This window comes from Trachinotus anak, unplaced genomic scaffold, assembly GCF_046630095.1.
Source record: "Trachinotus anak isolate AG129_WGS33_773 ecotype Australia unplaced genomic scaffold, CSIRO_AGI_Tana_v1 ptg000003l, whole genome shotgun sequence".
NCBI lineage: Eukaryota > Metazoa > Chordata > Actinopteri > Carangiformes > Carangidae > Trachinotus > Trachinotus anak.
The window spans coordinates 23,628,200-23,916,557 of NW_027273854.1; the positions used below are offsets into that span (position 1 = coordinate 23,628,200).

General features: G+C 40.5%; 5 protein-coding genes across 20 annotated transcripts; 1 reads left to right on the plus strand and 4 right to left on the minus strand.

Moving 5' to 3' along the window:
• Nucleotides 1–10,669: 10,669 nt before the first annotated feature.
• LOC139618633 (thyroid hormone receptor alpha) lies at nt 10,670–119,663 on the minus strand. 10 transcript variants are annotated; one of them, XM_071474737.1, is made up of 12 exons: nt 119,361–119,663; nt 108,839–108,939; nt 100,456–100,518; nt 77,582–78,767; nt 47,861–48,089; nt 34,396–34,457; nt 32,708–32,829; nt 29,909–30,056; nt 27,268–27,473; nt 23,060–23,206; nt 20,009–20,267; nt 10,670–17,772 (listed from the first exon to the last, which is right to left on the minus strand). In XM_071474737.1, the coding sequence occupies exons 5-12, from the start codon at nt 47,914–47,916 to the stop codon at nt 17,522–17,524; spliced, it is 1,251 nt and encodes a 416-aa protein (XP_071330838.1). In that variant the 5' UTR covers nt 47,917–48,089; nt 77,582–78,767; nt 100,456–100,518; nt 108,839–108,939; nt 119,361–119,663; the 3' UTR covers nt 10,670–17,521. The 10 variants fall into 10 exon arrangements, with proteins under 10 accessions (XP_071330838.1, XP_071330833.1, XP_071330834.1 ...); XM_071474732.1 differs by lacking the exon at nt 100,456–100,518 and adding an exon at nt 119,169–119,276; XM_071474733.1 differs by having other exon boundaries at nt 119,169–119,663.
• Nucleotides 119,664–123,322: 3,659 nt separating this feature from the next.
• On the minus strand, nt 123,323–172,649 carry LOC139618639 (vesicle-fusing ATPase). Of its 7 annotated transcripts, XM_071474749.1 has the most exons (22): nt 172,405–172,491; nt 154,473–154,490; nt 145,253–145,338; nt 142,200–142,299; nt 142,059–142,098; nt 140,457–140,623; nt 140,227–140,337; nt 138,520–138,595; nt 137,890–138,045; nt 136,627–136,826; nt 136,375–136,540; nt 135,786–135,860; nt 133,841–134,028; nt 132,773–132,868; nt 132,534–132,690; nt 132,185–132,318; nt 131,864–132,010; nt 129,779–129,913; nt 129,326–129,439; nt 127,310–127,365; nt 126,904–126,961; nt 124,507–124,646 (listed from the first exon to the last, which is right to left on the minus strand). In XM_071474749.1, exons 1-21 carry the CDS (start codon nt 172,414–172,416, stop codon nt 126,931–126,933), a joined length of 2,265 nt encoding a protein of 754 aa, XP_071330850.1. In that variant the 5' UTR covers nt 172,417–172,491; the 3' UTR covers nt 124,507–124,646; nt 126,904–126,930. The 7 variants fall into 7 exon arrangements, with proteins under 7 accessions (XP_071330851.1, XP_071330852.1, XP_071330847.1 ...); XM_071474750.1 differs by lacking the exon at nt 154,473–154,490 and having other exon boundaries at nt 123,323–124,646; nt 172,405–172,542; XM_071474744.1 differs by lacking the exons at nt 154,473–154,490; nt 172,405–172,491 and adding an exon at nt 145,848–146,011.
• Nucleotides 172,650–178,770: 6,121 nt separating this feature from the next.
• Nucleotides 178,771–183,961, minus strand: LOC139618640 (cyclin-dependent kinase 5 activator 1-like). Its single transcript, XM_071474752.1, has 3 exons — nt 183,324–183,961; nt 180,796–181,435; nt 178,771–180,601 (listed from the first exon to the last, which is right to left on the minus strand). Exons 2-3 carry the CDS (start codon nt 181,309–181,311, stop codon nt 180,110–180,112), a joined length of 1,008 nt encoding a protein of 335 aa, XP_071330853.1. The 5' UTR covers nt 181,312–181,435; nt 183,324–183,961; the 3' UTR covers nt 178,771–180,109.
• A 9,188-nt stretch (nt 183,962–193,149) lies between these two features.
• nags (N-acetylglutamate synthase) lies at nt 193,150–203,243 on the minus strand. Its single transcript, XM_071474753.1, has 8 exons — nt 202,678–203,243; nt 201,257–201,537; nt 199,741–199,954; nt 199,378–199,558; nt 199,165–199,204; nt 198,834–198,965; nt 197,968–198,150; nt 193,150–196,115 (listed from the first exon to the last, which is right to left on the minus strand). Exons 1-8 carry the CDS (start codon nt 203,158–203,160, stop codon nt 195,962–195,964), a joined length of 1,668 nt encoding a protein of 555 aa, XP_071330854.1. The 5' UTR covers nt 203,161–203,243; the 3' UTR covers nt 193,150–195,961.
• A 70,256-nt stretch (nt 203,244–273,499) lies between these two features.
• On the plus strand, nt 273,500–285,397 carry LOC139618642 (homeobox protein Dlx4a-like). Its single transcript, XM_071474754.1, has 3 exons — nt 273,500–274,341; nt 277,993–278,189; nt 284,809–285,397. Exons 1-3 carry the CDS (start codon nt 274,005–274,007, stop codon nt 285,049–285,051), a joined length of 777 nt encoding a protein of 258 aa, XP_071330855.1. The 5' UTR covers nt 273,500–274,004; the 3' UTR covers nt 285,052–285,397.
• Nucleotides 285,398–288,358: the final 2,961 nt, after the last annotated feature.

The following is a 288,358-nucleotide window of genomic DNA, read 5'->3' on the forward strand; positions in this document are numbered from 1 at the left end:
CCCTATTACCCTGCCAGTGGCCTTTTAATAGGCACCTCCTCCCCTCTTATTAAACATGCTTGTGTGTGTGTGTGTGTGTGTGTGTGTGTCCACATTCCACAGGTTTTGGAGGTTGAGCTCCACAGCAGGGCCTCTCTCTCTCTCTTTCTCTCTCCCTGATGTTTCTTCTGCTCCTTTTTCTGCCACTTTTGCCCTTGTCATGCTCTCTCTCTCTCTCTCTCTCTCTGTCTGGCTCTTCATCTCTGTCCTGGTGTGACGCACGGAGTTGATACAAGGACATATCTGCTCGGAGAGGAGGGTAACTCCCTTACATAACACCAGTCTGCATGAATGAATCTGTGGGGGAGGGGCAGCCATGTGTTTTGGGGGAATCTGATGCATGTGTGTGGTGAAGTGTGAATGAGCCTCAGTACTTGAAACAATTTATTTCTAACAGGTAGATTCATTTTTAGACTCTTAAACGTAACTGACTGCACCAGGGCATCAGTCATTGCAAACTCACAGTGTGCACACAAACCTTGTTCAGCACTGCACACACAACACATGCAGCTGAGGCTGCTCATTAGTTTTGAAGGTACTGGTTAATTCATCTTGTGGAGAAAATTCACTACAGTTCATGAAACAGTGGTGAACCAACCAGCCAACCTACAGCATGGCACAAATACGAGTGAATTACACGTCTCATATCTGGCTCCTTGTTCGTCCACGCTGAAAGTTTAGAAAAACAAATGAAAGCATTGAAAATGCAGTGTTTTACATCTACGTCCACATCACTTACCCCATTCAGACTGGATTTATTTCTCTAAGGAAGCTGGGTGACTTTAACAACACCTGCCTTGGTCGGTGATTTTCATCCCCACTGTGGATGTGTAATTTTCCACCCTGACCTCAGTAATAATCACAGAGAGAATTACCTACTGTTCTCTCTGGGAACTTGCTTGTTCTCCTGCAACGTAAATCCCATCCAAAGCAGTGTGCTCATATTCTGAGGTGCTAAACTGACAGCCCCTTTCTAGTCTTAAAGACCACTCAAAGTGTTTTACAATAGAAGACACATTCATACAGAGCTGTTTCCTCCACACATTTACACACTGATGACACATCAGGGGGAATTTGGGGTTCAGCATTTTGCCCGAGGACAGTTTGAAAAGCAGAACCACTGATTGTCCGCTCCTACTTCCTGCTCCTGATCCGCAGCTGCAGTGGACCTCAAGGCTTTTTCCACTGGAAGAGAAGCTCGTTCTACAACTTTTATTTATCAGCTTGGAGCGAAATCTAACGTCCGTGTGAAAGTAGACTAAGTCAGAAACAATTATGCTAATGTGTTAATTGGAAACAAAATGATGGCAAAAAATAAAACCACCAGGAGAACAAGAAAAAAATGTACCAAATGTGCTGCTGCTACGTCAGCTTCGGGCGGGTAAAGGTATTCTCTTTGAGCCCTGTTTTTTTGGCCTTTACTTCTATCTATGTTTTGGTGAATTGGTGACATTACACGTGTGCCAAATTAGCTTCAGCTGTCCCTGTTTCCAGTGTAACCATGGGATCCTTTGAGCCTCAGAAGTCCTGATAGTTGGATTTTGTTATCATTGGAGAGAGCAATGCTACCTGTTCCCCCTAGTTTCTGGTTTTCATGCTAAGCTAAGCTAACTGTCTGTTGACATTAGCTTCATAAGTACAGATTTTTTTTTTTATCAGCATGTCAGAAAACAAGTGTATGTCACAGAATTTCAACCAAACCTTCAGCTAAAGAGAAAGAACTGGATCCTGACAGGTTAAAAGGAAAAACATCAGTTTAACATTATGACAGACAGAGTTTTTGTGCCGACATGGATTGTACTTGACCGAATATTGATCTCAGAACTCCGAACATGATGATAAAACATGTTATGTAATCAAGTCATATGCACTGAAAACAGCAACACGTGTTCAGAAATCAGAAGCAGGCATGTGTGGGTAAGTGAGCAAGTGTTTTTCTAAGAATTTACAAACTGAGCAAAAAAATTTTTAGGGGCAACATCTGAGAATATGAGCATCATACATGAAAATACACTGTTCTATTTTAGAGGCTCGCTGGGAGCACTTTTCCTTTAGTTGAGGGGAAAAATCTGTAATGGATGTCCCAGTCTGTCAATCTGTGTCTGTGTAAGAGGATGTGTGTGTCTGTTTGTCTGTCTCTCTCTCTCTCTCTCTCTCTCTCTCACACACACACACACACACACACACACTATCCATGTCAGTCTGCGGCATGTCTGCTCTGTACCAGCTGTGCCCTTCTGTGTTTTTTGGGAGGGAAGGAGGGGGTGGATGGGTGTGTGTGTGTGTGTGTGTGTTTTTGTGGTGGTGAGGGGTGTTGGGTGGTGGTGGTGGTGGTGGTGGTGGTGGGGGGGGGGGGGGGGGGTGAAGGACTTTGGATTGGTGGAGAGCAAAGCTGCTCATTGTTACATCATCTCCTCCACAACAACCCTAAAACAAATTTGACAGCGACTGGCTCTCATGAGTCTCAGAGTTCGTAATAATTTAGCAGTTTGTTTCCAGATTTAGCTTTTAGCCAGCGCATCATAGACAAACCCATTCAGCCTGTGCATGTGCAGTGTGATTCTGTGTAGCTTTATATTCAATAATGGCTTTTAATTCAACGTAGCTGACGAACATACCAGAGGATCTGGATTCAGAAAAAGAAATGGAGAGATCCGACTTGTCTTCAGTGTAAAATCTAATTAAATATGGATTAATTTCCTCTGTCAGATCAGCAATGATATGTTGTAATGTACCAGGTTTAGATTGTCTCTTCCTGTACAACGCTGACAGCAGGCTGCAGGACTGCTTGTGTCAGCTGACAGTAACCTGAAGAGGTGAGAAGGACCTGTTTCACTAACACAGGTTTAATAACATCAGTGGAGAGAATGAATTTATGACCCTGCTTCAGCGCCAGTATAATGAGGAGGAGACCACTTGTAATGAGTGAGCCTCTTTATTCATTCTGCTGTGACTGATGCGCAATAGAAACTACATTTGAATGGAGAAGACAGTTATTTTCTCTGTAATTGCACATTTAACCAAACTTGACAGATGTTTGACGGCACCAGTCGGCTCAGGTGTAGGATTTAATGATGGCAGACCAGACTGTGTGACTGCTGCTGTTCTTACTGTACTCTGTAGAAACTCGTAATGCAGTGACTGAATAATGTAACACATGTAACAGACACAGCTGAAGGTAAACACCCGCTTGCAGGAGTTACAGGCAATGTTCAAAGTAATAGAGCAGATATGTGGAAAGTGTATACAGCATATGATGTACAATTAAACTGGAAACTAAAGATGCATATATGTATTATTCGAGTTTATTTTGTGGTTGGCATGGCTGGACTAACTAATCCTGCTGGGCCCCTGTTGATTGTCCACTCCTCTGTGAATTGTGTTTTGTTTCCTGTTGCCTTCAAGCTGATGGGTCACAGGTGACTCTAAGAATAATAGCCGAGGTATCGGCTACTCCACTGGGCAGAAGTTGTGGATGTCAGGAATAGTAATCAGGACCAAAGTGCAGACAAAAACAAGAACTGGTGTGGTAGAGTTCAATGATTTACTCACAAAGAAAAAGCCCAGTCTCAGTCAGGCGTGGCAGGGAATTGAAAGTCCAAAAAAAAAAACAAAAAAAAAACCAAAGCCAACGCACAAGGAGCAACCAGGAAAACTGAACAGAAGCATGAGGAGACACTGGGAAACTCAAAATCCAAACACTGGGAGCAGAGAAGGAACGAGACACAGCTGAAACTCCACAAAGACAAAACAGACGAGCTGCCAAACAGAGACTTAAACACACACAAGGGAAGCAGGTAACAAGACACAGGTGTAACACATCAGGGCGGGGCAGGCAATCACACAGGAGGGAAAAACTGGACAAAGACAGGAAGTAAAACAAAACAAGGTAACAACAACAAGGTAAGTAATTTCAAAATAAAACAGCATAAATAAACAAAAGTTAAAACATGAAAACCAAAGAAAATGTCCAAACACAGTAAGATCGTGACAGTGGATTGTTCCTGGTAGCAGGTACTTTTTTTGGTATAACCTTCGGTTCCTTAGGTTCCAAGTGAACTGAGGCGATACCAGAAGGTGACATGAAAACACAACGGACTACTGAGTGGTCAGAGAATCAATCGTCCGTGCTGCATCATTATTGCGTGAGACAGGACGTTCTGAACAAACCCGCCAAGCAAATCTACACCGCTCACTGTAACCTGTCTGTTATTGTCCTGTACGTTTAGTACGACTATCAGCAAAACCATCCTGTGGTCAATCGAGGAGGTGCAGATGCTCCTCTGTTTGGTATTGCTTCAATATCCTCCAGTGTTCATGCGTGTGTCACACTGAAGATGACGTGACGATAGTTTTGTGCGTCATCGCTACACTAATGGCGCCACATTGAGGAGTCGTTACCATGCGGTGGAAAAACACTAACAGATTGCAGCTGTTGAAGGATAAATATTAGGGACTTTAAGCAGCACCGGTTGAAGGGATGGCTTACAGCGTGTCATGATAACATACAGATGACGTAGATCCTATCATGACACTTCCTACCTTTGCAGCCCAACTGTCTACTGCGGTAAACCAGTTGTTCTCCTGTAGTAGACAGTTGGGCTGCAACAGCAGGAAGTTGAGATAGACTCTACGTCATCACGCCGTAGCTTTACTTTCAACCGTCGTTTTTTAAAAGTCCTCGTATTGCTAGTAGACAAGCAATTGCATTCAAAGGCTGAGGTGTGCTGATGGTCTCACAGGTCCCCATCACTGCCAGGCACTCCCCTGTTTTTCCCTCCATTGCTCTGCTCTTTGGTAACAGAGCAGAACAGCTGTCATCTGCCTTCATCTGACAGTACCGAGCCTCAGTACTCCCTGCTACACGTTTTCCAGGATGGCTCTCACCGTTTCACTGGATGACTCTTCTTCTTCAGAGCTGGCAACTGATGATTGTTCCTGCTGCTGTGTGACTGTGCCTCCACCCATCCTTTCTATTTGACTTCATTTGCAGAACTGAATGAAGGTGGGACATGTCTCCAGCTGACAGGAGAAACAGGTGTTTGTTTAAGTACATACAGTGTTTCAGAGTTTGGTTTGGAGATTTTTGTTAAATGGTTTAATGGTAGGAAAATACTTTTACTGTAACTGCTAAACATTTTCAGTGATGATTGTCAAATCAGATTTGCCTTGCACAGGAGTCACGTTGGAGAGAGCCACTGTCTGAGTTTCCACCAGGTTAGCTGGTGTTCTGGTAGCTTTCATTCTTCAATGTATTTTCTCATAGAGGATTTCTATCCTCATAAAAAGATGGGGTTAACACTGGAGCTTTGTGTCCCAATGGTACAGTAAAGACTATACTGTCCTAGTTAAGACTTTTAAAGGACTCGAGTCTGACACTGTCTCCTATCTAAAGATAATGTGTCATATGTCAGAGAGGTTTTATTGTCACAATATAAGATTCTGGAAAGACTGGAGATCTTGCAGTGCCACTGTAAGTTTTATTATTATATAAAGTTTGTAACTGAACACTATAATTGTCATGACCTGCCCCTAAAGTGACCATGTTAGGACTTTGTGTTTATGATTTCCTGTTTTATTTGCACCTCCATGCTCTGAGCAACCTGTTTGGTGCTGGAGAAAACGTCATTGAACGTCACTATTTGCATGAGCGAAGACTAAAGACCTACGATAATACTGAACATGATTTTTTTTTTTTTCCGCAGACCATCTGCTCCGCACTAGTGCCCACATTATATCTGCCCTAACCACTGGGGTATCAAGTTGCCCCAATATTAAACATGTCTGATTTTACCAGTACAATAAGTTGAAGAAAAGACGGACTTAAAACAGCTCAGACATTCACCTTACACCAAACAATCGAGAGGACGGGAGCAATTCTAGCAAAACTCTCATGATTTAATTCACACATTAGAAATTTGTCTGTGACAGTGAAGTCTATTCAAAAGTCATTTGGTGTACGGCTGAAACGACATATGCTGAATTGTACGACTTAACTCTCAAAGAGGATTTGATTGTATGCATTTGCTTTCTTCTCTGCACAATATTTTTTTTTATATTTGAGAAACATAGTTTTAGTTCTTTAAACCATTAATCAACTCCTCCCAGGGTATCCACATATTGTTTTTTGTACATTGGTCTGGGGTTGTTTCATGGTTCAGGTTGGACCAACTGGAGGGAAATCTGCTGATTCCCAACCCGAGCCAAACACTGTTGGGATGATCTGAAACTGTAAACCAGGTCTTATCGCTGATCATCAGCGTCTGACCTCACTATAATGCTCTCGTGGCTGAATAGGAGCAAATCCCTGCAGCCAGGTTCAGAAATCTTATGGAGAGCCCTCCCAGAGAAGTGGAGGCGGTTATTGCAGTGGATTAATAAGTTAGTAAACCGCTTTTGGTGCTCCCAATCATTTGGATAGAACAGGCCAGACAAGACTTTCTGGGTGTAGCACTCAACAAAATGCACTACAACAGGAATACGAAGATAAGCTCACACAAAATGTAAAATTTCATCATCATCTTACTTCTGCATCATGAACTTTGGGAAAATTTAAATATCGTGTTACAATGACAATGCCTATGACTGAATTAAGTCTTTGAGCAGCATCTTCCACATGAGAAAGTGTTAAATTGTGCAGTGTCATTGTTTGTTAATACAGTAACAGCTGTAGTGTGTTTAAACCTCTGTCTCTAAAGGCTTTTAAATGTAGAATAATCTTCCAGATGTACTGAAGCGAATCAAAACTAATATTCATATTTGATATTAGTCCAGGTGGGCGGGGCCTAGGGCATGGCATTTCTCTATTGACTGCACACTTTGGTACTTTCACAGTACTAATACAGAACCCCGACCTGTTCTATAATCAAAAAACACATGGAGATCTCACTTTTTACAATATGGGACCTTTAATATTAGATAAACCGGTTGCAGTGTGATGCTGCTGAAACTGTGATATCATCCACTGTCCAATGTCGAGCCACCTTAATGGAATCAGTAATGACACTAAACTCACAACTGTCCACATGCATTTAAGTGTACACATGTCAGATTTTGGTTCATCATAGTCAACGTTTTTTTTTTAGCATGTGCGTGTGTCCGTCAGTCATGTGCACTGTCATACTCTGGACAGAAACAAAGAAGGCATATTGATATCAAATAATTTTATAATGCTGAAAATGAATGTCACATAACCACAAACACAAACAGCTTTGAGCCATTGAGATGCCATTCTGTGATTGTGCCATGAATGATTTGTCACAGAAAACAAGACAAACAACAACTGTGCCCAACACAAACCCATGACCAGTATTATCAAATACACCATCAAACTCTCCTCTGGGGCCCTTCAACCCAAATCTCACTCAGCTTTACATTCAACACTGTGCTGTGCCAAAAAATTATGGCTGCTCTGCAAACAGGAACTCGCCCTATGCTTGACCAGGGCCTCACATGATGTCTCTCAGATTCGCTAATTAGGGCCGGGTTGTGTGCTTACTGCATTAAGCAGTTGTGAAGAGGAGCTTCAGGGAGCACCAAACAAAAACAAGAGAGGACATTGTCATCATGGGAACAGTAGTCCAGGACTTGAGGTCCTAAACCTTCTTGTTCAAAGGCACAATTTACTGGCCTGTATAAAAGTACACGGGTCACAAATACAAGTGTGTCACTGCTTATTTTCATTTGACGAGATTTGAAGTCTTGAAGAAAAATTTCTCTTCAAAGCTTTTGGGAGGCAAGAGCACCATCTTTAATTTCCTTGCCATTGCTGATTATTTTGAGACTGTAATTCAAGGTCGCATTTACATGTTCCATTTGGCCAAAAGTCAATGCACCCCAACTCGAGTCTTGATGAAGCTTCAGTCCTCTCTTGGTTTGTCAAGGCAGAACACACACACCGATGGAATAAATATCTGCCAGCTGATAGCATGGCTTTATATTTCATTTTATAAGTGCAGTAATTAGCAAACATTTCTTCTAGAGCCACGTCAACCTGAAATTCACCCACTCTTGACAATTTTACATTTTAAGTGCTTTTTTTTCAGGATTATATTCCAGGGATGCAGGAGGCTCCAGGAGCTCCAAATTAAACTCTCTTGACAAAAACTCTTCGAGCCAACGGGTTTAATTTAAGAAAAAATTTGGGGCCACAGTATAATACTCTCACTCCCCCTCCTTTAACTTGGGCACAAAGCAGTGTGATGAGGTATGAAAAGTTGTATAAATCTCTTTTTTTGGTTTCTATTTTATGTTATTAAATGTGTTTCTTAATGTCTTTCCTTTTTGTACGTTGAGGTTTGGATTCCACCAAAAGCAAAATTCTTTTCACAACATTGAGATTAATATATGGCAGATTTATACATCGCAAAATGAGCCCTGATCTAAAGTCTGATTATTTTGAGCAATCTAAAGGCTAGGATCATGAGGTGGGTATTTATTTTTTTATTGACCCAGATCAGGGGTAAGAGCAAATGCCCAGCTTAAAAAGTGATACAGCCCAAGCAACTGTGGAGAGCAGGATTCAGGTTCGTTCACTTTCAGTTCAAGTAACTGGAGGATGGAGGAGGAGAGACTCGTTTAATTTTTTTATCATCTCAGAATTTGTTTTGTTTAAAATTTCCCTTGCATATGAATTGTCAAAAAAAAAGAAAGTTACTATCCCATTAACACAATATGGTTACATTTGAAAGTTAAGGTACACAATCTGAAAGTCTTTTTGTCTTTGCCTCATTTAGTTATTAATGATCAATCAAGTTGCAGTGTTGCTGTTATATTATTGGGAGATAGTGGGGGGTGGGGGTGGTATTGCAGTTTTTGCAGTCAATGGGAAGGTGCAAATACCATGTAAATGTCCTGCTTTAAAAAAAAAAAAAAATTTACACATAAGGTCCAACCCCCCTACCCACATCAATAATGTTCATACAGTCTGAAAAACAAACAAAAAAACAAAACAAAACAAAAAATAAATCATCAATATTTAGAGATACTGTGTGTAAAATGTCTGCGAGGTAAGCAGGAAACAAAAACAGAAATTTCAACCCCTTCCCCAGACCAGTAATTTTTGTACAGTCCCTAAGAAAACTGTTTTAATTTACTGCACTTCAAATGTTACTGTGAGGTTAGCTAGAGGTATATGCTACACCTCTTTTTGTGGGACTTCAGCCCATTGGTCCATACAGACATCAGGCAGGTGTTAGATCTAAGCAATGTGCATGCTAAGGGTTACAATATGTGAACTTGGCAAATAGATGACTAGTATCATGTAACTCTTTGCATCTGGTTTTCTATTGAGAGGGTACGACATATTGTCTTTTACAGCTAGTCTTATACCAAAAACACATTAACGACATTAAACTCCACATGGAAGTGAGTGTCATTTGTTTGTTTGATAATTGCAAGTTGTCAAGTTAGCACAAAAGCTAGTTAGTTAGCTAGTTAGCTGTTATCTGTGGATTCATGAATGTGCAGGTAAAGTCTGTGTGAAGAGGAAGTTGTCTTTCACATCTGAAACACCTTAAACAAGTATGAGTCAATTAGCTCCTTATTAGTTCCTAATTCAGTTACAACTACTCTAATGCAAAAAGTGGTGCATTTTATGTCTATCCTATGTACACATGATAGTGACTGACTTGTTTTGTTTACATATTACAAGTTGTCAAGATAGTGGCTAGTTAGCTAGTTAGCTAGTATTTGGCTAATGGCTACTAGAAGCTAGATTTATATTTTTTTTTTAAACAAAACAAAAAAACCCCACTGGGTTTTGGAGGAAATTATAGCCACTGCTTAATTAATAGGAATTTAAGGATCAATAGGAAGTATGTACTAACGTATTTTTTCAGTGTCATAGCCTATCACAGGCAGTAGTGGTGGTAACTGACAATAAAGGCGGGAAAACCCAAACGCAGGCTTCAAGTAATTTCTGAAAAATCTGAAGTTTGAATCCAACCAAGTTTCTGTCACTAAAATGTTATAGTGTTAGCATACACACTGCAAAGCTAGCACTAGTGCCAAAAGTCTCATCAAATGTATGTAATGTCACCAATGGGCATATTCCTAAATATTACTTTCATATGGATTATTTCTTATAGATAGATAGATAGATAGATAGATAGATAGATAGATAGATAGTTATATTTTTAACACCAGAATAAGGCAACTTGAAAATGTAAATGTTTCAGGGATATTATTTTTCAATTAGCTGAACTGATGGTGAACTGAACCCTGACCCTTGGGTGACATTTGAGCACTAGACACCACTGCACCAATGATGGTCTGAAAGTGCATATACAGCCATTTTCTCACAGTAAAGCATCAACACAGATAGACAGACATTCACTTACCAAGAAAATCAGATGCAAATTAATAATGACATCAAAGATTAATCATAGAAAAACAGCCTTTTCTCTATCCAAAACAAAATCACTTCATGTCTTGCTTTGCTTCGTTCAGGGCTTCCAGTCCTCACACCACAACGCTTTCATAACCATACCATATTTTATAAAAAGAGACTTTTCAGTAGCAGTCTGACACATGATTTGGGTTTTAACCCCACCTGCGAACTCATCCACCCTAGAATAAGCAGAACAACAAACACTTGGTGCACAACAAAAGCAACATCAACAACATCAAAAACAATATGAGTGTGGGACTTCACACCGTGTCTTTAATCGTACAATTTCTGTATTTTACATTCCACATGTGGACATATTCCTGCAGGGATTGTCGTCTTTCTCCGCCAAAGAGCTAGGATGAGTTGGGGTAGGTTTCTGTGAGCGTGGGACGGGAAGAAGGAGGTGCACGCTAAGAGGACAGAGTGAAATAAATAGAGAGGGGACTGGGACTGGGGACGCAAGATCGAAAAAACAGGAGAGCAGAACGGGAATATTTGGGGACGGAGAGGAGGTGGCAGGACTGGAAAAGAGACGTGAGGAGGAGGGAAATGATGTTTCCCTGGGTAAGTAATAAAAGTAGTAGAAGTAGTTTATTTGCGGAAAACAAGTTGCAAGAGAGTTGAACTGCTTCAGAGTGGTTGAGTTTTGTGCCATGTTGCAGCGGCAGAGCTTAGCATCAAGTTCACATTTTAGTTCATTGTAAACGTAACATAACCCTAACTTGAATCTAAGAGACAGAGAGAGAGAGAAAAAACACAATTCTGTGCCGATAAGATGGAGTCTGTTCAGTTCGTTTTGCAGTTTGGCGAGGAAGTGTGGAACATGACAGGGTAGTGATACAGAGCACAACTTTTTAAAGTGCCTCAGCTGTTGCTGCTCTTGTAAAACAGCGCTTTATAGGCACGAGAAAAAAAAGGGACTCTGGCGCTTTCATTGGGAGGCATATTGATTTGGTTTTGGCTGCAAAATTGCCTTGTGCATCAGCACCCAGTCCATGTCAAACATGCAGCGCAAATCCATTAATTATTATGAATTTAGATACACTATCAAAAGTTTTACAACACCTCAGTTTTTCCAGTTGTTCCTGACATTTACAGCGTGATGTCTTGTGTTTCTGAAATTCAAGCACAGAAAAAAAATAAAACTAAATAAGACTAAATTCGGTCTAATTTTTTCCTGCAGCTGATCACACTCGAGATGTTCTTTCTACAATGGAAATGAAACATTGTTTAGAAAGTTCGCCTCAACACTGTTGCAAAAGTTCCCACAAATGTGTTGCACATACTTTCAGCTTCTATCCAGTTCAACCAAAACCAGCCCCGTGAGATTTAAGTCTGGAGACTGTGCTGCTCTTCATCATGTGATGCTATTGTCTGGCTCTTTTCCTCTGATGTTTTGGCTCATTATCTTGCTGTAGGCTGAACCTCAGACCAACCAGCCTGTCTTCTTTTGTTACTTGTCTTTTTCCCACCATTCTGACAGCAACATGCCGTCCTACTTCCTGCAGTTCAGTATTATCCGAATAATGCACCAGAGGGTGTAGCAACACAGATTGTTCCAGCTCTGCCTTTGTACAGACAGAAGGTTTGTAGCTCATCAACCTGCAGGAATTGTTTGCATTAACCTCCAAGGCTTCATTTACTTCCATTGCTGCAGGAAAACTGGAGGTTAACCAATTTCTTAATCCCTGAAAACACCAGTCTACACGATATTTTACCTTGGGTAGGTGGTTGGTGGGAGGTTTTACTGCTTACCTTTGTACCTTTTAAGGTCATTCACTGAAATTGAACTGGAAGAACGGGGGTGTTTTAAAGCTTATGACTAGTAGTGTCTGTAGCACAGTATCTTGTAGGAGAAGAAGAAAGTTTCATAACGTCTTCTCTCATGAATGCACTGTACAGAGGTAATGAAGCCATACAGGTCCATGCATTTAGTTTGGTCCAGCATCTCAAGCTGGCCATGTGTACCTGGTTGTGTTGCCACTATGACAACCAAGGTCATATACTGTAGACAGCAAATTAATATTCTGTCCACACCCAGTTTTCAATCTAGTTCATTAAAATCTACACTACTGATAGACCAGGTTTGATCTGATTATGATAACTAACATCCATGTCCAGGTAAAATTGCTTTTTGGTGAAGAGGATGGTCACTGACGATTGGTCTGTCTCTCTGCTATGCTGGTGCAACTGATCATGACTGAAGGCAGTGTGCTCTGTGGTGCTGGTGTGCATTGTTTTTAAAGGACAGGGGGAGGATTTCTCCAGTGATCATTTGGCTGAGAGAGAGAGAGAGAAAGAGAGAGAGAGAGAGAGAGAGAGGGGCTGTGCTGCCAGCTCAAATCTAAATCTCAGTTCATGTTAACTATGAAGACAAGACCTGATCTCATCCTTGCAGTCCCGAGACAGGACCAACATATCTCTATTTAAGGTACTTCTTGTGCTCTATGAAGTGATGTAGAGGTATGCAAAAGGTGGGTAAACTATCAAGGTTAGTTGGTGATCACCACAAGGCAAACAAGCATCATAATACATTATGATGTCCGTTGAAAACACTTCATAAATATTATTTCACAGATATTAGTACAGGTGGCTAAACTCTGCTATATGACTGGTCAGACAGACTCATCTGATTTGAGCTGGGAGCATAAATTCAGCCACTGGTAGCACTAATGCCACATATAATAATAGCTTTTCTATTATATATATATATATATATATATATATATATATATGTTTATGTATATATAAATAATTCAATATAACTGTATAGAGTGTATTTGCATTACCGGCCTCTGTGAGGCACATGAACATGACAGAATTACTAAGACAGCAGATCCTTGTCTGAACCATTACCCATTGCAACATGGCTTTCATTCACAGTGATAGTGAGCAGAGTACGGTACAAAACACAGCAGACCTGGAGACGGTGGGTGTGACACTGTACTGCTTGATCGTCCTATTGCTGTGTGTGCTGCTGCTGCTGCTGCTGCGTGTTTATATCCCTGTATAATCAGCGCTTATGGTTCTATTTAAATACCCTGCAACGTAGATTAGGAACACTGAGAGTGGCGGCACCTAAAGGCCATGTCACAGTCCTTATTGGTTTCAACAGGTAATCAAGAGATGAGATAATGGGCTGTGTGCGTTTCTATGTGTGTGTGTGTGTGTGACATATTTTATAGAATATCATTAAGACTGCTAAAGACAGGCAGGAGCAGGGAAGATGTTGGGGAAGGGGATAAAGAAGGTCTACTTAGGGATACAGACATTGTGGTTTTAGTGCAACAGAAAAAAACCTGATAGTTATTTGTAGTGGATGGCAAGTTGGGATGTGGTTGGTGGAGTTTATTTCAGCAGTGATTAATTCATATTGAAAGTCTCTGGGATAGGACAGTTGCTCAGAAAGTCTTTTAAATGGCCCCGTGTCCATTTCTGCTGTGACAGCGAGGGAAGAATCTGAAGATGATCTGTAGCTGCGAGAAAAAAAGTCCATTTTGTGTGGCGGTTCGCTATCAGCTTGTCCTGAGTCACATCGCTACCCGCCACAGTTGCTCGCTCGCTGTTTTTCCTCCCCTCGGCCAGGATGAAACCATATCCACAGGCAAATACTGCTGACTCAGTTGTTTCTTTACCTCCCAGTCACCACCCACATGGTCCGTTGGCCTGAGCCAGTCGGGCCCAAATGGCTTCATCTGCAGTTCAATCGGCACGCTGCAGTGTCACAAATTCACCCCTGCCCTCTTTTGTCTTTTCAGATTCCTTAATAAAAACAGACTCCAAAGCGACTGTTGGTCCCATGCGGTGTGTGATAAAAAAGAAAAAAAAGGGGAGAAAATTACAAAGTCTGCCATGTCAGCTGTCAAATGTTGATCCATGGTCCGTTTAAAAGACCTGCTGTACACTGTTGGTGGAGCGGCACACTCACTGGGTCCATGTTGGCAACCCGGTTGTGCATCAGATGTATGTATACAGACGGGCAACAAATGAAAGGAAAAACAAACATGAAGTGTCTTGGTAAGGTGTTGGGCCACCATGTGCTACCACACCAGCTTCAATGCTAACTGGCATTGATTCGACACGTCTCTGTGACTTTTCCAAAGATAGTCCCTCTTTTGGTGTTTTGATGACGGTGGTAGAGAGCGCTGTCTAACACGTCAATCCAAAATCTCCCATCGGTGTTCAACTGGGTTGAACTCAGATGACTTTTTCAAACTCATCTTTTGTCACTTTTCCTATTTGAAAAACACCCAGTTGAGCATCTTTGTGACTGAAGCTGAATCCATGCCCAAACACTGAACCCTCTTTCAAAGTCTCTCAGATCTTTTCCTCTTCTTCATCTTGATACTAAATTAGCATCAGCTGGATGTGCTTAGCGTTTTTATTCCTGCCACAGAACACGACTGGATGATCACTGCTTGGTACACTGCATCTGTGTGCATTCGTTATGTTTCTGCACTCATTTCTACAGGTTTTCCCTTGAATTCATCACCCGTCTGTATATATTTATATACGTGTGCATGCATGTTTAGTGTTGCAGACAGAGGGGCAGCTGCACTGAGATGAGAGGTGAGGTAGAATCTGTCAGTTTCAGGCGGGACTTGAAACAGGTACAGGCTGACAGGGGGAGGCCTGCAGAGGTAAGTGACAGCATCCCCTCCCACCACTACCATCTGCTAGCACTGAACCTATCACAAGACAGCAGGGAGGTGAGGAGGAGGGGCTATGGTACGATTAATGGGGCAGGACTCCAGTGAAAAGACACAGGCACACACACACACACACACACACGGAGGCAGGAAGTGCTGTGCAGCCCAGTGGTTATTTGGGAGGAAGAAGAGATGAGCAACAAAGCAACTGAGGTAATACATTAAAAAAAACAAAAAAACTGAATGGGTGTGAGTGTACTGTGTATGTATGTGTGTGAGGTACTAAAAACAAGAGGTATGTGTCAGAGAGGTATTCTAGCTATATATATATATATATATATATATATATATATATATATATATATATATATATATGTATTATTTAATTCATTTCAATGAAGTTTTGTGAATATAAATAATTTACATAACTATTTTAAGTACAGTGGGTGACACTGTAAAATAAAAGTGGAAACACTTTCTATGTAGCCTGCAGCTCTAATACAGTTCACTCTGAAAATGCTCATAATCAGAAAAATACAACAGCAATTATTTTTACAGGTTCAAGTCTCAATTTTACAAGAACAGGTTTAAGATGTGAATAGTGAGTGAATCAGTGCTTTCTGTAAACATACTGAATGAGGCATGTGCTGGGAAAACAAGCTATGATAACAACACTGAAAGAACCTGTTAGCTAACAGTTACCTACTAACAAACCTAGCTACTTAGCAACATTTGTATTTATTTGGAGTCTTTTTCTTTCTTTTTTTATGCTCTGTTTTGTTCTCCTCCACCATCTGTTATTATCACTACAAGTGAACATGCTTTACCTGCTAGTTTGCTATGTCCAACATATTTAGTTTAATGTGTTTGTCTTAGCATGCTAACATTCGCTAATCAGTTCGAGACACTAAGCACAGCTGAGGCTGATGGGAATTTGTTATGAAGGTATTCAGCCATAAACCAAAGTACTGGAAAAGACATGACAGTTCATCCTCAGGGGGGATTTAATAGCAACTAATCTAATAGTTGAAATATTTTATTCTGGACCCATGTTTGACATTTTACGAAAATATGCTTATATGCTTTCTTGCTGTGAGTTGATCAGAAGACTGAGACAACTCTCCTATCTTTCTGTGTCCTATCTGTCCGTTTCAAATTCAGCTAAAGCCAGAAGCCAGAAGGTGTTAGCTTAGCTTAGCTTATCTTAGCACAAAGTCTGAGAAACAGCTAGCCTCCACATTTCCAGTCTTTGTGCTAAGCTAACTGGCTACTGGCTACTCTTGACAAGAAAGTGAATAACTCTATTTTCAAATATGTTGAACTATTGCTGAAGCAAACAACTTATTCTATGACACAAAACTCCCACATATCAAAACACTGTTGCTTCTTCTTCTTCTTTGTAGCCCAACTCTCTAATCAGTCTGTTCACAGAAAGCATCATGATGTTCATACCATCTTACACCCTTCAATTTATTATTAACACACCTGTTATTTTATATCTGAGACATAATAATTCACACAGCGACTGTTGTGTCACACAGGTATGTGTGTATAAATAATACATTATGGCTAAAGGCTTCATAAAAAGTGTTCCCACTGTGACCTCGAACACTAACAGGTGAGTGAGCTTGGTTAGACTACCACCACCCACACAATAAATGAGGAAATACATTTCACATGGTATGAGGTAAAATTGTAGGGGTGTATTTTGTGCATGTACTTTGTGTGTGTGTGTGGTACAGACAGAGAGAGATAGAGAGGTCAGTACGTGAGGGAGGTAGGTTGACAAACACTCACAGGGCCTCGGCAGACTGAGGGGGTGTGACGGAGGTCGGTCGCCATTGCAGTTAAAGAGATGTAAGGGGGGGGTGGGTTGGTGGAAGGGGTGGGGGCTGTCTGAGGAGCTAATGGTCAGGTCCCAGAGATAAAAAAAAACCAAAAACAATACACTTCTCTGAGGTGAGAGGTGGGTGTGGATGGAGAAGAGCCGTAACCAAGCTCCTCAGGTTGCATTAGTCACAGGACCAGAGTACAGCTGTTTGTCCTCACAGGTGCAAAAGGAGTTAATGTGATGAGACTGTGTTTGCATATAGAGATACTCTAAGTTCATGGCAGTATGTTTGCAATTTAAATCTGTGATCATCTATGAATGTGTGATCCTCTCTGAATGACAAAAGCAGAGCCAGATTGTCAATGTGTTTCTCCCTGGTGATGCTGATGTGTGTGTTTGCTGGTGGCAGGTGGTGGGTCTTGTGGGTGTTTAATAATAAAAAAAAAAAAAAAGGACAAAAAAAAACAAAGTAAAAGGGTCTGTTCCCACTGCAAAAAAAAAAAAAAATCCAGTTTTTTATTTTCCACTTGTTCTTCCCACACACCTCCTCTGCTGCCACCCCAAATTTCTTGCCTTATGTGTCGAGGGTTCTTTTAGGGGGCGCCATAAAAATCACACTTCCTGGTCCTCGAAGACCTCCAGGAAGAGTGGGGGGAAGAGTTCGTTGGGACATTCCACCTTCATGTGGAGGAAGCGGCTGGCGTGGCACGCCCCAATCATGCGCAGGTCCGTCACCTTCATCAGCAGCTTGGGCCAGAAGTGGGGAATGTTGTGCTTGCGGTAGTTGATGTAGTGCTCGAACGCCAGCAGGTAGGCCTCCTGGCACTGCTCGATTTTCTCCACGCTGGTCAGCCCTGAACGGTCTGGAGCGATAAACAGGAGACAGGTTCATTTATGCAACATTTCCATCTTGGAACTTTCTACATCATGACATCCTAGAATTACAGTATATAATGTGAAATAGCAAGTTTTTTTAATGAAATAAATGGAACAACGATAGAAAAAAAAAGAACCTTTTTTTTCCTTTTTCAGACCAACTTCATGCCTTTATTACAGACAGAAGCAAAACAGGAAATGAGGGTGAGAGAGATACATCAAAGACCATCGGGGACAAAAAGAAAGAAACTTGAAATACGATAAATAAGATTTTATGCTTGAATGAGGTGGAAAAGCTTGTGCATTGATAAGAGCAAAATTCGACAAAATGCAACTGACACAGAGACCATAAATAAATCATCATCTACATGACACATGTGACTTAAACATCCACAGATGCTCCCACTGGAGAGAAAATACATGGGATCGGTGTGGAGCGATGAGTGGAGGCTGTAACCTTCCTGAAATTAACACCATGCACAATTTATCTACAACAGCAATGCATGGAAACATAATAGTAATAAATTAGCATAATAATAATAATAACAACAACAACAAACTTTATTTGTGTAGGAAATAAAGCAATTATACAGCAATTTAGATACATGTATTACTTCATTTTTTATTTGACCAATTTTTGGTAAATTTGGTTAAATTTGGATGGAAACTTGGCGACAGACAGCATCTTAACCCCTAAGCAACAGGTAGAAATGTCTTTTTGTAATTTGTGTGAAGAGTTGGCTAATGTGAACATGAAAGGAATATAAATAAAACTGACTTTATTCAGTTGATACAAATCCATTAAAAAGATAGCCGGATTGGGTTAAACTCTGATCCAGATGCTGTGGTGCAGCTTTGGACATGTCTACTAAAGGTCTTCACAGGTTCACAAAAGGAGGAACCTGATCCAGAAAGGATGAGAAGGGCCAATCCAAACACCTGATCCAGGGAGAAGACTGGCAGCAGTGAGCAGCCGCAGTCAAAAAGCTGATAGCGACTTCACTTGGATCCAGTGATGCTGATGCTGAGCAGCAGTAATTCTAGAGACAGGTGTGAACTACAAGATATGTGTTTTTCAGATTTTCTGATTTACTTGCCAATCAATCAGTCTTGTGTAGATCCTTCCCTTGTCTGCTGATGAAATGAGATTTTTTTTCAGGGTGTATCCTGTCATTATCTGTCATCTACTGTTTCTATCACTGACTGTTCAGGAGTTTGTGCATTGAAAGGATCAAAGGCAGATTAGACAAGATTATTCTCATTCAGATAGTTCAGGATAGGAAGACTGTGAATGATATTTTACACCTTACTGTATTCATGCTAATACAACTGTGTGGATTGTTTATGTCCCACTCTGATATTTGCCTCTTTCTATCACAGTCTGTCAAACTTGGTCAAACACAGACATGTGATAGTAACTGGTCACATTTAGATAAAGTAAATCAGTTTTAATCCTATAGATATAATTAACCAGTTCCAAAGAGAATATACAGTAGAATATCCCATGACTTCAAACAAAATGTATTAATCAATAAAATAAAATATTTATAATATTTAGAATTTTAACAACTTTTGTGAAAAATGGTTATAATTGTAGTAATTATCAACAGATAATTTGAAATTATTTGTAATTGTTAAAAATAGCTAATTGGCTAATTTCCACTCAAAGTAGAATTAAATGTGATGTGATGATCTTATTTTCTCAGACTTGTTAGACAGCTTAAAGCTCTTCCAGAGTCACTGAAGAAATTATACAACTGCTGTCACAGGCTGTGTAGTGAAATGATCTGGATGTGTAAAACTTGGGGAGTTCCCCTTTGATGTGGCGAGACATGTGACTCCTTGTTCTTACAGAACTTAAGACACTGGAGCATAGAAAAATTCCTCATGTTTATTTGGGAAGTCTAAAGAGTGAATTGTCTGAGCCAGTCAGGAGATGTGAAGCAGCACAGCCTTCAGCTGTTGTGTTATTTATGTGTCACTTATTGAATTTTTTACTCTGTTTTTGCCAGTATCTTTTATTCAAGATACTGGAAAAACAGAATAAGCCTTCTGTTGTAAAGCAGTGAGGTGAGAATGGGACAAACTACATACTAAGATTAGAACTTCTACTATTACACATGTCATAACACCAGAAGTAATAGCAACACGATTAGGAAAATGAAATCAGTTTAAATATTAAGATCATATATATTTATATCAAAGTCTTTACTTATTCCTCACCTGAGCTCATGAGCAGCACGGCCTGCATCAGCGCCACCTCCGAGTCATCCAGGTTAAACTGAGCCAGGCTCTTGCCCAAATCGAAGATGGCGTCCGACACCACGCCCAACCCGCCGTTCTTCAGCTGCTCACGTTTCACTGCCATCTCACCGTTTAGCGTCAGCGTCTCGCTTTCGGGATCGTAGCGTACAGCAGCGCGCAGCGACATGATCTCCATGCAGCAGCCCTTCAGCAAGATGATCTGGTCTTCACAAGGCAGCTGGGGAAACACCACAACAACATGTGAGGAAATAATATGACAGGAAATGACATGATCATAGAAAGAATTTCTATCTAAAACGATTTGAAAAGCAGGTGATGGCTTATAATAGTACAGTAACAGTAAGTGAAAAATTGAATCAATTCAGCTCATATTATGGGTAGCAACATATTTCTGTGTTAAAATAAGCTGCATTAATCAATATTAGGAATGGATTGAATAACTATGTTTAATTTGAAAGGGGTTGCTCATTGTTATAAATTATCACCCGACTCTGTAGTTCCCCTCAGCTCTACAGAGTGTTTTAGCATCTTTCTGTATTATCAACTCAAAAAGTTAGCGACTAGCTAACATAGTGGGGCATTTCCAGCTAAAGAGCCATATATTCTTCTCAGGAGTTAGCACAGACCAAAGCAAATCTAAAAGGGGTCTGACTGCATAGATATATTAGGTTCACTCTTACTGAATGCTAATGTTGCTCTGCTAATGTTACTGGATGTGTGAATAATTACCTTTAACAACTTTATTAAAGTGAATATGTTACTGTTAATGTCGCATTTATAGCTTGTTGTGCAGCTCCCCAAGGGAACAAATAATAATATAAATAATAATAATAGTAATAATAATAATAATAACAATAATAATAATGAAAACTCTGGAAGTTGCCTTAAGTTATACTAATGATTTCTCCAATACTTGTGAATACTAGTGGAAAATGCAGTTGAATGTAACAATCACTAACTGGCACAGGAGGTATTTTGGTGAGGTATTTGGTTATTTGGTTACTTTATTTATCTAACTGATGAAATATGCAAACATTATATTAATCAACCACCAGCAAAAGGCAAAACTGCTAAAGAGGTAAAACTAAAGAACGGACCTAAAGAAATATCTGCCTTTGAAATGTATAGTAAGATGTGGCATCATAACTTTTCTTCAACCACCAACATCATTATGTTGAATTGCATCTGTGCAGACAGGATTGTGTGTGTGAAGGGTTGCCTGCAACATTTTATGTAACCAAAAAGCTCCTACAATAAAAGAAGACTGTGCTCCATTAGGTGGAACACACACGCGAGGACACACACACTCACTCATGCAGAGCCAACATGCCAGTGAGTGGAGAGTCATCACATCATCCAGAGAGACACAGAGAGAGAGAGAGACAGTGATAACTGATGATTGATTATTTAATAACAGCTGACAAGCAGAAGCTCACATTATGGTAAAAAGTCAAACAGAAGCTGTGTCCAAAATCTTTTTTTTTCTACCTAGTGCACTATATTTAATTTCTGCCTTTTATTTCTATGTATATTTTTAGTATTTAGTATGCCTTTAAAAACTTTATTTTAAAAAAAAAAAAAAATTATTTTACAACGAATGTTTCATAATGTAGTATCTATTGCATGCAGACCTATTTACCACCACTAATTCTAATTCATTTTTAAAACAATGGGACTTGGATTTCTGACAGCCGCAGAAGAAGCAGACTTCTACCTGATAATCACAGATTTTTCTAGCTAAAATAACAATAGCTAACAGTGTTAGCTTGAATGCTAATTAAGCTAACATTAGTGCCACAAGTTGGATGAAAACAAAGTGAAAGGCTGACTTTTCATGTTTCTGCTTGATTTAAAAACAAGAATATTGTAAAAGAGGTGTTGAACTTAGCGGCTGCATCCACGATATTGTGCTAAAGGTCGAGGCGAAACTTAACAGTTCACGTAGCTGATGATCAACATAGAGGACTTATAAATAAAAAAAAGAATTGTTCTTTGATTGCAGTCCTCGTATTGTAAGTATGGAGGGGAAATGTAAGATCAGAGTTTTGGCTGAGTTTGCTGGAGTATTAATAACTTCCCCAAACCAGAGAGCAGGGCTGAGATGCTACGCTACGTAGCATACAGGCCTGTTACCACACAGTGAGGGAATACTACATAATGGCAACGAATGATGAAAGGGAAAAATAACTTTACCCCAAAAACTGTAGTTTGCTAATGACTCCTTAGCTGTGGAAGTAACTGTGAGTTAGTTTACTGTAGCAAGCTAGTTAGCTGTACATGCTAACAATCAAAGCTTATGTTAAAACTGATTTTAAAGGCTAAGAAAAGACACCACCCTCTAAAACTCTTCAGATACTATATCTCCATTATTACAACCACACACACACACACACACACTGCGTAATATGAAGTGTAATGTCCTAATGTCATGACTACAGTTGCTGGGATGCTAGGATGGGTTTAGCGAATGGCTAAATGATAATCTTCTGATATTTGGTATGTTTTCTGAACAAAATGGTATGGTGCAGAGGAAATCATGTGGTTTACATTATTTTAGGACTGAGTGCGTACCCAGATAGTAAAATAAAACTTCTGGCCCAACATATGCCTGGGTCCTCAGTCCGAGTCTGGCCCACATACTGATCTGAGCAGATTCCTGCTGTTATCCTGTCTGACAGCCACAAGGCTTTCTAAGTGTGTGTGCCTGAATTGGTCAATATGTGAAAGCAGAATCTGACTATCATGCTGTATCAGGGCCACATCTGGGCGTGTTCTGGGCCAGAAGAAAACAATTATGTGGCTCAAGTGTCGGCTGGATTTATTTTGCTACCTGGGCACAAGGCAACCCATGCCAAAAATATAAGCAGTAATACTATGAGACACTCTGAATGAAAGACTTCATCTAGTTTTTAAACTACCATGTACTGTGCCTGATGAGAGACTGGAACCCACAAATGTGTTTGAGTGTAAAACAGATTTAAATACATGCACTCCACCCACTGAACCCACCTCTGAGAACATGGGCAACTTCTTGGCAAAGTCGACAACGCGCGTTATGGCGGGGGTCATGATCTTGGTGAACTCGCTGAAGGCTTCGAGGTCCACTTTATCACCGTCGGAAGTGGGAACCATGGGACCCTGGCCGATATCGTCCGGCTGGAAACAAAAAATCACACTGGTAACGAAACAATTCGTTGTTTAAGAAGGAAATGCATGTGAGCGAGTTTGCTGATAAAACCTGTGGTTTTACAGTCTCTACGTTTTACAGGTTTTCCCATAACTGTGGACTAAGAAACTTGCCATAATTGATGTTGCTGCGTTGACTGAGAGAAGAGAAACCTGAAATTTTAAAGCACTGCTCTTTAAAAGGTTTACAGACTTGTAAAGAGCTCAAAATATTGACTCATGCCATGTGGAGACTCATGTGGCAACAGTCTGGAACCAATTTAAATACCACTACTCTATAAAAGACAGTAGGCAGTAGACAGAAGACCAGGGTACTGTACTGGCCTGTACTTGAAAACGACATGTGAATGTCAAATTGAATGCAGGTCTATAACACCGTTGCTGGTCAGAATAAATAAGTTTGCAAGGCATTTTAGCAGTGCTTCTAAAAGCTTAATCTACTTAGTCAAAAAGACCTAAATACAGCGGACAATAGTCTTTGGAGGTCAAAGTGTGATTAGACACAAACACATGGTGGATCACAAATTGAAAGGCATTTAGCAGTCTTTTCTAATTAGTGCAACAAGGCTGAGGTAAGAGGTTATCTAATTATCTCTGAGAACGCTGCCAACAGTGCACAGGTTTCCATTCATAGCCACACAGCTGATCTCTGTGCTGCTCTGATAAAACAGGAACCTGAGAGCTATAACAAACAGGAAACAGCTTTAGGCCACACATGGATAGAGAGACTTTATTGATCACTAGAGGGAAACTTCATCGGCAGGATATCTGGATGAAACCAACTGTCAGAATTTACAAGATTATGGAGAAGAATTTACAAAGCTATACTGGCTGCAGTCATATTAAAGTGCTACAAATGAACTGCTAAGAGTTTGTTTTTTTTTCCCCAGCAGAACCTCCTCCTCAATTCATCCATTCATCCCCAGCTCCCCAATCATTGCCACATTACTATATAATACTATAGCATCACAGACAGAGATTACTTTAAAAAGTCAAGAAAAACCAACGTGCGTATATGTTTTATGTGCATATGCTGTGGAGAAACTTTGCAGCTGCTGGCTCATGGTTTCCTTTCCTAATGATTTCTTGTGAACATGATTCACTCACAGATAATTAGCCAGACTGGTTAAGTGCTTCACCTCAATGTGTCCTTTCAAATTTGTTGCTGATGTGGCTGATGTTTGGACTTGTTTTTCTATAAAAATGCATAAAAGTATGAGATTTTTTCTGTTTGAATCTGCACTGATTTTCTTATAAAAGTCCTTCAAATGCCAGTAGCTGCAGTGTTTGAATTTCCAGCACTAGACACCAGACTGAAAATAATGCATGCTGGGTGGGAAGCCATCATAAAACAACAGTTGTTCTTCTGATGTTTTTTGGGTCACCAAAATCTAAATTTATCATCTTCATGCACAATACTGCACGTCACATTGTTTAAAAAAAATGTCAGTGATGTCTTCAGTGTCAACTTGCAGGAGTGCAGGTTTGAGATACTGACTGTTCAGCACCAAACAGCAACCTCCGGGGCTGAAAGATGAAGCCAACATGCCAAGTACCAAAGACTGCAGTTCTTCACATGGACACTTGAAGCTGGCTGCAAAAATGAGTTCATGTTACTATGCTGAAAATCTACAGCAGAAATAAACATGTTTACAGCTTGGTACAAAAACAGTACTGGTCTCTGTTGCTAATTTCCTCCTTCATGACAACTGCACAGGAGTGAATCTTTATAGAACTCACCTGTTTAAATTTTAGTAAAGCTTAAAGTTATGCACAATTGAGGGCGTGGTGGCTCTGAGTGACAGCTGGGTGAGCGTATGCTTCCCCCAAACCACCATTCACCGAAGTCTCAGCTCCACACATGCCCCACCTCTTTACCCATTTCTGGATTATCTGGGAGTTAGGTGGAGTCAGGCACTGTCGAGATGGCAAAGGTGGAGCAGCTCACTCTGAGCTTCAAAACTGTTCCTCAGAAATCTTTATATACAGTCTATGCCCAGCACTTATAAATCACATTGAAGTTACTGTGATTTTTACTGAATGTACATGTAGCAGGATTATTACTATGGCTATAAAATGATACATTTTTCTTATTTGTGATTAATCACTGAATTTCAATAGTTAATCATGATTAATCGCATGTTTGATCACATGATCACAATTCTATTATTTTGCATTTCAGAACTGTTTTCTCTTGCTCAACAACACATAACCGTCAGTCTGTCTGAACTAGAAGCTAACGTTAGCATGTCCAACGTGTAATTATGAAGATGTCTGATAATTGAGTTATCAATTTCTAGAACGTAGTGCTGTAGAATCTGTGGTAACAGCAGCAGTGACGGTGTAAAATAAAGAATCTTTGGTGGCAGCGATTAAAACGATTAAAAAAAAAAAAACATGTTATGCTCGGTCCTTAATCTCATCACGATAAACGCGTTAACGCTGACAGCCCTAATTATTACGTGTTTTTCCAGAGCCAGTCCAAAGTAACAGTGGACAGTATCTGTATCTATCCCTGCTCTTATTGCTTTGCCTGCTGTCACTTGCACCCAAACATGGAATCATCTCTTTTCTTCTGGGCCTTCCTCTTCCTCTTTGTTCACCTTGAACTGCCCCCCCTCGAGCAATTTTTTCAGCAGACCTTCAAAAACCATATTCAACTGTAAACCCATCTTTGCCTTCATTGGATAGTTGCCTGGTAACTGTCATCTGACCTTTGTCTCAAGGTAACCATCGGCAGCGTAGACACGTGTGTCTGCACGTGGCATTGGTCACCTGGGACGTCACAGAGTGAGTTGCTGATGAAAAGGATCGCTGTCGAGACTGTTCCTTTTGAAAATGAAAAGAAGTTGCCTTCTTTCATGTGTTAGCTTGACTTTTGAAGTGGAAACAACTTTCAACATACCAAAGGTTTTGGAATAACGAGCTACATAAAAGAGCTGCAAGCAATTAATAAAAATCTGACTGATGGATTCAACAAGTGTAATTAAGATTTAGATGCCTGTTAATGAAAATGTGACATAATTAATTACTTTTCTTGGATTAGTTAGAGGCCATACAGAGATCAAAAGACAGTGGGGAGATGAGCCTGATAGTTTTTCATCCCAGTGCTTTCGTTTCCATGATGTATACATTAAAATGCAGCCCTACAACCAAAACTGGAGAAATTGGCCTCAACTTTTTACAGCAACGGTTTTAAAGTTTAACACTGAACTATTTTTGCCTATATTTGTTTACATTTTGACAAATTGGCACCAATAAAATCTATCAGATTAGCTATTAGCAGTAACTGTTTGTACCCATGTGTCTACAGACACGGATTACCTTGACAGTGAACTTAAAACTTAAAAACATGACCATTATCTGGCAAGTTTGGCTGTTCCAAGAAGCTTCTTTTTTCTATGATTTCTAAGAAGATTTACGGAGGTTTATTTACAATGTGTGGAGATAATTCTATCCTTGAGTCCAAAAACATGTGCATCGTGTTTGTGTGTTCAGATTTGTTGTGACTATTGAAAAAGAATACAAAGGGTCTAAGGCTGATAAGGGTTTTAAACTGCCTTGTACCATCAGCTGTATGTCACAGCTGCTGCTGCAATTGCGACTGTGTTGGAGAGGGGAACAAACCAGCTGCTCAAGCTCAATAACTCACATCACCTTGTTTTAAGGACATCAGCACCTAGTAGTTTTATCTGATGCAGGAACTTTGCCTCTCCTCCTGCTCTTCTGCTTATTTGAAAACCTCTGATGAAAGTGTCTGAGAATCTAAAGCCCATTCAAGTGTCTGAACCACTTTCTGCTGCAAATTAAACTTGATGCTGTCAAGGAGTATTTTATGAAATGTGATGGTAGGAGAGATTAAAAACAGAATTTCCTGTTAGAGGAACAACAGGGATAGAGGCCAGCATGATCCAAAACTCTGCAAACTGTAAACCCTGCATTGAAAACACCACTGCTAGAAACTTGTGAAACATTTCTGGTCATTATTCCACATAAAAGAGTGCTCTATGCCCTCAAAACTGGAAACTCACCAGGAACTTGCGCTTCTGTTTCCAGCTGGAGCCCTGGGCGTTGGTGTGCCGGTGAGCCTCGGTTGCCATCCTGATCAGCTCCCACTCTGCCGTGTCTGGCTCTGGCCTCATCTGCAGCGTCCGCACCATCTCCTCTCTCTTCCGTTTCTCTCGATTCTCCTCGATCAGACGCCGCTTGGCCACACGCTTCGTCTCATCTAACACCACTGAATGGTGGGATAGGAGGAGAGAATAATTAACTGAATTAATACAAGGAAGTTCAATAATCACTTTCTCTTTTTTTTTCTATTTGCTTTTTATTCATCTGTTTATCTCTCTGAATCAATGTTAAGTTTAATTGCACCTTTTTTTTTGCTTTGTTGGTGCTGAACAAAGATTATGTTGTGTTGACGTTGTTCTCCTGTGCTGCCGTGTCTTTTGTTGCTTGAAAAAAAAAGTCTACAGCCATGTTAGCAGCTCTGTAAGGCTGTATTTGCTAACGTCAGCATGCTGACATGCTTACACTGAAAAAGCTAACACGCTGAGCAGCATAAGAAATAAAGGTTTTCTCTCCACCTAAACATGACAGGGCTTTTAATTCCTGTAAATGGTTACAGGAAGTGTTGAGTTTGTTTTAAAGCGTAATGCAGTAACTTTAAAAAGGAGGGAATGGGAACAGACAAAACCAAGGTTTCATACTAAAAACCGGTATGAACAACAATAGATATCAGAGAGAATTAGAAATAAAGACCTGTTATGTTCTGCAGTTGAAGTAAATGAGGAAATACAGTAGTTGAAAAAGTTTGTGGATCCACCTCCTGATGATGTAATAGAAACTGTTTGTGCTAAATCATTTTGAAAAAACAACAGCCAGTGGGAAAAAGCCCAACACTTGGTCGACAAAAGGTGTAACTCTATCACTCACTCAGTCAGTCAGGCTGTGGCTGGTCCAGCCAAAAACGAATCATCTCAACCTCACATTTCTGGCAGAAACGTGGACTCAACGTGTGACTTTGAGTAATTTAGTTTCAATTTGACAATGGAATAACAGAAGAGTCTAAAAGAAAGGTTACTAGATTTTTAATATTCTCAGCACTGAAGCTGGATGACCTTCAAAACTGTAAATGGAATATTGAAAGGGAGTAGAAGTAAGTGTCAGATGAACACTGAATACCAGAAAGATAGAAAGGATTTTACTTGGCTGTTTTATAATATTTGTGTTGGCAGAAGAACTATTGTATAAACTGTGCACGAGGCTGTGTACATGATGCTCAGAAATATCACTGCAGTTCTTACAACAGTACTGAACAGACCTCCACAAACAATCCTGTCTAGTTTTTGTTGCATCATATATGTTGTTACTCTTTCTGTTTATTGTATTCTTCATTGTCCCTCCATGATGTCTGCAGTCGTGGTTGTGATAAGATCTGCATAAGATCTGTCACTCAAAAGCTGTTATATATGTGATTGTTGTATTTATTATGTCTGAAGTTGCTTGGTTATCTGTTTATTAGTTAGCAGGCCTCCGCAGCAACAAATTACAGCACAGAAGTTTCAAGGACCACTGCTGCTACAGCACATTAAATTCAAGCAACATAATGTAAGTGCAGCGTGCTGCAAGTGAAGTCCAGATGTTCTGTACATTTTCATCAAAATATCCTGAGGATAGGAAACCATTTCCTTTATCCACAGGAGCAGATGTACCAATAAATTAATATCAGTGCCAACATGAAACGAGATGACGTTGGTGAGTATGTGTGTGTATGTGAGTGTGTGTCTGCACTCTGTTATTCATCTTTGTAACTAGTAAGACCGCAAGGCAGTGCAGTAATCTGTGTGTGTTCATCTGTGAATACACAAAATACAGACAAATGTGGCCCAATGTGCTCATTGCTCTGACTTGATGTAACTTGTGCTACCAAGGCTGCACAGTAATATTTTTTTTTATCTAAAAATAGCCACAAGTGCTGAGAATCTTTATACAGAGTAGAACTCCTACAGTCATATTAGCAATTCAGTGACGCTGTACTTAGGGCACAGCAGTGCTTTGAGCTAAATGCTAATGCTAACATACTCATATGCTCACATGCTCACAATCAGTTAAAACTGTATGGACCCCAGAAAGAGTAGCTGCTGCTATGCAAAAGCTAATGGGGATCTACCAAACAATGACAATGCAAAGCAGGTATAAATTTGACAACGTTAAGCATGTTAGCATGATGACATTTGCTAACTGGCCATATCATTTGAAGATGTGCTTGAGGCATCAGCATGCTTACGTGCTCACAGGGAGGCTGCTAACGTGCTAATGGAGGAACCGTTTACACCATGTTCATGAACGTGTCATCATGCTAACATTTGCTAATTAGCATGAAACACAAAGTATAATCTCAATTCTTTAAGCAAATGTGATCGTGTGCACCAAAGTTCACAGCAATTCATCAAACAGTTGTCAAGATATTTCACTTAAAAGTAAAAATGTCAATCTCATGGTAATACTAGAGGAAATGTTGGGAGATCATCAAAGTCAGTAGGGTTAGGGTTAGGGTTCTGCTCTGTGCATAAAATAAGTTTTCTACAGTTGCATAGTGAGAGTAGTAGCCTTAATCCCATGGATTTCTTTTTAAATCCTAGTAGTGGTAAGAATACATGAATAACTCACAGTCCATGGCCATGCCCACAGAGATGCACTTCTTGAAGCGGCACAGCTGGCACTGGTTGCGGGTGATCTTGTCAATGATGCAGCAGCCTTCATATTTACAGGAGTAAGACGGATGGAGGTTTTTCTGGATGGTCCTGCGGAAGAAACCCTGGAAAGAGGAAAGGAAATCAAGAAAGAGAAGGAAAGACAGAGAAAGGAGAGAAGGGAATAAAGCACAAAAAAAAAAAAAAAATCAGTGATTGAGGGACATTTATAACTCCATAGCCATTGATAACAGCAGTTTTGATAGCATAAAAGAAGAGCATTGAATGGGTCACATCACATGGCAGGCTGGTGATCAAAGGGCCTTGCTTATCAAGAATGGTTCAGTAATGAAGTGATGGCATGACTACACATCTCTCAGTAACCACTTTTATACAACAGTGGTTCTCAAACTTTTTCACATCAATGACCCCAAAACTGACACAAAATAGACCTCACACCCCTATTTGATAGGATTGTGTCCAGGGTCTCCCATCTGAAGTGATTTTTGCTTTGAAATGTTTTATTATAGAAAGTGTTTGAAACCTATGACTGTGCTACTTATGGGTGGAAAATAATCCCCATTTTTACTGGGGACCCCTGAGGGTCCCTGAACTCCATCCTTGTTCAAATCCATAAAGCATGCTCAACGATGATAATACAATACCCATACAATAAAACTTCTGCGTATCTCCTGAAGGAAAACAAGGTTTGTTTCTGCTATTTAGCTATACAGTGGGATTTCAGTATACCTTATTCCCCACATGAGTACAGCCAACTGAACTCATTAACAGTAACATTTAGCTTTAGTTAGATAACCTAATAACTACAAACCAACATCTTATCGAACGCAAACACTGTTCTTGGAGCCTTTAACTGGATAAATTAACCAGGAAAATTCAGTTAGCCACAACAATACACGAAGCTTAGCAAACATGCAAACACTCCTGCACTATGTCTAAGGTCAGTCAGATGACGGCAGGCATTTACAATCTAATTTTGCCATGGCCTCTGTTGCCGCCGTCAGAGTTGAAAATGCCTCCTTCCTGGGCTGCTGTCAGCTATCATTTTAGAGCCAGATTTACCACGTCCAGTCAGAGCCAGAGCCAAACCAGATCCAATCCCGTAAGCGCCTCAGGAAAACTTTAAGGTCACATCCAAACAGCTTTTCAACCAGCTTACTTATCTGGAATATTCATATGCAGATTCATATGGCTGAAATATAAAGTTTACTACTGACTTAACAGCTTCTCACATCTTCAGCTTGACTATTTTGTACAAAAACAACAGACAATAGGAGCGCGACTAGCTCATGGTGGTACCAACTGACTATGTTTGTTAAAACTTGAGAACACAAGCCAGAGAAGGACTCAAAGAAAGGCTCAAACTGTAGTAATGTGACAGTAGTTTTCAAATAATGGACATGAGAAGAGTCAATGAGAAAAACTACATATTAAAATCATGTTTGTGATCTTATCACAGCTCTGTAGCTAGCTAGCTAATTAAGCTAACGTTAGCTCCACGAGCTGCTTGAAAACACTGTCTATGACTCACTTTTAATATTTCAAGCTCCTGCTTTTAAACTGAGAACAGTGTGAAGTAGTCTTAAATATGTGCTTGAATGCTACCTACATGATATTGTGCTAAAATGATGCTAATGATACTGAGACTAAAGATGTGTTTCCCTGGCAAAAGTTAGCATCCTCCCCAGATGTTGATCTGTGTCACAGACATGGAAACAAACAAGCATCTTTCTAGATGTGTAGAGCTCGTTAGCCCTATCAATAATATAACAAAAAAATTAATTCTTATTCTTGTGTAACTCTGTTTAGCTGCTTAGCTTTTTTTTGATTTACTGTGTGTTTTATTTTTGATATTTTCTTGTTTCAGTTTTAAAGAGAAAATACTTTAAGGAATGTAATGTGAACATAACCTAAGTTTGTCTGGGGTTTGCCTCAAATCTAATAGGGAAGGACAAAGCTGAGCTCTTTACTGTATCTAGACAGGTAGGTAAACCAGGCATGAGAACGAATGCAGATAAACACAAACTTCAATTTTTTATACTGCTCTTGTGTTTTTGGTTTTGGAAACAGTAAAATCCATCCAAACTCTTGATGTTTGATGCATTTCTATTACGACAGCTTCACGCACACCACTTTAACACTTGGAAAAAAACTAAGCCAAATGCCAAAACCAAATTTATTTGATAGGGACAATGCAATTTAACATAGTTCCAAAACAGGGCATGAAAGTAATGTGCTGGACAAAGAGTTTATAGCTATTGTTAATTGCCGACTCCTGTCCCTAGTCGGGCTTTAACATGTACAATTCAACCAAAACAGTCAATTTTCACCATCATAAAACTACAATACACTACAGATATATAAGTAGAGTAAAATAATATATTGGAATTCATTGATTGTGATGAATAGAGACAACACAATTGATAAAATCATAGAATTATCTAAAATATAGAGATGCACAGTCTAAAAAGAGACAAACAATGGCACCATAAGCAGATAAATAGTCAAACAAAATGAACTAACAACAGATGCAATTACCTAGAAATGGGTACAGTTCTGGTTTGCTCTTAGCCAGAATTTAACCATTGTTGTAAAGGATTTTGATTCCAGTTGGTCAGTTCCACGATGTGGTTACAGTTACTAAACTATAATTGGACAATTACTATTCATGGGAGCGGTTTAGCAAACCACTTTCACCTGCTCTGCTCTCTTGTTTTAAAGATCATTTAAGTAAATGGGAGATGCTCTACTGTACCTTGCAACCCTCGCAGGTGATGCAACGGTAGTGGTAGCCGGTCGCTTTGTCCCCACACACCACACATGGCTCATCCTTCTCCAGGTAACTGGGGATATACCCTGGAACAGAGACGCTAAGAGCTATAGGAGAGGAGGAGGAGGTTGAGGCGGAAGACAGGATGGAATGAGAGAGGGGTGAACAACGAGTGCAATCAAGGAAGACGGTGAGGAAGGGTGATGAAGTGAGGGTGATGAAGGAAGGTTGAGATGAGTGGGACCAGAGAGGAAGAGAAGAGAGAGCGGTAGTGATGAAGAAGGAGAAGATGACGGAGAAGGAGGAGTGAAGGAGGAGAGGGAGGAAGGGGCTGAGTGTTATCACAGGGGCCTCAACGAAGCTTGGGGCCCCAAGAGACTGTGATACAGGATGGAACACACAGTATATAAGACTGGCAGCCTTTACTGCACGCACAGCTTATGAGGTTTTACAGTCACATTCCCAGAATTCATAAAAGATGCTTTTCATTGTGACTTTTCATTTGTTCATTTATTTCTCTTGAGAGGAGAAATGTCTCTTTTAGCCTCTTGATCCTTTTAGCTCACGCTCACAGTATGTGTGTGCCCTTACTCTCTTTAAACTCTAACCTCTAAGCTGTCATGCCGTTGCACAAGGACTGACAGTCATCTGAGCATGCTCGGACAGGCCCCTGGTAGTTTCTGAAGAACACGGACATGAATTTGTCCATAGCACTCTCTCCACCTGCACACACACCTTGACACACACATGTCCCTGTCACAGTTGCTTGTATTCTCAAAAACACACACGCATGCTTAAGAGGTATTTGTGAAGCTAAAGAGAACTCCATGGGAGAGGGATTTACTGAGTAGATCTTCTCATACAACTGAAAAAGTAGATCTACAGGGCTGAGCAAGAGATTTGAAAGCTCCTGTCTGCACAATACAGATATTATATATATATATATATATCTGTATTGATATATATAATATTTATTAAGCTGTTAAAAGGACCTCAGTGAAAAATAAAAGTAAAAACTGTAATAATATAGCAAATATATAAAATGTCTTTTCTATTAAAATAGTCCCTGTAGTTTTGTAGGATCTTAGATATCTGCACCCTGGTAAGATTGAAAATGCCTAAATTAAAACAAATCAAACAACTAATTTTATGTATTTCCTTTTTATGTATCATCATAACACAGCCAAGAAAAAACATGGGGCAGATGTAGGTTAAATCCTTCTAAGAACTTTTTTTTCACTCCAAAATTGTCTCTTTAGGGCATTTTTTAGTATAATTCCCAGAACTTTAAGAGGACAAAATACTGTTTTTTTTGCCAATTGTCCACAGTAACTGGTGTTACACATGCTTTTCCCTTGAGCGCTTATTCTCCATTATGCGCTGTGAAGATTTTCACTAAAGTTTAAGACGACATTTAGCTTCAAGAAGCATTGAAAAATACAAATGAAACAGAGCTGTGTGTCCAGGTGATTCATGCTGGGATATAATATGAATTAATAGTGCGTCACTTCAGACAGAGAGCTCGCTGCAGAGAGATGCTGGGCTACACTGAACACTGACCAAATCCTGAAGCACATCCAACAACTGAACAGCTTCACAGAAACCTGTGTGTACTTGTTTGTTTGGAGGTGACAAAACACGAAGAGGCGAAGGCAGAGATGATGAAGCCTTACCTGACATACTCTTCACTGAACATTGGCTGTTCTTCCTCTTTCTCTTCGGCACATCTGGCCACCTGGGAGAGGAGAGAGGGGGAAGATGAGAGAGGGAGAGTGTCAGTGTCATGTTTTTTTTTTTTGTTATTAAGAGAGCGAACATTTAATAATACAAGAAGTGAGAAATGCCAATTACATTTACCCCGAGCCCAAGGAGACACCTTCACGTTTTAACCCATTTCCTACACAGCTCTAAGGATGGCGTTGTTACCATTCATGGTTTAGAGACAATATATCCCTCTGACTTTGGAGACTCTCTGACTTTTCCTCTCAGTTGAGTAACTGCCCACTTTAATAATGTTGGAACCATTGATGGCCAATATGTGACTGCTTACAGACAGTCACACTTCTGATAACAAACTAAAAAAGAGGAAATATCTAGTCCTGAAAACGAAGGGACTTGTGTCAGGTGGCTTGTGCACAATTTAAGTTTGCTTGGCTGAGGAGGAGTCACCTCCACACAGCTTGTCTGGAACAATGTCTGAGCAGTTCTCTCCTCTTTGTGGATTCATTTCCCCTTATGCCTAAATACTGTTTTGTACATTAAAAAAGCCCATTTAAAAAATATGTTATAAAAAGACTAATCAATCTTGTAACGTTAGTGTCTGTATGAAACACTCAGAAATGAATGAATGAATCATATCTACATCTAAGAGCTGCTGCATGTGTGTATCAACACGTATGCACACACTCTGCACATATGTGGACTACACACATACTCCACATTAAACATAATTCCTTCACTCATCTCCTCCCCACCTCCTATCTCTTTCTGTAATTCTCTATCTTCCTCTTTTCTCACTCTCACAGGATGGAGTCTGCATTTGCTCGTGGCAGCAGATTTGGATTACCATCCTCTACCCCAATGTCTAGCTGTTTGCTCCACACCCCTCCCATTCCTGTTTCCCCTCTCTCCTCCATAAAATCTCTCTCTCTCCCCCTGTCCCTCCTACTTTGGTTACTCCCTCCATCTTTCTGTCTGCTCCCTCTTTCTTTCCTTCGAGTCCCCCCCCCAACTCTCTCCTCTCCTCCCTAAACTTCCATCAGCAGTATTAGGTAACACTGCCCCCCCCCCCCCCCCCCACTCCCCCCCCCCCACTGGCTGTCAAATCCACTTTGCTCTTCCAACCAAAAAAAAAAGAAAAAAAAAAAAATCCTCTGACGTCTCTTTCTCGGTTCTTTCAGCTCTTCACGGTCAAGCAGACTTATTAATTTTATTGCTGTGCACATGGTCAGGCAGTGACACTGTGGGAAACCATCACTGTGTGGTGAGCTGCTGACAGAAAAGACACAATCATGTCTGCATCTGTTAAAAACATAGAAAATCTTCAATAAACGTCATTTTATGGCACAGATCTATGTCCACCATATGCTATACCACAAGAGGGAAATACTCAAATCTATAGGACTCATCAATGCTGGTGTCCATTTCTGCAAACACGTTTTTGGCTCTGAGCCCTAGGTCAATGGAAGCTGCAATCCAGCTGAATACATTCATGTTTCAAGGCACCAGAACAACCTGCAAATGTCGCATCTGACATATTATCAACATTTTTTTGAAACTGTGAATATGTCAGCAAACAGTTGTCCAGTATCCAGCTGGAACTTTGTTTATGCATGTTCAGCCAATAATTCAATTTTTTAATCCATGCATTTCACAGTGATTACAGTGGTGACTCAAAATCATGACAATTTTCAAAATCAGTGGTTATCATTTGTAGCCAATGACCATAAAGTCTGTCGGTTGAAACGCCAATTATCAGATAAATATCAGCTAGCTAATCAAGCTAATGTGAACTTCCTGGTTTGGCTGTACATGTCATGTGAGGATGATTTTTAATATTTCCAGGGTTACCTCTCTAGGAAGTGAACTACTTTGCCAAACATGCTAGAGCTTATAGCTTCCGTTGGAGAAAACAAATGCATTGTTTAATCAATTAATTACATGTTTATTTATTTTTTTTGCTTTTGAAGAAGGTAAAAGTAGAAAAGACCTGACACCTTTCCCATTTCACATAGTTATCTGATCAATTGTTATTATTGAAAATATTGACTCGTGCAGCTTTAAAGCAGCAGAGTGTTGCACTTGTCAGCGTCAAAATGTAGTTCATTTGAATGGCGCTATAAATACATAAAGACTCTAATAATGGCTATAAATAACCACGCTGTGTTACAGTTGCAACAAGGAGCCAGTCTATAGCTCTGTCCTGAGGGCATCAGCTGAAAGATCATCAGATGGAGGATGCTGGGGGTTGAAGGAGAGAAGAAGCGGCGGGGGGGGGGGGGGGCATTAACATGTATTTCAACCTCCACAGCAAAAAAAAAAAAAAAAAAAAAAAAAAAAACAAATAAAAGGGGAACATTAATATCAGCTGACTGTCACACTACAGACCCCCTACTGCACTGATAAGGCACCATGTTAAATCTCAGAAAATGAACATGATGTACTGCTCTGAGGGAGTTTCCCTACTAATCACTTAAGCAAAAAGAATGATAGCAACAATTAAATTTGTAAAATGTTATAAGCATCATGTGAATAATTAGATTATTTGTTTTATTTGATAAGTCCAAACTTCTGAAATAACTTATTATTAGATTAAAGCACTTTAATGTGATAATCACTGGAAATGCAATTTGTGGATTACTGTGTTGAAGTCAAGATTAATAAAAGTGTGTAAAAACAGCGAGGCCACACAACACCTGATCTGTTGCAAACATGTGGCTCAAGATATAGATGCCAGCGGTGGCGCACACCCACTGTCAACACACAGAAATAGACGCAGACATATACCCACGCAGGCACACCAACCTGTTGATGCAGTATGGCTGTAAGATATGCATGGTGCTCCCTTTGCAGGAATGCCAGAAGAGGAGAATGGTAACCTTGCGGAGTCAGTACATGTGTCCCATTCAGCCAAGTTTACATGAAAACCCAATTGTTGTTGCTCCACTCCAGCAGCGCAACAATAGTTCCACTGCTCCAACAGCAGACGAGTGAGGCGAGCAGCAGCTTTCGTTGGTCTATAAACCTCTAAGAGGAGGTGCTTAAACCGTTGGCCATGCTGAACCAACCTCCCGGTGAACTGGCTGCTGGAGCTGATCCCCGCAGAGCGCAGCGGAGTCGAGCGGAGCCTCGGCTGAGATATTAACAGTCAACAGTAGCTCTCTGCCTCAGACTGACTGCTGGGAGGAATGGCTACTCTGTTTATTCCCTCCTCTCCCCCTCCCTCCCTCCCTCTTCCTCTCCCTCCCCCGTCACCTTCTGGAAACATGCTCTCTGTGTTTCTCTGTCATGATCATACACCTCGTCATGCTCTGCTCTCCCTCGTCTAAGCTCTCTATCGCTTCCTGTCCTTGCTTTTTAGTTTGTCTTTCTTCTCCCAAACGCCTGAATCCCTCACTTCCCGTCTTCCTCTATCCTTCCACCGCCCTCTCTCCGTCTCCGTCACCTGTCGTCCCTGCTGTTATTTTTTTTTTTTTACATTTGACTCCTGTCACTTTCTCCCTTCGTGCCCTTTTCATTTCTGCCTTTCTTCTGTTTTGCTCTTTTCATTTTGTCCCACATGAGAAAACTAAAAAAAAAAACAAAACAAAACATAAAAAATGTTGCCACTCTACATCCAAACTCACTTAAGCTTTAATGCTAACTTGATTACATAAGAGCAGGCTGATGCAGTCTCTCCAGTACAGCTGAGTGAAGTCTTATGAGGACACAGGGATGCTGGTTCTCTCATCAATTGAATTAGACTGCTCTGTGATCTCTTTTTTGCTCTAAGTATAATCACAACAAGTTATCGTCAAGGCCGTAGTTGCAGCTGCAAACACAACTACCTTGAGGAGCGCACCACCTGATTGATTACTAACAGGGTTTATCTGACACATAACAGCTCCAGAGCGACTGAAGCACCCTTCAGTGCTGTAAACTCCCAAGTGAAAGCACTCCAATGCTGACTGACCCGCTGCTAAAAAAGGCTGAGTGTTGGAATTACCTGCACTTTAACGGCGATGAGGGTAAATATAGCATCATGTGCACTTACTCCATCACTGCATCAACACAGTTGTCTCAGACTCACCTCTTAGTTGCTCTAGCTTTCTATTTATTAACAGAAATACTGCTCTTATTCATGATTTCCATTCACTTCTACTTTGCTGTATTTTCAGTAGCTGTCAATGAAACCTCCAGCAGCAGTTTCACTTTAAAAACCTTCCACAGCAGGGGGGGAGGGGATTATGGCCTTTTAGCTGCTGGCAGGATTGTGATGTGAAAATACCTGTGCAGGAAATGTTAGGTTTCATTGACAGTTACTAAACATAGATCTGAAGAAGGGAACAGCAGTGCTGTTAAAAATATAAACTCTGAGAAAGACACTGATGAGCAGGACACGACTCCTGTTGTTCTGATGGGATTAATACTGTGTAAATTTACATTCAAGACAATAGATAAATAAAATGGACATTTTTAACAAGATTAAAGCAAAGGTCACACCACAGAGTGACATTCACTAATCTACATGATATAGCTGAGGCCTGTTTATCTCTGCAATTGAGACTTTTCTCTATACAACCTTGTTAACCTGCAGACAGACCAAACAGAATCCTACAATAGCACACATCATACTCCTGCTACTGGGATAAACTGACTATGGGTGGCTCACCTGGTCGAGTCCTGATCACAGCGGCCCAGGTTTAAGTCCATCCCATCCTGTGGCCCTTTGCTGCATATCATCATCTCTCTCTCTCTACTTGACTTTCCTGTCTCTCTCTCTCATTGTGGCTAACAAAATAAAAGTTAAAAAATGCCCCAAAAAATAAAAATAAAATAAAGAAAATGACTAGAAATTGGAGCTCAGGCAACTAGCTGTGAATGAAATGAAAAGCAGTCTCTGTTTAAAAAATTTCAAAACCATTAATGCCTCATGGTTGCGCGCCTCCATCAACGAACCAACGAACATTTGTGGTAAATTATCTCATAATTAGTGTAAAAATTTGTGAGTTACGACCAAAAACATTGTGACCTGTGATCTCTACCTTTGACCACCAAAATCTAATTAGTCCATCCTTGGGTGCGAGTGAACATTGCTGCCAAATTTGCAGAAAGGCCCTCAATGCTTTTCTGAGAATTTGCATTAACAAGGCCAAAACAGTGTTTTGAGTGGTCTCCATAACGCCGACCTTTGACCACCAAAATCTAATTAGTTCATCCTTGAGTCCAAATGAATGTCTGTGCTAAATCTGAAGAAGTTCCCTGACTGTCGCTGTAGTGGGGGCATAATAATTTGCTTTAAATGTGATGGCAAAATATTCATTTGTATTTATATTTAACTTTGCTGCGACTGCAAAGGCCATGGAGGGAATGTGAGGACATCAGTGCAGACAGAGTGGTACAGAGACACAGGAGACAAAATCCTGAAAATGTAACAAGAGCAAACCTCCTTCTTTTGTCTGCAGGATGAGATAAAAGTTCAGCAATACGTCAGAAAAGCCGTAAACAGACTTTAGTAATTGTTAATCCTGTTAGCGTTAGATTTCACCCTCTCTTCTGCTCATCCCGTCTTTACACATTGACTTCCACATGCCTGCCATTCAGAGCGCAATTACAAAAAAAAAAAAAAACAATCCTGAAAAACTGTTTTGTTTTCTTCTGTATGGATTTCACAAAAGTGTCACTTTTAATTAAACATTTAGTTTTATTCTCATCTTTGTCGACTCCTTTTTTCCCCTCTGCCCCCATCACTTCCTCTAACATCTCCTCCATTTTACTGACAATGTCACCTTTTTGTCAGACCTCAACCGAGCACTGACGGTTTTAGCAACACCTCAAGGTAAAATCCACAGCGTCAGCGATCTGTCAGACGCCCGGCTCACTGCGGAGAAGGGAGCAGCACTGAAAATGTTGCTTTAAAGGACAGAAATCGCTGCTTTTACATTTCGATTTCCAGTATTTAGCTGATTGAGAGTGACTGAACAATGGCTCAGTGTCCCGTCAAAAATCACATGACTGTCGTTAGACACACAGTTGGTTGCAGGAGAACGTGTCACGCACTAATCCACCCTGTCATATGTGGTCATGAAAGCCTCCATGGCTGTGACGCGCCTGTGAGTGTCAGCATCGTTAGCATAGAAAAAGGTTATGTGGGGTCTGACCTCAGTGATTTTGAAAGGGTTCATACAGTCGCTTTCCTCCGGTGGTTACACAAACACACATACACAGACAGTGTTATGTCACTATCAGTGCTGGCGTCCAGACAATTATTTCCTAAAGGTAAAAAAGAACAGCCAGACTCAGTGGATTAGAAATGCTTTCTACAGCAACAACAGTCTAAATACTGAGTGAAGACATTCAAATATTCAAATACTGAAGGTTAATTCTCTCATTTTTGTTAGGAAACCTCAGGAAACATGGCTCCTGTTCACACTTTGGTTTTTCCCTCATCTCATCCTTGTGTTTATTTGACTGTTGTAAAATAAATTTTGAGCAAACGCACAAACTTAAACAAATACTTTTGCATTTCGCAGGAAACATGCTTATTTGCCTTGTTGTAGAGAATTAGATGAGGAGCTCATGTCTGTTCTGTGAATATGAAGTTAGAGGCAGCTAGCTTAGCTTAGCATCAGGACTCTGGCCAGAGGTTATGTATTATTACTCTTTCAACATTTTATAGATTAAACAAATGAGAAGTAACATGTTAGTTCATGTTAACTTCAGTTTTATTTATACAGCAGAGTAAGGTGAAGACTGAACAATATTATAGGGATAACTGGTGGTGGCAGCGATGCAGCGATGCAGTGGTGTAGCGATGCAGCGATGCAGTGGTGTAGCGATGCAGTGATTAGCGCTGTCGCCTTACAGCAGGTAGGCTGTAGGTTTGAACCTGCCGGGTGGGGCCTTTCTGTGTGGAGTTTGCAAGCTTCTCCTTGTGCCTCATGGATTCCCTCCGGGTTCTCCGGCTTCCTCCCACAACCCAAATACATGCAGGTTAATTTGTGACTCTAAATTGCCCATAGTTGTGACTGTGAGTGTGAATGCTTGTTTGTCTCTGTATGTCTGCCCTGTGATAGACTGGTGACCTGTCCATTGTGTACCCTGCCATCACCCAGTGTCAGCTGGGATTGGCTCTATAAGAATAAGCGGTATGGCTATTGTATGATGATGAGTAATGTTGAGACCTCACAGTGATGCAGTTCCCCTGATGAGCAGCACTTGGTGACAGTGGAGAAAAAAAAAACTCCCTTTCACAGAAAGAAACTCGAACAGAACCAGACTGATGGTGGGTGGAACAGCTGTCGATACTGCTGTATTCAAACACTGTCAGGCAGCCTGATAGCAGCATTAATAATAATAATAGCAATAATGAGTGTTGTGTGGTTGTGACAGATCCAGATCCTGAAACTCTGCAGTCAGAGAAACCTCTGTTAATGAGCTTCAGGTCCTGTTGGCTGGTTGTGTTACATTTTGGACAGAGCCACATTCACAGACTGTTTGTGCCTGTTTCCAGACTTTGTGCTAAGCTAGGCTAACTAGCTGCTGACAGCAGCTTTGTAATTACAGTGCAACCATGACCATGGCTTAGGCTTCCTCTAAGTTGGTCAAATGTAGGTTCTGTAGTAGGTTTTTGCAAAGTATCACTACGATGAGGATCTTTTGAAAAGAAAATAGAAGTTAAATCCCTTTTGGTTTTACTCCTCAGCTGGTTCTGTACAGCGATCGTAAACAGGCACAGCACCAATTTCACATGTGGAGTTGTGTTTACTCTTCATGAGGTGTACTACTGTGGAAAAAGTTGTATAACAACCCTTAAGGAGTTTTTCAGCCGATGAAAAAAACAGTTTATCCGAGCTTCGTTAAAATTGGCTTGAAATTTTCCACAGAAAGCCTGCATTGCAAACTAGAGCTGTGGGGTTTTGAGCTGTGATACTGTCCCAGAAACTGTAGCCCCTCAGGATGTTCTCCATGGTACATCTGTAGAAAACCCTGAAATTCTGTTGGCCTGAGCCAAACTTCCTGAGCTGCTTCAGATTCACAGCTGTGCCTTCTTAACCACAGTTCCTGAGCGTAGATCCCATAACAGGTTCTCTGCGCTGTGCTCACTGAAGAACGTAAAAGTGCTAATGCTCTCTTTCTGCCTCTATTAACGGAGGAATGCTCGCCTGTAATCCACCACCACCTGCTCGGCCTTACTGATGTTGAGGGAGAGGTTATCTGGCTGCCGGAGAGCTTCATGATAACAATTCTGGCGTGCTGCCATGCTCACAGTCACAGGTCCAAACATAGAGGCAACAAAAAAGATGTAGTTTGTTTTCAGAGTTGTGTTGGTTCGAAGAGGACACAAGCTCTCATGTGATGGATAACTGTCACACTGAAACTAAATGACATCATGGCATTAGATTTCGTTGCATATAGCCATGCCTGTGCTATGTCACACCGCTGTCACATGAAGCCTGGGGCTAGCCAGGTGGAAGGTCCTGAGTCGAACTGGTGACTGCATACTAAGAGCGCTCACAGGTTACACTCCCTAACCACTTGACTACCAGGCTGCCCCCTATCCATCAGTTTTTATAAACATTTTCAATATGCAAAAAAATAAAAACCTGAATGAATAGGTGGAAATTTGAAAAAGAAACGTTGAAATATCGCAAGATGAGTTTTTACGCTTGACTGAGGCGACAAAGAAATGACATCAACCCACAGCTGTTTTAAATCGCTTCTTGCAATTGAAAAAAATATTTTTGCCGCCTTCTGAAGCTGTTGCACATTTCCACAGCAAATCTGCTTTGAAAACTTGGCAACATAAACAGCTCTCTGTCCTGAATCGTGGCGTGGTAAACAACCGCAAACACATTACATAGATTCATTCACACCTTCACTCACTACTTACTTCATTAATTTGTCCCTTTCACATACACACTTCAGCAGGTCAAATGGCCAAGAGGCTTGTGGATTAACACACAGCTGCTGTTGTGTTTGCTGCTGCAGCTAATAAACTCAATGTACAACTACAGAGCGGTCACCTGAGGACACGGTCTCGCTGAGAAAAGAATGGCCTTTTAGAAGTGGAAGAGTGATAAAGCCTGTTTGTCCAATTTGCAAACATGAAAAATAAAAGAATTTATAAAAGAAAGAAGACTGCACCTATTACTTCAGTGTGTCAGCTGCATTTAGTCAACATTAAATACCTTTAGCTGCTCATCTCATTTTCATTTTGTTACTTACCAATGCTGGAATTTGAATCTGTGTGGGATCAATGAGGAAGAATTTAAAAGGATTTGCTTAGGTTTTGATTTTCCCTCAGCTCTCTGACGACAAAGTGGTGCAGTCAAGTCAGTGACTCATATTTCACTTTACAAATATACAGGCACACAATAACACAATCCTCTCATTTGTAATATGAAATACAGCCCCTAAAAACACTTAACACGAACAAGCAAATACATACTTATGCATATACACATACACATCCACTCCCACACCCACACCCACACAGTCCTTCTATTTAGATGTTAATTAAATTGCAATTGTGAAAGTCAACTGTGTCCTGAAATACTCAGAGGCTTCACACTGCAGTTAATTTTGACAACCACACACACATGCACACGCACACACACACACACACACACACAATTCTATTTCAGTATCTCCGTCTTCAGGCTATATGAAGCTTTGCAACGTCTCGGTGTGCGTGAATGTGTGTGTGTGTGTGTACCCAGCATGCTCTGTGACTCAGACAACACAGAGGGGAGGGGTCAGGGCATGAGGCAGCGCTCACAAGAACACGTGCATGCTCAGTGGCTGCCTGTGCTGTGTGTGCACACACGCACATGCGCACAAACACAAAGCAACAATCCCCTGTTGATGTCACATATTGAGGCGTCCTGAGCTGTCCTCTGCTTTCTGTGCCTCCATCTGCCCTCGCTGCTCCTAATCCAGCTCTCTCCACTCCACTAATCCACACACACACACACACACACACACACACACACACACACTCCTATAGCTGCATAAACATGCACATAAATACACAAACATTTCTGCTGGCAGAAAAACAGACTGATACACCTGCAAACACACACACACACACACACACACACATATATACTTGTTCAATAATACAAACTGATCTGCTCACACACACACACACACACACAGAGTCCTCTGCCAACGTCCAATTATCTCCCCAGGAAGATGCTACTTTGACATTGCTCTGGCCACATTGTACGCTACTTACATGAGGGTAACCATGGCGATGGTCATAACAAAGGTCAAGTCATCAAAGTCAATACCTCTTGTTGTGCTAAAAGCATTTATGTGCATGCAGCATGTTTGGGTATGAGTAAGGAGTCAGGAGAAAACCAAAAGCTTTGGCCTGATGATGGTGCGAGGTGACAGGTTATAATTTCACACAGTGCACGGTGAATTCCACGCCACTGTGGCCTAGGGAAAATAAAGCTCAGCACACCAACGTAAAAATATGGTGGTATGCACAATATCTTAACAACTGTTCTCATGCGGAACTGAGGCCAAGACACCAGCTTTACACCCTTCAATTTCCAACTGTACTCTTTGACATCATCACTGGGACATGAATATACAATATAGCATCAATATTATCGGCAAGAAAAATACTGTAGTTTCAGATTATTCCTCCAATGAGAATCAAGTTTTTAACCTTGTTAACATGTCCATATGGTGCTTTTTATATAATATAAGACATATTATGAGCAAAAATAATCAGTAAACGCCATGACTGCAAATTTCCAACTTGGAACTGCAGAGAAACAATGACAGTCTCATAAAAACAGATTAGTCATATAACCTAAGGAATCAATCCTGTCAACTTCCAGGGATGGAGTTTGACAAAGAGCCAGATTTGCCGTTTTTGGTTCACAACAGACTCCTCATCTGAGTCTGAGGCCCAAACATGTGGTTGAGTTTCTCTGGTGTTTCATCGAATGCTAAGCACCTTGACACACACTTCTCTTTCACCTGTCACCAAAACCTTGTCAGTACAGAGAGCAAGAGTAAGCATTAGCACAGGCACTAACACTGTGTCAGCCACTGCCAGTTACAAGCTAACAAACAACATGAACAAAAAATAAAAATAAAAGATCCAGTTCCATTCAAAAATGTGGCTGAGTTTCTCTGATGTTTCCTCCTCTAACCATCTTGATACTCTCTGCTCTTTCATCTTTCAACCTAGCACAAGCAGCAATGGTGGACGGGGCAGAAGAATCTCAATCCTGATCCAGAATCTCAATGAGGAAGTAAGAGCTGATGTGCTTACAGCCCCAGGTTTCCATTGTTTTCACTTTTTACGTGTGTAAAACACAATATCAAACATAGCTCAGGATTTTTACATAGAGGAAGTTGAAGTGTTATTAATCAGTGGGGGACTGTCAGGGCCAAAGATAAATCCACATCCAATTTAAAGTACTAAAAAGTATTACTTCTCATTTATATTGACCCATGTCTATATCATAAATTAATATTAAAAATTATATATTTTTATATATGATCAGTGGGTCTTCAACTTTTTCACATCAACATCCCCTAAACTGACACAAATTAGATCATGGGCCCACATCTGAGAAGCTTTTAGAGGTTTTACTACAAAAAGTGTTTGAAACCCACGACCAGAATAGTCACACATCCTGTCATTATGTTACTTATGGATGGAATTATCGTGACCTCACTTTGAGGTCCACTGCTCTACATGACTGATTCAGAATTACTTTGGCCCTGCTCAGACCTGGCACTGATGTGTATCTCTGGTGATGTGATCATAGGTGGACAGCGCTATGTACAGGTTTGAACACATCCGGGTAGAATTGAGAACACATGAGATCTGATCACTCAGACCATATTTGGAGGTGGTCTGGGCCTCATGTGTGGACATAAAAGCGCCCTGGGCCACGTTGAAAGACTGCCTACTCATCTGCCACAGTCTGATTAATCCTGCCACAGTTTCATAATGAACTGAAAATATTGTTATCTCTCATAGTGTTTCTCATACATTGACTTATTTGTATGACCAGCTGCAATATTAATGATCACAACAATCCATTACGATATATGGATTTTTATTTTTTTTAAATTTCAAATGGGTAAAACCTAATTTCACTGTAGCTGAGCATATTGATTATCTAGCCTCCCCCCTAAACAAACATATTGACAACAGACCCATCTGTCACAGTTGAACTGGCTAAAAACACATTAGGTGTATGAGCTTATTTGCAATATAAAGCAGAGAAGTGCGATCTGATCACACGTGGTCACTGGAGACACGTGTGAAGATACATTTTAATGCCAGGTATGAAAAGGACATTGTTGTTGCTCTAGCTAACTGATTGATTAAAGGTGATAGCAGTTGTTCAGTTAAGGGGCATGATTGGCTGAAAAATATGAAATAAAAAGTGACATTATGAAATAAAATGTGTCATGAAATACAGGTGTGACTGGGGAAAATGGATTTATGAAATAAAACTCTGGGTTATTATGAAGATAGGAATCATTAAATACAATTTCATAATAAGTTCAGTTTGAATCATTTTTGAAATAATTAATATAACAAAGTAAATATAATAATTTACATCATATATCATACATATATTAAATCAAATGAAATACAAAATTTTATTTAAATCATTATATATTAAATTAGCTCACTCATTTCATAATACTTTCTAACAAACACTTTGGGGCTCCATACACTAACATGGTGGATAGATAAAATATGGGATTTCACTTGCTCTGTTTGCATTTGCTCCTTCATTGGCTCCGAACTCAGACTGAATTTAATGACGCGACGAGGGCAGAGAGAGTGTGAGTGTGTGTGTGAGTGTGTGTGTGTGTGTGTGTGTGTGTGTGCGTGTGTGTGTGTGTGTGTGTGTGTGTGTGTGGGTGTGTCTGCACGTGCTGGAGAAACAGAGAGGGCACAGATGGCAGCGTGACGGAGCGTTCAGCCATCCCTTACTTCTCTGCAAAATACACTAAATACACTGTAACAATACATTCCTCTTTATTTATTTATGTAGCTTATGCTGCACAACCACACTTATTAAGTATTATTAGGAATTTTCTCATATTCTCTTCTTCCTTTTGTTAAAGCATAATGCCTAATTAATTCATACTTCAGATATGGTTATGTCAGAAATGTGAGAGCAAATTATTCAAACGTGTACTTTGAAAAAAAAAAAAGTTGTTGATGCACGTCTCTATCTTTCATCCATCCATCCATCCATCCATCCATCCATCCATCCATCCCTGCAGCTATTCTTTCATCTGCCACTTCTGTCAAATCACTGTTAATCTGTGCTTTCCTTTCATGTTTACATCAAAGATGAACACACACACACACACACACACACACACACACACACACACGGTACAATCCATCACATTCCATTCAACACACACAAGCCCCCTCACCCTTTCTCCTCCCCCTCCGAGGAGTTGCTATCCTGCTTGTTCGACATTTGCTCCATTCAGCCTCCGCACCATCCAGCGGCCAATCACAGGACAACAAAGCGGACCCCGACCTCGCCAGCCTGCTCAGCATTCGCCGGCGGCCCCTTCAACAGACAGCCATCTGAGAATCTGGGCAGTGATTCGCTGGGAGGAGCACGATGGGCAAGGCGTCAGCTGAAGCAATAGAAAGCTGGAGGGGAAGAGACAGAAGACACAGACACATGGAGACATTAACATTACATTTTGAATGCTCAGTATTACATAACATTTCAGATGTAGTTTCTCTTTTCATCATGTATAAATACCTAGTCAGTCCCGTATATTTACATGCAACCAAGTCAATACTCCACAAATTTCTCCAGATTTTATTCTAGGACATTTGTCTGTGTTCATCTCATTGTACAGTCACAAGGTTGGATTTGATGGTTGGAGGGAGCAGTACTTTAATCATATTAGCTTTTAGCTAAGTAAACAATTTTCTGTTCCCCTGAAAAAGCATTGTTTGGTGGAGATGAAGACCATCAGAGTAAAGCTTTCCATGGTGGCACTGTCATTGTGACTGTTTCTTCCTGAGGTCAATGAAAATTAATCACTTGATCAATTTCATGTGGTTATGTCACATGAAATTATGTAAAATACATATAAGTGAAAGTATTATTACATACAAATGCACTTACATAATGCACACATATATATAAAGCATGTAATAAATAAAATTATTAAATTAAAAGTGCAATGCAAACATTAGTTTGATAGTTTCCTGTTAGGATTAAATATGTTCATTCTCTATTGTTTTTATAATATGAAATAATTTGAAATATTATCAATTTTTCTTTGGAACATACCAATTAATTCAATAAAATACAAAGTATGGTTCTCAGATATACTCATTATATTATCATGTTATGTTTTCCATAACTTCTTTCCCATTATTTTGTACTTCTTTTATTTTGTTTTGATCGAACTTTAATCCCTTTTTTCAATTAATTCATGGATCTAAATGTCTTGATGAACAATATTCTCACCATTCCTTAGTATCACTGGGCAATGTTGTTGATTTATTTTCATTTTGACCTGACATACAACCTCTAATCTTCTCATTTAGTCATTGACTTTTAACTGATCTGAAAAGAGTCAGCAGTAAAGTCTGTGAGGCTGCTAACATGCTTGCAGTGGCAGTGCTAACGTGTTGATATTTTGCAGGTGTATTTTTTTTTATCATGCTCAGTTTAGCATATTAGCATGCTAACTTTGCCAATTAGCACTGAAAACAAAGTACAGTTGAGACAGATGGGAATATCTTTGGTACACATGTATTTATGCTCCAGTTACTTACCTATGTTAATTTATTCATTTATGTATTTTAGTAGAGTATTTTGTAGTATGTATTTTATTTTTTATCTATTATTTATTTCTTTATTTCTATTACATTCATATGGATTTTTTCCCCTCAATTATATAAAAAAATATGCTCTTTTTTTTTTTTTTTTTTTTTAAATTGATGATTTATCATTTTTTATCCTCCATACATTTGACCAGGACGCTGGGATTCACAGAGCTGCCCTGAGGGAACACAAACACTCAACAGGCTTAACTCAGTATGTGCAGAGGATCAAGAAGCTCAGTATGTTTGATGGTTTTGCTTACTTTGTGAACAGGCTTACAAATACAATAGACAACACCGAGTAGCCCTGTGATAGACTGGCCACCTGTCCATGGTGTCCCCTGCCTCTTGTCCAATGTCAGCTGAGTTCAGCTCCAGCTCCCTGCCACCCTCAAAGTGGTAAAGCTAATGGACAGATTGTGTTTGTTGGACACAAATGTCTTGATTATATTTCTAGATACTGTTTAACTTTGATCAGCTGTGAAGGGATTTCTTCAGTTTACACTGAGAAGTTATTTTCACATGTTAAAATCTGCTCTGAAAGTGGCTGAAACTTGAACTTAGCTTAAGGGTACAACACTCCAGAGTTCAGACCCTTTAACCTGATTCACCCTTTCATTTCCTCCTTAAATGGTTGAAGCAGACCTTATAGTGGCTCGCCTTCTTTCACAATGCAGCCTGTGAGTTCACTGTGCTCTAGCACCACTACAATCCTGGATCTATTGGGGGAAACTTCCTCGGGCCAAATCTAATTTACTATAAGCTACTTACAGGTCCTCTGAAAGGAATTTAGGAGAACTTGTACTCAACAGTTTTCATGTTGTTTTGTGAGCTTGTTATTCCCTCTTTGTGGCTAAAGTTCATAGTCACACTTCGACCCTGCAGATACACAGCAAAGGCAAATTTAGGCTCGTCTGCCAAGTTGTAGTGGTTTCAACACATGGTCAGTTTTAACTGTGAAATCAAAAGCCATTTATGCCCTAATTTTGCAGCCTTGCTAAAAAAAAGCATATTTATGAGTAACTGAATGAATAAATAGCCTAAAAGGCAGAAGGTTGGGAGGGGGTGAGGGGAAAAAGGATGAAGAAAAATATCAAAAGGTAAAAAGGGGGGCAGGCTGCAGAGTGTGCCGGTTCATTGGTAGGTAAGTTGAATGATGGGAACACTTTGGTCTTTGCCTGAAGCATCTTTACAACTATTTAATGGACTGCACATCCACTTTTTCACGGTCCCCAGAGGATGTTTTCCTCTGGCACCACTGTAAAATGTCTCAACAACCATCAGATCAATTGCTTAGAGTTTGTTACAGACATTCACGTCTCCCTCCACACTTTGGGTGATCCTCTGCACCATCGGGTCAATATCTTCATTTGTCCAGTACTTTGGCTAATGACTAAATACCTGCCAAGCGTTTGCTAATGGTGGGAAATATTGGGTCACTGTCATCAATATTATACTAGACCTGTTCTATCTCTGAAAAATTCCTTGAGATCACTTTTGTGATTTGACACTGTATTAATAAAAACTCGACTCGACTTTCCATCAGCCTCAGACGTACACTAAGATTCTGAACAAGAATGTCACTGTGACCATGTGAGCAGCCTCAGACCTGCTGGTATCACTGCTGATTCTTGCTCTTATAGTCTTATAGTTTTTAGTTTTAGGTCTCAAGAGTTCAAAAACTGCAACCAAATGTTGAGGAAGTAAATACACTGAACATGTTTGTGAGACTCCAAGCACAGACACAGTATGTTTTGGAAAGAGAAAACGTAAACATAAGTGTTTTTTTTTTTTTTAATTTAGCCTACAAGAAAACGTCCTGTGAGCGTCTTTAAGAGAAAAGTATATTCATTCAGATCGTACAGCATGTGCATATCTCTAAAAGTGTAGGTACAGTAACAGCCGTGCAACCTAAAGTAAAGTTTCAAGTTTGTACTAGAATGAAGAGTGGAGTCCAAAAGTCTCAGATCACTTTCCCATTAACTGGAGTCAAGTTTTTGCAGCTTAAAAGTTTTCTATCACTTCATTGTATTGACAAGATTTATTGTAGGTATTTTTTCAGAAACAGCCATTCAGTGTATTTCTATTTTTTCTATTGCCTCCTTATTAGGAGTTTTGTCACCGGTGTATTTGTGGTGCATCAGATCACAAGTAATGCAAACATGAGAAATGTTCTTCACTGCTCAGATTCAGGTTTCTCAGCAGTGTAGTTCACCAGCAGCTATAAACAGCAGCATGGCTGTTACTGCTAACTGAGAGCATGAATCACATTACATTTACTAATTAACCTACATCATGGGGGAAGGTTACTACTGCCAATGCACATGTAGGTCCAGCCTATACCTCATTTTCATTTCAATATTGAGCCAGTAAACACATCAGCTTACATTGCCGATACAGTGAAAGGAGGTGGAGTTATCTCTTTTAATTTTATAAGACAGTGCTATAATATCAATTTCGTAAAAAAAAAAAAATAAAATCACGACATAAACTTCAGGTCATATTGCCCACCCTTTCTCGTCACATAATAATCTTTATCACTGCTAGCGGAGTCAACCTTCCCTGCCTAGATTCAAACAAACAATAAATAAATGGATGTGAGTCCAGTATTGTTGGCTACTGCTACACACCCACTATAATCCTGCCACCACCTCTGCTAACACTGTTAATGTGACCACAGCAGTCCACAATGTCACTGTGAAACACTGCACTGCACAAAGAGTCAGTGTCACAGTGTTAAGATACCATGACTTTATAAAGAGCTACACTAACACCTTTAAACTGTTTAAATCAACTCTGATTGTGTTCATTTGTGTTTGTAGATTTTTTCTATTTTGTCGTATCTGTGCAGCTACATCTGTAACTTTAGTTCTGCAAACTGTTCCAGCAATTAAAACTGAACAGTAAAATAGAAAAAACTAAATCTCTCTCTCACACACACAGACACATACACACACACACATAGACACACACAATCATATGGGCCAATGGGTCAGTGACAACATACAGATCAATGTGCTGCGCATTATCTAAAGACAGATCAGTACATACACTCAGCTGTGTACATACTGTACCAGTCTGTCTGGAAACTTGGCTAATGCTCAAACACACACACACACACACAGTTTGATGTGACTGCAGTACTACAACTACAGACCACTTCATTTTGTGGGCTGATGCCAGCATCTATATAAGTAGCGTGTAGTTCTCAGAATAACTTCACACCCTCTAAATGTCTGCATGCAGCATGAACTTTGATGTCGTGTTTCATGACAGTGCAATGCAAAGTCCAGCAGGCCACACCTGACCAGTCCATCTGTGAAGGCTCATCAAAGACTCAATGGCTCAGTAATTAATGTTCAATATTCATACAATGACTACAGTGAAGGCTGGAGGGTGTGAGCGACTCTCTGACGTCCTCATTACTGAAATCTAATCTAATCAAATCAAAGAAAGCAGCGTCTTGTGGCGGCCTGAGGTTTGGCTCCCATCAGACAGGCTGTTAACACTTGTTAGACTTGTTATGTTTTCCCAAAGTTTGACAAAAATCATGTCCTCCTGGTTGTGAATCATTATTAACTGTGTCATGTTTCAGCGACTTCAGGGTTCACAGTGGATTATGCAGCTAACAGCATGGACACTTGCCAGAGATTAAAATATTACTGTCTATTCATAGTTTGGGACGACACTGATGATCCTATGTTGCTGCTGCACATGTAACCAAAAAAATAATCAGTTCACTTTGTCAATTCATTACCACTGTCACTCTAAACTATAATATTATGTCAAGTTTAACTGTAATATAACTAATAATAAATAGGACTTTCAGTCTGTGTGTATGAATGAAACCACTAATCCATTGCTGTGTGCATGTACACAGTGTGTCCAGATGAGGGCACCACAATCACCACAACACTGGTGGTCTGGATATCAGTGTGACCCGAGCTGACCTGGCTCCTGTGCAGGGCCTGGCTGTCACAGGACAAACATATATATCATATCATTTCACATCACCCTAAATACACACACAGGACTTGATGTGTATATTTGTAGCTATGCAGCTATGTGCTCTATGTGCAGTAGTTTCAGTGCCATGGTTCAGATTCAGAGTTCAGAGAGTGTGAAGTGTGATGTAAATGCAGCGAGCACCACAGGGGTCATCAGGGTCATTATGTCAGGTGACTGTATTCATGCAATATTGCACTTCCTGATTTCACCTTCTGCCTCATTTGTATTGCATTATTCTTGATGGAAATTAAAAGTTTAAAGACATTTTTGGCAACAATTCTTTCTTGGATTAAATACAAATCTAAAATTACAGACAAATTATCTCTTTGAAATGTGAAAGGGTATTTTCTCTATTAACTTTTAATAGTTTAGTCTATAAAATATCAGGAAATTGCAGAAAATGCTCATCACGGTTTGATCAAGTCCAGCTGGTTTCTACAAGTGTCTGGTTTTGTCCAACCACCAGACAGAACCACAAAGAGATTCAATTTCCAGTCATCTAACACGCAATTAATTGTCAATCAACAGAAAATAGTGTGAAAATTAAACAATATTAATAGTAATTTCAACCATTTTTCAAAAAAATATAGTACAAAAAAATGTACCAAACATTCTCTGGTTCCAGCTTCTCAAATGAGAGAATTTGCTGTGGTGTGGTATTTCACTATTTTTTGACACTTCCTTAACTATAAGATGAACTGATTTATGAGAAAAATAATCAGACAAATAATTGGCAGATTGATCAACTGTGAAAATAATAATTACAGATAATAATATGAAAACATAATGCCTGAGCTTCCACTACTTTTTAAGACACTCACACTGAACCGAGCGAAAAAGCAGCTGAGCTCCACATCTCCAGATGTGACAGTAGATGGCATCAGAGTGTGAGAGATCAGATGGACCTCACGCCCTCGTGATCCACCAACAGTCGATTTATTACAGTATATTCTAGTTGCTTTGTAAACACACATCAATCACCAATTCAGTTCATTATGGGTTGTTGAGAGTAGACTGATGGGCCTCTATTTAAATGTAAAATTAAATCTACATCACAGTAAAGTGTGTGAAAACTGAGGGTGTCTGAATACTTCATGATATTATTTAGAACTACAATTCCCATGATCTGCAGTCAGAAAACTTTCCAAAGCCTCTGACAGACTTTTATGTCAGTGTGAAACAGTATGAATATGTAAACTTATGAACATTGTACTTCAACGTGCCCATACATGACAAATAATTACAAGTGTTTTCAACATATGAATGTGCCACATATTTTCATAACAGGTATCGCAAAGAACAATTCTCTGTGTTCTATGAGATATCTGTCTCTAACCATATGTACAACTCACAGTATTAACATAGAGGTAACACATGTAACACACATGAAACACTGCACTGCACAAAGAGTCAGTGTCACAGTGTTAGATACCATGACTTTATAAAGAGCTACACTAACACCTTTAAACTGTTGAAATCAACTCTGATTGTGTTCATTTGTGTTTGTAGATTTTGTTTGTTTATTTTGTTTTTGGTAACTGTTTCTATTTTGTCGTATCTGTGCAGCTACATCTGTAACTTTAGTTCTGCAAACTGTTCCAGCAATTAAAACTAAATTACAACAATGAAATAAAAAAAACTCTCTCTCACACACACAGGCACACACAATCATATGGGCCAGAGATCAGTACACTCAGCTGTGTACATACTGTACCAGTCTGTCTGGAAACCTGGCAAACACACACACACACACAGCAGTGTGTACTGAAGCAAATACACACCCTCCTGTGAACAGACACACTCCAGCCTGTCTCAGAGTGGGGACCTTCTGGACGGTGTCCGAGCTGATCAGACGGAGAGAAGAAGCAGCAAAGCATGATCAAAGATAACTGCGCCCCCACCCCCCACCTCTCCCTCTTCAGCTCTTTCCTCTAAATCACCTCTCTCTACTTTCTTCCACTTTACCACTCACACTTTCTCTATAATCACTGTTAAGGTGGAGCACAACCAGCGGGCATTAAGGTCAACATTTTTACTGTTATTGTCCACCAACAAAAGTCAAAGGGAAAAAAACCTCTTCAATCTGCACACTTTATCCATTAAAAATGTCCAAGAAAAAGTCCATTCACTAGCCCTTCAATCATATCACATGATCTTCATCAGCAGACCAAGTTTCCTGAATTGTCAGGACATCGTATAGTAGATTTGGAGCCTTTTGGAGAGTTCTTGTACACACAAGAATAAAAGTTGAGATGCTCCAAGCTGAAAGCTCCAGAAAACCCACTAAATGGCTCTTGGTGTGAAACTATGTTGTCAGCTGTCAAGGATGAACTCTGGCGTCTAATGTATTTTCCTGTATCACTACATCTTTTAGGGTGCTAAACACTAAAGATCTTGCATTTTATAAAATGAATAGCTAATGAATAGCTTTTGTTTTGAAAAGGAAAATATTCTCAAAATTCATCATCAAAAGTGGAGACACCTCCACCGTTTTAATAACAACTGACTGAAACAGGTGATGTTTGCTCCTGCAGCGGCCTCTCCTGAAGAAAAACACCACCCAGCATTCTAAGAGCTGATATCTGGACACCGTCAGTTCACTGGGTGCATGTATGGGTGGCCTCGGAACGATCTGTGATACGACTGTTTTTGTGAGTATTGTATACAGCCCACGTCAGCAAATGTATATCCTGGCTGAGCACGCCATGTGGGACCACATCAGCTGCTTAATGATACCTTGAGCAGAGATCTGATAGATCAGCGGGTTGCGTGGGGCTAGAAGCAGGACTTAGTGAGACGAGCCAGGGTAAAACGATTAGGGTATTCTGGGCTAAGGTGATTATATCAGTGCAAGAAGTAAATGACTGTTGTGAAGTTAGGGTGTGATGTTGGGCAGACTGTCTATAGCCAAGCTGGCGGCTCTGTGAGGCCACGTCCATGATGCTAACAGGCTCGGAATGGCAATGCTAATACGCCATATTAGTACAATCTTAGCAGAGTTTTATTTGACTGTGATGCTAGAAAAAGTAAAAGTTTAAGGATTGTCAAGGTTATTCATGTGAAACTTCAGGGCCAACAATCCCACAGTTGTTGAGACATTTCACTCAAAACTACAAAATTCTACCTCATGGTCATCAAAGTCAAAGTAATTAAAGGTCCCATACAGTCTAAACCGTCAGGACTTCTGGAACTTTGTGATGTCACAGCAAAGCAGTCATTGCTCTCAGTCATGCCCAAGTCAACCAACCAAAAGAGAGGCTCAGATCCTCTCTCCTGATTGGCTGACTGACCTGTTGTTATGGAGATCAACACTTTAAATAAATCACAGGAAAAGTGTAAAATATGGGACCTTTAATATACATAATCTGAGAAACATGAATGTCTGTGTTGTGCCAAGTAGTTGGAAAGATATTCATCCTTTACACTTATGCCCCAGTCTCTGCTCAGCGTCAGTGTGACGTCATGTAACCTCTATCTATGTTAAATCACTCCTTTGATGTTTGTCTTGCTTCACCATTCTGTCACGGTTACGGTGATGCAAACACTGCAATAAAGAAGCAGTTCTTACACAAGACAATCTCAACTCAAGGTCCAATAACTAGTCCCTTTTTTGACCTTTCAACAGTGTTACACAGTCAGCAGGTGGAGATGTCTGACTGACCTGAGCTCAGCAGCTGTTTCAATTTCATCTGCTGTACTGTTAGGACTTCACATCCATGTTTGCTTAAACCTTAAGATGCACTAATCAGTTTTTACAGTTTTTACACTGGCAACAGATCAAATGACTTACAATGATCAAGTTTTAGACTCTGTGAGTAGCTTCAGCTCTATGAATGTTTTGGCATCTTTCAGCTCATTGTTTTGACGTTACAGCTCCAAATTTGAATGTTTGGGTCACTCTCATCAGAGTCCTATTTTCACAAGAGAGCTATCATAAACCCACTGTATGCTAGCTGACCATCACCAAACAAAAGGGTAAATATAAGTGTTCTTGGTACCATGATGGGTTAGTAAGAAACTCTTAGGCTTTGGAACAGGTTAGCCATATCAACTTAAGCCATTTAGCTGTTGTGCAGCATCAAAGTTATTGCTACTTTAAAAGTACGTTGAATAATAACATCAAGCTATCTAAAACTAAAGCCTATTCCAGGGTTTCTGTTTTCCGAGTCTTCCTGGCTCTGAGCAGCTAAAGAGACAGACGTTTTTCTCAGAAGTAGGTGGAGATCACCACCGAGCTAAAAGAAGACGGAGTATGGCATTCATCAATCAGGTAACCAAAAACACAACTTCAACAGAACGCCAAGGTTGCTCTGAATTTGCTGAATGTGTGAATAGGCGACTGTTTGCGAACAGGTTCACCAGTCCAAGTTTATATGGTGATACGAGTCCATGTAAGTTAATGTTGTGTTTACAGCTTTTACATCAAGTTCATTCTTGACCTTAGAAACTGCAGTCAAACCAAGTAACCTGAAGCTAGTCTGAGTGGTGGAGGCACTGCGAGGTGGTAATTCTAGTTTTACCCTGTCTTTATTTTCATTTCAATGAAGATGATTTATGGATGTTTATTCTCAATGGACATCATTGTTACAGTTATCACTTGGAAAGAGTAAGTGGATTCCAGCCTTTATGAGTATGAAGTCTGTGCAATTTCTAGACATTAAGAAACAGGGTGTCTGTGCTAAAGCACAGACAGTCCAGGCAGAGGAGATCACAGTAAAGTGTTTAAAGGTCACTTTGGAAATTTTTGCTGTTGTCAATCTAATTCTGTCCCATCATCTCCTCCTTATGGAATTAGCACAGTCCCTCTGACACTTTGATTAAATAAAAAGTTCCTTCAGCCAAACTGCTCCGAACATGTGGTGAAACAGTTTACTCGTGAATATTTCAAACTGACACAGATGTGGAAAAAAAGACTGAAACTTAATTCCAAGTTCACTTTCTCCCCCCTCTTTTCAGCATCTGTTCTCCCCTTCCTTGATATCACTCCTCTTTATTTTTGCCCTCGTTCTTTTCCATCCCTGTTTCACTCTGTGCCAGCGGCATCATGTCCTCCTCCGTTCCTCCCTCGCTCCACTTCCAATTCTTTTATTTACAGCAATCATCTGCTCAGTGTGTTCATTGTTTTCCCCGCTCTCATTGACTATGTATGGCTGCTGCTTCTCTGCCAGTGACTGTAATTACCGACCTATGGGAATGTATGTGTGTGTGTGTGTGTGTGTGTGTGGGGGGGGGTTCTTGCATGTGCATATGTGTGCATATATTTCTGCGACTTCATGTGTCTGTGGGTGTCTGCTCACAGCTGTGTGTGCACTAATGAGTTAGCATGCATATATGCCCATCTAGTTTGCATCTGTGTGTGGACTTTAGAGAGCATCTCAGTGTGTGTGTGTGTGTGTGTGTGTGTGTGTGTGTGGGAGCAATGTCTATCTATTTATCTCTTTGCTACAATAAAAACATGTCTCTCCTCTTTACAGATTCACATCCAGCTCACCTCTTCCCCTTTCCACCCTCGTCTCTGTTCTTTGACGAGTTCACCCGCCACCTGTGTGGCTGACAGGTGATGTGTGAACAGTAAAGGCGCTGCTGTATAGTAAGTGACATTTTGTGAGCAATAAAATGTGATTTCAAAGTATTTCTGTGTGAAGAGAGAGGAATAAATCAGCTTCATGAATAAGAAAAACGAGAATCCATGAGAAGTGATAACTACTCAACATGCGAAGGTCGCATTTTTAGCTTTTGTTTAAGTAGCAGAGATATTACTTGGAAATGCTGATGATACACAATATTTATCCAGCTGAGTGTGAACTGTGTGTGTGAGCAGGTCATTAAGTAATGGTCAAATATCGCCTTAATGGCCTGTTTTACCTTGAACGCACCACTTTCGAATTCAAACTCGGACAACATCCCCATCCCTAAGTTACCACAGCTCTGTCACACTGCTGCTCCCGTCTTCCTGTGTCTAAGGCTACATCCACACTGATATATTTTCATTTGAAAACAGCGTTTTAAACATCGTTGTAGCTTTCTGTCAGAAATAAGCTCCATCCATGCCAAAACACCTGAAAATGCATATCACATGACCATTCACGCACACAGGGCATGTGCATGCTGGTGTAAACAGGAAGCAGATCGTCTACTCTGCAGGCGCTTAGTTGCAGAAAGTACCATGAAGGAGGAACAGCAAAGACAGCTATAGAGTTAAAGTGGGTGGATTCATGTTTTCTATTGCTGATTTTCAGGAAATTTGGTTCAAATCTGCTCAACAACTGGCTGGAAACCTGTGTTTTGTATGTCGGGCAGTGACCACTCACGTTTCACTCATACGACCCAGAGCACCTTTCCTCCCCAACGATACTGAAAGCAGCAACAGTGAAATTATTGTGTTCACATTACAGATGGTCGATGGCAGAATTATTGAAATACTGAATTGAAAAAACTTTTGAACACTATGAAAAAGGACAAGGGTCAATAGAAAATGTAGATTAGGGCTTAAATGATTCCTCAAGAATCTCGATTCATAAAAGTTAAATAAGTTTAATCCATCTGACAGCTCAGTAGTCACCGTTAAAGGTGAAACAGTTACTGGTTTCACTGTAATTCACAGTAAAAATGACTGTTAATATTACAGTTCTAATTTTAATTATCTATATAACCATGGTCGATTACTGTCATTAATTTAACTCATGCCTACTGTAGCATCAACCAGCAACAGTCTCAGGCTACGTTCACACTGATACGTTTTCATTTTAAAATGCATCTGTTTTGCTACATTTTCACCTCCCGTCCACACTACTCTGGAGCTTTTGAGCCCTGAAAACAGAAACGCTGCCGGCCCCGTTTCAGTTTGAAAACCCTTGGGCTGCGTTGTAGTCTGGACGGGCAAAAACGGAGACCTTTGGGAATGATGACATAGACACATTTTAATTTTAAAATGCCATTCTCAAACTAATGTAGTAGTGTCGATGTAGCCTCATAGACAAAAAACAATGTGGGTTTCTTTTGTGTCAGTCAAAGATCAAAACATGGTGGAGGGCAGTGCCTTCAGTGGGTTTATTTAAACGTGAGTTTACTTTTCTGTCCAGAGAGATGTCATCACATGACCACAGACACAGGAGGGACGAGTGAGCTGGTTTTAGTTTTGACAGATAATATTGTAGCAATTTAAGCAATACATTTTTAAATTCACCAGTTACAGACCTTTATGCTCTATATATTTTATATATTCTATTGTTTTCTTATGTCTTATTCTTTAATTAGACAAAAGTAGTTCTTATCCAATTAATCAATGGACAATCAATAATGGGTAGAATAGATGATCAATAATGGAAAGAATACTTGATTACTAAAATAACTGATAGCTGCAGTCCTACTGTACAGGTTATTAACTAACTCAACAAGTGGATTTAGTGTTAAGTTACTTTCTAAGGTGACTCTCAGGACATGTACAGTGACTGTTGATGTGAACACACAGGCTGTCGAGGTTGCTGACCCGGTCCTGATTCTAATCTGAGGCGAGTGGATGCAGTAAGCCCCGTCCACCTGCTCGTCCACACAGATGAAAGGAACGTACAGACTTATCTCAGATGACGCTGCAGTGGGTCGAAACCCAGGGGAGGAACGACCTCACACGACTTATCATCTGACCAAGCTTGTTCTGGAGCTGTAGGTAACGGTGACATTCATTATGCACGAACATATTAATGAATTTCTCAATTAATCATTTAGACTGTAAAGTGTCACAAACTAGTCTGTAACTCACTTATTTAACATGTTATTTCATTTCCACTGGCATGATGAGAAAAAAGTGGAATGTTTCACACTTTAGTTTAATTAATGACTTTTATGATTTTTATGATTTTTTTTCAACAGCTTGAAACTTGAACATCTGCATTTTCTTGACAGCTCAGGAAGATCATGGGATCTGGGACTGAAAGCTCCTGAAGAGCCACTGAGCAGAACCATTGTGAGTTAATTTTCTGAATGAACCATATCAGCACTAGCTTGTACTGCATTTATATATAATACATATATGCCCCTACACTGACTAAATAAAGGGGCATTTCATGCACTTTGGATTAGTGCTGGGTGATTTCCACATCATATCAGTCAATGTTGATAATTACTGATAATTAATAATGACCAATTTTTAAGAAAGACCAGTAGAAAAGTAATACACCGCTGCATGTTTTCGGTCCTTCTCCTGTTTGGATGTTTTGTCATGAGGTGTTGCTGCTGACCACGTCTCTATCATGGACTGTCTGAGACCAGTGCTGGTCCTGACTGACCACATGTTGTGTAATCCAGAGGCTGGAAGTGGATAAAGTGATAAAAATAAGTTTGTTGTATTCCCTCATGTCTCTTCCTCTGCATCCAACCTGAAACTTTTCCTGTTCTGCACTTCACTGGGAAGGAACAGAAAAACCTCTGTCATAGATGTACAGAAAAAATAGTTTAAACAGAAACGAGACGAGGTCAAAAGCCAGGATATGTCGTGGAACCGCTGTAAACAAGTGATGTCACTGAGTCGTATTTATATTCAGCCTAGCCTCAGCCAGTTTCAGTCAGTATCCGTTTGCTTCTCTCCTCCTCTCTGTGCTCATATATACAGTATTTTAATGCAGCCAAATTCCCAATAAAGATGTTATCACTGTTGTTACTGTTGTATTACTGTTGTTACTATCATTCACATGTTTTTCTGTTTGTTTTGTCAGTTTGTATGAAGTTAGAAACAGTGACTGAAATGTGGCCCATTAAAACCACATGTTCACTTCCAAGCTGCTGCTCTGCCGCTGCTAAAATCCTGACTAACGTTTAAAATGAAAACGATCTCCGCCCAGACAACTGTTTCAGCTCTGTATCAGAGATGATCTGTGTGCATACTAACACACCTGAAAACACACACAAACATGACCAATCATGTACAGTGGGCATGTAAACAGGAACAAGACTGTCTACTCTGCAGCTGGTTAGTTGCACAAAATACTCTGAAGGAACAGCAAAGACAACAAGGTCAGCAATGCTTGTATTTCCTTATCCACGTTGCTTTCACCACCTAGTCGAGGCTGACAGACCCAATCAGGGAGCGATCGGGGGTGTCCAGATTACAACTCAACCCTGGAGTTTTCAAACTAAAATGAGGCCAACAGCGTTTCTGAAAGTCTCAGTATTTTAGGCGCAAATACTCTGGACTGGAATTGTGGATGTAGCTTCAGTCAGTCATAGACATTTATATGGGCCGACCCTGCTGTTGCAGTTCAGCCTTTGAAAAAAAGCTAGGACATAGAAGAAAAGTCCAGATGTACTGTGGACAGAAATAACAGAGAGGTTGGAACTGGAGGTGAAAACAGCAGACGAAGCCTCCGTGTTTCTGTCAAAGCCAACAAAGTTTGAGCAGAGTGAAACAAACACATACTGGACTGTGGACACAGTTTGGACAATTTACATCACATCTTCACAGTTAAATGAATATTTCTGTTCCATTAGTCTTTAATTTAAAGGTATAAACAAGCTCACACACACTGAGGTCACATACAAGCAGAGACTGACCTTCTGAAATCAAAGCTCCACCTCTCCTTCTTTGCCTGCATCCTGCTCGTTCTCTCCCTCTTTAATGATCGGCCCGTGTGAAGGCAGCCAAGAATGTCTGCCACGGCTGACCTTCCTCTCGCCTCCCCTCTCCTGTTGTTATGTGGATGTGCTAGAAAGACTGCGCTCCCCCTCATCTCTGCATCCACTGTTGATGTTATTCATTCAGCAGAAGCTGCTGCAGCTGCATAATTGACCCTGCTGCTGGAAACATGTAGGAGCAATCATAATCTGATGCCAAAGCGCAAACAGAAACAGGACTGAATTCATTCAACAGCTTCGCTTTACTGTTCTTTCTTCATTTTCACCTCTTTTTTTTTTTTGCTGCACTTCTGCACTTTCAGTTTCTTTTATTCGCTGAAATGTCGTCACACACAAATCTTCATGTTCATTCATGTTTTGCTCAGTATTACACCTCTTGATCAGAGGCCGCTGATTGAGGGTCTGTTTGTGGCCCCTGGGTTTTGACTCTCAGGTCACGCAGAGGCTGTTTTAAGCCTGTGATTGGTGGAGCTCGCTGTGGCTGCGCGCAGATTTAAGATAGTCAGGACTCAGAAACAATTTCCCTGTGTGTGTGACAGTATATCACAAACCACACACACACATACACACAACCAATGTACCTGTCATATTAACAACTCTCCACACATGGAATGAATGTCACATCTGGAGAAGTGAAGCTGCTGCATTTTCTGACTGGAAAGTTAGGCCAGTTGAACACCGCCAGACTAAAGTCACCCCAACTGCTGTTAACAAGAAATGATGCTACAACTGAACATCAGTCGAAGTTAAGGCAGCAAAGCACAGAGGTCATTTCTGATGAATCACTGTTTTACTGTTGTGTATTCTAGAGATGCACTGATGCTGGCGGTCAGCTTGATTGGCCATGATTGGTTTACACAGCCACACACAAACACACACACACCCACACACAATATGTTGTCGGTGTAGAAGTCCTTCACTGTGAGTGAAGGAGACACAAAATCTGTAGTTTGTTAAAACCTTTAAGGTCAAAGGAAGATGTGGAGGAACAATCCGGCATGTTATTCCCCTCTCTCTACCCCCTTTCCTGTCAGTCTCCACTGTCCTATAATAAAGGCACAAAAAGCCCAAAGAATAATAAAAAAAAAAAACACCACCCCCTAATAATCATCTGTCCTTTATGAATGGTCAAAAAAGAGTTTTACAAGTTTTTACCAGAGAGCGAGAGCGAGAGCGAGAGAGAGAGAGAGAGAGAGAGAGAGAGAGAGAGAGAGAGAGAGAGAGAGAGAGAGACCTTCACCTGGTTATTTAATAGTTAATAGTCAGTGTTTTATTGTGAACATAGTTGTCAATGAATTGTCCATTAAAGAAAAGTAAGATGTTGCATCGCATGGATCTTACAGCTCATGTCTCTCCACAACAGTTCTGAGTGAGTCCAGACTCCTGCCAAGCACAGTCCCAGTCTTTTTAATGTGTTCTTGTCTGACAGCAGACCATAGCTTAAAAAACTGGCAGGCCAGTTTTTACTTTGAAAAAAACAAAACTGTAAAACTGATAATGGAAACAGTCATGAAAATTGTGATCGATGCATATCTACCATTTTATTCTATTTTGTGACGTGAGATTAGATGTAAATACATCTCTGTTTTACACTGTATGTCTTAAAACGTGTCTCGATCTTTAATATAACACATACTCCAACATAAGTCGTAAGTCAGATGCAAGTCAGTGAATAATCTGGAGGAGCCCTGGACATCACTGTGTCCCAAACACTTCTGAAACCAAACACATCCATGAGTGTTTCTCCTCCTTTTATGTAGCATAAATGAGTATCTTCATGTAGCATGAAGCAGAGAAACAGATGGAAATATACAAGACATAATGTCAAACAGAGGGTGGCAGTCTTCCCCCTGATTTTCCTGTTTTCTTGTGGCTAATTACACACATTGCTCACAACACTCACCATCAAATGAAAATAAGTAATTTTTGTGCATTTAATAAAACCTTAAATAAAGAACTTCAGCCACAAAATGTGGTTCATGTACAGTGAAAGGTGGGAGGTTTTCAATCGAATGAATCACAAAGAAAAAAAAAACAAAACAAAACACACAAACTAACAAATAAACTGGAACAGCTACAGGATCTGAGGAGAGAATCACGTAACAGTCGCCACTTCCGGAACACCTGCTGGTGTTAGAAAAAAAGTCTTCATGCTGTTGCTTTCCTGCTACCTCACACTTTCTGTGTCGTATCGCTGCCACAATCTTCTTTGGGAGTTTTGCTGCTGAGGATAAACAGTTCTGTGACCCCAGGGATGCGGTGTTGGTGGTGCGGATAAACGCTGCAACTATTCAGTCATTGGACGGACTTAATAACCTCTGGTCCAGCCGTCCTCCCTCTGACCTCCCCTTCCTCCTCTAATCCTTTCCTTATATATGACCTGTAATTCCTCTCTCAGCTCCTCGCCAATCCAATCTAACATCTGATATTATCACTTTAAGCCCTTCTGAAAACGCAGTGGCTTATTGGAATTGAGAAATAAACCTGGAGCAAACTTGAATCCCACTGAGTCCGGCGGCCCGACACAGTCGAGATGTATGTGGGCTTCTGTTTTGTAACCTTTGCTTCTCTCTCATCCTCACTCCATCTATCTTCTCCCAGCAATTTAAGCTTTTTCTCACTGGGTCTGCACTAAACTCACATCGGGCTGCGGATAGAATATCATTCAGCTGAGAATATATAATGTCAGCTCCACCTACAGATTGACCTGTAATATCAAAAGCTAAGACAAAATGGTGCAATCACTGTCAATGAATTACAGCTAGAGTCGTTGTGATACTGATACTAGTATTAGAAGCTGCCTAAAATACTCGATCATGTATCAGCAAGTACACAAGTCAATGCACTGATTCAACACCATGTAATTCCTTAATCAACTTCATAGTTTCACACCCTGATAAAACAGCAGTTTTCCTGGAAATCAATTCTTCTTCGCTGCTTTAAAACCGTGGCCCACACAGGACGTTGTGCTGTGCAGCCACAGTCACCTACTGTTTTAGAGCAGCAAAGGAGAATTGATTTAAATAGTGTAACATTAGCTGTTTGCAATATGTCAGCAATTTGGTGACATGTTACACTGGAAAGTCCCACCAGTGAAGAGGCAACATGTACAGTATGCAGGGCTTTAAATCTGTTTATTATTAGATTGATTTTTTTATTTATTTTTTATTTTTTTATGACCAACAGTTAAATTAGATAATAAAAGAAAGATTGTATGGCATTCTTGTTTAACTCAAGCCATGCCATACAACAATGATACAAAGCATATCACATCCATAGTAGTAGTATACAGCTGTTCAATTATTTTGGTATCGGATCAGCACTCGATATCAGCTGATACACAGAGTTCAGAGTTCAGGTATTGGAATCGATATTGGGAAGAAAAAAATGGCATCAGAACATCTGTAATAATAACTGAACAGTAATGAAACAGACGAAAGGACAAATGCACTATAACACAGTCTTACTCAGCGACCAGCACACATCCAGAAAATCACACACTCGATTTCCTAATTATGTCAAAAGTGTCCTCCACCACCCAAAAATATGTCATGCAGTTGGCCGACGGTACTGGTTCCTTAAGTCTCTGCCAGTCAAGCCAGTTAATGTGACTGGTTCTCAAATGGAAAAAAATGGACTACACTTATCTACAATCCCACTGGAGAATTACACAGGAGGCAACAAAAGAGAAGGCATGGACTAGAAAAACATGCAGACGTTTTTAGCTAGAATTACCACCTTGGGTTTATATGTCTCTGCCAACCGCCAACCAATCAAGTTGCGGGAAATACTGTCACAGACTTAATGCCTCCAGCCTGAGGTCTAGTCGTTTTTAGACATTTTAATGTGGGACTTCTACTTTTACATTGTGGTGTTGGTACTTTTATGCAAATTAAAACTGCAGCCACCTGTTTTTGGTTTTTTAGTACTTAAGTTAAACTACAGGGGAAAATACTGCAATGGTGCAATCTAATTTCAATATAATATATATACAGTACACACAGTATATACGTGTATGAAAACATATGGTGTTTTCTTACTGAAAGAGAATGCTTTCTCTTTTGGCCTTAATAATTTTCTCATGCTCTACATTTACCTACACTTCTACACAGTTGCAAAATATTGTAACTCAGTCCTACTGATTTTCATGTCTCATTTGCACATCCAGCATATATGGCCTTACACTGCCCTGCAGATTTAGATCGTAAACTGCAAACATCTGTTGGCTCATAAATATGTAAGATGTCAACTGAACCAGAGTCATTTTCAAGCTCATGGACATTTTTTATGTTTTCGATTTATATTCATTGGTTTGTTTCGTTTTCAGCACTGTGCTGTATCTTCCAAACTAATTTTAATGTCTTTCTGTTAGTGCTGCTACAATGACCTCCAGTTTCCCACAGGGATCAATTAAAGTACAGTGCAGATCATTTTACCCTAATGCGGACCACGCGCTGGTCTTTGAGGAGACTTTTAAAAGCCGGAAGTCTGACACCCTCTCACATCTATAGACAATGTGTCATAAGTCACAGAGTTTTTAGTCTCACTCTATAAGATTTTAGACGGGAGGTTTTGCGGGGTCACAATTTGAAAGACTAGATTCCTTTTTTTCCAGATTTTTTTGCTCTTTATACAATATGAATAATAATAAGAAGAACATTAGAAGCATATAAAGTCAGGAACTGAACTCTATAATTGTAAGGATTTCCCCTAAAATGACTGTTTGGACTTTGCAGTTATTATTTCCTGTTTTATTTTTAAATTATTTTCCTCGTGTCCAATTACCTTCGCCTCCTTTATGTAATCAGTCCTGGCATTAAACGACTCACGGTATTGCTCCTCCCTGGAGTCACCTCCATGCTCACTATCAACTCGATTCACTGCTTCCTGTTTGGTGCTGGAGAAGTCGACAGAGTTCACGTCATTTCACTTCACTATCTCTGAGCCCAGGTGTAAGGTGTCACAAAAATCTCACATTAAAAACTACATGTTTAACATCTCCAGGCCTCATTTATCCAATCATATTGCAATGTGTAATCAATGTAATGACTTTTCTTCATGCTTTATTCTGGAGTTGCCTTTCAAAAGCTGTTTTTAAAACCTAAACTTCATAGTGTCACACTTAATTGGAAATTAGCTGACATTCAGGTGAACAAAGATGTTGTACAAGTTGCAAGATGCAAGTCCTATTTTCTGGAAATTATTTCCCAGGACATTTAAATCTGTGATATGAAAGACTTTATTCTGCACAATTAAATTAAAAACTAGAGAGAAACTGCAATAAAATCATGTTAACCGGATGGATAGAAACAGCTTTTTGTGAAGGGAGAGAAACAAAATCTGATATCTGCAACTATGCTATGATGTACAAAGTGGCCTAGAGGATTTGTGATTTGATGACTGATGAGGACGTTTTAAATTAACTCTGATTATTTAGACCAACACTGAAACAGGATGAGTCACAGGATCCTTTTGGAAGGTGGTATTTTTTTTCTAGCATTTCTAAAACCAACAAAAACTCAAGAGCAACAATGTAAGGAATTGATTGAACAGAGTGTTTCTACTCTAGCACTAGAATTACTGCCTCACGGGTGTATGCCTCCACCACTCAGACTAGTTTCAGGTTACCTCTCTATTAATCTAAAACACACACCATTTGTGTGAAAATGTGTCATAATTGCGATGTGAAGTCTTGAGTTATAGCTTAAAAGTGTTTTGTGTGGTCACAGCAACCTTTGACCACCCAAATCTTATCAGTTCATCCTCAAGTCCAATTGAACATTTGTGCCAAATTTGAAGGGATTCCATGAGGAGTTCTTGAGATATTGTGTTCGCAAGGCAAAAACCCTATTTTGTGAGGTCACCACAACCTTGGCTTCTAACCTTTGACCACTAAAATCTCATCAGTTCATCCTTGAGTCCAAGTTGATGTTTGCGCCACATTTGGAGAAATTCCCTCGAGATGTTCCTGAGATATCGCTTTCACAAGAATGGGACGTACGGACGGACAACCTGAAAACACTGGGCCCTGGCTGTTGCTGGGGTGGAGGCATAATATGCTTCAAATGCTAGCATGTCCGGCTAACTGGCTTACTACTTACAGCAGCCACCTAACGTTTGCTCCAGGGCCAAGGAGCACCTACCTTTCCTATACTAATTCATGGGGTTAAAAATTTAATTGGGAAGAAACCCAATACAAATGAACCAACATATTAGGTATGCTTGGAGATGCCCACATTGTTCGAACACATACCTAAAGACCTACAACTGTCGGCTTGTCGTTGCATTTGTGCTGTTAATGTAGGGCCTCTGACAGAGACGTTACGAGAACCAATATTTTGGTACAAAGTTTAAGCCAAAATCCTCAAAATTCTGACTCCATTCATTTACTTTTGGTCCCAAAGCTACCGCAGATGTCGTGGGTACTGGAGATGTGATTCTTTGGGACTGACGAGGGCAGTGTAATAACCCTGAAGAGAAGAAGGTGGACACAGGAAACAGTAACAGCCACACATGGAATGGCAGAGGTAAGTGTGGTCTGTCACAACTTGTGGATGAAAAACCCAATGACCGGTGCCTGGAGATGTATTGTATTTGATGCAGATCATCAGGAACAAGTTGTAGACGACCAAAAGCCAGAATGCAAACGGTGCCACATGAGGAAACACCTCAGACTTATCTAAGCAGCTCAAAGACAGACATCCACACCTGAACACAGAGTTCAGGGTGAGTAAGTTCCAGTTGTTAACTCGTCCAGAAGTGTTACCATTATTGTTTCTGAATTGTGTTAGCCTGTATGGGCAGCATAGCAATAGCTCATAACGTGATGTAGCTCTAACACACACCTGCAGTCTTGTTTCATTGATTTGATTCCAGGTTTAATAACTCCAGTTATCTTTTATTAATGTCACTAGCTGAGGGTTTCACATGCTTTTCCCAACCCACACTATGACTGTGGACGAGAACAATACTAACATGAAACTATGATGAAGCTCTGACAATATTTAAAGACATATTTATACATAAATGCAGGTAATTCCAAAGGCTTCATTTACTTTATCTTGCCCCTGTAGGTATATCTGTGTTTCTACATGGTGTGTATGTTTAGCACAGTTTGTAGCGCGTTATTTCAGCTGCAGGTTTCAACTAACAGCTTCCATTCAGCTCTTTGCCCAAATATCATTTACAATCCAGGAATTCCAGCTCTCATTGCCTCAAAGGTTTCTGGTAAAGAGGAAGCCATACTGTGATGAAAATCACTGCTGTACAGGTTATTTGGGACACCTCTGTTCAAATGATCAAGGCTTTTCCTGTTTTCAAGATTTCCAGAATAATGGTCATTTCCTGAGGGTGAAAAAGCACTGAATCTTGGATTCATTCCAGGATGAGGATGACTGCCTCGGTTGAAGCTGATGTCAGTCAGTCAGTCGTGGTGTATTTACTGTATAGCAGACCCTCTGTAGGAGGAGAGCTGACAGCACGGCCTCAGATCATGCTGACATACTGTAATGAAGCCTGCCAAGGACTTGATGTTCATCTACGTTCCAATCAATGCGCCTGTATGCACGGCCAGAGAACTGCAGACAGGAGGAGTTGGTAGAGAGACTTAAAGAAACCAAGACAGACTGGTTGGAAAAATGCAATGATGACGGAAGCAGGTGAGAAACGGAGACCAAAATAGAGTGACAGCGACTGAAGGAGGAGGAGAGAGAACAGGAGAGTCAAAAAGAAAAAAGAAATGACAACTGCAGAAAAGAATGCAGAAAAGAGCTGAATGTGAGCTGTGTGCTAGCTTCATTTCGTGTGTGCATGTGTGTGAGTAGACATGCGTGATAGGTTTGTACTGTCAGTTCTTTGAACTCAGTAATTTCACTGACAGACGGGACACTGTGGGTTACAAAACACATTCCTTGGCCTCAGGTCACCCCGTCCGTAAAGAAGACTCCTCACATGTCCCATCACATGAATTATGAACCTGGATGTATGCAGAGAACATAACACTGCCTGGCCCTGTGCGGAGGCTCAGGGTGACATGAGGACTGGCCCAGACTACTCTCATTATGCTTTACCCATTTAACGGAGGGTCTCTTCTACTGTTTAAACCTGAACAAAACCTGCCTTTAATGGATATACATTTACAGCCACACTTTGTCCCCAGCTCAAATAAAATGTTCAAATGCAGTTTTTTTGTCATGCTACACACATTTTAGTATCCACTGCAGTTTTGCGTCTGAATGCTGTTTTGGTCCTGTTGCTTTTGTTTGGCTTGAAGTGAGATATTTTTAACACAATTCTAGACCATCTGTTGTTTTTTAAATCTCATAGCTATGAATTAATGAGTTTCCTCTCTGTGCAGAACACTGGGTTTAATGTTCAGTTGTCATATATGAGAGATATACAGTGCCATCACTTCCTCCCCTAGATTAATGTGTTATTGTTGTACACACAATGACCAAAATTGAACAGAAGTATTCACTGCCTTCAACAGGAAACACTGAAGTCAACACTGATGCAACCAGGTGGTTTTAAGGCCTGCATGCTACAAGGTTTTGGCAAAATCCATAAATTTGAATGAAATCAACACGAACAGAGGAGGTGAAAAGTAATCCATACGAATTTTCCACATAGAATTTAACTATGACCCCTGAATTTGTACTGTCGACCAATAGCATCCATCTTGACAGTGCTGACCTTGGAGGTGATGCAGAGGTGGACAGTCCTTTTGTATCTTGGCAAGAGTTCATGATTCGTGTTTAAAAAAAAGCCACATTAAATCGACTTTGATTCAGCTGTAAGGCAATAAAACATGAAGACTGCCATGGGAGCGAGCTACTTTTATAGGCAGTGTACCAACAATAATACATCTCATATTACATCATTGAGTCAGTCTGGGATTACATGAAGAGACAGAAGCAGCTAAATCGGCCTAAATCCACAGGACAACTGTGGCAGGTTTTTCCAAGATGCTCGGACCAACCTACTTAAAAAGAACCTTTTAAAACTGTGTCAATGTAACTCAGTCAGTGTAACTGTTTTCAAGGCTGACTAAAGGTTTTTTCTGTGTACTGCACTTCAGGGTTGTCCTGTTAGACGATGCTCTCAGTGATCAGCGGTCATCAGAATGATCGCCGACAGCTTCTGCCTTTGCAGAATGTCAAGTCGATATTTGGCTTGTTTTGCCAATAATGTATTAACTTACTATCATTGATATTGGGCATCCTCCACATGTAACCCATGCTTGCAACACCAACACACGCGTGCACTGGGTACTGTAGGTGCTGCACCGTGATTAAACAGAGCAGAGGAGAGTGACTGACAGAACACTTTGATCAGTTTCTTTACCTGGCTGCTTTTCAAGGGAAAAAGAAAGATCAACGCATCACCAGCTGCTCTACTGTGAACGCTCCGATTATCAAATGTAAATAATCAATGCTTTAGTGGAGTTTTACAGAGCACATAAGGTAGCCAATCCCCTTTTAGCCAACACTGGCAATTACACAAGATGACGTAAGTTAGCTGATAAATAAAGACTATTTCCGGCATTGTTTTTGGACTTTACCTTTAGTGTTTTAGGCTTTTGCACAGTGCTCTATATCTGACTAATGACTGTCATGACTGGATAATATTCTCACTTCATTCAAGTTAAAGTTTAGTGGGAGGAAAACCTGAACAAAAAACATGAAAAGATAAACAGTCCATTGGCCGACTGCACAAACATCCATTTAACATACAGTATATTAAACAATTTCTTCAATACTTACAATAACTGCCTGCTATTGTAATATTGGTGTCATGATATGGAGCTGAAAACAATGTACTCTAAGTTCTTTGTTGCATTGTGCACAGTAAAAATACACTGGAACACACAAACACAGCTGCTGCAATGGTCCAGTGGTCAAGTGATACAGTGCATGAACCTGCCTACGCTTTCATTTTGCAGAGAGGCATACGGAGAAAACGGCCTTTTTTTCATGAGGCTGACATATTTTAAAATAAAGTGACATCATACATGTTTTAACAGAGATGTTGTGGTCAACCAATGCGAGTGAGGACGGAGAAACAGGCAAGAGAGTGCGAATAAAAAGATTCCAAATTGCCCTGTGTGCAGCTACCAATTAAGCAGGTAATGAAGCTAGACTCATTATAAAACTACAACCCAAGGCAATGAAAATGACAGTGCACTGGCAGTGCTGCAAAATAACAAGGGGCCACAAGTCCAACCTAGAGGGAGATAAAGGCTCTACTTTAACGATCCAAAGCGCTCAGTCTGAAGTGTGTGGCGCCCGTGTCATTTCCGTTTTAACGGCGCTGCACCAGGCGCAGGGTTCAAGAGGGTTGTACACAGTCTTTTAATTAATCATGGGAGTGTTTTGGGTGTAACATGCAATAAACTGAGCTCCATCTCCCATTCCCTTTAAAGGCTAGCACACTTGCACCTTGGTGGGTTCCTGTTATAATGGTGTTTCTCACAGAGTTAGATTCTATTTGTGGTCAGTTGATCAAATATTGTGACTGACCTGTGACCCCAGTTCCAGCACACGCACACAGCAGCTTCTTGTGCACCGTGGGGAAAGGCAGGGCTGATTGAGTCACACAGCTCAACGGCACAAATCACAGAGTTAGACATATTTTATGTTGTATGATTACAAGTGTGAATAAATCTTCTGTTTGTTATAAAACTGGGGACAAATTTAGGTGATGAATGGGAGACACTGTGGAGGATTTACGAGGCAGTGAGAAAGAACGCTTCTCTGCAGAGCTCACACACAATCTGTTGCACTTAGTGCGAGGCATAAGATAAGGCCCAAAGAGTGTAACCTGGGTCACAGTGTGTTCCACACTAGTGAAAACAACTAGCTCACTCTGTCCATTGAAGATACTTTAAAGATTATGGAATCAGAGATGAGAAAAATAACTGAGTTGGTGTACTGCCCTTCAAGGTGCCATGAAGATGACTCTCAAACAACTGCACTCACTCACTCCACTTGCCCCACTTTGATGAACGCTCGACAGGAATCCTGTGATTAAAGAACTGTTCAAACCTTCATGGGAAAGATATTCTGAACCACTGCCCAAGAGGGGGACATGCTGCATCAGAATTATCCATGCAATTGCTGGGCAGATTTCATACGATGACGTAATCGATGACTCGATGCATGAAGGAAAGTCAGAAAGCTCAGGCTATAGATGGCAGTCGTGCAGTTTAAAATGTGTGTGTCTCGTTTGAAGTGTGCTGCTCTAACAAAACACAAAATATTATCGGTATTGGCCGTGGATCAGCCAATCAAACTCATAGATGATCTTATCGGTTGCAAAAAAAAACCTGATTAGGGCAGGACTGGGCCACTCAGCAGTATACATGACCATACAGTCTTCAACAAGCCGTCTGATTGGTCCAAGTACGTCCATACTTCTAATCACAATTTGGCCAGAGAGGGACACACACACACACACACACACAGACTGTGCTGGCACATAAACAAGTGATCTGATGAGCTGATGCAGGCTCTGCATTCCATACCTTACTGCATATCTAAGCCTCAGGTGGCAGAGGAAGGCCATGTGTTGCCGTGGCAACAAAAAGCAGAGGGCGGGAGCAAGTTATGATGTGGGGAGACTATCAATGATGGAGGGTAGATAGAGGGTGTCTGAGGTGAGGCTTGGACTGTGTTGTTGGTGGAGTCGCATCCATCTTCGTCTGTTCTCGGTGCTGAGCACTATCTCCATTATCTCTGCTGGCTGAAATAATCCTCATCTCCTTTTCAAAATGTCGTATTGGTGCATGATTGAGGTTTATCTGGTGAGATTTGCAGGGGATTCCTTTAAAGATTGGAAGTAGAATATTCAATGTAATTTCTCCTTTAAGATCCTCCCATTACTGTTGCAACATGATCCACATGATGCACAATGTCCATGATCAGGGCAGTTTAAAGAGTTTCACATGACAAAAGCAGCTGAGAAGAGACGGACACAAACCAGATCACAAACCATGGCACATAACCAACCTATTTATATTTATATCTATTTATATATTGCTGAATCACACATTCATTACACAATTATTTTCAACCAGTGAAGAATTTAAATTTATCGAGGCTTCAGCACAGCAGCTCTTTGAGCCACATGCTAACATCAGTGTTTGCACACATTTAACCAATTTTCAGGACTGAACCTTCTGTGGTTTTTGTGTTCAATAATAAATGAGTTCTGAATTCATCCAGAGGGGGACATGAATGTGTGTACCTCACTGACTTAACATCTTTTCATGGTAATCCATCCAGTCGTTGTTTAGATCTGTTACTTCACACTACGAACATCAACACTGGAGGAAAAGTCAGGGGATCTCTAAAGTCATTAGGGTTCATCCTCTGGAGACTGTGAATGTCTGTGCATCCATCTCATAGCTGCCCAGATATGTATCCAGCCTGGAGTGGTGGTGGACTCACCACAGCTACAAGCATCAATCTTTCACACTCATTCACTCCCTCAGTATTACAGTCAGTGTTGTAGTTGTTTATCAGGTCTTCATCGGGCAGCAAGTTGAACCTGGCTCCAAAAAAAAACTTCAACCAAAAGACTTCACTAAAGTGACGGAGTAAAACCCCAACAATCTGAAAAACAATGTCACTTATCATTTTTGATTAATTATAAATCAGTGTCTCAATACTTAACGTGTTCTGATGGCCGTCACAAACCAGCTGCTCACCTGGTTGGCTGATGTTGGCTTTGTGTTCTATACATCACTATGTGGAGGGGGTGGGGCTGTGTATCTCGGTGGTACTGTTTACTACTTCATGATATCAATACTGAGGGAACTGTTGCTCATCAGAGAGAGAGACAATTAGGGGGTTTGCAGTCTACACTGTTGTCTGACTCTCTAACTAACACAGGAAAAACAACCAACCCTCTCCAGACAGCAGCTCACACAGTATTTTTCTTAAAGCTGCAGTGGTACGTTCTGAAGTTAGTAACTCTGACACTGTTTATATCATAATGATAGTTACTTTGGCCTAAGACATTATGTATCTAAAACACACATCAAATACATGCTGCTAGCGTTACTGTGTTACACACACAGACGTAACGTTCGTTAAAATTTCAAAGCGTTTTAACTCCCCACTCTCACTACAGTCCACTGAATAAACGTAACCACAGCAGGAAGCTGCACAGCACTAAGAAACCTGTCATCATTTAAACATGATTTAATTTTACAGTAGACCAGCTGCTGCAGTATTATCTCAGTTCTACACTTATCAATTTAAGATGAGTCCTCTGTATCCATCCCTGTTCGGTGCTGCTATCAGACTCAGGTACAGGAGGCAGGCTGCTTACGAGCTGATGTGCATCATGAGCTTGACTCAACACACAAGCCACTTAGTGTCTGAGCTAAAATGCTCCACTTTACTCTCATCAGACCACACAACCTTTCTGCTGCAGTTTTTTCCTCTCTTTACCACTTGTCCCTTCTCTCCTGAGCCTTTGTGAAGATTGTGGAGACATGAACAACTCAATCAGTTTTCTGCAGCCAGATCAGTCTCTTACTGAGTCACCTTGAATTTTACTTCATTCTTCATTTTAGTTTGGTTTGTGGACGTGACCCACTGGCAGACTCCAGATAGCCTGAGTATTCCTGTGGATTCATTGTTATGATATATTACAGCTTCCAGTTTGAGTTTTTAAAGTTTTTGTTGACAGGACTTTTTTTGGTTGACTTGATCCCTATTTTATTATATCAGATAGTAAAAAAAACACATTTGTAATATATCAGAAATTAAATCCCTATTTTAATATCAGATAGTAAAAAAAACATATTGTAATATATCAGAAATTAAAGATCTTGGTGGCCCTGAGAGCTCAACGCACTGCAACATAGGAAAACACATGAAATAGACAAAACACAAACATAATCAGGAAACAATAATGGGTTGCAGGGCTTCTGTGTATTTGGTTGTGTTGTGAGTACATGCAATGCACGTGTTGTCAAATTATTGAAGATATTTTCTGAATGTGTTTTGTCTATTTGCATGTGTTATCTAAGTTGCAGTGTGTTGAGCTCTCAGGGCCACTGTACATTATTGTGAAATACTTTAGGGGAATAAGATTCTCAAGACAGGTAACCATAAATGAGGGATATGACTTTTTTATTTAATATATTAACTAATATTCACCAACTGAAGCATTAAATGTTTATTGCTACATTTACTCACTCAATCAGGGCTGTTTGGGGCTTGTTTTTGTGCCGACTCCTGTCCGTATTTCTGTTTGAGGTTTTCTTTGCTAATATGTACATTGTGGGAGAGTTTACATTCAGTTGATGACCTTTACTGCACAGTGCTCCTTAATACCCAGTCTGTCTCCACTCTATAATCTAATAAGGCAGAAATGCCACTTAAATGTCAGTTAGTGACACAAAGAAATGAAAAAATAAGAAGACGAGAGTATTTTTCTTTTGTCGTTAGCATGAAATGGCAAATGATGAACAGACAAGCAACAAAGCATGGATCTCACTCATCCCCACCACAGTGCTGATAAATAGTTTACACCTTAGCCTGTAGAGGAGAGGAGGAGAGGAGGAGAGGAGGAGAGAAGAGGAGAGAGTAGAGAAGGAGGGAGCAGAGAGTCAGCTGATAAACAAGCAGAGGAAATAAGCAAACAGAACTCACCTCTGCATTCTTCTCTTTATTCGTAATGCTTCCTCCCTCCTTCGCTCTCCGCTGTCACACAGTGTAGCTCTTCTTCGTGTTGTCCTTAGTTTACACTTCAATCTGCCAGAAAGTTAATTTTTATTCTTTGCCTCTGCTGAAGCTGATAAGGATCCCACGAACTTCTCCTGCTCCGTGGGTCGCTTTATTTCTCCTGAGGCTTCACCGGGTGGGAGGGGAAGGTGGGAGGGGGGAAGGGCATCTAAGTCTCTTCTGTGATCTCCAAAGGCTTCTCGGGCAATTGCTAATTCATGCTGTTGCTCAGATCACAAGGCTCGTGCATGATGTGACTTTGCTGAGGAGCAAATGAAGTGAAGCTTCCTGCCAAGCGGAGCTCCTGAGTCTGTCGCTCTTCTTCTCTGGAGGCCTCCTTGGCTACTGTTGCTATACTCCTGCCTCTAAGGCAATCAGAAGATGCTGCTGTGAGTTGGGTAGAATGAAGCACCAGGCTAGTAAGCAGGTTACCTGCTGGGTAGACTGAGCACCAGGGTTACTGAAGAGTTCCTTTCTGTTTCCTTGAATAGTGTCTACCTAGAAGCTGTGTCTGCTGAGGTATATAGTTGCCATGTGAGTGAGGCTATTGTGAGTGTGTAGCTGCTTTTCCAGCAATATGACCCTTTTCCTTCCAGTAAAAACTAGCCCAAGGTCCAGGCTACAAGTGTGGATCAGCACAATTCAGGCAGTGAGCATGTGGGTTATGAGGTCCAAGGTCGTTGCTGGTCATCACTGGTACAGTGGGGAGAGTTTGAGAGGCAATACAGGTTGTGAGAGGTCACAGGTGTGTTTCTGCTCTGCGTTCCAGTCACTGGGTTGGCTGTTTCGGTGGAGGAGGTAGGCAGTGGGACAGAATCCCTGAGGTAAATGGAGAAATGTTGCATGAAGAGAAGAAAAAAAAAAAAAGAGGAACTGATAACAAATCATAAATTGCTTTTTTTTTTTTTTCCTTTTCTGTTTCTCTGGGAGGTAGACCGCTGAGGAGGTTTTCTCTGACTGGATCAGAGGATGAGGAGAGGACAGTGGGAGGTAAAACTGTGTGGTGTCAGTCTTGGGTGTATTTTTCTGTCTTGCGTCTTTTGAAGAAGGAGAATGCTCCAGGTTTGACAGTGTCCATCTGAATAAGTCGAGTAGGTTTCTTCAGGGGCTCCACCTATGGAAAAACAAAAAGAACAACACGTTAGAATATGACAGAGCACAACATTATTACTTGTGTTGTCGTTTGACTCCAAGGGAAGGGAGTCACCAAACTCCCCTGAGTGGTGGGGAGCATTCAGTTTAGAGACCTCATGATTCAAAGAGCTCTCCTACAAAATAAATAAATAAAAGTAATAAAAGATTTTCTGATCTAGATCCCATTAGCTGGGTCACACTGTTTTTTAGTGCTTTCCAAAATGTACAGCATATAACCATAATCAACACTACAACAGTCCTCTGAGCTGCTAACATGCTCACAGTGACAATGTTAATATGCTGATGTTTAGCAGGTTCTTTGTTTATCATGTTCACAATCTTGCTTTACATTTGCTAATTTACACTAAACACACAATACAACTGAGGATGGGCGATCTGGCAAAAAGATCATATGACAATGTTTTTGGGTAGAATCACAATCCTCGATCAGAAAAAGCCTTCTGTTGACATATTGTGTCACAACTAATCACACTTCTTCCTTAGCTCATATTGAGTATTCATTTGGACAGCACTGTTATTTCTTCATGAGGTGCTAATGTAGAAAATTCAGTCTCTGGGCAGCTAGCCCTGGCTGGCCCTGCCTCTGGTTGTCCTGCCTGCAGGCAGGTCTTGTGTCCTGCAGGCAGGACTGTACCTCCATCATCTTGGACTGCAGCTGCTTTGGGTCATTCTTGTTCTGCTCAGGTGGAGAACTGGTGTACATGGCGCTACGTCAAGCCTGCCGAGGAACAAGGGCTGCTACAACCAGCTACAGTTAGCGAGCTAGCTGTTTAATGGCAGACAATGGGCTGGTTACCAGTGATTGAACTTTAAAAATAAATAGCTAAATACAGAGATTTTTAATGATGCCATCTGTACTATTCATCATAAAAAAATGGGATTATACGCCAAAGTAAAATCATCCACAATATAACATCATATATTGTGGCATCATCAGGTACACGAATATCTACACAAAATTCCTTTGCAATTCACCCAGCAGTTGTTTGGACCAACATGGCACTGCCATTTCTCCAGTCACATCCCAACCACTGCGACCACTTCTCAAAGATGACGGACTCCAGTCTGAACGTAGCCTTGGGGACAGGTTGAGGTGCTCAGACACAGAGAGTACGATTACAGAAGGTCATTTGGATGCCTCCTGGATGGGACGTATTCTTGCTGGGAGGAGATCCTGAGTCAGACCCTGACCACAGAGGAATAATATCCCAGCTAACCAGGAATGTCTCGGGTTCCCCCAGGAGAAACAAGATGGTGAAGGGAAATATGCATCTGTGCGGGAAACTTTGTTTTCATTGTGAACAGGATAAGCAAGAGAAAATGAATAGATAGAAGCTTTAAAATAAGAACGTGGGACAATTGTTTGATATCAAAGCTGCAGCAGTGCTGGACCAGCACTTAAAAAGAGTGACAAACAGCATATACTCGTTATCCTGGAGTGAAAATAACTCTCTCAAAAGCCAGTCCAGAAGATTTTTTTAAAAAAAAAAGGAAAATCAGGTGATTTGAAAAGTCCAACAAGCATGAAAAGAGATCAGATGGAAGAAAAGCACAGAGCTTTACTCTCTTCCTTCTCATATTCTAAATCATGACGGAGTTGAATTTCATTGTAATTTGGTCGAACACGTCAAGGTACAATAAGAGTGGCAAAGTATTTCACAAAAATACCCATAATAACACTTAAGCACACATCAAACCATCTCTGTGAGAGTGTTTACAATTACGATTACGATTTCTTCTATAATGTGAACATGTTGTCAAAGACACGTTGCACAAGAAAAGTGATTCATGCACAGGAGCAAATAATAAAGCAACAGTGTGCGATCCTGCTAATGTCATAATGGCTCCATAGTGATGACAGAAGCAAATAAACAGATACCAGCAATAACAAAAGCTGCAGCACTTATTCAGTATGCACAGCAGTTACTGAGTGAAAAATCTATTGTTGGTAGCCCACATTTGAATGCACACAATGTACAGACATGCATACACACACACATACACACACATATACACACATACACATTCCCTGTTAATCTTCCTCCATCTGTGCAAGCTGCTCTTGGGTTGGGTTTCTGAGTTTCTGACAGACGCACATAAGTCTCTTTGTGTGACTGTCTTTCATAAAGGCAAACAAGTAACGAGTTGAAGACACACACACACACACACACATACACACACACACACACACACACACACACACACACACACACAGGTGGAGGTTGCATTATCCTATAAGTGGTGACAATCAAAACAACCGTGTGAGTCAAGGCTTGTCCTGACTGAATCTCAAGCGCTCTTCACACTGCTGGTGCCACTTGTAAAGACATTAATAAAAAGAACAGGCAGATACAGAAACTCCTACACTCACACACCTGCCCTCACACACTCAAACAGAGTGGGTTGGTTTTGACACTTCTAAAGGAGAGAGGGGGCAGATATATTATTTAGAAGGGTCTATCTAATACATTTAAAATTTTATATAAATGTATAAAACACACACAGGTCATTCAGAAAATATTCATTCTGCAGTGCATATTATATCAATCAATAAACATAATATAGACATCGATAAAAACACGTATTTGTTCATCCAGATACCCTCCAGCCATGGAGGATTATGACACAATAAACCTTTGTGGTCCTTTTGTGTCTGTTTGTAGTTCTTTAACATCACTTTGTGGGTCTTTTGTGTTTCTTTTTGGTCATTTAGCATCTCACTGTGCTCATGTGATTGACTTTCCAACATGACATGTAAACAGTCTATTCCACACAGAGGCTTTGGTCCGGGCGCTTTTGGGCCTGTGCAGTAATTCATCCATGACACCGACGGGACAATTAACCTGCACCTTCTGACTCTAGTGGCCAATCAAATTCCACAGAGGGGGTTGTGCCCCCCTGGCCCTGGCAGTGCCACCCACACGTATGCAATCAGACACACAGACACTAATGAAAGCCTGTTAAAAACCTCAATTCAGGGTGTGAAGACACCCTGAGTAACAGAACATTACCTTGGTAACTATAATGTGATAAATCGAGATTAGCACATATACTCATACATATACACCCGTCCTCCCTTCATTTCTTTTTTTTTTTGGCAAACAACAAAAAACACATTTCTGGTCTCTTCCTCCTACAACACAGACGTCTCCAAGGCAAACAAGGGCGACCTCAGCAGAGGATCTAAACAACCAACAAGAGGAAACAATAAATGAAAGAGACATAAGATTAATTTCATGAACGGAGACAGAACGAGAGAGAGAGAGATGGGAGGAAAGCGCTATTTCATACAATATGCATCATTCTGTAACCGGGGGGGGAAATGACTTCCCTCCCCCATCAGTTACTGTGACAGATTTAAAGTACAGGCTGTTATCACTAGTGTACCAGAAATATGGTTTGAGTGTCAGGATGTAAAGGAAACCATGAGCTGATGGTTGGTTGGCTGACAAATTGGCTGCAAAGTAAAAGACAAAATTAACAACCATTTAGCCGTCGGAGAGGGAGAGAAAGAAAGACAGGAGATAAAAAAACAAATGAAGAAAAGAAAGCAGGGTAACCTGGTGGCTGAGTCGTCTTAGAAACGTGGAACAAATCCAGATCCAGGACCTGAACTCAGGGTCTTTGAGGCACGTCATTCCCATTTCTCCTCAAATAATCTCTCATCTGAGACACGAGGCTGATGAGTGAATACGAGGGGACACAAGCTTTACCTCATGCATCACCATCACATCAAACTTTCCATTTGTCCAAACCTTTGGATTCTGAGCAAACATTTGCTCAACTAATGACATTCCCATCTGCCGCAGCTCAACGTTGTATCTAGTGCTAATTAGCAACATGCTTAACTAAGATAATTAACACAGTTAATATCATAGCTGCTTAATGACCATGTTAGCATTTCACTACAAGCATATTAGCATGTGTGCATTAGCGCTTAGCTCCAAGCTCCACTGTGTCAAAATAGCCTCATAAAGCTGCTAGCATGGCTGTCGACTTCATGAGCTAGCTAGAAGACATGGTTACCATATATGACAAATAGATTAAAGACTATGTCAATATCTCTGATGAAGACTAATTTACCTGATGTTATGTATTACCCAACAGGCACTGCATTTTAGGTCCCACATGTGCCATCCTTTTGTTTGAATAGTGTTGTTTTAGGAAATGACAATTTGTCAATAAATTGATTAGCATGTCAACAAAAATAAAAAACAAAAAACAAAAAAAATGGACAATTGATAATGACGTAATTCATTAATCAAGACAAAATGCCACATTTTTCACTAACAACAAAAACAATTGTTCGTTACAGCCCTAATTTGGACTGTTTTTCAATGAATTAAAAAATGTTGAACGAGAGCAAATAGGCTTGACAGGGCAGGTAACTCATCTTTGGTTTTGTTTTTTTGGGGGTTTTGACAATAAGACAAATACAGGTTAAAAAATATGCTAAGACAATTACGAGACAAAGATTTGAATGTAAATGAAAAATACTTTCATCATTCTTTTGATGTTCCCAAAAAATCTGCTTTTATACTGATGATTTTTGGACTGAAGATTGTGGCATTTCAGGGCTGTGAGTCGGCTGACTGCCTGTCATTATTCTGTATCTAACCGTGACCTTTGACCTGAGGCGAGAAGGGAAAACAAATAGGGAAGTTATCCTCCAGTCATCCAGAAACCATCACAGTGTTGTTTTTTTTATCGTCTCTGAACCCGCTGAGTCTTCTACTACCAAGAGACTGGCACACTGACCTGGAACAGTGTGTGTGTGTGTGTGTGTGTGTGTGTGTGTGTGTGTTTCTGTAGTAAGCAAAGTCACTTGGCCAAGGCTCTGCTCTGTTTCAGTATTTGGCAGGAGGTACCAATGAGGTCATACTGTACTTCTATCTAGGGCTATTGGTCATGACGCTTCCATGTTTTTGGATGTGGATGGAGCTTAGAAAACACCCACCACCCCACCTACACACACTCTGCATGGACAACTGTTGGTTACAACTGTTGGTATACGTGTGTGTGTGTGTGTGTGTGTGTGTGTGTGTGTGTGTGTGTGTGTGTACTTGTATTTGCTACATAGCAAGGACCAAAAAAGGTATTTTACTAACAGAGTGAGGACATTTTGGGAAAGTGAGGACATTTTGGCCGGTCCTCACTTTTTGAGACACCTTCAAATCACGTTTTGGGGGTTAAGACTTGGTTTTAGAGTTATGGTTAGAATTAGGGTTAGGTTAAGGTCAGGGTCAGGGTTAGGGTTAGGCACTCAGTTGTGATGGTTAAGGTTAAGGTAAGGGGCTAGGGAATGCATTATGTCAGTGAGTGTCCCCACAAAGATGGAAGTACAAGTATGTGTGTGTGTGTGTGTGAGTGTGAGAGAGAAAGAGAGAGAGAGAGAGAGAGAGAGAGACCCTCTCTCTTCCCTTACAGTGAACTCTGCACCAAGCAGAGCAGGCAAAATCAGATGTTTTTTGGCAGAATTTACTACGACAGGAGAAACGTTCACTTCAAAAGGCTGAAAGAGATAAGTGCATAATCATGTGTATAATTGAAAATGTCCTTCCTTGCTCTTCAGCTCCACTTGCATGTGTGCTTTTTTTTTTTTTTAATTAGGTAAGTAGCTGGGCTGTAAAACTGGGATCCTATGCTTGCTTGCAGCGTAAGTGGTTATACAGTACAGTACATATGAAACTATAGGGCAACACAATGGCACAGGGCGCGTGGTCCTATGGAACCTGTGAAGCCTGTTTAGACCGTTGCAAAAGGCTGATAACATCCCAGCTCTGCTTTCATGTTGGGCTGGGTGTGGTGTTCATGATGAGGGTGTGTAATGAATATTTCTCTGACAGTATTGACATGTGAATAGAGCGCTCCCACCTCTGAAAGCTTGTCCCACTTTATCTGAAGGGTATTAAATCAGAGAGCACAGACAGTGAAATGAAGGAGAGTCCCTGTAATTATTTTTAATCATATACAACTATACTGAAAAATAATGTAATCTCACTGTTGAGCTACAACAGAACATAGGCTCAGTAACGATATGGTATGATACGTTTAAAATGATAAGAAGTCACTATGAAGAAATACAACTAGTGAAAAATGTACTAGTTAAGCGAGTCAGTGTTTCTCAACCTGGAAAGCTTACCCCAGAGGCACTGCACCGTTTTGCGAGCTTGGCAGAACAGAGTGAGAATAGAAGCGAAGGAATTCGTCTTTTAGTTTAGTAAATGTCATTCAGACAGTCAAATGAGGTGTAAAGTGAAACGCAACACAGCTTTAAGACAGGTCTTACAAGTCTGCCCACTTTCCTGAAAAGAATTTGGCACCCACTGTACAGTAGATAAAAGACATATCTTGTTCAGTCGGTTCAGTGTAAAATGACCAATTCCAATTAACGAGGTTACCCTGGGTTCTTTTAGACAGCGCGCAGCAGGTTGTATAGACATGCGCTAAACATGTTTAATTTGCAATGGACAAACAAACAATTTATGATATACTATATAAATAATAAAGGTTACCACATTAACTGAATCATGAATAAATATTTTCATGGGTTTGGCTGCCACATGCACTCTGTCACATCCTTACAGTCAAATAAAGATGTTCAAGTCTTCACAATGCTGGAAATGATAAATCACAAATGCATCACAATCCAGCTCCAATATGAAGATATGTTTGATATGTTTCAATATTCCAGTCAAGTGTGGAGTTTGTCTTCCACTGTGTGGTTCATTAAGACACTCAGTGCAATTCAGAAACCATGTGAAGATATACGCACTATGAATAAAAAGGGTGAAATGGGAATGTTGGTTATGACACATGAGCAGTCGAGGCTAACTGAGACTACAGGGTCTGAGTGCGCTGATGTGAAGAGGCTGAGTAAGGCCTAATGATGAGAACAGAGAGATGATCTATAGGACAGTATGCACGACAACAGAGCAGCGTGTCTGATCATCAGTCCAGTCACGATGACGAGTAATGAGTTCAGCTGGAGAAACGATCATAATTTGAATTTTACAGTAATGTCATGCAAATTAAGGATCTCTCTGGTAAAAATACAGAAGCTTTAATAAACATGTAACAATTTGATTAACACACAGGACCTGATTTAACAATCAAAAACTTCACAGCACAATGAAAAAGCTCACAAATGTAAAATATCTCATTTTTTAATGAAAATAAATTGAAAAATCACTGAAAATATTATCCAGTATGCATGTGTGTGTGTGCGTGTGTGTGTGTGTGTGTGTGTGTGTGCTTTCCATTGGTGTTTATGGACAGCAGTCTAGTTTACTTGAAGCAGACACATCCACCTGATCGACACAATCAAATAACAGCAGTTATGTGGAAAAGTCTTATAACACAACAACAAATACAGCTAACTCTGATAACTGACATTGTTTTCAATTCATTCAAAGCTACAACCTGCAAATAATTTAATTAAGCCTTCAAAGCTGTATTAATTTAATTATTGGAGTCTTTTTGGCCACTTTGAGGCAGCAGTAGAAATTGAAAACACAACACTGATAAACTTTGATACAGCGAGCTATGGTGTGATGGGAGCTGCCTATTTACACATCCAGCCACACACGGAGCAACATTAGCCTTGCTTTGATGTTGTGTTTCTGGCCACCGGACAGATGCTGGATTTAAGAGTAGCTTAACGCCTGGTGAAACCTTAAGCGCTACAGTTTTGGTGTAGTTACACACACTGTTAGCCAAACTTTAAACTATCCAACTGAAAAGAAAAAAAAAAAGCCCACCCCCTCCCTTCAGGTATCCGTCCAACTTCCCTCGAAACACACGAAGGCACGCTGCTGATCTACTGCAGGGGTCAACCAGAGAGAGATAGAGAGAGAGAGAGTGTAGCCCTGTGTTGCTTTAACAACGCCCCCTTCCCAATGGTTCCTATACAGGATAACTACTTAACAGAAATACAGCCGCCATTGTGTCGCTTTTTAGGCTGCCACCAGTCAGTCGCTGCCATCATTGAAAAACCCTCTTCTTTATAGTCTCCTGCTTCAACCTCAACTTCTGCTTGTCTGATTCAACTGCCGCTTCAGTGGCTGTCTAGACTCCGACACACTCCGGTCATGAGCACGGCCAGCATTCGCGTAGGCAGGCCGGTGGTAGATGTTTATGGCGTGCAGCATATGCCGCACTGACAGTCTGAAAATTTACAGTATCAGATGACAAGATCAGTCAACACCATCTCTGATGACAAATCAAACAGAGAGGAAAGACAGTACCATGCGATCAGGACGTTCATTGATCAGCATCAAAGACAGCAGGTGTGTGTAGTAAAATTATGAGGACAGGTTTGACACTATTTACTGTCAGTCAACAGGGACAAGACTGCCTTTAGGGCTTTAAGAGCTAATAACCTTAATACCTAATAACCTGTATGGGAAACCTGTGTATACAGATTCTATAGGGATGGTTTTATTATTCTGACAGGGAAAAAAACAGAGTTAGTCCTTTGAAGAGACAGTCAGGTTAAATGGACAGCAAATGTCAACAAAGGCCCAGCCTGCCCTTCAGGTCAGAGAGGGCGTCATTTGAATCTGAATCATCTGGTCACGAATGGGGAGAAAAAAAAGACCAATGAATTGTGGGAAGTTTGATGTCAGCGAATAACAGCAATGTTAGTCCGTCTGTCTCGCTAACCGAGCTGCGTCTCGCTCACCAGCCACTTCCACGGCTGTTCAGTGACTTCGTGACAAAAGTGAGTGAAATCCAGCTGTTTATTACGTTTAATTTATAAACTGCAGCTCGGAAAAAAAACGCGTTGACATTTGACTATTGATAAAATATTGAATTTAAAATGTTGATTAGCAGACTGAGTAATATGGATATGCATTCAGCCAAGTCATAGTATAATGAGTATTTTATAATTGAGAACATATAAGGAAATCTGGGGGAGCCAGTGAAAATGTGCCTGATGTAGCTGTTAAAATTAATCATAAAGCTGATGTCCATATGTACACACGCATATGGACGCGATTGTCACCCCAATAAAAATAATTGATGCTGTAGCTTAGTGCAGCTTTAAACTCGTATCAATTACAATCTGCCATAATAACACATCTGTCCACACCGATGTTACACACCAGGGCCGATGTGCTGGGTGAGGTGACTGCAGGCAGACAGACAGACAGACGTCTTATATCAGCGCCTATAAAGTATGACCTCAGGGGATGGTTACGCAAGCAGGCCACACAAGGACACACAGACACACCCAGTATGAGGACAACCATATGCCCTCACACACACACATGCACACACACGCACGCACGCACGCACGCACGCACGCACACACACACAGTCAGAGATGTACAGTAAAGTCCATAAAGGAAATAGGGAAATTTACTCATTGGAAAACCCACAGGTAGACACCAATAGGCAGACACACATGCACATAGTACATTCCCCCAACTATCTCACACACACACACACACACCAGCACACTTGGGTGACCTTGGATGCCGTGCGCTTTGCCAGCAGCTGAGCCAAGACCAGGAAAGTGGTGGGGGGGGGCAGCAGCATGATAGACAGATGAGAACAGACAGAAGTATGGACAGATGATTATTAGAAAAAAAAGAGGATGGAGAAAAGATGACCAGGAGAGGAGGAGAAGCAGGCAGAGGCTGAGGAGGAATGAAAAACGAGAAGGAAAGGGAAGCGGGAGAGGACAGGAGGGAAGAGCCGAGGGTGGAAGTGTGAAACGCTGTGTGATTTAGCTGGAGACTGTCTTCCTCTGGTTGCATAGCAACCATATGAAAGTCATGAAAACGGAGCCTCGTGCAATCTGCCAAAAAAACAGAGGAAAAAAAAAAAAGGACCACTATCTGCTTTTCAGGCACTCAGAGGCAGAACAACTCCACCATTTGTGCAACATATACACACTTCCATACGTCAGCCTACACACACACAGATCCTACACAGTCCCTGAGCCAGAGAGGATCTGGATAAAGAGTGATGAAGGAGGAACACAGGACTGCTTAAGGGATGAGGAGATGAAACAGAGGAGAAGGATGACAGCAGAGCGAGAGATGAGGGTAGGAAGTTAGCAAAAGAAAAATTATTCATGAACACTGTTGATGTCGACAGTGACTCTTTGTTACAGGCAAAAATGTCTTTGAATCATCGAAAACCTCACTCAACGTGTGCGTGTTATTTTGGACTAAATTTGACTGAACCTCTTTAGATGAAGCCATTTAGGTTTGTCACATCAAATGAAGAAAAATGCTCTGAAGTAATGCGCCTGATGTCGCGTGGCAGCGATCCTCCTGAGTGCTCGCTATCGCTCTGATCGAGGCTGGATGAGCCATAACGCACGGGCCAGAGTTCCACAGTTTTCATGAGACAGCGGAGCTACTTATTCACTGCTGAGGTGAACGCTTCAAATGACTTTAAAGTGTAGTGGCCGAGGCTTCAGTGTGGAAACACACTGGCTACATAAAGGGAGCACGTACGTAGAAAACGCTCTTTTATTTTATTTTAAAAAGAGACAATTCATGCTACACTTAGTAGAGCGATGACACTTAATCTCTGCCTGTTTCACAGCAGTTCTCACATTTTCCCTGACTGGATGCAGTTTTTTTTATGTTCCCCCCCAAATCTCCCAACACACACCTGAATAAAAACCCACACAGGGCTTTTTCTGTGACCTTCTGCTGTGACAGGGCGATATATCCATTTACACTGAGTAATTCAGTTTTTGTTTTTGCAAGTGTGTCAAGACAGATTAATACAATGCACAAAAAAAACTGAATCGAGAAGTATCATAGAGGAGAGCTGGATGAAGCCGCTGCTTTGAGTCCTAACAGTCATGTTAACTGTGATGGGAATGGAAACACCCACGGCAGCTGGCTCTGACCAGCTTGTTCAACTGTGCATTTTGCCAAAAGAAACAAATTGATTAAAACTATAAAATTGACCCTAAGATCTAAAGGTTTGCCCCCCCCCCCTTTCTGCATAGTCTGATTTTGCAATTAGGGCTGGGCGATCTTGCTGTTGTTCAGTGCTTTTGACCTCAAAAGTCCCAAAGCACTGAACAAGAACAACGGGTTCGTCACTTTTTTGTGTCCCCTGTGAACTTCTGTTGTCGTTTGTGCTACTTGCAGCGCTTCTCTGTACTTGGTTCTGTTCTGAGTATCTGCAGCACATGTGTTGTCAAATTAATGACAATGTTTTTTCTGAATTTCTTTGTGTTTTGTCTTAAGAGTGTTTCAGCTCAGGATCACCGTTCTTCCCACTCAAGTAACTTCAGTGTTATGCAAATTACCCCCGGAACCATCTGCCACATGGTTCACATGGTTCAACAACTGGAAATCTGTTTCCATAACAACATCTAGCATTAAAATCTGATGATTATTATATGGCATTATAAGATTATGTGGTATTCCCGCGCTCAAACATTCCATTTGTAGTTCCAATTATCAGTTTGAAAAAATGTGCCAAAGGCAAACAGGAAAAGTCACAGTCATTAGTCTCATTACCTATTCATTAAAATGTACTCTAACACTGCACTGATAGCACTGCCGCCATTAATTCAATGCGAGGCACTGATCGGCTGCCAGTCGCTGAATAATCCCCCAGCACAATCTTCAGCAGAGGCCCAATCAGCAGCGAGGCACCTCTGATTCAAATGCCATCACTCAACCATTAGGTTCAGAAACAACATTTAACAGCTAAATGTGCTGCTTCCTCTTCAGCAGCTGTTGGACACTGAGCAGCTGCACATTTTGAATATGTGAGCTTAATGAATCGTCAACTTGTATCATGAATATCTTTGACAATATCTGCTCAACAATAGCCAGGGAAAACGAAAGCCAGCGCTTCTCCCCACCCAAACAGTCCCAGCCACTCTTGGGAAATCAGACTGCTCTGGTCACATCCACTTCCTTACTTCCTGTTATGTCAACACGCTTTCACCCCCCCAATCTCTGAGAAATCCTATTCAGTCGCAGATTACATGCGGTGAAGTGTTTGTCTGTCTTTTCATGAGGCCACTGACCCACTTAGAAAGTCTATATATACCCAGTCTTCTGGGCAGACACTTATTAGATCTGCTATTCTGCAACTATACACAGTTTTGTCCCACATTCCAGCCGAGGTTACAGCAGTGACGCCGCAGCATGTCAGGTTTCAGTCCCAGCCCGTAACACAGGCCGACCCAAACCTTCTCATTTAAGAGCGTTCAGGACTTTTGCAGGTGCTGGGAACACATCATTTTTAGGGGAAGTCCTGCAACAACAGAATTAGCAGCGCTGACGTTAGCCACTAGGCTAACTGTCCTCATCCTGAAAGCCTTTTTTCTTGTGACGTAGAAACTGAAACTAGAGATGATCTCACGAGGGGATCACACCAGAGTCAACACCCGTCAACACGTTCACGGTCCAACGAATGAGTGCTCAGCGGCTACTACTGCATTACTATTGCACCACTACTACATATGACTACACAGCACTTATGTGCTGGACTACACCCATCTTGGAACTTGACCTTCATTTGATCTCTGCTACACACCTATGACGTTTTGTGGCTGAGTCTGACACGGTTGTGACGTCATCTGTCCACAGACAGATGTGTGAACGCCTGCCAAAGTAATCAAAGCCACCTCAGTGGCTGTTCCAGCTACAGCAGGCGGCTCCAAAACCACATTTTTGCCATGATGACACACATACACAGACTCACAAGGTGAGAAAGACACCAGCCACGGTCTCACAGCTGTTCAATACGTTTATGAACACTTCTGTAAGCGATGTAGCCAAACATGGGTCTGTTAGGGTCACAAGGTGTTTTCAACAATCTGACGGAGCCAACGTTAGCTTGACAGTAATAATTAGATCAGATAGCTATAGCTGATAAAACCTGCCAGTTGTCATTTCATTTCAGGCTGAATGATGTAAAAAATATTGTGACTGTGATGAGTCCTGATTTCAGTTGGAATGATCGTTCTTTATTTTCACCGAAAAAAAAAAAAAAATTAATAATGCTGATGTGATTTTTGTTGGGTCTTTAAGCCTGAGAATATGATTTGTAGGCTGAGGCGTCCCTGTAGCATCACAACGCTTATATTTTTATAAGTGTTATATGATATTGAACTTGGCCATATTGAGATTTTGATTATATTTCGATTCACTGTGCAGCCCTAGTTGACCAGTGTAGCAACAGTAACAAAGTGGGGAGGAGGTTAGTGAACAGTCGAGGGCCAGAGGTGACACATAAAACCACTCTGATGACACTGTACTGCGCACAACAGTAAAAGGTTTCATGACTCCCAAAACCAGTCTTGTGGTTTTAGTGGCATCACAGCTTCTGATCATGACGTGGGTCTAAACTTAGTCAACATCTCACAGGGAAAAACACAAAGTACTGAACTCCCACAAAAGATGTGTACAGTGTGCACTCACACTCAGGGACATGTAGGTTGTGTGTTTGTATTAGAACTTGAAAATCAGGATACTTGAAGGTCGTCTCTCCTACAAAAAACATTTCAGTTATATGTGCATGAGTTACTGAAGCCTGCTGTACATGAAGGAGGCATGTTAATCAAATACGTCACAGGCATTTTGTACCAACAAAAACCTGCACACACAAACACACACAAGGCTTTTCACAGAACATAAGGAGGGAGGAAGTTAGCGCCGCCCTGGTCACAAACAGCCAGCGGGATTTTTACACTGGCTTCTGGATTATTGCAGAAAAGGTTTATGATACGGACACGTTCAGTTCAGCAGGATAAATTTCACAAATCAACACCACTTACAATCACCAGAAGTAAAAAGCTAATGTTAGGCTGTAAATGAACTACTCCACCGTCAACTTCGACATCACCACAGCAAAATGTCCAGCTTGTAGTTTGGTTTATTGATGTAACTAAAAGAACAGAGATAAAATCTCAAACAGTGGAAAACAAAGTAGAAAATATACCCGGACAGATATGATATTTTTGTCAGTGATGAGTGATGTTGGAGCCATAGGCTTCATGTACATCAGTTTAATCTCCAAGTCTGTTTCCATTTTACTTTGTCGCATTTTGTTTTTACAGCAACTCTTCCAAACGTAAAAACCTTACTTTTAAATTTCCAGTGTTTCCAAGTTCTCTTTGCTCCAATTGAAAACAGGCATAAAAACTACATGAAAACACACTTAAATTGTCACTTATGACTCATCAGCCGTTTGTCCTCGTGTTTTCAAACTGTTATCTATTTAAATGTTACTGATTAACACAACTGCAAACTGTCAGGACTATTGCAGAATCCTCATAATACAATACCTTGTTAAATATAAACTAAACTGGTTATTTATTCTACTGATAATTTACAGTAAGTTCACTAGGGAGACATCCTTGCTGTGGTGTGAAAATCCTGAGAGCAGAGTTGGTAATTTACTGTACAAGGGAACCAGCATTCATGATTATTTTCCTGCAGACACCAAGAAAGGAATTTAATGCTACTTAAAAGGTTTAATACCACATAGCTCACAAATACAACCACTCAGTTTCATTCTTGGTGATCATTTAAATTGAATTCAATGTCCCATTTGCTCCCCAACCCTGAGCACACAGGGCTACAATAAACAACAAAAATGCAAACTGATTGGGCTTCATACAGCTGATATTGAGCCATTAAAAAAAAGCCTTAATTGGCCCCGCTCCTTGGAGCCAGCTCAGGATATCACAACCAAACACTAAGTTACTACGAAACACTACGGCTTGTGTCACTGCCACGTCATCTGGCTGGAAACAACCCTCGGAGGACTCAAAGTGGGTCATCACACAGATGTCGCTGCGCCAAGATAATGCCACCTTTGACCCCAACCTGATGAAGAGTTCGTCCAGCGGTCAGCTGTCAGCTGGAGTTTCTAAGTTCAAATCAGTCAAGCAGCATCAACAAAACAGGGAGATACCAGTAGATGGAAGATTTAGGGCAAAAAGGTCGGTGGTGGTTTTTCTGGGGGGGGCGCTCAGATGGGAACAAGGGTTTACTTGTCTTGCAAGCCTCCCATATTTATCTGGGCCTCACACCAGATTATCCAAACCTGCCCCACAGCACTTTATGGTTTAGTAAATGAGGCCTGGAAGCACAACAACAGATGACCAAAAACGTACTGGGAGCTGTGAGCCGCTTCATTAATGCTTCATGCTTCTGAATGTTGTTTCAGAGATGAGCTGGAGTGTGTGTTGTGCTGTCAGAGAGGACTGAATTATGACATGATGAATCTGATGAGCACAAACAACAAATGGAATTCACACACAAACACACACACACAAACACAAACTTACAACAAACACTGGCACACATATAGATGCCAAACATGCCCCCCCCCATCCACAGACACACACACAATCACGTGTGTGTGTGTGTGCGTGTGCGTGTGTCCGTGTGTCTTGCAGTGACAACTGGTGTCATCACCATTATTATAAAATGTTTTGAAATAGTGAATTCTGCTGGTTGTTTTATGTCCGATCACAAACACAAACACACTGCAATGTGATTTTAGACACATTGACCATGTGTTTTCAAAGTCTGACTCAAACCAAACTGAGACTGCAAATGGAAAGAGGAGAGTGTCAGAGTCCCAAGAATATAAGAACTATGTCGATGGGCCACAGTAATGTCAAAAACTGTTGATAGAGCAACATATAAAATGGTTAATGTTAATGTAGTATTATTATTATTTGTCTCACTTCTAATTGCAGTATAATCACGCCCTAAGTTTTAGAACTACAGTTCCCATAATCCGGGGCACTGGAGGGTGTAAACAGGCTGTATGATGTTGCTACAGTTTGAGAAACATTATTTTAGCCTATATTTGTTTACATTTATGCAAACTGACAGCAGCAATGTACCCATGGGCATACAGACAACAATTACTGGATTACTGTGACACTGAAGAAAACTTTTATGGAGGTTTCTTGGCTGAGTGAATCTAAAAATATGTCTCTGTGTCTTCAAGTTTGACTCAGATCCGCTGTGTGCTAAACTACAGCTAACCTCCTGTTGTTGTCGTCAGAACACCACACATCTGTTCCTGTCACCTCATACAGAGTCTTTGACCCACGTCTCTACCTCCATGATGCACAGCTGTGCCTATGCAGTCTCACAGAGCTGCTAGTGTGGCTATAAAATCTTGTCTGATTGTGTATGCCGTCTGATGGCTTGTCTCTACCTTCTTCTTCTAACCCTAATTACTGCAAATTTTCATATGCTACTCATTTTATTTTAGAATGAAATATAATAATATAAAAAAATACTTATTGAATTAAAATCCATATGTTTTTTGATTATAAAGCAGTTCTAGGTTCTATATTAATACTGTGAAAGTAACAAAGCTTCAGTCCACAGAGAAATGCACACAGCCTGTATTCAGAAACTGAGCCTTAAAACCAGCCGTCAGGACTTCTGCAATTTTGTGATGTCACAACAAAATAGTCACTGCCCCAAAGCCCCGCCCACCTGGACCCACCATCCAACCTTTCAGGATTTGGTTTCTCTGAGTGTTTGCCCGAAATCTGCTGTATATTTATTAGATCACTCAGAAAACAGTCAGCCAATCAGAAGAGAGACTCAGATCCTCTCTTCTGATTGGCTCACTGACCTGTTGTTACTAGAGCTCCAGAGAGAGGCCTGAGAGAGGAGATGTAAAACTACACTGAGATGGTTTTTGCGTCTTTAAACCACAAATATATCTTCTGATGGAGACCAACACTTCAAATAAAACACTGGAAAAGTGTAAAATATGGGACCTATAATTAATCCTCGTATAAAATAGTCCCAAATGTTATATCATCAGTAAATTGTTACTCCATTCAGATGAACTTGTTGCTTTCCTTTAGTTAACCCTGCTAACCCTTTTAAACAGTTTCTGAACAGCTGTGTATTATTGTGAAGCTATAAAGTAGAGCTATGCAGGTTTTAAATTTGGCACACGTGATGTTTGTTCCTGACCCTGTTCAGCAGAAAACGCTGTGACTTGCTGTCTACAGTTTCTCAGTACACTTGAGATTGGCATTGCTGCAACATAGAAGCAAATGATAACTGAGACGAAGCCCAATCCATCATCCTGTAATGTTGATGACATTTAAACTGATTATGTAACTGACTCCCAACACATCTAACACAGTCAGATGAAGAGATAGAGGGAAGAAGACGCCAGCTTGAGATATTAAACTGAATGCTCACTTTCTTCAGATTTGCTAATATTTTCAGTTTGCTTATCTGCTAGATTAGAAAAAGAAAAGAAAGAAAAACCACTGACTCTGCAGAGAAATTCACACTGAACTCCAGACCAGAGGGTTTGATGTATTAGCTTTTTATGGGGCAGAAAGCAAAAAGCCGCTGAGATGGACATATCAAAAGGAAGTTTGGTCAATTTCGGAAACAGCTAACCCCACTGACAGTCTCCCACCACAACAATGAGCAACAGCCTTTCTTTTACATCAGTTTTCAATTCTCTTGTGACTGTAAATCATTTATATGGGGGCCAGATGTGTTGCTCTGTTACAGCATTTGGCTGTAACCAGCTGTCTCCAATTTCACAAGCTACAAAGAGGATGGGTCAAGATCACAGGAATCGGAGAAATGCCTAAAAACCACAACAGTTGCTGCCGAGGATTTACAGTGTGAAGGACTGGACAGAAATTACAGTGTTTAAAATGTCGCCTTTGTCAATCATATCTATTTACTGACTGTGTTTTTTACCACACAGACATGTAATTTAGCCATTCATCTACCAGCTGAGGAAAACAAACCTTGTTGAAAACATTTTCAGATTTTTACCAACCAACATGAAGAGTAAGTGTCTTTACAGAGGTAATTATGGTGAGTTGGCACAGAGAGACGATACAGAGTTTACCTGGAGGTTTGACATTTCCTGCTACGATTACCTAGAGTAGGGGTGTCCAAACTACGCCCAGTTGGCCTTACTTTATATGACCAGCAAGGTGTAAAAAATTAAAATAATATGTGGCCTGCTAACTCTATTGAAATGCACTTCCTACTGTGAACACTAGATATCATCAAGATTATGAGGGAACATTACTTGTGCTCTTTGTCTTTACTAAAGACGTTTTGACAGTAGACAGGGTGGTAACGTAGACTGTATATAATAATGGACGTAGACTCCAGGTCTGAAAAGCGAAGCCAATGCTGAAGAGCCTTAAAGCTGCATTCTATCTAATGACCATCAGGGGGCGACTCCACTGGTTGTAAAAAGAAGTCAGATTGTATTGAAGTCTGTGGGAAAATGTCTCTACTTCTCACTTGATTTATTACCTCAGTAAACATTTTCCTAATGTGTTTATGGTCTCAGTCTCTAGTTTCAAGTCTTCTTCAACACAACATGATGTTCATTTTTTAAATTATGCTCCATTTAGAGGAAAACGGACCATAAAGCAGTGTATGCATTAGGGCGTAGCTACCATGTGATTGACAGACTATACCACACCTGGCGACCTGCCTGACAATCAGGATAGAGGACAGAGCAGGTCAGATCCTCCCTCACTCCTCCTCAGCTCCACCTTCTTGTCCAAATATGGTTTCTTTTGGTTTCAAAAAACCAAGATGGCAACAGCCACATTATGTCACTTGGGTGACAGGAGGACATGCAGGCAATTCCAAACACGGAGGCACTATGACTATTTTTTCACTGACTTCAAAGGGAAGAGTGTCTGTTTAATTTGCACAGAGTCAGTCACAGTCAAACACAACTCCTAGTCTAGAGGCAAAAAAAAAAGTCAAAAAACAAACAAAAACTGGCAGCTAGCCTGTTTGCTTGGCCAACTTTTTCAGAGCAACTACACTCAGGAAAAGGACTCTCACGGCAGCAGTCTCTGTAACAACAGCCAAGTTTCCATTCAAAGTTAGTGCAAATTTTAACCAAATTTACAGAAAATCAGCAAAAAGTAAACACCCTCTGCTGTGATGCAAATATCAGGAAGTGTGTGCATCACGATAAACAGCTGCTGGCGCTAATTCCCCACTCGGGTGCTATAAACCACTGCAAAAGAAAAGGATGCAACGAAATGACGTAATTTAAAGAGCAGCAGCCAAACCTAAAATGAATGCAAACAATGTGGAAATATCTGATGTTTTCATCTGATGCCCTTTTTCATCTCCTGCGGAGAAGAAGCTTCATGCACAACATGATTTATTCACGTCTACATTACACTTGGTAGCATTTTGTTTTCATTGTTTCACCAGTTTTTCCACATATGCCAAACGTAATGCACACTGCACATTTTGGGCACATTGAAAATGCAAACGCATATTACACATGTATATAGCAATGATATTTACTGGTGAGTGATTCAAGGGTAAGGGCCCAGGAAAATATACTTTTCTCACTGTATGGCCCACAGCACGCTTAGACAGGCCAGATCTAAAGCATGCTGGGAAAGCAGCTATGTCGGGTTAACAGTGGACATTCTGAAGCACAGCTGGGGCTGCACATAAATCACACTGCTTGTCGTAAACAGAGCGTTGTAAATGAAGACGTCACCCTTGGGCCCAGAAGCTTTTATCTGTGGCTCTGATCTCGTCGGTGAACAAGACTGAAAATAAATCGAACACTTTGTACACATTATTCTCTGTTTGGATCTCTTTTTTACAACCGCTTTGAAAATAGCAGGGATATCTTTGAAGGATATTGGAGCTCATGCGACTGACTCAACCAAAATCCCCCTGGCAAACAGAAAATGAATACTGCGTTTCACACAGAATGCTGATGGGCTCTTCGCAGTTCCCTGTGAATATCATTGTGAGGTAAATTCCATGATCTCTTACATTGGCTGATCCTAAAGCAGTCGTACTTTAGTGAATAAATTGTTGTGTTTTCTTTTGTGTTGCGCCTTCCAGTCAGATGTTTGAGCCTCCTGTGCTGTACATTCTCGTCGTACTCTGAGGCACTTTAGATCAAAGTGCTGATCAAATGGCATTTTTGGGGTCAGTCAGTTCTTACTTCTGCGTGGGTTTCAATATCTATCAATATAATACATATCAATATTAAGACTTCTGTTAACACTGTAAGCATGTGGGTTTTAGAGCTGGTTAATGACTGACTGGTTAATGAGTAATAAAGTCTTTACATGGAGTTATATAGAAGACATAAGACAATGTATGTAAATGTAAGTATTTTAAATCCTCTGATAAATTTGGAAGGACTGTATTTCTAAAAAATCATTATTTAACAGATCCATAATTTTAATTTGATGATGTCATATATTCTATATTAGCCTTGTCAATGAAAATCCACATTGAGGCAAGTTTGGGATTTTACATGATCACCACTTGAGGGAGTTCTCCCATAACTGTCTTGTTGGATGTGAGTAAAACAGATACTTTATTGTTTCCACGACAGAGACCCCATTTATATTTGTGCATTTTGTGTGCATCTCTGCAGATTGGACAGTTATACAATCGCTCAAAGGCTCAGTGTAAACGCATCCAAGAAGCATTCGACACGGACTGAAATCAAACTGCTGAATCTGACTCGGGAGGTGGTTTGATTCTACCAGATGTTGATCCGTCTCTTCAAGATGCTTTAATAATCTTTACTCCTTCCCATGTGCAGTGTTGGGCAGTCTCGCATTACTTAGTAACAAATTACTGTAATATTATTACTTTCCCCAGTAACTAGTAGTGTAAGAGATTACAATTTCTAAAACAGTGATAATATTACTGTTACTAATCCTATCAGCATTGCATTAGCACAATGCGATTAGTTTTTTGTGCTGGGTAGGCTGTCTTATGATGATGTCCTGGATAGCAAAGATGCTCTTATTGCAGCTGCTAGTTGTCTGAGGTTCAAACTCTGATGGCTGAGAGATGAGAGATGATGCAGGAGAGAGTTTCTGACAGAGGAGCAGCCTCTGTGTCCACTACGTCAGTCAGCCATGATGAAATGGATTTCTATGCATTAGAGACAGAGTCCGAGGACAGCTACTCAAAAGAAAAGGAAGTAATGGACTATTTGAGTTCGGGAAAGCATGAAGTTGAGATGGTGAACCAGTTCTCAAACGTCAAAAACATTTACATGAAGTGAAACACTCTGACCCCATCTAGTGCATCTGAGGAGGCTTTTTAGTTTAGGTTTGGTGCTGACAGACTGTCTGATCAGAGCTGCTGTGAGATATAATCTTTATTTCACTCCTGAACATCAGGACCTTGTTTCATATGTCCAGGCTGAAATAAAACAGGAAGCTTCAGTTTCACCCTGAATGTGCAATGTTTAGTATTTTTGTAAAGTGAAAGTAACGTAGTGATATAATGACTTTTGAAATGAAGTAATAAGTAAAATAATATGATTACTTTTAAAGGAGTAATAGGTAAAATAGTAACTTATTTCTCTTCCTGAGTAACTTGCTGACGTGAAAGTGACAGAGACAAAAGCAGTTCCAGCGATTTCAACACAAACGATCACACAGAGGGAGCATCAATGTGTTGTAGTGTTTATCTGATCCCTGATCAGTGCACACACTGAATAATCTGTGTGAGTGAGAGAGCTTTATTCTGTATGGGTGAGAAATCTTCACAGTCATAGTTCAGAAATGTGATTCGTCCACATGTTAACTAGCTAAGGTTTGTTATTGTTGTTACTCAGCTACAGCGGTTCAGAAGTTCTTCTCCCTCTGGAGTTTTTACCTTCCGATGCTTTATCACTACCATCAGGACTGGAGCAGGGGAAATCCCTGGTTTACATGTAACCTGGGAAAACCAAGACAGAACTGTAATTAATATCAATGCAATCTTATATCACATTAACTCACAGGTCTCTGGTCACTTAGAAAAAGATTTGTCACTACTTTCAAATTCATTGTTGCTGTTTAAAAATCCGCAGAACTCTTGTATTTCATACAACTGTTATCAAGGTTTCTGGTGCAGTTTATTAGTAGAAGTTTGTCCAAACTTGGTATTAAGCTAAATTCAACTTGCACCTACAATAAATGCCTTGTGGTTCTATGCCTCTGCCAAGCACTCAAGTTATGGTTTTAATCCATGTCTGTTCAGACTCATGCTGTGTATCATATGTAGTGAGGACTTGGAAGGGATTTAATAAAAGATATTAAGTGTATTTTGTTATAATTAGTAGATGAATGCTTGAGTTATGGCCAAAAACGTGTTTTGTGAGGTCACAGTGACCTTGACCTTGGACCTTTGAATACCAAATTTTTATCAGTTCCTCTCTGAGCTCAAGTGAACGTTTGTGCCAAATATGAAGATATTCCCTCAAGGCGTTCCCGAGATATTGTGAGAAAATGACGGACGGACAGACCCAGCTGTTGCTGGTGCAGAGGTGTAATTAACTTCCACTGCTTTGTTGATCATTGTCCGTCATAAAGATCTTACAGATGCATCGCTGCCACTAACCGGCCAAGCAGACCGTGACGAACTCTGAATGCTGCTTCAAAGCAGCAGCAGCAGCAATTCAATTACAATCCAATCGGTGTCTCCGTGTGAGAATTCAGGATTTATCTTAATTGATTCTCCACTCAAGAAGCAGAAAAGAGGCACACATTTTCCACGCTCTTACTCTGCTACTCTGTGCCAAAACATTCACTCATGTCTTTACTCCACTGAACTGCAATATGAGAAAAAAACTTGCGGTGAAGCCAACTGGTTCTTAATTATGGTCACTGTCTTTAGAAACGAATCAGCCCGATCAGAGTTAGGTAGGTGTTGGTTGGCTTGCGCTGGAGTTTGGTGCTCCTCTTTGATAAAAGTTTGTCTCTTGGTGATGGTGCACTAAGTATTTACAAAATGCTTCACTTTTGTCTCGCAATGGTTATTTTTTGGTTAAAGTTGAGCTAAATCCAAAATCAAATCAGAATGGATTCATATAAAAACTGTGTACTTCAATCAGTGGTTTCCTCCACGCTGGTATTACAGTAAGAGTGCATCAAGTGTGGCTTAAGTGTCATGTGTTGGTATTTTGCACATCAGAGCTCAAAACTCTGAGTGTGGGCTGTGAGACAGATCTGTATTACCTCTCAAGTGTGTAAAGACAGAACAGAGGAAAGCCAGAGGGGAGGAGGCAGGTTTGGGTCAACAGGAAGTGGCTCCATTAGTGAGCCATTAGAGGTGGTTGTCGGTAATTGCGTGTGGTTCTGGAGAAGCAGGGATGAGGACAAAGCAAAGGTCTTCAAGTCCATCATCGCACTCACCCTGCTCACACTTTGCCCGACCTGCTGGATGAGTGGTAGATTAGCTGAAAAAATGATCTGACTGGCAGGGCTGCTACTGTGCTGACTGGCTCATCTGAGCGTGAAAAAAGGCTGAGAGGGTGAACAATTTGTCTGGAGGAGGATGAACTGTTTGACGTCCAGGTGGGAAGCAGAGCCATTAGGGAGCAGGTATTTTTAACAGCCGTAGAACATATTCCATAACCTTTAAGAGTTTTCCGATGTGCCTTGGAGCAATGTGCAGACTGTCTTTAAAAGAAGAGATGAAATTAAAACTAGATTCAAACTAAATGGCTTACGACGACACGTCTTATCAGCAGACTTCAGACAAAGGGAGTAAATACCAGCTGCTCATCTAACATAGTTCTTAAGACAGGAGCTCAGAGTCCTTTACTCCCCCATCTGTTCATACATAACTGTGCTGCCAAATATAACAGCATTGTGAAGTTCACAGAGACGCCACATTGATTGGTCTGATAACTGATGGACGCCTATAGCAGGTGAGGGATCCACGATTTCTCCTTAAATGTTGAGAACACAAAGGTGATTGTTGATTTCGGGAAGTTCAAAGCTGTGAAGCCACCACTTTATATCAACGTCGTCCCTGCTGAATCAGGTTTTTAGACAATCAGATCTGAGACTCTAAACCCCAGTGTCGTCATTAAGACACAACACAAACATAAAAAACCCTGGTCGGTTTCCACTGAGACCGTCCTTACTGGAGGTGAACTAGTGCGTTTGTCGACCTGACTTAACAGGACTATGAACAACTGAGGACGGCAGTAACAGTGGCTTCAAAAATCATAGGAACATCACAGCCACAGATTCCAGACACAGAAGAAAGGCTCTAAGTATCATGGAGGACACCAGCCACCCAGCTCGTGGTCTGTTGACTCTCTCCCTCAGGGAAACGCCTACAGAGGTTGGACCAGTTTCTACCCACAGACGGTTTGACTACTGAACAAAATAAGCTTCACATAACTCTGTGATTATTTTAATATTGTTGCATTAGCTACGGTTTTAACTACTGATGTTTTTTAATTTATTCTCATTTACTTAAATATAGTTTTAAGATGCAGATGCATTTCATAGCGTTTGAATGTGCAACTGCACTTTTTAAATGTAGGTTAATGCATTTTTTGCCTTCGGGTCTGTCGTGTACATGTGCATTCATGGAGAGCTGGAGACCAATTATTTATGCAACATTTAAAGGACTCTATAATTCAGGCTGAGGGGGGGGGGGTTTGTATCTTAGAGTACATGTTCAGTGGCTCTGCAAGATTTGAACACCCACTGGCCTATAAAGGCATTTAGGAGTGTGACCTGAACTGAACATGAACTGATGGATACGTCGTCTTTTTCTTTTTCTACACAGGAATAACAAGTTGTTTATTCATATAGAGCAAGCTGAGATATGTGCTGACATAAACTCCCAGTTGCTGTGCTACAGCCAAACACATGGTGGACTATTCCCATCCCGCACTTTTACATCTGAATATTTACATATCATTTTTTTTACATAAATATCAAGTTCTGTGTGAAATATTTTTCTTTGTCATCACCTGACATTAAACTCAATGGGCTGTTGACAAGAGATAAACAAGACATCACTTTGGTCTGTGGGACGTTATTCTGGGCATTTTTGACAATATTAAGGATTTTATAGACAAACAATTTATCTACTAATCCAGAAAATAATTGGCAAATTAATCAATGATGGAAAAGAAAATCATTATTGCAGCCCTTCCCCTAACAATTGTAATTCTTATCTTCTCTGATTGTGAATGAAAAAAAGGCAGAACTCAACTGTGACGGCACAGTGCAACATCCAGACGGGTCTGATGATTCCTCTTGGAAAAAGACATGTGTTTGGGTCCATTTTGAATTTGATAACATTGCAACACTTTACAAAACTTCTCTGAACACTCTGAAGATGAGATGGCTGAAGATTACCACCTATCTCACAGTAATGATGAGCAAGTACCAGTGTGATCACATTACATTACATCTCCATTATCTGCTCAGTCTCCCCTCCAGTCTAATTGAAGTCTGTACAACTGACAGATGCTTTTAGTGTTTTGTGAAACCTGTAATTTTGCGTGGTCGTTAAACTCTGATGCACTGTTGACTACATTCGATGCTATGTCTCATATTCAACCTTTTATCTAGTTTCACAGATAAAAAGTGAACAGTTTTTAAACAGTTCACTGTTTATAAACAGTTTTTTCACATTGCTATCCGATGCTAACAACCACTTATAAACATCGCCAGCAACAGACGATATCAGCTGTAGATAATTAACATTTCATTCAATAACGGTTGCCGATGTGCTTTTTGCAAAGTCTCTGTAGGAAATGTTTTGCAGTTCAATGTGACCAATAACCTGGTGAGAAATGATCCAGCTGATCACCTCATGTTCATTTAAGAGGAATCTCGCAGTTAAACTTTCATACATATCATATCAATAAGTTCCAGTTCAGATTCAGGCAGGGGGCTTGTGTAAAGTGGGTAGGTCACAGCTGCTGTTTCAATGTGACAGGGTTAGGGTTAACATTTCACATCAGGTTGGTGCTGCAGGTTGTGAATATTGACTGAAACTAAAACCTGCACTTTCTGTCCTCGCAGCTGAGACGAGATCTTTGAGTTTTACTTATTCATAACTAATGTTATCTGCAAATGTTGGAAGTTGCAGCTATTTAGATTTGATGAGGGACTCGAAAGGATTAAAATTCAGATATCCTACCAGACGACCATATTATCATTTATCTTAACTGGCAAAGCATCTCTCTCATACACCGTTTACAATCTGTCATTTTATTAAAATACTTATTAACATCATCAGAGCTATGACATCACATCCTTCTTCAGTACTGAGTAAAGCACCGTAACCCAGTATCAGCCAGCCCTTCCAGTTCCTCAGTCCTGAGGTCAACCCTCAGCACAACGCATCAATTACTGCATAAAGCAGATCCACCACTGACACTGGCACAGCTGAGCTCCCGCAGGCCTTGGGATTACTGAAGTACGATTTAGTCGTATCCATGACAACTCGGATGAATTCTGATTTTAAGAGCACAGGCTACACTGTGTAATGTCTCTGAAATTACTGAAGGGAACAAATCAATTAGAAATATTAAAAAAGGAATCATTGAATCTTATTGTGTGTCTAGTTTCTCCTGAAATAGCGCCCAATGATGGCAGGCATACTGGACCTTGGTTGTCATGGTTACAATAATAAACATGCAACTGTACTGTACCAAGAGCAGCTACCAAACTTCATTGCCATGGTTACTATAGTAATGGTCATGGCTTGGTTAGGTTTAGGAAAAGATGTTGATTTGGGTTAAAATAAGTATTTCCTCAACATTAGACGATCTTTGTTGTCATGGTTACAATAACAACAACGTGGTTAACTTTGTCGAACAGTCATGGATAATAGAAATAACATAAACTGCTACTTTCACACAGGAATCGAACACTGTTCTTCGTGTCATATTCCTGTGTTTTGTTCACCCATCCATCCACCCCAACCTCCTCCTGACGTGGCCTTTGTCGCTCTATAAACTACGTCACCGCACTTTTCCCTTCACTCCTGTCATAATTACTACGGCCACTAGATGTTGCCTAGCAACAAAACCTAACTATGGGTCATAATACGCTGCTGCACAGGCGACCTATGGGCTCATTTTTTATAAAACAGTCACAACTAAACACACTCATGCAATTATTTCTACGATGGTTCACAAAGTTCGTCTCAACACTGTTGCAGAAGAAAAAACAAATGAGTTGCACTTGTAATTTCCTTTGCTTTCACCTAGAGTCCAGTGCATCCAAGGCCACTTCCATGGGCACTGCGCCAACACCCCAAGAATCCAGAGATATCCTTTTTAGGTCCAGTCTAGATTTCATCATGTAGTGGTCATAGATTGAAATATCTGGGCAACTACATCTCTGGATTCTGGGGTATTTTGTGCAGTGCGGGTTTAAGTCTGGAGACTGTGCTGCTCTTCATCATGTGATGCTATTGTCTGGCTCTTTTCCTCTGATGTTTTGGCTCATTATCTTGCTGTAGGCTGAACCTCAGACCAACCATCCTGTCTCCCTTTGTTACTTTTTTTCTCACCATGCTGACAGCAACCTGCCGTCCTACTTCCTGCAGTTCAGTATTATCTGAATGATACATCAGAGGGTGTAGTAACACAGATTGTTCCAGCTCTGCCTTTGTACAGACAGCGGGTTGGTAAGTCATCAGCAAAAGTTAGGACACCTGTAGCAATTGTTTGCATTAACCTTTAAGGCTTCATTTACTTCCATTGCTGCAGGAAATTTGGAAGTTAACTTATTTCTTAATCTGGGAAAAAGCTTGTTTTCTATGATGTTTCAGATTTTAGTGACCTAAACTTTTCTTTTTTTTGATTTTACCTCAGGCTGTTAACTTCTTACCACTGAACCTTTTAAAGTCATTCACTGAACTTAAACTGCTGCAATTTCAATGTGAACTGGAAACATGTTCTGATTGTGTTTTCCAAATACAACTGGCAACGCGCCATGTGGTGCAGCTTCATTCAGCTTTTTAGCTGCTCGCACCGATTCAGATGTTGCTCTGAAGAAAATCAGGACAACATGAACGCAGCCGTGAAGCAAGTCGGGAACACGTGCTCCAAATTTGCATCAAGGGGACTCATAAGTGTGAAAATAACTTCGGCTGCATGAGACATAAAGTGAAATCAAATCACATTAAATCCTCCATCATGTCACAATACATCCTGTCATGTTGCATCACATCAGAGCACCAAGGGCACAAGTCTGTGACTCCTGCCGCTGCACTGATCTCCCCGCTTTCTCCATGTTCACCCAGCAGGGGTAATAAGGCCATACAACCATTACCCACTGTCTGTACATTTCTCTAACTGCAGGGGTGGTACCACTTTACAGGCAACACACATTTCGTCTGCTGCACTGCTGATTTAGAAACTGCGGGGAACAGTCTTTTTTTTTTTTGGATCAAATTTTTATTATTGTTTTGCCCCCAGTACTGCAGGTTGAGATACAACAGTAAAACATCTGCTCTTGCAAACATGGTAATATTGGACATAGATTCTTTGAACATTACATACAAACATGCTGCTCTTATTTAACCATGTACATCATGGCATTCATCAGCTTCTCCATCTGCTGTTCGCCAATCAAAGAATGATGAGGTGTTTCAAATGATCATCAGTCATTTTCTTTTTTAAATATTTTTGGGCATTTTTGCCTTTATTAGACAGGAGAGTAGAGAGTGACAGGAAAGGGGCAGAGACACGCAGGAAAGAGTCTGGTCAGTCAGGATTCGAACCGGCAACTCGCCTGCTAAGAGCATCTGCGCTCGGTGGTACGTGCCCTAACCACTCGGCTATCAGGTCACCCCCCTCAGTCATTTTCTAAGTGGTCATTAATTAATCCAAAAAGAACAATAAATAGTGATGAGAACCTGTGAGGATTACAAAATAATATCAAAATAACAGACATATTATATTAGCCATATTACATTAGACTCGCTTATTTTCAGGACACTTAAACTGACCTTTTCATTAGTATGGGAGTATAGTTTGCAGTGATGCGGTTTTCAAACTGCAGTAATAGTACAGTATAGGCGGCACAAGCTGCTGCTCAGTGTCAGCTCTTCAACGCCCACAGTCCATTAATAATGTATTTTAAGTGTGCTTATAGTGTGACTGAGTTTGTACTGATGTGGCATTTTATGTTTCAAGGAAGGGGGGGGGGGGGGGGTCACTGTTGCCATGGACACTGTGGCTCAAACCCTGTTTAGATGTCAGTAAAAGATTTCAGATGGACAACACAGACAAACTTCAATACATAAGAACTCATGTATAGTACTGACGCTAATTTAGACACAATCACCACTCTCACCAAGGTGAATGGTCTTTGGTTTTGTTGTTTTTGCCGGCTACATGATATGCAACTGAATTTTGTATATTTGTATTTTTACACGAATACGCTGATGAGTCAGTATAAGAAGGGAGACATTATAAAAACACCAAACTAGTTCAGACTTTTAATTGCTGGTTTTAAAATCACCACTTTATGTTCTGACTCATTAACAGTGATTACATGCAAACACCAGCCTCTTATTTTGGAAATATGTATTCACCTTGGCAAATTAATTATGATGCAATACATCCTGTACGAATTGTTACTGGAAATAATAATAGAAATAATAGAAAAGTCTCAGAAGCTCATGCAAATACATGTCTTAGTATCTCATGACAAAGATCTATCTAAAAAGCCCTACAGGTTCTCCTGTGTGCTGGCTCTGAAGAATACCTCGCTTGTTCTTTTTGCCACCTTGTTGCTACATGCTCTGCCCTGCAGCTGTGACACTTGCTGTCTCACTTGCTAATAAAATGCTTTTTTTGCCCCACATACAGTTTCTGCCTAATGAATAAACAATCTAACAGTAGACTGTGTCACAGATGTGCAGCAGGAACAGAAAAATCAGCTGCATCATTTGATACTGGTGTGCAGGTGTGTGTATGTGTGAATGTATTTTAATTTTTCTCTTTATTTAACCTTTGCTTTTTCTTTCTTTGTTATTCATGTTGACCACCGTAGACACTGAATTGAAAGTAGAATCTTCATTTACACAACATAGCATGCTTTTAGTGCTTCCTCATAATATAAAGCAATTTAATCCAGTTCTACACTCTTACATTTACACAGCTGACACTTCACAGGAGCGTTGGCTGCTTTTGGTGAGTTCACTAGAGGCAGAGGATGGTGGGACAACAGACAACACTGCCACTGCTGGACTCAGATATGAATATGAGCAGAGGAGAACCAACCTGGTGCTATGAAGAGAGGCCAGTCTTCTTCACTGTCACAACCAGACGGCAGACCATCTTCACCGAAATAAGATGTACACTCCCATACCAGTGTGGAAACTCTGCAATGACATGAAAAAATAACCTTACATTTTTTCTAGAAAAGTTTGTAATATAAAAAAGAGGAGTGTAAAAAAAATAAAAAATAAAAAAAATTATTTAATCAAATAAAGTGAAATAAAATGTTGCTAGGGTCAAACAATTAACCATTTTTATGGTTAATTGTTAATAGCACCGGGCTGCACTGGGCCACTCTGACCATGTCATGGTCCACCTGATTCCCACATACAGGCAGAAACTAAAACTGTGTAAACCTGTTGTTTACAAGAACCTCCAAGAACCTCCAAGAACCTCCAATTGCACCAATCACCAGAACAAATTCCTTGTATGTGAAACATACTTGGCAATAAAACTGATTCTGATTCTGATTATATCAAAACACAAAGAAAACCGTAAGGCCTGCAATTTTAATTAGACTGTGCATACAATAATGAAGAGTATATCATTAAGCTGTAGTTTGTGTCAGCTATTATCAATTTCTTTCAACTGTCACTGGCTAATCGACGAAGCTGAAACTAATTCATGTTAATTTTGAGTCAAACAACAGAAACGAATCTGGCTGCTGTTTGGTCAATATGTTCAACTTTGTCATGAAGGAACATCATAATGTATGATTTGATGTTTTAAACAAAACCAGTTATATGACTGGACCGCGCGTGGTCAATGTGCGAAACTGTGGACGTAGTTGGAAACTGATGTGGAACCACTGTAAACAATCAATCAATGGACAGTAGCTAAAGCTGCTGGAAAAGTGGCTTAATGTGACTAGATGACGAAATACAGAGATTAGCATATTCATGATGTTACCGTGTTGTATTTGCAGTCTGCCCAGTGTCAGCTGGTCACCGGTTCCCATTTACATGTTTTTCTGTTTGTGTTGTCAGACAACAGGACAAGTATAAAATAGTGACTGACACATGGCCCATTAAGACTACACGTTAACCAGCAGTCACTTCTAAGCTGCTGCTAAAATCCCGATTTTATAACCACAGCATTGTCTGACAAAATCACCAAACACACGAGTTAAAGACAAAGACTGTGCTGCGATTCTGGCCGTATTTAATTATAAAATGATCACTCAGAGACAAAGTTAGAATTGATAGAATATCTGTTGTCGCTAAGGTTTGTCCAGAAAGTCCCTACATTTGTCGCTAGAAAAAAACAAAACAGTCTGAAAATGAAAACCGTTGGGAATCCACTGCAAACTCCCCTGATGATGTAACAGAAACTGTTCCCGCCAAATCATTTTGAAAGAGCAATAGTCAGTGGAAGAGTCCAACATTTGGACAACCAGTGGTGTAGCTTTATCATGAAAGCATCTCTCTCACCCACTTCTTATTCGAAATTCAAATATTTGTGGAAACGTGGGGGAAAAGTTAATATTCAAACTGTAATGACCTGTTTGAATTCAAAATTTCCAGCCAACAGACGCAGAAGACCGTTTGCAGCTGAGGCCGCTCTAAAAACTTCAATATCAGCTTTGACCTGTGGCGTGCCCTATTAACCTATCACTAAACTAAGCTAGTAATGTTGTTTGCTGCAAAAATGGAGGACACTAGCAAAACCATCCTGTAGGCTTGCGCTCATATTCAGTAATACTGAATACATTATACCTGAAGTTTATCATTTATAACATTATATGATAAGATTTTTTAAAGAAATGCAAAAACATCATATATCGCAGGATTTGATATTTGGGCAGGACTGGATCGTGATGTTAAAATTTGGATATCGCCCTGCCTCCAAACCATCAAACATCATCTGTGTCTTCTCGCTGTTCAAGAAAGAGACGAGTCTTTCTCAGTTTAGATGGTCACCTAACGTTAATTTCAAACAGCTGGCTAACAGGCAGCTGGTTAGTCGACAAGCAGAAATTAGACGGGGCCGTTAAAATATCCCAGTTTAACTCTTAAGACCCTCAAAGCTCTGAATCAATGAGGGCGACGAAGCAGCTCGTCCCGTCAGCCTGTGAAGCAAACGCTAGCTTTAGCAGCAGCATCACTAAGGCTGTTTGTACAAATTTACAGTGTTTAATACTATGTAGACCACAAACACACACCTTCGCAATTCAAATCATAATCACAGTATTTGTGTGAAAAAAATCAATGTCAATCAATCAAAGTTTTTTCCTCAAATGAGCTTTAAATTAAAGAAAGAAAAAGTCAAAACAGGCTCCCTTAGCACTCCAGAGGCAGGAGTTCGTTAACACCATCAAGTTTAGAGGTCAAACCTATTTAGGTCTGGACTACACTAAGCCTGGACGGCTCCTTATTGATCACTTTAGACTCACGAGGCCACACCAGCTCTTCCAGCTTCCTTTTGTATTAAATTATGTGAAGCTGCAGAATATATAGGACAGCACTGTGTGTGTGTGTGTGTGTCTGTGTTTGATATATTTGTTAAACTGATTTAGTTTAAATGAAAAGGGAAAAAAAATCTGCCCACGATCTGAATGTTCATTCTCTTTAGAAGTAGGTCAACTCATGCCTCCAGTCAAATCTCATGGCTCTGATATCAGGTAGTATTTCCCAACCCCATGTCTTCCACTTGAATATCCACGGCTCTGACCCGGTCAGCTCAGTGAAAGCGGAGAACACACTCAATCTAGTACCTAGTGAGACAGTGGGTGTTAATGATGCAGCCTGTGTGACAAGCTGCGCGAAGCCACTGGCCTGTGGCAGAACTTCACCAGGACTAAAAATACACTGAAATTACTAAACAAACATCACATTGACCCAAATCTGACCTTCACTATCAGGCGATGTTGTTTTCACTCCATCTACTTCAAAGTCTACAGCCTGACTACAGTGCCTCCTGCCTGAGGCTGCCATTTCCTCAGCTCACATTTTATCATCAGGCAGGACACACACTCCTCTGGATTCAGACTGTCAACAAAGCATTCAAAGACAAGATGGGCCACCAGTCAATAATGTAATTAGGTGATGAAAAGATTAGTTACAAAGTTAATAAGAAAATGAATTGTCATTTGAATCATACATTAGAGAGCAGCCTCTCAGATGTGGTCATCTGCTACTTAGTTATCTCTATTTTATATCACTGTTACTTTAATATTCTGGGGGTTTGTACTGTTTATTGGGACTTTTATTGACATTTTTAAGTCTTAACATTCTGTGGAATAAATCATAAGAACATAAGTCCTGGGGCTGAACAATATGCCGATAACAATAAGCCAAAAAATTATATCGCAATTATTTCGGCAGATATTGCGGTTGCGTCAAACTATTTTTGCATTTTATTTTCAATCAAAAAAAGAAAAAGATTATGTGAATTTTTGTTTGTACCAAACAAGCCCACATCTTTACGTCTGGAGAATACAATCTGTAGGCCAGGGCGTCTCTGTAGCACCACAGTGCCTCATTTATGGTACGTTGTGACACACTTTGGCCTTATTGTGATTAAGATAATACTATGATTAATTGTCCAGCCCCAATAAGTCCAAACTATAATCAACAGAAAATATATTTATTTTTGCAGTTTTTACTATAATTTCTATTGGTTATAAAAACTCATCAAAGTAACAGCTGAGGCCTCAGAGTCAAAGTCTGAGAAACTATCATTCAAACAATCAGACAGGGTGCAAGCAGGACAAAAGTTCAGCCATGAGCTAAACCTAATGTCGGTGATAATACCACATTGAAATTAAAAACTGTCTGCAGCCACAAAGTCAAACAAGGCAGTCAGTATATAAACTGTAACAGATGCTCACAGCAGGCAGTTTGGGTAATAATTTCACCATTCATCCTCGAGGTTTGTTTACGACCCAGCTGGCAGGCAAGAGCAGTCATGAGTGGATTTTTAAAGACAGAGGCTTTATTTTCTTATTTATTTATTTACCCAGAATTGGAAAAAAATGATCAGTTTACAAAACATGCAAAAAAGCTGGGGGCCCAAAAAGAGGTCAGCTCAACAGAACCAAACTCAGGCCAAAACTTCATACAAGTGAACAGACTGTATATAACGGCTGATCACACCACTGTAAAACCAAGGTGTAATTTAAAGACAAATATAACCAACTTAACTATGAATACAGACATATAAAATTGGCCTTTCAGTTCAAATCTGAACAAACTGAAGTATGACTCAAGCTGCTGAAAAATGAAGCCAACGCCTTCGTACCAAAAATTCCTCAAATGGCCACAAAAGCAATATATACACAGTCTATGGTGTGACTGCACACTTAGTGCAAAAAGACACGAACGTACTGCCAACAGCGCAAAATAAACTGAGTATGATCTATGAAACAACAGTTACTGGCGAGTCACCGGTTTGACTCCTGAGCGGCCCGGCACTTTCCTCACTCAAGTGTATCAATGTTTTCTCACACCCTTAATTGTTAATGTGTCCTGTTTTAGTACATACTCCTCTGAAATCACACAAGTAACATTAAAACTCAAACCCAATTCCAGCACTATCTCATGGTCCTAAGCGACATGTCAGGAGACTTCTGGGGATTCTCAGCCCTGATTTAAGACCTTTATGTGTTATTTCCTGTCAGCTGGAGGGAGACTTGTCCCTGACTGACTTGTAGATGTTTAATTTTCAGTTTGGGAGACGCATATCCAGGTCTGGTTTTTGACACCAAGAGAACAGAGGCTGCACAGAAAAGAACAGAACATTCCTAAGAAACTAGTACCAGGAAGGGCCCCAAGGCTCTTCTATAATACCATGTGTCTGTGTGTGCATATGCCTGTGTGAGAGCTGTACAGCCGGTTTTATATTGTAGTCAGTCAGCCATTATGTACACTATGTTCATCCACCAGGTGATAACTTCTCCCTCTCTCTGACATTACAAAGGGAAGCCACTTGCCTGGTCACTTAAATTAATTATTATCATTGATGGGTAATCTGTCAAATATTTTCCTAATTACTGTAAAATGACAAACAACAGGGGCCACGCTGATGTCTTTAGATGTCTTCTTTTGTCCCACAACATAACATAACCCAAAGATATGCACCCATATAAAAGAAAGAAAACATACAGCTTATGTTTCTTGATCCATGACTGAAAGTGATAGTTTGGGTTATTTCTCATGGGGTTGTGAGAGGTACTTATATGTAGTGTTTAAGCTGCAGGAGATTCAGATCGGTGTGTTCTCAGTTTTTTCGAGAGCAAAAACAAAAAGCCCACTGACGATAAGCTAATATTAGTTTAAGTGTACGCTTTGCCATCTAACAGCCCTTTCCTTTGGAACTACATTTTCTCTATTACTGCGCACAAGTGCAATTCAATCAATCATACTTTATTTGTATAGCACTTTTCATACAATGAAATGTTGCACAAAGTGCTTTATATACATGATGAACAATAAAACATTAAAGAAAATAGAGAAAATAAATAAGATAAATACTAAGAGATAATCCATCAGAATAAAATAATATAACCCTTAAAGATAATTCAGTGAAAAGAAGATTAAATACATTGCAGTAAGACAATTGCAAATTACAAATTACAATTCCGACTGTATTACACCACAGATCAGTTGTTTGACTTCGACAGAGCTAAATGTAAGTGCACCTGCTTTTGTTGGAAAAGACAAGACAATGAGGAATCAGTGAAATAGTTACACAGCAGCAAAACATTCAGAACTAACGCCAGGGACAAACTGCCTGCGTCACGTGTGCGTGTCTGCTGCAGCGCTGGTGCTGCCAGCTCCGTCTTTCCTCACAGCGTTAGCAGGATACTTGAATGTTGAATTAATTTTCATTAGAAATTAATTTCTGATTTATTTTTGATGTCACTAAAATGCCAACATCTCAACATACAGCTGCTAAAATGGTCACCTTGAACTGCAGTGAACCAGTGACAGTCTCACAAAAACAGATTCAGACAGTCCGGGATTCCTATGTCATATAACCTAAAGAACCAATCATGTCAACTTGTGGGGACGGGAGGCGGGGCTAAATAAACCTGAAACCTTGTCAGTACAGAGAGCGAGAGTTTGCATTAGCACAACCACTAACACTGTGTCAGCCACTGCCAGTTACAAGCTAACAAACATAAACAAATAAAAGATGCTAACTATCTGACGATCTGTCTGCTCGTCTCTGATTCTGGTCTCAACAGACTCCTCATCTGGTCTGGGTCTGAGGCTCAAACATGTGGCTGAGTCTCTCTGGTGTTTCCTCCTCTAACCATCTTCATACTCTCTGCTCTTTCACCTGGACACCTGGAGCAAGCAGGTGGTGGGCGGGGCCAAGGCCTGATGCACATTTCTCTGTGAGGAGGTCAGAGTAGATGAGCTACCAGACTTTATTTTTGATTTTTTGTTTCATTTTTATGTAGTGAAACCATGTTAAACAAAACATTAATCATAGCAAAGTATTTTTACATAGTTTAAAACTTAAAGTCATCAGAGAATCAACATCCCAAATTTCTACTTGGCCTTCAAAATAAAAGGCTATATTTGGCAAAACTATTTTAAATCCCGTTTCCATCCATCATCTACATCTACTTGCTTATTCTGTGACGTGCAGGAGCCACTTCCAGCTGAGTCCAGCCAGGACAGGAATAAATCAGAGTAGAGTCACCAGTCATCCTAACCTGCGTGTCACGGACTGAGGGAGATCCCCACACAGCCACAGGGAGAACATGAACACTCCACACTGAACGGCTGTGAGCTGTTTCCTGGCTCAGCTGGGAGTGGGCAGGAGTTCCCTGATAATTGGTCCCGTGCTGACAACAGAGAAACACTACACCAGGTTTACTGGGTCCACTGCAAGTTGCCATCGAGGCAGCATCAGTTTTCATCTCCAGCTTTTCAGTTCAGCAGGATATTTACCAACACTGATGATGAAGATTGGCGCAGCCACTAATCAAGACCTCTTCTTTGAGTTTCAGAGGCAGGTCACGTTTAGCAGGACAACCAACAGAGAGCAAAAGAAAGTTCACTGCTAATGAATTCAGAAATGAATGAGAACAATTTCATGCAATCATACACTCTTCTTCCCGGACAAAGGGAGGGCAAAGAGGAGGGAACGGTATTAAATAGCACTATCAGCCGAAATATCTTTTTTCACAGAAGATGTTTTGACCTGTCACAGCAGCAGAGACACGTGTAGCTAATTACATTTAATATGCCTCTGTTCTATTTAAAGACTCCAGTGCGTCATGTCATTGAGCCGCTGTTCAGAACATAAAGGCTCTGAAGCCGGCAGAGCTCGATGGTATGCAGCCATCATTAATGTTAATACTCACACCTGCACTGCTCCTGCTGCAACACGTCAAAGGTGGTGAGGTGAAAAAGATCCATTCGAAAGCCCGACGCACTCCTGATTTCACTTATTTGGGTTGATTTGACAGTGTGGGCAAGTACAGACAGCGTTTGACTGACCCCTCTGTGACTCTCCTGCTTGTCTTTTATGCACCTGATAGGGTGGGACTAATTACACTTTTCATAGTGAGTCCCCAGCATCTGACCCCCTTTAACCTGAGCAGAGGTCTGATCAGCCAAAACAACTGGAAACACGCCACTCTACTGTCTATCAGTGAGATCAAACCCTGATCTGGGACTGAAACAGTTGACGGACAACTGACAGAGCCTGCACTACGAACAAAAGAACTGTGGTTTGAACTAGGCATTAAGGAAGCAGGGGATCTCATTAAGTTGCATTATGGGTACTGTAGGATCCACTGGTTTTCAGATGTTGACCCTAGAGGCGGCCGATCCGGTCAAAAAATCATATCACGATCTTTTAGGGTAAAATCACAATCAATGATCTGAAGCGTGAGTATCCCCACAGTTAGTTGAATTAATGTGATCACATGATTAGTTGTGTATATGGTACCTGGACACAAACCTGTCACTTCAACTCAAGGCTAAAGGCCCACCTCACAAAATCACTGCATCCCGCTGTGGTTTTATTCTGAAAGTCCTGACTGGAAGTTGGTGATTCTGCCACTCGTCGCCCACAGCGCTGTCTTCTGTTTACAAACTGTGTCACAACTGCTGACCAGCTGTTTCAATCTGAGATTAGTTCATTGACAAATAATCATTGGACGACAATTGAAGCAAAAAAAGCCAAACGTGTCAGTTATTGGGGGTTCTGGACCTCGGCAATGAACGAGTCACTCTGGTCTGTGGTATCTGGTGACGGTCTGTGACTCAGGGTTTTTCACTACGGTCTAACTGCATACATGACTGTAAGCCGCTCCTCCCCTCCGTCTACATCTGTGTGATGTAAGCAGGCAGTGGGACCTCAGGGACCGGAGCAGTGGCTGCCTCCACGGCCCCTGTTATGTAACTGATTGCTCTCAGAATGAGGCAGGCGGGGAGAGAGAGAGAGCGAGGGAGAGAGAGAGAGAGAGAGAGAGCGAGAGAGAGACTGGGTTTTCTTTACGTTCTTCCCCTCCCCCTTCCTCCTCACCTCACCTCCCCTTTGCTGCTCCTCTACCGCCTCCCCACCCCCCCTCCTCCCTCCCTTCCCCGCTTGCTATACATTAAGCCTCAGCCTAGCTGGGTAAAAACCAGGGCACTGCCTTGCAGCAGTGTGCTGTGGGAACAGAGGGGAGGGGAGGGGAGGGGAGGAGGTGGGGTGTTAGGGAAAGATGTCAAAAGAGGTCACGTCTGGCTGCTGGATTACAGCTTTGCATCTATTTGTTTATACACACACTGTTTCTACACGGACTTTCTTCAGTGTGTATTTCAGTCCTGTAGCATTTTCAGTGTGATTTCTTGATAAGGATTAATAAAAGCAGTATATATATAAATATATATATTGTTTTATTTACAAAGTGCTGACAGTTTGCATCTACCTGCTAAACATATATTAACTGCATCCTTAGCATCATTTGGTTTAATAGGATTTGTTAAATATTGTGTCATTGCTTGTAAAGCTGTGTAAAAACACAACAACAACAACAACAACAACAACAACAACAACAACAACAACAACAACAACAACAACAACGAGCCAGCGCTCGTTCAGACTGAGAAACGTTTGGAAGGTGGCTGAAAATGACTGAGAACACCAGCTGACAACTGAAAGGAAAACTGGGTTGTCTTGTAAACAATGTGAGGAGAGAGAGTGTCTCCTGTGGGACTTCATGTGGGCCCCCAGTTCCTCCACTGGCTGTAAGAGTTTCCCTCTTTTCCTCTCGGGACATCTTTCCATGAAAACTCTTTAAATTAGATTTGGAGATTTTGGACAAAAAGACAAATTACAAACAGGTGACACCACATCAAAGCGCACACTTTCAGATGAGGAATATCACATCCTCACTAACACTGTGAGGACCCACCCTGGGTCATATGTCATTTTGCATGATGCACGCCTACAGGCATTGAACATTGAACCTTCCAAGACCACAAGATTACGATTCATGACTTATATCTCAGCCTGACCCCAGGGCCCTGCTCTGATGTTTCCCCTGGTCACCACCTGTGAACCAGGACGTGTTAAACTGCAGCTCCAAGACCAAAAACAATCACAGAACCATGTCTGATTGGTCAAAAAAAAAAACATGAAGCAGATGATGCTGCTTTCATTGTGGAATTACACAATAATAATATTGCAGCTCTTCTCCAAACCCTAACCTGTCTTACCCACACACCCACACACACCACTGGCACTGTAACTTGATGCATACCCATCCACCACGCCTCTGTCTATAGGGCCACATTTCATTCTGTCCTGTACGTACATGATTCTCATCAAGTCTCCAGGAACATTTCAAGCACATTTTGGCTCACTCAGACCTACTTGGGTGTCACAGCAAAGGAATGTGCACAGTGCCTGTGCAGTCAATCACACACTGGTGGGGCAACATATATACACACCCACATATATATATATATATATATATATATATATATACATACATTTGCACATATAAGCCATCTCCTGCCTACATCTTGGCACACAAGCCCGATCTGTACCTTCACGTTTCCCTCTGGAGGCTCACCTCTCCAGGCTGTGCGGCCGTTCACGGCTGAACACCAGTTCGTGTACGTTCAGCCCTTCTTGTTGCAATGATTACATAGTCCCAACTTTAACCGTGCACTCTGAAGCCCTGCAGCCCCCTCAGCAACACCAGAGCAAAGGCAGCACATGGCTGACATGTAGGTCAAACTGCAGGAACACTTTGTCAGAAGACACGCAGAGGACGCGTCGGAGAGCCACAGTTCACCGGGCTTCCGCGCCTCAGCCTGCAGGTACAGTAGAGTACATGAGGCCGGCGCAGCGCCCGGGTTGACGTGAGGACAGCACTCACCTTGCAGCGCCGTCCCCGCGAAGCCGCTTTCGCTCGCGTTGTGCTCCGGACTGACTGCGATAAATTCACACTCTCACCAGCGCTCGACCCGCGGTCCGAAGCCGCCGCCTGCGCTCAGACAGCCGGATAAAAACACGTGAAGAGAAAGCGGGGCAAATGCGCAGGGGATCGGAGCGAGTGGAGTTGGTTTACCGTCTCAAACGGCGTCGCCAATGCCTCTCCCGGTGGTGGACCCCCCCCCCCCCCCTCTCTCTCAATCCGCTATCAGGTGTGTGGAGACGGGAGCGCCGCGTCTGCCCAGGACTGCCAAGGCCATGGCCACGGTCTGCAGGGGAACTCTTCGGGGTATATTAGCTCTCTGTGCTCGGTCCTCCCCCTGTACAGTACGGGTGAGTGCGGGTCAGGAGGAGCGGAGCTGCCGCCGGGGCTGATTCATCTGCAGGCTCCGCAGCGCCCTCCACCGGCAGGAGAGGAGCGCCGGCCCGGGGTGGGGGGGTGGGTGGGGGGGGTGGAGTTAAAGGGGAATGTCACCTGTTTTTACCGCCGGGAAAAGGTGTTCGTGCTCATGTTATGTACTGAAAAGCTGGTGGAAAACACGCATGTGCTGTACAGTTTTGTTTTCGTGCCAGCCTCCCTACTGCTACTCCACACCTCAGAGAGAAAAGTACATTTACTGCTCCTCCTTTATCTGACAGCTGTATCCGGTGAGTTCAGGTACAAATGACAAAACTGTAATTAAGGAAGTAAAATATGATGCAGTGTCATTAGAGTAAATATGGGTCAGTTTTATGTTGAAATCATCATTGTGAGGACCTGTTGGCTGTTTGAGGGTTGGTTTTATGGTTCAGGTTAGAATCAGGCATAGCTCAAGGGCTAGGTTAAGGGTTGGGTTTAGGTATTTAGTTGTGATAGTTAAGGTTAGGGTAAGGGTTTGTACTATGTCAACAATCATCCTCACAACTATAGTGAGACCCATGTGTACCTTTGAACTAACCAAGCCTACTTTTAATTTTATCTAAGAACATTTTTACATGAATAATTTTACTTTTACTTGAGTAAAATTTCTTAAAAGTAACTGTACGTTTACTCAAGAAAAATATTCTAGCGCTCTTTCCATCCCTGCTAAGACGACAGAAAGTAGGCTTCTAAAATTAGCTCCGCATTACTATGCTACAACATTAAAGTGCTGCTTACTGTACATGGTAATGGATCAGTGAGGATAATCCAGTACTATAGTACATGTACTACAATAATACTGTGAAAGAGGTAATTCTGCATAAGAAGTTCAAACCTTGTAAAACACTTTGGTGACGGAGGTGAACACACTTCCTGTTTCGCCTCAGTTTATGTGCACAGGAAGCTTTACGTTTCCTTGTCTACTATATGTCCACATGTGAAACTCAGATTGAGGGTGACTCTGAGGAACTCGACCCTTTTAATAGAAACATACATTTTTCTGCACGGTAACAATAAGCAAAAAATATTTTGACTAGAGGGTGTTGGACATGATGCAGAGATGATTTTTATTAAATAACATTATGTTATTTATTGAGACAGAAACTTATCACTCGGGCTGCCATGGTAGTTCACCTGGCAGAGCACATACTACACATGGAGTCTGAGTTCTTACCGCAGAGGGCGGCATTCGACTCCAGGCCGGGCCCTGCCGTCTTTTCTCACCCCTGCCTTCCCTGTCACTCTTTACTGCAACAACTGCATCTAATGAAGCAGCAATGCTCCAAAGAATCTTTAAAAACACAAACGTACCACTTCTACAACAGCAGTACACAATGGTAGGAACAAAATATGTGTGTCATGAATATACTACGCAGGGGTAGAAGGTTGTGGGATTAGGAGCACCATAAACCAGAGCTCACTCTGCATCATAATGGCACAAAGAGAGGTGTGGACAATATACTGTAGCTTTCTCTCTCATGCCTTTGTGATGTGGATAACACCAAAGCTGGAACCATGGAAAAGCCCAGAAGATAAGGCTCCAGAGAAATGCATTACCCGGTTAAATGTGAACAAGTTGCACGATGTGAGTGCTGTGCAGACAGTAACCCTGGGTACTGTCTTCAAATATGCATTGTTAACAAAGAGATGGTTGTAAGTCTTGGACAAATCTAGCCCCAAGCCTCTTGTGGCAGAGTTAAAATGCTGTTTTAATCTAATAAACTTTTTTATTTTTTCCCCTGTTGTTTGTCTGAAATATTATGGTTCAAAGAGCTGAGCTAAATGGTGAAGAGTAGAAGTACAGGGCTCCAACAGATACAGCAGATCTACTGTAGATCTCTAGTTACGAACCTCCTTCATTTCAGTTTTGTGAAGTCGTCCAGTCATTTGCCTTTGTTGGACCTGCTCGACTTTATTCAGACTCAGACCCTCTTGATGGGGGTCTGGGAGCCACTATTTCTTACTGTACTGAAAATCTGTAATATTACAATGGCTATGAGATTGTAAAAAATACAGAACTCAAATATATAAATGTTTCATGTTTTGTCTCAAGTGCTCCACTTTTATTTTCATCAGGGTTTATATAAAGAGCTTCTTCAAGATTTATTGCTTAGCAGAGTGTAGCTAACTGTGGGAATATTAGGTCTATTTAAAGGAATATACCATAATGTGGTGGTCAGAGGTAGCTCTATCACCAAGTAGGAAGAACACTCTCACATTAATCGTAGCCTATGAGAATACCAAAAAAATAAAAATAATAAAAATAATAATAATAATATGGCATGCCGTTCAGGAAATTATTATATATAATATGAAGTTAAGTCTGAATATATGGAATGAAACTTGAATATATACCATGCGCTTGTATATCAGCTTCTACCTGAAGTATTATTTCAGCCAACATCTCCGTAAGAGACTCGTCCTTCAAGAATGATGCATAAAGTTCTTTCAGCAGTTTTGTTGAACATGATTACTCAGCACTAAGAATGTTGCAATAATGGAGATATGATCCTCAAGGCGACGGGATATAGACTCCAAACTGTTTGTGTTGTTTGAAGTATGACCAGCTGTTGCAAAAAAATTTTCCAGTTCAACAAAGTATGAACTATATATATATATATATAATATATATTAATATATAATATATATATTAAAGTTAAAAAATTTAAAGAATCTTGTAATATTGCCTCTACATCATTTTACTGCCACCTGGAACAGCTCAGTGTAGCCTCGATGAATTTGTGTGAACATCCATTTGAGTTGACCCTGATGCGGCTGCATTAAATGATCTCGGAGTAATAATGATCAGCTGATCGACTTTGGACTTTTTCCAGCCAGGAGAGCTGTCACACTGTGTTCGAAGAGTGTGGACGCTCTATCTACAAGATGGAAATGTAGATTTTACCTGAAAGAAAGTTGTGAACAATGTCAGTGAACCGTAAAAACTGTAAATGATAACTTGATCACCAAAAAGGCTCAGTGAGACTTTTTATTCTCTTGCCATCACCTTCATTTTCTAACTTTCTTTTACTTTCAAGCACATAAACCTCTATAACCTGGTATACTCAAGTAAAATTCACTTTCCCTTCTATCAGCGGAGGTGTTGTTACACTATTGCTTTGCCCATTTAGACAGGTAATATATGACATATATGTATCCTTATATCAATGTGATGTTGCCAATTATGTCATCTGTAAGAATATATATATATATATATAAATATATATATTTGTAAATTTGTACATGAACATACATTAAAAAATATATATTTCTATATGGTATAATTTGTTGTGATGATATCTGTTAAGAATATATATTTAATGTATATATGCAATTTAATTAAAACATCATACATATTAGAATTTTATATTTTGTATATAGTTTTCTTTTTAATTGCTCATTATTTTAAACATGTCAATCTTCCCATTGTGGGACAGTGGTTTTGAGATGGATATATATTTATGCAACATATGTCTACAATATAAACACATTTTTGTATGGGCTAGACGTATATGTCAATATATATATTTCTAATAGGTTTCAATTGTCATTTTTACATGTACACATTTCATTTATTCATGTTTATTCAATATATGTACATATATTAATTTAGCATATAAAGAGCCAGATATTTCCAGAGCGTGATAACACTTACACACTGATCCATCAATAAGTGTGACCAGACAAGATGCTGGAAGTGTGTTTTTCTTGTGCATCCGTGTTTTTTTTTATTGCAATAATACATCTGCATGTTGATATATATTTACACACGCACATACACACACACACATACACACATCAACAATGGTCAGAACAAAACAAGAACTTTGGACAATAAGCACTGAACACGTGACATGAGAAAAACAAACCTCACATATTAACCACCGACTGTCCAAACCTGGATTCAGATGCACACACACACACATACACACACACACACTTAAAACACACACATGCTCACTTTCAAAAGCACACTTGCAACTCACACACGCTCACATACGCATGGGACACATGCAGCATTTATGCACAAACTCGAGTTCCCACAAAGAACCGCCAGGATCAGTACTAAAGGTTTTTTGAGTCGATGTTAAAAGTGCAGATTTTTTATTATTATTATTATTATTTTTATGCTTAACACTGACGATGCCATAGCTACACTAGCTAGACTGAACTGTACTGTACGCAACACAGACAGACAGGCCAACAATCCAAACAATCCAACATTTACTTTCACTGTTACAGTCACCTGGTAAAGTCCACATCTCCAGAGCAATAGGGAAGAAGAATCATACTGTTAAAGTACCAAATAAACTTGAGACTGATCATTTAAATTATCTTCATGGTATACTTCATTTTGTCTATATATACTATTTACAGAACATGAACATACTGTATATTTAAAGGGATTACATTTACACAGGAAACAGCTTCTTTTTTTTTTAGCCACTACATATTCACTAAAAGCCTCTCATAGATGTTAATATTCAACTGGATTCAGGATCTGTGTCACTTTGAGATCAGGTCTCTTGATACTGCTTGTGTCTGTGAGGATACATATCGTACTACCAATAACTACCTTTAGCTAGACAAGAGATATGCAACAAATACATCAAATACTATAGCTAAAAACATACATGGCTTTTTTTTTTCTATGCATGATGCACAAAACAGCACTTTTTACAATCATCTATTGCAGTTTCGTTACAGATAACAGATTTGTAACAGTAGGACTTCCAGTAGTTTGTGGTGAAATGTCAGTAGTTGAGGAAGATGAGTGGGAGGAAGGTGATGGAGAGATACTGCTGATGGAAACATGCTGAGATAAGGAGGACTTGTGTGCCGCCTCTTTTAGACCAGGTTTGTATTCATATAGATGGATGGATGGGATCAGTGGGTCAGCAGACAGGAGGAAGATCTCTTCTTCTTTTTCTCCTCTTCCTCATTTTGTCCCGTGGGTGGCCTGTTGATGGCAAGACGCCTGCTTCATTCTCCCAGCCCCTCTACTCATAGAAGCTGCGGTCACTAGAAAGAGGAAGAAGCAGAAGAAGAAAAGCAAGAATTGTCTTGGTATCCTGTGGATAGACTTCCTGTGTAAGAGGGGCCCTACTTAGCAACCCCCCCAACAAACTCCAGTGTACTCACACAACACCAGCACAACGCTGGGCCGTGTCTGGAGAAAAACAAAGTGCGATGAGCAGGATTTAACAGCCTATGACACAAGAAGAGAGCCAACATAATCAACCATCACTCTTTGTCCTCTTGGCCGCACTGAAATCAGGCAGATTTGTTTTGTTGCAAAGGGACAGGTTTAAAAACTTTTGAATCAGGGGCCATACTTGGGCACAAAATTCAGAGGACACAACTGTAAAATGAGTAAAGATAATCATTAAATCATTAAATCATTAAAATAATTCATTGTCGCTGCGCAGGCTTTCACTCATCCCATCTACTCTGGGATCTCCACCAGGGATGACTAGGACTGGGTTGCACCAGCTGTTTATAAAGTTTGTGATGGCAGAGTCTATGGCTGAACAATTTTTCAAAATATTATAACAACTACAATTTGGCAGAATGCAATATCCACATCACCGGAGGTGCTGGCCTACAAATCATACTCTAAAGAAGTAGGGAAAGAGACCCCAGCAAAAATCACATCATGATCATTTTTGGATTTTTTTTTCGGACAAAATTAAATGTAAGAATTATCGTTACCACTAAAATCTGAACTCATATTGCAATTGCAATATGTGTTTATCATTCAGCCCTAAAGTAAAATCCTTTCTAAGTTCAACAACTGGCAATTTTGAGTGATTTACTAAATTGGGTCGGAACCGTATAAATCAATGTGTTGTATCACATTCACTGCACACGGGATCGATGGTAGGGACAGGAATTCCCAACTTGTAAACACTCAGGATGGTTGTATGATTGCACTGTTGGTTGTGTAATGGTTAAACATACCACACATTGATAATATAACTATAAATACTATAAATGTGAATTTAATTACAATGAACAGCAGACTGCAGACTTATCAACAGTTAATAAAGACTTAAGTCATGTGTAATTTGGTTGCTTGGAAACATCTGTAGTGACAAGCAAGTTACTGTATCACATCAGCTGTAAAATAGCTGCCAAAATTACAGTGCTGAGCGACACAGTAAACATTACTGCCAATGCTGTGTAAATATTACATGGTTTTATTCATACACCGAGAAGTGTGTGTTTCAGAGTTAGTGGTACTCACGGAGTTTGGAAAATATCTGATTACTACATCATTAGTTAGATACTAACCTAACTAATGATGTTTAGCCACTTAGTCTGATGTTACTAGCGTAGCATTTTGGAATTTGATGTATACTGTGTTACTTTTGTGATATGTCATTTAAAATCTTCCCACTTTACATTTTTAGTAAACAGCATTTTCATTTTAAGTGTCAGGTCTGATACTCTTTCATATTAATTCTTTCAATCCTTGAGTGAAACAGGGTATAAATTAGCTAGCAAGCCAATGTTGATATTGTCATTTAGCTAAGCAACAGCTACGTATACAGTAATCTCAAGTAATCTCTACTAAACAAGTAATCTCTGCTAAAGAACTGGTTTGTATGGAGCAACCTATTTTAATTTAGTGAGGCATAAATCTCATAACAAGGAGATTTACGCATCACTAAATAAAGTGTTTATTATAAGATAATAAACAGTTTATTATCTTATAACTAAAGGAAATCTTAGAAAGACATTAAAGACATTTTAAGTGTGACTATTTAACTTAACTTTTTCTGTTACAAATTAAACGTTTTATTCATGAGAGAAAGAAAATGCACTGGTGCTCACTTACCCTCAATGACGTACTATGGCCTTTCTTGGTTTGACATATAACAAGTAGCTCATGCTAGCTGATGTTAGCTAATGCTAAACTTTAGATAGTTATTGGATAGCTGTGTAGCTCAGCTGACTTGATCACTCTCTTTTAACATTATTATATTGTTGTCACTTGTGGCCACAATGGTGTCTGATATACAAAAGTTAGCTAGTTGTGCTTTTAGCTTTAAAACAAATGAAGCATGAATTGTGCACAGTGAAAATCTGGACCCTCAGTGTAAATGTTTTACATTTAAAATGTACTATCACACTACAGCACTACAGCAAAGGTTGGTTTTATGAAGCTGCTACTGCAATCAAAATCTGATAGGCTAGTCGGGAAGATGCTAATCTAATAGCTAACCGGAAAACTACAGATTTGGCACTAGGCTCATTGCTTTGATGCTGACCTTACCAGTGCAGAGTGAGAGCGACGGACACCTTAAATTCTGATTTGATCTCCTTCATTCAACCTGGTGATTGCAAAATAAAACTGTTAAGGTCAATAGTTGATGAGAAGAGGTCCCTGATTGTTAGAGGGGATGTTCCCATTTTCCTGACAGTACAGAAAAAGACTGAGTGTGCAGTGAGGAAATACAAGATTAGAGCCTTCAAAATCAATCCTGTTTTCTTTTTTGTTGTCAACACAGAGGCTTGTTAACCTCATGATGGTGTAAAGAAAACAAGTTGACAGGGTGAAAGAGCAGCGTAAAAAGGGAAGAAGATGAGAGAATAAAAGAAAAGGGTTTAAGCTGACAGAGGCCGCCTACAAGCCATGAAAATGAAATGACAGTTAATTGGTGCAGAGTGGTTGTACTCACGCCCCCTCATCTCTGAGCAGAGACAGGAACTTGGTCACTCTGTAATCCTCGTCCATCTAGAAACAGAGAAAGAAAGCAGAGGGAGAGAGAGACTGAACTGTTTGTTGACAGTAGAGACACACGTAGTAATATAAATAGGCAAAGTCAATATGGGGCCCACAGTCACACAAGAAATCTCCCAGTGACTAGAGCTGGTGCTGATGTGAAGCTCCTCTGTTTAAATTACAGTAGTGGCTCAATACCTTCGCTGGCCAGTGACATGACACTTTCTTTAACCCCCTTTCCACTGGTCCAAAAACCCACTAAGACTCGCTAACATCTAGCTTTCGTTGGCAATGGAAAAGGGTACAATCGGCAAACACACAAATGATTCTGAAGTAGAGGCAGGTAATGATTAGTTCTGGCTCTGATTGGCATCGATGTAAGCACACTCCGTAATTTTCACCCTGTTCCTGCTGTAACAGACCTGTCATCTGCCCAGCATGGGGACGAAAGAGTGAGCTGCAGCCCTGAAATAAGTTTTAAAAATACACAATCACCAACCGAAGTGTCTCACACAGAGGCTTCGACACTTTTGCAGGAGCACCAACTCGGAGATGAGACGTGACAGATCTGTTTCATCAGTTTTGACAGTGGCTAACAGTTCACTCTCTCTCCACTGTGTCTGTGTGTGTGTGTGTGCTCTGTGAGAGCATTTGATGACATCACTCTTTGCAGCTGTGTGTCCTCAGTCCAAACAGAGAGGCAAACTCGACTGGCAGTGGAAAAGGGGTCAATTAGCTTTTATTCGAAGGTTTACCCACATTTAAAAAACCCACTAATTTTGATGTAAAACTGGTATTTGAGAAGGAGGCAGGCAGTTCTGAAATCTTCAAAATCACTGACACAGACTTGAGAGTTGTGTGAAAGAGACTTCTTGTGTGCTACAGCAATGTACTGAGTGTATCACTGTGGAAAAGCTATGTCTTTTTACTGCCTGTGCACAGAGCAGGATACAAACACAACAGACCACAGTTTTAACTGCTTTTTATGCTGATTGATCAAGGTAAATTTCCTGCATTCCCATGCTGACACACACTTGTGCCATCATGGTTACTGAATGATTTACATGAATACATATGTTGCTTATATATATTGATCTGAAGATCACTTCCCGAACAGTTCACAACATGGATTTATTTGTAGCTGGACTTTTATTTTTAATAATGCACCAGGTTAGAGGTACATTTTACAGCGTTAGTTCTCTGAGCACCTCATTCACATCCACACAAAACTGGTGTTGTAACTGAAATATGTCCAACTAAACTGATACTGAATCTAATGGAGTCAGGACCTTGTGAATCAGAACTGAACTGACTAGGGATATTGGTGGCAACACCCAGCCCTAGTAAAAACAGCTTTATGGGAGGTTATGTGTTGGAGTATTTTTTGACTGGGCACTCTAACTTCCTAGTTTATGCTATGCTAACCGGTAGCTGGTGGTACATTCATATTTACCGCACAGACACGACAGTGCTATCAACCCACTGATTCCCTGTAGGAAAGTGAACTAATATACTTCATGAAACTTTAAAGATCCGTTAAGGATCACACACCACAAAATTATGAAGTGGTTTGAAATGCTGGAAACCACAAATTGACTAAACAGCAGCACATATTCCTGCCGTTGCCTTTTTTATGATGCACTGTGTATATAAAATTTCTCTATTTGTAAAATACATTGAAAACACATGGAAGGCTTATGGGTTATGGGTTGCCAGGTTAGAGGTTGTGCTGTAGATAGGAGCTACTCATGGCTTTAATGAGTCAATCAGCCAGTGATGAAATTTAGTTTCGGTATTTTTTTTTTTTTTTCAGCAGTCCAAAAATGACTGTATTCCCAAATACCACAATTTAATTTCCCAGTTTCTTCTTCTTGTCTTTAATTGTCTGTGTATATCTACTGCCAAACACATCACACCTCATCTGTTCAGTGACACTGTTGCTTTTATCACGGCTTTGATGAGTCATCTGTACCTGCAGCGACATCTCAATGAGCACGAGGAGCTTCTTGATGCCGATCCAGACTCGCTTCCCTTTGAGCTGCTGTGCGATGCTGGCCCGCTCCTTATCTGTGAAGCTCCCCAGCAACTGTAAAAACATCAGAAACAGAAATAAAGAAAGAGAACCAGTGAAAACATCCTCTTCTTTATGTTTAAGCCATTTCTCATTTTGTCAGCAGCTTTTGAGAATAGTTTCCCCCACCCACACCAAGGTTTTTCCAAGGCTGTGTGTGTTTGCATGAATGTCTGCTCTTGAGGATGGAAATGTATAATTCATCGCATCCATTTGTGTGTCCTTGTATAAGCACACAATTGTGAGCATCTTTACCTTCAAGCACCCAGATGTGTGCATGTTCGCCTAGATATAAATGAACACCTGTGATCAGTGTGCATATGTGTGTGTGTGTGTGTGTGTGTGTGTTTCAACCTCTAAGGCGTCGACGAGCTGCTCCCCAGTAGAGATGTTGGGAATGTGGATGGTGGTGCTGAAGGCGTCCAACATCTCCATCTCCTGCAGCACGTCCTTCCTGCTGGTGGTCCCGATGATGAGGAGCTTCCGACCCTAAACACACAACACATCCTCCAGTCACTTCCTGTGATGAGGGAAGGTCAATTATCAGTTCGAAAATGTAACATGAGTTAGAAGGGGTGTTGTAGATTTTCACTCCTTCAGAGGTGAAAACTTGTCACTTTTTGTTACGATGCATAAATAAAGTCTTCTAGCTGTAGTTAATTAAAATTCTGAAGCACAGATACAGAATTTTGCTCTCAACCTGAACTAAATGATTTCTTAACAATGTGAAACAATAAAGTAAAATGAGCACAGAAACAGAAAGAAAACAGAAAACATTGAATACTATGGATTAATATTTAGTTATTGCATCATTAAAGATGGTATCGAGCTAAGTCTCTGCCAGAAAGCAAATAAAATATTTCAATACAAATGCATTTATTTGCTTTCTTGGTAAGAGTTAAATATGATGTAAAATATGAAGCGACCACCAGCAGCTGGTTAACTAACAAACCTGCTCTGCATGTCTTGTCGTCTTATACACTTCCTGTTTTCATTCGACTTCACTGACCCCCCCTCTCGTTTCAGATTCACTTCCTGCTCTTGAGTGTTTCCACTGTGATTGTCTGCCCCGCCCTCATGTGCTGCACCTGTGTCTCATTAGGTGTGTTTGCATGAACCCGCTTAATGAAACTGCAAACTTAAAAACGAGTAATGGAAACACGTGAATTTAAATGTCTACACTTGCATGAGACTATTCAACAAAGCAATATTTCACAAAAGTAAAATGGAAACACTTTTCTGCATTTAAGTCACATGACATGGCATTAGTAGTCACATGACATCCAAAAACAATGCAGACTATCATCTCCAAAAAATCCCTGATACATGGCTGCTGCTAGATATAAGGGGTTTGGCTTTCTGTCATTACATGCAACAGATTGTTAAAACTCTGCTTTACTCCCATAATGTCCCTCCATGGATCACAGACCATTTGCAAACGCCTTCATTTTGCACATAACCTCAGTGGAAACCTGGTATTGTCTCCCCTCTCCTTGTGTATTTAGTCTGTGTTCTCCCGCTCCCTTTGTGCCGGTTCATCTTCATGAGAAGAGTTCCAGCCTTATTTCCCAGTGTTTTTGCCTTTAGTCTATGACTTTTGCTCAACCTTTTCTTTTTGGACCCGTCTGCCTTGTGTGTTTTCTCTCCTGTGTACTGACCTCTGCTATAAACCTTCACCCTTGTCTCCCAGCCCCTCTGATCCTCATTACATGACCCACCACCCCAAACACCATAAAGTGTTATTTTTACACTTTACACGTTTCTGTACAGACTGAACAAACAGAATATAACATGTTAATTAGCTTTGGAGGTGCTGGCAGATAGATTTTCTCACCTTTGAGCATATAAGCTTATTTCCCAAAATCTCACACTGTTGCTTTAAGATTGTGCTTCTATATCTTTCTAAATAAACAACGTATGAACCGAAACTAAATACCTCCCAACCTCCCTCCCCTACCTGCCACTCAGCCCATTAGTTCCTAAAATATCTGAGTGCTGTAGCTTTCAGCAAACATTACTCAAACAGAGGTAACTAGCAGTTTATAAGTTTAATTTCAGCCATGGATTTATGCACATTTGCTGTGTTACTCAGTGGTTCCCAACTTTTTTACCCCTCAAATAAAGCTATGTCTTCTTGCAACCCCCTCACCACAAGTTGGAAAATGTTGCTTGTTCAACCACAGAGCGAATTTCCTGTTTCAGATAGTTTTACGTTTAAATGTTAAATGGAGCGATATGACACAGAGAGGTAAAGTATATCAGGCTTTTCATACAAACGCAGACTTGTTATATTTACTTCCTTAATTTGGATCAACATTAGCTGCCACACAGTTGTTACTAGTACTTGTCACTTGTTAGTAGAATCAATTGTTGGATTCTTTTATTTTTTTTCATGGGATTTTGTAACAACATGTATATTGTTTTCTGATGAACTCTGACCTTGGGTGGAGCTTTCTTCAGCAGCACCAGCAGAGCCTGAAGGACCAGGTTAGAGAAGCGAGGACCAATAGGGACGTAGTCCAGCAGACGCTCGATATCATCCACCACCACACAGCTGAGCTGCGACTTGTAGGCATCATCGAAGACCTGGAACAGAGCGAGGGAGGGAAGGAGGGAGGGAGGAGGGCAGTAATGGACAGAAAAAACAAAGTCAGTGGTGAAAGGGAACAGAGACATCAGATAAAAATGAAATCTTCTGAATGTAAATGTTTCATTGTTGGCTGGAACACTGTGAGGGTTAAAACCTGTTGCAGCACTGACCTTTTTGATTGCCTGGCACTTGGAGATCTCTGAGTTTCCAATCATCTTGTCTGGAGAGCAGATCTTAATGAAGGGGAACTGTGAGTCCTCTGCAATCTTAGCTGCCAAGGCTGTTTTTCCACTGTGGGGTGGACCTGTGTGTGTGTGTGTGTGTGTGTGTGTGTGTGTTGAGAGGAAAGGAGGGGTACAAGTTATTGACTGTATTAACAAGCGTGTAGCTGTTCAGTGCAATGAAAGCTGGGATGTCGTTTAAGTAATTACGTGGAAATAAGCTCATTTCAGTCAAACAGTACAAAGGTTTTTGATCTGAATAGTAAAACTGTGTCTGTGTGTGTGTCTGGTTTCTCACCCTCCAACAACACAGCCACCAGTGGTGTGCGATCACTGTTCTTGGTCTGCTGCACCAGCAGCTCTCCATCATCCAGGACATGGGTGACGGGGTCGCCCCATTTGATGATGCCGTTCATGATGTAGCTGGCGTAATCCTCCTGGTTCGTGCCAAACGCCTGAAAAAAAACATGAGGAAGTGTTAGTATAACAGGATTATACTGTATTCTGTAGTCAGGGACAAAAGGAGCTGGTACATACAGGTTTAATGTCATTGTTGAGGGAGCCCATGAAGTCAGCTCTGGTGACCTGCAGCTTCTCTGCCCTCTCCATGTCCACCTCAACTGTAGATGTAGCCTGGAAAAATAAAGACACATAGATTATATAAATATATATAAATATATAACTGCACCACACACAGTGTCAGATTCACAATAGCTGTCTCTGCCCTCTGTGTATGTAATATGTCTCTTATCTCCTGCTATTTTTGTAACTTCTCTAAATATCTGATTGTACATATAATATCATTATCTATTATCTATCCTTTTTTTAAATATTTGATACTGACATTTTGCAGTTTTTCCTCTTTGCACTGTCCACTCTGCTGCTGTTATACTGCAAACTTCCCCACTGTGGGACTAATAAAGGAATATCTTATCTTATCTTAAACTCTGTGGCCTGAACATTTCTACTGAATAAGAGGATTCTTGAAATAATCTCAGTTCAGAGTCAAATTTGTTATAATGACAGTGGTACTACAGTATTTACTGTTTTATTAACTGATGTTTGTTTTGTTTTTGTCTTGTGTCAGAGTTTCAGCAATATAAGAACTGCATTACTATCAAAAAAAATTAGTGATAAAAAATAGTATCCAAAACAATTTGAACTCAAGGTCCACTTACCTGTTTTTTTTTTTTTACAGAGCTTTTTAACTACATCTCACATCCTTCATCAGGGACCAGAGCTACTTATTTGTCAAAGAGTTGGTTTAGGTAGGTCACATGATAACAACTCAATGGCTGCTCAGTGAATTCCACATACTGATGAAGGCTGTGACATGTGGTTGAAAGCTGAAGTTAAAAGTTATAATTTTGTCAAAAGACTATTAACTTGTGAAGGATGTCTTTTTTCACTTCTATTATTTAGCTTTTGCTAATGGTTGGTTAGTTTGCTGGGGGATACACCAGCACACTGCTGTGCAGGCTTTGTTTTCATGAGTTTTTATTTTACTCATCTCAGTAACAACTCGTGTTTGCTGGTTTCTTACGACAGTGGCATCCCAACACCACCATGATGAAAAGCTCTGTGTATTTGAAAATGCCAAATGACCTTGATATGTCGGTTCATGGCGGTGGACTGAGCGGCCCTGACCAGCCCCTCCAGCTCTGCACCGCTGTAATTCTTGGTATCAGCTGCCAGTTCCTTGATGTTGACGTCAGGGGCCAGAAGATTGAAGCTTCGCATCTTGTTCGTGTGGATGGTCAGGATCTGGACTCGGCCCTTCTCGTCAGGCAGACCTGGAGGTTAGAGGACGAGGACGTGAGGGGTGGAAGGAAAAGAAATGAGTGCTGAGAGGTCGAAGGAGGAGAGATTGGGTATTATTGAGGATATTGTATTATACAATAAATATTGTATAATATATATTTTATTGTATTATATTATTATTATCATCATATATTATCATTATTTCAGCGCTGTCTGTATATATGCATGCACACTTACATATGTTACTATATAACATTCTGCTGCTATTACCATGTTATTATAATCAATATCATTGTTATCATTATTATTATTGTTATTATTATTATTAAGGTATACAAATCTCACTGTATATACACTTTGTCTCTTATGTTTTATGGTCACAATGTCGTCTATGTCACTTTCTGTTTATCACGTCATTCATCAATAAAGAAAAATAATGTAAAAAGAAGGTGAAATGAGTTAGTATCAGTATATAAAGACAAAAAAAAAAGCAAGCAGTTCTACTGTAAATTGATAAGAGAGATTTGATAATTATGCAGCCTGAAGCTGACGAACAAGTCAATATTATTATTTTTTTAATAATAACAACAACAACAATAACAACAACAATAATAATAATAATAATAACTTTTATTATTCATAATACATTATTAGCTGTTGCCCTCAGTGAAGACAAGAGACATACACCTGAAGATGATGGCATGAAGACAGCTGGTGACTGCAAACTGCTGTGTATCACTAGCTAGTTAGCCTTGTTTGCGTTAGCTTGTTGGCTAAAATCCCACAGTCACTACAGGTTGTAGCTATTATTACACTATATTTCAAATGTAAGCAAATCTGGGGCATTTCACAGTGGATGCCCAGAAAAAGGTTCTGTTAACTGATGAATCATAAATGATGATTTATGGCAGTAGTAACAGGATGTGTGTAAGGAGATACACAGGAGAGAGAAGGATACCACAGTCTATCAAACCCACAGTGGAACATGGTGGTGAGAATATTCAAGTGTGGGGTGTTTTTACTCTGGAGATGGACACCTGCACTGAACAGACTACACCCTGACCAAGGGGAAGGACCACTCCACTCTTCAGAGACGTGCTACACCCTCTGACACACCTCAAAGTTTTAGAAGAACGACTTGAAGACCATGGACTTTCCTCCACAGCCACCTGACCTAAACCCCACTGAACATTACAGTGGCACTTGAAAAGCTCTTTGTCAAACCATGCTGGGAGAACATGGGTCATGGTTTTTGAGTCCATGCAGCTTGAGTGCACGCTGTCATTGAAGCAAACCAAATACTAAGAAATTCATATACGTTTTTCAAAGATATGTGTGTGTGTAGCTTGGAGAAAACAGGGGCTAGATAAACGATAACAGAACCAATAGAATTAAGGTTTAATCTACTTTGTTAGTGGCGTTGAAAGAAATGCAATTTTGCTTTTTTTTAACAAATTGAAGGAGGAGGAAGGAAAAGTATCAAGCTTATCTTATCATTTTGTCAGTGTCAGGAACTCATAAAAAGCTCTTCTTGTGAAAGGAAAAGTGAAACTAGACTTTTTGGGTATATTTCAGGAAATATACTTTTCTTTTTTTGTAGAAGAAAGAAATGGACCTGTATTAATTTTCTCTGTCTACTGTTTTGTGGCAAGTCATTTAATCCTGTTATATTCCAAAGCTACAAGTAAACAATATGTCAAAGATCATGAGAAATGCGTTACCTAAAGAAACAAAGAGGGAGCTGAACAAAGAAAGAACAAGAATAAAAGGCTTTTTTTTAAACACTCACTAATTTCCATCTTGACCTCAAACCTGCCAGGCCTCATCAGAGCATCATCTATCAGGTCAGGTCTGTTGGTCATTCCTGGAGAGAAGAGAGAGGAGGACGGGGGGGGGGGGGGGGGGGTATGGGACAGACAGATATTTACAATATGAAACACAAACAACAGAAACTGAGCTTAAATTGAGTGAAAATGTAAAACTAAAGACAGTATAGGTATCGTAAATATCACATGTATACAAATCAATCACGTTGAAGTTAATATTTCACGTGTATGTAATTTGAAATTTGGATTATCTGTAAACAGAAGTTGAAAATAAAAAATCAAAACAGGTTCGATAAAATCAACAAAAGCCTCATTCATGAACCACTCATTCAAATATATTTGCTCTTGTGGCTCATAAAAGTGATTTTGGGCGATTTATTTATTTTCTCACACAGAATTTTCTCTTTGGTCAGACTTTTCTCACCAGTCATGTACAGAGATAATCCACCTTTTCTCTCTGTGACTGTCAGGCTCTTCTGACCACCTCCCATCTGCATCATGGACGCTTCACTTTATCAAACAAGATTCCTCAGTTTCTCTGATGCTACTCACCGATGACCAGGATGTTGTTGAGCTGCTCCACGCCGTCAATCTTAGACAGCAGCTGGTTGACCACGGTGTCATGCACGCCTGTGCTGCTAGCGCCCGTGCCTCTCTGCTTGCAGATGGCATCCAGCTCATCAAAGATGATGATGTGGAGGCCGCTGTTGGCTCCCAGCTGGAGACAGGTCGAGTTTTAAAATGACAAATTCAGGTCTGGTTTTTTAAATGAAACTAATATAAAGTACCCTGAGCCTCTCTCACCCTCTTCTGCTCCTCCTCTGCCTCGGCAAACAGTTTGCGGATGTTGGCCTCAGACTCTCCCACATACTTGTTGAGGATCTCTGGGCCGTTGACGACCTTTGGCTCACGGGCATTGAGCATCTTGCCAATCTGCCTGGCCATCAGTGTTTTACCACAGCCTGGAGGGCCGAACAGCAGGATGCCCTTCACGTGCTTACACCCTGCAACAAAGAAAGCCAAGAGGGAAGAGGAAGAGGGAAGAAGTAAGACAAAGCAGGGATGGGGCAGAGGGAGGAGAAAAGATGAATGAATGTTATACAATAGTTCTATGTGCTCAGAGCCAGAGGGAAAGGGAGCTATACTAATAATATGAACAAACCAATGAAAAAACTGTATGTTATTGTGTGTGTGTGTGTGTGTGTGTGTGTGTGTGTGTATTTGTGTGTGTGTTTCCTCCATGGTTTTACTGCATATTACATTTTGCTTCTGTAGGGAATATACAGCACATAAAATTACTTGCAAGGCTAAGAAATCCAAATAATGTCTGATCTATAAAATAAAATACATTTTTTACTATAATTAAGTTTAAACATTTTAAAGGTCCCATGATAGAAGTGCTGATATCCATCAGAAGATATATTTGAGGTTTGAAGAACCAAAAACCATCTCAGTGTAGTTTTTCATGTCCTCTCTCAAGCTTCTCTCTGGAGCTCTAGTAACAACAGGGCTGTGAGACCCTGAGCCTCTCTTCTGATTGACTGACTGTTTTCTGAGTGATCAAATAAAAATATAACTGATTTCTGGTAAACACTCCTGCAAGGTTGGATGGTGGATCCAGATGGGCGGGGCTTGGGTCGTGGCTGAGAGCATTTACTGTTTTGTTGTGACATCACAAAGTTCCAGAAGTCCTGACGGCTGGTTTAAGGCTCAGTTTCTGAATACAGGCTGTGTGCATTTCTCTGTGGACTGAGGCTTTGATACTTTCACAGTATTAATATAGAACCTAGACCTGCTTTATAATCAGAAGCACATGGACATCTACCTTTATACAATATGGGACCTTTAAATGAAAGGTACATGCATTGAATGTATGTCTTAAGGAGAAATAAAAATATTAATCTTATCAATACATTTGAAAATAGAGACAAACTGTCTCATAATCATCCCCTGAAAGGATGGTGGGCATAGAGGAGGACTTATAATAAAAAAACCTATGTAATCTGTCATGGTAAAAAAAAAAATGAAACGTGACAAAGAAGAGTGAGGATAGACGGGGTTTCTCACCCATCTGCTCCACAATGTCTGGAGGGAAGACTCGAGAAGCAAAGGCTCTGCGGAAAATGTCAGAGAATTCCTTGTCCAGACCTCCGATTCCCATCTTCTCAAAGTTCCAGTCTGGGTTGATGATTGTCTGTCGTGCCTCCTTGGTCTTTGCCTTACCTGTTAAAATAACAACAGCTCAGCCTGCATGTCTCAGAAATGTCTTTTAAAGCCAGTGAATACATGAGGACAGAGTAAGATCTTTACAACATTCTACAGGTAAAAGTTTTTAGGATGTTTGTGTCCTCGGGGTTTGATTTAGACACAAACATCCTTTATGTATCTAAACATAAGGAAAGGTGGGGAGAAAAGTAATAAATTAAAAATCAAGTTTGGTCTGCAGACCTTCCTTGGCTGCTCAGACAGTGGTGTGAACTCTCTTGAAGAGATTTCAGAAACATGTATTTGTGAGAGAAATCTGTACTGTACTCTTACTGCCATCTTGTGGAGCAAATGGATAAAGGATTGTTACGTGATGGCTCCACAGCTCTCATACTGTTCATTCAGTCCACTGAGTAAGCACATTTACAAAATTGTGCTTACAGTGGTTCTGCTGATATATCAGCTTCCTGTGGGGAGACAGAAGGAACATACCGACAAGTGTGAGGGAAGAGTTCTCTGCCTTCTCAAAAATCACCTGGCTGTTTCCCACCATCAGCCCACTGTCAATCTGTCAGAGAAAACAGTTCCAGTTCTAGTCAGTCCATTCAGAAAAGTGACATATTTACTCTTTAATCATTAGCTTCCTTTATTTAGATCAAGACAGCAGTAATATCAAACAAAACAAGATATTCATAGTAAAATGTTGCTCGATAAAATACACACACAATGATGAATAAATATCTCAGTGTATCTCCTGACTCAAACCTTAGCTAGCTGAGGACTCTCAGTTAGAGCATTAATGTACAGTGGCCCCTAAGGCCAAAACATACACAAAAGCAAAAGCAAAGACTGGGACAGAAAAACAGCAACAACAACATATAGAATAGAGTTATACAACAAACCGGTATTGACTGTGATATTTAAATGAAGGAAAAATCAAATACTGATACTGTGTTAATAACACACATATGATATTATGGTGATAGCAGGTATTTGGCCTTGTGGATCTTTTGTTCATTCGTTCATCTCATTTCTTGCTTTTCAGTATCCATTAAGTGGAATTCTTTTGTTTGATTTTGTACAGTTATGGTTACAGCCATGATAATCATGAAATGAAATCTGAATGAAATCTGATACTGTGACAGCTGTAATGTAGAAGAGTGAAAACCCAGACAATGAGAGAAACGTGGCTCGATCCTGAAGTGCAGCAAGTAAAACATGTACGTGATTAACTGGCAGCATTTCTAACTGTGAAAGATATTTCTCCTGATGCCTTCTCCATATCTGGATTTGAAGCATATTTCTCTTCATGCTTTCTTATTCACTCATGTATACATATTCAATGCATTCCTTAATGTTTATGATTTTACTTTTGCAGGTGTTTTCAATATTTAATATTTTATGTTTTATTTTAATACTGTGTTTTCACTCTTGTATGTTGTTGTATTTGCTGCATTTGGAGAATGTTTCTCCTCACACGTCTTCTTTCACTCATCTGTGTGTTTGTTTTTTTCAGCATTTCTGAATTGAGAGCAAATATCTTTTGATGTTTCTATTTTTATTTTCATGTGTGTTTAACTATGTGTTCCACTGTTAGATTTGAAGCATATTGTGGGTGTGTTGTAGCCCTTGCTACATTTCCTTCATGTTTGCACTTGCATGTATATGGACTTTGTTCTTAAAGACCACAATATGAATGAGCATGAACAAATAATGAACAAGTTAAAACCATTTGTCGGGGCAGGAAGCTCTGCTTGGTAGATGGGTGTATGTACTATGTAATGGTCGAGATGATGCTTCTATCATTTAACAATGTGCAACTCTAATATCTCCAATAGCTTTCTCCTGATTTATTGAGCAACACCTGACTGCACCAGCCTGCACCATTTCTCAAAAGCAATTAAATATCAAGCTGACTCTCTATTATGTATTAATCAGAGTTTAATTATGTGTGTGAATGTGTGTCTGGAACAATCAATAAAATGCCACAGGTGCCAGGATTGAATCAAAGTGAGAATCCCATCAAAGGTGAAAGGCATCTCTGACAGCCGGCACATTCAGTAATAAAGTCACTACCTGAACAGACTGATATGACCCTGAGCTTCTGCAACAAAACCCACAACTGACAAAGGCTTGAGAGAAGTGACACTCCTGGCTTTGCTGGTTTTGGTGATAAATATCAGAACCCAGGTCATGTACCTTCTGTTGTTTCTTTCCAGAGGCTGGCTCTCCTTTGAGGATGCTGGCATCCATGGCCTCGATATCTTTCACCACCAAACCAAACAGCTTGTCGCAGAAACTAAACACGAGCTGAGAGACAGAGAGGCAGGAGGAAGATCAGAACTCCTACAGAGCAAGAACAAAGCAACATGTACCTGTGTATCTGTGTGTTTGTGTGCTATGATATTTTGAGGTATGTGAATACAAACCTGCTGGGTGACAGAGAAGGCCTGGTTGTTGAACTGCTGGATGAATTCAGCAGCCATCTTGTCTGAGTCATAGGGAGAAGAGTCGGTGCTCTTCTTTTGCAGGAAGTCAATTTCGATTGTCATGGCACCAATGCACTGCTTAGACTTGTCAAAGTTGTAGTTGGACACTGAGGGGACAGACAGAGGCAAGTTTATCTCTTCATCTCATTACTGTGTATTTTCACAACAGCCACTGAGACATCACAACAGGGGAGGAACAAACAAATGAACAAAACATAAAAGCACAATTACAACATTTTAGACTAGACTAGCACAGGTTAGATTGTAATAGAGTGGGACAGAGTAGAGAACAGAATTCAGGCCTTCAATGCTAATAGACGATTTTAAGTAAACAGGAAGTGATAACGCTTTGATTGCAATGTGGAAAAAGTAACTTTGCTCCAGCAGGAGGCAGCATTCAAACACAAACACTTATTGATTTGTCCAGTCATAGCTTCCTGTAACATTCATGACTACCCATGTAAAGCTTTTTACATGCCAAAGTAACAATACAGTACACACTATTATATAACATACAGGGTAGCATTAGCAAGATGCAAAAAAATATTAAGAAACTGATAAAAATGTTTTTATCTGCTTAAGCTGTGTTCATTAGCATGTCTGACTAACAAGCTTTCAGAAATAAGACATATGGGGTAGACATATATGTTAGTATATGAAAGTATGTCAATTTCTACTAGGTTACATAAATAATTTACATATAGGCTTTTATTATAAAAAGAGCATATATGTCATATATGAAAATTCAATATGTGTACATATATAACATTTGTGTATGGGATGACTAGCACACCCAGCTGTGTGAAAGCTGCTGCTGGATGCTACGATTTATCATTAGCAGCTACCCCAGCCAACATTACCTGAGACAGATAATCACTTCATCTCTTTATGATACTGTACATGCTATTTATCTTTTTAGGTAAAAGTGACAATATACTGTTTAAAAATACTAAGAATTAGAATGAATTTGAAGTCTGATCCTACATTTTTCCTCATCATACTCATTAGGGTTTTATTAGCTCTACACTCTAATACCAGGACATGCTGCTGCCCCTTTATTTCCATGTCTTCTTCATGGATCATCAGCTAAGTTATTGCCTGAGACATTCAGCTTTATTAGTCTTTCAGCACAATATCATGTACGCATCCATCAAGTGCACATCTATGACTAATCTACAGTGTTCTCAATACAAGTCAGCTGGAAACACTAAAAAGAGAGAACAGTGCAGCTAATATTAGCTTCATTAGCTAGCTAGCTAAAGCTGATCTGCCGGTGACATGGTAACGGTTGCCACACAGAAATGAAAAGCTGCTTTTGTCTCTATCTGACCCATTGTTTTAAATGTAACTAAGTATTTCTATTGGTTAATCTTTTGCTGTTATCATGTAAACTGGAAACTGTATATGTGTTGGAAAGCTTGACATGTGTATCTACAGTAACCAAGGGGGTGGGGCTTAATGAAAGGTCAACCACAGCAACAGAGTTATGATTTTCTGTTTAGTTAACCATCTGATGCAGCCGTCAAATAGAGGATATCATACCCTCCACCTCCTGGCCGATGGAGAGACCGGCCCATTTCCTCTACAAGACAGATAAAGGAGAGAAATATTAATACAGACAGCATCCAGCCAACAAGCAGTACTTAATTAACTATGTGTGTGTGTGTGTGAGTGTTTGTGTACCTGCGGCAGGCTGAAGGCGATGGTTCCAGGTGCCACAGTGTGGTGGGTCTTGACTGTAAACACAAACTTGTGGTTGGGTGTTGTCTTCACAGTCACATGTCTGCAGAGACAGGAGCCAGTTGGAGCCTGATCATTACATGTTTAATAATGCATTTTTGTGACTGTTTTTGACTACATGCGACACAAACGCTGCAAACTCATCTTAACAGAAATTTCACCATTTACTGTCTGATATGTTTTTTTCTGATCTATTTAGCGCTTTAATCTCACTTTTACTTTCATCTGAATTTTTTCTGCTCCCCTGTAACTGCCCTGTTTGTTTCGTGGCACCATTCTGTGACATGTTATTGGTTTACCTACAGTGTACATGGGGTTTTCTCTGCTGCTGAACACCGTTCCCTGCCGGGAGCAGGTGGTGGTGATTGTCACTTGACAAGAGCTTCAGCCATTATTGCGTTTACAAGACAAGAGGTTGTAATAGGTCATCTGAGCAGTGCTATGTCTTCAGGGCTGCTTGGAGGCTACAGTGAATCTCTGTTGGAAAATTACTAAATGGGCTATAGCTAGCTGGTTGGCATGCTAACTTCAGAAGCAAAAAAACTTTCAACTCCTAGAGACAAATAAAAGAATGAAGTTTGATGCTGAACTTAAATATCTTCTAGACTGGTAAGTAAACAGCTCTTAATGCTAACGTTGGCTATGTAGCAATAGCAAAATTTACAAATAGTTTCTTTAATGTGTAGAGATTACATCTTTTTTTTTTTTTGGTCTTTTAGTTACGAAAAAAAAAACAAGCTAAGCCACAACACTGACATTATACTACCTTAAAAAAGTTATATTTTATCCAGGAGACATGGAGCAACATTAGCATTCATGTCATGGAGTCACGTTTCTGGTCAGATGATGAATGTAAGTCCAAATCTGTTTTTCTTGCAACTAGCTTCAGCAGCTACTTGCTAACTGTGTCTGTCGGCTGTTTGGTGCGGGGTGCAGGCAGCTGCTGAAAAACCAAGACTGAAAAATACACAGCTCTCCAGAGCTAAAGGCATCACAGCTGGGTGACAGCTCTCTGTGGGTTGTCTTTGTCGTACTTTGTCATTACACATTATCATTTTTTCCCATTACTGATTAAAAACAATATTGATGGAAAGTGTTCGGAGACTTTGCAGCACATGTTAACTGGCCATTTTTGTAGAGACATTACTGATGAATTGTGATTGGTTAATATGTGATGGTTACTAGGATACCAGCACCTTCCTCTCATGTGAGCCACTCCAGTCCTACAACACCCATCAAAAGAGACTGTCATGAGCTTGGTGGAAAGAGATTTTAATAATTTTTTTTTTTAAACTCCTCTGATGTTGATGCTCAGGAGTACAGTGTACTACATGATTTTACACCATTGCAGTAGTTGAATATTTGCTAATATCTTCTTTATAAAGACACGTTTCCCTGTAGGTAGTCTAATATAGAAGCTTCTTTGAGTCAGTGGACTGCCATCAAACTACAAAGAGCTGCGCTTATTTAATACAACAGATTTTCAGCACTGGTGTTCAACCTGACAAAACCATCCAAGCTGACCAATGTCTAACTGTGAAAACTAATGGCAGCACTGCAAGACCAACACCAGTGTGTTAGAGTTACTGAATGATAAAGAGAAGGCTGCGGTTGCCATGGCAGTAAACTGAGACAACACACTTATTTTGAGACCTGTCAGGTTGCTTCTATTGTAAAGAAGGCATAATGTGCTTGTATTTGTGTTGGATAATCTATAGTTTACCCAATACTTAGAACAACAACAGGTCATGTTGGTGCTAAACTAATATATAAAATGAATATCTGGCTTCAATAAACACCACAATTGATCTTATTATTTTAGATGTGTTTCTATTTCTTTTTTTATTGATTCATACTTATGTAAAACATGTTTTTAATAGTCCTATTACATGTGCTGCTCCTGCTGTGTCACTCCCCAGCTCAGTGGCATTGTTTTTAACTTGCAACATTTCTTGCTTCACAGCACAAAGAAGCAAATGCAGCAGGAACACAATGAGATCTGAAGTGTCTGAACGTTAGTCGTGCTGCTGAGTGCAAAGCGCACTGCGGAAGCTTTTATTTCACAGAGACTAAGTGCCTCCAGACACTAAGCAGCTTCCAACTCAATCACTGAGATCAACAATTATTATCAAAGCTGCACAGAAGTAATTTTACATATTAGTCAGATGCCAGCGATTACTGTTTGAATCTTCAGTGCAAGGTGATTCTTATAAGCTTGTGCTACATCTGTTATTGGCTGAATGTGCAAAGTCAAAAGTGGGAAGTGCATAATCATCGACTTCCATGCAATTGATGTAACAAGGTGGGAGAACATGGACATCCACAGTAAGCTTTTTTGATTTTTAACTCATATGGACAGGCTAAAGAGCTCCCTGATTTCAGTTATTATCCCTAAAATGATAATATCCATACTGTGTTATTTTCTGCAAAAAACATTTATAAATTCATGTTTTCATATTCTGACATGTCCTTTTGAGTAAATTTCATTGGTACTGGTGGAGTCTGCCATTCCTGTACTATGTTTAAAGTACCTTGATATGCACAAGGTACAGGCACAGTACATGATTCACACATGTACTTCAACATCAGGTGTTGCACTTTTAACTCACTGGCAGTTTACAGCTCAGGAATCAGGTATTTTGCTGCTTAGTATTGAGGACTTGCTTGACTTTAAGTGTCAGTTTTATTTGTTTATTGTTTTTCTCATGCTCTACTTACACCAAAAACCTTAATATGACACTTGGTGATTCAGGCTGTTTTACATCATATTCCTGCAGCTACAATTAACATTATTACGGATGCAAAGTAAAATGATCATGATAATCACATTCTGAATGTTGGTGCAGCCTCATATCAGATTATTGACTGTGACCTTCTGGATGAATGATGGCTGATAAGGTGGGTGGATATACGGGTGTGTGAATAGATGAGAAAATGTCTGGAGAGATGCCTGTATTGACAAACCCAATGACGGATGGGCGATAATGACTACTCACTGTCCTGACTGCAGATCCTTCTCGCTCACCACGGCACAGTTAGTCAGCGACAGCTCATCTGTTGGGCATCGCGCCGCTTGCATGGTCTGTGGAGAGAGAGATGGAGGGAGAGAAGATATTGATATTGAAAATTGCTGATAAATATTAGCAGAAGTGATTAATTGATAACAAAAACGTTCACCAATTATCAATTCTAAGCTTGTGAAACATCTAAATAAAAGAAAAAATTGATACTAAATTATAACAAATACTCACTTCACATACCCCCCATACCATTGTCTGTCACGGTGTCCATAAATTAACATTTAGAATAATGTCTAATGATATTATAATGATCTTTTAATGGTGTTAAAAGTGTATAAGGGCTGTCAGTTTTAGCATTGCACTCCACTAAAACTGTCGGACTCATAATGGACAAAAGGATCAAAACCAATGCAGCAGCTATGCCACACATTCCTCTTTCTTGTCGAAACCTGGCGCCTGTCACCCACAATGCAACTCTACCACCAACCGTTCAGTCTGAGATTCAGACGTGTTATGCTAGTAGCGGCTAATGTAGCTGCAAGTAGAGGTTAGCAAAATCTGAGAAACTCACTTCTGCCAAACTCCACGTGATGTTTTCTATTGAGAGTGTAGCCAATCCAGCTAATGTTAGCCTCCGGCTGCACGTCAACGCTAACAATCCATGAACTTGAAGCATGCTGAGTGAAAACTACTTCAGCTGTAACTCCTCCCTCCTCTCCTGACGTCGTTTGTTTGAAAGTTTTGCAGTTAAATGAATCGTCCATTGACTGAATGACTCACTTCTTGCTAAAAGCTTGAGAGAAAAACTGACATCCACTCACACCAGTGACCAGAAACGAGAGTGAGCAAGCCCATTGGTCAGATCAGGTTAGCAGCAGGCCTTACTGAGTAAATTTAAAGAAGAAATTAAATAAGGGGTGAGTAAAAATAATATATATTTTGCATAAAACATGTAATTTTGGATAATTTCAAGAAGGACAATAAAAATATAAAAGACTATGACTCTACCTTCACCCTTGACAATTAGGCCATTGCCACGCCCCCAGGTTTTCTAGATATCCAAAAATTATTTTCTTCAGACCCAACTCAAACTGACTTAAGAAACATCACTTGAGTACATTTACTGTATAGGACTTGACACAGCTCACACAGAAGCTGAACATTTTCTAAACAACTTCACATACAGTAGCACTCCACCTGTGACACCTGTGATGTGAAAAATCTTCCGGGGTCCCCTTAAAGCAGAGCAACAATGTGGTAAAACCTGAAACCTTAGATAACCAGTGGTGGAAAATCACTACGTACATTAACTCAGATACTGTCCTTCAGGAAACATTAAGTTATTAATTTACCCAAAGCTTCAAAATCATTTTGATGGTTCACAAATAAACAATAATAGGAATAGTAATAGGAGGAATGGCGCCTCTCTCATTTCCACTCCATGCCATGAATGCCTTGGTTTGAGTGGTTGCAATCTCCAGTGAGGAGTGGCCTTTGGAAGGACCTGGTCCAAAGGTTGAGAACCACTGGATTAAACTACCTAATCTTTATGTGAAATTATGTGTTACTTAACGCTTCCTACACCCCAAATAATCTCTTCACAATATTCTTGTTAATTGAAAAGATAGATTAGCAATTGTTTGCCAGACAGGAAGTAAATAACTTCAAGGGAACAGAACCATCAATGCCAGAAGAGAAGACTAATCACTGTATCAGATATTTTATCCCAGTTGAGAATAGATACAGGCAGCTTTCAGTGTTACCAAAGGAAGTGAGAAAGCAAAGATGTGATCTGCACTGTGATCACCAGATGGTAAGAGATAGACAGATTGGCAATAATGTTTGGAATACTCTGAAATCCATGAAAAAAGCCAAACTGTTTATCTTTATCTCACTCAGGTGGCGTATAAAGGACATGAAGCAGGAGAAGCTACTTGTGTATCAAGGTCCACGCCTCTCTATAATCTATACACTGGCTTTACTCTGATTTTCTATTTTAATTCCATTTCATGAATTTCATTTGAGCACGTAATTCCTGATCTTCCAGGATCTCCTACAGCTTACAGCTAAAATAGGGTCAGATCAAAATGGAGATGAGTCCCACTGAGAGAGAGGTATGAATTTTTCAAATCAGATAGAAGAGAGACAGATCAGGACAGAGGCCGAAGACACGCTGACATGTTCTCATTTCAACACAAATTGAAAAGCCTCTGCAGAACAACCGTCTCTGCCGCAGAGACGAGAGGTTACAAAAACCGACCGCGGGGTTCGGCAGGCAGAGAAATTCCCATGCACATCACTGCAGCACGAGCGCGCTGAGTGGTAACCATGGTAACTGCATTAAGCAATCAGAAGAGCCACTGACAATAAATCAGGCTTTACCGCTGGGTGATTCAACACAGGCTGGAATGGCTCTGTCCCTCGGAGGCAGCAAATATTACTCTACCACAAATTGTTTTAAGTCATTCGTTCCTGTGAGGCTTTACAGCAAATACACGCACCGATCATCCGTCCTGCAAATATGATGTATAACAGCAAATATATCAACGACATCGGACACTGATAGGCTCCTCTGTGTTTCCTATTTGATTTGTGTATTCCTTCAACACTAACTGAGGCAATACACAAAGCAAGCGCTTCATTCAAAGCTCAAACAATACAACAATTCACTCCCATATGCTGTCGAAACTTCCTCCCTTGAAGAGAGCTCGAGAGTGAGTCTCTGTGTCTGTTAATTTGGCAGACGCTCTTCTCCAAGCAGACGTAGAAATGAGGCACTTTTTTTTTTTCATTAGAGAAAGAGCCAGAGAATCAAGAGACAGCGACTGAGAGAAAGAGCATATTAGGTGAGCAAGTGCTCTCAGAGGAGTCTGAGAAAATGTGAGTCTTCAAGTGATTTTTGATGACAGGCAGGGATTCGGCCAACTGAATCAAATTTGAGAACTAGTTCCACAACCATGGCACCGTACAAGAGAAGAGTTGAGACTGAGACGTCCTGCTTTGCCTAGTTCATTTTCATATGTAGTTGGGGTGGGGTGCTGTACTCTGTAGGTGAGCATTAGTGATTTGAACAACAACAGGGGAAAGTGGAGCGACATGAGCTGTCGTTGGCTGGTTGAAGACCAGATGTGCTGCAGAGGTTGCTGTGCATTCTGGCAGGTGTGCCAGAGAAACACTATAGCAATCAAGTCAAGAAATGTCCAGTCCTGCACAAGGAGTTGGCAGCAAATTCAGTCAGATGAAACCTGACCTTTCTGATGTTATAACGCTCAAAGCAACACGACCAACTGACAGATGCTAAATGCTCTGTAAAAGTGAATTCATCATCATTCCCCACGGTCAGATTTCTTTTCCAATTTGGTGGACAGAAAGAGTCACTAAGAGTTGAATCTGAATTAAAGGTTCCCTCATTCATTTGAAGACATCAGTCAATCGGGCTGTGATCTGCAAGAAGGTTGTCTGCCTTTAAGGACAGATAGAGCTGGGGATCATCAGCATAGCAGTGGTAAGAAAACCACAAGTGCATAATAGGACAAAGGGAGGTGGTAGCAAGCACAGATCCCTGTACCACCGCAGTGGAGAGAAAGTGGCGCTTGGTTTGTTCAACCTGTGAGGGCAACAAACCAGAGTAGTGCTGGAGCAGAGATGCCGATTTCAGATAGTGTGGACAACGTGTCAAAGGCTGCCGACAGGTCCAGCAACTGATGACCCTTCTTGCTGGCCTCAGGGTTTCTCTGATTGATAGCTATGTGGTGTTGTAGAGGGGCAAAAAATAACAGGGACACATGAATTTCATCAGTTGCAAACGTAGAAAAACTACAATATCTTCACCACAAAGAAAGTGGCATCTGCCTTTAGAATAACCCATCAGTTTGTCCTAGTTTCATAAACGATGGGTCGATGGTAAGATAAAATATCTATGTTTCATCAGTGAACATCTACACCAAACACAGTGCATTTGTGCAGGCCAGGCTTTTTGAAGGTGGAGAGATAATGCAGAACAGACTGTTTAGAGCACATACTGGTGACCTGCCAGCTGGCTGTAATTATAATGCAATGCTTAACATTGTCACTAATTCCTTAAATAATTTATACCATTGCTTGCAACAGCAGATGTATGTGGGCAACTGAGAGTCAGGTAAGAATCATGTTACTTTGCTATGAGGTATTAACTTTCCTTGTACTCGGTGTGTTTTTGAATGTGTTAATCCATAACCCGCTGCCATATAAACAAAACGTCCACCCCGATTGAAGCTGCAGCCTTTGCAGCAATTTGAAAATCAGCACTTATGAGTTTGATCTTCTGCCAAAATAACACAAAAATGCAACGCTTTTTAACTTTTCTCATTAGGAGAAAAGCTATGGATAGGAAACAGTATCCAGATCCCAGTGGGGTCCAAAGGTCTGAGACCACTTTCCCAAACTTTAATTACTTTAATCACATCTGCTTATAACCCCCTGTTGTTGACATCAAACTCATAAATCATAAATCACAATGATCACTGCATCCTAAGGTATTTAGTTCAGTTAGAAAGACAGATACAGGGGGATAGGGACACTACCTCTACCAAGAGCTAAATATATAAAGACTATTATTTTGTACACAACTGTGTATCAATATATAAGAAAATGAAAGAGAGTGGATAGAAAGAGCAAGTGGGAGAGTGGGCACAGAGAGACAAACTGATAGAAACACTGCAGTATTGGCATCATGCCCACATCATCCCCACCCCTGTAGTCTGGCCAGACACAGGTGAGACAGAGCAAGACCAGTGTGTCAAAAAGCCTTAAAGGGGCCTTTCACTTACAATAAACATCAACTCTTTCCTTCCATGTCTTTAGTCGTATTTATTATCTCAAAGAGGATTTTGTCATGGTCACTAAATTCCTAAATAGCATCATTCATTATACTTATATTGAACATCTTGTACAGCAGGGCTGAAATCCAACAAGCACCATTAAAACCAAGACAACAACACAAAGAATTACAGCCTCAAATACAGTTTGTTTATACTGAACTCTATAATGTGAATTCCAGGTCCACTTAAATAATATCTGGTCCTAAATCAAATTTAACCTATGTTTATTTTAGCTCTGACTACTGTAATAATAACTACTCATACATAATCATTGTATTTATTTATTTCAATATCTTGAACAGCAGTTCCAACTATGTAATTAAAGCTGCATTCATTGATTTTTGTTTGTTTGTCTGTTTTGGGCCGTGGAACAAGTTGTAAACACAACATCAACAAAGACTCATCCTATGAAGGTTTAGTGGTGAACGTGTCAGTATTGACTATTTAATATTCAGCAGGCACGAAGCAACATTACAGTAGCTTAATTCAGAGCTGTGGTTCTAAAGATCTGACAATAATAACTCCAGTGTTCATTCTGATCTAAGGTCCATTTTGCTCTCCATCATCCCCTGAGGGAAATATCTGGCTCTTTAGCGGCTAAATTCTCCCACATGTTCACCAGCTAGTTGCTAACTGTGTCTGTCTGGTGTCTGATTGGTGCTGGACAAGTAGCTCATCGTGGATTTATCAGAGCTTTTTTTTTTTTTTTTGATAAAAATGATGTAAGAGTACTAACAGTGAACCAATCAGTAAACACGCACAGAAACACACCACAATGCTCTGCAAAGCTAAGGAGTACTGTATAATAAGATGTGTTTACAGGTGTTTAAATGTCTGTTTGTCTGTGGACAGACTGTCACCATGATATTGTTGCAACCGTGCAAGATTTACATTTACATTTACATTTACATTTACATATTTGTTAGACACTTTTATCCAAAGCCACTTACAAATGAGGGACGCCACTAAAAGCTTCAGCACAGTAGGAAACCTTGAAGTAAGAGCTAAGAGCTACATCTAAGATTAAAATGAAGGCGGAGTTTAAAGATGGGTGTGTTCAGACCCATTACCATACTGAGTAGCCCTATAGTAATGTAATAGCTACTGAGTAGTCATGGGCTGGAGCGTCAACATGTTGATGGGTGTTGCGGTTGGTGTGATCCCATTGCAAGGTGTAGATTTGTCACTGAGAGCAACCTCTTTCAGATTACACAAAGTAAACTAATTCACTGTTAACATAGCAATATTGATCACTACAGCTTTAAAATTTCACATTTGAATGCATTGCCAAGCAAATAGTGAAAAGCCGTCAGGACCACTCTGAAGAGATTCATATGGTCACTTAGAAACATGTAATTTACACATTTGTTGAGCAACTGTCAGTCACAAAAGGTCTTACTAAAACTATTACTCTTATTAGTTCGACATGTCCTTTGAGTTGCCCAGAATATACCAAGTCTTTGCAGTGTATTTATGACTTGTGGAAATTGATTTGTAAATATCTCATATATAATTATGGACAATCAAACAAAACCATTTTCTGTCAAAAGGGTGTGTCACTAACTGGGGAATGAAAAACTATTCCCCTTGTGGAACAGAATGCAAATGGGATACATGATGGAAAAACATTTCATTGTAATGGAGATGGGAAAGATTGTTTTCAGCAGGGACAGCAGAGTGGCACAGAAATCAATATGGACGATACAGAGGGGAGTAAAGAGCAAAAGCGTTGTGAAGTAGTTGGAATACAAACCAATGGGATGCCCTAGAAAGCAATCTGGGTAACAGAGAAAACAGAAAATGGTTTATTAAAAATCCTACACTGTTTGTTCAGAAATGCAGTTTCTGAAGGTCAGTTGTTCAAATGTTTTTCTCCCCAAGAAGTTAAAGCTAGAGATGATGGCCCTGTCAACCCCACTGCACCAACACTGCAACCTAATGTATATTTAAACAAGTTGTAAATAAAAAACAACTCTTGTGGAAGGAAACCAGGCTATTTTTTGTGATGTGGTCTCAAATGTTCTGTTACAGGAATTGCACTGTAACAAAAATAATCCTTTGTCAAAAGTCTTCTCTAGCTTTTCTGGAGCTTTTTACTGCACCTCAGGATCTTCATCAGTTATCTAACTGTAGAGTCAGTGGACAGCCCAAGAAGAAAAGAGAAAAATCTAAATGTCCATAGAAACTTCAACAAATCACAACAGATCTTACACCTGGAGCAAAGGGGCCACAGTGCAATGAGTGTCTTCACTAGTTTCAGACTGACGCAGTGCCCATCTGAGGGCGTGTTGGGCTTAAAATGTCAGGCACATTGTTGGCAAATTGCTATTTTGAGACAGTGGAAAGTGATTGACCAACAAAAACCTGGTCTTAAATCAGTGCAGCAGTATTTCACTGTCATTTTGCACATTATCAAGAGAGTAATATGCGCCTGCATAGGCGGCCACACAGAGCGTATACACTGTCTGTTTCGCACGAGCAAAGTTTTTCCCATGCATCACCTAGACTAAAGTTGTCCTACTACAGCTTCATAATGAACCAAAAGTTAATTTACACGTCTCATAATGTAACATGAAAGATGTCTGATGTTGTGATTTTTGTCACTACTTTTTTGTAGAGCTGTGTGCAGTGCATTGATTCACTCAGCCTTTCCTTGCAGCCTCTGGACGCACAGAGCTGCTGCGTGCATGTGACGGGACTGGGCTCATTGGTCAGTAACAACATGTAATCAACTGAGCACCATTATAATAGCAACCCGCCAAAGTGCAAGTGTGTCTGGCTTTTAAAGGGAATGGAAGATGGCACTCTGGTCTAATGCAGTTATACTCCCATGATTAATAAAGAGTACTTAGTACAACCCTTTTGCCTGGTGCATTGACCGTTTATCCCCTGTTGAAAAAGCAAAAGTGATATGGACACATCTAAATGCTTTAGACCATTCAAATATGCCCAAACATTGCACATTTGCACATGTTACAATGCCTCCTATCTGAATGGTTCTCAGTATTTGGCTAGCCCGATGAACGAACTGCTGGATCATTCTTTGATCCTTGCGTAGTTTTCTGATTGGCTCCCATGCTCTCTTAGTAACCTACAGCCATGCTTATGGCCCTGTGGGGCTGCACTCTGACATGCTCACAGTGATAATGCGATCATGCTAGCCAGCATGTTAGCACGTTAATATCTGCTAATCAGCACTAAATACAAAATACAGCTGAGGCTGATGGGAATGTCAGTAGTTTTGCAGGTGTTTTACTTAAACTCAAGTGCTGGACAAATTATAATTTTGGCTGGATGATGGTGCTGGACCAAACATAAGCTGATGACAATGATGACAGTTCATCCTGAGGGGAACATGGATGTTTGAACTAAATTTCATTTTGTCATTTCACCCAAAAAGACATATATCGGCCAGTGATCACCTCTCATCTCATGTCTTAGCAAACTGACTCACTATCATGTTGTTTAGTTGGTCCATCAGTGTCCTATCAGCAGAGGCTTTTTTACTGCATGTTAATAGCTAGTGTTTTCTCTCTATTGTAGTGTGTTCATTGGGTCCAATCATCCTTGTGTGTTTGGGTGCTGATGTTGGGTCTATTTAAAAAAAAAGCATTGTATAAGAGGTTTGGGTAGGTTTTCCATGGGCTAGTTTCAGATCAGAAACAAACATGTGGATCCATCCAGCCCTTTAGCTAACGAGCTTTTGATTCATTTTTCACCATGAAAACTCATCATCACTGGAATCCATTGTAACTGTGGTGACTCCACACTGGCCACAGCCTCTGTTGTAACTGAGTAATGGTGTAATTACCAAATCTCTCAAAGATCTCAATCCTCATTTCACAAGATCTTAGGCTAATGTGGCTAATGTACTGTAATACCAATCTACCTCACTAAGTTAACTCTGCTTCAGACTACCTGCTACCTGAACCAAAATGGCGAGCTCCTACTGGAACAATCCATTTTGTTCTGGGCTTCAGAGACTAGGCGTTCTCTGCAAGTTGTAGTGCAACAAGGGCAGTTGATTGATGGATGCTAATGATTAGCGTTTCCATTCAGTCAGCATATGACACCAGCTTGACATTGCAGCTCAGTCACTGGGTTGCAATGGTGCCAAATACTCTAGGGGTTGCCTGAATCCTGAGGTACTAGCCAGCTATCCTGCCTGCAGCAGGGGGGCTGAAAGCAGTGACGCACATCCTCTATACCACCAACTCTCCGGTCAGAGAGCCACAGACAGACAGCATGCTACCGGGCAGTAATAGCAAATATACTCCACATGATGAGGAAGATGGCAGCTCGTTTTGAGAGTTTAACAAGTGTGTATCCATACATACCTTGAAAAATATTACGACCTTGTGGGCGCCAGCGTAGGCAAGCAGAGAGGAAGGACAGAAGACAGTATTTGAGACAGAGGGGGACTTAGAGCAGCAAGCTGCTGAGGCTGAGGTGCGAAGCTGTGGTGGCTGAAGACAGGTGCATTCAAGTTGCAAGCTGGGATGGTGACACATGCATGCAAGCCAGAGCTGGGGGTTGCTTTGAGTGGATTCTAAACAGCTTTTCAAAACTTTTCTTGTATTTTTTTTTCTTTTTTGTATACTTTATTCTTCTTTTCCAGCTGCCATATTTACACATTATCCATTTCCAAGTCACACCCCAGAATCTGGTAGCGGTATGATGATGTGAGCCATATGCAGAGTGCCATGCCAAACATACAGTTTATCACAGGGTTCATCTTCCCCACAGTAGAGACAAAGTGCCAGCTGTCTTATTGTGGTAAGAGACGTGGATACAGAGGAAAGAACCTGCTGGTTTTTGTGCTCTGATGATCTGGCGAATGTTCATTGTTAATGGATGAAAGGGGGAAATGACATCAAGGTGACCATACTGGGAATACTGGTAACTTTTCCTGTGAACTTGCCTTAGGTGATTTAGTTACATATTCAGATCAATAAATCAGTCAATCAAGGATAAATACATTTGAAAATCCCATAATTTATTATTAGAATTTATTTCTCTTATGCAGTAATTCACACCAGTACGAGTCCTGTTATTGCTCTGTGTCTTGTCCACTCTTAGTTGTTTTAGGACTGGGTCAGGCTGCATTAGCTGGCATGCTCAAACAGACAAAACATTACAGGTAGTGGAACAATGTCAGAAGAAATACAAGTTGACAGTGAAGTTTCCCTGTTTGCCTTCCTGCTCTAGTTTCTGGGCAGAGCTGCGTCTACCATCACCTCGAGGAAGCTCTGAGCTGCCCCGCGAGGAACAGCAGAGCGATAAACCCGGCTCCAACACCAGCTGTGCAACTTCAAAGAAAATATCTTTGTAAGAGGAGAAAGGATGGAAACAACATTTTACATTTTACGATAACTCTTTCCATCCCTGTGTTGTGAATACCTGAATATTTAAACCACAGTGTTTGATTCGTGTTAAAGAAATAGTTTCACATTTTGGGAAACATGCTACAGCTCTGTTGCTGAGTTATATAAGAAGGTTGATTCCACTTGCACAGCCAATATGTAGATGGAACCAGCAGCCTGTTAGCTTAGCTTAGCATAGCTTAGCACAAAACTATGGGAAACAGCTAGCCTGGCTCAGCCCAAAGAGACAGAAACTAACCAGGACTCTGTGCTGTGTTAAACTATTCCTGAAAACCTGCAATTCTTCATAAATAACAACGATTTTACATCATGAGTCAGAAAATAAAAACGTACCAGTAATTTGTTTGCCAGATGTGTGTTTTTTTTGTATTCTTTGTTTCCTATCATATTAATCATCATGAACACCCCTTAGATTTATCCAGCGACCCCTTTGGGCTTTTTGACCTCAAGGTTTGGAACAACTTTTCGAGAACATTTTGCATGGAGAGACACAAACACAGTTAGATTGTGAATACGTTGTTGAAATACTTTGTGACATTAACCCTCCTGTTATGTTCCGGGTCAATTTGACCGGTTTTAAAGTTTGAAGATCTAGGAAAAATAGTTAAAAGTATTTTTTCAGTATAAAACTTCTTCTGCTTGCCTTAATTAGTGTAATCAACATATAATATGAAAATGGTTAATCTCACATATTTGCAACCACCCCCTGCACGTTTATATCACATAGATACTGTTCGGGTCAATTTGACCCAGCAGTCAAACTGGAGGTAAAAGGGTGTCAGAAATGTCACAACTGTGAGACATATTTCATCCCAATCACTCACACACACACACACACACACACACACACACACACACAGGTGCAGGTGTTATGATATTTGACGAGAACCATTTATGTTCCCGCGGGAAAACTCCACCCACATTCAGCAGACACTCAACAGGGGAGGGGCAAAACATATAAAAGATTCTCTGCATGGGAGTCCTACCAACATTACACTCTGTCAGGCAAACCTTTACAAAATGAGCAGCAGAAGCAAAAGGATGACAGTCCAGGAGGCTCTGGAAGTCATCATTGATCATGACAGTGAAATGGAGGAGGATGTATCTGAAGATGAAGACCATCTTGAGCTCAATTCTGATTCTAATTATTCTGATTTTGAACCAGATGAGGGAATTGCTATTCATATTCCTCCAAGCAAGACATTCATGTTAAAAAATGGTGAAATACAGTGGTCTTCATCCCCAAATATGCATCAGGCAAAACTGTCTGCAGAAAACATAATCAAGACAGTGCCGGGGCCCACTAGGATGGCAGTGACTCATGTGACTGACATCAAGTGAACTTTTGAGCTGGTCATGCCAGATTAAATACAGAAAATCATTCTGGAAATGACTAATCTGGAAGGGAGGCGTGTTTTTGGGGAGAATTGGAAGGAGCTACACAAAACACATTTAGATGCATATTTGGGGCTCCTCATCCTTGCTGGGGTCTATAAGTCGAAGGATGAATCGACAGCCAGTCTGTGGGATGCAGAGACAGGGAGGGCTATATTTCGGGCCACAATGTCTCTGGAGACTTTTCACATTTTCTCCAGAGACAAGGGCTGGTAGACGGGAGAGAGACAAGCTGGCAGCTATTAGGACTGTGTGGGACAAGTGGGTAGAGCAACTTCCACTACTCTATAACCCAGGCCCTAATATCACAGTGGGTGAAAGGCTGGTGGCATTCAGAGGTCGCTGCCCATTTAGGCAATACATGCCTTCCAAACCAGCTAAATATGGAATAAAAATCTGGGCAGCATGTGATGCTAACACCAGCTATGCATTGAACATGCAGGTTTACACTGGAAAGCCGGTTGGAGGAGCCCCAGAGAAGAATCAGGGCACAAGGGTGGTGCTCGACATGGCACAGGGTTATTACAATGTTATGTAAAACTATTGTGTTTCATATGTTGGTCTTTCAAAAGCAATAAAGTGGTGAAACATTTAAAAAAAAGTTTGAACATGCATTTTTTAAATGAAAAACGAGTGAATTATCCTAATTGAACCATCACCTGTTAGAGGTAAGGAACACCATTGCACTAAATATTGATAGAATAGTTAGTAATGAAATATTCACAGTGCTTGTTAGGATTCTTTTGGTTTCGGACATCTTTTGGATAATTAAACATGCACTGGGTCAAACTGACCCGGGAACACCACTGCTGTTCCTAACAAATGAACATAACAGGAGGGTTAAGATCCTTCCACCCATCCATCCATCTTTTTTATTGCTTCCTCACCTCTTCCCTCCTTCCTTCCTTCCTTCCCTACAACACACTTTCTCTTGCCCTTTGAGAAGATGTGCTTCGACCTGCAGCTTAGCAGCAGAGATGATCAAAGTCTGTTTAATTTACTTGGAGAAAACACAGCTTCAGCCACTGTCTCTGGTTTGTCTGGATGGCTGATATGAGAACATCCCGTTGTCCGAGGAGTTCCTTTGAGCTGCTGTTGGCTCAGATGTTCCTTTTCTTTTTTTCAAAGCTGCTCTTGTGCAGAAAGTTGAAGGAGCTGAATGTGGTTTCTTGCCGAGAGCGGGTGGTGGTGATTGACGCTTGACAAGAACTTCGGTCATTGTTGACTTTATAATCCAAGAGGTTATAACACGCCCCCTGAGCAGCGCTATGTCTCCGAGTGACAAGATTGGCCGGGGCTAGCTGGTTAGCATGCTGACTTCAGTAGAGGAAAAGATGTGATAGACAAAATATTAACAATGACGTTGCTTTCAGCCTCTGGAGACAGATGTTGAAGTTTGATGCCAAACTCTCAATGGTTTTTTCTTCTTTCTTAACAGCTGTTCATGCTAATGCTAGCTATGTAGCAATAGCAAAACTTACAAATAGCTCCTTTAATGTAACATGCACTGTACTGAGTTGTTCTCCTGAGTTACCACACACAAAAAAAGAGCATCACTTCTTCATCCAACCTCATCTGTTAAGCTTAAGCAGATCTCTCGTCTGTGGACAGATTTTCTGTGAAATGAATTCAGCTCACTACGTCGCCCTCATTTAATCTGTTCACTTCAGCAAACGTCATTATCTCCAGCAAAATTTCTCTGGTGGCTCATCATCATTTTATAACGCTGATAAAATTTCTCTCCCACATTTTTAATAAGGATTGTTTTTTTTTTTAATTATTGTTTTTCAATAACTCTTCATTATTTCTCCCTCCCCCTGGCGCTTAACAAATCTCAGATCTCCTCAATATATTATTCAAACAGTGCTTCCTCTCTTCTGGCAGTGTGCTGTGTGTGAAACTGCAGCAGCAGGGAGTGGCAGTGGAACGCTCCCGTCACTCGCTGCCTCTCGCTCTAAATATTCCTCTTACTCCAAGTATCCTGTTGAATTATTCATCCCGCTGTGCCTCGGGCACTGGCAATCGATGGGTCTGCTGCATTGGAGCCAAAGGTTTGAAATATATGGTTATGTTGAGGAATGGGTCACATTATCACCCAATTCAGTAGTTCTCCACAATCCCACAGAGCTTTTTAGCGTCTTTCAGCTCAGTGTTTTTGGTTGAAAGCACAAGAGGCTGAAAGACGGAGGTTTTGATTGTTGTATAGGGCATTAGTCCTCAGCTGCGTACTCCAGCCTGCGTATTTTAGGGTTTATATTTGATCAGATTCATGTCGTTAGACACTCATGTTAAGTTGTTGACCAATTCTTGTTTTTTTCCACCTATGAAACATCAGTATGCTCATTAATGCTTTTATTTCTTCACATGTTAACTGTTGCAATGCATTTTTCTCCCCCCTTAGTAAATCTGCACTGGATCATCTGCAAGCAATCCAGAATGCCACCACTAGACTTCTTAACAGGTCAAACCGATGGTCCCATGTTGCACCTACACTCTGGCTCCCTGTTACAAACATAATTCAGTTCAAAATTCTCATTGTTACGTACAGAGCCCTGCACCATCAAGCCCCTGCATATTTAACTGAATTACTCATCAGATCTGTCCTCTCTTCAGCTCTGTCAGGTCATGTAAAATAAATTTACCATCAGTCCCACAAACCTGCTTAAAGACATGTGGTGGGACTTTTAAGGCATCTTAAAGTTGGACCTCTAGGTTTTGCTTATTCTGTGGAGTCGTCAAAAAAAAACCAGCTAAGTTACAGATAACCTGTGCACACCAGGTCTGTTGCTCATGTATTTTATTTGGCACTATACTGTATTCCTGTGTTTTCTGTGGTTCTGCATTTTGTATGACCATATGCAACAGTGACTTTAACCTTTTATGGTTTTGTGACTCATATCTGTGAAAAGTGCTCTGTATATGAATAAACTTTCTTTCTTTCTTACGGACTTTACTGTCTGTAGTTGAGGAACAAAGTTAGCAGATAGCTGGTAAAGATACTGAATCATGTAGTGAGCTAAAGCGCCAAATATTGTCCTCAGGAGCCGAGTTGGTGGAAGCCAAACCAAGTGCTAAAAGGAGGGTGAGTATTGGACTTACAGCACATTCATCAGGGGGCCAGAAACACAACTTTACATTTGGTTGTTTTGCTAAACAACTGGTTGATTGGTACACAGGATGGAAATCACTGTCAGAATCACAATCCATTAAAAGTATATATATATATATATATATTCACCTCCACACATACATAAGCACAGACAAACACTCAACCTATTTTGTGTAAAGAAACAACTAAAACGAAAACAAACGTTCAGTCCCTTAAACTAAAACCTCTCAGCCTCTGATCTCGGGATCTTGCCACAGAACATCAGAAAAATCAATGTCAAACTAATTTGTCGCATTTACTTCACTGCAATTACGTTTTAAACAATTTCCATGAAAGTGAATGAAATACAAGCCGAGCTCTGCAGTGAAATGTATCAGCTCTATGTGCATTGTCAAACCTTGAGCTGTGTTTTGGAATCTATGCAACATGTTTAAACACTGCATGTCAAAATCAACTCTGAAGCCTTTGACCAGGTCCTGCTTGGCAGCTGACACACGTTCAATATCTGTCACCAGCACCTCTCTGAGCGCATTATGAAATTAATAAGCTGCATATAAGAGCCAACTCACTCCCCCATTTAAATAAATCACGCTAAGTAATTTCTCAGCCGTCTGCTGTTGAAGATGGTGATAAATGAAGAAGGTTTCAGGGCACACGCTGCTGTAATTCTTCGTGGGCTGTGATGGGGCCTCTCCGTCAGATTTAATTACTTATAACTGAGTCTGTTATTCAGGGGCACTTCATCAAGATTGTAAAAAATAAAAGTGTCGAAATTGGAAAAGACATGAGAAATAAGTATTTAAAAATTGACTGGGTTGTAAAGTAACATTGTTATGAGGCAAAAGAGTGGACAGGACTGGGTTTAAAAATAAAAAAATGATATGGACCATTAATTGTACGTGCAAACGTATAATCTGCTGCAGCCATGTTTAGCTTTGGAGCTATTTTGGGTGAGTAATCAACTGTTCATCCACTGTAGAGCCCTTTTTAATCTACCTAAAACTGGGAGTCAGTGAAGTGAACCTTAGCTCGAGCAGTGAGTGAGTGTCATTTATTCAGAGGTCATCAGGTGAACCTGAACTGCACCTGACCTTTCCACGCAATTTAAAAAGCAACGCACGAAGCAGCACCTGTACGTACTGTTTGTATCCAGCAAAATCAAAGGAAACAAAATGCTGCATGTACCAACAGGGAGGTCAACAGCAGAGAGCGCAAAACATGTATCTGTCCTATGGTAGAAACCAAATAGAATCCCTTGTGCGTTAAGATAAACTGGTTAAACAGTTGTAGACACCATAACTAGTTGGGTGTCTTTTTGGTTTCAGGGCAGTGAACCATTAACACTGTGTTTAGCATTAACCACTCACCATGACCACATTGCTGAATGTTCTTTGGAAGCCAAACGAACTTCACGCCCTCGCTCCTGTTGTGACGAGTCAATGCACAGGTGGAACTGATAAGCCCTAATGTTGCCATTTCAGTAATTAGAGCTATTAGTTTGTGTTGTCATTAGTTACACCTGTGTTTAACAGTCAAAATATCTAAACACAGCATTATATATTGAATCAATACCACTCTCATGTCTGTTCGATACATATAAGGCTACAGCTAGTTAGCATAGCTTAGCATGACTGGAAATAGGAGTAAGCAGGTAACTCTGCTTTGTCTGAGGGTAATATTATCTGCCTACCAGCACCACTAAAGCTCAATAATTAGCATACTGTATGTCATTTGCTCAATCTGTACAAATTTCTTGGGTGAGGGAAGAGTTTAAAAAAACCCAAACATTTCACACATATTTTTAGTATCTATCAGTACATACTATATTCTCACATGCTTTTATTAATCTACTATTTATCTTTTGCAAAATCTTAGTATGTGATATTTTCATTTTGCATTTTTTTGTACTGTCCACTTTGCTCCTGTAACACTGCAAATGTCCCCACTGTGGGACTAATAAAGGCCTATCTTATCTTATGACCTGAATTCTCTGCCAAAACCCATGAAACTGCAAATTGTTGTTTTTACTGTACAGTGTTTTTGCAGATTACACAAACCAGAATAATCAGTGAGGTTAGGAGCTACTGAGAGGCTGTGTCCCCTTGTTTCCAGTCTTTATGCTAAACTAAGCTAACTGGTTGTTGGCTGCATCTTTATCATATCCCTACGTTAGAGTCCTCACATGTAACCTGTGGCAAGAAAGCAAAAAGATCAAAGATCAAAATATTAAACTGTTCCTTTAATTGTCCTTAAAATCTTACAAAAGTAATGGAATTAAATTCATAGTAGAGCAACAGTGTTCATTACACTATACACTCAATTCAATGTGGTTTTGTGATTTTAAATATATTGTCCAATTATTATTATTATTATTATTATTATTATTATTATTATTATTATTATTATTATTATTCTTTGGGTCTATGTAGGGGCTCCTCCTCAGTCTAATTGTAGAAAGTGTGATGACAGAACAGACAAAACACACCAACACACACTCTGAACATTACTGTTGTCTTCATTTCACACACACACAGACACAGACTCACACAAAGACACAGTCGACAGTGTGTAGAGTAGGTGTGTATCTGTGTATTTGCTGGTGTGTTTTGCTCTGTTGTGCAGTGTGTGTCTATTTATCAGCTGTGTGCCGTGTGAGTGCAGTGTGTGTGTGTGTGTGTGTGTGTGTGTGTGTTGGCTGCCCCACAGCACAGAGAGACTCTCTAAATATAGCTGCAGCTCAGAGCTCACAGAGGAAGGCCCCGCACTGAGACAGCCACAGATTAACCATTACAATCTCTACACAAACACACACACTGGCAGACACACAGCCACTCACAGGAGCTGTACACACACATATCATGTTTTCATACAGACGGATCGTGTCCACACATATCCACAAATGTTCAAACATGAAACATAAAAGAGGCTGCTGCTGTTGTTACACACTTTCTGTCTGCCAGCAGGTGCTTATTGTATTTATGGGACAACTTTATTGATAAAAACATGTCAGTTAAAGATGCAGAAACCATCCACCTATAACAACCCATGATGAAGAGACAGTCACAGGCATCTGAAGGTGTGAGAAAACACTTTTAACATTAACTTGTCAGCAGTATGGAGAACCACAGGTGACATGCCAAAGCTTATATAGCGCATATTTATCGATATCTAACTGGACTTTAAAAACTACAGATTGCAGAACTTTTATTATATTTTTTAATTATTAGTTGGTATTGAAATGGACAATCAAAAAATTACAAGATTTGTTTGAATTCAAATTTAAAAATAAAAACATACAGTCAAATCAAAAATGGGATTATTCAAAGACAATTAAGGCTTCTGTGGGGCTTCAAAGCGTCACTGACAATTACCAGCAAATATTCCAATAGAGGGGTCGGGGGTTAGACACAGGACAACAATTATTCTTCATGTTATTGTTTGTTCACATGAAGGTTGCACGTCAGCTGTAAATTACAGTTTCCAGTTTATTTGATCAACTCAGGGGATCATCTTCAGAAATTTGTAAATTATTCCGGAGGTTAGTTCATTTTTTTCATCAATTTTTGTGATTGTAAGATACCAAAATTATGAAGGGACTGATTCTTGATCTGATTTTTTTTCATGTTTATGATACAGGATGCTTAAGATTGTGTCAAAGGAAAAAAGGAAAGGAAAAGAGCAAACAAAGGAAGGGAAGAAAGACTGGAGAGAAAGGCTTGAATAGAGATGTAGAGGCAGAGGAAGTGCATATGTTGCAGGTCCAGGCTGACACGGTAAACTGCAGCTGATTGATCACAGCTGGAAAAAAAACAGCTGAAAGCTTTTTCTGCTGTTTGGAGGGAGGGATGTGTTTGTCGACTGCAGGATGCAGAGAGGTGGTCTAACAGCCTCTGAAACTGGGTGAAACTGGCTACAACACAGACTGGAGCAGAGAAACAAATAGCAGGCTGCAGAGCAATAGATGGGTGAACTATGGGGAAATTATGAGGGAAATAAACCGCTCACCTTATTAAGCAGAAAGAGACTACGGAGAGGGAGAAACTATCAGGAGAGCTGCCATCTTTTGTCGCCCACTCACTTGTTCCATCACGCAAGTAGGCGTCTTTTTTTTTGACTGTGGGATCACAAGCACCCCAGCTCTGTCTATTGATTTTGACACAATTAAATCGACCAGGTTGTTCTTGAAAGCACGGACGCACTTCTGTTGGAAGACTGAATAAATCTTGGCAGCAATGAAACTAAGTGTCAGAGGTTCAATTGAGTTTTGTGCTTCAGCTGTTGGCTGGAAACGCTCTGAAATTAAGTACTGCAATCTACATTTTCACTGCGGAATCATTCTACTGTTTCACAGCCACAGCAAGGAGCATACAGAGTTACAGCAGTTAAAACAATGGAGAGCTGCAGGAATGAGTCTTAAAACTCACACATTAGGCAGCATTTTTGCAGCATTTTGTTCCCTCATCCCAAAGTCTGTGGGTTTGTTCAATGAGTTTTTGGTAAGATGGCTGAAATAAGGTCTGTGGTTAACACAACTTTTGCGCGTTTTATTCTATGACATAAAATATGTCAGTAAATACCCCAGTCATGATTTGTTTAAGCTTTTAAGTGCCAGTTGCTAACAAATGGCTAAATGAGACGACAGAGGTTGTTGGGGACGTTAGACGTCATCACAACGAACACAAAAACTAATCTACTCACTAGTCCACCTTTACAGGCTTGCTATGTTTACAGTCGCACTCTTGCAGACTATAACTAATGTTGTATGAGGAAAAGCTTTTGTAGAACTAAGGTGTGGTAAATCAAATAATAGGTTGGAAGCTTAATGGTGGTGAGACCAAAGAGACCAAAACACAGTAACCTTCAATAACAGCATAAAACAGGCAGTGTGGTTAGGTTTTGGGCTTAACCATGTTATTCTTGAACATTTGTGAAGTTCACAAGCCTCAGTCTTGACTTGAGTCTCTCTAATCCCGCGGCTTTATGGAGGCCAGATGGCTGGTGAGACTGCCTACTTGACAAAAGGTTGTTACTTCAATCCTCACCACATTCAGAGTCTGCCCAACCGTCTTACTGACCCCTTTGCTCCTCCCTGACCTTCAACTGCTCTCTGTGTTTACTTCAGGGCACAAGGCAAAGGCAATATCCCTGTGTGAATCCAAAGGTCAATTTAGCATTTAACATTGCAGATCAATAATCCATCCATGTCTCACCAGGCTGCAGAGGACCTTGGACAGACTGACTGCCCACATGCATCTTAATCTTAAAGGTGCTGCGTGTCATAAATTAAGGATGTTGGCCGTGGTAACTGTCCCAGATACCAACTGTAGACCTGAAAGCTTTACTGGCAACAAGTTCTTATTATTTCCATGAGTCACTTTTTCATTCCCGCAAACTGTTTCACTGCAGGATTTAATCAGTATCATTGATCAGCTACACAGGATCATAAAAAGAGACTCTGTTTGCCCATTTCATTTTCTCCAGAAATTAAGCATGGCAACGTTCCCTCCACACTGAAGCTCGAAATGTATGTCCAACACAGCCTTCACAGTTTTAAAGGAGCTATATGTAAGTTTCTGCTATTGCTACATAGCTAACATTAGCATTAGCAGCTGTTTACTTACCGGTCTAGAAGAAACATTGCCAGTTTTTTTTTTTTAAGATATTTTTTGGGCATTTTTTGCCTTTATTGACAGGACAGTAGAGAGTGACAGGAAAGAGTCGGGCCGGTCGGGAGTCCAACCAGCGCTCGCCTGCGCCCTAACCACTCCGCCATCGGACCGCCCCAAATGTTGCCAGTTTAACATCAAACTTCATTCCTTGACTCGCAGAGAGCTGTCTCCAGAATGCTAACTATTGTTTTGCTTCTATATCTATCACTTCCTCTTCTTCTACTGAAGTTAGCATGCTAACCGGCTAGTTTCGGTCCAACTGGACCGTCTTGTCATTCCCAGATACCGAATTGCTGTAGTGTCCAAGGCTGCCCTGAAGGAATAGCTCTGTTCGGAGCGCAACAATGGCTAAAGCTGGTGTCGAGACTGGTAAGTAAACAGCTGTTGACACTAACATTAGCTATGTAGCAATAGCAAAACTTACAAATAGCTCCTTTAAACACATGATAGCAGTGTGTGTATATTGGTGACATCCACTAAGTTAAATTTTTTCTGAAATGTCAGTGTCAATATCTTGAAACCAGTAACAGCAAACAAAAAGATAAAATCAAGGTAAGTTATTTTTTTCAAGATGTGACCAAAACTACTGGTCATCAAAAGCTAAATCAGTTAAGAACTAAAGTTGAGTCCGATGCACAATGACAAGCCAGCAGCTGTGTAGACACTGTGTCCCTGCGTCTTCCCACACGGGTGGACAGTCAGTGACAGCTACACGCTCAGGGCAGGACACAGCCCAGCCTCCGGTCGACAGCAGCACAACAGGCAAACCACAGTGTCTCTAAGTTTGGCATCAGTGGCGACCTCTGTTTTTGGGAATATCATCAAATATAGGGTCAGAAACAGGAAAGTCAGTACCAGAGACCTGTCAACACACAGACTAACTCACAAACATATACACACACACACACACACACACACACACACCTTCTCTCCCCACAGAAAGCTTTCCTGACCATGTCATCATAAAAGCCATGAAGAATTCATGAGTCCAGTCAACAACCCACAGGCATCACCTGCTCTGGAAGCGAGAATTGGGAGAGAAGATTTACGAAACAGTTTTTTCCCCAACACCACTGAGCAAATTGGTTTGAGATGAGACATTTTGTATAATGGAGACCAGGGGTTCAAATATCTTATAAGATTCATTAGTAATTCATGGGCATGATTGACACAGCACATTGTATGAAGAGTAGAGGCAGAAGAAAATGTGATTTGTGTAATTTTTTTGAGCATCTTATGTGTTATTTAACTATTTATAGGAAGCAGTATTTATGTAAATATCATTTATGTATCTATTTGTATATAGTGTTGGTGTTATGTAAGTACGCTTCTGTGGTTACTGTAGTGCTACATGCGCATCAGTGTTAGTGGTCCATAGACATTACATTAGGATGAAGTTACACATGTAAAAATCCCTTTTTCTAGGCTCTGGAAGCTTTTTGTTGATATTAAACCTTCATGGACTAAACATTATACCACAGTAATAACTGACCTTGTTTGCAGTTGGTGGTGTCCTGTCAAATGTTTTACAGATATTTCTTTTATAATGGTGGTCTATGAGGAAAATGCTTTCTGGGCAGCAGGGGATTTTTTTCTGTTGCATTACCATGAGTGGCCACTGCAGCAAACTGGCGGCAAGCCTGAGAGACTTTATTAACCAACAGATGGTCTAGAATGACTGAAAAACAGGTGAAGAGGTTGTGGGTGTGGGTGTGGGTGTGTGTTGCAACGAGACTTGATTGTGGCAAGCACACGCTCACCCACATGTCACTCAAAGCAGCCACACCCTAATTTATGCATAACTTTAAGCCTTAAACTTAAATGGATGAATAATATAAGAATTCACCCCCGTACAGTTGTCATGAAGGAGGAAATTAGCTCTGGTGACCAAAACCGATTTTTTTTTTTTTTTTTGTACCAGACTCTAAACACATTTATTTTAAAGCTGGGCATTTTAACATGGGAGTCTATGGGGATTGTCTCCCTTTTGCAGCCAGCCTCCAGTGGCCATTTGAGGAACTGCACTTTTTGGCACTTCCATGTTGGCTCCATTTTTGAGCCGCAGAAGTTGTTGTTTGATTAACTGTAACCCAAAATATGAATAAAAAAAACAAATCTTGTATCTTCAGGTCAACAGTCAGGCCAACTAGCTTGCCTGCGTAGGCTACAATGGCTGACTCAAAACTCCAACAACACTTCCCTGCCACCTTGTCATCATCATCATATTTACCAACCAACCACTATCAATAAACTGTTATCATCACTGTCTGGTTGCACTTCTCAGGACAGGATTTTCTCTTTTGCGACTGATGTTGATGTTGGTGTCAGTCTGAGGAAATGTTTGCTTCGTCCTGACTCTCTCTGACAAGCTGCAGTATGCCCAGCAACAGCACACGGTCTGCTGAGGGTGAAGGGTATATGAGTGTGTGTGTGTGTGTGTGTGTGTGGACTGCAGGGGCCCGTGGGGGGAGTGAAACAACACGCCGACGGACACTTTTGACTCATGCCAGATGACCAAGCTGAACAATGTACCACTGCATCGCCTCTTTCCATCTACGCTCACAAAGGGAAATGTGATGTATTACTAAAATCTTCTCTGTTTCATGATGCAGGATCCAGTCCCAGCTTATGTCAACGTGGCAGACACTTTAAGATCCATATTCATTTCTAAATGTAAAACAGGTGCATCACTTCTGTCACACTAATACTGATAATAACATAATATTGATTACATCTGGATGGTGAAGGGGGATACAGAAAGTGTTGCATACATACAACATGTAATACACACATAGCATTTAGTGCTCACTACCTGACGAAAATAATTAGAGAAGTAGAGAATAATTAAGAAACATATGACGATTTATGTATGTTTGTAATATTAGGGGTGATCAGTAATTGTATATTATAATATATTGATTTTCATTGGAATTTTATTTTGACAATATGATCATGTTGTGTTATTGCTTTACAAAATTCTGTTCCTTAAGTGAATGATTAGTTAATGAAGTGAAGAGTGTAAGAAGATTTTTTTGTGATGCCTTACATGACAGTTGACCAAATTTAATTAATCAATTAATTTGATTATCTTCTATGTGTATTTGCATGCTTGTTATATTGTGATATATTCTGATACAGGAAAAATATTCGTATTCAGACTGTGATGTTGATTTCATTTTGTAACATTCATATAACATACTGCAGACCTACATAAAGTGGGCAATCTTTTTTTCTTGTCCTGAAGGTTGCAGGTTGCTCAACTTTTGATTTCAAATCATGCAGTTGTTAGCATGTCAGGCTAACTAGCTCACTACCTAGAGCAGTAACCTCACATTACTTCCCAAGCAAAGGAGCGCATCATTAACTAACACTGGTGTCTGGGGTTAAAGGTTACATTTAAAAAAAAAAAAAGAAAAAAAAGCAGATTTTTCCCACAGCTTCAAAAGTCACTTAGAGTTGTGATGGTAAGTCAACCACATGTTAACCACACGTGTGTGAGAGCGGAAACTTCACAGGCATAGCAACAGTAACTCTGGGTTACCTGGTTATATTACTGTCATTTATAGCTTTAAAGGTACATGTCATTCACATGTGACAGCCAAAGGGAGAATAATCATATTCAGTGTCTCAGCCTCAGTGAAGCATTTACTTGTACTCCTCCGTCCACACTGTACAGCCTGTGCGACCTTGCAGCTGCTCTGAAGGTTTCCTGTTAATATGAGAGCACTGAGGGTTTCCTTTTAATTACTTAAAGAAGTAAATCCAGTTCCTTATGTAAAACCTGACAATTGAGAACATGCAGTCATTCAATGCAGTATTGACTGTGGCCCCGTGGGCGTTGTGTTGTACGACATCAACAAATCAGCCGGTGGTCAGTTTGTTAAGACACAGCAGTGGTTAGACTGTCGACAACACGCTGCTGTTGTAGCATCAGCGTCTGGGTCCTGCAGTAAAAATGGACTCAGTGCACTGTAATATGTATTCTGCTTGTTTTTTCAACTGAACTGTAACAGTGAAAAAAAACCTGCAGCTGACAGGGTAATTACACTGCTACATTACACCCACAGAGGTGTAGCAGTTACACTTCCACTGAGACAAGTCTGGTAAAACTCTATACACAAGCAGCTCTCTTTGGATAAAAGCACTGACCTGATGGCTTGTATTAACCTGTGGGTGTCATTTCTGCGTGTGCTGCTCTCCATAGCTCACTCATAAGTGCAAACTGAAGGGTGAAACTAGTGAATGAGATCTGAACCTCTGCGCTGAGAGCTTATGAATACATCACTTGCAGAAATAGACTGAACATACAGCCCTTATACATAAATGCACATGATTTATGTTCACTCTTAGATGAGCACACTGGGACAATCTTGCTGCCTAATGCTACAACTATTAGCATGACTGTGCATCGTGACTGTGCATGCTGCCTGCACTCATATTATGATGTCACCAAGAGTCAACACAGTTAAATAAATACATGTAAACTGGTACAGGACTAGACTAGATGTTGATACAGCACTGATTTTAGAAGCTACATTAAACCCCCTGCTGTGACAAAATGTGACATCCTTTTATGTTTGTGAATGAAATGATAGTCTGTGGGTTCCCAACCTGGTGGTCCGAACCTGTTCAAGGGTCACAAGATAAATCTGAAGGGTCCTGACATGATTGACAGCACAAGAAAGACAAAAAAACATACTTCTGCTACACAAATGATGTACTTTTTCTTTTATCTTTGCTTTTTCATGTGAAACACTTTCTGGTTTTGTCGTCACAGACTTAAAAATAGTTCAAATGTAATCTGAAAATCACTCTTGGGTGGAGCTCACAACTTACCGTCATGAGAAACATAATGTAGAGGGGTCGCAAGTACGCACTGCTTCATTTTAAAGGACAGTTGGATTTATTTGCTTTCTGTCCGTGAGTTTGATGTTCAGATTGATGCCACTCTTACTGTAAATCTAAAGCTGCACCCAGCAGCCCGTTAGCTTAGCTTAGCACAAAGGGTGAGAACAGAAGTGTAAAAACAACGATTTCTCTTTTTATGAGGGGGTTATGTGCTAGACCATTTCTTTCCTCCAGACAGTTGCCAGGCAACCAGCAGAGACTCCAGGAAGTTACTGCTTTCAGCCAAGAACTAGTCTGGCACATAACCTCTGTTAGACAAAGATTTGTTACCTCCGCCAAGGAGGTTTATGTTTTCACCTGCGTCTGTTAGTTAGTTAGTTAGTTTTTCAGCAGGATTAGACAAAAGGACTGAACTGAACTGCACTAAACCTGGTGGAGGGATGGGGGATGGGCCAGGGAAGAACCCATAAAATTTTGGAGCCAATTTGGTTAAAGATGTGAATCCACGCATTTTATTTTAACACACTGGTGGAGGCGCTGGCGGGCAGATTTCATTACCTATGGACCGAGCCAGGAGAGATGTTTCCTCTATAGTTTTCAGTCTTTATACCAAGCTAAGCTAATTAGCTCTGACTCTAGCCTCATATTTATATTTACGAACACAAGAGTGCCACCAATCTGAGCATCTAAGTCTTTCTCAAAAAGCGATAATATTTCCCAAAATGTTGAACATTTTCTTCAAGGAGTCCGAAGACAAAACCTTGAGTAAACAGACGATTTCAAATCAGGTTTGAATAAAAATCCAAATGTGACCTTTTGAAGTCAGGATTCTTGACGGAAGCTGATCAGTTCACTAAATTTACTGCAGTAAATGCAAATGCTTGGTTGCCCTTCCCTTACTCATTACATCTTTGTCCCATTCTACATCAGCGGATGCTGCTTTTGAGATGCTTCAAAACAAACAAAAAACCAAAAACAAATAAACAAACAACAAAAGAAACAAACTAAATGTACATTTGAGAATTCCTGTCTTGAAACAGGTGAAGCTCTGGTTCTGCTACCTAAACTGGATCCGTCCTGTCTGATCGTTTCACTTTGATACTACACCGGGGACCTCAGCCTCATGCTGCCTGTGAATCCCTCTGCAGTGGGGCTGGAGAGGAGAGTGACAGCAGGTTGACACTGGTTACCTGACATCATTCTTCCTGTGCATCGACAGGTTGTGGGCTGAGCAGCCGCTGAAATGAGTACGCACACAGCCCAGCAGTGAGCCATGCCCTGCTCTGCTGCTCTCCACCAGCGCACAAGCCCCGCGGATGGGAGGCTGGAGCGGCAGCACTGAGCCTCACTGTTTTGACTGGTTTCATCAAATGCGTACTGATGCGCTCGGTTCGTACACGTCGCGCCGCGCTGTTCTGACCACTCTGTGCTTTCCCCCCACACAAAACCGTCCACCCAGTTCTTCCAGATGCATAGCTCGTAAAAAGCTTTTCATTGGCCGCTTTTTACGCAGCCGTGTCGGCTCAAGGGCAAGCAGAGCCCAGGATTAACCAGCGATCCTCCCAGCGAAGGCAGCGGTTACCGGGCTGAGGGGGTCGGACGCTGGAGCTGTTATGCAATCTTAGCGGAAACGATCCCCCCTGACACATGCAGCGGTGCAGGGCTGCAACATCGTTTGAAACCAAAAGCGAATCCTGTAGTCACGGTGACATTCAGGCGCAGAGAGACACCAAGACTGCTGACAATCTGAAGGCTCGCCCGACATTTTGAACCCTAGGCATGTTTTTTCCTTTTCTGCCCAACAGAAACACGGTGTGTTTGATTTTTTTTTTTAGAATAAATAAAGCACATATATGTATCTTACCCGGGCCGCCATCTTCACGGTTGCGGTAGGCCTAGATCAGGGGTGCAGCTCGGGCCAATGATGCATAGGACAGCGGGGACGGTGAGCAGAAAAGCTCGGCAGCAGATGGGTATATAAGCTGCGGCGCACCGCTCTCTGATTGGCTGGTTAAGGCGGAAGCGTGCGGACGGGGATGGCACCATTAGCGCGCGTGCGGCTGAGGAGGATCACTCCGCTTTGCCTCGCGCCAGCGATCAGAAACACTCACGTGCCGGACTGAGGAAAGTGGGCAAAACACATTTTGATATGACGTCAAGGGTTATTGGTGCTCATTGATAAATTGGCAGGATCCGTCCTGTCTGATCGTTCCACGCACTGGTCCGCGCTCTCTCTTGTTGATTAATGTGTGAGATTACATTCATAAATCTGAACTGACTTGAACGTCACAGCTGAAAGCATTAAGCATCTGAGTCTCTTTGTAAAATTCTTACTCCCACTAATCCACACTTATCATCTTCACCTGTTATTTCCGCCTTAAGATGAGATAATACATCTTTTATTTTGGTAAATATCACGTCCTCGGCCTCAGTTCCGCCGCTTCAGGACCATGGACAGCGCCTCCCCTGCACAGACTTGGCTCTTCACCTGAGGGGGGCTGCACTGTTGCACCTCAGAAATAAAATCCTGTTGATCCTGTTGAGACAAGGATCACAGTATAAGCACCTAAATGGAATACAAAATAAACGGTGCAAACACAATGTACAGGAAATAAATCAGCAGACAGCTTCACACAATGAGAGCAATTAAATTACAGCACCGCCCACCCGGGCTGGCGTGAAAGCAAATTCAGCACCATGGACAGCAACATGATGAATAAACGTCAAAACGTCTCAGCAATTTTATGTACTGATACTTTATTGTAGTCAGTCATTTACAGCGCTATTAGCTGTTTGTGGCAGTCTTTATGAATTGAAATGCTATGGTCACTTTTCAATTTTATATCTCCACAGTAGCTGTGAAAACAGCTCTCGTGCCCCATCACTGATTCCTCATCTAGTGTCTCTGACACCCCTTCAGCAATACATTATATAAAGAAGTACACAGTTAAAACAATACAGATAATACTTCCTTGTTTGAATGTTAAACTGTCTCGCTGTGTAAATAATGTAGCTTTTGAATAATTTTTGACTGACTGATGGAAAGTTGGGGTAATCATGTTGGAATGTCAGACTTTTGTCACAAAACAAATCATTTTCTATCTCACTTACCTTCATTTACGGCTTTGGCTCAGGAGGTCAAGCGGATTTTCCACTAAGCAGAAGGAAGTCTGTGAAGAAGTCTGTGTGTCAAAGTGTCCTTGAGTACTTCAGTACATACAACAGTAAGTGAATGTATCATAGTCCGTATTATGTTTGGTGCTGGTCCTGTCTTCAGTTCAGTACATTCAGTCTAGTCTTGCTAGTTCAAGCTGTTACATTCAGTTCATTGGAGCTCCGTGGCTAAAAGCTACTGATTCAGTCAATGACAATAATGATTCAGTATGGGATGCTACCATAGCTTAGGATTTGATTCATTGATCATGATCTGTGACATCCCTGCTTTGAATCTCTCCTCTGTGACTATCTAATAAAGGCATAAAATGCTGCCCCCTTGCTAGACGATTCACTTTTGTTTAGATTTGTTTATACATACACTGAACACCTGTATTAAATGAACTGACATAACTAGCTGGCCTGAAAGTTAAGCAAACTCAAAAAGACTTTGCAGCTAGTTGCCTTATTTCTTTTAGTTTTATAATCTTCTAGATATTTACAGTGTGTGAGAACTGTGGTAACTTAAATAGGTCAGTTCCAGCTCATAATTTGCTCAAATCATGTCAGAATATCTAAACAGGAAGTCTGGGTCTGAGTTTTTCATCCCCTCGCTGCACTTATCAAAATTTCAGCAACCCAGCTAGAATTAAATCCATTCTTAATGGCTCTCTTGGTGCATCATAACAACATCTGTCAACACTACACGCACTTAGGTGCTTAAGTCAGCAAGCTGTAATTGCATGGCCTATTATGAGCCTTCCTCCTGGATAGACGCTCACAAAACTCCCCAAACAATGGACCAAATTTTGTCTTCAGCAGCTTCAGCTGGAGCTGCTGTGGATCACTTCAACAACACACTGCTGCCTTGCTGTGGGCAGACTAAGAACTGTATCCAAACATATAATATAATAATATGTATGTATAATATGTATGTATGAAATCCCATGAGATGAAAATAACAAAGAAGACCATGCTTGTAAAGGTTTTTATATAAAGTACCTGTAACAGTTGATCAAATTATTATTATTTCTCACATACATATTCATACATCCACATAGTAACAGACTGCAGCATCAGCACTCTAGTAACACTAGTAGCCTTGACTTTTGTTCAACAAAGATTCTTGTTTACACAATATGATTCACAAATGAAAAGGAAGAAAAACTGTAATAACTTCATCATCATTATCATAAGCTTCATATGTTACACGATAGTTTTTGTCTTGTACGTGTTGCAAGATAAAATATGGCACATAGTTATGAGTTGATCAATGATAAGAGGATGTACAGGAGGGGGTGAAGTCAACCCATACCTCTCTCTCTAATTCTGGATAAAGGTTCATTCAGTGGACATGTTTTCTTTCCTTGCTTCCTTGTCTCTTTTTTTTTTACCGTCCCTACACAGCTGGAAGGAGCGAAGCAGGTGGAAGCAAAATAGTGAAAAATGTTGAGGGACATTTGCTCATTAGTATTTTTTGTGAAATACACCATAACTTCTCTCGTGTGTCAAAAGCTGTCATCTGACATCCACATTATATTGACTGACCAATATGTAACACTCTGAGTGTGTGTGTTTGGGGGGGTGCATTCTCAAAAATAGGGCATCAGATTTGAATTTACCAGAAAAGGCAAGATTGACTGTTCTCTAAACCCCTCCCCAGTTACTATTCAGTCATAGATTAGCAACCAAAGCTACGCACGGCAGGCCTGTTGGCCTTGCATTTCTCCACATGTCGAGCTTGTAGTAAGAAGTAAGAATACATGGCATTTCAAGATTTTGGGGTGATGATGTCTTCTCTGCCAGTTTTTCTAAAACCATGACAGGCAAGAGCAAAAGTGTAAGGACTAGATTAAACAGTACGTTTATCTGCTCTGCACATTAGCATGTGTGGCTAACTGGTTTATTCCCTACAGTAGTGACTGAGCATTACTTCCAGGGGCAAGGAGCATATACATTAATGTGTGGGGTTACAGGTTATATAAAAAAAGCCTTGTTCACAACGAGTACATCAACTGTGTCATATTACAGCTCTGTGAGGAAGGCAGTCCCCGATACTAACTGAGTTTAGGCTAATGTGAGCCACTCTGCTACTTGTTGAATTTGGGGAAGTAACATTAATAATGAAATGACAAAAAAAATCTCACATTTTCCTAATTATAATTACAATATTAGGACTGCCTAGCTATACACGGCACTGTTTCCATATTTTCATTACTTTAGCGTAAATGTTCAGCTGGTGAGAATGCTAACTTGTAAGCTGAGACCAGCAGCTGTAGCTCTGGTCTTTTAGCAGGATATTGTGTATGGAGCCATCAAGTGCATATTTAAGAGCCCTTTCATATAAGTATTGATGGTGGAAGCAATAAAATGTCAGCAGGAGACAGTATTTTCAACCAAATCTCTGAGCTAGCATTAGCTTAAATACCTAGCTACGACTGACAAAATCTCCTAGCAAGAGCTATTATTTCGGCCTCTGTCTAAAATCAAGGACCCATTGTTTAAAAAATCACTTATAATTTTGACTGTAAATCTGCCATTGTTACCACTGTAAACAGCATAATGTGCAATGCCAAAACAGAAAGCTCAACAGGAGTAGCAGCGGTTACTAAAGGTGGTGTGGCGTAGTGGTCAATTACATTTTAAGATTTACACCGTGGAATTATGCAAGTAACAGTTCTTGATCCCAACATAAACATTCATCAATTCTCCACTAAATGTGGCTTATTCAAATAATTGTCTCATAGAAGAACGTGAATCGAGGTTTATCACTAGCCGTGTTTCCATGTAATTGTCAAGCAAATTTGATGGAAACACGGCGACTGTAACTTCACTTCACCAAAAGTCTTGCCATTGAAATGAGGATTTGCCACCTTTATCTTTTATCTGTTAACTTGCAGTGATATAGATTCTATCAAACCTACAATTTGGCTTTTTAAGTACAACAAGTTCAGAAAAAAAAGATTATTATTCAACAGTCGTCTTGGTAATGCCATTCAGAGAAATGCTTATCTACAGTTCAACCCATCAGAAACAGCTAGGAGGAGGGACATGTAAACAAGCTTGTTTGCCATGGATTCATTCTTCATGTGCATATTTATCTCTTGAGGTCTGACTCTGGATCAAGGCTACATTTTTCTTTTAACAGTGTGGCACCTACTGCAGCCCAGTCAGTTATCATCTGAACACAAAACAACACCAGAGTTAAAACACCTGTATCATGGAGACACCCAGGTTGGAAACAGGAATGGTATTCTGTTTTGTTAACAAGTTTTTAAACCCCCATTACCCAAGTTCTTCTGATTTTTTAAAATCATTTTTTAATCATATCAGAGTGTATTTCAGAAATTATAAATCCATGAATTCATTCATGCTGAGTGCTCCAGCTTCCATTGATTCCAGTTTGGGATTACAATTTGCAAAGTGGCACATAAAACTTCCCTTAAAATCACTCTTAAACAAAGTTCCTCTTTTCTGGTCTACATGTCTGATACCTGATATAGCAACACTGTGAAAAAGCTTATTCATGAAATTCCTTTAAAGTCTTTCTTGTTCAGCAGTCAGAGACTTTGAGTTGGCTCATGTTTCTTTGTGTTTGTTTGTTTTTTTTATATGAAATAGCAAGTCTTTAGAATGATATGGCACGAGATCTCTGCCCTGTTTGAGAGGGCAGAGCTTTTCCAACATTGAAGACAGTCTGTTGGCTGTGGTTAGACTTGGTGATGTGACATCAGTGAAGCAAGTAATGAACAAGTGGAGCATCTGTATCTCAATTTCCTGCCACAGTTAACTCCTTATAACTGCCCTTAAAGAGGTATTCCACCAATTTTACATATGGAGGTCACTTCATAGTGTATGACCACGAGTGGTACCCACCCTGTGGTAACAATTTTATTATGTTTTCTGTGGCTCTGGAGAAGTTTTTGAAAGAGTAGAACAATAACCCCGATGATGTAATTGGGGTTATGTTTGTTTGTTTTAACAGAAAGGTTGCATTACAAACTGGAGGTGTGACGTTTGAAAGAAGTAAGCACCTCTGAGGTGGGGGGTTGTCTAATGACAGATTATATCCAGTTGCATAATGTGAAAAGTTTTCATTTTGACTTTATGGAGATGCAATGATAAATCGCTGGAATGCCCCTTTAATATTCACTTCAGTTGACCCAAGGTTTTGCAGGAATTTAGTTTTTTTGAAGCCCATCTAAGCTATAACTCAGATCTGAAAGGGCAAACTATTTAGACTTTTAAAGGTCTTTTACCCCTAAGCACCATGGAATCAAGAGCAGTGGACCAATGTTTAGACTCGTCTTTATGTGCAGTGTATGCACAGCCTAAGGATGGATACATCCAGCCTTTCACACATTTCCTTCATTAAAGAGTCCTAAAGCTGAGTGGATGTCACATCACTGAGCCTAGTTTTCAGCAGTTCAGCATGGCGAATGCTCAGTCTCTTCTGCAACATATGGTGCGGTGTGCCCAACACAAAGCAGCATGCTAGGAAACCTATAGAAGCACACATGCATATCAAACAAGATGGTGAATAAGTAAGCCGTCAGGTCAGTGGACCAGAGAGTCTCTAAATATAGGACAACTGGACTGAACCGCACCAGAAAAGACAGGACCGGTCTAGAGTGGACCGGAGTGGATGGAGAATCTGTGGTGTTTTAATATGTCCGGGTTGATGTGGAGAGTAATGACGGGGGTAAAAGGAGAGAGGACGGGGGCTGACACTTCAAACAACAATCCCTTGAGCCTCGAGTGGTGACAGCAACATCAAAGCATTGTTTTGGAAGAAAAGTCTCATCTGCACTTCTAGCGTCTGCCCCGCCCTCACACACACCTGGAATATCAGCACATTTTCTTTGATTTTGATGTCTGTAGCCATTGGTTGAGAGAGATCACATGATCAAGTCTCATGTCCTCCACGACCTGGCTCCGCCAATCATTCATACAGTATGAAGCACACAACATGAGTGCAGTGTTTTAAAACAGGAATCTTTTTCTTTCTTTCTTTCTTTCTTTCTTTCTTTCTTTCTTTCTTTCTTTCTTTCTTTCTTTCTTTCTTTCTTTCAATAAAACACTTTCCTGTGGTCATTCAGGACAGCACCAATATGGACTGCAGGACAAAGTGCAGGGGAGCAGGAAGGAATTAAATAATTCCTTGTGTAAAATATGCCCTAGAGGGGTCAGTATTGCATGTTCCCATGTTTTTTGTGAATGTAAACAGCTCACAGTAGGGCTTGTTTAATGATTATTAATCTGTGCCCAAAGGATTAGCATTTCATACCTTTAAAAATAAATACTGATCTCCCAATCCATAGCAGATTTGGCTGGATAAACCCAAATATTCCCTTAAAAGTACAGCACCTTATGTAAGATGCGAATCAGCTAATCCACTACAGTGCAGTAACTGGGATGGAAATTTTGGGGTTGTGTTGTGGCTGATTCTGGCTCATCCATGTTATGGTATTAGTTAATGCTCAGTAGGTTTCAACAGTGGACCTTGCAGCCAGTGTTGGTGAGTGCAATAAGCTCGGGCAGGACAATAGGAATAAGGTAAAATGGAGTTGGCAATAAGCAGGTGGTCATGTGCAAGGACATATGAGGTGACCTCATGCAGCGTGGTTCTTGTTTTTCATTACCCTGACATTTCTCTATAGTGAAAATGCCTGGATGCTATCACACAATATCAATATCCTGTAACTTTATATATATAATAATATTCAGCCTTATTTACGTAAATCTGTGTTGTCTGGCGTTTCTAACCCCTTGTTTCTTATCTCGCTGAAACAAGATACAGGACAGACAGATGCATGTCTGTGGGCCCGAGCCAGAAGATAAAACTGATAAATATCTCTTTCTCACATCCTGTTAATGTCATATCATGAACCCTGCTGGCCAGGCATTTGATAAAATATGGCTTTCCCGGTCTGTGTTGTCAGTTACATTGTTCTTGAAAAACTAAAGATCATATCTCGGTCTTAAAGCTTGTTATTGTCACATCCTGAGCCAAGCAACCTAGACATTGAATACCAATAAGTAGCCTGTCAGATCCAATCATATCAAATAATGTGGCCAGCACCACAACAACCCTGATTATATCTGCTTTGTTTTGGTAAAATGGCTGTGTGGGCCAATTGCTGCCTTGAGACAAGACACTGCAGATTAGTTACCACCTCTGTGTGAAAGCCTGTCAGTGTTTGGGTGGCTCATTACCCAACTACACCATTTTTAATCCCGGAAGCTCTTTGTTCTGGTGTACAAACAGGAAATTTGGTTAATCATAAACTGGTAGAGACGCCAGACAACAGTACTGCTCCAAGGTAGCACTACAATGCATTACGTTAGTCCACTCGTCCTCAACCTATTAACTCCATCAAGCTGTCATTCCATCCATCCCCCCTCCCAGCTCCGGCTTATCGGTCAAGGCCTATGAGGAGTTTGGTCTTCTCCTCTTCTTTCTTGCTCTCGTTCTTCAGGTCAGCAAACACCTGGGTAAAGAAGTGTGGGTCGGTGTTGATCTGGAGCATCTTGCCGCTCATGCGGTTGATGATCTCCAGGCAGCGGTCCCAGAAGGCTTCCTTCTCTGCCTCGACCAGGAAGGGCTTCAGTGGGTAGGAGATCTCGTTGCCCATGTAAGAGTAGGACAGGTAGAGGCAGGTGAGCAGCGAGGCCTGCAGCTCACGCTCTGAGGCCACCTCAGCTGAGACCACATCACGGCACAGCATGTAGAGGAAGACCACATTGGCTGGAGTGATGAAGCCCTGATCCTGCCAGCCCTGTAGGAGAAGGGAGCGGTCCACGCTACGCAACCACAGCACCGGATCTGTTGGAGAAAGACGCTTCAGTCGATAACACCGACGGCACAGGAACTCACCCAGGCTGCGCATCAGTTCACTGGTGGAGGCCTGGAGGCAATGCAAAGGCCAGCAAAAGAGAGAGAGAAGGAAAGAGGAGAGAGAGCAAGGAAGGTGAAGGTAAAGTTTGGGGGAAGGATTGGAGATATGAGTTTAAGTAGCGTTAGGTGATAGGATGCTTTCAAAAATCTTAATTTAGCAACCCATTTTCTGTGATAAGGAAAAAGACAAATGGTTAGGGTTACCTGGACAATGACACGTTTTGGCGTGCCTGCTGCAGTAGACGGCTGGATCCCAGAGCCTGTGAGGGAATTCTTTTTGGCAGCGACAGTAGCTACGTTAGCCAGGGTCTTGGAGTTGGGCAGGTGGGAAGAGGTAGTGGTGGTGGTAGCCGAGGGGTCCTGGCTGGATGAATAAGATGAAAGGTTAGCGCAGGACTGAGACTTCTTCAGCTTCAGGCTGTTGGAGGCTGAATTTGCTGTGGCAGTGGCATGACCGTCCGGAGAGCTCCCTTTCCCACCGTCCCCGCCGTCGGACTGCAGCTTCTTGGAACCCTTCCTCTTTGCCGATACAGCCACAATCCGTTTCCATGGCAACACACTGATGATGGACGGCCGTTTGAGGGACTTTCCGGCTGCAGCGGCAGCATCCTTGGCGTTCTTGCTGTTCTGGACCGCTGTGTAGTGACCCACTGTAGCCGGGCCATCCTCGAACAGCGCTGCCTTTCGGTAGCTCGGAGAGAGCGACAACACCGTACCCATAATACCTGGCGAAGGTTAGCAGAGGGATACAGGAAAGATGGAGTGGGGAGCAGGGGGGGCAAGCTCTTTGATTGGTCTAGACAAAGAGCTTTGAGAACTGTCTCACTTTAGGAGGAAGTCAAACCTGTGAACAAAGAACAGGAAGTAGTTAGTTAGTTGCATTACATTACAAAACAATGCAAAATTAAGCCAATCAACACTTAATAATCAATTAATAATTATAATAATTAATAATTAACAACTGAATTTATCAAATTGAGGATAGACTTTCAAGCCTTTTCTGAGGGTCTATGTGCATTTCATAGTCTTCCTCAGTAGATGGAGTTGGCTCAGTTTTCATGGACTTAGCTGCCTTGATAACTACTTTCATGGAGTGGTGGCGTGACGGTCTGGAGTTCTCTCTTTCCCACCGCCCCCGCTACCGTCTGACTACAGCTTCTTGGAGCCCTTCCTCTTTGCTAATACAGCCACAATTTGTTTCCATGGCAACAGACTGATGATGGACTTTGCAGCTGCAGTATGTCCCAGCTACCATGACAACTGAGCAAACCAACCCTGAAGAAGATGGTGAGATGAGGGGTTGAAAGCTCTGGAAAAGCTCTGGTCAGTGGGTCTTGAGTCATGCTACTATCTCCAGGAGAAGGAATAAGCCTGAACCTTCACACTGGTGTTTTTAACCGTTTTTGTGAAGAGTGACTGAAAACAAAACCTTCAACCACATCTCATGTTATTCCTCAGCTTATGGAGTTTGGAGTATTGATCTAACTGCCTATAGATAGCTGTTTCCATGGTGATATGGCTGTACCCCAGCTACCATGACAACAAAGCAAACTCCATACTAGGACTGTTGAGATATTCTTTATAACCACAATGTTTAAGAAATAAAATGTTGATATCATGCTAATTACACACATATAATGATATCATGATGGTTGCAGATGTTCACCACATCCCTACACTTCTATTTGAGTCCACTTCATTCACCAAAATGAGACAAAACACACAATAAACATAGTTAGAGATCAATTTGACTGATAGCATTATCAACGTTATTTTCAAAATTTCTGTAGATATTGTGATAATATCATTATTGTGAAATCTTTTGGCATAATTGTGTAGTGAGAATCTGATGTGTGACAGTCCTACTTCATACTGTGAGGAAAACACTGAGATACAGTTTCAAGCCCCCAAAAAGTCATAGTTTCGTTTTATGAGGTGTGATTCAGGAGAAAATCTATCAAGCTTTTCCCAGAGCTTCCACCTTTTTTTTCTTTTTCTTGAGTGAGTTAAAGTTTACAGATTGTGAGTAAACTGTTTTATGATTTTTTATCTGAGACAAAACATGACTGAAAACTAATGGAAATTCTACAGCTACATAGATTTCTGGCATTACTTCATAGTATAATGTAGATAAACATCATCTGTAGCCTATAACAAGAGCTCAGTGGCCTCATACAGGAGTCTGGTGTTTAGTTTTCTGTCGCTGAAATGAGCTTTCCTGGGTAGTTTAGTAGAGATTTAATTTCCATTTGGTTTTAATCTTGAGCCTTAATGTCTGTGATTAAATCCTGTTGCTGTTACCTCTCTTCATAAAGCCTACCGCTCTCGTCAGCGTAACTGGGGCCTGCTGCCCCTCACTGTTCATCAGTGTTATATAAGAACCAAGATAAGGCCACAGAGGCATGAGAAAGAAGTGTGCACAAGCATCCATCTTAGCTTCAAAATGGAAGCCTTGAATGCTGTCCCCCCCTCCAACATAAAGCAGCTTCAGAAGCATCGGCTCTCACATATACAAACACATGAAATATGATGCTGTTTAATCTTGGATTATCCATTTTCTGAACAACACAATCTGTATATGAAAAAAGAGCCTTTAAATGATGGCGTGTCTACATTGTTGGATCTGAGCATCACTGGGCCTTCTCAATAGGCTGCTTCATGTGATATCATATGCAGAGCTGAAAATATGGCTTTTATCACATGCAGCAAAACAAGTCTCCGTGTGTTCCTACCTTCAAATTAATCGCCTCTTATTTTGAAATCCATGTATCACACCTTGACCCCCCTTGCCGCTGAGCAAATGTGGCCAAAATGTGAAATCGTTTTCCCCCCTTCTGCTCGGTTTCCACAAGCTGCCCGGGGTCCAGGGCGTGAAAGCGGATCGGTCCCTGATAAGATGTAACCCCAGCGCTACAGGCCGACAGGTTCGCGTCCCGGCTGCCCGCTCTGCTCTGTCAGATCTTCATTTATAATAAGTCCCCCGTTCGTCGGTGGGAATACAGAAGCAAAGCAGATGCGAAATGTGCTTCAGTCCTTCGCTCGCAGCGAGTGGGAAGATGTCTTCCATTGAGAACCGAAAACCTATACGGTCACGGCCACTAATGTCCCGCTACTATAATCACAGCTTGGACAAACCTCCGCCAGGTATCGGTCTGAAAACCTTGATCAACACAATGGCGGAGAATACCGAGAGAAAAAAAATGGCTACTATGATTTCCAAAAATAGATTTTCAGCTTTCACCCTCAGCTATGCAAACCTGCCAGAGAGAGAGAGAGAGAGAGAGAGAGAGAGAGAGAGAGAGAGAGAGAGAGAGAGAGAGAGAGAGACGCTGCTTTGATGCGGGCATCTGCAGTTATTCGGGTTGGATGTGGGAGAGAGTCGGCGGCTTCTCATTGGCTGCTGCCGGGATGCTGCTCCTGCTGCTGGTCGTCCCTGTCGCAGCCGCGCCGCTGAAGCCATTGGCCGCTGATGGGCTCCAGCCTATGGGAGAGGTCGCTGTCCGAGGTGCTGAAGCAGCGGAGCAGATGAAGCTGCGGGGGGAGCGGAGGAGGCTCTGCCGCTGAAGACCAACACCGAAGATTTTGTGAATCAGCTCTAACACCGTGGGTCCGCCTGCAGACTAATGTGCTCATGTGCTGTTGTTGTGACAGTCCGTGTTTGCATCTTTTTGTATCATCCACTCTGCTGAGAAGGTGATTGGCTGCAATCTTCCGTCCCTCCAGGACCTGTACGCCTCAAGGACTCTGAGGCGTGCAGGGAAGATTGTAGCTGACTCCTCCCACCCTGGACACAAACTCTTTGAGACACTCCCCTCTGGCAGGAGGCTGCGGTCCTTCAGGACCAAAACCTCTCGCCACAAAAATAGCTTCTTCCCATCTGCTATTAGCCTCATCAACAAGGCTAGAGAGCCCCACTGTTGCTGATCAATTGCACCAATCACCAGAAAAAATTCCTTGTATGTGAAAACATACTTGGCAATAAAACTGATTCTGATTCTGATTCTGATTCTGATTCTGATTCTTTCTTGTTGTATGGGGGGTGCTCCTCTCGTTGTCAGGCTGATGGTAAATCAAATAATTGATTATTTACTAGAAATTAACACGTGGTGGACTTGTAGCCAACTTTAATTACAAATAATAAACATATTTCCTGCTAATTTATAGGTTATTCTCTACAACTCAGATGAGAGATAATTTAGCCTTTACCTTACTACTTTTTTGGCAGCTTACTATTTACTTTTCAGATACTATTTTACATAAAACTCATAATACCATGTAAAATGCATTATTAAATATCAAACCAACAGTCTTCAACCTTTTTGGCTTGTGATTCCTTACAGATAAACAGTGTGTGGTTGGGATTTCTAGACATGTATATCATGACAAACATGATATACATGTCTAGAGTTTTAGCAGTTCAACCATTTATGGTTAAAAATAAAATAACTGCTTAAGCCCAAAAAGATGAAAACATGCAACCTTTGACAAAAAAAAAAAAGGATTTGTGTTTTTTCTTCTTTCCTCTCCCACTGATCATCTCAAGATCCCTCACATTTATTTTGTGACCTTTGGAGGGGCCTGATCCCAAGGTTTAAAACCACTAAGCTAAAATTAGCCCCATCTTGCTACCGTACAACAGTAGAATGATGTGCACTCATTGATGCATCTGTATAAAATATCTTATAACATCATTCAAAATAATATGGCAGCCAAGGGACATTTTCCTATGACGCAGGCCTGCTTTTAATTTTGCTACTTTAAGCACCTTTTGCTTATTTCTGTATTTTTTCAGGATTTTGATTGCAGGACTTTTACTTTTACTGAAGTAGTTTTTACTTTAATGCATTGGTATTTTAACTTTAATAAAGGTTCTGAAGACTTCCTCCACCACCTAATTCAATTCTATGATACTGTAAATTCATTAAAACCATTATATACTTCAGCACTAAAACATAGTGGTCAACTGGTAGACCTACATAACCTGAAAAGTCTGAGTTCCAGAAATCAGCACAGTCACCTGAATCCAAAGAAATGTAAAATACCTTGGTCTTCATTTTTTACTTGCTCTGCATTTTAAGAGCAATTTCACTCTTTTGTAAAATTGCAGTGGGGTTGAAGGCAGAACCTCAACTGTTACATCAAGTAGCATGCCACACTGCCATAACACCACGCTCCATCTCCTTCACTTATCATGTAAATCTGTCTTTGCTTCAAAATGTATATTTTTAGGATGGAGGAGAAAGTTTTGCATTCAAGTGGTGCTCCTCTGATTTAATATTGCATTTTTCATAAAGTTGAGTGACCTGGGAGAGAAAAAAATGTAGTCCAAACTGGTAGAAGACATCCTGACTTTTAGTCGTTAATGTCAGTCAAGCTTCAGAAACGTTGAATCCATGCATAATAAAAGAGTAATAACCTTATTTGCAGTAAGTTGTTGTTGATGGAGGATGAGAGCTGGGTGAAATGGAGCTTATTAACTGTCTTTTGCAGTAATTAGGCCACGAGAGGGAAACAGTTTTCAGACAGTTATGAGTCAATGGTACAAATGCATATCTTGAATAAACTGTGTGAACACACTGTCCTGTTAGTGACCAAGCTAAGCTAATGCGTTTGCTAATTTCAGGTTTCGTCAGCTTGGAGAAGTTTATTTTTCCCTCTCTGGTAACTTTCCATTGAAAGATGGATTGCTTTGTGTTTTCTCTTCAGATGTTTTTTTTTTTTTTTATCTCTGTCATGCATCTCCTTATTTAATCTTTGTTACATGACTAATATTCACCTCTTTTCTTTCACCCTCAGGTCTCTAGAAACTGTCCAGAGCCTCCCTCGCATCTCAAAAGCCACTGACATGTGACCCCCCCACCCCCACCCTCCCACCACAGACACCCAAACCTGATGTAGAACGTCAGCTGGTGTCATTCTCTCTAATCCGTCTCCAGATGAGAGAAATCCATTGTACACACAGTGTGTCATCCAGAGGACCACTAATGGCACTAACTCCTTAAGCTTTTTAAGCCATAACCAACACTCCCTAAAACCAGTGTGGAGGCAAGTGAGCTAGAAAGTGGATTTATCTGAACGGCTTTCTTCCCATATATACATGTATATCTACCCACAGGCAAAGGAGGCCACTGAGCTGGAAGAGAGGAGGGGATTTGTAAAGCCTCTGAAAGAGGATGCTGCATCTAAGTGCTGGGAAGAATAAAAGCTGATACATCACAGTGAGTCACCTGGCTGAGTGGGCTAAGAGGTAGAGCTAAAGAAATAAAGCAAGGTCTGTGTTATTTTTACCCAGACGCTCTGCATAAAAAAAAAAAAGAAAAAGACTAAATGTCTCAGTTATAGCCTATGAGCTTACAAGACTATTGTAATATATGTTCAGTGTTAAATACAATTCACTCAAATATATTAATGTTCTCTTCAATAATTTGTATAAATATAGTTGACAATAAGAAAATCTACTACAGGTCTTGCTGGAGTTTTGACCTATTCAGACTTTTTCCTTTCTCCATGCACCTTGGTAGCAGGTGAAGTTGTGAAAGAAACCTCTACTTTGCTTCTACAAATGTTTTTGAAAAACATTTTCCATATAATAAAAAAACAAATTTAATTACATATGTTCTTATGTGCTGTAAAGAGCTGTATCACAAGAAGAGCCATGAAGAAAACGTGAACAGCAGAATGGACCTTTATGAGGACCACAAGCTGGTTGAGGCCTGATGACGTAGAAGTGAGCTGAAGCGCCACCTGCTGGCTGACGGAAGAAAAACCCCAGACAGGTGGTGTCAGGTGGTGAGTAACTGACTAGTCACACGTCACAGGCAGGTCCTGCCCCAAGTGTGTTCATCACCTATACAAACATCACTGACTCACTGACTTAAACAAATTATCTTCATAAACTTTTATAGTAACAAATAATGTTAATAAAAAATATGTCCACTGTACACTATACATACAAATTTGATTTAGATGTAAGCTTAAATACAAATAATCCATCAATGTCATTTCAATGCAGCAATTCATGAGAATAACAACATTAACAATTCATTTTCCCAGGAGTAATTTCTTCCCGCATTTACAAAATTATTAAGGAAAGAAAAACGTGAACCTTTGTGGAAAACATCCGATAATCTGTAATTCATTTGTTGCATAATTTAAAAACAATCAATCAACAATAATCTGTCAATTGTTTTTGGTTTGTGGCAATTCATTTTTATCATTATTTCAGGATTCACATTTTTTTTTTATCTTTGACTCTAAACTAAAAATGAAAAATGAAACCATGTGATCTTTTCGTTTTTTATTTTGTTTCCAAACCAAAACAGAAAACCTCATTCAAAAAACAGTCAAATTTTGTTTTTTGCAAATACATTTTTTTCATGTCTCATTTGGTAAAAACAGTTGTGGACAGACAGGAAGAGGAAGTAAGGTGTAAAAAAATCTAAATAAAAGCAACTACAGAATCTATACCAGGGTAATGTTAGAGGAGCAATTCAATGAATAAATAAATAAAGGCTACACAATTTTATTCTATTCTTTTATTGTTTTGTTCTTTTAATTTAGACATGAAAAGCATACAGCTACTGTACCTTACATATCATGATATGCTATGCTATCGATAACGCCCTTTGGCGGGCAACAGAGCAGCCCCAAGGCAGCAGAAGTTGCGTGACCTCTAACAGAAGGTAAAGTTTAGCAATCTGTGGCCTCAGACTCACTCTATCACCTCCATCCTCTGTGAGGACCCGGTATCCTGCTGTGAACACCAGCCTGGGAGTCACCTCTGTTGTAAGTCATCTTTAGTTTGACCTTTATTTATGCTGTAAACTCATGTTTATTTGATGTGGTCTTCTAAACAGGATGTCTCTGGAGGAACTGAGTCAGCCACTGCTGGGGCTATGGCTTTATTCTGGTTCTCAGGTGAGCAAGAACCAGTGAAGAACACACTGAATTTCCAGGTGTACCTCCTGGAAGGTGAAAACAGGATCGGGGCACTGCTGTGGTGATGAGTGAACTGTCCTCCCTCCTCACCTACTGCAGGGGTGTGACCCACTGTCAACACCATCAGCCTGAAGGGTGGTGGTTGGGAGGCTGCTCCCTCCCAGGCCACAGCCAGATGTCTCCTCTGCACTCGATGCAGGATTTCCTGATTAGTCTGTGGTATGGACCTTAACAAATGTGTAAAGAAATAAAATCACTGTATCTGCGTTTTGACCCACTTCCCTGTTCTCAAACTTTGTTGCTCATCTCTGTGTTTTTTCAGGCAGTGGAGGACTCTGACAGAACCTGGCAGGGTCAAAGTTGACAGCTGCGCAGAGGATCTGGTGGAGCTGAGGAACCAGCCCGGTCATCAGCCAGCAGGTCAGGAACATTTGTTTCTACTTTCCCTCTGTGCTCTGTCATACATGTTCACACTTGCACAGGTTTTTGTCTTTTGTGATCTCTCTCTGCTTATGTGAGCAACACTGTTGCTCTGTGACAGAACCTGCTGGACTACGACAGAGGGGTGTTTGCTGCCATACACCAGAGCAGGCTGGACACATGGAGGTTCAGGTTTCACTCCAGGGGTGGAGAGCGTGAAGAGACACATGCACTCAATTTTGTGCTTGAAATATATCGCCAAGCTGAAGCAGTACCTCAAAAAAACAGCATTATCCTCTAACCTAATGTTGGCCTAGGAATTAACATTGATGTTTACATTGTAACAGCTAAAATGTTTTTGCACTGCAGATATCCTGTGATGTGTGGAAGGTGCTTCCCCCGTGTGTGTTGGAAGATAGAGAAGAAATGTGTATGTGTAGCACACTGAATATATAAGAGAAAAAGAGCAACCAAATATGGGACCAAAATACCTCAAACTAAAAAAAAAACAAAAAAAAACAAACAAACTCATAAATTGTCATAATTACACCTTTGTTCTGACTCAGCCCGCTGGACTAAAGCTATAACTATATATTAAGTACTTTAAATAGTTAACCAACCAACTTAACTAACTCCTCCTCAACCAGCTACAACAGTAACATGCTGCTTATAACAGGATTAACAAACTAATGTCATATGTCAGTGAGTACTTTTAATTTAGTACGTTAAGTGTATTTTATTTTGTAATTTCACTTGAGTTTGATTTTTGAATGCATTTTTATTTTGAAAGTGTGTGTGTGTGTGTGTGTGTGTGTGTGTGTGTGTGTGTGAGAGAGAGAGAGAGACATCAGAGGAATTCTAAAGTGTGTTTCTGTGTGACATCACAAAGGGATTCAGGATTAAATCCCACACAGACTCCTCTGAACTACAGTGAGAAACCACAACATCCAAGAAAATGGAAGAACCACAAACATGTGATCTTTCAGAGGGAGATGCATCGGTCATGATCTTTAGAAACGAAAACAGCTGTGAGGTCACGATGGACCGACCTCAGACCACCAAGTCTGCCGATCCCTCTGACTCTGGTTGTGAATCTACAACCGAGGCAGAAGGTGAGGACTGCTTGTCACCCTGTTGACAGTCAAAGTTCTGACCAAGTGACAGGCTCTCCAGGCCGCAGCCAGGAGAAGTGGATCGACCACGCCGACCATCTAGTGAACCGTCTAGTGGGAGAGCCTCGCCATCACTGAAGGCTTCTGTCCAGATGCGAAACACGTCAAGAAAATCTGCAAGGCTGTGATGAAGTTCTGAGGCAGGCGCCTGCTGGAGTCTGTCGTATTAGTACAGGATCCAGCTGGGGACACCGTCGTTGTTCAGTCTCTGCTGAGCTTGCAAAGAAGGCTGCCCCCAAGAGCATATGGAAAACCATCTTCCAAGTTACAGCTTGCATTGCCGGTTTGCTCGGCTCCCTCTTTCTACTTCCCCTAAAGCAGCACACAGCCGGCTGCAGGGGGAGGAGGCTTGAGAGGACCGCACAGTGGCTCAGTGGTAACACTGAAGCCCCCAGCGACCTGAAACCTGTTGTTGTGTGCAGTTCCTCCCTGTGTCGGCGTCAGTTTTCCCCGGGTTTCCTCCCACGCTCCCAATGCAGACAACTGAAATATTTGACAGTATTTTAAATGTATTGTGTATATGACCCTGACACAGACTCAAGGAGGTTGTAAATGTTTGCAGAGGTTATACACTGTACATTCTCACTGGGGCTCAAAGGTGATACCAGATAAATATATGAATAAATAAATAAATGTGGAACAAGTAGATATGTGAGAAAAAAAATATACACAAATAAACAGAAAAGAAAATAGTATTCACTTCATTCAGGCACATCTGGCCTTTTTGGCTTGAACCAACACCTGGGGAAAGGTTTTGTTCTCATAATCAAGCTGCCATGTATAGTTTGCTTTGTTTACTGAACAGGAACTTGGAGGTGGAAAGATACCAACACAAAGCACAAAGGGCAATAGTTGAGGGCTGAAGGGGTCAGTAGGGACCCATACAGCAAATACTGGTCCCATGGCCCCTTAACAGTTTAATCTGTCCATGCAACATTATGCAATAATTGATTAATCTCACCACTGTTTAATTCAGTAATTTCAGAGTAAGCTCATGAGACTTCAGGGAAAGAGGTGAGCACACTGTGGTGGAGGTAAAAGGGACACATATCCCAGAGTTCAACAGGAAGTCAGGTATCCTAGTTTGTCCTGCTGATTTGAGCTGTTCACCAACACAGTCGGCAGCAGGAGCAGCAGCTCGTGGAGCTCATTAAGGTTCTTGTACTCTTTGGAGAGATAACTCAGTGAACTCTTCAAGCAGATGCGTTCAACACAAGTTGTGTCCATTCCCAACACACCAATATGTCTCTACTGTGCTGAAACAAAACTCAAGATTTGTGTCGGATTTTCAAACACAGGTATTGTATCAAATATAACACAATACATGTGGTGTTTTTTTAAAAAGGAAAAAACAAAAAAACAAAAACAATGTGTCTGTGTTAATTCTGTTGCTCAGGATTTGAATTTAAATGCACAGGCACCCAACTGTAGAGAAACTGTTTACATTTATTGTACAATTGTTCTTGATCTCAGCAGCAGAGGCCTGCACAAACTAGAAAGAGCCCCTGCTCCCACACGCTGACATGATATCATGTCGTGATGTGTAAATGAGTGATAGAAACTGACTATATGAAAGATTTTAAATGCAGCCTGTCTTATTGTTTTGCTCATCAGGTACTGACCCATGAAACTTTCACTACTAAAGTGCTTTTGTTTGGTTTCATTCTGTTTGATAGTGCTGGATATTTAACCATTCACAGGGGACTGGTTTGTACCTTAGAGGTGTGAATTTAAATGAAAGTGAATCATTCAGTTTTTTCCCCGCAGTCTCCCAGGGACTCATTCCAGGACCCCCTGTAGGTCACATCTGCAGATTTCCCCAAAGACCCAAGGGATCTGACTCCATGCAGGGGTTGAGGAATAATAATGGTAGTGAGAGGGTAGAACCAGAGTCTGAGCTGGGCAGCAGGAGATGACAGGCAGGACTGAAGCAGCAGCAGGAACGGGAGCTGGTTCAGACTGAGCTGGAGGAGGGCAATTCCCCAGAATGTCTGTGAGTGGTGAGGGTTCAGGTTGATCTGAGGAGCAGACCAGAAACAGGAGGACTAGAGACTGGATCTGAGACACAGGCAAACATTTAGCCAGAGCGAAACACCACAGGGTAAGACAGAACAATCTGGTGATGAGTGGTGAGCTGGACTGCTCTTTAATACTGTGGCAGGTGGTGGAGTTGATGAGCTGATTCTGGACAGGTGCGGTGGAGGATTGGCGGGAAGAGCAGCAACCCAGCAACACAGACACACACACACACACACACACACACACACACACACACACACACACACACACACACACACACACACACACACACACACACACACACACACACACAAACAGACGCAGAGGACAAACTGGGGACAAATGAACACGAGATGGAAGGCAAAACAGAGGACACAAGGAAACAGGACCAACAGGACCTAATCCCAACAACTGCTCTATATCCAGAACTATCACTTGATCATTTACTTTGCAAATCTTTCTACACATCAGACCTGAGATGGAGTCAAACAGTATTTCACAATAAAGTTACAAATGGAAGTAGATTATGTGTGTTTAAGATACATCTTCTAGATGTGCTGGGACGCATCATCAGTGATGTGACCTGTGGTCCTTGGGTGTTTCGGGTCTCGCAACATCAGACACCCTCACCCAGCCAGGGTGAGCGTATTGTATGGCCCTCTTCTTGGCCACTCCTGTAACGCCCCGCTTAGTTTTGAATCAAAAATCAAATAAAACTGCATGAATTCTGTTTTTCGTTTCAAACTAAATAACGATAAAAATGAATTGCCAAAAACCAAAAACAGACAATTTTTGATTGGGTTTTTGTTTTTTGACTCTGACACCAAAAACTGTTTTGTTTCTGTTTTGGTTTTAAAATAAATAACAGATTTACAGATTTTTTCATTTTTAAATTACCAATGAATTACAGATTATCCGATATTACCCAGCATTTGGTAAAGGGCTGTAATTATTCATTTTATATATAAATAAATGTGTGTGTGTAAACCATAGACAGTAAAGATAGACATAGCCTCCATGACTTTATTGTAAACAGACTCAACTGTAAAAGTGACAGCTCCTGTAATCCCAAATAAGTGTCTACAAGCTGTTAGCAAAAATTATTTCAAGGAATAAAAGTTACAGACACACAGTTTCATCACTGCATTTGAAATGGCACTGACCAAATACAAAAACAGTTCTGTCTGAAGAGAAGTTTCCCATTTTGTTGTTTTTATTGATTTGTCCAAACTTATCAAATGACACCACAGCATACAAATCAAATGAACTTTATTCTTTGCTACCACCTCTACCACAAAGGAGAACAAGTCTGAAGTGTTCACACATTTCTTTTTTTTTTTTATTCTTCTCTCTTCAAAGTCTTGACTGTCATGAAGCATCAACAGGCTTAACAAGACTCCAGACTACAAAGGTCAAAAGACATTTGAACTCCATCATCCTGCCTGTGTAATCACTGCTGGGGCTCAAAACCAGAACTGGACTGATAACCACTATGAAGGTGAAATAGTCTAAGTTAGGATGCAGCAACTATAGAAAATCAGGTAACTGAAGCTGCTGAATGAAAACTAGTCTCAAACATTAGCTTGAACCGGTGGTTCTGAGACTGGGGGGTGTGGATGACCAGGGAAAAAATATGGAGTGAATGAATGAATGAATATTATCTAACCAGAGAAAATAATGGATTCAGACTGTGTGTGTGTGTATGTGTGTGTGTGTGTGTGTGTGTGGGTCAGAACCACTGGCCTGAACTGAGAAACACCAAATCCAGTATTTCCAGGCTGAAATTTCAAAATAAAAATACATAACTGTGTAACTTCAATAAAAAAAATGGCATTATATTAAAAATCAACACTGCGACATCACTATCAAGTAAAGCTGAGAGAAAGTGGGCCGGCCTGTATTTATCAATTATCTCCTCATCATCACTCTGAGCAACTGCTCCTGTTGACTTCAAGTAAACACATTCAAGACTTTAGTAAATGACATTTACAGACTTTTACTCCTTCAAAGTCTTTTTTTTTGAGGAAATTGAATGTAGTGTTTTTAAAGAATTTTCAATAAGGTTTTTATATGTAAATGCAAATGAATTACCAAGGTTATACATGAAAAAAAACAATGGTAAAATGAATTAATAGTCATACTGATATTTAAGAAGAGGCAATTTAGCCTGTAAGTAAACACTGGCAAACAGCTTACTAACCTGCTTTTTAATTTGACTCAGGTGCATGAAATTATTCAGCTCACATCTTACATACACTGCACATCACGTTGAACGCTACCTGCCCAGCTGTAACTCTTCTAATTCTCCCAATTTTCATTTTCTCTGCATGTAAAGAAAAACACAGTCTTTGGAAAATGCACCAAAATAAAATGACCATATCTCTCAAATATTACAGCCCTGCTATTATTTTAAAAATACATAAAAAATAAGTAGCTGAAAAATAGAAACTTGTATAATAAAACTCCATGATGTTCTTCATGGAGAGGTGCAGCTCAGCCCACAGAGGGAGGACGTGCAGCACTACACTGTTACAGCCTCTGTAACGTGAAGGTGAACAGTGGAAGGTGCATTGGTAAATAGCATTATGAGGCATTTACTGATGTTAGTCATCAGCTCTTTTTGTATAAAAGTAGTTTGCCTGTCACAGTTGTGCTTTTTTTGTCTGTCGGAGACGTCAGAGACGTCAGGAAACGAAATATATTTATTATAATTTCCACTTTGTTGTCTGAGGGATGTCTGGAGCACACTTTCTCTTTATTGAAAGTCAGTGTGGTTCTGAGAGGCCTGATAGATTCAGGCTCTGGCAGAGAAGTGTTTGAAGTGCTTTAATGACCTGAACAGTGAACACAAATACTCCACTTTGGCATCTTAGAAGAGCACGAGAACCAGGATGAGAAAAGCTACGTTTTCTAACTGGCTGCTCTCTCTGAATTGTCAGCTTCAGCTTTTTATGCTTGTGAATTTTGTCTGACAACGTCGATGCTGATTAGTCCAGCTATTTATTCAAGTTTTTACCCGCAAGTGACAAATAAAAAAAAAAAAAAAAAAAAAAAAGAAATCAAAGTCAAAGAAGCAGAAACTGAGATATCATGACTTTTAACACTGGATCCCACATTTCCCATAATGCAACTTGATAGCACCTTTTCATCAGTCCCATGCCCACCTCTTTGAAACTCCACAGACCCAGTGGTTTCTCTTAAATGTTCTTAGTGTTGGAGCCAAAGCCGAGACGAGTCTGATGACATCACTCCAATGTCATGTCTTATTTTCTCAAAACTATAAAAAGCTCCCATCATCACATTGAACCACATCACAGTCAGCGGCCTGCCCCTTTAATAACACCTGCATTGTGTGCTTAGATGTATTGGAATTCACAGAAAGAGCTGCAGGCGATACAGCACCTGCCTGTGTTTGTGAAGGCAACAGTACAGGGATCCTGTTGGAAAAGCTCAGTGTCCCTGGTCCATGTAACAAAGTAAGACCATAGTTTAGAGCATTCTGGTTGAAAAACACCAGTTTTTTGTTTTTTTTTTTTCTACAAAAGCTGCCTCTTCAAATTAGGCAAACCCTCACCTATAATCACTAGAATGCTTAGAGTCATACACAGCTTTAAAAATATAAGATTATTCATCGCTTGTCAAATTACTGCATGTTTGTAATTCTCCACACACAGTAGCTTTGGTTCTGAAGTTTCAAGACAGAGAAAAACCCAAGTAAAAAAAAGCATAAATGAGAAAACAGTATCGACAGAACCTCGGAGCTGAAACAGCTGCAGTGGCTGGGAGGAGGCGGTTCAGGATCCTGCAGCAGGTGGGTGGAGCTACGGGGAGGTGGAGAGGGTGGATGTGTGGAAAGAGTCAGGGAGGTTCTTGGCGTACTCCACCAGCTCATAGGAATCTCTGATGTCTGTCAGGCCGAACCAGAAGACGGTCCACACCCCGTTCACAAAGCTCCCGTCGCAGTGTTTGAAGTACCTGGACGACAGAGAGAGGACGACCGCGTCAAAGGTCTTTGTTTATCTTATGGATTTGGTTTGAGCCACAGCTCAACTGAGAGTAATGTCAGTTTATTCCAGTGGTAAGACACAGGGCTCAGCACAATGCATGTGGCTTTGCTGGTTTCAGACTGACGCAGGGTTCATCTTCCTGTCCAGCGCCCAAGCTGTTTAAATAGCAAATAAACTTGCGCCCATCAGAGCACCCATGGGTGTGTTGGTCTCAAAAAGAGCCGTGGTCAGACGCATTGTTGGCGTATTGCCACCCTGAAGCAGCAGAAAGTTAAAGTTTTAAACTAAACAGGAGATGGCGACAGTTTTTTCTGCAGTTAAATCAGTAAAAGTGACACGAACACGCCCTAAATGCACTTGATCCACACGCCTCAGACCGTGTGCACATCTCCACGTTATGAATCAGTTCAAGTTGGCCACACTTTCAGGGTGTGTCTGAACACCTGGATGGTCCGGATTCCTAGACGTTACCTGGAGTTAGCTAACAGCTATTGTGTGCCTCTCTGCCTCTTGACATTTAGGTGACTCATCTCAGTTATGACTACGGCTTAATTCCTGACTGTGCATTGGGACTTTCTAAACACAGACAAATCATTTTTGCAAACACACCATTTATATTTAGAAGAGAAATATTCTTTAGCAAAGAATAACTTCACCTGAGCAAACTAAAATCTATTCTGTGCTCAGTAAATGTGTTTCCCCTGTTCAGTTTTAGTCAGCTAGACACACCTCTGCTCTGGGCACGCTTAGCTCTGCCTGCTTGCTCACTCATCATTGAGCAGCATAACAATGAGCCACAAAACCAGCCAATCACAGACGTGGACAAAGGAATCCTGACTGACTGTTTCTGGAAGCACTGTTCAAAATAAATGAAAGGCATTTCTGTCACATAATTCAATAATAAAAAAATACTGAAAATGTGTTGTAATCCAGTTCAAATCAGACAACTCTACTTGACTTAGTTAGGATTTTTAACAGTGCTTCAGTAGTATGGTCAATAACAGCCAATCAGGAGAACATTTACATTTACTCATCTGGCAGACGCTTTTATCCAAAGCATGAAGGACGTCAGTAAAGCTTCAGTGCAGTTGGACCTTATTTTTATGTATGATAATAATAATAATCATAATAATAATAATGTTTTAGGAAAGGAGGTGCTGTTGGAAGAGATGAGTTTTCAAGAGATTCTTGAAGACAGTGAGGGACGCTCCTGCTGTGATAGGATTCGGTAGCTTGTTCCACCATCGGGGAACCACAGATGAGAGCTGTGTCTTTTTCCTAGACTGTGATTGGCTGGTTGCACCACATGGCACACTGGCACATTATAATGCTGTGTTGAGCCAGCAAGCAGGCAGAGCTGAGCGCACACAGAGCAGAGAACAACTGACTAGAACTGAGTGAGAGACTGTTACTGTGCATCTTTGTGGATGACAGCAAACGGGGGAAACAGATTTACTGAGCACAGAATAGATTCTCTTCTAAATATAATTAGTGTGTTTGCAAAAATGACTCGTCTTTCTCAGAAAGTCCCACTGCGCACTCAGGACTGAGGCACAGAAATAACGCTGATGTCCCCACTGAAATCAGGACAAGCCAACCTCTTCAGACTACATCTCAACATCCTTTGGCAGCGCTTGCTTATGCTTTATTCATAAATAAAATAAAAATAAAAAGGGACACACTCCTAATTTTGTTTGATATCCAGCTCTTGCTCATATGTGGTTTTAATACACTTTTTTAAGTCGCTTTATACAAAAGCTTTTGTGTGTTTGTGTGTGTGTGTGTGTGTGTGTGTGTGTGTGTGTGTGTGTGTATCTCACCACGGGTTGATCCTGTTGGTGGCTCTAGACCTCCAGAACAGTTTGCCCAGGTCCTGTCTGATACACTCCCACAGGATTTGGCTGGTGCCCTGGCCCTGCTTACTGCTGCTCACCACAAACTTGTCGAGGTAGGGCGTGCCACTGTTCACTGGCTCCATGGTGATGATGGCTGCCGCGCTGTAGCTGGAGGGACGGAGGAAAAACATTTAGCTCACAGGCTCTCTCGGTTTAGATTCATACATCTGATGTATTCACACCAGTGTGCCTTTGTTTGGTCATGAAGATAGGATGCAGTTTATAATTAGGGCTGGTTTTTAGGCTACATCATGATACACCATATATAGTGCAATATTTTGAAATCTCATTTAACCCTGTGATGCATACAGAGATGCCTCTCACCCCTCGCTGCTGTGTTGTGTGGTGGGATTCGACTTTGTGCCTATTTTGACTATAGTTCCTTTTTTTTTGGAAATATCTGTAAAATCCTAAGTGGATTACACAGAGACTTTTATTGCCGCACACACACAGGACAGGCAGTGAGTTCTGAACCAATTTGTCTGCCTGCATCTTCAGTTACACGTAACACAAACACCTCCTCTACGTCACACACGCAGCTGGGAGCGTTTTCTGGTTGGGCGGAGGAGTGTGTCTGTGAGAGAGGGTGCCAACAGGAACATGTCAGCGTCTTAATACAGTTATGTGACGATTTATACACGATGTTGACCACATAGTCATTTACTACATCACAAGTGGAACAAGCCGTGCTACATCCAGTATATATATAATATGAACCCTGATCTGGATTTATATGTGGGTTTGTGCACATGGATTTAAGACAGTGGGACACATGGAATAGTTGCACACACCCTTCAGAGAGGTAGACAGAGTGCAGTCGTCCTTCTAGGGAGTCAATGTAGTCTCGCCTCAGGGTTTTATCAAAGGACTTGTTGATGAGAGCCAGCAGACGCTCCACATCAATCCCATCCAGAGAGCTGTACCTGAACACGCGCGCACACACACACACAAACACACACACACACACACACACACACGGGAAACAATCATTTACTTTAAATGCTAGACGGAGACGGCAACTCACTACTCTAAGCAGGTAATTTTGGGTTCTGACTTGAGTTTATGGTTATGGTTCAGATTACACGTGTTTGTGTATGTATGTTTACTGATATGACTACTTACCGGTGTATAGGGTCTCCATTTTTAAAGAGTGTCCCAGACCCTGAGAAGGACGAACAGACAAGAGGAAGCAGTTAGCTATGAAAAAATAAACTCATGTGAGTCACTGCTGGGTGGTCAAAGCCACCTCTCCACACACACATGGGCGAGCGCCCTCTTGGGTTACACCTCAAAATAGACAGTGCTCCATGCACACACACACGCCAGCGGCCTCACCTCTGTGGCTGAACAGCTCAGTCAGCAGCGTGTTCGCAGAGGTGATCACTGCAGAGGACTCAGTTGGCAGCTGGTTGAGCAGTCTGGCTATGGTAGTCACCCTGTGGCGATCTGCAGCGCTCAGCCACGCTGCCGTGGACAGACCGGGCAGGTTGCTTGGCAACGACACCGTGCCCAGAACCTGGAACAGCAGAAACAAGTTGTTAAGGAGAAGTTTATGTAGGTGTCAGAGCACATAGTCAGACTGGACTGTTTCTCAGAGTAAAATCTAATCTGCAAATAGATATGGACACTACACACATACTATACTGCTATATTATATGTCTTTGGAAACAGAGTCAGAGCAGGAGTCAGGGTCCATGCCTTGTGCTCTTGGCTGCAGAGGCCTCCTGAGTTGTTCAGGAACATGACTTTGTGCGGCTGCACAGCTCGGGAAATAGCCGCTGTCACCTCCGTTGGGTTCAACATTACCGAGCAACCATGCCCATCCCTCCCCACTGGACAGACCAATGGGATTGTCCCGCAGTCCAGACTCCACTGCAGGAGGCTGGTGTCCACAGCAACATGGGGTGGAGCACTGAAGGGAAGGAAAAGGAAGAGGATGAACACGGGGTCAGAGGGATGTAAGACGACAGAGTTACACTGGGTCAGGCAGAGCAGCCCACTCTGAGCTTCACACCAGCACTTCACAAACCTATGGATGATGTCACAGAGGCTACGTCCATCCTTAGATGCAGTCTATGGTTTGAAGGCTCAGTGTCTGAATACAGGCTGTGCGCATTTCTCTGTGGACTGAGGCTTTAATACTTTCACAGTATTAATATAGAACCTATACCTGCTTCATAATCAAAAGAAACATGGACATCTACCTTTAGACTATATGGGACCTGGAGGTGTGGGGTGTAAAGATGGGGCCATTTAGGAGGCTGGGAGGGTCTAATGAAAAATACTATTGAGTCGCGTTAAGGGAAATGTGGGCTCCAGCATGTTTATAACTTGACCCATACTCAAAGTCTCAGCCTCTGCTGCATCAATTGAAATGTTTAAATCTTTCCTGGGGGGGTTCTCTAACTTTACAGAGGTGCAATATTTACTTAACTGAGGTCCACTTTGAAGTCAGGGAAGCTGAACTCAGTGTTCATATTGAAATGAAACAGAAACTGGACAGATTTTACACAAGATGCAGCCGACACTGACACATAAGGGACAAGGACAAGCCACATACTAAAGGATGAGTCTAAAAGGCAAATTCATATAAACTGGTGAGTGATGATGGCTGGATGTACTCCAGGTTTCATATTTATATACATTATATTCTATAGGAGACTATGTGGTAGATTTTAACATATGTTTTGCATCTTTACAATGTATGTCTCTAAAACATCCATTTGTTCACAGTAGCCTGACAATACAGTCCCAACTCAAGGTCCACTTACTGGCTCCTCCAAGACTTTTCAAAGAAGAATCTGTTGATGTGCACGACAGATTTGTCTCCACGACAACTAAGCAAACTCTGCTGATGAGGACCGTGAGATACTAATCTAAACATAAAAGCTGGTTCATAGGCCTTGAGTTTAGTTTTGTATCAGCACTTATTATGTTTTATGTATGTATTCATGTATTTACATTCACATGCATTCTGTGTTTTGCATGGCTGCAAGAATAATTTCTTTCTGGGGAACATAAAGTTAAAGTTGAAGTACTGTTTGGGGAAACTACTGCTGCCAATGAATGATGGTAACTTTACAATATTAGCTGACTGATACAATCCTGAAACAATGAACTGTGCCAGACCAATCACTCCTTACTGAGAAACAATGAAAAACAAATGTGATCAGCTGAACACAACTCATGCAGTAGGAAACCTGACGCCCCTCACCTGCTGCCTCGTGGGGCTTCCTGCAGCAGGAGGAAGGACTCGGCGGAGAAGAATGGCAGGACAGTGGCCGAGTGCTCCTGCAGAGCCTCAGTCAGCTGCTGGCTCCGCTCCACCAGCCCCCGGCTGCACCAGGACTCGGCCACCGGCTCAGCAGACCCCATCTCCCCGTACTTAGACCAGCCCATCACTACCACAGGCTTCATATCCATCCGCTGCAAGAAGGAGAGCCCAAAGGCCAGGCTCTGAACCATCTCCCTGCTGTCGAACACTGAGCTGTCCACCTGGGAGAGACAGAGGCCCCTTTAAACAGACATCCTGCAATATCACCGTTAAGAAGACCCCTCATTATTTCAGTTTTGCATAATCCTGCCTGTGCTTTTAGACAACATGCAGGCGTGCTGGTATCAGAGGCGTGATGTGTAAACAACAGTGTCAGCGACTTAAAGGCTTGAACAGGCTGTATAAAAGAGACTAGAGACAGGAGGCAGGTGCCCGGGTCAGTGATGTGTGAAGCAGCTTGTTTCAGTGTCCCGAATCACTCGAATCAGCTCATTAAAACGATCCATTCAAAGGATTCATTCACTGAATCATTCAGTGATTGAGTGCTGACTGTGTAGCACCACTCACTAAACTGAAACCAGGCTGAACGGTGAATGTTCCTCATGATCCCAAACTTCCAGAACAGGAAGTGCTGTTGTATTGACAAACACAGTGAACACAGCTTATTTTTGATATTTTAAACATTTCCTCTGTGAAAACTGGAGATGAACTGTGGTTTATAATGACTTTTGAGCCTTTTAATCAATCTGCAGTTTGGCATTACTCTTACTGGGCCTGACTCCAGTAGTGTGAGCATTTGACATAAGATCAGTAAAGGGGACACACTCACTCATAGAGTGTTTGAGTGTGCAGGGACACAGTATCTGACTGACAACTCAACTGAACAGAGAAATGAATTGATCGTTTCAGGAAGTGATTCAGATCAGCTGCTTCATCTCAAAACAGGGTTGATTTGATTACGCAGCACATCAGTCCATTTCTTACAATGTTTGGTAAAGTTTAATAATCAGGTCTGATGGATTAAAGACAGCACTTTAACAAGGCTTTTTGATTTGAGCTTTTAAAGACTTTTTTAGCTTTTAAATGTGTGAATTATAAACTTTAGTATAATTTACTAAATATTACTAAATATAAGACATTTCCCTCTGGCACCTGTCAGCTGCAGTTATCACCAATTCACAGGTTTACCATAAAGGTATTTTATTTCCAGCCATTCGTTTATTATTCTTAAATGCGCTTAAATCCTGAAACATCAATTCAGTCAATCAATTCTTCAAATAAATCAAAGCTGGTGCAGGTTTAAAAGTTTAAACACATTGTGTAAAGTTGTGTTTTCAGCTGAAGTTCACCACTCCGCCTACCTCCAGCACGGCAAAGGCAGGAGACTGGGCCGAGGTCGCTCTCTGGAACTGAGTCAGCCAGTAACGAGCCTCCCGGGGGTCTCCACCGACTTCATTTAGAAAAGCCTTCACGTCCCGGTAAATCAAATTCCGGTTCGCCAGCACATGTCGGTCTGCGGCGGAGAAACAAACCGGTTGCTCCAGCTGGGCCAAAGCCGCGGTCTTTCCTCCCGTGCCGGCCGCGTCAGAGCTCAACATTCGGCGATGGGGACCGAACATCCTCCGCTGCCGCTGGCCAGTACCCCGGGTCAGCACGGGGGGAGACGGACTCGACAGGTACTTTCCTGCCATAACCATGGCCCGACAACCGGGGGAGCCGCTGTTTACTTTGGCCATGTTGCTTCCTGACAGGGTCCTGAGGCCCTCGGGCTGACGGCCGAAGTTGGGGAACACCGCTTTCAGTCCCTGCCGAGTACTGGCGGCTTTCGGGAGCCAGTGTTTCATTCAGCGGGCTCCGTGCAGCTGCTACTGCTGCTGCTGCTGCTGCTGCGTCGGCACTTCTCAGGTTTCATCAGCCCGGCACATGAAGCGAGATGCTGTGACCTGCAGTGGAGTATGGAAGTTGTAGGCTCAATGATTTCGTCTGGACCGTAACCAGAATAATTTCCCCGATAGTGAGAGCCGCTGCATCACTGTTATCTCTGCTTGTTTTAGATTGAGAGACTTAGACAACTCTAACTTAACTTTAACATGAACATGTAGGCTCATACAAACATATAAAAGTGCTTTATTTGTTTTTCGGCAATGGACACATAATATTTAATAGAATAGTACCTTTTCTACAAACATAAAAGTAATGAAAACTGGGCCATTCAGTGGTTATTTTGTTTTTAGTTATAGTCATTTGTCGTTCTGGTTCTAAAGGATATAGAATGGACACTGTACATTTGATAAGAATTTAAAAGGCGTCCTTCTTCCTTAATTTACATGGATTATCATGAGTATAGACATGATAAAGACTGCCATATAAATCACATTATTGATCATGTTGACCAATGAGATGCCTGTAGGCCATTTATAGTCAAATCTCAATGTACAGCCTAATAAACAGGCCTATTACATAATCTACTAATCTAATGAATCTTGTGTTCACTGTCCTATTTGTTAGTGTTGAATTGTCTTAGAAAGAACTTGAGCATTTGATAAAATAAACTCACAAGAGGGTCCATTCAGATGGCTGGTTTTTTGTTGTTGTTAAATAACAAAAGCTATATGTTTTTGCAACTACTGTTAAATTACAACTTCTGTAACCTTTGCTTGTTTTTTTTTAAACAAAATAAAATCAAAAATTAAAAAGAAGAATCTACATCAATAATGTGTCAACAACACTGTTTTGGTTAAAGTGGCTCCAATTGGATGTTTTAAAGTGAGGGATGTCATTTTAGTGTAACCGGTGTTAGAGCTGTGTGGTCTCTGTCTACCTCTGGAGGACAGTGAGGAATAATACAGTGATTTCAATTCAGTAAAAATAAACAAAAAAACAAACATCTCATCCACAGTTTAATATATAGATGTTAAATGTGTATTTATGATATGACTTTGACTGTTCTGAAGTTTCTGTATATACATTTCCTCATATTATCATGTATGTTATGCTCAAGCATACATGATAACTTGACAACTGTAACTGCAGCAAGTTTGACACCTAAAAGGAGTTTTGTTTTTTAAGTGGGGTGCCTGGCCCTTTCATTAAAAGACACATAGGCCTCAAGGAATTAATTGTCGCTGCATATGCCTTTACATGTATCTGAATACATGTGCAGTATGATCTAAATGAAGGCAAATGTATGCACAGTGCCTTCTCCACTCTGGGTTGTGGTGTGACCCTGAAATCCTAGTGGTCTAAACCCCAACACCTACCTCACCCTTATAGTAATTCTCTTGGGTCCTAAAATCCTGAGTATTACAGGTGTTGCTCTGGTCACTGTAGGAGTTGTTAGCCCCCCCTCTTGACATATGGGCATGTAGTGCTGGTTTTAGACCACTGGGAGTGCACTCTGTTTACTGGCCACACTGGGCTGTAATAGTGAAGCTTCTTAATCTACAGTAAATGTCATCTAACTGTTAACTCAGAGGCCCGACTGAAGACACTGTTTGATCAATGGGACACAGCTGCTGTGTCATCAGTCGTTCCTGTCAACATGGATTCAGACCTGAAGAATGGAGTTGAGGTCACATCTGTATAACTCCAAATCCTCTTTCATTATCACTAAGCTCTATACCAACAACTGTGACTTCTATGAGACGAGACTCTGTCAGGCTGTGATTTGTATCAGACGACATCAGCAGGAGTCTGGCAAAGTTTTAAAATGAAAAATTATTCATTCTGTTTGTGCATTTGAAACTTTTCAGCAGAGGAAGAGAGGAAAGTACAAGTTGTGCATACACTTTGCAGAGCATAACATTAAACAACACATATTTTAACATTACATGGTAATATTAGTTTACAAGCAAAATGTTAAGTATATCCACATATCTCTGCCTAAAATCAAAACTAAACGGCACTAAACACAAGTAAGTCATTTGGATTAGACTGTTCATGGCCTACACTGTTTATTATTTAATCAACATGATTCAGTGTTTCTGAATTTACAGCACAGGGCAAACTAGTTGGACAATCAACTGGCGAGGCCAGTGTCAAACAACATACACCAGACTTCAGATAAAAACAAGTAAATTTATAGTAAATCATCCGAATCTGCCTCAACATTTCATTGGCTCTTCCCATCATGCCTCATCCCTGGTGCAAATCCTGCTGACAAATAAACAGATGTGGGTGAAAACATGACGTCCTTGGTGAAGGTAATAGATGGATGAAAATCTTCATGTTGGACTAAAAGGAGCGGGGGGGGGGGGGGGGCTTTAAACAGGCAGAAAAGAAAGTCACAGAGTCGAATTGGCATCTGCCTGAGCTGGCATGACAGGGCAGAGGGTGATGCTGTTGTGTTACATCGCGTGTCTGACCTCAGAACAGGGGCGGTAATATGCTGGCTTTGTTTGGTCCAGTGTAAACAAGCCGAGGCTGGATAATTATAATTCTTCTTGACGGCAGTACAGCGGGATCTCTGTTTAAAAGAGGCTACTGTGTCAAGAGGGTGTGTTTAATCGTCAGAACGTTACAGAACTTGCTCCCTCTCATTTTGATGTTGGAAAGGCTCTGTTCGACCACCCAGCAAGCACTGTCCCCCCAACAAGAACGACAGCATCAGTCATTTCAGCCACGTGGCCAAGTGGCAAGAAGCCCCCTAGTGGCCACAGTATGATGGGGTCAAAGACAGGAATGTCGGGGTGGATGGATGCATGGGTCATCAAAACATGGGACTTTAACAGGAGACCACTGTTTGTTTTATGTTTTCAACCAACAGTCAATGTTTCTTTGTTTGTTCAACCTTTACCAACCTTATTATTGTCACTGTGACGCCATTTTAACCCCAACCATGATGTTCCCCAAAACCTAACCAAGTTCTTTTTGTACTGAAACCAAATCTCATCATACATCACGTCATGAAACTGATTTATTTCCAAATAGTGATTTGTAATGTTTGTTCTGGGAGACACAGACAAATGAATCTGCAGATAGGGGCATTAGTTCTGAAGACACTTCTACAGACAAACGGTGTGTTGTCATTTCATTTGGACGATTGAATAATCAGAGTAGACACAGCAGCTAGAGTAGTTACAGTAGTTACTGAAGCTCATATGGTAGACTCCATAAGATAATTATTTGTATAAAGTAAATCCAGTCTGTTGCAGTGACACCACCACAGCACAGTTTGTTCAGTCCTGTGGTGAGAGCTGGCAGCAGGCTTGTGTAATGAGGAAAGAGATCCTCTTTATTCCATTACAGAGCATCAGAGCAGTTCTCGTCCTCTAGTCCAAAAGCTCCTGCTCACTACCTCTGCTGTCAGACGCCTTCACTGACCCACAAACCATAATAATACTGAGACCTGCCAAAGTCCTACTGACAACTAGCTCAGTGACTCTACCAGCACTTCCATCTGTTTATTTTTTTTTTGTGTAAAAATGTGCTGACTCTTTTTGGTCAGTTTATACGCTTCATGCACTTCAGTATGAACGCCACATGTATTTATAACTCTCCCTGGTCATCACTGTTTGATGACATCATGCCTCTGTCTCTGTTTCTTCCCTATCTCTGTCTGTCATCAGGCTGGATACAGTGGACTACATCTGCCCTGGCTGCCCTCAAGCAATCACACACTGCGCCCTCTCTCTCTCGCACACACACACACACACACACACACACACACACACACACACATGCACTTAGTGAGGGCAGTGCAGGGGTGCACGTACTGTATAATCTTCAGGAAGTGATTAGGGGGTGTGAGATCAAAGGTTTTGTGCGACGGGAAAACATTCCTCCCTCCACGTCCCCTTGGGGCTGGAAGGACAGACAGCTTGCTCATGTTTAACTCTGACTGCCTCGACACAACTGACACTCAGACAACTTTTATAAGACCAAAAAGCCAGTATCGGAGCGACCATTGGGCACAACAGGACACATCAAACAGTAATTAGACACTTGAAGAATTTACTTGTTTCTACCCCACAAACAACACACACATAATGTTGCTGTATTAAGATAAACCAAATGCTTAGTAGTAATTTAAGTAATATTAATTGTATATGTATATACAACTGAAAAGGCTCTGCAGTATATGCAAAATACACATTACAGGTGTTACCAGCTCAGTTTTCTCCTTTAGGGACAGGGGCCTTGTGGGTAACCTGTGAGTGTGATGTAGTCACTGAGGTGTTATGGGAAGTAGATCTCTCTCTTGTGTTAGTGAGTGAGAAGGTACAACATGCTGCTGCAGTCACAGTAAAACTACAAGCTACAGTAAAAAAGTTTAGGATGACAGAATGAAAGTGTTGAAAGGTCAGGAATTGTGTTTGGTGGCGTTATTCTGAACGCTACTTAAAAAAGCTATATGTAAGTTTTGCTAATTTGCTAACTACATATCCAGCGTTAGCATTAACAGCTGTTTTTTTACCAGTCTAGAAGAAACGTTGTGAGTTCAGCATCAAACTTCATTCCTTTACACACCAACAGCTGTGTCCAGAGGTGGAGAGCAACACCAATACTCTTGTCTCTATCACTTCTTTTCTTCCACTAAAGGTACCATGCTAACCAGCTAGCATGTCTGTCACTCACTGTAGCTCCAGAAGAAGTAGCGCTGCTCAGAGGGCATATTATAACCTCTTGTCTTGTAAATGCAACAATGGGCAAAGCTTTTTTCATGCAACAATCACCACCACTGCTTCCAAAAAGTAAGTGGCCCCTTTAAATGCTTCATCATTCTTCAGCAGAGAGTTTTGGACTGAAAGCTAGTTAGTAGCTAAGTCACAAGCTAGGCTAAACAACTTGAGCACTCCCAACTACGGTTTGGAGCTGAATAGCAGGAAGGACGTAGCACAAGTATACAATCTTAAAAATAAATGTATTGAGAAATACACATTAGAAAAAGTTCAACTAAGTGACAAAATCTAATTGAATTTAATAAAGTTAAGCGATTAGAGAGCAACCGGTAGTGGTGAAAAGTTACTAACTACATTTACTCAATAAGTGTTTAAGGTATTTGTACTTTACTTGAGGATTTCCATTCTCTGCTACTTTATCCTTCACCAGATTTTAGTCAGATTTATCAGGCCACTGCTAACATTGGGCAGTTACACTGTGGGTAAATTCTCTGGTTATATTGGATCCATTGTCAGTCAGACAATAAATATGTTTCTATGCACATTTTTAATTTGCACAGAAAACAACCTTAGTGGAATTAAAAAAATTTAAACTTGAAAAAAATCCCCAAACATCCCAAAAAAGCCAGACCAATGAGGAGGCTGCAATGTTCCTTCAATTGATTCAAGAACTGGTAAAAGAATATTTGTATATCTTTATCTTTATATCTTGTTCCACGAACACTTTAAAATGAGTTCTAAAAGTGACAGGAAGGTATAATGTGTCACACACTCTCCCATAGAGATTTAATGACAAATGAATTATGGAATAAATTAGTTATATCACTAGAAACAGGCCTAGGCCACATTTTTCAGTAGGTAGTAAGCTTTTATTCTTCCTCGTAATATTTGCTATTAGAGATAGTGATAGTTTAATGAAGTGTCTCTCTCTCTCTCTTCTCTTGAAGTGGTCCCTTGGTTCATTTCTCTACTTTACATTTACAGTACTGTATTCATGCTGATGTGACATTAATGAGTTATATGGTGACAACACAAGTTTTGTCAAATAATTGAAACACTACATAAATCATTACCACTGCTGGCCACTTTGGTATTACATTGCACATTATAGTTTTCTTTATTCATTCGTTCATTTATTTTTGGAGGGGTGGGGGTTAATAATTTGCACTCATAGTTTTTCATGAAATGCCACCACAGTTAGTGTCACGATTTCCGTCAGAGAAAACACAAAACCAGGTGAAAGCAGTTTGAATTAGTGTTATATGTTAATCATTTATTAATTCACACTATTTATTATTCATTAAAACTCTAATTAAATGTTTAAAAAGCTGACACAATCAAAACCTCATTTCTTTGCTCATTAAACTGTCTTTTCCGTTTTCTGTTGATATGAACAATATGAAGAACAGTAGAGGGCAGTAGACACCAGGGGCTGTGTGTGTGTGTGTGTGTGTGTGTGTGTGTGTGTGCCATTGCACTGTTTCTAACTCCCCCCTGGAAGATGGCCCAGCCACTGCTTGACTGACAACACTGCGCAGCAGCGTAAGAGTCAACTGAAAATATGATGATGCAGCTTAGTGAATATTCAAGTTAAAACAGCTTTGGGTGCTTTTGAACTGACATGAGCTTCAGATGTAGTTTCAACTTTCTCTTTGAAACATGACATTTATTGTACATCAATTTTCAAGTAGTCTAATATCCATGGATGCGTCACTGGAAATCTTGAAATCATTTTCATTTTTTTTTTTTTACATACAACAACTACTAAATGATTTTCTTCTGCTAAAACAAATGGGAAACTTATGATTAGGGTTTTAAATAAAACATTAATTTTCAAGTGGCAATGTGGCCAACACAAATAAATGTGTTTTACATTCTTGTTAAAGAAAATAAATCACATTTAATTTAGTTTCACATGACTGTCAAAGGAAGGGAAGAGGTAGGAGTCCCCCTCCACTGGAACATTATTTGGAACTCCACATACAGTTACTGATCACGGGGCAAACAGCCACAAAGGTCAACAATATAACTGGATTCCATCTAAACATTGCTCTTATTTAACTTTCATCAAATTGATAGAAAAATGATGCAATCTGCAAATGTACAATTAAACCAACCTAATTAAACTACAATTCCAACGATTCAATGTTATATTATACTTTTAAAATGTACCTTTAAAATTAAAATTTCATCATGTTGTCTGATTAATTGATTAGTCAATCAACAGAAATTTGATTAAATTTTTAGCACTTGCAGGTTCCAGGTTGCAGGATTTGCTGCTTTTATTTGTCAAATACTTCAGTGTTTTTTCAACCTTTGTCTGGACAAAACCATCAGTTTGAAGACGTTACCTTGGGCTTTGAAATATATATATTTTTGAGCACCTTTAGCATAATTATCTGTAGGTTGTTTGCTAATTAAAATAATCATTATTTGAAGTCTTGCTGTAGATGGGTGGATCTGCTGGTTGAGTTCAGTCTGACCAGTTGGAGCCAAAAAACCAAACTTTTATCAAGTGTAAGTTGAAAACTAAAGATGCTTTCAAGGAAATGATCAAACTTCCAATAAGTCTGGCCTTCAAAATAAAAGTGCTGGTGGCTGGACCACCTGACACTCTGGTAATCCCCAACAAATCCACTGCTTACTCCTTTACATTTACCGTAAACTGCAGTGGTGAGATGCTGTAGGAAATCTTTCAGCATCTTTTAAACATTTTCTACCCACCAGGCTCTGCAGGAAGGACAGCTGGTAAGTTAACTTACTGTAAGTACAGTAGATAGTCATGGTGCTGTGACTGTATTCAAACGGGACACACAGTGAATTTTCGAGTCAATGGAAAGACATGATTAAAGAAATTTCCCCAGGGCAGCGTTATTTAACCGAAGACATGTCCACTTGAGCTGAACATGTTTCAACCTGGGTGGAAAATCTGCGTGTATCCCAGAGTTTTATGAATCGACGAGAGGGAAAATGAGAGACTGAAGGGAAAGAACAGAAAGAGCTGGACTTTCTGCTGAGTTTTGATTTCAGTCAGAGGCTCAGCTGAGCACAAAACTCTTCCAAGGACACTGTCAGCACATCCGGTGGTTGAATATGTGTGAATGAAAAATTTGCTTCAGTTTCTGTCTGAACACAGTGATAGTTCAAGGTCAATCCACCTGCTCTGAAAAGGCAAAAAAAAAAGTATAAGTAAATACTGTATTCACCTATCTGGTCCAAATTAAAAAATTCATCAAAATGTTTTTGCAGCGAAACAGCCAGAGACAGCTGAAGGAACAGGGATATATTTAACTGGAAGCTAGCTGGTTAGCTACAGTAGATGTGGCTAACTTAGCTAAAGGTGAAAACCAATTATCTTAAATGAAAACAATCCATTCTGATGAACAGACATATTGGTTTTATTACACATTATCTAAATGAAGCAGTAGCTCAATCTGGGCCACATGAGTGAAGTGAACATGGATTGAGAATGTTAAAAAACCAAAAATGTTTTCTGTTGTTACTCTGGACTAAAGGTTAAAAGGATGAGATTTGTGTCTGTTCAGCTTCTGAGAAAGTTCTTGTGTTTTCCTCTCCTCCCACCTGCCTGCTCCCTCTGCCTGTTTCCTACCTGTCTGCCTGCCTGTCTGTGTGGGTGGTCATTTAATCACAGACTGTATGTGGTCCTTCATCCCTCTGAGGGCGAGAGGGCAGATTGAATTAGAGCTTTCTGATTTAGAGCATCTCTGATTAGACACGCAGCAGCTTGTGTGTGTACAAATCCGTCAACACAGGGTGTTAGAGTGATATTTCTCTGTGGTGCAACAGTTTCATCTTTTTTCAAACACATGACAGAACTCCACTGGACAGTAAACATGTACCTATGATTTGTTGGTGCGTGACATATGGTTTCAATACTGCTGCGTTTCTTATTCAGTTTTAGCTGAAAACAGCCCGCCTGTCAAGCACCCACATCACACACACAATAAAGAAATTCAAAATCTCCTTATTCCATTACAGCGAGTGTGAAGTGTGTGATAACAATATGGATGTGAGAAAAAAATAATAGCCCAAATAAAAAAAAGTCATAAAATTAAATCATTATAAGATCTAAGAATAGAAAAAACGCACATAACAGGCGGCGATGGGTTTTCAACTTGCAAAAGAATTTAGGGAGTGATTGTTAAAATTACATATTTTATTCTGAAAAGAGAACAAAGAACTGAAAGTTAATATATTTCAGCCACAAAATATATATCTATAATATTACTGTAATACACTGTGCAAACTGGTATGAGTTATGAAGGTTTGTAATTCCCTGTATTTTTAAGTTTCAGTTTGCAAAAATTATGTGTAAAAAAAAAAAAAAGTCTTTTTTTTTTATTGTCAACAAATCCAATGAAAAGCCCAAAACCATCAGTGATTAATGATCAAACTGCTTATCCAAAAGTTTGATATGTCTTGTTAATCTGTGCCACAGAGCTCTTTTAAAAACACATCAGTGAGCCACTGAATGACATGTTCCTTCATTACCATGAATATTGGCCCTGTGGTTGATTTTAAATCAGTCCCACATACACCACTGCTACTGCTACGGCTGTAAATACTCACTAAAGCATCAAATGCGAACCAATCCGCAGCTGAAAATAGTCCCCAACAAATGCACTGTTTAGTCCTTATTGAGCAACTTTTGATAAGAACTACAGCTGGGATGAAAACTGTTGATAATGTGTTCAGTGTCCGGAGTAACTGTGGCATTATTGCCTCTGCACCACTTTGGCCTGCACTGAATTATCTCAACAACTATTGGATAGACTGCAGTGAAACTTTGAACAGACACTCGTGGTCCCTGAGGATGAAACCTCCTGGTCTGTCCTGACTTTTCTTCTGGTGCCACCATGAGGTTAACATTTGTGGTTTTGAGTAAAATGTCTCCACAACTATTGGATGCACTGACATGAAATTTGTGACACGCATTCATGTTCCCATTGACGCTCACATTAGCCTCAGCTGCGCTCTGTGTTTATTGTGAATTAGCGTGCTAACGTGCTAAACGAATATGCTGAACAAGGTATAAACATTATATCTGCTTATCAGCGTTGTCAGTATAAGTATGTTAGCATGACATTAGCATTTAGCTCAGTCACAACCGCATAGTTCCACCACTGAACAGCTATAGACTCTATGGCCCTGTTCAGACCCGGCATTGACCTCAGCTCACACTTAACACTGCTAAAAGCATGTGGCCACATTTGGCCCAGACCACCTCTGAATGTGGTCTGAGGGATCGGATCTCAAATGTGTCCTGAATGCGTCTTGGGTGTGTTCACACCTGTACTTAGAGCTGTTCACTTGTGATCGGATCACCTGGGACGGATGTTAATACCATGTCTGAACAGAGGCCGTAGTCTTGTTTAGATATCATGTGTCAGTGCTGTGAGCACCACAAATGAAAGTCCATTTGTCTCCATTGAGTGGGGACAGAGATCTCAGGGATGGATATCACAAACTAACCAACTAACTAGATTTTAAAAGAGGTAACTGAGAACAAGGTTTTTCTGGGGGATATATAATTTGGGTGAGCTGAGCATTTAAACTATGTACCTTGGATTTGTGTATTTTTGAAAAAAAAAAAAATTATTATAAATTATTATTATTTTAAATCTAGACTTCCCTATGAAAAAGCACTGTTTTCTTCCTCTTTTTCTTAACTTTACTTATATCAGGGCCCATGTCCAGAAAACATTAATCACAACACAGAGAAAAGATGCTTGTATCAGATTTAGCTCCGAGCTAATTTCCATCTCCCTGGACAGGTGAGAGGAAGAGTAAGACACAGAACAAAACCCATCATCACAAATACTTCCTATTCATGAAAACGCAGATACATGCAGACACATGCACACACACAAACACACAATAACACACTTAATATGCACAAACACAAAACAGCATTTACATAGTTTACATTATAGTACAATGTTATAAAAATCAATTTTTAACTTCACTAGAGAAAATGTAAAAGTCTGTGCAGGTATCTGGTGTTGTCTCTGAACACTTTGTTCTAACCACCAAACAAACACCAAACAAAGAGATCATTACCGACCCCTCGTGCACTCTAACACTCACAAACTGAAGTAAAAGAGTTAAAAAGCAACTTCACAACAGTAATTTCCAAAGTGCTCAGCAGAAGTGACAGTGTGCTGCATTTTTCACCAAACAAAAATGAGAGGCTGCTTTGAAGCCTGGCAGACAGCTTGTGGGCACATGCCCCCCTGGCAGCATAGACACCCACAAATCCCCAGCGGTGCCACCCTGCCACTCTGCCACCCTGGTGCCACACAGAGACTTGAAACGTTAAATTAGAGCCAGTTGGGACGGCGGATTTGGATGCAGAGTCAGGGTGGGCTCATTGGTGTGGTTGGATATGTTGGTGAAATGCGGTTATGTGTGGGTATAAAGTATTTATTTTGGTGATAGCGGGCTGTGTGTGTGTGTTTGTGTGTGGTCAGTGTCTGTGTGTGTGTGTGTGTGCTGAAATCAGGTCTAGTCTGTCCAGCCATGTGATCTCCTAATTAAAAAGTCACTACACAGCAGATTGAAAACTAAACAGGCAATCAGGTCTAGTCACTGTATATTCTGCTACATAGAAAAACACCCATATCTCTCCCCTCTGTTTTAGCATTTTAGTGAAATACACTGAAAATATGCATACAAAATTCCACCTTTGGCAAATAATGGTGACGTCTCATATTTACACATTCTTAATTTCATTTACTCTTTTTTATTTAGTGTATTTAGTTTCCTGTGTTGATAGTTTTTATTATTGGGGTTTTAACAGTTTTGAGATGATGAGTTTTATCTGAGGTAGAAAAAGATGAGATGGAGTCACTATTTAATCATGCAACTTCATAATTTTGTTTACTGATGTTTGATGTGAGCGGAGCATCATTCAGCCTCATGAGACACCTTCACTTACCTCATCGGGAGACGTGAGAGCTGCACATTCGAGCAGCTGCATTTGATGAGAATTTGAAAAGCAGCAAATAGAAGAGGAGAGAAGTTTGTTCTGTAACATTCATGTCAGTTATTTAGAGCCTCTTACCTCCTCACAGAGATCCAACAGGACCATCAGCAGCTGCTGGAGTCTGGAGTTACTGCTGATTGCAACTCAGTAAGAGACTTTGCATTTGTTGTGGATATAGGTATATGTCATTTACTGGTTGTCAGGATTATATTCAATGTGCCATGTTATGAAATCGTCTAATAGAGATCCAGAACGGCCAGGACATCGGTTTGACCAGTTTAGAGGATATAGTTATTAAGCAGTTCAGCTACAGAATGCACACTGTATAAACTGCTGACACCCAGGGCGGACATCAAGGTAACGCTCATGTAACATCCAGAACTTCCAGCTGTGGTCCTGGACCACATGTGGAAGCTCTGGACGTTTTAATGTTGCAATTATTTTTGAACCATTACGTTCTGTCTGTGGTGGTGGTGGTGGTGGGAGGTGTGGGGTCGCTAGTGCTTGCTTCTTCATTCAAATATAAACCAATATTACAGTAACCCCTCAATGACTCAACAACAACTTCATACTTCACAAGTTATGTATTATTTATTGCATGGCTATTGCTTTGAGTTGTTTTTGATTTTATGTTTGTAATCATACTGTTGTCTCCACCTGCTGTAATTCTGACATACATTTACAGTATATTTACATGGATTCATTTTGCTTTTGTCTAAAGCAAAAGAAGCAAAATTTTAGTTTTATGTTATTGTTTACATTGATAGGCGCTCCACAGTTTTGAGTCTGTTGATGGTCTACAGTTATAATGTGTTTTACAAAACTTTTTTTTTAATTGTTGAGATGAGAATGAAAAAAAAAACAAAACTAAACAGAATGATAATGAAACTGAAAAAGAAAAAAAGGAAATGAAAATGGAAACAGAGAGAATTTTTTTTGACTTTTTTAAATTACTTTTAATTTTTTAAAAATTCCATGTTTTTTCTATGCAAATCTGATGTGATTTCCGTGGGTTTGATTTACAATGAGTAAACCCAAATATGAGATGATTATTTCATTTTCACATCTGGAAGGAACCTCCTTTTATTAGGGTGAAGTCAACAAGGTATGGCAAACTCATCATTTTTAACATTATTTTACATCTTTGATGTATCCAGACAAATAAATATGTACATTAAATAAATTAATAAATGTCCATAGTGATGCAAGTATGTATCCCAAATACTCAAGTTGTGGGTATACAAGCATAATGAATGCTGCCTGATGTTTTTTTTCTCACCAGCAATGACAACAATAAGACTTACAGCCTGAATTCTGTTTTAATTTTTAATTTTTTGTTTCTGGTGTTTTCATTTCGCTGAAATCAAACAGTTAAAATGTACCCCAATAGTCTGCGTGCTGTTGTGTCCTTTCCTCTATGTTGTCATAGGGAAAGTGTGAGATAAACACATCTGTTGAATTGCTTCCATGTGTCAGTTCAAGCAGTGCAAAATAGTAAAATCTACATTTTTCAACACTGATTCATTAATTTTCATTTTTTTTTAAAATAGAAGTGTGGTAAGTTAAACACAAAATCTGAAAATGAGTTACTATTTTTTTTGTGCATAGTATTTAATGTTAATATGCAATTTTTCTTCACTTTAATCAAGAATAATAAGCTGCAGTTTGTTTTTTCTGTTTTTTTTTTTTTTCCAAAGAAAGGAAGGTTCCACCCGCACTATTTGATTGACAGGTGATTTCTTGAAATGGAAGTGCATAAGCAGCCATGCTTCTACAGCCATGTCTGCTTAAACTGTTGCCAGAATAGAAAAAGACAAGGAGCTTGTGGAGCACCACTTCAAGTTTGAGCAATTATTCATTAAAAATCATTTGTTTTCACTTAGTGCTCTGTCTTTTGGTAGGAGCAGTGCCTGTTACAAAAGAAATTGGTTCCCATTTAATTCTCCTCACAACTTAACTTTGGAGCTCAGCACAGCTATTAGAAAACACCTTTAACACACACATACACACACACATACACACACACACACACACACACACACACACACACACACACACCCTCCTTGTATTTCATCCCATCCAAGTGTTCTTTTTTCTTCTTACACACAGAACACCCGTCTCTTTTGTTTTTGCCTAAACTCTGGTGAGATTCCAACTGGAGGCGAACGGGGCAGGAGAAGGACGAAGGAAAAACATGTTGGAATTTTCTTCTCCTCTCAGATCTTCAGGGTTTCACAGCAGCAATTACACAGAAGTGTTACCAGATGCTTCTCGCCATTGTCGGACCAAAAAACCACGTATCTGCACAAAGTCAGTCTGTCTTCCAGGATCGGGAAAAGGAAATGCTCTTTTTTTTCCTTTACTTTCTTTTTTTTTTTTTTTTTCATTAATTTGCGCCAATGCAGTTTTGAAATTTCACATTGGATTTCTAACAAAATACCTCAGGGTTGATGAGGCTCGCTGTGTGCACAAACCGACGGTGAAACATCCGCTCTGAGGAAGAAAAACACTGAAATTGTAGTTACATGGTTGTTTCCTGACAGCAGCGTTTGGTTTCTGCAATCTTATCTTATCCCTGAGCCTTGACTCCAAGCTCTCTCCAATTAGTTTAAGAAACACACACTTAGATGCACACACACATGCACACACAGATGCTCTTATGGACATGCACACAGTAATGCATGGACGAGTTGTACATTTTACTGTTTTTATCTTGAGCAATGAGCAATTAATCACTTTCCATTCACTGTGTCACACAGTTAAAACTATGCAGAGTGCAGTACAGTGAGAATATTTTTATTTTATTTTTAATTAATATCAGCTCAATTTACAGAAATTGAAACAAGAAAGAATAAGAAAGTTATGAAAGAGTTCATTTTAATAAATTCTTGAAAGAAGATGTCGGTGTGAGTGGCTCTCCTCAGGTTGTTCCACGGCATCAGGATAAGGTCTGGGTTCTGAGTGGGCCACGCCAAAGGAGTTTCTTTATTTGAAGTCTTTCTGTAGTAGTGTCCTGTTGCATCACCCAACTTCAGCAGGTGAACAGCTACCCTGACATTATCCTGTAAGAGACCCCGATAAACTTGGGAATTCATTGATGATGTTTGAGTTGTCCAGAGCCAGAGGCAGGAAAACCTCCAAATCATGATGCTCCCTCCACCCTAGTTCACCTTTGGGGCAATGTTTCCATGTTGGTCTGCAGTTCCCTCTTTACACCATACATAGAGCTGCATGTTACTCCCAAACAACCTTAGTTTCATCAGTCCACAAAACAATACAATGATTTGTGTGTGATTAGTTAAAACAGATTTTTAATGTTTGTTAATAATTGTAAGTTGAACATAGTGGTTGAAGGAGCTAATTGTAGGAAGGCAACCCTTTTGTTTTGCTTCTATTTCTATACTTCTTTTTCCTGTACTGAAGTTAGCATGCTAACCAGCTAGTCCCACCCTGGTCCGACTGTTGTCACTTTCGACTCAGACTGCAGTCTGCCCTTAAGAAGTAACTCTTCTCAGAGGACATATTTTTGTCTTGTAAACACACCAGTGGCTGAAGGTCTTGCTGAGACTGGTAGATAAACAGCTGTTTATGCTAACATTAGCTATGCAGCAATAGCAAAACTAACAAAATGTTCTCTTAAGGTTTAGGTTAAATGTTAAATTACAGGTATGTTTAAATGGACTCTCCATTAAATGGTTTTATTACTTTCTCTATGGTAAAGCTCAAGCAGTTATTTATTCTCGGGCATTCTATGGTAAGGTAAAGAAAGTGGGCTCAGATTTATGGATCCCGCTGTACATCCCTATGCAGATGATACTATTTTATATGCTCTTAATCTGGCCATTGTAAACTCAAGTCTATTTTTGATACATTTCTCTGAACCATCATAAGCTTGTTTTACATGCTGAAAAACAAAATGTCGACTATTTTCAAGGCCACTGACGAGAATCTTGTCTTCTGTCCAAGCCCTTGTCAAACTTAAACTGTTGAATTCTCACCCACACACTCTCAGCAGAGGACACATAGCAGCATATGGCCAAGTAACCTACACACCATGTATACGTTTCAAAATATGTTAATGATTTTCATATGTGACATTAACTACGGTTTAGTTCTGTTTGGCCCCATGTGAATCATACATTGTTTATCTTCAAGGGTCAAAACAAAAAACTGTATGCAGACAAAATATCATGATATACCTTTAAAAGTTTCCAGTCTTGCTACACTAAGCTAACCTGCTGCTGGTTGTATTTATATTTACATGCAGATATGAGTGGTATCATTTTTTAAGCCCTAAAAATGTGCTGAAAATGCACTGAACTAAACTAACAAACAACAGAAGAGCCGATGACTGATCTACTCACCAGGTTATCTACCTTGCTTAGCCTAACAGGGCGTCACGACCAGCTGTGCAAGGCTAATGGAAAAAAGGGTGATTATGGCAAATCAGATATTTCTGACATCGGTTGCTGTCTCACTGGCTTAACCTCAGAGTGTATCAGGTTTCAGTTTCAGTCAAATGATGGGGAGCTGGCGGCCGTTTGTAAATGGGAAACTAAATACCTAATGTGGGCATGTGGAGGGATTATGGGTATTTTTGGTTATGTGGGTAGGCTCAGTTTTCTCACACGGGTGTCACCGGGGTTTTGATTCAGAGCAGAAACACATTTGATATGGACACACACAGACACACACACACACACAAATGCATACTATAGCATACTGTAGGCATGCACATACATCAGTCCCCCCATTTTCCACACACACATATGCACCCGCTCACTCTTACACACTCATTCATACACCCACAGAGAAGCTGCCCAGGCTCTCAGTTTCTCCTTGTGTCTCGAGGGAAGGGGTAATTGCTGCGGAAGCCGAGCTACTGGGCGCCAATCGTCTCTTTGGTTGATAGGGATCACTGGGCAAAGAAATGTGGAGTCTAGAACTCTTCACAACCTTGGACCATAACATGCAACACTTTCCTACCTTTCTTTCTACTCTTCCTCTTGAACTTATAGTAAACCCAGCAAATGCATCATTAGTCTTACAAGTTGCACTGCTTGAATCCAAACAGTCGAGGGCTGTCTGAAGATGTGTTCAGACAAAACAAAGCAAATATTTGCGTTGTGTCATTTGCACAAATTTGATGCTAGACCACGTTTATTTGGCCCAAACAGCAAATGTACCAACTGTACAGACATTACCGATAAGCTGCTTAGCAATGGATGTGCCGTCCATGTTTAAGTCCTTTGTTTTTGTCCAGCTCAGCCTCTGACTGACCTGAAAATTCACTTCCAGTTCTTTCTTTTCTTTTATTCTGAAGTTATTTATGAAGCAGATTCATAAAGCCACAGGATACTCACATATTTCTCATTCAAGATGAAACATTTTCAACTTGTTTCACCATATCTTCAACATCATCTGTCTGAACATATGATCTGAAATTAAAGAATGCTTAGCAATCATTTGGTCCATTTATTGTTGCTGTTGAACTCATAACCATAGTTTCTGCAGCATGATAAAAACTATAATGTTTGTATTGAAATTTGTAATGAAAGAAATACAGCAATATCTTGCTATATCAACCAAACAAACAAATGCTTGACTTAAGGGAGCTATGTTGCTACAAAGATCAACCCCACCCTGATTATTTCTTCTTAGGGGCTGTGCAACTGAAAGCAACCAGAGACAGCTTTGTTTTCAGAATGACACATTTAATAAAAACAATACATTTTTACAAACCTGTCAAAAACCAACCAGCATATCCCTACAAGATTTTGCAATCTTTACAAGATCTATGTTTTAGCATAGAAGCAGATGTCCTAATGCCTCCAGAGAATTTGTGGATTGCAGCTCTTGAAATGAGACACATTTTTAAATCATCCTCGCTTGCAAATATTTTTATCGTAGGTGAGGGCAGGCTAGGGGAATGAATCCGGTGACACCAGCTTTTGGCATACTTTAGGACGACAAGATCCCTTCATTTTCATTTCAACATTTTATGTAAAAATTCCTGCAAAACTCCACGCACTCATTAGTTTCAGCTCTACTTTGTGTTTAGTGCTAATTAACAAATGTTAATCCATGTTAACAGGCCAGACTAAGATGAGCATTCGCTATGAGCTGGTTAGCATGCTAACATTAGCAGATGAAGAGTTGCTAGCATGGCTGTAGAGTCTTGTTTACATCTGGTTACAAGAGACTTTCGTCTTTCCCCCTAAACAGATTGCACACTGCTCTGCTCCAGGACAGTGGTGACTATGTAAAACACCCTAGTTTCCCCTGGTGTCTTGACTGACTGACTTGTGCTGCATGCAAACAAAGTTTCACCACCTCCGCTGAGCAGCCACCTGCTCAGATCTCCTTCCTGCACAGGGGAATTTAGGGCATGTGTTCCCTGTTTGATGCAGTCAGGGTATATGCACATCGATGTAGTTCAAAGATCAAAGGTCTGCCTCCATAACCTTCAGATCCTTAAAATATCAACTGCAATTATTAAAGCCCGTCTTCCTGGCTCACTAATTGAGTCATTTCTCTGTCCCTCCTGAGTCTTGTGACAAGTTTTAAGTTTAAGTTCAGTTGCCTCTTAAACAGTAACTGACCCAGGATATCTGCAGATGCAGGTAAGACAATATTTTAATGAAACTTAAATGAAACAAATAGGCTTTATTAATAATAATAATGATAATAATAACAATGTAACCCATGCTGAGTACACATAACCACAGAACTGTCATGTGCCTTGTTGCCAGATGTGTTGCAGCTGCCTCTTCAAAACTACAGACAGTTAATGAAATGCAGAGTTGCATGTGATTCGATTAAATCAGTCAGCTCTGGTGGAATTTGTGTAGCTTTGATTGTTAAAAGTAATTCAGTGAAATGCTGAAAATCAAATACTACAATGAGGAATATAAAATAAAATAAAATAAAATAAATGTATAAGTGAGAATATTAAAATTCACACTGTATTTGTAACCACTGACCTACCTCCATAAGATCAGCTTCTGTTCAGCATCATACATTCTTGGTGTTATTATATAACTGGCTGCTGATTCATATCTAACCAGCGAAGAGAAACATTGGAGGAGAAGTACAAAAGTAAAACAGAGAAACAAGAAAACAAACGTAAGCGATGGAATGAAGAGTAAAAAGAGACAGAAAGAAAGTGGGAAAGGCTAATGTAAGAGAGAAAAGAGCTGAATTGTGAACAAACGTTGACTCTGATGCTAAAGTGAAAGTATTGACTCAGCTCCAGAGCCTCGTGGGAATTTATTCATGTAACTGATTCTGGTATTCTAGGGAGTTTTGTGTATGTGCTTTTGTGTTCACTGGGTATTTTCCATTGTTTTTTAGCAAATAAAACCTCACTGACTTGTTGTATGAAGTCTTGATACAAACATGTAAGTATGTATATATATGTAGCTTGTGCTTCTGTGGGTTTGTCAGAGCTTTTTAGCTAAAAACAGTTGCCCATTGTGGCTGCAAACAAAGTTAAGAGTGGGATGACTGACCTGTTGCAGTTACCAGTAAACCAAAGCTTAGAGATGCTAAAATGTTCCACTACTGAGGCAAAGATAGGCGAGAGTTGGGTGATAATTCTTTGTCTCCACATATGAGCCCTTTAACAGAACATGTGGCCACCTGACTCACTGTGGATGTAAAAATATTGACTAGTGCAGCTTTAAAAATGAAGCAGCAATCTATAAAACTGGCACCAAGATGCACGTTAGAAGAAGCCTTCTCTCTCTCTCTGGTTTATACCAACAGCTGGGACACTCAACAATAGTAATTACCATTCGGTGAATACAACATCCAGCAGTTAAAGTGGGATTTGGCTGGTGGGGAAACCCTTGGACCGGGGCCAGAGGGGGGGACGTGGTTGTGTACAGGCACACAGAGAGGGCTGGTAAAGAGACGAAGGGGTCCGGTACAAAAACTATATGTGGCCCACCAATGCAGGGTTTGACCAGTCAGAGTCTGTCTTGCACGAGCAGTAACCCGGCTGTTCACACCAGGAGCAGATCTTTCTTTGCCGGTCACAGTGATTCTGCTCCTCTGCTCTTTTCTCATCATGTGGAACTGATCTTTATAAAAACCATATGAATCTACGCGTGTAACATGAGTTCCCGCATAAGTGGGGGAACATCATTTCTTCTTGTGGCCTTGTTTTACTATATATGTGGAGTCCAAAAATTGTGGACCCCACAAGTTTAAATAGGTGTTTCAGATTCATATTTGGTCTTAGGACTTGGGCCAAGTTTTCCCAACCTGTGAGCGTGGGTCGTGAAGGTATAGCAAGTGGGCCGACAAATTTTCAAAACATTACAACTGTGGTGAAAAGAAAAATATAACTAATGTTTTTAAATGTTTTCACATAAAATGACCTTTAAAAACTCCTTACATTCTTTTTTTCCTCCTATTAAGGCCTGCCACTGAGATAAGCCAATGACAGACATTTTTATGTTGTTGTCCCTGGACCACAATGTGTACTTGTTTGCTCTCTCAGTCTGATTGCACACTAAAAGATTACATCCATGGCACAAAGTGCAGTATCAAAATGTACGGGACAACAGGAAGAATTAAAGGGAGAGAGACAGACAAGTGATCTCTCCCCTGTCAAACAAAAAAGAAAAATTCCCCTGCTCTCAGTTCAGTTCCTAAACATTCAATCCTTATCATTAAAATAAAAAGTGCTGTGAGAACATATCATTTGGCCTCCGTATTATTGCGGGGTCAGATATGGGCCACCAACATTTTTGAGATTTTCAAGTGAGCCATTGGTTGGAAACAGTTGGAAAACACTGGGTCAGGCCTTCAGTTATGATCGGTAAGGTTGGGCTGCAGGGCTTGAGAATGCATGAAGTCAATGACAGGTCCCCATGAACGTAGTAAGACTAGGATAAGTGTGTGTGTGTGTGTGTGTGTGTGGGTGCACATATTCATCTCACTCACTTTCTGTTTAGACACAACTGACAAATATATAGAATAATGACTAATTTCACTCACACGACATTATTATTTATGACACTTCCACTCAGGTTTAACTCCATGTTAATGCATCTGCTTTCTCTCAAACTAATTAAACCACAGCAATCCCTAACCCAATTCTAACCCTAACCCGGAGTTAATTACACAGTACTGATAGTAAAACCTTACACATGCTCTATCTCTGCTCGGCATTTTTTAAAATCATCATCAGATTCATTTTGACGAGTGAGTGACATCCTGAAGTGCTTCCTTTCTTTCATGTGGTTGTCATGCTCCACAGTCACACTGGAGGACATTTGTCTTTTCATCTACTCTACCTTGTTGTAACAAACTCATCTGGGTGGTTTGAGAGGGTGCGGCATAAACAACCTTTCAGAGGGCTTCAGTTTGATTCGGTTCCCTCCACAGTGGGAGGACGCCTGCACATGGGTGGACAGCGTGTTTTGAGTTTTGAAGCCAAATTGAAGAGAGGTTTAACTGGAGCCGCACTAACAACAGAGAAACCAAAAGATACTAACATTTAGACAGAGAAACCACACACACACACACACACACACACACACACACACACAGACATGGATGCACATGCACTGGGATAGCAGGTTATATAAGAGAATCACCCTCAATCTCAATACACATGCACAAGAAGATATGAAGCGATGTATATTTAAAACACAGGAAGGGAAAGATGCCAACATTTACACTAGAGACAATGAATGCAAACACACACACATACACAGATGGTGGCAGCAGGGCAGACCCCCTAGTCTGTCCACATATGGCTGCAATTGACCAATAGGGTGGGTGGATAAATGGCAGCCATGGTATAATTATCTGACCAGCCTCTTTATGTAGCCTTAAATAGCAGTCTTGTTTACACTCAAAATAAACTGTCATTTCAGCCCGCTGACATTTGACCCCTGACACCTGACCCCAGGCCAGAAAGGACAAAGGTCGGCCTTCTTGGACTTGGCGCTAAAAATAGCAGGCAGACTTCTCTTCACCCTTGAACCTGGATCAAAAAAAAAAGTGGGTTAGCAATCCACCGTTTCAAAAGAAGTTTCACCTCCTCTTACAGTGCAACTGAAAACATCTCATGATTAAGTCCATTCTAACTGTGCACCCCCATCTTTCAGTGTAAAGGTTCAGGGAATACTAGGTTCAACAATTCTGACATTTACTTTTTTATTTTTAGTTTTTTTAGTTTTAATTTATTTTTAATATTTAATTTAAAATACACAGAAAGTGACAAAGAAAACCAACAGCATACAGCGCAGGGAGAGGCAAAAGCCTGAAGGTTCTGATTTAAAGCGTCCACCTAAGTAATGTTGAAAAATCATAAAAGTATAATATAACAAAATGTAACAAAAATGAGCATACAAAAAAATAACGTGACTACATCAAAATGATGAGAAACTAATAGATTCAAAATATATATAATAAAATCAACAATAATAACAATAATATAAAAATAAGAGCAGAAAATGTGAGAATGTTATGTTTATGAGTTTAGCTGCATGAGCAATAGTAATAATACATGTCAATACGAGCAAAAAAAACAAACAAAAAAAACAGATACATGTAAAAAAAAAAAAAACAAACAAAAAAAAACATTTATAAAACAGCGGATGACTCCTGTTTCTGAGTCTGACCAAAAGTAAACACATAAAGCTAAGGCTACTGTGTTTAACAGTATAGATCTACTTCCAGGACAGCTTGCAAGCCTATTAAATTACATTGCTATTTGCACATGCCAATTAGCTTACATGTGTGAGGCTGTAGGTTCCTGTCAATTGGTTGTTTGTCGGCATCCAAGAGAAGCTGCAGCAAAACAGAGAGTGTGTTTACTTAATTCAAGAAAGTGCAATGGCTGGTTCAGGGGAATGAAGACGTTTCATTTTCATGGCCAGCTAATTCAAATGAAAGAGGAAAGATGGAGAATGGAGGTGAAGGGCAGCAACAGGACTGTCTCACAAGACAATGTGCCTCAAGAAAGTGGAGGTGCTCCTGTCGTCACTGCCCTCCACAGCTGACTGAGAAGGGAAAACCTTGCTGCAAAGAGGGACCAAGAGTTGTTAATGGCAGTCTTGGAGAATCCAGACATGTCAACCGATGAGAGCGATCCTAACTGCCTAACTTCAACAAATTAATTCATGGCTCTGAGCATAGTTGCCATGGTGCAGACTTTGTTTCCCCAAAATCAAGGAGCCATAACAACTGGACCAAATGGTCAGATTTTCATATGGTAAGAAACAGCAATTACCCCCCAGAAAAGGCTTTGAGGATTATCAGCATTTTTGTAATATCTATGTTTATTTATCTACTTATTTGAAACATAATTATTATGTGAAATATGTGATGGCATGTAATAAATGAATGTTTTTTGAAGAGCAGATGAATAGTAAGCCAGCTAGGTTAGCCTGGAAGTTGTCTTGGAAATAAATCCATGTGTACTTAGCAAAATCAGAATTTCTGTGTTTACGTTTGGTCAAGCACAAGCATCACCGGGGTGTATGAGTGTTTTCTGTCTACACCAGTGTATCAGTATTCCATCAAGTATCAAATATTTCAAGTTTTCCCGTGTTGGCTATTGTTCACCTTTCAGGCCTCAAGAGCTCAGGGCATACTAACATAATATGTGGTAATTAAATATACACAATCATCCCAAAATATTAAACAGGATGCTAAAGCTGATAACTATGAAATCCTTAAGTGTTTTTCCTTAACTTACTGTGATAATTGTGTGTTGCGTATGTGTATTTTCACAGTAAATAAACAAAATTCAAATCGTATATGCTGTATCATGACAGTAGCGTGCAGGTATAAAATAAATAGATAACCTGGAGAAAATATATTTAAATCAAAACAATAATAATAACAATAATGAACGTTATCAGGCAAAATGTAATTTAACTAAACTGCAGCAGCATATCTCCAAAGTCTGCAGGCAACAGAAATCAGGAGTAATATCCACAGGATAACAAGCTAATAGGCTAATAGGCTGCAAAGCATTGAATCGACTTTGACATTCCTCAATGTATGGCCTGCAGTTATGCATGTAGCTCTGTTGAAGAGTAGCAAGTGCAGCAAGTTTGTACAAGAGCTGGTGTCAGCATTAGCCAGGCTGAGCTTGTATGGGTTTGTAATACTGAACAGTCTCAGCAGTAGGCACCCATAGCTACGGTAACTATACTAAACTTTGTCACACAGTACTCAGGTGAGGTTTGGACACCATTTAGGGTAATGCTTTCAGTTATCTGGCTGACAGTTTGGTGACATATAGAAGGTGAGTAGACGGTTAAAGGTAACAGCTTTTGTTGGTGTTGGACTTGGCTATTTCCTGAAGGCAGTGTGAACCAGAGTAAACTCAACTCGCATCAAACCTGTAAAAAGAAACCATTTAGTAGTTTATTTTGGGGCCAGCACTAAACTCAAGACTTTGAAGCAATTTATTTAAAAAGGAAATTTATTTGAAAAGCTTTAGGAGCTTCAGACTGTTACCCCAAAAATAATGCAAGGTGTTTTGCTAAGTTAGCGTCACCCATTGTCAAAATTATGAGAATAATACCCAAGTTGAAGAACACCAAGGTGAATACACAGGAGTTCACTTTTGGGAGCATGGTGGAAACATTTACACTCCAAAATATCATTAGTATAGCAGAATTCAGTGGGGAGATGAAACACTCAACTCTCTCCATTGTATTGTAGCCAAATTTATTTTAAGCCAGAACAAAGTTGAAAAGTTTTTCTCTTAAAAACACACTTTCTACTCTCTCTTTCTGTCTCTGAAAACCAGATCACCACCTGTTCACCCTCAAAACACCTTCCATCTCTGTGTTTCGCATACGCACAGAAAAGAGTTAATGACCTTGACCTGTGATTATGATAGCCTGTGGCTTTCACCTGCAGCTCTGCTGCAGACACACTCACACAGCTGCAGCTGCAGGGACCCCGTAGACCCCTGACCCTGCAAAAACACACCGAGCCAGATGTGGTGGCAAAGATCTTTCTCATACACACACACACACACACACACCCTACAGACGCACACAAACACAGTGCAGTAGATGCAGGATATGAATGAATCATTCTCTCAGTTGAACAGCTTGTTATTTCCAGCTGAGTTATCATTGATTTTGTTGGATAAACTGTTGGTAGATTTTGTCAGCTGTAGCTAGCAGGCTAATAAAATTTCTGAAGACATTGTTCATGATATTGTGATTTAAAGGGAAAATGAAACGTACATGTTTCAAGAAAAAACACCTTGGCAAAAAAATAATTTCAAAAGTTGTTAAAACCACAGATATGTTACATTTATTTGCATAATTTCTACCTAGCTATTTAGCTAGTCAGTCGCCATTTTGGAATGACGCGATTGCCTACGTCATGGGGTTGGTTGGTTCCGTTGGTCTGCTAAGATGGTAAAGCGTTACTGAACCTGCTAAAAACTAAAAAAACTAAAAAAGGTGCAGTACCGAGCAGGTAGACCTGGCATCAGCCAATCAAAAACGCCTTTATTGCCAATCGTGGAGTGGTATAAAAAAGGTAAACAAAGTCAGGTCTCCAGCGGTTTCCTAGATACACAGTTATTACTCTGAAAAAAGCTCACTAAAAACTTTACTGAACACACTGCATATGGGAGGAACAAGATGATGGTGAGGATCATAACGGAATTTGGGATAACGTCTGTGGATTATTTAACGTTTGGAAAACGTGAAGGCAAGGCAAGAAATATTTAGGATATTGAGGAGATTTGGTCTGGAGTGACATGAGTTTTAGGTGAATACATGCAGCTCTGGGTGTTTTTAATAGTTGTGGTTCATTTTTAATTGTTGACACATGCTGTGGAAATCTTTAGTCCAGAGACATAACTGTGTGAGGATGGAAGCGGGAGCAGTAGGTGGTGTTTGGAGTGAAAGATGTATTCAATGAGACACTCATGATGACCTTTATTGAAGTCAGTGGTGTTGTTCATATCAAGCAGCTACTGTACGTTCCTGAGACATATTGGAGAATACCGATTGTTTTGATGTGGACATAGCTGATGTCTTTGGTGACTTCTGTGGGTTGCTAAATGCCATACCTGTCTTTTCCCTGCCTGGCCGGCGCGTTTTAGCGCCCTTTCCAGACAGATGCCGCTTTGTCACTATTGCAGTATGTTGGTTGGTCAGTAGAGCTCACACTGTAGGCAGTGAAATTGAATACAGACGGAGCTACTTCGGGTTTTAGTCTGTTGGTCCGGTGATCAACTAACCTCCCCAACTCAAAGGTTTTCTCCTCAGTGTAATCTTCCTCCAAAAAATGTGCACAATGTTTTGTCCTTGGCTTTAGCCCTGTAAAAGTCATTTTTACAGCCAGGAGCAATACGGTAGTGGCCCCCCTTTGGTCTTCTGGTGTCCTGCGGCTTGTCAGTCTCCATCTTTAGCTGTCACTGTCTGTCTCCTCACCTCTGTCTCTCACTGTCACTATCTTCCACGTCTCTATCCTCCACGTCTCTGTCTTTCACAGTTTCTATCTTTCACTGTCTATCTTTAACTGTGTCTGTCCTCCAACTCTGTCTTTCACTGTATTTATCTTTCACCGTCTATCTGCCTTTCAATCTCTGTCTCTCACTGTCTCCACCTTTCTATCTGTTCCATAGAGCACAGAACCAACCCTGTGACGTCACAGGTTATAGTGCAGCAAGATGGCGGCGCCCTTGAAACAAAACATAAAACGGGGCTTCTTTTTTCTTTTACATGTTTACATTTGTCATGCCTATTATATAATTGTTGAGTAGAGTGGATATCCATTTAGTGAATAATGTTAATTTGATTGACTGTTTCATATCACTTTAAAGGAGCTATCTGTAAGTTTTGTATGTCTATATGGCCAAGGTTAGCATTGATCTCTAGAAGAAACGATATGAGTTCAGCATCAAACTACTTTTACCTTTTGATAAATGTATTTATTTATTTAACAGAAATTTTGAGAACCTCTGTGTGTTTAAGTATAAGTATAATTACACTGCATGTGGGGAGTTTCATGCCAGTTTTTACTAGGATATCCTCTGAGTATTAAACCAAACACCCTTTTCCCCAAATATGTTCTTTGCATTGATATGGTTGGCATGCCTCTGATCTGGTTGATTTTCTTTAAGGAAACTGTTACACTGAATGTGCAGCATCCCAGACACTGGAGAATGGAGTGTGGGGCAAAGTACTTTTTCAACAACGTCACATTTGATCAGATATGACATGGAAATTACTCTTTACAAAATCCCCGCCCAGCAAAGAGTTCATTACAATACCACAACTCTGCTCTAAGGTTAAATATTTCTCTTTTCCCTTCTTTGCTCCTCTTTGCAAGAACATCTCTTATTTCACATAACCACACACACTGTACACCCATACACATTTTACATCTGTGCAGGAATATTCACTAAATTATTGTATAGAATTTACAGCACACATGCAACTTCTCCTGAGGAGATGAGACCATTAATGTAGTGACATATTGCAGAATAATACTTTTTAATTAACTTGTAATAACTTTTATTTAAGCAAGAGGGTTGAACATTTCTGTTCTCAAAAGAAAGGCAGTGGTCCATTAACTCACTCTTTCCAGAGCTTTCAACCATACCACCTAGTGCTTCAAGACCTGACAAGTCCTTCAAGTGCTATGCATGAAAATTTGCCAACAAATCCATCTCCATGTCAACTGAGCAAACTCCACCTACTGATGTGGTTGAAATGGTTGAAAGCTCTGGAAAATCCGGTAAGTGAGCACAGAGTTTGGATTTAAATCCTTGTGTGTGTAAAAACAGAACATTTCAAACTAACAATAATTGTTTGTTAAAGGAATTGTGAGATTTGTTAGTTCATAAAAAAAAATGTGTTATAGGTAAAGAATGAGCTGTTTTATTCACCATACTATAACATGGTCAAAATTGAGGATGCCATATTCAGGAGAAGAGAACCTTGTGCTGCCTGCGCTGTATGAATTATTGTTTGGTTCATCATGTCAACTTGTTTCAGTCTGTATTTTCCAAAATTAGTCATATTGGTGTGTTTTATGGATGATAAAGAGCCTAATTAGTAATTCATGTAGTGGTTTCAAGACATGGTTCTGGCTGGGGGTCTTGCTTGAGGTCTTACAGAGTGATCTGTGTCTTTTCACTCATGAAAAATCCTCAGAGAGTACATCAACCAAAGACAAGACAACCAAACTTTTCATATTAGCCATTATGGAATTATTAACTAGCTACAGCTGATCTAATGTGCAGACAGCAATGTTTTATACTTTTACCTGCACAATTTTAACTACTTTTAGTGACAGATAGCTAAAAATGAGAAGCTGCTACCTATGTGTTTGATCTTTGCTGTTTACTTACTAGTGCAGAAGAAATGTCTTGTCACTTTCCAATAGCAAGTAACACTTCCCTTAAGAAGTAGCACTGCTCAGATGGGGTATTATTAATCTGATACTGTGAATGCAACAATGGTTTAAGCTCTGAGCAAGAGTGGTGGGTAAACAGCTGTCAATACTAATGTTGGCTATGTAGCAACAGCAAAGCTTACAAATTGCTCCTTTAATGTAGACATTCATGGTCCCCAATGGATGAATTCTAATGACTTTAACTCTGTAGTGCTGTAATGTTTCCAAGAAGTCTGGTAGAAACATTATTGTCTAAAATAAGATCTTGAACATGGTAAGCATTGTCTTACTGAAGATCAAGATGTTAGCATTGTTATTAAGCATGTTATCATGCTGATGTTAGCATTCAGCTAACCTCACAGAGCTTTGCGGTTGTAAGTCATTACGCTAACAGATACAAACACAGCTCTGACTCTTTTTTCTTCCCATATTTCCTCACACACTTTCACTTCCTCTTTCTTCTCCTTCCTCCTTATCTAAAAACATATCTGCCTCTGCCACCTGCAACGAAACTCAGACATCTAGTGGACTGATCTCCTGATCTGAAGATTTCTCTTTGTTTCTTATCGTCATCATTTAGGGGTCACCTCGCGGGTCTAATTCCCTACAGCATGCAGACAATATGGTCAAGAGGCCCAAAGTTTGGGGACACACTTAAGGACAGATGTCCATACACACACACACACACACACACACACACAGGGAGAGAGAGAGAGAGAGAGAGAGAGAGAGAGAGAGGAAGCTGGGAAACTAAAGGAAGCTATGGTGACAAACCATTTCCCCTGTTCAGCAATTACCAACCATTCAACTCTGTATTGAGGCTCATTACATGCAGGCCTGGAATGACATTTGGAAACGGTTGAAGGGGGCCCGTTCAGCGCTGCACTTTGTTGTTGTTATTATTATTGTCTGTGCTGAGAGAAACGCATTAGCACGTACTCCGGTCCTCCCTCTGCCTCTCACCACCTGCAGCTGTTAAAGAAGCAAATCAAACTGGTCCTATATTTACAATTAGGTTAAGTTGAAACTGATTTACTGTCTTCACCGGGAACTTGATCAGTCCTGAGGACAAAATAAAATATATAAAGTATGCATGTACTGAGTAGACATGTTTAGAACATATGAAACAGGGGTCAGGGTTAATGGCTTTATTGCTGTATGAAGAATTTTAACAACATTTTATGAGTTCAATAATGTTCTGGTTGTGATTAATAATTAATTATCATTTCTTATAAATTATTATTATTATTTGTTGGAATTTATTTCCCAATATTTGGCTTTTCTTTTTTTTCACGATGCTCAAACAAACAAATATTTCAAATATCCTAATAATTATAGGCAATAAAGGTGCAGAGTTCTTTTTAAACATAATTGACAATTGCATTTGTAAACGGCGGTGAACCTTAAATATTCAAATATATCCATCCATAAAGGGTTTTAGTTTTCTTTTAATGAAACACTGAAAGACAATTTTTCAGTTCTCATAACAAGACTAGGCCAAATCTAATATATATCTGGACCACCTATGTTCAAATCCTGACTTTATAACTGTGATGTCGTCTGACAAAATCACCAAACACATGAATGAAAGACAAAGACTGAGCTGTTATTTTGTGTGTGTGTGTTTACTTATAAAATGATCACCCAGAGAGAAAGTTAGAAATGACAGACTATCTTTCTTTTTTTAAGTTATTTTTTCAGGCTTTTGCCTTTATTACAGTCAGAGAGAGAGAGAGAGACGGGGAAATTGGGGAGAGAGAGAGAGGATGACTTACAGCAATGCCACAGGTCAGACTGACTGACTGACTGGCTGATCATATTTCCACCATTTCTCAGCTGAGTACCTTGTTTCTGGTGCAAACAGGTTCTATTAGAGGATGTTTACAGCTGCAGTGTTGCCATCATAGCCCATTGTCACTACATTTAGAGACTTTTTCTCAAACATACTGTGTGTTTAAACCTGGTACGTGACTGGACTGTGTATTGATGCCAACCAGAGGCTTAGGGCTACACCTCTTGTTACAGGGAGTCTCTCAAATGACAATGTAGAAATAGTGAATGAAAAAGCCCTGACCCAGCTGTGCAAAAGATGAATGGAGAGAAAAGACGAAGAAAACAAAAATTTTCACTGAGTTTTTGGATTTTTCTTTTAATCTGCGTTTTTGTGAAATATTGATTGAATTGAAGGTAACAACTCAAAAACACCAGGAGCACGACAGAGGGCCCCATTGGACTCTTGTTTTGTCAGGGGTCACATGCCCAAACAAAACTGGTAATCTTTAGTTTGATCTTTAAATGGAATCTGTGAAGTATTTTATAAGCTCAGTATATGTTTTTTAGAGCTGTAGCTAATGATTATTTTTCTTTATCTATTAATCTAAGAATAATTTTTTAATTATATTTAATAATTAATCAATTAGTCTATAAAATTTGTTTATATTTAGGCTCATATCAAACACCCACTGTGATATCATCATATCATAAAAACAACAAATCCATGAACCTAAGATGTTTGATTTTTTTTTACTGGATAAATTGCTTAAGTGATTAATTGATCATCAAAATAGATTAGTTTTCTGTCAGTTTACTAATTGATTAATCAAATGAATCATTTCAGTTCTAATGTTTTTAATGTAAAATCTTAATTTTAAAAGTAATAAGTAAATATAGCTGTCCAAAAAAATACAAAAATATAATATTTTTCTCTGAAATGTAGTGGAGTACAAGTAGTACTAAAGTAGTAGGCTATATTGTAAACTGGACAAACTCAACTACAGTACAAGTGCCTGAAAACACACAGTACGTGGTCATCAGTAATGGTTCAAAGTGTATTGTATATCTCAAACATTTGCCATACGGTTTTGCCTGATTTGTGTCTATCAAAGCTGCTAAAAGACACACAGCTCTGCCAACAATCAGCTGTAATATTGTGTAACACAGACAATGACATTGGCTTTTATCAGCTGTTGAATTATTTATATTGGTGATAACAGATGTTCACTGTGACGTGTAAGTGAAAATAAGCTTTACAGAATTTTATCTTATAATTAAAAGCTTTCTGTTTCTTCTTCTTGTTTTGTAACAGCCTGAGCATAACCTAAGTCCATATGTTGAACGTCACATATTATATTTGAGAGTGAATCAATCACAGTACGACAATAATATGAGAACAAACTAACCCTAAGCCAGACTGTCAGTGTCTCTACAGGTGGTGCTGCACTGTAAATACAGATTAGGCCTTAAACACATCACTGCTTCTTTCAATGTCCTCAACAGGAAACTTAATGATGCAAGTCTTACATGTATACATACATACATATATATATATATATATATATATATATATATATATGTGTGTGTGTGTGTGTGTGTGTGTGTGTGTGTGTGTGTCAGTGTACTGATTGAAAAAACAGGTTAAACGCAAAACAATAACTAATAATACAAATTTTTAATTTTCTTTTCATCTGTATTTATCTCAAAACTTCCTCTTCCATGTAAATGATCAACTTATTATTAGTTCCTCTCTTATTCATGTATTCATTTTTCCCACCCCTACTCCCTGCATTGAAAACTGACTGTGTGCTCTGTGGTTTGTTATAACATTTCAGTCAGCTCCACTGTATTGATGCGACAGCGGAAACCTCAGAGTTATAACATTTGCATGAGCAGATACCAGCAGAGGTGAGTTAAGAGACAGACAGACTCAGTCTAACCTCAGGGGGGAGGCAGAGGCTTCCAGGTTTCACAACCTCTTTTATGGAGGGAAAAGTGTCAAAATTTCCCCCCAGCTCTTTCCACTGCTGACACACTGCGCCAAGCCTGACCGCAGACACACACACACACACACACACACACACACACACACACACACACACACACACACATACACACACACACACTGGGTTGGCTGTGGGAGAACACAGTCTGGAGAATCATCAACAGTTGTTAGTGAAGACCGAGAGGAGAGCGAGGTAGTGCGTGTTTTTGTTGCACCGTTGAGACCTATTCTGGTATAAACACTGACCTTGTTGGGACCATTGTCCTCATGGGGACCAAAGCCTGGTTCTTAGGTCTTGGTTAGGGTCAGGGTTAAGGTGTGAATTGAGGTTAGGGTTAGGTATTAATTATGGTTTAGGTTAGAATGAATGGAAGTCAATGCAATGTCAAACAAGGAGAACTCAGCTTTGTTTGCCACCAGTGGGAAATAATAAATACATTAACTTTTTTTTCTATTTTTATTCAATTCATTTTCTGCATTACTGAAAAATCCAGACTTCTTTGATTCCGTTTTTCTGGTTCTGGTTCTCTGTTGTCCAGCCTGTGACCTGGAAACTGGTGGAGCTCCACCGTCAATCACTTAAATGCACCTGAGAGGAGACGAGGAGCAGGGAGGAGGAGCTCAGAGGGAGGATCCAAACTTTTTACCAAACACCACCACCCCTTTATTCAGGAACTGTTCATGATTGGTCAGCTGATAGATGGGACAGTGAGGTGAGGGCCAGGCTGTCATGGAAACAGCATCACTAGTATATTATTTAAACCTTTCTTCATCTTGTCATTTCAAATGTGTATCCATGTAAAACACAGTCTGCTGTTGCCAGCACTGTCTTGTGTTGCATCACACACTCTGCACTCTCACCCTTGCACATTGGCCCAAGATTCATATACCTATTTATTTATTTATCTATTTATTTATATCTTCTTGTCATTTCTATTTCATATTTCTGGAATTTATGTGTATTTTTGTCTTTGTCTATCTATCTATCTATCTATTGGCTAACAAGTATTTGTGCATGTCCATACATGAATGAACAGTGTAGTAGTGAGGGGTCTAGCTCATGCCCCTCCCTCACATGTACAGATCTTTCGCTGCTTTATCTGACCTGAGGTCAGATGATGCTGCAGTAGCTTGTATTGCATCACATGTGTAGAAACCACAGGAGCTGGTTTTTCCTCGAGTAAATTTAGTTTAGTTTAGGTAATTTAGTTCATTTTGTTTTAAAAATAGTCTTCTTCTTCTTCTTCTAATTATTATTTTTCCTATAATAATCTGAGTCTGCAAATGAGACGAAGACTGTCTTAGTTACATTCAATGATATCCTGAGGCCATATGTCAATACTGAACAGTTCTCAGGCGGCAGCTGTGTTTTTTTTTTACACAGGTACAGTTTATTTCTACACATTTGAGATGCTGTGAATGGTAAATACAGCTCCTCTGTCCTCTCGTCTCCCTCCTGCAGCCCCACTCAAAGGAGGAAGAGACATGAGCGAACAGCAACGGCTCTGTGTCATTAATTTACAGAGGATTAAATGATCGGATGAGTATCTTTACTAATTTTACTGCTTTTGTTATGAGCAATCATTCATGTGTTTAACTGGCGGATTTACCCTCAGCTCAGAATAGAGTTTATATATTTCCCTGCGTTGGTCGAGTGGAAGTTTTCTTTACGACACTGTGAGGCTGTGAGCTGTGGAGAGACTCAGAGGTGTTCCCCTGCACTGAGACGAGACCTTCTCTGTTGAAATGAGAAATGATTTAAAGTGACACCTCATATTTCTCATGATGTGACTGGTCACACTGATCCAATATCACACTTATCACACTATTCCTGAATGATCGTTACTGTAGCGCAGCTGATCAGACTTTGATCTGGACTTAATGTGGCTGAACAGAGACAGTTTAATATAATACATGTAGCTGTAATACACAGATACCACCTCAGATGTGCTCAGAGTTCAGGGTTTGGTCAGAGTTTATTAAACAGTCAACACAAATATTGATTTATTAGTATTAGATCGTTGTACTTTCAGATTGTTAACGGTGACACTCTCTCTCTCTCACACACACACAGAGCTGTTGGCAGCAGGATCAGTACAACACATTAAGAGTTCACTCATATCTGATCTCAACTCTGCAGTGTAGTTCTGGTCTGCTGACTCTATGGCCGGGAGGGAAGTCTGTGTGTGTGTGTGTGTGTGTGTGTGTGTGTGTGTGTGTGTGTGTGTGTGAGACTCTATGTGTGTGTTCCATCTGGGTGGTCAGCCAATACATTAATGAGCACAGATGTAAACAACAACCAGCTAATGAGGCACAATAGCATGAACCTGAAATTTATTTATATAGTTACACATCAAAAAGACGCCATCAGCTGCAGAACCATATATATGTTTATTTATAAATGTGAATTATATATACAGTACGCCTATGTATAAAAACATTCACACACACACACACACACACACATATATATATATATATATATATATATATATATATATATGAAGTGGCAGACAATGGATCAGAAAAGCCAGTCAGAAACAACAGGCTGCATTCAAACTTTAAATACTTAAAGGCTCATTTCACCCACATCACAACATACAACACACACAAACATACTTTCTCATTCAGTTGAAACGTGAAATTTCTGCTGGTGGGTGAAAATTTCCGATCTGTTGACTTTCTCAGTGGAAACGGTTTCTGGAAGCTACTGTTGAATTTCTACAGTGTCCACATGTTTTTATTGGTCTGAGCAGCTCTGCAGCAAATAACTGCAAGACCTGGGGCATAGTTGTCTGCATGGTTAGATATTAGTAGAGGTACATGACAATTTGTTTTGTGTGTGTCTGTGTTTGTGCTTTGATCAAACTGACCCTTTACATTTTATGACTAAAAAGAAAATAGCTGTTGTATTTATTTTGATGTATTTGTTTATATCAATGAAAGGACTAATTAAAGGCGAATGATGAAATCTTATTGATTTGTACTTAGAAAGGAGCTGAGTAAACACACTTCACTGTGGCCGACTGAGTACACATGGATCAGGTGATCATATAGAACGAGGGAGTAAGAGAGGAACTCATCTCTCTGCAGACACTGAATGACGAGATCAGAGGGAGAGAGCTGAGGTAACCACAGAGACTCTGGGGATTAAGGTGCTCAAACAGGAGCGCCAAACAGCTTCATCGCTGCTGCAACACTGTGAAAAAGAAAACTTGACATCATCTGCATTAATGTGATTTTTCATTAAGAAGTGTCCATCCCAACATTCAAACTATTGCCAGCTGTTTTTTTTTCCAACAAACCTTCTTTTCATGTGGAAATCTTTTAAGAATTTAGTGTGACCAATAATTTTAAATTCAGTAATTTCAGTTTTTATTAGAAAGCCACAATAAATACATGTTTATCCTCCTGTTTGGGCATTTTTTAAATTTGCATGTTAAAAACTGAATAGAAACAGAAATTTGGAAAAATTTATAAAATTAAAAAACAATACAAAGAAACAAAAAAAAAAAACGCTTGGCTGAGGTGAAAAACTTGATAACAGCAAATTGTGACAATGTGCAATGGAAACAGACTTAGAGAATAAATCTTATCTGACTTAAACTTCCACTGAAGCTTCCAGAATCAGAAAACTTTAATGATCCCTGAAGAGAAACTGCTCTGTTACGACTTCATAACACAGTTAGAAAAACACACAAAGCATGTGCAAAAGGTAACATGTGAGGTCGAATCTCCAGAAGTCTGAGGTCCACTATCACGTGTATGTGAAGCAAAGTGGAGGCTCCAACGGTCCTCAGATCAATACAAGAAGTAAACATAAATGACACATTTCCATGATGTTTGTTTCATCGGTTTGAGGTCTAATGTTCAGTCCCCTCGTTGCACCTTTGTCCGCTGCACTGGTTTGATGCCAACAGGAGAATTATTGCCACTTAATGTTTATCTTGATGCACAGACTCCTGTAACTCACATTAAAGTAACAGATGGAAACAAACACTCGTATACATCCACTTTTGCAGATTTTAATTTGTTTAAAATCTGCGTACGTTTGGATGCAACCCGGCTAATGACTGAGTGAATTTTACATTTGATGTTTTTTAGAAATGAAAATAGAGCATGTAAACTTTGATTCGCATTCTCACCAATGCATCTGCTCAACTCTCCACAAAGTGTTGCCTCTGCCACTTATATATACATATTTAGATGATGTATGTTGGGCTTTTTCACTGTATACTGTATGTGATGTAGTCCATGGATCAGTTATAGCCATTATTTACATCTATCATAAAATTAAAATATCTTAAAATATCTTGACAGAGGTTTAGATGTTTTTATATTTGAATTTAACCTCCTGAGCACCTGTTTAATTATTTACAACTGTAAGATTTCACTTGTTTTCATGATGAATTCACATTTTATAGTATGTAAGGGATTTTACTAATTATTCAATGGCAGCATATGAGTGAATCTGAGAGATATTTCTATGTCCTTATTAATTTCACTTAACTTTTATGTAACAACTTAACCTGTGAATCAAATGAAGCCAAAAATTTTCCAACAAAAATAACTTCATTTTGACATTATCAGACTGTCCTCAAGCTCCAGCTCAAGGACCTGCAGACCACTTCTTTCCAGGAAGTTGTAATTGTAATTTCACACAGCACACGGCTCCACATGGCTCATTTATACTGTGTATAAAATGACATCAGACATACTAAGAGAAGCAGCTCAATCTCTGGCTGTGATCCCTGCTGATCCCTGTACTTGGCTTCATCACCATCATGATCATCATGATCATCATCATCACATTATTGACATATCGACTGCAAACAAAAAATTCATCGTGTTCTAAAAATCACGTGTATGTTCCACTCATGTATAACGTTTTTTGTATCTACAAAATATCAGCACATCTGCAAAAATACTGAATATATCAGTAAATATTAACTGACAACATACAATATTTAATTTATTTTCCACAATTCACCCATTGCAACTACAACTGATTAAACTATTAAACTAATAATATAATATAATATAATATAATATAATATAATATAATATAATATAATATAATATAATATAATATAATATGTAACTTTTATGATTAGGAACTGCTTGTTTAAGAAAAATAAAAAGGCAAAGCTGACTTGAAACTAAAGAGCCGACTTATTTACTTCAGAACACTCACAACACAACCAAATTGTCTGGTCTGGTGACCTGGTGCAGGCAGAACAACCTAGAGCTAAACGCTCTGAAGACAGTGGAAATGATAGTGGACTTCAGGAAGAGCCCAGCCCCACCCACCCCCATCTCCCTGTGTGACTCCCCCGTGGCTACCGTGGAGCATTTTCGCTTCTTGGGAACCACCATCACACAGGATCTCAAATGGGAGCTAAACATCAGCTCCCTCATCAAAAAAGCTCAGCAGAGGATGTATTTCCTGAGGCAATTGAAGAAGTTCAACCTGCCAAGGACTATGATGGTGAACTTCTACACCTCCATCATTGAGTCCATCCTCACCTCCTCCATCACCATCTGGTACGCTGCTGCCACGGAGAGGGACAATAACAGACTGCAGCGTATCATCCACTCTGCTGAGAAGGTGATTGGCTGCAATCTTCCGTCCCTCCAGGACCTGTACGCCTCAAGGACTCTGAGGCGTGCAGGGAAGATTGTAGCTGACTCCTCCCACCCTGGACACAAACTCTTTGTGACACTCCCCTCTGGCAGGAGGCTGCGGTCCTTCAGGACCAAAACCTCTCGCCACAAAAATAGCTTCTTCCCATCTGCTATTAGCCTCATCAACAAGGCTAGAGAGCCCCACTGTTGCTGATCAATTGCACCAATCACCAGAAAAAATTCCTTGTATGTGAAAACATACTTGGCAATAAAACTGATTCTGATTCTGATTCTGATTCTGATTCTGAAATACACAAATGCACAGAAAATACTCACAACACAACAGAGGTGTCCACCCTCACAGACCTGCAGACTTAGAGGCTCGCTCTCGGTGAGTCCATGAGGACTGAGGACTGTTCCACTGAGGGAATTACCCAAAGTTCATAGAGGTGTGACATTAAACCACGGGTTACCGTGGCTACCAGGTATTATAATACATCCATGCAAGTGTGCAAGGTGAACATACCTGCTATAGGTTGGCATGCATTGTCTTTTGTGTAGAGTCAAAATCATACAGTTTACCACCCTGTGCACTTAGTCACCAGGGAACATTTCCCACTAAATATAATCCCGGCAGGAATGATGTAGCCAATAGGACAAATTAGGAGCATATTTAAACGTTACTTCTAAATGACAGGGCTGCATCGGGTTTGTCGTTATTATAAATGGGTCAATCGCCGTGACAACAGAGGCATTACGAGCATTTTGACATTTAAAGTGTAATTACAATCACACACATGGGTGGATTTGATTGATTATCCCATGACATTATATATCTCAAATACAAAGCAGTGATGAGAGCTATACACCTGCTCCATTGCAAATGTCAACCAAGATTCGCTCACTGTTCCGACATCCCCAAAAATGGATACATGCAATTACTTCAATTTATAGGCCACATATTTCACACAGGAAGAACACCACAGTGGCGTGTGCAGACTTCCATCTCGCCATTGTATTACGCTGGTATGGTGCCTGGCTGACACTCGTTAATTTAAGAGCTCTTCTAGATTTCTGAATATTGGGGTTTGTGCCCATCTTAAAAAAGTTATTCACTTTTTTACATCTGCTACTTTTCCAATCATTGTGTATGTAAAAATACTTATTGGGGTGGTGTGCATCCTGCAGAAGTTGTAGTAATGTGGTTTGCTCACTGTGCCATAATCGCTGCACAGCCCAGATCCATTTCTTGTTGTTTGGTATTTTTTTATATCAAAATCGCTCTACATAAAAACATCTACAGTGACTTAAAGGTAGTTTCATAAATGTATCCAATCAGATGTGACTTGAGGGGATTAGCTAACCTTGTCCACCATATAAAAATACACAATCATTAGCCAGTGGGTAGCTAGTAGAGCAATGTCATAGAAGGAGGCCTAAAGCTCTGTCCATACAGAAATGTAAAATATGACATGTCCCTATATCAAGAGTGATGTCGCCATATACAGTATGTCACCTATAAAGGGATATATTATTATCACATATAAACATCCTCTGGATATATGAGAGATATACGTTTTTAACATATCTGAAATACCTGCAGTAAAATGCAAGTTTATCAAAACAATATATTTACTAAAATTCTATATGTTTATATATGTTTTTCTTTTTATTTTCTTATTAATTTGAAACATACATCTCTATCTTTTATACTTACATATATAATATCAACATGTATTGACAGGCTTTGGGATGGTTTTATATTTATGGAACATGTCTATGAGCATACATACATCAGCTAGACATATACAGTATATCAATATCCAATATTTAACATCCATATATACATACACTATATTGCCAAAGGTATTCACTCACCCATCCAAATATTTGAAATCAGGTGTTCCAATCACCTCCATGGCCACAGGTGTATAAAATCAAGCACCTAGGCATGCAGACTGTTTCTACAAACATTTGTGAAAGAATGGGTTGCTCTCAGGAGCTCAGTGAATTCCAGCGTGGGACTGTGATAGGATGTCACCTGTGCAACACGTCCAGTTGTGAAATTTCCTCGCTGCTAAATATTCCACAGACAACTGTCAGTGGTATTATAACAAAGTGGAAGTGATTGGGAACGACAGCAACTCGGCCACGAAGTGGTAGGCCACGTAAACTGATGGAGCGGGGTCAGCGGATGCTGAGGCGCATAGTGCGCAGAGGTCACCAACTTTCTGCAGAGTCAATTGCTACAGACCTCCAAACTTCATGTGGCCTTCAGATTAGCTCAAGAACAGTGCGTAGAGAGCTTCATGGAATGGGTTTCCATGGTAGAGCAGCTGCATCCAAGCCATACATCACCAAGTGCAATGCAAAGCGTCGGATGCAGTGGTGTAAAGCACGCCGCCACTGGACTCTAGAGCAGTGGAGACGAATCTGGGGTGACGAATCGCGCTTCTCCATCTGGCAATCTGATGGACGAGTGTGGGTTTGGCGGTTGCCAGGAGAACGGTACTTGTCTGACTGCATTGTGCCAACTGTAATGTTTGGTGAAGGGGGTATTATGGTGTGGGGTTGTTTTGGGGCTTGGCCTCTTACTTCCAGGAACTCTGAATGCTTCAGCATACCAAGAGATTTTGGACAATTCCATGCTCCCAACTTTGTGGGAACAGTTTGGAGATGGCCCCTTCCTCTTCCAACATGACTGTGCACCAGTGCACAAAGCAAGATCCATAAAGGCATGGATGAGAGAGTTTGGTGTGAATGAACTTGACCGGCCTGCACAGAGTCCTGACCTCAACCTGATAGAACACCTTTGGGATGAATTAAAGCGGAGACTGAGAGCCAGGCCTTCTCGTCCAGCATCAGTGTGTGACCTCACAAATGCGCTTCTGGAAGAATGGTCACAAATTCCCATAAACACACTCCTGAACCTTGTGGACAGCCTTCCCAGAAGAGTTGAAGCTGTTATATCTGCAAAGGGTGGACCGACATCATATTAAACCCTATGGATTAAGAATGGGATGTCACTTAAGTTCATATGCGAGTCAAGGCAGGTGAGCGAATACTTTTGGCAATATAGTGTATATGTATATACAGATACAGTATGTGTACATTTGATTTTACTCCATTTACACATATATTTTACATATGGAAATTCAATATATGAATATATAATTTATTTGTATATTGGTGCATTCAGGTCTGCCCACTTTTGAGTGAGCCTATCACATCACAAGGATCTGATTTAAATGCCTCTTGTACCTAAAACCTGCTCAAATTCTGTCTCACCAGGAAACAGAGAAGAACGTCTGTTCCAGAGGTAAAAAAAAAAAACCTCGTTCAAGATCCCTCTGACATTTCTAACTACACTAGAAATCTTGAAAAATGATCTAATGTATTTTCTGAGCAGCCTTTAATGAAGATAATTTCCCATAAGACCTTTGCCTTTTCATGTGATTTGTCTCAGGATATGGAAAGTAACCTCCAGCTGATGAAAGAGAGGCTGAACCAGAGGCTGCATTAAGTTACAGAAGGTGGTAGATGAGGTGTGTCTGTTCATCTCTACGTGTCACAACACTGAAGCTACAGATGCTTCAGCTTCACTGTGACTTTCAACATCTCTCCTTCTGCTCAGAGGATTTTAAGGTGCAGCTGGTTTAAGCTCTCATCTATCTCATGTGCAGTCAGCGTTCTTCGTTCTAATGGGTTGTAGATCTTTGATTATATCACATTATTCCACTCACTTTTAGCACTTTTAGTGTTGTGCTGTATATTTATTGTGTGAACGTTTTTACACTGCTGTGCTGTAAATATTCTTCTTCCTTTGGGCATATAGGAAATCAAGTCGATCTTAGTTTCATATTTTATACTTCTGACTTTTTTCCACTTGCTGTCCTAACAGTGATTTTGTTGGACCTAAGTTCATTCCTAATCTTGAAAACAGACATGTGACAAGTCAATATGACAACTTACACAAAACAACTTTTCAAATGATTTCACTGTCACAGACAAATTTCCAGTGAATAAAATCATAAGAGAGTTGCTCCTGTCATCTTGAATTTTTGGTTTAAGGTAAATGACCGAGCTGTAGTAGCTGAAGTCTTTTTTTCCTCCTGATGTTTACAATAAAATCAAACATGTTTATTGTCACTGTAAGTTTTTATTCTTGGCTCAGGCAGATGGTGACGTTCAGTGATGTGAACACTGTCAACTTCTCCAGAACCAAACAGGAAGCAACAGACCAGGTTGATAATGAGCATGGAGGCGCAAGATAGTGAGTTGTTTGAAGTAGGGTTGGCATTAAATACATCAAGGAGGCAAGGGTAATTAGAAACAAAGAAAATTATTTCAAAATAAAACAGGAAATCATAAATACAAAGTCCAAACACAGTCATTTAAGGAAGATCATGACAATTATAGGGTTGAGTTACTAACTTTTTATAATAATAATGATATAAATATAGAAATTCAACCAGCAAAAAAGTGTTTTTATTCATGAAAATTTCCACCAGGAGCATGATGGGAAATAATAATCTGAAAGGAATCTAGACTGTGTCAGAAACCACTCACTCACCACTCCCTCCTCACTATCCAGTGAGTTCTGTGTAGAGGATATGATGAGCTCATTGGTACAACTGGTGATTTTCTCTGCACAGTTTTTTTTTTTTTTTCAGTGCGAGTGCAATGCATGATGGTATATGGTTGGTTGGCTGGGATGATCGTTAGTGACCACTGGCTCTACACTACTTTTCATGATGCATTGTGGGATACTATGAATCCATTGTATAGGGTATAATAATTTTCACCATACATTCAGACAGCACTATGAAATGGCAAACTCACTACATAGTGGACTGTATAGGGAGAAATTCAAGATTCTCTAGACTTGTGGCTGATTTCTATTTCTATGTTTTGTTGCTGACTGAATTAAGGAGAGTCAAACTAACTCTCTAAATCAAAATTGTGGACAATACTAGTATTTTGTGGAGGTCTCTGGATCTGTCCTGCTGAACTTTGGGGCTACTGGGCCCTGATGACCAAACCATGCCATTCAAACAACACCACTGAGGAATATGTCCCCATGACTCGAGTTCCTGAATTATTGGACCAGCAAAAAGACTTCTACAGAACTTTGCTTGAACAACATGAAACAGAGCTTCAAAACTTGTTTATTTAATTCTTAAAACAGGAGGACTGATGACCTGTCAAAGTGAGCCTATGATGCTAAGGTGAGTCCAGAAATGACTCAAGAGGACTTTGATAATTTTAAAATCTTGTGTGAAACTTGGTCTAAGAACTGTAGTGAAACCAGGACTGATTTGGACACAATTAGCAAAAGTTTGCTCTCGGTCTCAGACATGACAGACCATCTGGAGGGCCAGTCAAGACCACGTAGTATTGTTGTAAATGGATTTAAGGAGTCTGAGAAAGAAAAAGTGTCTGAATCTGAAGAAAAAGTGAGAAAACTCTTCAGTGAAAAACTGCATCTGGATCATTTGAAAATAGAGTTGGATTGGGTTCATAGGACTGGGAAGCCATTGTGGTGAGATTTCTGAGGTTGAAGGACAAACTTGCTCGTCTGGATAAAGTTTTAAACTTGAAGGGCTCAGGCATCTTCATCAGTGAAGACTTCCCTGAGGCTGTGCGGCAAAGAAGGAAAGAACTCCTCCCAGCAATGAAGGCAGCTCGAGAGAGAGGTGACACTACATAATTAAGATATAACAAACTTATTGTCCATCCACCAAATCAAAATCCACCACAACAAAGGAAGGCCAACACTCATTAGTCTCTCCCATCAGGCATTTACACAGCGCTCTGATTACTAAACCACTCATCTGTTGTACATTCTCTTTACTCACACTGTGAACTACAATAAATCTAATTTTGAAATCCAGATTTTTAAGCCCTTTGATCCCTCCACAGTTGACTCATGCAATTCTGATGTTGATGTCTGTAGTTTTTATAATGAAATGCAATTTAATGACTTATGTGTCTCTATGCCTCTAAAGGTTTTCTCTACTTTCCATTTAAATCTAATGAGTTTTTCTAGAAATTACGATATACTTATTAATAATTTATTTTCACTGAAACATGATTTTTCTGTTATTGCTTTGTCAGAAACATGGGAATCTTTAAATAACCTAAATGTAGTTCGGTTCACGATGTAAGAGGGAATAGATCTGGAGGTGGACTATCACTGTTTATTCACGGTGGCTACGAATTTACAATTAGGGATGATCTCTCTCTGAAATCAGATGGGGCCGAGGTGGAATCTGTTTTCTAGAGCTTTCTGCTGCCTCTGGTGAAAAGAATTGTTATTGTTGGTGTTGGTGACTCTAGCATCAAAGATTTTAATGTAAGTTTGTCCAGTTCTCTTCATCTGATAAACAATGTGAATAAACCCTGTTATATTTTAGGCGATTTCAATATAAACCTCTTTAAGCAAAATCAGATACTCTTACTGGTGATTTAAAAAAAAAAAAATCTTTATTCAAATCACGTTTTCCCTCAAATCTACACGAGTTAAAGAAAATTCAGCAAAGGTGATTGACAATACGTTAACTATTTATTTGAGTGAAGAAATTAAATCTGGGGTCTTTTGTTGATATTTATCAGACCATTTTCCCATGTTTCAGTACTCTTTAATCAAGGTTAATGGAGCTAAACATACAGAGAAAATAATGCATAAAAGAATTATGAGCGAGTCAAATATTTCCAAATTTAAAGATATCTTTGCCAGTATTTCATGGGATGATCTATATTCGGAAAATAATGCTGATTCTGCATATCAATATTTTATGAAAGTTATTGGTTCCAGTTTTAATGATTGTTTTCCAACTGGCAGTATGACCAAGAAATACAGCCAAGACTTCAGTGAGCCTTGACTTGCTGAAGCTGTTGAGGAGAAAGAATAAACTGTATAGAAAATATGTCTCAAATCCTACTCCTCTTACCTATAGTGTTTATAAAGCTTATAGAAATAAATATAATCATCAGAGCTGTATTTCAGTGAAAAATTTAGGAGATCTTCAAAAGATATTAAAACTACATGGAAAGTAATAAATCAGTTGCTGCAAAGAAAAAACCCTTTTAGTCTTTTTGGATGGTGAAAATTCTTTCATCAATCCATTTGATATTGCCAAAAATGAATCGACTGGTATAATAAGGAGGATTTGCCATCTTGTGACCACAAGCTGCCTCCTTACTCTTTATTATAGTTTAATTTATTCCTGTCTTTCATATTGTAACATAGTTTGCGTGACTGCTTTTTCTACTACTCTTCACAAAATCTTGCAACCCAATCAGAGTCAAATATTTCATCTGCTCCTTTACTGAAGAAACTACAAATTCTTACTATTTATGATATCAATATTTTTCAAATAAGTGTTTTTATTTTTAAGATATATTCAATCAAAGGGAATATTCCGGAGCATTCCAAGACTCACAGGTCCGTTCTTACTCAACTCGTCAATCTTCTGATCGTCATCCTCCTAAATTTCTCAGGTCAATTTTCAATAAGATTTATGGGTATCAAATTATGGAGTGGCTTTCTCCATTTGCCAAAGAGCTGTTCCTCTTTAAAATGTTACAAAAGATGCTTAAAAGACCATTTCACTGCTGTTCCATAACTGTTTTCTTCCCATGTATTACTGATTTATTTGTTTTTGCTTATATTGACATGTATTTCTAATATTGCTCATGGAGTTAAACTCATACACATAACATTTTCACATGTTCTGCTCTCATTTTGATATTATTGTTATCATGATTCTTAATTTCATTGTATATATTTAGAATCTATTAGTTTGTCATTATCTTGATGTAGTCAAGTTATTTTCTTGTATGCTCATTTTGTATTTTTACACCTCTGTATTTTTCAATATTACTTAGGTGGAGGCTTTAAATAAGCCCATTGGGGCTTTATGCCTCTCCCCGCACTGTAAGCTATTTGTTTTCCTTGTCACTTTATGTGTATTTTAAATTGTGCAAAATAAAAAAACAGACCCTGCAAGATCCCAAGACACAATGGGTCCTACCTTACATCCGGTGCAAAGCACAATGTAAGTGTCTTCACTAGTTCCAGGCTGATGCAGCTGTAATTTTTAAAACAATGCCTACATTGTTTAAGTATCAAATACACGTGCGCCCATCTGAGCGCTCATGGGTGTGTTGGTCTTAAAATGAGGTGTGGTGCATCGTTGGTGATGATTCTTATCTTGAAGCAGCAGAAAGTAATCACACAATTGATCTACAAAACTTTGAAGTCAATGGCGCAAGTCAGTGGTGTAGTATTTCACTGTTACATTAAGGACGCATTATCAAGAGAATAATATGCAGCTACATAGGCAAGTGCACAATGTGCCTGTTACGCACAAGCAGACTGTGCTGAAAATGCACTTCAGATGTTTGGATGAGTCGAGTGGAACAGTGAATACAGCCGCAGAGGGTCTTATAAAGGGAACTGGAGATGGTGCTCTGGGTTTAATGTCTGTTACACCCAAAACACTCCCATGAATAATTAGTACAACTCATGGTTTCCTTCATGGTATTTTTCCGCTGTCACAATAATGATCTGGACACACCCTAAATGCACTTGCACAATGCCCTTTAGTCCGTGCAAAGTAATTACATGAAATTTTTTTATTTTAACTTATTATTTTTTAATTAATTAAAATAATAAAAATAGAGCCAATTGTCTTTAGATGGGAGAGGGTGTCAGACATAAGTTTTTTAGAAGTCTTGTAGTTTATGGTAGACATTAAGGTCCACTTAGTATTTTTTGAAGCCTTTAGCTGCGCTGCTGTCTGCTGATGGAGTCTGACCAAATTTGGAGCTGGAGGCTGTTGAAAGCGACTGCAAAACAAGTGGAGCTTGAGTTAACCAGACTGTTTTGGAATGATTTTGGAATTTTTTTTGGGGGGGGGGGGGGGGGGGGGGGGTCACTATGTTCCTGTGCATTGTTATTATCTTTATTATTATTATTTCTATTAGCAGCCACAGTATGTAATGTAATCAAGTGTGAAGACCCTCTTCAAAACAAGATAACACACATTGAGAGGTTTATCTTCTTAAATGAAAATTCCTCAAATTTCACATATTATTTCATAAATGTTTTTTACACTACATACATGTGTGCACTGTCCAAAAAAAAAAAAAAGGTACAAAATGGAAAATATTGGTGCGCCGTCCTAACAGTATGGGAGTCAGACTGATTTGTATCTGATCTGTAAGCCTCCAAGTTCAACTCCAGACAGGCTGATAAATGATGGCAATTAGAGCTTTCTCATTAATGTTGTTTTTAATTCAGTCCATCCACATAGGGTATTCATCATCTGCCTCTGGTGCCGCGCATGCATGTGCATGTGTTTGTTTATGTGTGAGTGCCTGTGTGTTTTGATAGCTGAAATAAAAACAGACAGAGAGAAGGACAGAGCGAAGAAGGCAGTGAGAGAGAGACAGAGAGAAACGAACGCCGACTGTCCAACTCCTCAGTCTGTTTCTCTTGGCGTGGTGTCTGTTACTTGAGTGGGGCGGGAGAGGGGAAGTGAGGAGTGAGAGAATTGCTCAATTTGAACAGACACACGCAAGATCCATGACAACTGAGCACACACATCTCTTCATGTCGGGTCTGTTATGATTGGAGGTTCAGGTTTTTTGTTTTTCTCCTCGGTCATTTTTCAGTCACAATTTGCACAATGATAAAGTTAGAATGTATTATTATCATTACTATTATGAATCATGTTGATGATGATGAAGAATATTGTCATGATGAGGATTACAACAGTGATGGAAAAGGTATGAAATATGGAGGCGTGTTGCCCACGACTGTACCTGCCAACACAACCGTTTTTCTCGGGAGTCTCCCGACGTCCTCCGGTCTGTTGTTTATCCCGGGAAAATCTCATGTTTTTCTTTGCCCTCAACCTTTACCATAAATAATCATCATACATGGATCCACATATGTTGTATGTCTGTTACCAAAACCTGGCAACCCACAACCCAACTCAAGTGGTGTGTGCAGCTGCTCTCTGCAGGCAGGACATTTGACTGTGGAATTAACTGTTGTTAAATAACAAGTTTAACAACTCCTAAATTTTATGTTATATTAATATTAAGTCATTTTTATCTAATGATAAATATTCATATTAATTTACATTTTCCGAATTTCATACATCCATTTTCTTCTGCTTATCTGAGGTCAGGTCATGGTGGCAGCAGACGAACCAGGGAATTCCAGGCATTCTGCTCTCCGGCAACGCTTTCCAGCTCCTCCTGGGGGATCCCAAGGTGTTCCTAGGCCAGATGGGACCTGTAATCCCTCCAGTGAGTTCTGGGTCTGCCCTGGGGCCTCCTCCCAGTTGGACATTCCCGGAAAAACTCCAAAGGAAGGCACCCATGAGGTATCCTTACCAAATACCTGAACCACCTCAGCTGGCTCCTTTTGATGTGAAGGAGCAGTGACTCTACTCTGAGCGTCCTCAATCAAATCTAAATGATCTTGTTATGTGTTAATTACATATGGGTGATCATTTATTTATTTACTTGATACCCCATCCTGAAAAAAAGTAAAATTGTTGCTTCTGTATTTGGAAACCTAAATATTCGCTGGTATAAAATGACAATGATCCATTAATCCTGACCAGTGTTGGCCAGTAAAGTGTTACTGTGTAAAACATTTCAGCAATGTAGTGACCAATTAGCAATAATTTATATTTCCAACTCTGTCTTTTGGGTTAAATTCATCTGTAGGTCTTTGCAAAAAAGTGGGTTCTTGAAGTTTGGTGTGATAGGGACCCCTCTCAGGGCCAAGGGCAGGCGAGCTGAGAGCTTACAAACTCCCCAGTCAGACTGGTGTTTAAGGCACAAGCTGTATTTTCTCTGTCTATGCTGTTCATTCCCTCTGGCATTTTGTTGTCAGCACCACACAGTATACAGTACAGTATCATTTCACTTGACAATGAAGTGAAGAGTGGGGGGCTGTCAGTCAGCAGTTCGTTCAGTCGCTAACCAAATAAGTTCACCACATAATTTAAAGACGTACCATTGTCTCCTATCTAAAATGAACTGTCTGCAAGCGGTGCATACTCCCACAGAGGAAGGGAAATAAGTGGATGGTGCAACACAGTTAGTGAGCTAACTGCCAAGATGGCAACAGCGGAGCAGACCACTCTGAGCTTCAAGGCTGCTCTTCAGAAACCTATGGGTGACTGACTGAGTGACCACAGTTCCACTATGGGTCAGCTGAAGGCCATATTTCTGGTAACTAAGCCCATTTTTTTGTAAATTTAGAAACTTTTTTTTTTTCAAAAATGCATCTAGCGACAAATGAAGCAACTTTTTGGACAAACCTTGGCTACCTGTGTGTGAGAGACAAAATGTCACTTCTAACTTTATCTCTGAGAGGTCACAGCTGATATCACAGCACAATCTTTGTCTTTAAGTCATGTGTATGGTGATTATGTCAGACGACGTCATGGTTATAAAGTCAGGATTTTAGTAGCAGCAGAGCAGCAGCTCGAGTACCAACGAACTGCGTCACCTCTGTATCTTATATTATTGTTTCTGCCTTGCCTTGTTAAGATTTGTTTATTTGTTATAAACAAATACCAGTATCAGATTTAGGTTCAGCCATAAGACTTAAATATCAAACAACTCCTCCAACCTGATCAACCATACAGACTGTTTTTTTCAACCCTCTGATACGACCCCTTGGAGTGTCTCCTGAAGTAATGCCGTACAGCAGCAGGTGTACCAGACGTTGGTTGTCATGGTTACAATAATAAACATGCAGACTGTACTTATCTTCGTTGCCAATGTTTAACATAATAATGGTCATTGCTTGGTTAGGTTTAGGAAAAGATGGTGATTTGGGTTAAACTAAGTTCTTCCTCAATATTAGATAATCTTTGTTGTCATGGTTACAATAGTAACAACATGGTTAATTTTGTTGAACAGTCATGGATAATATAAATAACATAAACTGCTACTTTCACACGGGAATCTAACACTGAGGATCATTTTCCTGATCCTCACATTCCTGATTCCTTGATCATGTGATCAAATGTTAAACTGACTTTATGAACAGTTCCATGTTGAGAATATGATGCAGAATCAGACAAACATCCAGCTCAACAAAGTAGAAGACACCGTGATGTAGTAGGTTGTGATCAGTGTGAAGTTCAGCAACAGGTTAATGGACACAAGTAGTTTGTGTGTTGAATGATTTTATTTATGATTTTTTTTTACATCAATTCAGAGGAGAAGCTGAAGAGCAGCTCAGAGGCTATTGGCAGCTACCTGCAACTTTTAAGGTGTAATGTTTGGAAATCAATCAACACATCATAAATGTTAATGTAACAACTTTGAACGTTTTATTTGCTTTCAGTTTCTTGGAAGTTCAAGCACTTAAAAATGTTTTTCAACCGGATCATGCAAACACTGCACTGATGAGGAGGACGGTTTCATTTTAAAATGTAAATATGAAACCACATTAAAATGAAAACAAATGATATATTCTACTGACTTTTCACCTGAAGACCACGATGTGAAGAGCGTGCTCGGTGAAGAGAGCTTGTTTATAACTATAAAATTATAAATTACTATACTATAAACCATATACGTGTATTTAAATAGTCACTGTTAAATGACAGTTGTAAAAAGTCTTCCTTTGCTACACATGTAAACATGTCATTTATTACGTTGTCATACTCACTAAACTATAGATCTATAATTGGAAACATTAACTGTGTTTAAATCTTATGTGCCTTCCTATTGTATCAGGCCTTTCACCATTCAAACACACAGGGCTGAGGAATTTCTTCTCACTAACGTCTCCTCAGACCAATTAACTAAATCTGCTCCTCAGGGTGGGTACACCCTCCGCACCCCTGTGGCATCCAGCATAGCTCAGAGGACACTCATGCACACAGCACACCCACACCGAACCAGGAACTAACATTCACGTATACTCACGAATCGAAACATATGCCCTGGCACAATTACACCCACACACATGCATGCATCAAGCACACACCTACAAACATCAAAACTAACACGCCTGTAGCCACCGCCCTGTGCGCACACTCTTTGAAATGAAAATGAGGTGTGAAAAACAATATAGATATTAAAGTCATAAAGGGACAAGAAAACAAGTACACACATTCCTGTGGACCCACTGCGTCAGATGAAGGTAAAGATTTTGGCCTCAGGTCATGCTGCAGATGGTAGCTTGCCTCATTAAATAAGTATGTTTTAAGTACAAGTGGTGCTGCAGGTGATTAACTACTGTACAAGGTGACAAGAAAAGGGGTGACCTTGTGTGTCCTCTCTCTCTCTCTTACCCCGCCGGCCTACTTAAACATTTGTTGACTAGATTTCCAAACCGTTGTGCATTTGCATATAAGCTTCCTTCATCAAAGTGCAGTTGTTTGTCACTGTTGCCAGGACACAGTGTCACACCCGTTTGACAGGGAAAATGAACCACACACAGGCAGGCAGTGACTCAAAGCCACATGACCTGAAATACGTTAAATCAGTAAAACCACATTTCCTCCTGGTTAAAGTTTTGCCACTAAATATACACTCACTTGCCACTTTATTAGGTCCATCTATTGAGCTGCTCATTAACACAAATATCAGTCAATCACATGACAGCAACTCAATGCATTTAGGCCTGTAGACACGGTCAAGATGACCTGCTGAAGTTCAGACTGAGCATCAGAATGAGGAAGACAGGTGATTTAAGTGACTGTGAACGTGGAATGGTTGTTGGTGCCAGGTGGGCTGGGTTGAGTATTTCAGAAACTGCTGATCTACTGGGATTTTATTGCACAACCATCTCTAGTGTTTACAGAGAATGGTCAGAGAAAGAGAAACTATCCAGTGAGCTACAGCTCTCTAGGAGAAAATGCCTTGTTGATGCCAGAGGTCAGAGGAGAATGGCCAGACTGCTTTGAGCTGATAGGAAGGCAACAGGAACTCAAATAGCCACTTGTTACAACCAAGGTCTGCAGAAGAGCATCTCTAATCGCAGAACACATCAAACCTAGAAGCAGATGGGCTACAGCAGCAAAAGACCACACCGGGGCCATTCCTGTCAGCTAAGAACAGGAAACTGAGGGTACAGTTCACACAGGCTTGACAAAACTGGACATAGGAGATTGGAAAAACGTTGCCTGGTCTGATGAGTCTCGATTTCTGATTCAGATGGTAGGTTCAGAACTTGGCGTCAACAACATGAAAGCCTGGATCCATCCTGTCTTGTATTAATGGTTCAGGCTGGTGGTGGTGGTATAATGGCGTGGGGGTTATTTTCTTGGCACACTTTGGGCCCCTAAGTACCAACTGAGCATGGTTTAAACACCACAGCCTACCTGAGTATTGTTGCTGACCATGTCCATCCCTTTATGACCACAGTGAACCATCTTCTGATGCTGCTTCCAGCAGGATAACGCACCATGTCACAAAGCTCAGATCATCTCAAACTGGTCAAACAGGACAATGAGTTCACTGTACTCAAATGGCCTCCACAGTCACCAGATCTCAGTCCAATAGAGCATCTTTGGGATGTGGTGGCATGGGAGGTTCACATCATGGATGTGCAGCCAACAAGTCTGCAGCAACTGTCTGATACTGTCATGTTAATATGGACCAAAATCTCTGAGGGATGTTTCCAGTACCTTGTTGAATCTATGCCACAAATAATTAAGACAGTTCTGACGGCAAAAGGGGGTCCAACCCAGTATTAGTTAGGTGTACCTAATAAAGTTGCTGCTGAGTGTCTATAAATGTTTAAATATGTTCTTGTGTGTAATATGTAATATGTTCTTTTGTTTCAAATACATGATGTTCTTGTGTTTCAAATACATGGGCCAGACATGGCCATCAAACAGGCCGGTGGGGGGGTCTGGCACCAAGTAGTTCCTAGAGCACCTCCTCTTTTTGCATTCTTTACATGGGATGGAAATAAAGTAATGCCGGTTCAGCGCGTCCATCAAGGGTGATGAGTGAATGAATGAATGAAATGCAGAACAAAGCAAGCCCTGCTGAGAGAATTACCATGGCACCTAACCATCTACAGGGGATCAAACGATGCACTCCTGGTGATGCTGCACTCAATGACACCACCTTAGCTACAATGCTAATGTTGCTAGCAGTAGATTGCTATGTTTTCAGATACTTAAACGAACCTGGCAGCTGCTTCTGCATGGTTATATTTCACCATATTTACAGTTGAGGCCAAAATTATTAGCTCCCCAGCAATTATGGAACATTTTCCTAAAATTCTGCCCAACGTTTGCAGTATTGATATAATAAAACATACACTAGTGCTACTAGTATCTTTTGGTACATTTTGGAATTAAAATATATTTTCTAGCTTGCTTTATATCAAATATAGTGAAAAATGGGGTGGTCAAAAATGTTAGCCCCCCCCTGTGAATTTTTTGCTTTTAAAACACACCTAATCAATTAATCAGCTCCCTAACAACACCTGTGCAGTCAATCAGCATAAAAGGACTCCAACAGGGCACTTGAGCACATTATTGTGAGGGACCACTCTTACCATGCCAAAGACAAAGGAGATCAGTCTTGAGCTCAGAAAGAAGATAGTGGAGGCTCATAATAAGGGGGAGGGCTATACTGCCATTTCCAAGCGTTTCACAGTGTCTAGAACAGCTGTACGTTGCATCATTGCTAAGTTCAAGGAGACAGACTCTGTATGAAACAAACCAGGACATGGTCAAAAGCGCAAGATTTCAAGAACTCTGGAGAGAAAACAGTCAGAGATGTCAGCAAGAATCCCTGGACATCTGCCAAGATGATTGTTGCTGAGCTGGCCTCTTCTGGGGTTGATGTTTCAAGGAACACTGTTGTGAGGGCTCTTCATCATGGTGGGCTTCAGGGCCATCGTCCCAGAAGAACCCCTTTACTCAAGAGCAGCACATCAGAGCCAGACTGAGGTCTGCCCGTGAACATTTAAAAGGTAAAGGTGAGACTAAACTGGAACTGTTTGGGCACATGGATGTTGCTTATGTTTGGCAAAGAAAGGGAGAGGCCTTCAATCCTAAGAACACAGTTCCCACAGTTAAACAAGGTGGTGGAAGCATCATGCTGTGGGGCTGTTTTGCAGCCTCGGGCACAGGGGGCCTTGTTCGGGTGAATGGCATCATGAAAAAAGAAAATGATTTTGAAATTTTGAGGGATAATATGAAGAAATCTGCTCTTAGTCTAGGTTTAGGTCATCGCTGGGTCTTCCAACAAGACAATGACCCAAAGCATACAGCAAAATTGGTCCAACAGTTCCTAAAGGACACCAAAACCGAAGTCCTGGAGTGGCCCGCTCAGAGCCCAGATCTCAATCCTATTGAGAATCTGTGGTGAGTGGTCAAGGTGAATGTCCAGGTTCAGAAACCACGCAATTTGAAGCAGCTGGAACAATTTACAATGGAAGAATGGGCCAGAATCCCTCCTGCCAACCTAGTAAAGAACTACTCTAAGAGGTTGTTGTCAGTTGTGGTTCCGAAAGGGTACACTAATGACCATTAATGGCCAGGGGGCTAATTATTTTGGACGTCTCATTTTTGCCTTGTTTCAACTTGGTGTATCATTGAAATATCCTAATCAAACTTAGTGGACATTTTGTCTTTGTTATTTGGTAACAAATACACTATAAACACTTGTTCTTAATGGTCACATCCATGGAGAAATCACAGGTTTTGTCTAATTTCATATGACTGTAAATATCTTTTTTTTGCTTGATCTCCATGAGCCCAATTTACTTTACATTTTTGGAAATTAAGAAACACAACTAGCATCTCTTTTTGGACATTTTTTAAACTTCAAGCATTGGCCATTAGTGTTTGACTGCACCCATAAAGGTAAGTACAGGTGTGTATTCGGGTGTATGCTGGGCGGGGTCCAGCATACACCTGAATACCACTATAGATACTCTAGATACGATACAAGCAGGACCAAGGTTATGAAATGGTATACACTTCCTGTGTTGCAAAACGACAACAGCTAGCTCATTAAGGCCTATGCAACTGTTATGTAACAGTAGCTTATATTAATATTTTGCCTTATCCAGACTCACCTGTTTGCTTTGTTTGGGAAAGAAAAGACAGATCTGTTCTTCCTGTTGTTACCATCTGCACATACCTTGGGGATTTTTAACACTAACTGATGAATTTCTTCTTCATGCCAAAACAATACAACAATAACACACACAACAACACAACACTAGATACAGTACAAATATAAAATATCCAGTCAACCCAATACAAGATCATTTCAGTCTCATAATAGTCTCTGTTTTCCCACTGACAGTTAAAATTATAATACGTAAGTTTTCCACATTAAAATGTCTAAAAAAAACAAGACAATTGTTATATATTTTTTTGAGCTATGTACTTCATTACAAATGTTTCCACTGATTCTCAAACCACAGAAATAGTTATTTTAATCATAGCAACGTTGTGTTCCCCTGAATGTTTTTCAGAGATTTAGAGAAAAAACACTGTGGTTTCCTGCCAGAAACTCAAAACTGACATCTACACCTTGGTTGGTTTCAGCTATTTATTTTGACCTGATGAAGGATTTTCATCATCGGACATTTGGATTCAGTTATCAGAGAAAACAGCCAGGCAGCCACTCATGGATGTCCATGCATCCACTCTGAGATGCCCTGTGTCCTCCGAGGAGCTTCAATGAATCACTGATTTCTAAAGTGAAACTGTTTTATTCCCTGTTTCTTTTAATCCCCTGGTCCATTTGTTATGGACAGGAGGACACCTCTGCTGATTGGCTGCCGGTAAAAAACAGTAAAGTGTGACAGAGAGAGGATGAATGACATGCAGTACATAGTTTCGGTCAGTACATAGTCTCTTGCCTTCTTGGTGGACAGTTACACAGTTACAGTTTCTGTGCATTTAAATAATAATAATAACAGTATCATTACGCAAAGAAACACAAGTTTAATTTTAGTTTTAACTTTTAATTCATGGTTTCACATGTAAGTCCCTCTAAACCAGTGGTGTAATATCCGTTGTTTTAGTGGGTGAACTGTGAATTGGCTTAAGTGAAAGTTCTGTCTAACTATGTTGTTACGTATCCTTGTGCATTTTTTAGTGGTTATACGGGAATCCTGGAGCTTTCTTAGTGAATATACGGTGTATACCCGCGTATCACGTCCACTACATCACTGCTCTAAACTTCTGCGGTTGAAAAGCGTCATCTGCCGCAGTGAAACCAGACCAGGGTTCGGGTTCAGGTCCACTGTCCTCCTTTCTTGCCGTCTCCAATAAGACATTTTGGTTGGTGACATTCAAGTTTCCTCCAACAGGGTGGGTGCATCCTCGCCCATTTGTTGATGGTCCAGCCAGTGACGCCATGACGCTAAATTCTACAACGACATACTTCGGGATGATGTTCAAACTTGACATTAGAGAAGACACCCCAGCGTGTCGGGGCATTCGGATGATATCTCACTAAAGGATCCAGGCTTGTATGTCAGCAAACACAAAGTGTTTTAGTGTCCTTGAGCCAAACGACGAATACCTACCAGCTCCACGAGTTCTGCATGAGCAAAACAAAAGGATTGGAATCTGGCCTCATTCCCAGCACCACTTCAAAACAAATTTGCCGTCACTGGTGGTAATGATAATTATCAGGTATTTTGTTGTTTTGAAGTGGGTTCAGCAGAGTTTAAACAACGATGATTTACAGGTAATCCTTGGATTACCAGACTGCTTTTGCACACACACGCTACAGATGACAGCAACATGCATTAACATGTACATACCTGTTTCCATAGGCACAATGAAAATGTGTCTATCTTAAGTATTTTGTGGAGTATTATGTTACAAACTTATTCTCTCAGTAAGTAGAGGCTTACAAATGCTTTTCTTTAAACAAACACTTCTCGTCCTTAGCAAATATGCTTCCTGTAAACCTGAGTAACAAGAATCTTGGGCTGAAATAAAAAAAAAAATTGCATGTATACAAACATATGTTTATGTTTGTGAAAGCACAGATGGTTGGATCACAGTCAGCAGTCATCCTCTCGAACTTCCTCACGAGGAAGTTATTCAGTCTCACTTACACCAGTCTGGTCAAGGATGAGGAAAATAATATCATTGTAGCACAATTTCTTCTTCTTCTTCTTCTTCTTCTTCTACACCAGGGGTCTCCTACAGTAGCTCACTTCCTGTTTCAGCTCACCCAAAGGTTCTGAGGATACAGTCTGTACAAATCATGGATGCACAGCACAAACTTTAAACAACACAACTTCCAACTCCAGATGCAACTAAATCAAACACACAGCAAGTTAAACAGCAAACTACTATCTGTCAGTTGTCAGTCTAATGAGTTACACTGTCAATTTGTTTACATTAGATTAGTTGTAGCAACTCTTCTGGATAACACAACAAATATAAACTAAACTTTAAACTTTTCAACAAACAGGAAATATGTTGCCATGGATACAGTGAGTTCAGCTGTGAGCTTCAACTTGAGCCTTTTTTTTTTTTTTCTAGCTCATGTTTGTTTATATTTTGGAAAATTAAGTATACTGAATTAGCTATTTTAAGTTCCTGTTATGTACCAGTGGATGCACTGGCAGCTATCACTGGATCACTGACTGAGGAGCTTCTCTTTCCTCTGATTTCTAAGCAGATTTATGGAGGTTTATTTGCAATGGTGTTATTGTGTCTGTGTGTTCAGGTTCGACTGAATCTGACACAAAAACTGACATTGTTGTGAGTTTCAGATGCTTTTGGTGCAAACTGTAAGTTTTGGATGTTGATATTTGATGACTTGTTAAATTATCTTATTCAACTGATCAGTTTCAGTGTTTCGATATAAGATGTAAATAAATGTAACCAGTAATATAAGACATCAGGGGGGGCCCTGAGCCTCTCTTATCTTGTCAAAGTACCTCAGAGTAACAAAAGAGGAGACCCCTGATCTACAAGATGAAGGTGAAAGTGCTGCGTAGTAAAAAAAAAAAAAAAAAGAAATGCCTTATTCCACATTACTTTCAGAATTTCATTGCCCCTGATTATGCACAAAAACCTAAAATATAAGGGGGGGAAAAAAGCAGATTTCCATCTTTGCAAACCATATCAGCCATGTGGGCAGGGCAACATGGTGCAAGTTCAAAGTTTTTTGTTGGAGCAGCTGATAGCAATTTATAGGTGGTTTTAGTGGTCAATTCAAAACATCTCTAGTAGCATTTTATTATTTTGTCTTTATTAATTTTCATTTTTATCTTTATTAAGTTTTTAATGCTGTTATGCTTTGTAACGGCGGTCACAATGGTTTGAGGACCCCTGAGCAGATTCAGACACACAAAGGCAACACCGGAGTCAAAAGAGGGAGTTGATACTGAGTTCTGTGAAAGTTCTTCGGGGGGAGATGATGAAGGGGGATCAGCTCCAGCCGTTGATGCTGGAGGGTCTCAGGTGAGTGGCGTGGCAGGTAGTGGAGGAGCGGCACGGTGGAGACAGGTGAGTATAGCGAGGCTTGTAATGACTTGTGTTCCAACGGGAGCGGGCGGCAGCGCTGGCACAGGATTCACTGGAGCAGGAGAGACACACAGATGAGGAGAAAATGCAAATCAACAAGGACTGAAGGAGCTCACTGGAAACTGTGCAGGTTAAGCGTCCTGGAATTGTTCCCACATGGAGAGCAGGTGTGTCAAGGTAGCCAACGCTGCGCCGCCACACCCATGAAAGAGGAACACACATACACACACATTTTATCTTTGTTTTCCAGTCTTCTGAGTTTCCTCAGTGCAAATTTATGAGATTAACAAGATAATTTCCTCAGTTCCTAGTTTTTACTTATAACTTAGTTGTTAATTGGTCTGTGTGTAGATGGTCTGGAGGAGGGTGTGGGGTTGTTTTTATTGCTTTTACTCTGTAAAGCACTTTGTGTTACATTATTTGTCTTCAAAGTTCAATACAAATAAAGTCTGATTGAAGGATGTGTAGTTGTCTGTTAAACTACAGTGAAATGTTTTACATTTCCTGGTCAGGTAACAATGTTCTCAACGGCATTTTGACTTTCTCATTAGAACGACTACACATCCTAAGATCTGAAGGATCAATGAAAACAAGCAAAACAAATCATGAACAAAAGCACTGATACACAGCACAGTTTATACTTAGCAATGACCTCTTATTTTCACCAGCTACATTAGCATTGCTGTTTGGAGTGTTATCTAGACACTTACACTCCATTTTTATGTTGCAGCTTCAGTGCGAGGCTGATGTTATTATGACTCCACAAACTGACGTTTAACGAACCAAACAGATTTTCATTTCTGTGGGAATAAACGTCCAATCAGCCTGAAAAACGCAGATGGACACTGTCTGTCATGGTGAACCTCGAGCTAAAGAGTCACTGCATCTGGTCCCTGTGCGAGGGGACAGTTACGACATGCTACAACCCCCCCCCCCCCCCCCGGGCATGTTTTCAGTGTTAGTTAAATTGTTTCATAAATGCTCCGGGGTCAACTGGAGGATCAGGAAAAGATCTAAGAGCACAGCTGCTGAAACTGCTATCATCTGTTCTTTCATCTTAAGTAGACTTTTAAGTTCATGCACTGGTCAGAAGTTAGTAATTGCAGTATCACAATATTACCTTTAGTAAACATCTTAGTTTAGTAAAGTGAGCACAGGACACGGATGCTGTTTGGATTTCTTGGTTTTACACACCTGTTAGAAACAACAGAAACTTATATAATTTAAGAATCAAAATTGTTTGAATGAATTTCCAATAGTGGAAAAATTGCTACACTGTAAAATTAAATGTCATAATTTATTTATTTTGGCACCTGAACACAATCTGCTCACATTTCAGGTTCCACAGTGACAGTGAGTTTTGACAGGTCATCTCCACAGAGCATCAGCTGCGCGTTGTAAAGCCTTGCATTATGTCATCATGATGACTGCGTATGTTTTGGTGTCAGCGTGGATGAGGAGAAGTGTACAGTTAGTCTGTCGCCACGGTTACACTCTGCATACTGCACAGATATCACATGATGAGCCCCCCTCCACTGTCACCGTCATGAGTGGGGCTTTCAGCAGCGGTGCGACTGTGCGCTCAGCCCAACACACAATCACTGTGCTTTACTATAAACAGATCTTTAACTCGAAAACAAAAAAAAAAAAACACCCAAAACTTTATTACAAGTAAAGATATCAACAGAACACTGGCATCTGCCACTAATATATCATTGTATGTGACATACTTTGATTGTTAATACTAAAGCAACAACATGTCAACAGCATGTCACTGTTGTAGCTGCTTGTTTTCTTAGGCTGAGAACACAGTGTGGGTGTGTGTCTTGGGTTTTTTTTTCCTCAGCACCTACGTTATAACCATCTGGAGCAGCTGCATCATGTGATGTAGAGATTCAGCGTCTCGCCTGTTTTTCATGCGTGATCTGCTGATGTCGTATTGACATCAAACCAGCGACAATACATTAAAGTGACACCTTCCTCTCTAGTTTTCTATGTCTAGGCTGAATCTGAATATGACACAGATGTGAAAAAACATAAACATATTTTTTAACATTTTAAACAGCTAAATGAGGAGACAGCGGCATTGTAGAGACATTTCCTGTCAGAAAATAAATCCGAAATCAATTTATAATGGAAATAAATCCAACATTCGAGCAACCTGCAAACTCTGAGAGGGTTAAAGCTGGCAGCAGGAGAGACGCAGCAGGCACGCAGCCAGTGTGAACCGAGCGGCGACCCACCACAACATCACCCATTGGTTTGTGAACGGCTGTGGAAGTCTCGAGTTTGTAATTTGGCCGTCGCCATCTTGGAAACCATACTTGGACAAGAAGGTGGAGCTGAGGAGGAGTGAGGGGTGGAGCTGACCTGCTCTGTTCTCTATCCTGATTGACAGGCGGGTCACCGTGTGTGCTACAGTCTGTCAATCACACAGTAACCCCGCCCTAATGCATACCCTGCTTTATGGTCTATTTTCCGCTAAATAGACCATAATTTTAAAAATGAACATCATGTTGTGTTGAAGAAGACTTGAAATTAGCGATTGAGACCATAAAATGCTAACTGAGGTAATAAATCAAGTGAGAAGTAGAGACATTTTCCCACAGACTTCAATACAATCTGACTTCTTGTTACAACCAGTGGAGTTGCCCCCTGATGGTCATTAGCTAGAATGAAGGTTTAAGGCTCTTCAGCATCAGCTTCACTCTTCAGACCTGGAGTCTACGTCCAGGTTTATAAAGTCTATGGTGTGTGAGCTGCAGCAGGTCAGGGACGCAGACGCAGGCAGTGCGTTCCCACCATTAGGTAGCTCTCATCCAGAGAAATGCTGGACTGGACTCCATATGTTTCTTTAGATAAGCTGTCACTACACTACAGCTGTCAGATGAGACAAGCTGCTGCTTGTTACTAATCACACTCTTCCTTTAAACTCAGTAGCGAGTTGGACCACAGATGACAGCTACAGCCCATCAGAGACTGTTGAACCGCTGAGAGGAAAGGAGACGCCAGCAGCCATAATCCTCTATGCACCGTGCGTACATTTGTGTTATGATTTTGTTTGTTTGTTTAGCTAAATGAGGAAATCCGTTGCCTGATTAGCAGCAAACATGTTTTGAGATTTCAAAATCCTGATGCTCACTCTTTCATGTGCTTATAACACAAAAATATCAATGATAACAAAAGTGTACAACAACTCTACAATTAGTATCAGAGTGGAAAGCAGGTGTCACGCAGCAAGGGCCAAGGGTCGGACTTCAGCCTGGTCCGCTGCTGTCTTAAAGACCTACACTCCAACAGGTGACCCATCAGTGCACCGTGTTGTATGGTGACTTTTATGTGTAAGAGGCAGCCAGACATGTGTTTACTCACAGTGCACAGAGCGTGCCAGTCTACTGCTCATCCATAAATGTCTCCAATCTACTTGTAGGCTGTAACCAGTTTGGTTTTACTTGACATTATATTACTCACAGCACTGTATACAGCACATATTACAGCATATCTTCAAAGACAATCAAAGACAATACTGTATTATACAGGACAGGTGGGAAACCTAAAGGTAGCCTACTACCTAACGTAGCATCCTGCACGTTAGAAAGTTAAATTGAAGTTGAAGTGTGTGTGAGCAGCACGTCACAATGAAAAGACTTGAACCATCTGATCAGCATATGTGTTTGGGGGAACTCACGGTGGCAACGAGACCTGCTGCATTTATCTGCTTCAGCCTCAGGGTCCTGGGGTCGTCCATGCTGGCTCACTGTCACACTCTCACTGTCACACCCTCACTGGACACGTGAACAGAGGCGCTGTCAACATTATCAGTATCGCCTGTGCCTGCTCCCAGTCTGAACATAGGAGCTGCAAACTCCCACTGAAATACACAACTCAAACACATCATAAACAATTGATCTGCTTTGTGCACAAACACGCTGCACACGACCCCGTGGCTGCTCTTTCAGTGGGGGCGTGTGCACAGTGCAGTTATGCAGACTTTGTCCTGGACATCACATGAGCACAGCAGTTGTTCCCCTCAGATCAGATTTGCAGATCATCGCTGACAAAACTATTAGCCTCAAGTTAAGCGGGTGATCGGCTCATTTTCAGGATGTAAACCATACTCACTGCGTCGCGGCGGCAAATCAGTGGAGGAGGACTTCAAACCTTAACTTGTCCTCAAACTCTCTCTTGTCTTTGTCTCACGCACACCCTCTCCCCTCCCTTCCCTCTGTCTGTCTCTCTCTCTCACACACACACACATAGGAGACACAGATGGGAGGGGTGACGCCATGCTGTCTGCAGTGTGTTGAGGAGTATTGTTATTAACTGCAGTGTGAATAGAGGCAGCAGAACATCCCCTGCTCTCCGGCTGCTGCAGGGCTGCAGGGCTCGTCTTTGTTCTGCGCCTCATAATGGCATGCCATAATTACAGCCTTCGTGGCGAAGGCACACAGGCAGCATCTACCTTATCCCTCGCCTCACCTCACCTTGCAGGATATGAGAGATGCACACGCTTCTTTTATGCGTGTGCTCATGTTTGTGTGTCAGCTGCTGATGTGTGTCGCTGTCACTGAGATATGTATTTGTTGTTTCTGGCAACTTCGAGGAAGCCTGTGTCTCTCCCTGCAGGCAGCAAAACACACAAAAGTGTGCCATGACTGACTACTAATGATGACAGAATACGTGTAAACAAAACCACAGCTCCTTTATATATATGAAGGGCATAGATTTGGTCTCAACACTGGTAGAAAGACACAACAAGCCCTTCCGAAGCCCCGTCCAAAACAATGAGGACTTTTTAATGCTTTTTATTAACATATAAGATCCATATTTACATTTAAATAAAAACTATACACAGTAACAGATCAAATATAAAAGAAAGCAAACTTCAGGAAGTACAGAATAATAAATAAATCATCAAAAAGGGAGAAAAACAGCAAACGAGATTTTTGCATCCAGTCAATCCAGCAACATGTTTACATTCAGTTTCCCACCAGTGTTGCAGCTTCCCTTTTCCCTTGAGTCCACATTTAAAACTAGCCCCACCTGCCACAACAGTAAAAGGCTGCTAATCCACTGATGCATCAATAATAACAATCTAAGGTAGCTACAGCAGGTTTTCATTTAAACCACTGTGGCTGGTTGTTTCACTGCCTATCACTGACGCTCTGGGAGGTGAAAAAGCTGGTGTCGTCTCTCTTTGGTGGCGTGATATAAAGCAGTGGATCTCTCACCTTTCATATTACTACACAAATATTGAATATTGAACCTGGTCCCCAGGGCACCAGAGGGTCTGGGGGTTTGGTCAGATGTTGGCCAGATTTATATTGAGGAGAAAATGAAGACAATACTAGCACTGTCACCTACATGTAAACATCCATTATCCATTTTTTTTGTTCTGGGGGTTATGGTATATTATATATTGATTGGGGTAATGAATAGTGAAAAAAGAGAGGCTTGGGTGTTGACTGTGTGTGTATGGTGTAAGTGTTAGGGGTGTGTGTTAGTCATGTTGATAAATGTGGTCCAGAGTCTTTGAAATGAGTCTGTTTGGTCGTTTTTTTATTACAGTCTGTCTCTCGATGCTTCCAGGAGGTTGAGAGGTTGTTTCTATTTTCCCAGTTTAGAGGTTTTGTCTTTTTTCTGATTATAAATAGCACATCTAGTGTTCTGACCAGCAGTGAGTGCACACACAGTTCTTCTTCCAGCAGCTCATTGCATAGTAAAAATGTTCACTTTTGACTCCACCCAGAAAGAAGTACTTCAGATACTCTGGTAAACTGGAGCTGCCAGCCACAGAGTGCATTAACAGATGGACGTCACCCACAGGTTTCTGAGGAGCGGCTCTGAAGCTCAGAGTGGGCTGCTCCGCCGTCGCCATCTTGGCGGTGCCTGGCTCCACCTAACTCCTGGCTAACTGAAAAATGGGCAAAGAGGTGGAGCACGTGTGAGGCCGAGACGTCGGTGCATAAGCTCACCCACCTGTCACTCAAAGTGACTACTCCCTCAATTATGCAGAACTTTAAGCCTTAATTAAATTTAAAGTACAGTTGTTACGAAGGAGGAAATTAGCTATAGAGAGCATGGTACCAGGCTGTAAACACGTTTATTTTTTCTGTAAAGTTTTAAGATGAGAGTCTGTGGGGACTCAAGTGGCCATTGTAGGAACTGCAGTTTCTAGCTCTTCAGTGTTGGCTGCAGTTTTCAGCCCCGGAGGCTGTCGCTTGGTGCCAACCTGCCATATCACCTCAGTTCCTGTTTCTCTCTTGTAGCTTTACTGTCACATCGAATCTCACCAATTAATCTCACTTGCTGAGTGAAGTGTTATCATACGAATAACCACAATTACAAAAACAAGACCTTTGCTGTTAAAATTTCTGCTGTGAATACATTTCCAGTATCAGCTCTAAAGGCCTGGACAGAAAAACTGACAGTAAAGAGAATAATTTGAAGGTCTTGGTGGAATGAAAAAGGGAGGTTATAGAAACGAAGAGATGATAATGATCATTTTAATTGGTTTGGGTTGATGACATCATTTTCCTTGACAACAGTATTTGCTTTTCAGTTCTTTTCCAATATAAAGGACATGATTGACTGCCAGGCCTCAGCTGTGCAGGACTGAGCACAATAATTCACTATTGCTGCTGTGCATTCAAGATTTACCATATTGTTGCATCTGAGCCAACTTATTAAGAAACACTATGTGTCTTTCCATTATTATGATACACATCATCACAATCATCAATCATCAGTCAAGGATATTGATACTGGATGTATCTTATTTTCAGTTAAATAATAACAAGACAGAAATCCTGGTTATCAGGGCAAAAGCCAACAAACAGGAAACCTTTTTAAATGATCACAACTGTCTCTGGAAAGACTCACACAGGCTCAAAACCTCGGTGTCATCCTCACTTTCCAGAGACACATTAACAACACAGTTAAACCCGATTTTATCATTTAAGAAATAGTGCGATGGTAAGTTGCTTTTATTTCCAGTGAGTCATAGACCACGGCACCACGCTGCTCACAGGAACATCCAAAAAGCATCTGGAGCTGCTCCAGAAAAAGGAAAAACCATATAACACCTGAGCTGAGGTCAGGTGTTGTGACCTATGGACCAGCGTCACCTCTCAGGGTCCACAGCTTGCTCGCATGAATTGTGATTTAAAACTAAACTGAAAACATTCCTCTTTATTGCACCATTCAGTTCAGTATTAATTATCATTTCATTTGACTTTTACTCCTTTTATTGGCTTCAACTCACATGTTTTATTATTTTCATTGGTCAACACTGGTCTCATTTTGAATTACTTATGTGTTTGTTTACTTACAGTATGTCTTTATGTTTTATTTGACATTATTCACATTTTTGTGGCTGCAATTTCAGTGGTAGCTAAGGCTTTGTGCAGCACATCTGGAATAAAACATGCTGCATGAATAAAGTTGTATCTGCCATATTTAGATGACTGTTTGTACAAAGCAACTGTTTACAGATATGAGAAGTAATCCAGGACTGTTTTCTTGGCACAGGTGAAATCAGGTAATAACATTTTCCGTTGTAGTGACCTCAGATTTGTGATATGTGACAATAATGAGGCACAATAATCAGGATTACTGACAGTTTTTACAACATCAGCTAACAGCTAACTCTGTGAGACTAGTTGCAAACTAGTTACACGTGTCCGCTATTAAATCTTATCAGTGTTTTCTCTGTAACACAAACAGAACATGTATAGTTCAGTCTCAGACACGAGGAGTGAAATGTTATAATAATAACCACACAGTCTGTCAGCTGGAACATATCCTGGGCTGAAATGTAACATTATGATTTAAGGATCATGATAAAAACTAGATATTGAAGCTTTTTATTCAGCACTTAAATTACTTTTTTACATAACTGTGTGAGTGTGTGTGTGTGTGTGTGTGTGAGAGAGAGAAAGAGAGCTGAGTATATTAGTGATAAGACATTTGAGTATAATAATAAAACTGAACAAAATGTACAAATATGCATGTGTGAATGTGTGTGTGTGTGTGTGTGACCCAGACTGTTGTAGCCATGACCTAGCTTGACAGCTAGCATGACAGACACAAAATGAACAGGATTTAAGTTGGAAGAGTTTAACTACAAAGCAGACAATGCTGTCACAAAATTAAATTAAATAAAAAATACTTTCTTACTTCAAAATTTGTTTTTTTTTTTTTTCCCTCTGAACTTGTCTTTGACTGACACAGGGAGCTACTTCCTCACATGTGGAATAACGGCTAAATTGAACACGTGTGGGTGAATCAGGTGATTCCTGACTTGTTCCTGACCCTGAGAAACCAGAGGTCTTACTGACTTCTGACCCTGTTACAACCACCCCTGGTCTCCCCTACTGTTTTAGTGTCTTTCAGCTCATTGTTCTGGTTTTGTTATTTGATTCGCTCTCACTGCTCTCATCAACCTGTTTCCAGCTGCAGCTGTTTACCACACAAACGCTCTGGCGGACTCACTGTGCACTTCCTGCCCTGCACCAAACACCAGACGCACAAAGTGAGAGCGACTAGCTGGTGAACATGGTGGAGCGTTTAACAGCTGAAGAGTAATGTAGAAGGCTGAGTATTTGTTGGGAGGATTGATTCATCATAGGTTTTGGTCTTTTTTTTCATTGAAAATGTCAGTTTGATTTTATCTGCCTCCCTCCTCCTCCTCCTCCTCCTCCTCCTCCTCCTCTCATTCCTCCTCCCTGAAGCTGTAAACTGACCTGCACGCGTTCCCATAAGCTTCTGTACACGAGCTCCACCTCTTGCTGTCGGACAGTAACTTATCTCCCCCCTGACACGTATGACAAATTGCCTCCCTGAAGGCCAAGGAATCAGCACGGCTGTTTGAGTGCAGTCATTAGCTGGTGTTACTCACTGCATCAGACGTGTTCGTAACTACCTCTGCACCTTCATCCTCATTTGTTCTCACAGAACTGTGGCAGCCAGTGTCCAGACTGCAGAGCACACAACCACTGCAGCTAGAATGAAACCTTAAATGTGACAAATACTCGATGAAGTTTTGCTAAAATAGTTTAAGAAGAATAGTTCTTTATGTTTAGTGTCTTATATTCACGTCCAGTACCTCTCCCTGGAGTTAACAGTTGGATACTTGGGGCCTGAATGCCAAAGAAAGCCTTCAATTTTCAGACTTGCACAATTGAGTTTTAAGAGAGCGATAATGTGCTCCCATGTTGCACCTTTTTCCAGCCTTGCCAACTGACTGCTTCACCTTTCAGTCTGTGTGTAGGGGGAAAAAAAAAAAAAAAAAAGGAAGAAAGAGAATTTGACGACTTAGCAAGATTGTGCCACTAAATAACAGCATTGACACAGTGAGGAGGGTGTGGCTGGCGCTCGCAGAGGTGAAGTCAGGGAGGGGGAGGAATGTTGGCTGCAGATGAAAGTGGGAGCGCAGGCTGGGATGTGTAATAACTCTCCACACATCGGCCCGTTGGTATAATAAGCCGGATCCCAGAGGCATGAGAGGAGAAACGAGGAAGAAACAAGCCAAAACATCTCTCACTCTGATGTCTGTCTGTCTGTCATTGTCTACTGAAACTTTAAGCTATCTTTTTTTCTCGCCAGTTGGCATGACAGACATTGTGCTGTCAAAACTATGTGACTTAATTTTGATGAGAGCTCTTGATATTAATATCTAATATCCACTGATTCATGATACTTCATATTCAATTCAGTCAACTTTATTAACACAACTGGTTTAAATCTGCATTTTTCATCTGTGTCTGTGTGTGTGTGTGTGTGTGTGTGTGTGTGTGTGTGTGTGTGTGTGTGTGTGTGTGTGTGTGTGTGTAAAACCGTACCTTTCTTGCAGGCCACAGTGACAGCAGAGTCTTCAAAGAATCCTGTCAAACCAAAGATTAGTGACTAAAGAGGAGCCAGAATAAAAATGTATACAGATCTTTAACTTCACTGAAAATATAAGTAGTAGTAGAAGAAGAATTAAAAGTCCTACATTAAAAACATTACTCGAGTAGAAGTTTTATCATGAAAATGTACTTGAAGTATTAAAAAGTACAATTACACAACAGAGAGATGTCCCTGGTGACATGTGACCTTAGGTTTATTTGTTTATTAACACTGATGCATCAGTGCCCCAGCAGCATGTCACTGTTGTAGCTGCTCCAGGTGGAGATAAAGGTAAGTACCTGTAATTAGAATTTATAAGCAGCATTAGATAAATGGTTGATAACACTGTGGATAGATGTAAGCCGCTAAGTGTTTTAATTCTTTATTAATTTACAGTGTTCATTAGCAACTAAATCTTCTCCTATGAAAGCAGATTTGATTTTATTACTACTGTTTCACTATATTGTCATCCATGATCTTTTTAATGTCCACAGCAGGCGGCATTAATAAACTTATATCTGCTGAAAAAAATACACTGTGCGTGTTACAAATCATTTTTAAGTGTTTAAATGCAAAATAAAATGTTTCCATTTTACCCACTGTATTAATCCTTAAGTTCCTAAAATGAAATAAACTTCTGGCATTTATATGATTTTGGATTTTGGATTTTGGATTTTTTTGGCCTCTCCTTTAGTCCTTGCTGTTTGTTAGACAGTGGATGTTTCCTCCTCTGTGATGGAGCTGCTCACACTTCATCTGACACACGGCTCGGGGGAGGACGGAGAGGGTTTTTGTGAGGAGCCACAAACCAGAACAAGTTGTGAACTTAATCTGTGATGATGCTTATGAGCTTAATATGTTTTAGGTAAAATCTTCAGCTGTCGGACAAATGTCGTGGAGCGGAAATTTTACAATGTTCGCCTTTGGAATGAGGTGAAATAGAAATGGAAAGTAGCTGAAAGTGGGAATACCGGAGTAAAGTGCCTCAGAAACGCAGGCGACTTGAAAAGTAGCTACGTAGTTATTTGCCACAACTGAGCATCAGCGAAGCCACAACATCAGTCTGACTCCATGAGGCTCTGTCAGCTTTAAGAGACTCCGACTGAATCTCGTGTTTACTGCTGCTTCAAAATAAAAGCTGCTTTTCCTACGCTCCTGTCCCTGAAGCTAAAGGAGCTTTGTTTTAATTATAGGATGCACAGAAATGAAACGCAGTTATCCTGACTGATTGATTTCATATCTCATAATGCCTCATACATATCAATATCCTGCCTTGTGGTAGGGCAGATCTGCAGACCTCCACCTTGGACAGTTGTATTTAATCCTATTAACGTTGGTCGAACATCGTTAATGTGGATCCACTGATTCCGCTGAAGGGCCTTTATTCTTATCTGGTGATGCGGAGGGTTGTAATCTGAAGCAGGCCCACAGTCCGGGATTTCCACCTAAAATGAGCATAATGACCGTGAGCTGAGTGAAATTACAGTGTCCGAGCCTCTGCTCTGCCAAAATCACAACTTCTCAGTTTCACTAAAGCAGCGATGTTTATTGTAATTGTCCCCCGTAGGGACCACAGGCGGTGCGCCCAGCTCGGGTGTGTGTGTGTGTGTTTTCTTCTCGTGTATCTAAAAAGGTTTTATCGTTGGCGTGAATTCGGGTTGAAAAAAAAAAGAAAGAAGAAAAAAAAAAAAGAAAAAGCAGAATAAGACTTTTTTGTAATCGGATTCTTGTGGATCAGGGTAAGTGCGTGTTTAATAAAAAGAACTCGGTGAAAAGGGTCCGCGGCCTTTCAGCAGCAGCTTAGCAGCTTCATTTGGCCTGATGCGCCTTATTTTGCCTTTGGCCCGCAGGAGGAATTTTATTTTGGAAAAGCGCTGCGGTTTATGAGCCAACCTGCCCGGGTCCCTCCCTCACAAATCATTGAAATTATGGATATTTTATAGATTTTTTTAAAAATTGAATTTTGTTATGATCAGATATCTTCTCCTAGTCCGTTGGCCTGTTTATATTCTGTAAAATGAGGATCAAAGTGGCCTGTGGAATTAATAACAGCAACGAGCAGTTTCATTCCCCTGTTGGCTGGCTTATTTCTCACTCATTTATGTGTGAACCCGACATCGGGTGACCTGCTGAGCAGAGTCGGCGCCTGGAGACCTTCGCCCGGGCGGACTCGTGAGTTCTTCACCTAAGACCTCTTCTTCTCCTCTGTGCGGGGAGAGCCGAGCGGAGCCGGGCCGCCGCCGGCGTGGATTGTGATTTGTGTGACACGGTGAGGCGCAGCAGCCAATGAGCGCGCGGCGTGGGCCCAGTGGAGGCAGAGCGCGCGCAGCGTGCAGAGCCACAGCGCGCGCTCTGAGGGAGAGCGACACAGTCCACGCTCCACGCTCCACGCCGCCGACAGCAGCACTGGGCTGGTGGTTCTGGACCGAGACGAGAGGGGGAAAGCAGCCCACTTCAAAGGATTATTATTCATTTCAGCCTCTTCCTCAGGAGCTCCCGTGTGTGTGTGTGTGTGTGTGCGTGCGTGTTTTTCTCGCTGAGTGAGAGCTCGGCTGCTCGTCATGCCTCCTGCCTGTGGCTGCCGGACTCTATGGTTGTGAACTCTGAGCGACCAGGACCCTGCAGCGGGGATGTAGCGGGGGGCAGCCCCACCTAAACCAGCCTCGCTTCGTCAGACGGGAGTACGGGGACACTGACCTCAGGTTGCAGGCTGCTGTTGCTTCGTGGGAAGTGAGACACCTCTCTGACTCTTTCACGTTGATGGTGTGTTGCTTTATGATGACTCCCGTCCGGAGGTCTTAGCTGACCCTCCTTATTTCCCTCCACATCACTGCCCCTCAGCCCAATGATGACTATGAGCTCTATATCGGACACTTTAGTCCCGCCTGACCCGTCCAAATCGGCGTTTTTGGAGTTCGGCGGCCACGGCTACCCCGGACACCCCGGACACCAGCAGCCCTCCCCCGGCTTGTCCCACAACCATTACCCAGTGCACGGTCTGCACGCCGTCGGACCCTCGCAGCACGACGGGCCCTTCTCCTCCGGTGCGTCCTCATACGGCCGCCCGCTGGGGTACCCGCCCTACCACAGCCCGGTGAGCGCGCACCACCCCGGGGCATACCTGCCGTACCAGCACGGGGGTCACGGCGGCGCGCTGGGACACACCAGACTGGAGGACGCGGGTACGTTTACACACAACAGTCCCTTTGACAGAAAAACATATTTGCACTTCACTCCTGAATCTGCTGTTCGCTGTTGTCACCAACATGGCCTCGGTGTTTACCATGTGGCATCTTGGCTCACAGGCCCAGCAGTTACCCCAGCACAGGGCTTTCATCAGCGGCCCCTCAGGTGCTGCTGAAAGGAAACGTCTCAGTCGCGCAGAACCTTTTGTTTAATTGGGTCATGGTTATTTGGTTTTTACTGAGCCCATGGTGCTAAAAATATATCTATGTTTTACTATTAAAGAGTGTGACGGTTAAAGTTAAAATTATCAGGACGGACGACATTAAATGCAACAGTAAGAACAAAATAATTTGAGGAAAATCGCAGAGAATTCTTCACAGATGTCTGATTCGGAGCCATTAAAATAGCTGAAGTGCGTCAATAGAACATGAAAACATGAACATAAACCACAGTGCAGAAGGCTACAATAATTGGATCCACACACAGGTCTGCCACAGCGTTGTGTTTCATGTAGTTTGGGGTTGGGCGGAGGATGAGTTCAAGTCCTGCTCACACTGAGACTGTCCACAAGAAGCAGCCGACACCGGCCCTGTGGTGTCCCGCAGCGGCCCGGAGCTGCTCCCTGTCCAAACCCAAATCCTCCCCCATCACCCCCCGAATAAGGGCCACCACACTCTGCTGCCTGCGGCCTGGAATAATAGGCCTAATAATAATAATAATAATAATAATAAAATAATAATAATAATATTCCCCTATCACTTACACACCTAACAAGATTGACTAAATTAATTGTTGACTTTAAATGAACCAAAGTATTTCCTGTGCGTTATAGATTTAAACCGTCTTTCAAAATAAAATGTTTTGCGAAAAAAACTGTCAGTTTATTTTAAACACATCAGGCTATTTTTATTTTAACTATATTGACCGAGGAACATTGATGAATTTAAGCAGTTTCATATTCAGGTTATTCTAATTTACATATTCACTGACAGCTATTTTATACAAAAAAGTTAGGCTGCATAAAAGAAAAAAAAAAACAATAAAATTCCATAAAATCTAATCAATCTAATAAAATGATATCATTGATATGATTTGAGACAAGAGCAAAAATCCACTGTAGCCTACATAAGATGTGAAATATATAGATCCACTCATTTGATAAGACGCTCACAGATCAAGAGCAGCACACTGGACCTTTTACTTCTGTCAACTATCATATTCTGTTTGTTACACTAATTATTAGCAGATGTAGAGTCTAATCGTATACTACTAATAATAGTAATAGTAGGCTAATGATAATGACAATTAATAATAATTAATAATAGTAATAGTCTACGGGTAACTTTACAGCTTTTATTAAAGAAATACTTGACTGCAGGCAAACAGCCCTTGGTTGTTTCTTTCTTTTTAACCCAAACGTTCTGTTTGGGGTCATGAGGACCCGGGTCCTCTTTAGCCCGAGAAGTCCAGGTCCATCTTGGTCCATTTTGTTAACATTTTACTGTATATGTGCTTTTTTTTAATCTGTCCTCATTTTGTCTATTTAACAAAGTATAAACCAACATTACAAGACAAATGACAGCAGCGCCTGTGGAAATACAGATATATTGTTTCCCTATTTATACACACCAGTAGGCCTACAGCAGTTACAGCACAGTTTACATTTAAAGTGATTTTATCCCAACTGGTTTTTGTGCCTTGTTCACTGAAAGTCTACGAATCACTGACAATATGGATAATTAACTTCAATTTTAAAAAGTTCTTTCAAAAGATTTTTTTTTCACAACAAATATAGACGAGACACTGCGTGAAAAAGCCCCACATCAGCACTTTGAGCAGCTTTTTCTCAGCCTGTCGCTACATGACGTAGAAATAAATATAACGAGCATCAATGAATAGACAGACTCCAGCTCCAGAAACACACTTAACATCGTTTTATCATCATCATATTTCACTAAATTTCCTGATCGTATTTTAAACTGATGATGTCTTTCACTCTATACTGGTGATTTGTGTTGACAGTCATTTTTACATTTTCCGTTTCCCAAATCAGTGTGGTTGGATTTCTGGCACTTTGTTCATGAGTTGATCTTCTCTGAACGTAAGTGATGCCTGTGTGCCTTTTTGTGTGTCAGTGACTTCTTGGAACAGTGAAGGGAATAATACTTTATGGTTGTTTCTGTATCAGTTTGATGCAAACATCAGGGACACCACCACATTCCTACAAACTGGGTCTCAATAAGGTTGGAAATACTTGTTCTTACAGAGAAAATTAATATTATATTACATTATTAATTATTATTATTATTATTATTAGTAGTAGTAGTAATAGTAGTAGTATTACATATAGAGCAGTATAGCCAGTGGAACCTCAAACAATAAGGAACCAGTTGTTATTATTGGAAATTTACGCCCTGTTTTGTTTTCTTTTCAGTGAGTCAATCTTTTGCTTTTTTTTTCTTCCCTTGTTGAACATCTTCTTCAAAGAGCTTTCAGTTTTGTTTTGTTTCCCTCTCCGGCGTTGGTGAGCGTTGGTGAGCGTTGGTGAGCGTCGGTGTGGTGCTGCTGTCTCTCCTGAGCTGCAGCTCAGTTACAGTCTGAGCGTCTTGTGGGGCCTTGGCTTGTTCACAGCTGTTCTCTCCTGCCACTGCAGGCTGTGAGCTCATGTCATAACAAAGATGAGTGTGGGCGAACATTCACATTTGTATCAAAAAGAAAATGAAAAAATGAAGACTCTTGGCTAAGTTGCAAGTATGACTGAACTAACTGAACAAACTGGTTAGAGAGGAGCCACTGTCATACAGACTCATTTTTATGATTAACTGTGTGGGTTTATTTGAGTTCAAAGCATTTTGGACTAAAAATTCCTCCGACACAAGTTCTCATCACACGAAAGTCAGTTTTTAACCCAGTGTGAGGAAATACTGGGTTAACTTAACCCTGTACCAGTGGATTAGTTTGACAGCAGTGTTAGTCTTATTTCTATTTAACTGGTCAGTCACTGGTGTTTTTCCACCCATTCATTCTGGGTAAGTTAACCCATCTTTGCCTCTGTGCTGTATCGACACATTCTAGGTCTACTTTTTAAAGACATTTTTGGAATTCTGAGAATTTATAATTATTCCATATTACATAAATCAAAAAGCCCTATAATTTGAAACCTCATTACAAATTTGAATCTTAGTGTATTTGCACAAAAATGCCACAGCAACTGTTTCTATTTCTGTTATTTTTTTCTGTTATTTTTGTTTTAAAAATTTAAGTGGTCATGGTCACACTCACGGTCAATTTCCTATATTACAAAAAAAAAAAAAAAACTAAAGAAAAAAACATGATATTATTTTTCAAACATAAAAATAAACATTTCCTGTGAGTGTTTCTGGATACAGGTTTCATAGCCTATAAGTTACGACTTTTCTGTTTACTTCAAAACAGTCTGAGCAATATGAAGACCTGGTGAATAAGACAGCACAAGCTTTCCTTTAGAAAACTCTGGCAGGAGTAACATCAAATTTTGTCATTTAAAAACAAAAAAATGAGCATCTGTGGGATGAAAAAGCTGGACTCATCCATCTTTAATCGTCCCTACCATGTGACTCTTGTCCCCTCTGAAATCCCTCTGTTTATTTCGTTTATCTCTTCTCCAGAGCACGAGAAACCCACTGCGGTGATAGAGAACGGGGAGGTGAGGCTCAACGGGAAGGGGAAGAAGATCAGGAAGCCTCGGACCATTTACTCCAGCCTACAGCTCCAGGCGCTCAATCAGCGCTTCCAGCAAACCCAGTACCTCGCCCTGCCCGAGAGGGCTGACCTGGCAGCCAAACTGGGCCTGACGCAGACCCAGGTAACGCGCTGGATAACACACACCCTTTGACATTCAGATCAGAACAATAACCAAACTCATTTCAACTTTTGAATGTATAAATTTCCATATGAAAGGAACATTTTATTATAATGTGAGAAATTAAAAAAATAAATAATAATGCTGAAGATAAAAACAGGAGCGAATCGGAAACATTTGTAATTAAGACGAAGTGTCGGCTAATTCTTCTAATTGAGGGTGAGTGTGCATCACCTCACTCTCATTCTACAGTGAAGACACTGTGCGGATGAACCAAGCTGTGCTCTGACTGAAGTAGCACTGATACAATGACACAGCTGTTTTCATGGAAAAACGCACAGAAGTGAAATTAGATTAGATCTAGAATAAGAGTCATAATGAAAGGGCACTGAAGGCAGGATCAAACAGGCAGCGGGGCATTCTTCTTCACTGGTGTCACCACACGCTCCTGAAATTGTAATTAGATATGACATTTAGACGTATATTTTAATGTCATATGAGTCAGTCTTAAAACACAAAGGACTCAAAACAAAAAAACACAAAGGACATGTAACCATCAAACACAGAGAGGTTGGAAATATACATCACAAGTTCTAAAGAGCAGGACTACCGTTTGTGTGTGTGTCACAGGAAAAATAAAAGCCTAGCAGCGGCCATTTTGTCTGTCACATGAAGTCAGTGGGTCCACGTCGGATGCTGTCATGTTGAACATGTGATGATTTGTAGCCTCTTGTTTCACCATCTGAAGTTCATGTTGCATTTTTATCAGACGTTTGGAATTTAACAATAATCCACAACATTTTCCTATAAACAAATATCTTATTTTCCACACTGCAGCGATGTTAGACAACAGCAGCTGATGAGAGCTCTGATAGTGGCTGGGAAGTCTGGGAAAAAAGCCCCAGATGAACCGGATAGATACTGACATTGCGCTTTTTTTTTTTTAACTTTGCCCTGTGCTGTCTGCAAATATTTTTTTCTGTTCTTTCCCGTCTGTGAGCTGTTCAACCTGTGGTAAGACATTAAACTAATAATAATAATTACTATTATCATAATTATATGAGTTTGTTATATTTTCAGGCTCGTGTGAGTTGGCTCTTTCTGTAGGAAAACTGTTTGATGGCTTTGGTGGCTCAGGGCTGGAATAGATACATGCATTATGCTTGTGCCTTTATTAACTACAAGCAGAAAAACACCTAGGTCGCATAATTATAAGCAACCCAGTAACATTCTTAGACTGTCTTTTTGAACAGTCACTTGCTGTCATTATCTTGCTGTGCCTTACCCTTTGTTTCATTCAGTAGCCCATGTGCAGTGCTGCGCACTTCAAGTAATCGTCACAAAATGCAAGGAGACAATAAAGTTTACAAGCTAAATTCCATTTCCATTTAAACTGTTTAGTTTGATGCAAAATAAACCTTATTTTAATTCCTGACTGCCCATAGCTATTCAGAATAAAGCTAGGTGTCTGCCCAGCTAATAATAATATTATTTATTACTAATTTAAATTAATTTATATACAATTAATATTAATTATAATACATTTAAATCCATTTAAAGGTAGGGTAACATGATAAAATTGAACTCCATTAGAGTCTAAAGATAAGATAGCAGCTACTGAGCTCTGCTAAGCTAGTTAGCTTTAACAGGAGTGAAGCTGGTGTTTTTCTCCATCCTGATTAGATGTGGCTACTGCCTCATTTAATTATGTTAAATAACATAAGCTAAGGCTGCTAACTTTTACTTGATACCAGTAGCTGCCTTTCCTGAGCAGTTTGGCTAAGTTTTTGCTCTGTGTTGTAGTTACTGGCATTACAAACAGTTTTCACAGAAATTAAACTTTTCTACAACATAAGTGTTGTTTTACATGATAAAACAGATGTGAAAGAGGCAAATACGGGTCTTCACTCAACTTTGACTGACTAGGCTAAGCTAGTTTTGACGTTGTGGGGCAGCGTTGTTATTATATGTAAATCAGTGGCCCATCAGTTCTCAGACATTATTAACATACGGCTATGAAAGGTATTTTACACAACAGAGAACAACAGGGAGCAGGTGAGGAAACATTACATAGGATTGTTTGGTAATATCTCATCTGAAATACGATATGTGTATGTGTGTGTGTGTGTGTGTGTGTGTGTGTGTGTGTGTGTGTGTGTGTGTGTGTGTGTGTACTGAGTATACATAAGCAGCTGATGTCATCAGATGAACTGTGCTAACCATGTATGAATTAACCACAGCAGCTATGTTTACACTGGGAGTAGGAGATCATCCATTCATCTGACTTTGTCTTTTGTAGTGGCAAAGTGGTTTTGAATGTGGTCTGCTGCGCGTCATACATGGATGCTTACCAAAGAGGCACATTGATTTTTGTTTTTCTTTATTTACCTTTCTCTCTTTGTATTTTCAGAGGTGTTGTGGATCAGGGAAAGTGGAGTTTAACTGGCTGCGTTATGGTCTCAACAGTATGTCAGAGTTCAGCTGATACCGGAGAGCAGTAAAAGGATAAATGACTGTAGTTTGAGGAATGCAGACACATTTTTGTGGGCTTGGAATAAAGAGTGTGGGCGCTTTTTTTAAACCTCTTTTTTCTGTGAATGCTTGCCCTATTTAAGGTTTCCCTTTCTGGAGACAAGACAAAAAGTTAGTGTGAGGAGAGGAGACTATTTTAAATGCAGCAGCACTACAAAGGGATTTCCCACAGTTCACCTGCTGATAAACATGTTGGTTTGACATCATGGTTGTGAACTGGTTTTAGATTATTCTGCAGTCAAACCTCAGTCTGTTATCCTGAGAATTATGTTCATATTGGACTTCACGATGTGAAAGACTATTTCTTGGAGTCCTGTCTTCACTGTGAGGTTGCCAGGCAACCAGAGACTCCAGGAAGTCATTGGTCTTAGAAACAGTCCAGCACGTGACAAACACTTCCAGGTACAAAAACAACCATTAAACGCACAAGGTGGATTGTGTTACCTATGGACAGAGCCAGGCTGGCTGTTCCCACCTGTTGAATCTTCAGTGTTCAGTTTTTGCTGTAATGCGATGTGATGTCATCCAGCCTTGCGCTGCATCAGCCAATCACGAACATGGAAGTGCACCTTCCTGCTGGATTACTTTGTATCATGAACGCTGTATTTCTGCCGTTTACCTCGAGGCCATCACAATAAACGATAAAACACTGTGATAATTTTCCAGAATTATGAAATCCTGTCGGTGAGCATTACAAACCACTGCGCTCTTCAGCACTTGAATCCTGAACTGGACTTCCCAGAATAAGAAACACGAAGCCCCCACAAAAATGCCCCCTGGCTTTTTGCAGTGTGAACACAGCCTTTTGTTTGTCATTCCCAAAATGTGGACCTGTTCCTTTAAAGTAAGCATTTTAGCTGCCTAACCTTAGCCATAATTTTAGATGATGCAGCATCTCTAGCATTTCTAGTGAATTAAATTCAGATCATACAAAGGCTCATTTCAAGGTAGTTGTGATGTTTCCGAAAAAGTTAACACAACTGTTCCTTTTCTATTGCAAATGGAAAACAGTCCTTTTGTGTCAGTGTGCTACTGCAGAACTGAGTGTAGCCACTACACCAAAATCACGTTACAGCCCAGCTCTGCTCCCAGGAGCTTGATAAGGCGCGAGGGAAGTTTCGATCAGACAATTTAAGTAGGTATAACATCTGTTTGTTTGGCTGTTTTTGTTTGTCGTCCTGTTGGCAAACTGCATTTTTCCTTTAACCATCAGATCATGTGCAAATATCGGAAAATATAATGTTGTGAAACACTTTTCTTTACTTTGGTGCAAAAAATTATTTCTTTCTTTCAGGAAAAATTATAACTACGTGTTTTGATATTTTGAAAAACAGCCTGTTTTTAGTTTGGATGTTGATTTAGTGCTAAACCGCAGCTAAATGCATGAGAACATTGCTTCTGTAAATGATATTACTTTTAAAAAACATAATGCAGTTTTGTTTTTGCAGGCTTGTTTTCTCTCCTCTAGAGGTGATATAGTAAACAGATGGAGACACGGAGCAGCTTGTTTTGAAACACGTTCAGTCAGCTGTAATTAGTGTATATGTAACTATACAAGTGCATATAGTAGGTACTGTGCACACATGCACACACACGCACGCTCATGCGTCTACTCAAACATATATATGCTTGTGTGCATTTTCTTAAGCATATACACATGGAAACATATACACTCACACACACACACACACACACACACATACACACACACACGCTCTTTAAGATAGTGATCATACACCACATCTCTCCTGCCTCCATGCCATTAGGCTGCCAGCCAACCACTGACCACTTTCCATCGAAATCTCTACAGTTCCCAGACGCAGCTGAGAAATGGCACGTAGCACAGTTCTAACATTTTTTCCCTGAAACTCTCTCTATCTCAGTTCATCACACGCACACACACACACACACACACACACACACACACACACACACACACACACACACACAGCTCATACAGTTTCAACCACCCACCCAACGGAGGCCTTTTATTTCTGAAAAACTTCACTGGACGACGACTGATCAAATTCATTCCTCCATATACTTAAAAATATGCAGACACACACACACACAGCAAATCATGGGTGAATATGTTCACACACACACACACACACACACACACACACACCCACACACTCAGTGGCACCTGGCCTGCCTCTCAGCCACCCTCCTCCGCTAATGTCGGTGTCATTAGCCACGCTCTCAGGGAAGCTGTCAGCTCCGTGTTGTTGCTGCAATATGAAACCAATAATTACAGCAGAAATCCTCTCACTGAGGCTGCATTAACCTAACGTGCTGTTGATTGACTCCTGGGCTCATAAGCTGCGCTCCACTTTAGGTTTTCATCTGTGGGCCACCACTGTTGTGTAGCATTCCAGGTAATTATTACGTTAGACTATAGATTAAAGAGGTTCTTTCAGTTTTGTGGAGTTCTTTGGTTTGTAGAAGGAATTTTATTTTTCAGTATAAGAATTTACTGTAGAACATGAGGTGCATCTACAAGTTCATTTCTGAATAACAGCATTATGTGGTGTAATTATAATGGCATTGCATATTTATGAAGTGATAGTTTAATTTTATACATTTACCACCATCCATACTTACTTCTAACAGGCTGTTATTGACGTCAGCAGATACACTGGAACAATAGAGATCAAATTAAATGTCAGATTTCGCTCTGCGTGACGTCTTGGCTCTTCAAGCAGAAAGTTGGGTGTGAAAGTTGGGTGCCTCCTCTGATTATTGGGTAAAAGGATAAATTTTTTCCATATATTTAGAGTCAAATAAACCAGACTGAAATGAGTTTTTTTTTTTTTATAGAATAGAATATCTTCCATAAACCACTTCAACCATCTTCATAAATACCCATAAAATCCCAGGGTAATAATTCCCAGGACTGTCAGCGTGGAGGAAAAAACAATTTTGGTGCCAAGAGTGTTTTCTCCTCTTTCCCTCGCTCTTTTATCTTTCTCTCCTCAGTTGCTAGCCAGAGCTTTTTCTCTGTACAACACCAGTCCCTTGGGCATTCGTTTTTCCCTTTACGGCGCAGTTAAAACCTGTTTCAGACTGAAGTATCGTTCACTGACTGTGTGTAATTATTTATGTTTCATCTGGTCCTGCTAAACTGACAGGTTCCCCTGAGAGGCATATTCATGTAATTTGATGCTCAATTTGCAAGCACGCTGGAAATAGACAACACGCCAGTTATTTCAACAACAACACACCTGAATAATCCCTAACCACAGGTTAATGATTGAAGATTTATTCAACTGAATATCTTTTCCATCGGAATAGGACTGTGGATTGTATAATCTTTAATGTTATGGCTTCATATATTGTTATTATAACCTGTAAGGATTAACCATAGGAATCAGTGTTCTACAATAACCATGAACCAATAATCACAATCTATAGTGCTGGCATTTGTAGCTTCTGTGGTGTCACAGTATTAGATAGGCTCATATAATAGTACAACAGGGGCAACAGTGTCTGTGGTAGTCAGTAGTGACTTTATTAGATGCTTTATTAATGATATTTTTGTTACTCTGTAACATTTTACAATCACTTGTTTGTAGGTTATTTTTAATTGTGGTTTAATGGTTTTCCTTGAAGGTGTGTTTGTGGCTCAGGTAGAAATGTGAGTCAACCTCATCTTAATTGTCTTTTTGTTTCCCATAGTTTTAATATTTGTTGTTATCATTTAGGTTACAGTAGTTTGTCTGTCAAACAGTATTCATTTGTGAATTTAGTCCATAAATCTCAAAACACAAAATGGAAACTTTAGCTAACATTACTGTCAGAGGCTTAAGAATCTGACTGCTTCTCTAAGATATTTATTATACTATTCATTCACTGACCCACAACCTCAAAACACATCACAGGTCTATAAATCATCCTGGTGCTCATTTAATTGCGTGGTCCCCAGTTTGAGTCTGGCCGTGGGATGAGGACCTTTGTTGCCTGTCATCCCTCGTCTCTCTCCTCACTTCCTGTCTCCTCTCTAGTGTCTGCTGTCGAAATATAGGTAAAACTTCCATTATGTGAATCAGCTTGCTAATTTCCCATTGACCCTTTTCCCTTTTCCTTTCAGGTTAAAATATGGTTCCAAAACAAGCGATCCAAATACAAGAAGATCATGAAGAACGGACCCTGCGGACCTGAGGGAGACCACCTAGCCCCACCACCACCGTCCTCCTCCTCTCCTTGCTCCCTGTGGGACATCAGCATGGCCGCCAAAGGAGCACCGGTGCACTCTGGAGGATATATGAACAATTTTGGACACTGGTACCCAGGACACCAGCAGGACTCCATGCCAAGGACTCAGATGATGTGACAGACAGGAGGACGCAACACTTCCGGGACGAATTATGGATTTATGCCAGAAAGCTGACTGGTGCTGTTAGGGACACAGATATGGTTTAAAGTCTGAGCCACTCTGGAGGCAGAAATGGTGTAACTGTCAGAGAAGTAGAGCGGGGAACAGTTATGTGTAGTAGAGATGCATCGATTGCAATTTTCTTGGCCGATTCCAGTTTCCGATTTTTTTGACCTGCCGTTTCCGATCTTCTTTCTAAGAACTATAAACGACAGCTACACAAACATTTTGTAACTTTTCTTTTAAGGACAATCCAACTGTATGTTCATAATAAAACATTGACTAAATAACTGGGTGAAGGGCACTCTCTCTCCCTCTCTCTTTCTTTCTTTCTCTGTCTCTTTCTCTCTGAAAAATCATGTGACTCCTTTTTTCATGGCCAATACTCAAGTGCTTGCGAGCCGCAGCAGCAGTTCAGAGAGGTAGCCATCATGCACAGGTGAGGAGGCAGATTTAGCCGCTTTGCCTTCGCTAGCCTCTAGAAATAGTTCCTCTGCTTGCTTTGGCTGTACGGGTTTTACAAATTGTGAGCCTTTTGTCTTTTCCACTCACTCACGGTGAAGAACAACTGTGTTTCATGTGTCCGGCACAGGATCGGAGGGTGTATGTGAGACTGATCAGCTGGTCATCAATCAAGCTGAAAACCAGCTGATTCCAATCACCAGCCAATCAATCAGTGTATAGGTCCCTTTACATTGAAAAAGACAAGGGGAAGTAGATCTGCTGAAAATGTAAATTTCCTAATGTATAGACAGCAACTAAACATATGATAGAAAATATTACTGTTTCTAGCATTAACAAAAGACGTCATCAGGAGTGCTGCTGTGAAAATGGCGTAGACCTGGCTGCACGTTAGCTTCAACTTCAACTAACATTTGAAATAAACCCAGTTAGATGTTATCTGCATCAGTGATGTCTGACAAATCATGATTGGAAATCAACATAACAGCTCGGATCACACAGAGCTGTGACACCTTGGTGCCGCACAAAGATCCATTCTGGCCACAAGAGTATGCTTAGTAAATCTAGATAAGATACAAATTCATGTGGCACTGGGGAACTAGTCTGCTTTGAAATGTCCTGACTTCCACACCAAAGAATCTTTTTTTTCACCTTTGTGTTTTATTTTTTCATTTTGCCAGTTTGCTAATTTGAAATTGTGCATATCTATTCAGATTCTTTTTGCCTTGTCCCCATGTCTTAATTAGAGGAGGATGGCAAATGATAAAATCTATCTTTACAGTAGATGTTAAGATGAAACAGACGGTCAACAAACAGACCCAGGAAGTGCTTTTACTCAGCAACATCCTTCCATTCCTTTTTTTTTTTTTTTTAACATTAGCTGACAATAGCCACTGGTCATCCCTGACTGTGTAAGGCTGCTGCAGCGTACTGTGTAAGTGTACTGAAGGGGGTGAGGGTTTGTTTGATTGCGTATGAATTCAATCTTTTATTTTGTAAGAGGAAGAATATGTTATTTCTTCAAAAATCAAATATGACATAATCTCACTTGAAAACAGCCAGTCCAGTTATTTCTGCCTCCAGAGCAGCTCTGCCTGTCAAGACCTTTTTGATAAAGCTACAAGCTAACACCAGGTAACGCATCTCTAATTCTGGACACTGCAGGTTATTTTCTCTCTTTTCAGTGGGGCATAAAAAATAAAAATAAAAAAAAGGTTTTCAGGGCTTCTTCATAGTTGTTTTTAATTAAACTATACTGATTCAGAAAACCCTCTGACAAATCAAATTAAATAACTAAAGAAACCATTAAAGTTTTTTTGATTCTTACTATTTTGTGTATTTTATTTTTGTGGGTTTTTTTTCTTAAATTAGTCAACAAAATGTTATATATATATATTGAGTCAAATCTTGATCATGAATATATATATATATATATATATACACACACACACACACACACACACACACATATATATATATATATATTCATTATCAAGACTATATTCATCATCATAAAAAAGCTGAAATGTGATGACTAAAGAGCTGATTTTGCAGTTCTCATAATTAATTTAATTTAATTAACAAAATCAAAATAATTGGGTCTCACACTCCAGCTTGTTATTGCTCAGTTTGTCCTCAGAAAGTCCTTTTTAATGGTTTTGGTGGTTTTGGTAGTAAATCATGGGGTGTTAAATGCAGGGACGTTGCTACATAACAAATTAATTAATTGTGAACCAAACCTCATTTTTTAATCTCTTACTTTCAAATGGTCCATCCTGACTTTGTTTATTGTGCTGAGACATTGAGTAGAAAACTCCTTAAGAACTTCTGTTTCATGACTCAAGAACCTCTTAAAATACTGACTTAATTATTTTATGATATATTGAATATGTGTCAGGAAACACCTTTTGGAAATAAATCAAACCCAGTGATCACTGCCACACTATCTGGTTTTGTTTGTTTAACTTTTTCATCCAACAGAGGTTGTACTTTGTTTTCCCATCTCTAGCTTCAAGCAGATAGCATCAAAATGAGGCTTCAGTAATGTATTGCTAAAATAACAAATTCCTCCTCAGCATAAGGTCTTTGTGCGTCTCAGTGGCCCTGGGGCCATTTTCTCTAAAGTCGTAAATCAGAAGAAGTGGGTCACATCTTTGGCCCTGCAAACATCTGGAAAAGCAAGAAGGGTAGTCAAACATCGTCAATGATTTTATAAAATGACCACGTCAATTATAGGTAATTTAGGACACAGCTTGTTAAATAAAGCTTTCACTCCGACACTGTAATTATCTGTAATTGTCAGTCAAGGGAATATCCTTCTGCCTGGGGCCCTAAAGCAATAGGCTAGGAAGTAGAGGATTACATCGAAATGGATTGCTGATGGCTAATCCTTTCACAATATAATTGATCTGTTAAATGAATATTATAAAAACGCATTAATACATTGCTGCTTGTGGTTAGGTGGGTGTGGTTAGGTTCTGGGAGGAGTTAATATTGTTCCATTACTGTGTTAGAGTAATTATATGACTAATGTGACCAGTCAGATGGACTGATGGACAAATTCTGGCCAAATGATCTTCAGGTGCAGTTACAATGACATCATATGATATGAGGTGAATGACAAAATGAAAGTTTGTACATTTATGTTTGTTTGTGATAAAATCAGCGTTTCCTGGCAGAGAGGGATTGTTGCACTGTGACACTCTGAGTTGTTGATCTGTTGCACTCAGGACCGCACCCACACATGAGAAGTCACACAGTAATGTGGTGCCATGTCACATGAAACGTCTGTATCCTTCCTTGT

Bases quoted from the DNA above. Each gene is read 5' to 3' on its own strand.
- LOC139618633 (XM_071474734.1), bottom strand. From the start codon at position 47,916: ATGGAGCAAATGTCGAACAAGCAGGATAGCAACTCCTCGGAGGGGGAG. The intron at 30,057-32,707 runs GTACAGTAGAGC...TCCTCTTTCCAG, and splicing joins TCACCTGCGAGGGTTGCAAG to GGTTTCTTCCGCAGGACCAT. The intron at 20,268-23,059 runs GTGGGTTCAGTG...GTGTTTCCCCAG, and splicing joins AGTTGCCCATGTTCTCAGAG to CTGCCTTGTGAAGACCAGAT.
- LOC139618639 (XM_071474744.1), bottom strand. From the start codon at position 145,952: ATGCTTCAAGTTCATGGATTGTTAGCGTTGACGTGCAGCCGGAGGCTA. The intron at 142,300-145,252 runs GTGAGTAGTCAT...CTGTCTCTGCAG, and splicing joins AAGGATCTGCAGTCAGGACA to ACATGTGACTGTGAAGACAA. The intron at 127,366-129,325 runs GTACAGATGACT...CTCTGTTTCTAG, and splicing joins TCATTGAGATGTCGCTGCAG to ATGGACGAGGATTACAGAGT.
- LOC139618640 (XM_071474752.1), bottom strand. From the start codon at position 181,311: ATGGGTACGGTGTTGTCGCTCTCTCCGAGCTACCGAAAGGCAGCGCTG. The intron at 180,602-180,795 runs GTAACCCTAACC...CATTGCCTCCAG, and splicing joins CAAAACGTGTCATTGTCCAG to GCCTCCACCAGTGAACTGAT.
- nags (XM_071474753.1), bottom strand. From the start codon at position 203,160: ATGAAACACTGGCTCCCGAAAGCCGCCAGTACTCGGCAGGGACTGAAA. The intron at 199,205-199,377 runs GTGAGGCCGCTG...CGTCCTTCTCAG, and splicing joins TGAGCTGTTCAGCCACAGAG to GGTCTGGGACACTCTTTAAA. The intron at 198,966-199,164 runs GTAAGTAGTCAT...GCGCGTGTTCAG, and splicing joins AATGGAGACCCTATACACCG to GTACAGCTCTCTGGATGGGA.
- LOC139618642 (XM_071474754.1), top strand. From the start codon at position 274,005: ATGATGACTATGAGCTCTATATCGGACACTTTAGTCCCGCCTGACCCG. The intron at 274,342-277,992 runs GTACGTTTACAC...TCTCTTCTCCAG, and splicing joins CACCAGACTGGAGGACGCGG to AGCACGAGAAACCCACTGCG. The intron at 278,190-284,808 runs GTAACGCGCTGG...TTTTCCTTTCAG, and splicing joins TGGGCCTGACGCAGACCCAG to GTTAAAATATGGTTCCAAAA.